The sequence below is a fragment of the Phoca vitulina genome, unplaced genomic scaffold (genome assembly GCF_004348235.1).
Source record: "Phoca vitulina isolate PV1807 unplaced genomic scaffold, GSC_HSeal_1.0 scaffold25, whole genome shotgun sequence".
Lineage (NCBI taxonomy): Eukaryota > Metazoa > Chordata > Mammalia > Carnivora > Phocidae > Phoca > Phoca vitulina.
Genome location: NW_022589728.1, coordinates 6809267 through 7056920, shown reverse-complemented (window position 1 = coordinate 7056920; position 247654 = coordinate 6809267). Strand labels below are relative to the sequence as shown.

At 39.9% G+C, this 247654-nt stretch overlaps 2 protein-coding genes, 1 long non-coding RNA gene, 1 other non-coding gene and 1 pseudogene across 14 annotated transcripts; 3 read left to right on the top strand and 2 right to left on the bottom strand.

The window, feature by feature from the left end:
- Positions 1 to 8147: 8147 nt before the first annotated feature.
- On the bottom strand, positions 8148 to 79061 carry RGS20 (regulator of G protein signaling 20). 6 transcript variants are annotated; one of them, XM_032421599.1, is made up of 6 exons: positions 77818 to 79061; positions 54439 to 54744; positions 22727 to 22875; positions 15301 to 15387; positions 12192 to 12426; positions 8148 to 9323 (listed from the first exon to the last, which is right to left on the bottom strand). In XM_032421599.1, exons 1-6 carry the CDS (start codon positions 77980 to 77982, stop codon positions 9135 to 9137), a joined length of 1131 nt encoding a protein of 376 aa, XP_032277490.1. In that variant the 5' UTR covers positions 77983 to 79061; the 3' UTR covers positions 8148 to 9134. The 6 variants fall into 6 exon arrangements, with proteins under 6 accessions (XP_032277490.1, XP_032277491.1, XP_032277492.1 ...); XM_032421600.1 differs by lacking the exon at positions 54439 to 54744; XM_032421601.1 differs by lacking the exons at positions 54439 to 54744; positions 77818 to 79061 and adding an exon at positions 52913 to 54208.
- On the top strand, positions 54578 to 77895 carry LOC116642954. 5 transcript variants are annotated; one of them, XR_004301454.1, is made up of 7 exons: positions 54578 to 54663; positions 72482 to 72707; positions 73378 to 73468; positions 73733 to 73838; positions 74116 to 74200; positions 76397 to 76538; positions 77474 to 77895. It is a non-coding gene; the product is annotated as an uncharacterized LOC116642954 (long non-coding RNA). The 5 variants fall into 5 exon arrangements; XR_004301453.1 differs by lacking the exon at positions 73378 to 73468; XR_004301452.1 differs by having other exon boundaries at positions 73378 to 73838.
- A 20113-nt stretch (positions 79062 to 99174) lies between the features above and the next one.
- Positions 99175 to 232098, top strand: ATP6V1H (ATPase H+ transporting V1 subunit H). Of its 2 annotated transcripts, XM_032422037.1 has the most exons (14): positions 99175 to 99496; positions 100831 to 100986; positions 112286 to 112388; positions 113564 to 113653; positions 125685 to 125798; positions 127894 to 127998; positions 131307 to 131360; positions 143764 to 143861; positions 153770 to 153962; positions 170022 to 170200; positions 172796 to 172921; positions 181032 to 181133; positions 198782 to 198895; positions 231738 to 232098. In XM_032422037.1, exons 2-14 carry the CDS (start codon positions 100874 to 100876, stop codon positions 231796 to 231798), a joined length of 1452 nt encoding a protein of 483 aa, XP_032277928.1. In that variant the 5' UTR covers positions 99175 to 99496; positions 100831 to 100873; the 3' UTR covers positions 231799 to 232098. The 2 variants fall into 2 exon arrangements, with proteins under 2 accessions (XP_032277928.1, XP_032277929.1); XM_032422038.1 differs by lacking the exon at positions 131307 to 131360 and having other exon boundaries at positions 99255 to 99496.
- On the bottom strand, positions 116201 to 117337 carry LOC116643280 (annotated as a pseudogene).
- LOC116643314 lies at positions 148476 to 148583 on the top strand. The gene has a single exon (XR_004301528.1). It is a non-coding gene; the product is annotated as a U6 spliceosomal RNA (small nuclear RNA).
- Positions 232099 to 247654: the final 15556 nt, after the last annotated feature.

Sequence of the window (247654 nt, the reverse complement as noted above, 5' to 3'; positions counted from 1 at the left end):
TTATTTAGTAGAGAGAGAGAGAGTGAGTGGGGGGCGCACAGGGAGAGAATCCTCAAGCAGACTCCCCACTGAGCGCAGAGCCCGATGCGGGGCTTGATCCCACGACCCATGAGATCATGACCTGAGCTGAAACCAAGAGTCGGACACTTAACTGACTGAGCCATCCAGGCACTCCTGAAGTATTTATATATACCCAAACATTGAAATTTGTATATAACAAATGGAGAATAAAGTATTAACAAGATACCAAGAGAAATAACAGGCTATACTTTGAAGTTTTATAGGTACACAGTGATTGTTCTTAGAGGTCGAAGTGTAATTCAGGGATTTGAATTGAATTTACTTCTCAAAATAAAAACTGCAATTAGAGTGTTGTGGTTTAAAGAGTTTTAATCAACAATTACTCTTCTCCCTCCAGCCCCGCTCACACACACACACATTTAGCTATAGAAAATTAGCCATTTAAGAAGAGTTGAATATTCCACTGGGAAATATGATGTGAATAGTCACTGACATAAAAGCCACATATTTTCGTCAGTTTCAAAAATAAGAAAAGTACCAACATTGAAGATGCTGCTTCATGGTAAACAGAAGAGAATTACTGATTGACAAGTTCCTAGGCAGTAATGGAAGAATTATGTTGCAGGAAGGTTAAGTTAACTGAAGTCAGTCAAAAGTAGTAAGAGTCGTGTATTGGAAGAATCTCATCGTGGCTTTACTAGATAACCAATAGCTGTAACTTAGTAAAGATGGAGTCGGTAAGTTTTTATGGGAAACTTATTCACTGCTGTATTTTTAACACCTAGAAGCATACTTGTCACATAGTAGATACTCATGAGGTAGTTTTTCCTGGTTATCTTTGTGTTTGTGCATTACATTTGTTCTTGACCGTATAGGAGCTGAGATGTAAAGAGTATTCCATGTGTTGAGGACCAGCAGAAGCAGGATAGATAACTACTGGTTGTCAATGTTTTATTTTATTTATTTTTAAAGATTTTATTTATTTGACAGAGAAAGAGTGAGAGAGGGAACACAAGCAGGGGAAGTGGGAGAGGGAGAAGCAGGCTCCCTGCAGAGCAGGGAGCCCAATGCGGGGCTTGATCCCAGGACCCTGAGATCATGACCTGAGCCAAAGACAGACGCTTAACGACTGAGCCACCCAGGTGCCCCAGGTTGTCAATGTTTTAGACTCCTAACCTTAAAGGAAGAAATGTAATGAGCTAGAGTCTTGGGAGATCTCTTTGACACCTTAATTCTGCAAAGTGAAGCAACAGTTTTATTTATTTTTTTTAAGATTTTATTTATTTATTTGACAGAGAGAAACACAGCGAGAGAGGGAACACAAGCAGGGGGAGTGGGAGAGGGAGAAGCAGGCTTCCTGCGGAGCAGGGAGCCCGATGCGGGGCTCGACCCCAGGACCCTAGGACCATGACCCGAGCTGAAGGCAGACGCCCAACGATTGAGCCACCCAGGTGCCCCAGCAACAGTTTTATTATTAATTGAAAAAAGGTTTTTTGTTTTTTTGTTTTTTTTTTCCCTCCAAATGGACCTGTGTACTCTTATACTTCTTTACCCAACTGGTGGATGGAAAATGAAAGCACAGATGACTACCTCAAATGACTTGTTCTGATTCCTCTCCCTAGGTGCCATAAAAAGAGCTTATTATTATTATTTTTTTCCCTTAATGCATGACTGCAAAGATAGCGACATTTCATATGTGACCTGCCATATAGTCCAGTTAAATTAGCCCAAGTGTTTCCAAAATTGGAGGACTGAGCTGTTTTGAAATAAAAGTTTTTTTTAAACCCTTAAATATGGTTTACAGTATGTATCCAAATTATTTTTGTAATAATTCCATTTGAAAGTATAGCTGATGTACAATACAAAAGCAAAAACCATGAGAGCACTGAACGGAATGGCTTAGCTCTACCTTTCGTCTTTTTGGCAGTCATTTCCAAACGTCTTGTCTGATTCATTTAGGGGATGCCTTCTCACTTCCGTATGACCTTGGGGGTCTGTCACTGACTGTCCCACTCCATATCATGCCCCTTCCCTGGGATTGCTGTCTGAAAGATGAGAAACACTGTCTCTACTGGAATAGCTAAATTCGCAGGGGGCTGCATCTGGGCCTTGCTGTACCATTTTGCCGACAATTTGCAGAGTCCCTCTGTGTGTGAAGCAGCCAAAGGCAGTAGAAATGGAGAGAAGGTCTGGATCCGATCTTGCTGCAGCTAGGACTACCCTGGACTTGCTGCTTATGAAAGCCAATCCGTTTCCTTTGTGTTTAAGCTAGTTTGAGATAGACTCCTGTAACAAGCAGCCGAAAAAAAATTTTAAATCCTAAATTGTTTTGGATGAATATTTGAATTGGGTAAATGTAAAATGATTCTAAATAAAAGTACTGCTATCAGAATATCAAAACCTTTGAGAGTACTACTAAGATTTCCAAGATATTGCAGAAGTAGCGTAAGTGATCTAGAAGGGCAATTAAAGTCACAGGTTCTTTATCAGCCTGATTTATCTCAGGATTGTTTCGCTAATCTGTCCATTATTTCTCTTCTTAATGATTGTAGTCCTAATCCTGTTTTAAAATTGATCAGAACATGTCCATAAGACCAAATGCTCAAGCCTCTCCCTGTTAAAAACTTTATTTATTTATAATTTCTTTGGGGGGGGGGTGGGAGGGTCAGAGAGAGAGGGAGAGAGAATTATTTTAAGCAGGCTCCATGCCCGTTATGGAACCCGACGCAGGGCTTGATCTCATGACCCTGAGATCATGACCTGAGCGAAAATCAAGAGTCGGACACCTAACTGAGCTGCCCAGGTAGCCCACTCCTCATTAAAAACTTAAAAATTTGAAATATAATGGACATATAATATTGTATTAATTTTAGGTGTACAACATAATGACTCAATATATGTATATTTTGCAAAATGATTGTCACAATAAGTAGTTAATATCTCTCACCACACATAATTACAGTATTTTTTTTCTTCTGATGAGAACTTTTAAGATCTTTCTTAACAACTTTCCAAATATATAATACAGCATTGGTAACTATAGTCACCATACTGTTAATTTTTAAAATTTTTATGCTTAAGTAGATAATTCTCTTTTACTCAGACTTCTCATTCTTAGGCTAATCAAGTTTTAACTTTTCCTTTTCTTATAGTTAATATTTTGATTATTTGCTTTTCCAGTGTATTCCACTGGGACAGTTAATTCAAGTCAATAGTTTATAACGCCAAGGCCACAACTTCATCTCCCATGAGATTAAGTTGACATTACTCAGGAAAAATCCTGTTTGGTGACTGTTGTACTTTAGATGACTCAAAACAGAAGTTTTTGCTTATGCACCTGCCAGGAAAGAAAGCTTAGATGGTTTAGCTCCAAATTCAGTAACCAGTGGAGAAAAAAAGACCTGACTTGTCTAAGACAGTAGTAGTATTTTTATATATGAAGGCTGATTTTTATTTTTTTTTTTAAATTTTTATGAAGGCTGATTTTTAATAAATGTTTGTCATGTTATGTTTAATAAAAACTCCAGAGCCTTTATGAGTCATGAGGGCAGAGGAGATTGGTCAAGGCTACTTTTAACTACCACCTATGAAACTAGTTTTATTACCTTTGTCTTTTAGGTCAAAATCATGAACTAAAGAAAATGATCTCCCTGGCTCTGTAATTTTCTCTATGTCTCTGTGTTTGTGTGTATGTGCTCATACTGGGCTTTCTAGTCCTCTTTCGTAGGGAATCGGCATTGCATAGTGGTTAAGAGCTGTGAGACTTGGAACAAGGAACTTAACCTCTGTAAAGGGGAACACCATCCTACCTTAGAATTGTGAGTAAGAAGGGCCAAACAATAATTTGTAAATACCTTGAAACAGTACCCAGCTCAGTCAATGAGGGAATTTTTTTAGGATGGCCATTTAAAAAAATACATTTTTTCATTAAGTAGTCTCTGTGCCCAACATGGAACTCGAACTCATGACCCCAAGATCAGGAGTTGAATGCTCCACTGACTGAGACAGCCAGGCGCCCCTCAAATGGCCATAATGTTAACATAAATAGGCACACATACATATCCTACAATTTGTTTTTTTCCTTTAACAGTTGACCTGAGAACACTCCTTGTGAGTGCATATAGATGTATGGGATTCATTTTCACCAGAGAGCAGTCTATGCGCATATATAACATTTCCTTTAAAGACTGTTTCCCTGTAGGTAGTTTTTGTTTTGATGTTTTGTAGGATAGATTCTTAAAAGTTTAGCTGGCTAGCTAATGGATATGTACATTCAGAATAATAGATATTGCCAGATAGCTTTCCAAAAAGTCAAACTAGTTTACCTGTCAACAGGATATAAAGGCCCATTTCTTGACACTTTTGCTAATACCAGATATTATCAAACCTTTTGGTTTGGGCAAATCTAGGGAGCAAATAGTAACCAGTATCCTCTCATTTTAATTCAAGTTCATATGATTATCTTTTTGTATTTATTATGCTCATCTTTTTTTGTTTATAGCCAGTTGATCTTCTGTTAATTGTTTTTATTGTCTTTCCTTTTTAGTCTATAGAGTTGTCTTGTTAGTTTGTAGGCACTCCTAATGCATGCTGCATAGTAATTTTTAGTGTGTTTTATAGCCTGATATTTGTGTTTTAATTCTTTTTATGTTGTCTTTGTGGCACAGAATTTAAATTTTTTTCATATAATCCAGTCTATTAGTATTTTATAGTTTCTGGGTTTTATGTTTTGCTTAGGAAGACCTTTTCCATCTGAAGTTATAAAAATATTGCCTACGTTTTCTTCCAATATTCTTATAATGTTCTCTTTTTTAAAATCTTTTGAACGGTTTGGAACTTATATTTGTTTATATATCCATTTTTTTTTTTCCAAAAGGAGCGCCGTCCATCCCAACAAAATAAGCTTTTCAAAGTTTACTTAAGAATTCTTAAAAACCTTAGAATTGCATTGAATTTGTAGGATCCTTTTGGGGCTGCTTCAGGATTCTTTCATATACGTAGAAGTCACTAGCGATTTACCCACCGGACGGATATGTAGTGGTAGTGAGCTCCATAGCCACGTGGGCTGTAATGATCTCTTTCTGAGATGTGACACATTGTGAAACAAATTTTGAATGGAATTTTTGTTCCATAATTACATCTCTATATTTATATAATGAGGGATGAGGTATATTTTCACTGACTCCGGAGCTTATAGTCTAATGGAAAGACAGGTATGTCAACATAATTTGTAAACTCAGATGATAAGTATTCTACTGGAAAATCCTGGAATACCTGAGAATGGCACCCAATGCAATGGAAGTATGAATCAGGAGGTCAGGTAAGGTTTGTTGGAGGCAGTGATGTGTGAGGTAAATCTTAAAGGAATGACAGGAGTTCGCTGAGTGAAGGGTGGCATTGTGGGTAGCAGAAAGTATGAACAGTATGAGCAGTTATGAAAGGATGAATATATACTTATCTATAAGTATATATTCTAGAGTCTAAACCCTGTGTGGGGTTGGCTAGGAAGCCAGTAGCCTGACTATGTATATAGAGGCCCTTGCTTGTATCCCATACCAAGAATTTGGTATTTGTACTCTGGGCAGTCAGGAATTACTGAAGATTCTAAGGAGCGGATGGAGGGTGACGAGCAGATTTGCGCGTGAGAAAGGTCACCTTGTGGCATTTTGAAAGGTGGATTTGAAATGCTGAGATGGGGGCAGGGAGACCAGTTAGGAGGCTCTTGGCAATGATACTGGCAGGTGTGAGGTAATGGGGATCAGAAGGAGAGACACATGAGAAATATTTCAGAGTTAAGATCAGCAGGGCTCGGTGACTGTGTCTGCAAGGAGAAAGAAGGGAGAAGTTAGCACCTAGAGAAGAGCTTAGGTGACTGGCTGAGTGACTGGGGACTTAGGCAGGGGTGGGGCTTGGAGGGAAGGGGGCAGTGGGATGACAAGTCAGAATTTAGATGAATCCCACTCCTCTATGGGATATGCAAGGGGAGATGTCAACCTGGCAGCTGATTATGAAAAGCGGCAGGAAGTGTACCCCAGGTCCTGATCTGGGAGCCATGAGCGTGTTGGCTCCATCCCAGGACCCCGAGATCATGACCTGAGCCAAAGGCAGACACTTAAATGGCTGAGCCACCCAGGCGCCCCTAAAGATTTTATTTTTAAATAATCTCTCCACCCAACACGTGGCTCAAACTCACACCCCTGAGATCACGAATCGCATACCCTGCTGACTGAGCCAGCCAGGTGCCCCCATGTGCGTTAGTTTGAATCTGCACAGCAAGCCAGCAGTCTCTCTTTGGCTGTCCTGCCCGCCGCTCCCTTTCACTGTACTCCCTGAACTTCTGCCTCCTTTGGGGGGACAAATCTGCACAGCAATGCTAGGGATAAGGTACCATTATTATCCCCGTTTGTATAGATGAGGAAACAGGCCCATGAAGACTACGTACCTACCATCAGGCCGTGAGCAGGAGTCAGTCTGGCTCCAGAGCCCAAACCCTTAGCTGCTGTGCCCCACTGGCTGGGAGGGGAGCGGAGGGAGAGGAGGAGGACACGGAGAACAGCGAGAGCAGCACGGAAGACAAGAAAGTAGTGTTTCCGGTGAGGCAGGGTCAGTGTCAGGGAGCTGGGCCGTCAACCCCAAACGCGGTGGTGTCAGGCTTGGGCTTGTGGAGACCCCGCCACGGGGGGTGGAGACCCCGCCACGGGGGATGGGTGCGCTGCCAAGGTTCAAGGAGCGCCTGCGGAGATGAGCAAATAGAGACAGCAGGAGTGCCGAGTCTGCTGAGAGAGGAAGGGGAGTCAGCAATTAATGTGACACAGGCTTGTTTTTAGTTGGGGAATCCGAGGATGCACATGGTATGGGAAAAACCCAAGGTGAAGTTGAGGACACAGGAGCGTGGTGGGGGTATAGAGGGAACGGAGTTCCAGGTAAGAGCGTTTAACTGACCACTATGTGCCCCCGACCCGTTCATTTGCTGCCATATCCCCACTTTCTTACCCGAACCGAGAAGGCAAATCCTTCTAAATTTTCTTTGGAAACTCTTTGTTTCTTGGTCCATTGATGCCAGGATTTACCTTCAGCTCTTTTCATGCTGGAACTCTCCCGGCAATCTTACTCATCTGTGTTGAAAAAATCCCAAATACTCCAGCCTAAAATCTCGGCCACCCAGGTCCCTCCGTCCAACTGATGTCTTGACATCTTTTATCTGTCTTACAGACACTTCATACGCTGCATGTCTGCAACTAGACTCATCTGGGGTTGCTTCAATTACAAATGCCTTCCCTACACCCCCACCCCCCACCGCCCCCCACCCCCACCCCCTGCCACACCCTCTGCCAAAATCTGTGGCCCCTCAAGACTTCTCCTCTGGCTCAGTTCCTCCCTGTTACAGTACTTGCTAAGTATACTGTAGCGGCCATGGACACCTGTCATCCTTACTTAAATGTAAACCAGAGGGCAGAGTTTATAACCTCAATCACAATTATGTCCTCTGTCTAGTGAAAAAATGAGCTGTAGACTATGGCATTAAAAGCACATGTAAGGGGTTGATGCCTTGAAAAGGAGGAAAGAGCATGTTATTCCCTGGGACTGGACTGATGGAGGTGAGAACAGATGCCCATCCAGACATATTTGTAGTTTACATGGGAAGATGAAGCTGGTGGGGACCCATTTTCACCATAAAGTAGGAAGTAAGATGTTTCACTGAGAATGAGGGCGAGGGGCTTAGTCTGGGGCTTGAAGAGAGTAATGAAGTAATCGTCAGGCCAGGTGAGGGTAACCAGGAGGAAAAAGGCCCCCCCCAATAGGGTGAAGCCTGCTGTGGACCCCTTGCATGTAATTTCTAACCCACTACTCAAACCGTTCCAGATTTTGGATGTCTTTCCCATTCACTGCAGTGATGGGTTTCTTCAGGATGACTCAGGGATACAAACCACTAGTTTTACCTGGAAGCTGTTAAAGTTATTCCGTTTGCCTACAATTAAAAATAGTGGGATCTAGGGACGCCTGGGTGGCTTAGTCGGTTGGGCGTCTGCCTTCGGCTCTGGTCATGATCCTGGGGTTCTGGGATTCAGTCCCACGTCAGGCTCATTGCTCGCGGGGAGCCTGCTTCTCCCTCTGCCTGTGCTTGTGTTCTTTCTTTCTCTCTGACAAATGAATGAATAAAATCTTTAAAAAAAAATAGTGGGATCTAAAATCAGAATCCTAGTCTGGGAGCTAAAATGATACCTTGCATATCTCCCTACTTACTTCATCTTATAGTCCCCAATATTTAACATGTGGAATAAAAATTGAGATAAAACTCTTGTGCTTTATTTTTTTAGACTGAAAATGCCCATATTTCTTTGAATAATAAAAATGGAAATATGCTCATTTGAAAGTTCTGTTATGAACGCGACTAAGTTGTGAATTAAAAATTCATTCTTTAGGTTGGCAGATTCTGATAATAAAATCATGCTAACTTTTCAACAAAAGAATTTTCTAAACACTACTTCTCTTACCAAACAGGTGCGACCGATCCACTTAAGAGCACAGGACTTTCATTAACCGTTACAGACACACGTGCACATACATACACGGATTCTAAGATAAAAGTGAAATTCCATTTTTATGAGTAGTGGTGACACATCTTTATAAAATGGGAATTTGGGTCCTGTGATGGCACTGAGAAGCAAAATACTCAAAACAGCTGGATAGAAGGAAGGAGTAGCTAAGAAACACTTGAACGCCTTTTCCTTGGGAGGAGAGTCATCAGATAACTGCACTCATGCAAAACAAAGGCAGTCTGGTTGGCTCCAGAGGACGTGCATGCCCCAGGCAGTAGAGAGTCTTCTAGAGTATCCTTTGCCATTGACAACATGCTCGGTGACCGTAAATGTAAATATCCTATCTTTTTCTAAGACAGCCATACCCCGTTTTTTTTTTTCAAAAGTATCACTACAGGTGGCCACGGTTTACATTGTGAATATATAGTCTTCTGTAAAAGCAAGCATCTGTTTATTAAAACAGCCCAAGTATTACTCTAGCAGAAGGTACTACTACCTCTAAGTTCCCTGTACTAGATGTAGTCCATCAGTTCTTTTATTATTTTATTAATAATAAATATATTTGATAACATCCTATGCTTCAACCGATTTCTCAGCTAAGGACTGAAGCAGATCTTTATAGAGGGCAGAGTTCATGAACCGGGGATAGGAGTCTCTGTGCATTAAGGTATAGATCTGGAGTTGTGCATCATCAAATATGTGTTGGGATGGCTCCACCATGTTCCTGTTGATGACTTCTCTTACTCGGGAGTCCAAGCTGACCTGTCAGTAGACACACATAAGAGTGGTATTAGACATACTTCTCTTTGGAAATCCACCCCCAACGCACCATGGCTTGTTCTGTTTTTTAAAAATCCCAAACCAAACAAAGTCATCCAAAAATCTAAATTGCTGAAAAAGAAACTGAAAACATAATGAGCAGGGGGTTCTCAAATTTCAGCAGTGTCAGAAGGCCCTGGAATGCCTGTTAAACAGATTGCTGGCCCCCACCTGCAGAGTTTCCTACTCAGTGGGTCTGGGGAGGGGCCTGAAAATGTGTATTTGTCACAAGTTCTGGGTAGCGCTGGTGGGGATCACACTGCTTTAGAAAACCACAACATTGTTTTCCCTCTTTAAAGTGATTGTACTGTGTCCTTTGAAGAAAAAAGTAGCGTGCACAGACTTACCGCTTGCTAATTTCCTAATAGCATTAGGGCTAAACCCCGGAGGTCCCAGGCTGTAGCCAGCTAGAACACAGTCACAGATTTCTGGGAATGAGCGTCAGGCTGGCTGGTGAGTGGACGCCAACCGTGGCGCCGTGGAAGAGTTAAGAGCACAGGGCCCGTGTTTAAGTCCCAGCTATGTCACTGCTTAGTTGTGGGGCTTGGGGCAAAAAGTAAGCTGCACCCTAATGAACTCCTCCATAAAGGGGATAATGGAGATGGTAGTTGGTGGGGATTTAATGAGAATTAATTTAAAGTCCTTGGAGTTCATTAAGTTCCTTAAGAAGAAGTTGGTTTTTTTTTTCTTTGATGTTTTGCTCATCCTAGAAAAGGCTGTCTCAGACCAGAGCAAGCTCCTGGGCTCAGACTCTCCCCGTAGGATGCCAGATAAACAAGACTACAGGCTGCAGAGATGCACACATAGACCTCTTCTCTTCTGTGCGAAGAACCTTAGCTGGACCAGCTCGGCCCCAGGAGGCCATGACAGTGTCGATGCTGTACAACGCACACACTCTTCTTTCGTATAAACCTGAAAATATGACTAGCTAGATCAGTAAATATTGACTTCAGTGATCTATCTTTCCAGATGCATACACCCACTTTCCTCCTGGTAAGCCCCTTGTGCCCACACACAGGTAATTCAATACAGCTGACCTTGAACAACATGCGTTTGTATTGCATGGGTCCATTTATAGTGGATTTTTTTTTTTTGATAAATACCGTAAGTGCATTTTTCTCTTACGATTTCTGAGTAACCACTCTTTTCCCTAACTTTATTGTAAGTACAGTACAGAATACATATACAAAGCACGTGTTAATTGACGGTTGATGTTGTCAGTAAGGCTTCTGGTCAAGAGTAAGCTCTTTTTTTTTTTTTAAGATTTTATTTATTTTTTGACAGAGACACAGCGAGAGAGGGAACACAAGCAGGGGGAGAGGGAGAGGGAGAAGCAGGCTTCCCGCTGAGCAGGGAGCCTGATGTGGGGCTCGATCCCAGCACCCTGGGATCATGACCTGAGCCGAAGGCAGACGCTTAACGACTGAGCCACCCAGGCGCCTCAACAGTAAGCTCTTAGTAGTTAAGTTTTCGGGGAGTCAAAGTTATTAGTACACTATCGACTGTGTGGGGTCAGTGCCCGCAACCCCGTGCTGTTCAAAGGCTAACTCTACATTCAACACAGATTGCATCTCCAGATCTCTTTCTTGTGTAGCTTGTGAAGGAAGAGAACTATTTATTTCCATCGAATTCCAAGTCCTTCTCATCCTTCCTTTTCCCTCTGGTTCTGTAGTCAGTCACAAAGTCTCGGGGACCCTGCCTCTTTAACCCCTCTCAGGTCTCTCCACCTCGTCCCTCTTCTCTGCCAAGCCCGTTGGGGAGGTCACTCACCATTTCCTGCTGGATTGGTTCACTGGCCTCCTAACTGGTCTCCTGCCTCCTGAGTGCCCCTCAAAATCACCCCACTGGTTGGTCAGAGGGCTCTTTCTAAAGTACAAACCCCATTCTGACACTCCAACTTCAGACCTGGCACTGACTTGGCCATGCACTCAGGGTAAGTCCAAAGTTTAAACTTAGGAGGTCTTTATGATCTGCTTCCATGAATAACCCTGGTCTACCTTACTATTCCACTCAAGAATGTAAAGAATTTGGAATTCTACTTGGAATTTAAAGAAAGAAGGAGCTAGGGTTGCCTGGATGGCGCAGTCAGTTGAGCTTCTGACTCTTGGTTTTGGCTCAGGTCATGATCTCAGGGTCGTGAGATCGAGCCCCGTGTCGGGCTCCATGCTTAGCAGGGAGTCTGCTGGAGATTCTCTCTCTCTCTCTCCCTCTGCCCCTCCCCCCACTCACTCGCACCATTGCTCTCAAATAAATAAATCTCCAAAAAATGTAAGAAAAAAGGAGCTTGGTTTTGAGATCACCCTGACCCCATAGATTTTAGATTTGAAGGAACAAAAACTGGGGGGTGGAAGCTTGACTGATGTCCCCCGACAGTCTCTCTGCTCTAAGGGAAGGACAACCCAGGTAAAACCTCTGTGTCATATTAGCGAGGCTATTTCTATTCAAATAAAAATACCTGTAAAAAATATTGGTGCTCAGAATAAAAGGATAATTTTGTTTAAAGAAATGCTTACAGGGTATAATGTTTTTAAACAGTGTTTACAATAAAATGCATAGACTCCCCCTTCTGGAGAATCTAGTGAAAGTCAGGAATACTTTCTCCAGAAAGAGGCACAAAAGCTTTCACAGATTTCAGGGGCCACTGAGAGCCCGCTTGTGAGACCACGATCCCCGGCATCTGGATGCTACGAGTGCAGGCGGAGTGGTCATCTCTGTTTTGGAATAGCTGTCACTGTGCCTGGGTGACCCAACACTGACGGGGTTCACTTTACCAATGGCCTCCGGGGAGGAAGCCCCTTGCGGGGTACGTACCTCTTTAGGAGAAAGAATAGAAATGTAGTCTTCATAGATTATCCTTGCTTTCTCTTCAATGATAGTTTTATTAGCTTCTTTTTTCAGTTCCTCACATGCCATCCAGAAAAGCATATTTTCTTCACTGAATTCTGTCCGGAGGAATTCCCGGAAAGCATTCCTTCCCGCTGGAGTAAGCATTACCTTGTCGAAGGACTGAGCCCAGGCGTTGACCTCCTCCAGAGTGGGACTTGGGCTGAGTGGAGACGGAAAGGAAGGGGCGAGAGGGAGCTAGGTTATCGGTAGTTACTTTGCATTTCCTCACTAGAAACAAACCCTTTTCCCTTCTGAGGATGAAAATGTGCACCTTGGCCCTTTTAGGAAGGGAGAGGGCTGTGCCCATTTCCATCGGCCTTTGGCAAAAACACACGAGTGCGATCCCTTCAGGTTGTTTAGCTGGAGTGCATGGCTGCTGGCCAAATGCTCGCAGGCCAATCTCTAGAAGAACTGCCAAGAGCGTACTTGTTCACGTCTCAATGAGTCCTGGCAAAGCTTTACAACTGTAACAGTGAAGAAAAATCCTAGAAGCATCTGACCAAGACTTCCCAGTCACTTGTGACAGAAGTACGTCAGACCTCAGCACACCACCTTCCCGAGCAGCCACGCGGCTGTGTCTCTTTCGTGGTTTTTTAAAACTTGAAAGAGAATTTTAAAGAGAAAGGGGAAAGATTATGTTATATAACTGCAAGCTATAAAGGGTGATAATAAACACACACTACAGTTCAGCACTCACCGTGAGAACCAGCTGGTCACCACCAGCCGCGCCTACCGTGGTCCTATGGCCGCACCCCGCTCTCTCTGACTCCCCCACCCTGAGGGACTGCTAGGCTTGACTTTGGACTCACCCTGGTTTAGTTTATTTTTACTTATATTTTAATTATATTGAGGTCAGAAAGCTTCGTCTGTTCAACAATGATCGCTATTAAATGATTTCTTCCCCCTACCTTTCTTTTCGTTGTTTTTATGTAGGTAGATATCCCTGAAGAATATCTGTCCTTCAGTGGTTTTTTTTTCTTCACTTTTAAAATGGCTAACTCCATGTTGTCTTCTGCCACTTGCTTTCATCACCCAACACTGTCTAAGATTCGCCCACGTGGCTGTATGTGGCCAGAGTTCCTGAGCACGCAGGATTTATCTCCAACTTTCCATTCTTGTACTGTCCTCATCTGGTTTTGGTATCCCTAGTGAATTGATTTCTTAGACGTTTGGGTAGTTAGTTATACACGACCTATATAACCTTGGAATGATTAATTCCAGAATTGCTTTGTGGAACCAAACTGTAAAATCCATTGGATCTAGTGTTTATTTTGCAGGAGGGTGCTGTGAGTTGAATAATGTCCCCCAAAAAGATATGCTGATGTCCTAACTCTAGTACCTCAGAATGTGACTAGATTTGGAAATACAGTCTTTGTAGATTTAACTAAGTTAAGATGAGGTGATTAAGATGAGCCCTGATCCAGTAGGACTGATATTCTTTTTTTTTTTTAAGATTTTATTTATTTATTTGACACAGAGAGATAGTGAGAGAGGGAACACAAGCAGGGCGAGTGGGAGAGGGACAAACAGACTCACTGCTGAGCAGGGAACCCGATGCGGAGCTCGATCCCAGGACCCTGAGATCATGACCTGAGCAGAAGGCAGATGCTTAACGACTGAGCCACCCAGGCGCCCCTAGGACTGATAATCTTATACAAAGGGGAATCTGGGGGGCGCCTGAGTGGCTCAGTCGGTTAAGTGTCTGCCGTGGGCTCAGGTCATGATCCTGGGGTGCCCAAGGTCCCACTGGCAGGATGGTTAGAGTCAGGCCTCAATGAGGCATTCTGGTTTCAGATACTAGAGCCTCAAAGCTTTAGTACAGAATACAATATACCGGAATATGTAAGATAAAAGCCATTTTTAAAAAATTTTATTTATTTTTTTTAGTAATCTCTACACCCAACATAGGGCTTGAACTCACAACCTTGAGATCAAGAGTTGCATGCTCTTCCAATTGAGCCAGCCAGGTGCCTCAAGATAAAAGCTATTTAAAAAATTTTTTTTTTTAATTTTTAATTTTATTTGAGATTTATTTATTTATTTGAGAGAGAAAGAGAGAGTGAGCCATGAGTTAGGGGAGGAGTAGAGGGAGAAGCAGACTCCCCACCATGACCTGAGTCTAAGGCAGATGCTTAACCCACTGAGCCACCTAGATGCCCCTTGATAAAAGCTATTTTTAAACAAGCTCATAAATTGTGGAAGATTTTTTAAAAGTTTTTATTTTTTTTAGAAATCTCTACACCCAACATGGGGCTTGAACTCATGACCCTGAGGATCAAGAGTCTCATGCTCCTCCAATGGAGCATGCCAGGCGTCCCAAATTGTGGAAGATTTTAATATGCTTCCCAGAGTTTGAAAAATCTGGGTAAGGATAAATAAGATAAAGAATGAAAAAGAAACACTTAAGTAACCTTTTCGGCTACTTGTTTTTTTCCCCTCAAAAATTAGCAGTTTAATACAAGGCCTATTTGAACAATGTTTTTAGGATATTTGTCCAGTATCTGTAATTATATAGATATAATACCAAGAAAAGATATTAGAATAGGTAAGTGAAAGTAAGCCAACTGATACTACAGGAACAAGAAGAGATTAATTTTAAAATCTGACATTATGGAAAGTAATTTACGTGTTTTCTTCCCAACTTTTTTTTCCAAAAATACTTAAATTAAGACAATACTACAATTAGCTAGAGTATATAGTTAAGAAAAAAAATGGACTTTTAAAACTTTCTGAAAACCAAACATGTATGTTTCATTATGGTCTTTTATTTTAAGAAGTCTATCATATGAAAATAGGATAACGCCATATTTTGTCAGGAAGCATCAATTTATGTTTGTGATTAGCAGGGATGAAATTAATAATGAAACTAATTTTTCTCCCTGTCACACAGTGAACTCTACAGAGTGGAAAGGGGGCGCCGCATTATGATTTGATATTATGAAACTGCAGTTAGAGAAACTGTTACAATGATGAAAAATCAAAACAATAAGGCTGGCATTCCTGTCAATTTAGTGAGCTAAACACCGAGATTTACCTTTCTTCACAGGCTGGAAGCTCTCCTCGTCTGAGCTCATGGGAGGGCCTCCTGGGTCTCTGTTCTTTTTGGTTTCTAACAGTGAGACTGCAGGAAACAAAACATTTACATGTCAGCCGAGATCATTCTGCATCAGGGGCTATTTTAAAGGGAACTCCAGATTACCAAGGTGAATTTCTTTCTTTTCTTGAAAAAAATGGACCCTGACTGGTTTTCTTGAGAAAACCAAAATTAGGGGCGCCTGGGTGGCTCAGTCAGTTAAGCATCTGCCTTGAGCTCAGGTCATGATCCCGGGGTCCTGGGATGGAGCCCCGCTGGGCTGCCTGCTCAGCGGGGAGCCTGCTTCTCCCTCTCTCTCTGCCTCTGCCCCCAACTCGTGCTCACTCACTCTCAAATAAATAAAAAAATCCTAAAAAAAAAGAAAACTAAAAGTATGATGCTAAAGTATTAGCAAAATAAATTATAATATTGTGGTCTACACTAGTTGAGGGAGAGTTTACATTTAGATTAATAGTTTTTTTTTTTTAAGATTTTATTTATTTGACAGAGAGAGCGAGAGAGCACAAGCAGGGGGTGTGGCAGGCAGAGGGAGAAGCAGGTTCCCCCTGAGCAGGGAGCCCGACGCGGGGCTCGATCCTAGGACCCTGGGATCATGACCTGAGCTGAAGGCAGACGCTTAACCATCTGAGCCACCCAGGTGCCCTAAGTTATTTGCACTTTTTGGCTATTATAATTCTGCAGTGCATGTTCATGTACAGGTTTTTTCTGTGGATGCTTGTTTTTATTTCTCTTGGGTAGACACTTAGGAGTGGAAATGCCTTCCTATGGTAACTCTATTTTTAACATTTTGAGGAAGTCGCAAACTGTTTTCCAAAGCAGCCACGCCGTTTTATACTCCTACCAGCGATGCTGGAGGGACTCAGGTTTCTCCACATCCTTGCCAACACTTGTTAGTGTCTGTCTTTTTTATTCTCACCATCTCGGGGGGTAGGAAGTACTACCTCATTGTGGTTTTGACTTGCATTTTGCTAATGGCTGATGAGATGGAGTATTTTTTCATGTATTTATTAGCTCTTTGTATGTCTTCTTTGGAGACTGTCTACTCAGATATTTTGCCTACTTTATTTTTTATTTAACGATTTTATTTATTTGACAGAGAGAGCGAGCACAAGCACAAGCAGTGGGAGCGGTAGGCAGAGTGAAGGAGAAGCAGGCTCCGTGGGACCATGACCTGAGCCGAAAGCAGATGCTTAACCGACAGAGCCACCCAGGTGCCCCCCTACTTTTACTTTTTTATTTGACTTAATTTATTTTTATTTAAATATCTTTTAAAAATTTTTTTAAAAGATTTTGAGAGAGACAGAGAGACAGAGATAGCAAGAGAGAACACAGGCAGGGAGGAGAGGGAGAAGCAGGTTCTCCACTGAGCAGGGAGCCCAATGCGGGACTCTATCCCAGGACCCTGGGATCATGACCTGCGCCAAAGGCAGACGCTTAACGACTGAGCCACCCAGGTGCCCCTAAATGTGTGTGTTTTTTTAAAGATATATCTATTTTAGAGAGAGAGAGTGGGGGCAGGGGACAGAGGGAGAGGGAGAGAGGATCTTAAGCAGACTCCCTGCTGAGCGCAGAGCCCAACTTGGGGCTCGATCTCACAACCCTGAGATCATGACCTGAGCCAAAATCAAGAGTTGGATCCTCCACTGACTAAGCCATCCAGGCGTCCCTCTTTTGCCTACTTATAAATTGGTTTGTCTTTTTATTTTTGAATTGTAAGAGTTCTTTATATTCTGAAGGCTATTCTTTTTTTACACTAATTCTGTATCTTTCTTCCTATTGAATTATTTTGTGTTTGCATTAGTTTAGCAACCATTCTCTTGGGATTTCCAGGTATACTCTCGTATCTTCTGCAGATAGGGAGAGTCTTAACACTTCTCTTCTGATTCTTAGGCCTCACATTGTTTTCTCTTGTCCAGCTGCCTCAACTGATAGCTAAAATGCAATGTTAGACAGGAGGGGAAAGCACAGACATCCTTGCCTTGTTCTTGCTTTCAGGAGGAATGCTTTTAGTTCCCCACTGATTTCAAAATGGATTTTTTATATTGGTTATTTGAGTTTGCTTTATCTATTGCTCCTGTACTCTTCTATTTCTTTTATTATAGCTTTCCTTTCCACTCTTTCCACCATTTTAGAAGAGTAATTCAGCCTAGTTTTAGCACGTTTGCTTTATGGATTTTCAGTAATTGTGCGTGTGTGTGTGCAGCTCTGTTTTTCGTTAATGCAAAGTCATTAGAAATGCAGGAACTCTTCTGACTTGTTGCTTTCATGATGCCAGTTTCAGTAAATAATGGTTTTTTGAAACAAAAATAACTTAAGAGGCATCTGGAGGGTGTTCTCGCTGCAGGAGCATTAATACTGCCTGACTTCTTAGGCTTCTTTTGTAAGCAGAAAACATCAGTACACAATGGGTAAGAAAAATCAAAGAGAAAAAGAAAGGATGAATTTGACACAAGATTCTAAGAGAACTGGAAATTACATTGTGAATTAAATAATACAATCTACATTTAAGCTTTGACATTTTTTCATGTCTTATTTTTTAAAAGTAAGAATATTTCTCAATGAGGTAATGTGTTCTTAAAAAAGTGAAAAATATATTTTGTGTCAATTTTTTAACCTGAGTGTATTGTTATTGTTATAGTAGAACAAGAAAAGGTTGCTGGAAGCTAAAATAGTTGCTCACCATGTTTAAGAGCTAGTCAGTAAAAGGAGCCCCATGGTTAGATATATTTTGGTAAATTTTTGAGCTACAAAGAGGAAAAAATTCTTCAATCTTTTACAAAGGAAAAAAAGTTTATTTTTAAGAAATTCAGCATCAGCATGACTTCTTTGATAAAACGAAATGCCAGAAGACCATGAAGCAGAATTTTGAGAAAGATAATACAAGGGCTTAGAAAACATATTTCCTTTTTCTTTTCTTAAAAATTGCCTCTACTATGTATTATCGACACGGATAAGTCTCAAAAGCATACTGAGAAAAAAAAAATCAAAGAGGTTAAACATTGAAACAGTTAAAGTTTGCTGTGTACCTTTTTTTTTTTTTTTTTTTTAAAGATTTTATTTATTTATTTGACAGAAAGAGACACAGCGAGAGCAGGATCACAAGCAGGGGGAGTGGGAGAGGGAGAAGCAGGCTTCCCGCTGAGCAGGGAGCCCGATGCGGGGCTCGATCCCAGGACCCTGGGATCATGACCTGAGCCGAAGGCAGACGCTTAACGACTGAGCCACCCAGGCGCCCCCCCCTTTTTTTTTTAAAGATTTTATTTATTTATTCATGAGAGACAGACAGAGAGAGAGACAGAAAGAGAGGCAGAGGTTCTCGAGAAGCAGGCTCACTGCGGAGCAAGCGAGACTCGATCCCAGGACCCTTGGGATGATGACCTGAGCTGAAAGCAGACGCTTAACCGACTGAACCACCCAGGCGCCCTGTGTACCTTTTCTTTTTTTTTTTTTTTAAGATTTTGTTTACTTATTTATTTGAGAGAGAGGGGCGGGGAGGGGGAGAGGGGAGAGAGAATCCCAAGCAGACTCCACGCTGAGCATGGAGCCCGACTTGGGACTCGATCCCACAATCCTGAGATCATGACCGGCCCAAATCAACAGTTAGATGCTTAACCAACTGAGTCACCCAAGTGCCCCACAATTTTTTTTTGCCCTCCAGCACATGCGCATTTAAATGCTGTGTGGTATTGCATTGTATAACTACACTGCAATATATTTATCCATTCTCTGTTCATGAACTTTAGAGATATTTTCAATTTTTCTTAATCAGATTAATGCTTCAGTGAATCCTCTCATACAGGTCTCTTTTTGCCTATGTGCAAGAGGTTTTTTTAGGGTAGAGTATTATATTTAGAAGGCTATATATTTAGCTTTCACATATCCGATCCTTGTTGGTAGGAGCACAAGTGGATTATGTTTTGTTTCATTTCATTTGTTTATTTTTCTTTTGGTTATTATATTCTTGTAAGTTCTTTCTTTATATGTTCTAGGTTTATGTTCTTTGTTTGCTAAATGCCTTGTAATTATCTTCTCCCAGTATGTTCTATCTGTTCATTTTACTTCTGATCTTTTGTTAAACACATTTTAAAAAGTTTTATTCAGATATAATTTGCACACCATAAACTCACAAATTAAATGGTACAAGTCAACGGTTTTAGTTTATTCATACAATTGTGCAACCATCACCATGATTTTAGAACAGTTTATCACTGCAAAATGAAACTGTACACATCAGCACCCATTTCCCCTAGGCCTAGGGAACTGCTAATCTACTTTCTGTCTCTGTGAATTTATCTGTTCTAGACATTTCACATAAATGGAATCATACAATATATGTTCTTTGGTGTCTGTCTCCTTTCACTTAGCATCATCTTTTCAAAGTTCATCTATGTTTTAGCAGTTTCAATACTTCACACCTTTTATGGTCAAATCATATTCCACTGTATGGATATACCACATTTTGTTTTTCCATTCATTAGTTGATAGACATTTGGGTTGCTTCTACTTTTTGGCTAGTACTAATCACACTGCTGTAAATATTCATGTTTAAGTCTTTATGTAGAATATGTTTCTATTTCTCGTTAAGACACATTTTTATATTTTAATGTAGTCAGATTTATGAATCTTTTTAAAAAGTAGTTCTTCCCAATACCAAGATCAGAAAGATATATCCTGTATTTTATTCTTGGCTACCCACATTTAGGGCTTTAAACCATCTGGAATTGATCTTGGTTTTTTTTTTTTTTTTTTTGTAGGGAGAGATTGGGTTTTGCATGAGCTGCAATATAGGAATAGAAGTATTTTTGTGGATTTGGATACCAGGTAGGGTGACCAATTTTCCTGGTTTGCCCGGGACTCATGGGTTTTCTGGGGCATAGGACTTTTCAGTGCTAAAACCAAGATAGTCCCAGGCAGCTGGGATGAGCTGGTCACCCTAATACCAAGTATCTTGGTATTTATAAAATAGTTCATTCTCTCTTTTGTTAAAATCACCTTTGTCCTATATTGATAGTTCTCTATATTTCTTTCTTTCTTTTTTTAAGTTCTCTATATTTCTTTTACTGTCTTCCATCGATGTGGAAACTGTCTGTTATACTTCTGACTAATCAAGAATACCATTAATTTGGAAAGAAAATGTAATTTTTTTTCCTAAGGAAGTCTGAAGTTACCTGATTTGTCTATCATGAACATGAGATTATTTGCTTACAATGTTGGATTCTTTTTAAAATTAAATATGTTTTATAACTATATTTGATCAGTTTGTGTCCATGATTGCTACTTGTTTCCCATGACGTGTCCTCTGGGTTCACTTTTTCTTCCTGAAGTACACCCTTTCTTGTTCTTTTAGGGTAGGTCTGAAGACAGTTAGCTCTCTTGGCCTTTGTATGTCTGAAAATGTCTTGTTTTACCCTCTGCTCTTGAATTATAGTTTGACTAAGTTTTCCATTACTTTTCTCCAGTTCTTTGAAGACATTTCTCTATTGTATTCTTTTAATTGAAGCATAATGAACATACAGTGTTATATGAGCTTCAGTGTACAATATAACAATTCAACATTGTTTCTCATTGCTCTATTGTCTGTTAAGTACACACACAATATGTGCTGCAGGAGTGTTGGCTATGATGATGATGATGTCTAAGCACAGCTCCATAATTTATTCACCCTAGCTGGTGCCAGTAGAAGGAGCCTGCTCTGGAAATGGCAGGCCACCATCTGCTGTGCTCACACCATCAGTGCTGTACATTGTTCAGGCCACCATCTCGGCCTCCTGTGTCCCTCTGAGGCAACAGAGAAGGGAGGGTGACGGGGTCAACAGGAGTCTCCCCGCACCAGGATATCTCTGCCCAACTCTCACACAATCATCTCTAATTACCTCACTGAAACTGATTAGTGGAGTGAAAGACTGGAAGAGGAGCTGAAATGAAACCCCGTCACCGCTGGTGGGTATCCTCCCAGTCTAGGGAGGGTCCTGGACACCCACGTGTGTACGGTGTGCGAACACGGGCCTCTCCTCCGGTTTCCTGCCGAGTCCTTTAGATGCCTACGCGGGGCTGAAGCCTTGCTGGAGCGCCAGACTGCTTGGCTCCCACGTCCCTCATATTCCCACTTTCCGTCTGGGGTTTTGCTCTGAACAGGCCAAGCACCCACCATCATGACTCCAGCAGGCCTCAGAGTGTGGTATTGCTGGGTCCCATCCACCGGATGGGAACTTCTTGGAAGTTAACACTAGCTCAAATCAAGCAAGAGACCAAATTTTCCTGGACATTTAATATCAGCCTCCACCTGCTTCGCCCCAATTCTAACAGTCCTGTTACTGGTTTTGATAGCTGTACTATCACTTGGTCATGTTCTCCTCTGGGGAGTGAGGGCTTGGTCCAACTTGTGGTCAAGACTACATACACATACAATAATTCAGTTGCCTAAAGTTAGGCACACATTTAGTGGGCATAAGCACTTCTTGTAGCCAAGATTTCTGAAACGCCACCTAACGTTCCTATGATTTCTAGGTGTAAACTCTATACATTTCTCCAGACCTTTGACAGTGACTCAAATGGTCAAGGATATTTTCCATTCAAGTTGTGTATCTCTCTTTTGAAGCAAAGATTGTGTATCTTACTGTACCAGTAAGTTAGCCTACATTTTTATATTCTTCTGTTAAGCATATATTTTGACATTTCTCTTTATGAAAACATGACATTCATGAAAGAAAAGCAGAAGATAAAATCCAGGCACCCTCTACGTAACCTTAACCTTTAAGACCCACCTTAAATTCTAACTCCTCTACAAAGCCTTTATTACCAAGTAGACTGCCTTGAGTTCACTCCTTTCTAACCATCTAGTTATTGTTTCTGCCCAAATATTAATATTTGATCACCAGCAGCCTTAGACTATTCTTTAGTTGTTTAACACACTAACCTGATTTCAGGGATTTGAATAGAAATCCCTTGAGCTGGCATACAGAGCCCCTTTGTGTGTGTGTGTGTGTGTGTGTGTGTGTATGTGTGTGTTTGTTGTTGTCCTTCACAGATCCCAAATCAGTGTCAGGCATATAGTAGTTGTTTAAAAACATGTATGGGGGCACCTGGGTGGCTCAGTCAGTTAAGCGTCCAACTCATGCTTTCGGCTCAGGTCATGATCTCAGGGTCGTGAGTCTGAGCCCCACACTGGGCTCCACACTTAGTATGGAGTCTGCTTGAGATTCTCTCTCCCTCTCCCTCTGCCCCTCCCACTCGTGCTCGCTCCCTCTCTCAAATAAATATTAAAAAAATAACACCAAAAATGCCTAGAGAGTTAATCATAAGCTGGCACTACTCAGGGACACCATGTGCCCACCAGGAGGGCATGACGGAAGAGGCCCGACCTTACCAGGAACAGCTGCAGCAGCAGCACCAGCAGAAGCAGCAGGTGTTGGACCCGCGGTCCCCCGCCCCGGGCTGGCCTGGTGTGGAGTCCGTGGTCTCCTGGGCTGCAGGCATCTGCCGTTTCCGCATCTCCGTCTGCTCAGATCGCATGGGCTGCAACCGTGCAAGCAAAAGGGGGGCCAGTTACCACCACACAAGGCCAGAGAGTCAGTTGTCTGGACCGCTCAACAGACGCAATTATGACTCTCTCCAGGTCATTTCTGAGAATTCTGGCAAAATTTGGTGCTTATCATCCATTTCTAGAGCCAACGTTTCCTGTCTAGCATCTGCCAATCACTGTGAATAAAAGGACGAATGGCGGGGTCCCTGCTCTAAGGCGCTTCCAGGTCAGGAGAGGACTCAGACAAACACTGCATCACCTATGGGAAGCCATGGTGGTGACAGCTACGATGAGGGCATTTTGCAGCCCTGATGTCCCCTCTGGGCTGAACTGCCAGGGAGCAGTTCCAGGTGACAGCTGAGTTAGGGATGCCCACAAGGCATGACTGTGTGAGCACTGTGGGCCAGAGCACACATGTGGGAGGAAGCCAGGCCAAGATGGCAGGCATGTTAACAAGGCAGTAAGAGGAAATGTCCCAAGAGAGAGGACAGAAGTCCTGGGAGGCCGTCGGGTTCTGAGACCCCACTAACTAACAGGTCCAAGTCTTAACTAGCTGTGAAACCTTGAAGAAGTTACGCCACTCCAATATGTGCAAAGCACCCAGACCCCCACCTGCTACTTAGTGTTGCTCAATTATTCCCAGGAAGCAAGGGAGGGCTGGGGACCCTAGCCTGCTCTGACCTGTCCTGCCATCTGCAGGGACAGTTCCCTTGGCCTGTCCCAGTGGACCGCAAGCCATTGCAAACAAGGTCTACGCCCTTCAACCTCCCCTTTTTCTGAAGACCAGGAGAATGGCTGAAGGAGAGAAGCATAAAAGCAACGTAAGAACGAGAAATTGCCGAGTGCACTTTTCTATTTGATGCTGTGATTCAAATGTTGATGAAGTAAAAGCAAAAAACACCAAAGCTACATTAAAGAACCTTAAATAGGACTTTGGGATTAAATTCTGGATGTGTTCTTCTATTCCAGCAGTAGATTTAGCTCTTCCTACTATTACCAATTCTTATATTCTATTGGACTTTTTGAAAGATTTTATTTGTCAGAGAGAGAGATAGAGAGCACAAGCAGGGGCGGGCGGGGGGTGGGGAGCGGCAGGCAGAGGGAGAAGCAGGCTCCTTGTTGAGCAGGGAGCCCAATGTGGGAGTTGATCCCAGGACCCTAGGATCATGACCTGAGCCAAAGGCAGACATATAACTGACTGAGCCACCCAGGTGCCCCTGGACTTTGTTTTAATGATTATAGTTTTAGTATATGTTTTTATATTGGGTAGGTGAAGTTCTCTTCACAAGTTTAAAAAAAATTGTTTTTGGCTGTTCATGTCTGTTTTCTCCTCCAGTTAAATTTTGGAATCAGCTTTTCTAGGTCCAGAAATACCACGTTGGGATTTCGAGTAGGACCACATTGAATTTATAGGTCTGTTTATGAGAAATGACATCCGTTGGAGTACCTGCCAAATCAGGATGAATCCTCTGGAGTAGCCCTTTTAATTATCCTAGGATGTAGCTCCAGGAGCGCAAGAGAGATGCGGTCAAGTGTTTAGCGTCCTTTCATCCACAGCCGGAACAACGCTCACAACTCCCGTCCCCAGTGCCCAGCCGGAGCAGTCCAGGATGCCCACACTGAGGCGGCTCCTTGTTCAAAGGGGGGAGACAGACATCTGTCCAGCTCACACCGCGGGGAGACAAGCCCCCTTTAATGCCCCTGGGGTGGAAACCTGGGGCTCCTCCAGGCATCTGCGCCACTGCAGCAGAGACACGATGGTTTCCCTTCATTCAGGACACTGAGGGGCAAGGATGAGCCAGCACAGGCTCCAAACAAAGGGGCTGGGAGCAGGAGATGCCCCAAGCAATTATTTTCTAAGAGATACTGATGCAACTGGTCTCATTAACAAGAAAAAAAAATCCCAATAGCTTCCCAGAAGGAAGGACTGTGACGAGGTAACATCAATGGGTTTCAAGGGACTACTTTTCCAACATCTTTGCAACACTGGGTCTTCCCAATCAGTACATGAAATACGTGTTCTTTGAGAGCCTCTCTTCAGTAGATTTTGAAGACTTTCCTAACAGGTCTTGCACATTTTTGATAGGTTTATTTCTGAGTATTTTATGGACCCGTTTTTGCATTGTAAATACTTCCCCACTTCAAGTTTCTAAGTAGTTATTTTGGTGCATAGGAAGGCTAAGGGTACTCTATCTGGCCTCCCCGCTGACTTCTCTCATTAATTCTAGTAGTCTTTCTACTGATCCTCTTGGGTTTTCTAGGCGGATGATCATATGGTCTATAAATAGTCACACTTGTCGGTTTACTTTCTGTACCTTTCCAAGTCCAAGATGCTTCCTCGCCTTGGTCTTATTTCATTGGCCAGGAAGATCTGTAAATACTGAAAAGTAGCAGTACTTGTAGGTACCTTTGACTTCTTCATGACTTTAATGAGAAGACTGATGGCACTTTGCCCATATGTGTAATGTGTGCTGGAGGTTTCTGGAAGAAGACAGTTTTACGGAGTTAAGCATATTTTCTTCTATTAGTTACATAGTACAAAATAAGTTGTGCCTGCTTATCTTATTATTTATTTATTTTACCAAGAGACAGAGAATGTGAGTGGGGGGGAGGGGCAGAAGGAGCAGGAGAAAGACTCTCAAGCTGACTCGAGCTCAGCGTGGCGTCCACTGCGGGGCTCGATCCCAGGACACCGAGATCATGACCTGAGCGAAACCAAGAGTCAGCTGCCCAACTGACTGAGCCACCCAGGCGCCACCCGCCCCCTCCTGCGTATCTTATTAGTTAACACATTTTATTTGCTTGTACACACCTCATGTTTGTAAATCCTGGGAAGACTTAATGATTTAGTGAGCAAACTCCTCTGAGAGAACATCGTAGGGTTGCTCATGACTAAAGACAGCCTTCAGAAATCAAAGGCAAATGACATCCAAGTCTGTTCTTACACATTTTTGAAAACAGCTCTATTAAGGTGGAACAAACATACAGTCTGCACATACTGTTTAAAGGGCATAATTTGGTAAGTTTTGGCACGCACAGACCAGTGAAACTACCACTACAATCATGACCGCATTATCCACCGCAAGCGTCCCCACACCCCTGAGGACTCCCTCCCGCAGGCCCCCCTCATCCGCTCCTGCCTGTTCTCAACAATCACTGATCTACTTTCTCCCACCATCTGTTAATTTGCATTTTTTAAGAATTTTATACAAATGGAATCTTTTTTGTCTGGCTTCCTTCACTCAGCCTGATTATTTCACGATGGTTATGTATATGAACCATTCATTCCTTTTTTAAAAATTTCTGAGCAGTATTCCATTGTCTAGATGTACACAATTTGCTTATCCATGCACCTGTTGCAGGCCTGACACCTTACTGACGGTTCCTGAAAGGATTATATATATATATAAGGCATTGTCTTCTTTTGAACACGGAAGTCTTTTATCAGACAGGATGAGAGGTGCACGTGACTGACACTATTAAATTTACAGCACCGTATACAGTTGTAATGTTTCTGGTTTGCTCTTCCACATTGAATAATGCTGGATGATTATGTTCTTTTCATATTTCTTGGACTAGTCATGGCTGTTAAGCATTTTCCTCACTTGCAATTCTTCCTTTCTTTTCTCAGTGTTCCATGTTTCAGTTCATCTTCATAGAGTTTCAACTTAGCTTCATAATCTATTTAATTTTTCCTCTAACATTAGAATTTCTTGTATGGTTTCTTGGAAACCTTACACGTGGTTTAGTAACGCTGACATCTTCAATCATTTAGAACTTTGGATAAACAAGAAATGTATGCTATTCCTATAAAATCTCCGAGCAACCTATCTCCTCTCAGTGCTAAAATTTCTAAATGAATAACAATGGTTTTCACTCAATTACTAGGTGCTGGAATGTTCAGTGGAGGGTAGTTAGTCTTGACGATTTATGCCCTGCTGAGCCATGGTGGAATAGGAGAGTGTGAGAAAAGGCAAAAAGTGTTAATAAAATCTGAATATTAAGTATTAGCAAAATATCGATAATTGTTGGATTGTGTCATTAACACATGGACTTTGTTATACCTTCCTCTCTACAAAAAAAATTTTTTTTGATAGCAAGGATGCAAGCTGGTGGGAGGGACAGGGAGAGAGAATCTTAAGCCCAACCCCGGGCTCCATCTCACAACCCTGAGATCATGACCTGAGCTGAAATCAAGAGTTGGATGTTTAACTGATTGAGCCACCCAGGCGTCCCCTTCCTCTGTACACTTAAGTATGTTTGAAAATTTTCTTTAAAGTTTTTAAAATGTTGAATTCTATCAGTTAAAAAATCTATTGAGAATATGAATCTATTAAGGATATGAATTTTCCCCTTTGAATAGTGAATGAAGTAAATTAGATTAATGAATTTCTTGATTTTGAATCAACTTTACCTTACTAAGTAAACTCTTCTTGGGTCTAAAAGATGGTTATTCTTTTATTATACCGCTGAGATTGATAAGGAGTTTTAAAAAACCAATCAATCTTTTTTTAAGATTAAAGACTTAATTAATTTATGTGCGTGAGGTGGGGGGGAGGGGCAGGGAAGGAGAAGGAGGGAGAGAATCTGAAGCAGACTCCATGGCGCCGACGTGGGGCTTGATCTCACGACTCACGATCTCAAGATCACGACTTGAGCAGAAACCAAGAGCTGGATGCCCAACTGACTAAGCCAGCCAGGCACCCCTATCTATCTTTATTAGGAAATTATTTTTGTCCGTCGTGAAGATTTGCAGAATTTGCCTGTAAAATTACTGAAATCTCTTAAGAGTGGCTTGTTGACTATATTTTCAATTTCTTCTTTCATTTCTGTTCTTTTTCATTTTCTTCCTTTCTTTGAGTCAATATATTTTTCATCTCCTGTAAAAAAAATCCATCCATTTCATCTAGTTTGCAAATTTACTGAAACTCATTATCTTACCACTGTCAGAATGCAGTGCTTTAAGTTACTGCCTGCTTGTCTGAAAGACAAAAGTGTAATTGCTTCTGGGAGAGTTGTATATTTAGGGTCATAAAATATTTGTAGAGACTTAATTTTTCAATGTGATAGCTGATTAATATGAGGCCTAAAAACATGTATTATAAAGACTTTATTTATTTGTCAGAGAGAGAGCAAGTGCACAAGCAGGGGGAGCTGCAGAGGGAGGGGGAGAAGCAGATTCCTTGCTGAGCAGGGAGCCCGATGTGGGGCTTAATCCCAGGACCCTGGGATCATGACCTGAGCCGAAGGCAGACGCTTAACCGACTGAGCCACCCAGGCGCCCCTAAAAACATATACTGAATGAATGCTACCTATTTACAAGATTTTTTAAATACACCATTGGTATGTATTAGCTCAGCTAGTCCGTTCAGATACTGGCATATGATCTGATTAGCCGAACTAGCTTCACGTATCTTTTTTCTTTTGCCTTTACCGTATCTGTGGGAGAACTCTGTACGCATTTCATTTCCATTAATTCTCTCTAAATACCATGGAGTCAGTGCTTCTTTATCTTTGCTATTGTTTTCCTCTTTAGGCACGTATATGGCATGGACTGCTGGGCATCATTTCAGTGTGTGTTGGGATGTCACAGGCATAATGCCCCAGTGACTGGCTGCCTTTGTTTGAGAAGTTCTATGAATGCAAAACCAATGTCAGTGACCTCAGAGGCTTTATTCTATAATTTATGGCATTTAAAGAGCAGCCTGAGGAAATAGGAATAACCTAGGTTGACAATTTATTAAATAGTCAGATCTTAACCAAAAGATAATTCTACTCAAACATGGCTTTTCCCAATTCCTAGGAACCTGGCATTTAAGAGAGTTCTTTCAAAGTTCAAGCAAAAGCCAAGGCAAACTCTTAATCTTGATCATACGCTTTTAGTAATTTGGAATCAAAAGTAGTATCTTGTTAGAAAAAAATATAACCTGACCTTAATTAGCGCAGAAAAGTTATTTATGGTAAACTTAAACTTGGTGCTTGGATGATCATCAACAGCTGTTTATTTTCATTATAGTTTCCAACCTCTGAAAACAGCCATTTTTGAATTACACATTGGGAATATGATGACACATCAAGTACTGTATGAAAAAAAACCTTCCTTCTTAAGGCCTAAGACCTGTTAGAATCATATACAAGGGTACAGACTCATAGACAAGATGCCAATGAAGGAGAACCAAGAACCTTAGAGGGCATAAATTCAGAACCATCCTCAGCAATTCTTAGAAGATGATCCTACCATCAGGGGACAGTTCAGGGCCCTGAAAGTTAAACCAATGTATAAGGAAACTAGAGAGGCCAACTTCCCATGAAGGCAACCCAAATTTCAACTCCATCTATACAGCCTCTGAGTTCCTTTTTCTTTAACACACCTTGGCTTTTGAAGTATTTTCCCGTTGGGCAGTTCTCCATTGTGGATCATGGGTGTATGAAAATTAATAAAGGGAAACCTCACTAAAATGGAGTCGGGAGACCAGAAGGGGGAGCTCTCACCCCTTACCAGTTGATGTCAATTACAGGAAGAATTGCCAATTACACACCCCAACTGAAGAATCCCCAACAGGAAAGAATCATCAATTACAGGCCACAACAGGAAAAGATACACATTGCATCTCCTCCAAGAAATCAACTACCCCAGCAACCCAGCCAATGAGAAACCCTCATCACCCTGAACTCTTGCTTTTCTCAAATGGACATTTTTTTCCAAAACAACCCCTCCCTTAGCTTCCTCCTTCTCCATAAAACAACATTCCTCTCCTTTGTTGGGGACTAGCCTACCGTTTTTTTGCCATGGCTTGCCTGTCCTAAATTGCAATTCTCTGCTATTCTTGAATAAACCTGTTTTTGCTGGTAAAATAACTTATTTTTATCACTGTAAATTTCATGAACTTCTGTTTTCATTTCCATTATTCTTTATTTATCTAACTTTCTCGAAAACTACTTTGTTAGCTTTCTCCCTCACCTCTGGCACTAAATTCTTAGTTGATTTATTTTCCATCATTGCTGTTTTCTCATTAATGCATTTTGGGCTACACATTTTTATCCAATTACTGCTTTGATCCTAACTATGAGTTTTGATATGTGGCACTACTGTTTAATCTGAAGAACTCATCAAATGTAAGCTCAGATTTCTTTTTATCCAAGGTTTTTCAGAAGTTTATTTTTAATTTCTTGACTAGCCTGTCATTAGCTTATATATATATTTTTGCACTGATTAGAAAATGTGGCCCCTATGACTTTCCCACTTTTGAATATATTGAGATTTGGGGGTAACTTTCAAGGTTTAAAAGGATGTAGCTTTGCTTACCTTTAGTTTTATGTTTTCCAGAATGTCGTATAAATGAAATCCTACAGTAGGTAGCCACCTCTAGAATTTTCCATTCATTTTCTAGGATCATGATGTCATTGGGATGCAAGAACCCATTAGCCTGGTCACTTGCCTCACAGTGGAATCATTACCTCCCAGACCAGTGGGGTCTCTCTGATTCTTTAAATATTTTGGAAAGATTCTTTAAATTGTAATACAGATAAGAAGGCTGTCGACACATTTAAAACATCAAATGTTTCACAAGAAAGATGGTTTATGAGTGGGAGGAATTGTTATGCAACCCTCTCATCTGAGATAAGGAAGAGTGGGAATGGGGTGGGCACAGAGCACAGGACGCCTTGCATCCTCGCTACCCATGAGCTCAGTCATTCCCACACCTTCCTTACCAGATGTTGCAGAAGTAACCGATTTGTGTTTTGCCCTTCCTCGGTTTTCACAATGAAGGAGTTACAAATGAAGTCCAGCCGGGGTGGGAGGTGAAGGCCGAAAACTATTTCTGGTACTCTGTAGCTTTAGTAACTCCAAATATACCGACTCTCTAGGCTGACTACAAATAAGCGTGAGACCCTGAGCGTGAAGCTTCCTCTTGCACTACAATGGCGCACGCAAATTGTCCCTTCTTTCCCGTCATGCCCTGTAGCTCTCTCACCCTGTTCAAATGATTGGGTCTGTACCAGCAACAACGCTCCCTTCCTCGGAGCCACTTCTGTTCATCTGCCTTGCACTGCTTGCTGACCTCTCACTGCCAGTGGCGCCGAGCCCCACCAAAAGAGCGGCGGTGATACTCCAGGAATATTCTCTGTGCTGCAGCCTCAAGAGACATTCTCGTTTCCTTGTTCTGCAGTAACACTGCTGAGTATTTCACAGCATTTCTCCTAATTTTACCCTGATTTTGATCTTCCTGCCATTTAAGTTTCCCCAGCCTGGAAAAGCTTTTTCTAACATTATTTTGCCCTGGATGCACGATGAGTTTTCACAGATGCCACCTGTAGGTCTATATTCTACATTCTCCTCCACACTGCCACAGGGCAAGCACACCCAGGGTGTGCTCAGCAGCCACGTGGCAGACGGCTGAGTGTGAGCCTCCTGGAGGTGCTGCACACGTTTGTTCTTCAAGTTGGGCGCTCACTGGCCCGGGGCAGTGGAGGAAGCTAGGATCCAGGTCCCTCTCAGAGGGCGCGTAACTTCTGAAGAACTGGAAGAATTCAAGTAACCAGGCTGGGGAACTGGAAGTGTTCAAAGTCCTTACACAAGTTAGAGGGAGGTGCAAATTGGGTGTGATCAGCACTGGGCTTCCAGGACCTGAAGGGGGTCGCTTCTGAGGGTGTTTGGCTTTGAGGCTGGTTAACCCACAGGATGTCTCTCTCATTCAAGAATCTATACCATGAAGCTTGAAAAACAGACCAACTGAAATCAGCAGGGCCCATCCATTCACTCCTCAACGCTCCCTGGGTTCAGCTACTTAGTCTGAAGACACCAACATGTGAACGAAGCTTTCTCTGAGTCACAGAGTCCAAGCGTTAATACCAGATCACCTGATGCTAATTAAGTCACAACCAAGCCCACTGCCTGCCCAAGGCTTCCACCTGTTACTCTTAGCTGCTGGGAAATAAGCTGAACCCAGGTCAACAGTGATGTTTCCATTTTGTTTAGCTGGATCCTGAAATAAAACCATTTCAAGTTTGAGGGAATGTTGGCACATTACCCTGTGGTACAGTCACCACCAGAAAGAAGTCCAACTCACTCCAGCTCATGAAATATTAATGAGGAACTGGAAGTTACTTGCACTGACTTCTACATGGTCAAATGGACCAAAACTCCAATCAGAGCTGTATCTTCCACTTTATATGACACAGAGAGCTAACAGTTCTTAGGAGCTCATGGGTTAGTGGGAGATCTTAGCTCTTCCTCTGTGCAAAACTATGAGTCTTCAAAAATTTTTGTCTTTTTATTGTCTGAATAATTTGGGGGCTATTTTAAGAAAAAGCTAGTTCATTGTTCCAGGAGGGGAAGTCAACTGAAAGCTTACTAATAACAATAGACATTTTAGAATTAGAATTACTTCCAGATGGATGCTTACACATGTCCTCACCTCTTAAAAAAATACGTATGTTACCATCTGTTTTGCAGTGCCTCTGAATGGAAATCTTTACTCTCCTGTTTAAATAGCTGCCACCAAGTTTAAGACTATAATAGTAATGTCTTTCTTTTCTTTTCTGCTGTTATTAAATGGATGTATTGTACAACTCAACTTTTATGATTGCCGATGGGAAATATTAGAAATAATAAGAGTATGATCTGAAGGGAATTAATCAATTATGCATGTTTTAACTTGTTCTTTCTTAATATCAACCAACAATTAAAGAACATTTTGCGAGTACTGACTGAAATCTTTATCCCGGGCTTTCCTTATCCCAAGAGACCACGGGGAATTTCTCAAGGAGAATGGAGATGGGTGCATTCCCAATGATAACCTAGTTCAGGAGCACCTTGGAAAGTACTAAACGCGTATTAAAATCTTTGTCTGTGGGGCTGCTTTAGGAAATCTTCAGATCATGAAGGAATGTGTCAGGCAGTCATTAACGGTTTGCTTGAGAATTTCTGCCAGCTTTTTTAGTGTTTCTCAGCAAGGAATAGGCTCTCTAACAACAATATATGAGTGAATTGCTGCAAATTACAGAATTTAGCTTTTTCATTCTCATGGCAATCCATAACCTAACTACTAAAACGGGGAATGGCACACACATACCCCCAGAAGAGATAAAATAATGAAGAAAATGCCAAGTGTGGTGATCATACGGCACAACCTACATTGTTGATGGGAGTTCACACTGGTACGACCCTTTGGAACACTCACACAATCTACGAAAGCTGACCATATGCACACCCTCTGACCCAGCCATTTCAGTCCCTAGTATCCACTCCCCAGAGAGGTTGCACCAAAAGCATGCATTAGGATATTCTTGGATGTACTACACATAATCGCCTAAAACCACTCAAATGTTCCTCAATAGTAGAATGGATAAATTGTGGTATATTCATACAACGGACTATGATTCAGCAATGATTGATCTACAATTACCTCAAGATGTGGACGAATCTCACCAACAACGTTGAGTAAGAGAAGCCAGGCAAAACAGACAATCTACCGCATGGCTCCATTAAAAGAAAAATACAAGCCCTGGCAAAACTGTTGTCCACTGTTAGGAGTCAGAACAGCGCTTCACCTCAGTGAGGAGGTTTCTGGGAACCTATAATGTGCTGCCGCCACGGTGCGGGTGCGGGTTACAGGGCTGTGCTGAGGTGGTGAAGACGGATGAAATCGTATGTGCCCTTTTCTATTTGTATAGCATGGTCTTAAAGAAAGCTAAAATGAAGACAAGGCAGGCTAGAGACATGATAATGACAGACGGGTGGAAGAGAGGTTTCTAATTATCTGGATGACTGTCACCTGCCAGGGCATCTGACGTCATGAGCCTCCCAGGGATCATGAGGCAGGGGAACAACGCGCCTGGGAAGATTTGGCAGCACTAAGAGCCTGCATGCCAGCCTCCACGTGCTGGCTTGCCTCCTCTCTCCTCTTTCAGCGCTCCTTTTTGGTTTACTCTTACTGCAAGGTGTTTGCCTTGTGCTTTCAATGTTTTTGACCCTTCTGTCAGAGGGCCAGAAAGCATTATGGAGGAGGAACTTTTCAAAATGTGTAATAGTGATTGAGATGGTGTCCATTTCATACAGAAATCCTACCAAGTTCTTGGCATAAATCTGGAGCCCAATAAGCACAATCATGGCCTTGCGAAAGATTTTTGTGTGCTCCGGCATTGTTGGATATTGTCCACAAGACACTGTGGGAAATGGTGGCAGGGATATGCTCTTCACATCCTTCCTGGATGCTTCCTTTCACAGTTTCTCAAACGTGGAAAATATGCCGAGTCTTTGATGATGTTGCAGGAGGATCAGGCAAAGAATGACCTGATTAGGGGCGCCTGGGTGGCTCAGTGGGTTAAGCGTCTGCCTTCAGCTCAGGTCATGATCCCAGGGTCCTAGGATTGAGCCCCACGTGGGGCTCCCTGCTCAGCGGGGAGCCTGCTTCTCCCTCTGCCTGCTGCTCCCCCTGCTTGTGCTCTCTCTCTCTCAAATAAATAAACAGAATCTTAAAAAAAAAAAAAAAAAAAGAATGACCAGATTATAAATCTAGGGTAAAAAGATTAAAAATATGACCATGTTGTTTGTTTTCAAAGGGTTTTCCTGCTCAACTGGTCACACATGTATTGAGCTCCAGCTGAAGCAGTCTGTGTTGCAGGTGGGGGGTGGGGTGGGGGAGCTGCGGGGTGAGCCTGCCTGTCTCTGCCAAGGGCTTATGTTCTAGGCAGAGAAGCACAAAACCATGACAACAAATAGGTGAGATGCTAAAATGGTTGATACCCTATAGCATGATGAGGGGTCATGGCCAGGGAGGGTCTCTGAGCAGGGGACACCTGAAGTGAGACCAACGATGTGGAGGCGGATGCACACAAATGTTGAGGGGGGGGATGCTTCTAAGAAGGAACTGCAAATACAAATGATACTGGCCCGTCCCCGGAACATGCAGGAAGGGTGGTGAATGATGAAGGGATGGAGGGCGCTGAGGACACAGGAGTCAGGGAGATGAGAATGGGCTGGAGGCCTCAGAGACCAGAGAATTTCTGGAGGGGAGCACCAGCGTGAGCCAATGGATGGGTCACAGGCATGGGTTTCAGGACGAGGTTTCTGAGGAGGTGCAGTGGGTCATGGCTGACCCTACGGATGGTCACGTGAGTGAGGGCTGAGGTGTGGGAGGGGAAAAGCCTTTTGGAACTGAGAAATCAAGAAGCTGAGAGACCAGAGGGGAGCACAGATCATTTACAGGGATGTTGAAGAAATAGGGAATGAAGACAGGGCCAATGCTGGAGAGGAGACGATACCCACGTGCTAGAGTCTTCTACCTGAGGGCAGGGGCCAGAGGGTGAGCAGATGACGGAAAGGAGCAGAAGCAGAGGTTCACTCTAAGGACATGCATTCGAAAGAAGTATTTTCTTTTTTTTTTAGTTGTGGTAAATTTACATAACATAAAATTTATCATTTTAACCATTTTTAAGGGTACAGTTCAGTGACGCTAAACACACTCACACTGCTCTCCAACCATCACTACCATCTGTCTCCAGAACGTTTTCATCTCCAACTGAAACTCTGAATTCATGAAACACCAACTTCCCATCCCCACCTCCCCCCAGCCCGACAACCACCATTCATTCTTTGTCTCTAAAATTATGAGTCGTCTAGGTACCTCGAATAAGTGGGACCATACAGTATTTGTCGTTTCGCGTCTGACTTATTTCACCTAGCATCATGTCTTCAAGGTTCATTCATTTTGTAGCTCGTGTCGGAACTTAAGAGTAGGGTGTTGGAGGGAAGAATGTTTTGGAAGTGGCCACAGAGACACCCACCTAACTTCTAAGAGTGGAACTAAGTGGTAGAACTTCAGTGGAAAAACGTCTGCAATTACCAGGGCCATGGGGGAAAGTGCTGTCTTCCGAGAGTAGCCAGATTTCAGTGAGAGAAGGAAGGGATGGTGAGACACTTGTGAAAAACTGGGGCATTCATTTTGCTGGCAGACTGAGTTCCAGAGAGCACCGTGGGCAGGAGGCAGAGGGGCGTGTGATGGAGCCAGATCACGGAGGTGCGCATCCCTGTAGTGACCAGGATCAGAAGCCAAGTGGGAATACCAGGTTTATTTGGAGAAGTCCTGCAAGTCTTGGGCTGGCACTTAAAGAATAATCATTGAACAATAATGAGCAATTGAGGGGCGCCTGGGTGGCTCAGTCGGTTAAACATCTGCCTTCGGCTCAGGTCATGATCCCAGGGTCCTGGGTTGGAGTCCCACATTGGGCTCCCTGCTCAGCGGGGAGTCTGCTTCTCCCTCTGTGCTCTCCCACACCCTCTCAAATAAATAAATAAAATCTTAAAAAAATAAATTAATAAAAAAATAATGGGCAATTGATCCAGAATTTCTACAATGGTGTGTGGCGACCTGTGTCATGTAGGGAAGAGATCATGGGGCTTCAAGTTAGAGGGTCTACTTCTACTCTGACCTTTGCCATTCGTGTGGCGTGGACCAAACTACTTCATCCTCCTAAGCCTCCACCTCCTCATCCAGATATCAGCCACCTGGAGACTGGCTGAAAGTCGTAAATGAGAGAATGTATGTGAGAGGTCTCTGAAAACTAGTTAAGTGCTACTCTAATGCCGTTATTATTATTAGTTGAACTTAGTACTCACTGATGATATGTCATGTAAAAGACAGAATGACAAATATGGAAAGTCCTTAAATTGTGTGTGTATATGTTTTTTTTTTTTTTTTTTTCTTTAAAGTAGGCTCCACGCTGGGCATGGAGCCCAACCCCGGTGGAGCCTGAACTTTCGACCTTTGATCAAGACCTGAGCTGAGATCAAGAGTCAGACGCCCAACCAACTGTGCCACCCAGGTGTCCCTAAATTGTGTGTTTTTAAAAAAGGATTTTATTTATTTATTTTGAGAGAGAGAGCGTGAGCATGAGCAGGGGGAGGGGTAGGAGGAAGGAGGCGGATGGGGAGGGGCAGAAGGAGAAGGAGAAGCAGACTCCCTACTGAGCAGGGAGCTCCACTTGGGACTCGATCCCAGGACCCTGAGACCATGACCTGGGCTGAAGGCCAATGCTTAACCGACTGAGCCACCCAGGTGCCCCCCCTAAATTGTGTTTTAAGATCATAAGCAAATCCATCTTATACCTTTGTATCTATATTTAGCAGAGAGTGAAACAGCAGGGTCCCCACTTATCCACCCTCAGACATCTGGCCCCTGGACCATTCACAAACCTAGAAGAAACCTAAAATGCCTCCTCCTGCTTGCAAGTGGTAACAAAATAGCTGAGAAGAGGAAGAATGGGGAGACCTGCGAAGAGGAGTGTCATTGTGTTAGCTTGCCAACCAGAGCTAAGGAGCTTTTGCACATTCACCGGGGAAGCCTGGGGAGAAAACCTGCTTGAGCCCTGGGCAGGAAGAGGTCCGAATCCAGCCCTGACTTTTCCACTGTCAGGCTTTGTGACTTCAGCAATGGGCCACCTTCCCAGGCCTCAGTTTTCCTGTCTGCCAATTGAAGGATGATCACTAGCTTTTCTTCTTATTCTAAGATGCTATTAGACAGGTGAAGCATGCAAACATTGCTGAGTGAAAAAAAGCCAGATATAAAAGGCCACATACTGTAGGGCTCCTTTTACATGAAATATCTAAAAGAGGCAAAGCTGTAGAAACAGAAGGTACATCAGTGGTTGCTAGGGGCTGCAGGACACAGGGGCTTGGTGGGTGACAGCTGGGGGTGTTGGGTTTCTTCTCAATGATGCAATCATCTAATGTTCTAAAATGGATTATGGTGATTGCTACACACTCTGAATACATTAAAAGCCATTGAACTGTACACTTTAAATGGGTGAATTGTACGGTATTGTAAATTATCTTCCAATAAAATATTATTAAAATGCTGTTACTTTATATAGACTTGTCACCTGAAATGAATGTAACACTGTGTCAACTACAATTAAAGCAATTTTTTTTAGATGCCATTTTTCAATTTACTTTAAAGGCAGCATGTTGGGCTGCATGAGTCCAAAAGAGCAGGGATACTGGTTGTAAGTTCAGCTCTGGCCCTAACGTGGTGACCCTACATAAGTCATTCGCCCGTGCTGGGCTTCTGGTGGCTGAGTCTTTCCTACTTGCTGTTTCGACAAGTTAACGGTCACTGGGCACGGTATTTAACTGGGCATTGTTAATTTTGTTAGGTATGACAAAGGAATTCCATGACTTAGAGCCAAGACACATGAAGACAAGGAAAGAAAAATACGGAGGGAAGAAGAATAGGGAGAGAGAACACGGGGTGGGGAGGAGCATGTGCTGTGCAGTGCGCTGGGAACAGCGACACACCAGTAACACAGGCTCGCAAGCGGCGATGGGGAGAGGGCTGTGGGCGCATCATAGGGCGCTGGGGTGTAGTCGGAGCGTGGACAAGCTGCCCGACTCCTGAAGGAAACGCTACACCATGGCCCAGAACTGTGTACAGTGCCTAATATTTAGAGTTTTTCAAGTCTGTATTTGAAAAAGGAAGTGTCATGAAAATAGTTCCCCAGGGGCACCTGGGTGGGTCAGTCGGCTAAGCGTCTGCCTTCAGTTCAGGTCATGATCCCGGGGTCCTGGGATGGAGTCCCGCATCGGGCTCCCTGCTCAGCGGGGAGTCTGCTTCTCCCTCTGCCTCTGTCCCTCCCCCTGGCTTGCATTCTCTCTCGCTCTAACAAATAAATAAAATCTTAAAAAAAAAAAGAAAATACTTCCCCAAACATCATGTTACAGTGGGAAATTCAGATGAACATGCCAGTCACCTTACATAGCATTTCAGTGCTCTCTTGTATATGGAAGTTGGTTGGTACAAAAATCCAGAATGCAAGCTCTTTCCCTGGTTAAAAGCACAACAAGTGCTCTTTCGCCCAGAGAATGATCACGTTTATAGTCTTTCCTACCAACAGTGGAGAAGTGGTTCCCAAAGTGCATGTGGAGAAACAGAAATGCGTGAAGCTTAACTAATTACATTTCAAATTTTATTTGATAGAGAAGATAGTGAATAAATGCAATTAATGTTGCATTGGCCCTCACTGTGTTCAATCTTGTGCATATTTCATCTCTCTCTCTGGTGTTGAAATCTAAATAAATCTAGAGCCCAGAGGGTATCATGTATTATGCATGCTTCAATATAACCCTAAAAATGTGAACTGAAATTTGATGTGAATTTAAATCCTCTACAAACTCACACTTACGAAAGTGTCTAAAGTAAGGATGAAACATTAAGAGTGAAGCCAGTTTCTTCTTTGGTTCTGAGTGATACAAGGAATATACCCTCCCAACAAGAAAAGGGATAAAGCCTCTCTGTGGTCTCCTAATTGGCCCCCCTATTCTCAGGTACACTCTGGATACCTTTCCATACTAGGACAAGGGTCTGGAAACATCTGATATCCTCAGATGCATTTCTGGAGGTGATACAGTGTCCTCAACCCAGAGAGTTCTCCAAATTAACAATGTGGAGGGGAAATGCAACATTATCACCATCATCCTTGCTCAAGGCCAGCCAGGGAAGCTGCAGCTAGGAGGCTGTGAAAGGGCAGGGATGGGAGGGGTAGGAGGGGTGGAGGAAGTAGGGGTACGGGGGTGTGGAGGACTGCAGATCAAGGAGGCATTCCAGCCCTGCTGAGGGACAGGACATCAAAGGGCCGGCCTGGAGCACACATAGTCAAGATCTTTTGGCAAACAGAGGCTCCTGTTACCCTTGCTGCATATGCCCAGACATACCTTGTGCCTGTTAGCCACTCTGCAAATGTTGAACTGACCTACCAAGCTTTCGAAAGGCCCTTAGGAAATAATGTTCTTAGTATAACTAAAAGGGGCTGGTCATACAGACACGGTGCCCTTCTGATGCGATGCAGTAGGGAGTTCAAGCACCACCCAGGAAGTGGTTTGGTCAAGTCACTGAACCTAAGTCTATTCCAGGCTTTGGATCTGACATCTAGTTTGCAGAAATTTAGGAATTAGAGGAACAAGTTCAGCATCATGAGGAAGAAGTAAATAAATTCATAATATAGGACAATCCACGGGGCAGTGGCTCCAGTTTCTTCCCCAGGTTAGTGTGTGAAAAAGAAGATGGAGAGTAGACGAAGCAGACAGAGACTAAGGAGAAACGATGTGATATGGCTAGTGTTAGGGACTGAATTGGGTCCCCCTCATTTTATGTTGAAGTCCTAATCCCCAGTACTTCAGAATGTGACTGTATTTGGGCACAGGGTCTTTAAAAGCAGTGATTACAGTAAAATAAGGCCAATGAGGTGGGGCCACGATCATAACTGACTGGTGTCCTTATAAGAAGCAGAAATTTGGACACGAGAAAGACACGGAGGATGCACGTGCACACACAGGAGGAACATGTGAGGACAAAGAAGTGTATGTGCCAAGCCAAGGAGAGAGTCATCAGGAGGAACCAAACAGGCCAACACCTTGATCTTGAATTTGTAGCCTTCAAACTGTGAGCAAATAAATTTCTGTTGTTTAAGCCACCCAGATGGTGGTATTTTGTTATGGCAGCTCTAGCAAATGAATACAGATGTTAAGTGATGCTAAAATAGTGTTAATTTTGTTGGGTATGACAAAGGCATTGCTATTATTATATGGACATTATATTTTTAAATGCGCTTATTATAAGGTTATCAGGTTTCTTAAAAGTAACATTTTTATTTTAACTGTCTTTTAATGAGTAACATTTGTAATGCAGCTTCCTATCATTGTCCCAAAGCAATTAGCTAGAACTATGGAAACTCTTACGGACAAGGCCTCCTTCTTTGATCACAAGCAAGAGTTAAGTCCTCACCCAGGGCTGCAGAAGCCCCCCACCACTCTGGTCCAGTCTGCTGGGGTTCTCCTAACCATTCTGTTTATGCTGGCCACAGATCTTACAGACATTAGGCCTGGATGACTATTTGCTAGTTGAAGAACGAATTTTTCACCAATTACAGCAGATGGGTTGTGAAATGTGTTAATGTACATGCAAATTAAGGATAATGAAAGTGTACAAAAATCTGTGTTCCTAAGTAAGTAACTAGCCTTCTGGACTCCTTACAGGTCTGTCTGGGCAAATTTTTCTGCCGTGTCTCTTTTTCCACAAATTCTACCTTCTCCACGATCCCTCAGGGGATAGAAGCATTGGATCCTCAAACTTTGCCTCATGTCCATTATTAGGTGTTTTCATCTTGTGATGATAGCAAGCTCCCATCCTATTTAAAGCTTTTAGACTGTAAGTGATTTGAATCTCTGAAAGCCTCTAGCATCTGAGTTATACACACAGACTTTGTGCATATTATTTCCCTCTGGCCCTTCTTCCTTAGTACTTTTGGGGCTTGTTAAATGCCCTTAAGTTTTCCTGTTCACATGAAAATGATGAATGTTAAAGTGGTGGATACCAAAAGGAACCTTAAGTTAGATCCTCTGACTTCATTTCCTATAGGAGATTGTCTTTAATTGAATTTTTGGTCTTGTCTTTCTGAAAGTTTTTTCTTAAGAGTGCACAGTTTTTCTAAGAAATAACATTGCTAGTGGTTGAATGTCAGATTTACTTTCATACAGACGGTTTCCTACAAAAATGTAGTAATACTTCACACCTACGTTTAGGTTATAGATGAGAGGGAGGCAAACCTTTCCTGTAAAGGACCAGAGAGTCAATACTATAGCCCTTTCGGGGGCCTTATGGTCCCTATAGCAACATCTCAGCTCGGCCTCTGTTGGCACAAAAGCAGTCACAGACATCATGCCACTGAATGAATGTGGCGGGGTTCCAATAAAACCTATGGACATTGAAATTCAAATTTCATAACATTTTTCATATGTCATGAAATATTCTTTTGATTTTTTTCCCCCAGCAATTAAAAAATGTAAATATTGAGCTTCCTAACACATCTAAATGCTGGGAGGGTGGTGTTCCCACAGAGGGCATGGAAGCTCCACGCGCCTCCCCCCATGCCTGTCCTTGGTATCTCTTCCCTGGGCTGTTGCTGGGTTACTGACTTCCTCCATGCAAGAAGGAATGCTGCTAGCAGATTGCCTTTGGATTTGAACTATGATTCTTCCCTGAGTCCCCAACCTGCCAGCTCTAGCCCATCAAGATTTTGGATGTGCCAAGTTTCCACAATCATGTGAGCCAATTCCTCAAAATAAATCTCTCTCTCTCTGTCCATACACACACACACACACACACACACACACACACACATAATTTTTAAAAAATGTAATAACCATTATTAGTGTGCAGGTCATACAAAAACAGGCAGCAGTCTGGATTTGGCCCATGCACCCTAGTTTGCTAACCTCTATAGTAAATATATAGAAACTCTCAGTAGATTGTTTACAGTTTTAGACAAGGAAGTGCAGATTCTAGGGCAGTAATATCCCATTGATTATGCCAAAGAATTTCCCACCATAACCTCACGAGAATGTAGTGTACCACAGCACAGCAAGCTACATATCATAAAGAGTCTAACAAATGCCATTTCTGCCTCCAGCCCAGGCCAATCCCTTCATTTCAAAACACATCAAACCAACTGCCTACTCGCCGCCACGGTTGGAGGTTTTGTGGACATCTAAGACTTTAGGGTTTAGAGGAGACTCTTGAGTCTCCTCTTCTGCCCCGTTTCCTCTCCAATCTTCTCCAAGTCCATACATGGTGCCCCCATCCACCCACATCCGAGGAATCACCTTGATTCTTCTCTCTGCTGCTCAGTCATTGGCAAGCTTGCCATTCCAGATTGGACACAGGGTCTACTCACTTCTCTCCAATTCCACTGTCCACCCAGCCCAGGTGGGCACCATCTCTTGCATGGACCACTATAGAGAGCCCCAATACCCCTTGTACTTTATTGCCTGCAGATTTTCCACTACAGTGGCAAGAGCTGAGTAGTTGCAATAGAGACCACATGGCCCATAAAGTCTAAAATATTTACTGATTACAATAGAGTCCACATTTTGTGAGTCCCCTCCTGTGGCCTTCAGTGGCAATCTATGACACTGGAAGAAAATCTAAACTCTTTATCAGAGCCTACTTTTTCCACATATGGTTTCCAAATAACGCAATTTCTCCTTTATCTATATGAGCAAAGGTAGTAGTAATCACACCTTACATTTAATTCGTGAAATGATTCCATGGAGCAGATTTCAAGATCCCATTTTATTAGTGGGGAACTCACACTCACAGAGCTTGTGTGATATGCCCAATTTCCCAAAGTCAGTCCCCAAACAGACTTAAATCTAGATCATTTGGCTCTAGGCTCAGGTCTATCCCACCACCCCATAGTGCCTTGCTCTTCACACCACAGCTGTGCATGGGCCATAGTTAGGCAGGTTTGGGTTATTTTTGGATGCCCATCCGTAAATGTCTCTGGAGTCGTTTTTCTAGCAGGGCTGCTTCTCATTAGAATGGAAACTCCAATGTACCACCAGTTCCATACTCCCGTAGTGTTCCCAAGACAGTCTCTGGGGGCTGAGCTGATGTAATGTTTTTGTCTGCTCTTCCCAGGGTATGTGTGGGAGAATCTCTGGTCCTCAAGGTTCTGGTTTTCTACAATTTGTGCCAAAATAGCTACTGAATTTTAGGTTCCCATCCCCCTTGGCATGAAGTGTTAAATAGATATGTAAAACAAACATCTAAAACTGAAAAAAGTTCAAAGAACTGAAATGTCTAATGGTTATGCATTTCGGCCTATCTGTAGTACCATAGTTACTTGATAATATTTTTGTGAGACGATATAAGGCAGTTAGATACAGAGACCCAGAAATAAAACCCCCATCCTAAGGGATACATGAAAAGGCTCAGAGAGTGTCTGACTCTTGATTTTGGCTCCAGTCATGATCTCAGGGTCCTGGGCTAGAGCCCTGTGTCGTTGGGCTCCGTACTCAGTGGGGAGTCTGCTTGAGGATTTCTCTCTCTCCCTCTGCCCCTTCCCCCAGCTCGTGCTTTCTCTCTCTCTCTAAAATAAGTAAATCTTAAAAAAAAAAAAGGCTCAGAGACCAGTTTTTTTTTTTTTTTTCATTTATTTATTTGAGATAAAGAGAAAGAGCAGGATCAGGGGAGCAGAGGGAGAGGGAGAAGCAGTCTTCCCACCGAGGAGGGAGCCAGACACAGGGCTCGATCCCAGGACCCCGGGATCATGACCTAAGCCTAAGGCAGATGCTTAACCAACTGAGCCACCCAGGCACCCTGATGACCAGTTTCCATTAAGAAAATATAATCTAGGGGCACCTGGGTGGCTCAGTTGGTTAAGTGACTGCCTTCAGCTCAGGTCATGATCCTGGAGTCCCAGGATCCAGTCTGGCATCGGGCTCCCTGCTCAGCAGGGAGTCTGCTTCTCCTTCTGATGCTCCCCCCTCTCATGCTCTCTCTCTCAAATAAATAAAATCTTCAAAAAAAAAAAAAAAGAAAATATAATCTATATGTAGCTCCTGATTCTCAGAATACATATGATATATTTTAAATAAATAAATGTTCTATCTAAATTAGTATTTATAGTTTTTTTAGGGGGATAGAGGAAGAGAGGGAGAGAATCTTAAGCGGGACGTGGGGCTCGATCTCATGACCCTGAGATCATGACCTGAGCCAAAATCAAGAGTTGGACGCTGAACTGACTGAGCCACCCAGGGGCTCCATAAATTAGTATTTATAATTTTAATACGTTCATGATTCTGAACACATCACGGAAAGATAAGGAAAAGAAATAAAGCCTTTTCTTTCATTTATGACATTTGTTTAATATGCCCAGGTGAGCTTTTCACTTTATTAGATTTTGCAGAATTTTACCTTTTTCATACCTTTTTGTACCCCTTCATTCACCGTTAACCCAAATTTATTCAACGTTGTCTGGTCATGATGTTCAGATGTTTTTGTTACGAAGTACTTGATTTCACCGAAACAATAGCACAGTCTAACTAGTCCTTTAAAGGGCCAGAAGTGACTTAACTTCAACAAAGCCTTAGCTCTAGTAGGAATTTGATAAATTCCAGTTTGTTTCATAACCAGATCCTATAATTCTTATGCTTTGACTTAAATCTGCCCACAAAACTGAATTTGGAGGTCAGGCCAGCGAAGCCCACTCTCACTGTGCTGAGGAACTAAAGCCTGAGATACATTGTGGCCTTGGGGACACAGACCTGAGGTGCTGTCGTGCTCTCTCGGGTTAGGAGATGCCTGTGTATCCCAGAAACACCCATCTGCCTCTAAGACTACTATTTTCACCTTCTATTTCACCTTCTATGTTTCCATATACTAATGTAGTCTTTTTTTTTTTTTAAGATTTTATTTATTTGAGAGAGAGAGAGAGAGAGAGAGAGAGAGCATGTAAATGAGCGGGGGTGGGGGGTGGGCAGAGGGAGAAGCAAACTCCCCACTGAGCAGGGAGCCCAATGCTGGGCTTGATCCCAGGACCCTGAGATCATGACCTGAGCTGAAGGCAGATGCTTAATCGCTTAATCAATTGAGCCACCCAGGGGCCTCTAAAGCAGTCTTTTTTTTAAAGAAACAAATGCGTAAGTCAAAATAAAAGTGTGGCTTGTAACAGAAAATTTAATATGAAGATTAATTATATTTGAATCATTCATGGAGATAATGTTAAAATTACTCCTAGCCCCCACACAGACTCTCCTCTCAAAAATGAACCAGCTGTCCTTTCCAGAGAATACTGGCAGACTTTTTAAAGTATTTCTTAATACTGTTTTCTTATTGGCAACATCTTATAATAAACCATATTGGTATGACACCAAGTAGTCAGTTGTGGATTTACAGAGAGCAAACTATTTTGAATATAATTCTTTCTGTTACTAAATTTTATTTATTTTGTGGTCTTATAAAACACAAAAATTTTGGCAAAATATGAATTCATAAACTTATTAAGTAATATTTTCATAGATATTAAGTCATAGGTATAGGCTTTTTATATATTACAAAAAACTTTTTCAGAACCTTGTTTGAATGGTAAAAATCTTAAAATCTGTACCAGATAGAAATATATCAGTATAAGTGTTTAAAATAAAATTATACATGTTCAGGGGCCTAAAATAATGATGGATAAATATTAGAGGAATAATGATAACAGGTTCCACTTACTGAATGCTCTCCTGAACCTTCTGCTGCACATTTTTTACTATAAAGTAAGTATAATTATTCCTATTATACATATTCAGAATTGGAGTCTCAGAAAACTAAGTGAGCAAAGTCAAAATTCAAACTTGGCTTTCTTTCATACCAGAGCTCATGCTTTTTACACTATGTACCTGCAATGTGAAGCATAAAGAGTTGCAGGGATCATACCATACTTCTTTTCCTTCTAGCATTTTTAAACTCATAAAACATATAGTACACTTTATAGTTGTAAATGGCAAGATTTTTTTAAAATAGCAAGATTTTTAATGTTAAAATTTTGAGTTATATTGGAAACAAATGACGTTATAGAAAGATAAAAATATGATCCAAAGATAGAAAGAAGGAAAAGAAAGAAAAAAAAGAAACTTAATTCAGGAAAAATATCGTCAAGAAAAAAGACAAAAGGTCAGGGCAGACCACAGTTTCTTTGCACCAACCAAAAGGTCATATAAATAGAATCACATTTCTAAAGACATCAAAGAGCTGTGGAAGCAAGAAGATTAAATTAACTGAAATTTCTGAGAGACGGAGCTCTTCAAAAGCGAGCAGTCTGTCATCAGGTGTTTTTTCCCCTGAGGGCACTTGCTGACTCTAGGCTTGGGTTGAGAATATAAAGGAACTCCATAGTCTCATGTGGGAGAGCCAGTCCCCATGTGTAACAAGGCCATCCTCAAAACACATGCCTGGCCTCCTCAAGACATTTACCAGATATGTAAGCCACCTGGGGAAGGTGGGCACAGAAAGCAAGCTCAAAACCTCTGAAGGGGATATTAAGTTTCTCAGTCTTTCAAGACTGAGGAGTTAGAAACCCACTAGGCTCTAACTCTGAAGCCCAGGAGAAAACACTTGAAAAATAGGAAAAAGCCAGAGGCTACCTATGTCTTATTAAAATTGCAACTGGCCCAAAGTCATTCCAATACCTGTTAGTACTGAAGTGGTTAGCCCCTCATCCTCACACAGGAAACCCCTCCAAGGGAGAGTCCTTGCTGGTGGACGATATTATCTGAATCAACACAGTTTCTTTGTATATGATGTGTACACATAGTAAACATTAGGAGGTATGTGAAGAGACAGAAAAATATGACAGAAGAAACAAATAATAGATATAGACTCACAAACAATATCAATATTGGATTTAGTAGATGAGAATTCGATGGACAAAACTGATGAAAAGATGGGAGAATTTCATCAGAGAATTTAAATGTATTAAAAAGAATGAAATAGACTAATACATTGTGAACAAAACACTTTCTGAAACTAACAACTCCCTAGATAGCTTGACAGAAGCCTGGGCACAGCAGAAGACAAGTTAAATAAAATAATGCATAGGTCAAAATAAAGTATTCAAATGGAAGAAGAGAGAGAAAGACCAAAAAAAAAAAAAAAGATAAAACAGCACAGAATAAGAAACACAGGGGAAGAAAAGGAAAGTCTAACATATGTAGAATTTGAGTCCCAGAAGCAGGAGAGAAAGAGAGAAAACAGGCAAGAAGATGCTGAGTGAACATTTCCCAAAATTGATGAATGATATCAATCTACAGATAAAAAAGCTCAGCGCTTTGAAAGCAGGACAGATACAAAATCACACCACATTTATTCTAACTGTGGCAAGTTAAAAACAAAGAGAAGAATTTTAAATCAGTCGGAGGAAAAGCCATGTTACCTTCAGAGAAGCAGGACTTTTCAAAAGAAACTACAGAAGTCAAAAATAATGGTTTGAAAAGTAAAGGCAAGGCACAGCCTGGGATGTGCAATACACACAGACACATGCACATTTCTGACAATAACTTATACCCAGAATATATAAAGAACTCTTCTGAATGAAAAAGAAGACAAACAACACAATGGAAAAATAGGCCAAAGACTAGCAGAGCCAGTTTATTTATTTATTTATTTTTAAAAGATTTTATTTATTTATTCATGAGAGACAGAGAGAGAGAGAGAGAGAGGCAGAGGGAGAAGCAGGCTCCCAAGGAGCAGGGAGCCCGATGCGGGACTCGATCCCAGGACCCTGAGATCATGACCTGAGCCGAAGGCAGAATCTTAACCATCTGAGCCATCCAGGCACCCTAGCAGAGCCAGTTTATAATAGAAGATATACAAATGGCCAACAAAAAGATGCTCAACATCATTAGCAATCAGAGAAATAAAAATTTTAAAAAGATTTTATTTATTTGACAGGGGGAGAGAGAATGCACACAGGGGGAACAGGAGAGGGAGAAGCAGACTCCCCAGTGAACAGGGGGCCCAATGCGGGGCTCTATCACAGGACCCTGGGATCAGGACCTGAGCCAAAGGCAGATGCTTAACTGACTGAGCTACCCAGGAACCCCAAGAAATACAAACTAAAACCATAATGCATTACCACTACACTGCCACCAGAATGACTAAAATTAAATGGGTGGACAATGCTAAGTGTTGGTGAGGACATGAAACAATATATTGCTGGTAGGGTTGTAAATTAGTTTGGAGAACAAAAACAGTTTGAAAAACGGACAGTATCTAGTAAAGCTAAACATACACTGGATCTATTATCCAGCAATTTCACTCCTGGGCATCCAATGGAAATAGGGCTTATGTTTGTCAAAAGACATGAATAAGAATATTAATATTAGCATCACTCATAATAGCCCCATACTAGAAACAACTCAAACGTCCTTCAATAGTGAAATCGATAAATGAACTGTATTGTGTTAGCACAAAGGAACACTGGACAGCACTGAAACATCACAATATGTGCAACAATGAATGTCAAAAAAACAATGCTGAGCTAAAGAACCAGATGTAAAGAATATGTACTATAAACTTCTTTTTGAAGTTCAGAAAAGGCCCAGCTAATACAGTTGACCCTTGAACAAACAACATGGGGGTTGGGGCGCTGACTGCCCCCATGCAGCTGAAAATTTGCCTATAAATTTTGGCTGTCCCCACACTTAACTATACAGCGAATACTGTTCAGTTAGTGTTAGAGGTGACAGGCACAAACCGAGCCAAACCACAGAACAAGGTGTACCCCTCTACTTCACTGTTGTGCTGACCTGCTGTTGTACAGCCCAGGACCCCAGGAAGTCAAACTGCTAAGGAACTGCATGTGATGCGGTTGTCTAAATTCCAAATACTAAGATGTATTTTTAAAGGATTTTACAGTTTAGAGTAAAATGAAGTAATAAGTAGAAATCGAGCACATCCCAAACCAGAACAGTTAACTGGCTTTAAAAATCATTGAGGTAACTCAAGTAAAATATCACTGCTAGGCAATAGAGCATATTACTCCTATTTCACAAATGATTCCCCATGCAAATAGCTAGAATCTAATCATCGGGATTAGAATCAGGGCAATTTATTCTATGAATCCATCACCCTGTAATATTCCCTTGTGCTTTCAGTCACATCAAACTTTATTGTGAATGGCTGCCACAAAAGCCCATTCGATTGTACTATGAACTGACTCATCCCATGCAGCATTGTCCAGATTCTTGAGCTGCTCAAGGTAAAATGCAGGGACCATCTCAGATAGGTGCCAGGTAGTCAGTGACTCACACTTATTGTACTAAATGCTAAGCTCTGACTCAGAGTGAACCCTGTTAGTTGCTGACTGATGCTATACGTATTTGACTAGAAGAAGCTCACACGGTGACTCACCTGGTGGTACACTGAAAACCAATCTGAAATATTCCCAATTGGACAGTGATTCACATTCTAATCATACTGGGACTTGACTTAACACATGTGGTTTCAAAACTCGGTTCTGCTGAACTGGCTTGGGAGATTGCTACAAAGTTACTCCCTACTTAATGCCCTGTATTTCTGTCTAAAAACACCTGGTAAGTATGCAGAGGTGCAAAGTCAAAGGTAAGATACCCAGTTCATGCACTGGAGAGAACCATGGTTTCCTTTTTCAAGGAGGCAAGCACGGTTCCTAGAAGTGCTTTCTCTGGAGGACACATCATTCCTATAATCCTAAATAACTTTGTAAGGCCAAATGCTCACTTGAAAGGCTCTGCCACTGTCTACAATTCCTAAACTGCTCGTGTGAGGGCTGGACCTTGAAACTACCTGCTGTACCTGTCTGTGGAAGGTGAATGTCATTATACTGCTGCATGCAGAAATGAAAGAACTGTAGGATTTTAGGAACTGATATTCAAGTGCTTGGAATGGAAACCATTATTTACCAAGCCACTGTGTTAAAATAAGAAAGCTCCCCTCCCCCTGCCCCCGTTCACTCTTGCTTTTTCACAAAATCTGGCTTAATAAAATCTCCTTCTATGTAATTTTGAAGGCCTTTCCTGAAAAGCTCTCTTAGAGTCAGCAGGAAGGAGATTTTAAGAATTTAAGAAAAGCTCAAAAGTCATTTCTAAGGAAAAACTGCTACAAGGGATTAAGAGAATATGCAACCAAATGTGTACTCCAGTGGGACCCTGAATTCCAGTGCTGGCTCAGCCTCTTAGCTTAATCTGTAATCTTAGCCTACTTTACCTAAGTTATGCAGTCCTACCTTCTGCGGTGCGGGACCATGATGAAGCTGTGGGATAGTAGCCAAATTACTGTCTGGTCTTTCTTGTGTTGTATATAACACATGCTTGTATATTTTCCCTTATGTAATGACTTCTAGTTTCCTATTTGTTAAAGGTTCATAAACCTGTAGTAAACAGGAACACATCAGTGTGGTGTATAACAGCCTTGGGGGTCGAGTCAGAAGACCTAACTCTAATCCTATTTGGGGCCCTATTTAGCTGGAGATCTCCAGTAGGGACCTCTACCCTCTCTGAATGTTCCCTCAGCTGTAAAGTGAAGGAATCTGACTTTTATCATTCTATGTATTTCTTTATTTTTAAAGTGGTCTCTGTGCCCATTGTGGGGCTCGAACTCACAACCCGGAGATCAAGCATCTGAACCTGTCAGGCACCCCTATCTTTCTATATTCTTGATATTATGAGTATTTTGGCTGAAATGTTTACAATCATTTTAGAGAAGTTAGCATTTCTAGCTTCCAAGGTAAGTTTCCAGATTCTTTTAAATACAACTGACCTGGTGCAGTATTTTAATGTAAACCTTGGATTTTCTGTATATACCATGACCTGTGTATTTTTTATGCACATCTGTTTTACAAAGTGAAATATTTTTTGAAGGTTAGAGATAATTTTAAAAAATGCTGTTTGAAATGTGTATATAAGTATTTCATAATTATTTGAAATAAAAAGGGTCCAGATGGTGTAGAAATGCACTGTATTTAAAATGTACGTATCAACATAGAAAATATTTACTGTTTTTCTAATTTTGGTGATGGACATCTTCTACTTTATTATATATACTCTTTATAGCATACCCCAAAAATACATTTTGTTCCTGATCTTATACAGTATTTTGAAGGCTACTTAGCCAATTTTGCATAAATATACTAATAGTAATACCAGCTTTTGTTTGGTATGTAACAGAGCTCTTCATTTTACAGAAGATAAAACAAAGGCACCAAAACATTAAGTTACTTGCCTGAGGTCACACAGCTAGGCTGGGATTTGAATCCAGACAGTTACAGAACCCAGAGCTCTGACCTATCAGGCAATACTGCCTCTCAAATGACGAGCCATGGGCCTCCGCCAGGTTCAGAAAAGGAAAAGAAGGGAGGAGAGAGTTTCCCTCTAGCGCTCTCCTCCTCCTGGATAGAAACTGCATTCACTTTCACTCCTCTAACTGTCCGCTGCTGGCCGCGAGGCTGCTGCAGTAGCACCCAGGGCTCCCAGCCCGCGCCCGCGTCGCCGGCTCCGAGCACTATCCACCGCCGCGTCCCGCCCGCCGCTGGGGTCGCGCAGGGCCCTGGCTGCTCGCCCGGATTTTCTTCCGAAACTGGCGAGTCGGGGAAACCCATTCCTGTCTCGGAGCGCCGCCTCCCGCAGGGCCCCTTCCCGCCCACTCACCACCCACGCTGGGTGGGCAGGTCGCGGAGCCGAGACTCCCCAGTGCCCACCGCTTCCCGCCCACTCCCCCGAACGTGGAGCACACAGATCCCGCCCGCAAAGGCCCACCCGCTCCGGCTAGCTCCTAGGCCCCTCCCCCCGCCCACTCCCCACAGCTAGGGGAGGGGAGTCGCCACGCACACCCATCCTAAAAGGTCCCCCGATCCCTTCCCGCTGGCGCGACGCCCCTCTTAGGTCTCCCGCGCGCCCACGCCCCCTTCCAGTCTCCGCAGCCTGGCCGCCGCGACACGTTCCAACTTACCGAGCGCAGCTCCGAGAGTGCAGAAGACTCAATCGCCCGGGTTTGTTCAAGAAAAACACCCGCGGCGCCTGCACCTTAACCAACTTGGCGCGGGCCAAGGGTGGGCGACAGTTCAGTCCATTAGGTTTTCAAGAGCGTAAATGCGGGCACCGAGTCAGATCCTCCAGGGCGCGTGTGCAGGCACTTCCCGGGTCCCCCGCCTGAGTTGCGCTTTTCTTAAAGGGAGGTTCTGCGATTCAGGGAGTGTCTCCTCTTCCTACCTGCGCTCAAACTGCCCGCCTCCGGCGCTCGGCCGGGTGAGAACGCCGACGTTTCCACCGCCTGGAGTTCCCCAGATCTACTTTGGGGGTCAGTACGCATTTTAGACTTTAAAGTCTAGGCTCTCGCGTCCCCTACCCACTCACTGACCCGAGGCCACAGAGGTTGAATCATGCGGACGCCCTGCTGGACCCGGCAGAAACTGATCCTGGTGGCTGGACGCCCCCCTTGACACCCAGTCACACCCTAAGCCCATACACCCACACAATACGCACTGACTGACCTCCGGGGCTGAACCGGCGGATGAGGAGACCGACCTGCACCCACTCCCCCCATTGCGCCGACGACCAGAGCTCCAAGTGCTGCCCTGCGTGCGCGCCCCGCTTGGCCCCGGCCACCTCCCAGCCCGAGGCCTTAGAGTGAGTCCGAGAGGGGGAAAGGAGGATTGAAGATGCGGGGTACTCACGATTTCACCGTCCGCCGGGCGAGCAGCTCCGGCCAGCTCGCCTCCGTCGACCGTGCGCATGCGTCCCGCGTGTGCCTTATTTTTTTTATTACAATACCAACTGGTGGCCTTACTACGCCCGCGATTGCTTTCCCCGGTTTTCCTCTTCTTCTGGCTCTCGGTCTTTCCTCTCACCTTCTTCTCCCTCTCTCACGCTCCCTCAGCTCTGCCTCCTCCCCGCCCCCTCACTCCCGCCTCCCCGGCCGGGCTATCCCGGTCTCGCCTCCCTCTGGCGGCGGCGCGCTCCACTGCGGCGGAGGCTGAGGGGGTCGCTCCAGGCGCCAAACTGGACCCAATCCGCTGCGGGACTGTAGCCCCTTCCTCCAGCCCGGAATTAGGCAGAATCCAGAGGGTGGGCCCTAAACCAGGCGAGCGCAGAGAGCGTCTGCAAGACCCCCTCTGCGCTCCCTCCCTTCGGCGCGCGGGGGCTGAGCGAGACTCGGCTGTGCTGGAATGCGTGCTCAGACCTTGTGAATGAAGGGGGGCGGAGGGAGGTGCAAGTGTGAGTGTACCGGGGGGTGCGCCGCGCGCGGAGGGCGTGCTCTATCCCTGGAGAGTCACGCCGTGGCCTACCCCGCCTCTGGAGGGCAGCCCCCTACCTTCTCTCTTTCCCCGGGTGCTTCTCCGAGCTCGGCACCCTTCCCACCCCGGTACTGCCTCTGCTGGTCCCTCACTGGAAAGGAGTTCCACGCCCTCTTCCTGCCGCCGGAGCCGGAGGCCCCACTAGGTTGGGGGTAGGGGTGGGGGTGGGTGGCTAACTCCGGATTCCGGATCCCGCTGAGACCCTTGGCAGCTGCCTTCCGTCCCCAGGGGCTCCGAGGTCCAGGGCTAGGGAGAGACCTGGGGGTGGAGCGGAAAAACGCTGCCGCCCAGCTCCGCGGGCCCAGACCACCGCGTATCCCTATAGATCCCGCCGTGTGCCCTCGCGAGCGAGATGCCGACCGACCGCCCGAGCCCGGCGCGGGAGCTTGGAGGGCTAAACTGAAGCTGGAAGCTGACCTGACACAAAAATAACATCACGTCATTTCCTCCCCGGCCTCCAGAGTCTGCAGACGCTGAGAGGGCAGGGGAGTGGGAGCGCGAGGAGGGGGCAGAGGCGGGGGAGGCTTGGTAGGAAGGGGGTTGAGCGACACGTTGAGAACGAGAGTTTGAGAAGAGACTCAGAAAGGGCGAGGACTCCCTCCCGCTTCCACAGTTTCCATTGACAGTGGAAGGAAATGGTCCGGGAAAAAGTAGCTTCGAGGGTCTACTGCGGAAAGGGGGTGTCAGGCTAGGCGCCGGCTCCTTTTCCTTGAACTAGCTCAAGCCTCTCTTGACCTTCCCACCAAAACTCTCTGCCCCTCCCCCGGCCCCTCCCGCCCTAGCCCCTTGCCGGCGGGAGCCCCGCCTGGCCCGGGGCTCAGGTCAGTCGAGGTTAGGAAGGAGCAGGGGATGCTGGTGTCTGGGTGAGGGTGGCGGTGGGGCGTGGTGGAGACAACTGTACTCACGGGCATGGGCGAGCTCTGCCCAGCGCAGGCGTCCTCTTCCCTGGGCAGGCGTCCCACTGGGGGTCGGCTGGGCAGTGCCAGGGCTGCCCCCAGCAGGAGCGGGAGACGGCCTGGCCGCTCCCCGTGCCCCCGCGAGAGCCCAGCCGCTGGCAGGGAGCGAGCGGGAAGCAGGAGGGACAAGTCCGGGCGCCGCTGGGGAGCCCCAGAAGGGGGTCGCCGGAGAAGGTGAGAGAAGAATCGCGCGAGGCCAGAGAGCGTGCTAGAAAGGAGGCTGAGCAGCTTCAGGGCAGCGGGCGAGTCTGGGAGCTGTGCAGAGCCGGCGGCAGGAAGGGCAAGAGGTAGGGGGAGAGAAATAAAACAAACACACCATTACTGTTGGGTCTAGCTGCAGACTGAAGAAAATGTGCATTTAGTATCATTTACTACAGCATTTTGAGGCTGTACTTTGGAGTTGCAAGAGAAGGTAGGTGAGAGCAAAAGGAAAGGCCTTTGGTTGGATTCTCCTTCCCCTTTCTTTCCTTTCCCCCCTCTTTTCCCTCCCCCTCCCCTCCTCTCTTTCTAATTCTGTGCTTCTCATTGTGGTTCTTGGACCAGCAGCTTTAATAACAACCAGGAGCTTGTCAGAAATACAGAATCTGGGACCCTATCCTGAGCTACGGCACCAGAATCTGAATGTTAACATTCCCAGGGGGGTTCACATGCACCTTAAATGTGAGATACAGTGTATAGAAGCATCTTTATTCATACTTCTTGGTTCTTTAGGATTTCCTAGTGAATGAACATCTTCTAGTTCACTTTTGCAACTCTTGCTCTTCTCCTGCTTTCCTTCTGACATTTCCCACCTCCTAAAGTGCCTAGAGCTCTCCCTGCTGAGACACTGAAGTTGGACTTGGTTACTAGGTTCTGTTGTGAGAGGTGTCTGGGGGGAGAATTGATTAGTGTCAGAAGACTGAGCAATCCCAGACCCAGGCTGGGTGGAAGAAGGGACTGGCTGATATGACTTGGGTTGTGCTGGTTGGTGTAGTGGGATACCAGGACTGTGTTGGGTCTCATGAGTGCACACTATGCAGGACCCTTTTCTGCACTCTATGTGTCCATCTTATTCTCAGGAACACAGGTCCTTCCACCTTCCACTTGTTGCTTAGGATATCTAAATGGCCAGTAGAAGGGTAAGATTATTGTTATTATTTTCTTTGAAAGTAGAGGGAAGCATTACTTTAGAAGTCAGAAGCCCAAGGTTCTAAACTGAGCCTTGCAACTAACTCCACCACTAACCTTGGGAAAGTCTCTTTATTCTTTGAATTTATCTGCTTCATTTATAGAGTAAAGGGATTGAACTCAGTGGCTTCTTAAGGTCACCTGCCTCCTCAGGCTCTCATTTTTGAGCTCTTAGAGCTTCTTGGTCCACTAACATTTAGAGAAGCTACAATCCAGAACCTAACTCAGCCAATCCAAACAGCTCCCTCAAGCAAAACAAAAAGACAATTTAATCTGTTTGTGAAAAACAAGAGTGGTGGTTGCCAAGAAAATTGAAGGTGGAGGCGGGAAGCAGCGAATGCAAGTGACAGGGTGGCGAGGCGCGGGAGGGGTTTAGGCGAGCGGGGTGGGAACCGAGTCCCAAGGGCGCGGCGGCCGCTCTCCAGGGTCCTGAAGGCGGGAGCGGCCGCGGGCGGCCTCCGCGGGCTTGGCTAGGTTCCCCCGCGCTGCAGTTGCCAGGCCCAGCTTGTTTTCTTTGGGCGGTGGAAGTCTTGTGGGAAGCGATTGTCGGGAGGCAGGGAGGAAACCTAGCAACCCATTCTCATTCATGAGGCCCTTTCTGGGAAGTCGCCGAGCGTGTTGGCTGATTTGTCTTTCGGTCGTTTGTATGCGCTCGGGGAAAGAGTGGAGCTTGGTTTGCATTTCCGAGTGAGTTCACACTGTTTCGCTTCCCCTTATTACCTTTTCCTGGAGAATTGGGTCTTTCTCCTAGTATTTTTATTCTCCCCGTTCATATGCTTCTCTCCCCTCCCCCGCTTTCTGGCACCGTGAGTTTATTTTAGGGATTGGAGCTGAGAGCCGGGGAGGCTTCTGGAGAAGTGCCAACAGCTCACTCGAGGCGGGGGAATGAGAGATTCAGAAAACGCTCGGAGCGGGCCTTGGCGCCGGGGAGGAGGACAGGGGACCACGCCCTCGGTCTGGGGTTGGGGTGGGTGCTCCGCCGGCGCCAATAGAATTCGGATGCCGCGGGAAGCTGGGCTTGGGCGGGTCACAGCTAACTTCGTGCGCACCTGCCGGTGATGGTGGGCCGCGGCCGCGTCTGTCCGGAGAGCGCTGCTCGATGGCAGCAGAAACCGAAGGGGATGCGAGCCCCGGGGTCTTGAAGGACCCCATGCAAAGGAAGTCAGGAAAGAACCGGTTCAGCCCCTGGCGACCCAGAGCTTGACTAAGACCACCCGCGACCTTTCCCGACCAGCCTTCATTCGAGGGCTTGAGCAAAGCTTAAATCGCTGAAAATGAGCTGCAGGCACACTTCGGCGTCGCATGCCCCACTCCTAGGGGCCCGAGGGAAGCTTCATGGGACTTCCGTGGGTCCCAGAATTTGCCTCTCCAGCTCATATTTTCAAATGGTTTTGTGAGAATGTGTGAACCGGTAACCTGACCCTTCTCTCTTCTTCCCTCACAAGTCCTTCTTCCCAAGTCACTTGCAGCCCCTTCCCCCCGTCACGCTTCATTAGGCATTTTGCTTCGGTCCTTTGCTTCAAGACAGAGACGCTTGTGAGGAAAATAGTGGAAATGTTCAGGCAGAATAAAAGTCTCAAACTCAGCCCCAGAAACACAAAGCTCTGGCTCCACTGCTCCTTTGGATACATTCAGCTTTTACCCTTCCCTACATTGGTCTTTTTCTCTCAGGATCAGCAGCCTGCTCTCCAATTCTGGCTGGTGTCTGGACACACTCTATAGTCAGAGCAAGTCTGGGCAGGGACCACAGGCTTCCCTAACAAGCAGGGGTGTGAAGCATGATAGGTGCAGTGTGCTGAAATCTGATTTCCTCTGTTCCTCCTGGTAAGGGCAGAGCCCTGGGAGTATCAGTGTAGTCACAAAATTCGATCTGAGAAAGTTATCTGAGGAAAGACCTTCAGCTGCCCGCAGTGCTCCAGAGATCCCTGTCTTCCTTTTAGGCCAGATTCTAGATGACAGTCTTGAGGGTTTCATTAATACTAGCCACAAAACAGAATCATCTTGGAATCTGTATTCCTAAAAGCACCACTCCTTAGGGATCTAGAAGACTTAGGCAATACTTACAAAGATCGAATATCCACTTCCTTAATGAATCATATTGGCTATTGAACCATGCAGAGGAAAAACAATCACCACACCCAAATAAATATACACAAAATCTCATCTCTTTAAAAGGCAAATTGAAAATTTTCATTCACCCCTAAATAGTATCATTTTGTAAAAGAAACATCCATGACAGAATTAAACTACTTTTAACCAAAAATTTCTCAGAGCTTTTAGAATTAAAATCACAGTTAGAATGGAATTTGAAATTAGATTTAATTTTATGAGATGACCTATTTTTTTCCTGGACTCTTTTTTATTTTTATTTTTTTAATAATTTTTTTATTATGTTATGTTTCCTGGACTCTTTTTTTTTTAAATTCTGTTTGGTTTGGTTTAGCTATATTATACATTTTATTTTCCATTATTTGGAGAAGCAATTCCTCCACTTGGATCTAAGAACCTAATTGGCAGTGATTTAAAACTCTAACGGCAAGTCTTTGCTTGTGCTGACTATAAAGCATGCAGATTGGAAAATGGCAAGATATAAAATAGACAGATCATGGATATTAGAGTCACAGGTTAATATTAATTTGAGGCCAACCAAACTATTAATTACTTGTTTCTATTAGGGTTCACTTCAAATCTTGATGTTCTTAGTGAGAGTACAACTGTTAAAAAGAATATCTCTGTAGCTCATAATTAGTTCTGACTTCATTCTTTTAATAACTTTTTAAGTGGATCTATGCCTAGGACCTATATGGAGGTGTTATAAGTAGATGTTACATAATGAAACATTGATACTGAGGAAGGTGGGGCTGGGAACAGAAGTGGAGGGGACCAGAAATAAGGGCTACTTAGGTGACATGTATGTCTGGGGAAGGGAAACACTGCAGGTTCTCTCTGCTCAGTTCTTTCAGAGATAACCAGGTTCTTTGCCCTCCTGCTGGTGTTGTTAACTGAGTGAGGAGTTTAAGATAGGAGGTGGGTCTTTATTTGAATATATATATACATATATTTATTTGAATTATATGCAACATTGAACTCTTAATTTTACCCTCCAGACTTTCTCCTCCATCTCAGTGAATGGCAACTTGATCATTTCTGTTCAGGTCAAAAACACTGGAGTATCCCTGCTTCTTATATTCACAGCTATCACTCTAAATAGTGATATAGGCTGAAGTGGGTCTCTCCCAAAATCATATGTTGAAGTCCTAACCCCCAGTACTTCAGAATATGGCCTTATTTAAAAATAGGATGGTAGCAGATATAATTAGTTAAAATGAGTCATGTTAGAATAGCATGAGCCCCTAATCCCATATGACTGGTGTCCTTATAAAAAGGAGAAATTTGGACACAGACACACGCACCAGAAGAACGTCATATGAAAATGAAAACAGAGATGGAGGTGATGCATCCACAAGCCAAGGAATGCCAAAGATTGCCAACAAATCATCAGAAATGAGGAAGAGGCATAACAGATTCTCCCTCTGAAGAAATCCGGCTACAAGACTGAAACATAGAAACCCTGCCTCAGTTTCCAGACTGTTGACCTACCCTGCAGATTTTAGATCAAGACTGAAACATCAATTCTAACCTGAATTTCCAACCTGCTGACTTGCCCTACAGATTTGAGACTTGCCAGCCAACACAATCGAATGAGTCAATTCCCTAAAATAAATCTCCCTCTCCATCTTCCCACCCCTCCTTCTCTCCCCTCCCCAATTCTCTCTCTCTCTCATCATCATCTACCTATCACATATATATCCTATAGGTTCTGGTTCTCTAGAAAACCTTGGCTAATTCTCTCTGGTACAGGTCTTTTTTTTTTTTTTTTTAAAGATTTTTTTTTTTTACAGAGAGGGGGACAGCGGGGGGGGGGAGACAGGGGGGGGGGGGGGGGGGGGGGGGAGAGGGAGAAGCAGGCTTCCCGCCGAGCAGGAAGCCCAATGTGAGGCTCGATCCCAGGACCGTGAGATCATGACCTGAGCCGAAGGCAGACGCTTAACGACTGAGCCACCCAGGCGCCCCTCTGGTACAGGTCTTATCATCATTCACCTGGACTATTGGATTATCCTCCTAGCTGGTATTTCTACTTCCCTTTTGCCTCATTTTCCCTTAATATTGAAGCTAGAATATTTCTTTAAAATGTAGGTCAGGCTATGTCACTCTGAAACCCCAAACTTTCTATTGGCTTCTTGTTTCAGAGTAAAATCCAAAGTCCTTACATTAGCCCTCAAGGCACAACATGAATGGTCCGATCCTACCACGAAGATCTCTTCCTATACAGCTATTCTTGCAGTACTGGTTTTGCATAGCACTTTTTACTACTTGGCATGCTATGTATTTACTTCTTTGTTTGTATGATGAAAGTGGTAACTTTTTCTCTTTTGTTCATTGCTATGTCAGTGGTGTCTAGAACACTGCTTGGCCCTTAACAATGTGCTCAATAAATATTTGTGGGACAAATGAATGCAAAACCAAGCTCAAATATTAATCATTCATAAAAAGGAATAGAATTCTGGTACATGCTACAACATGGATGAACCTTGAAAACATGTTAAGTGAAAGAAGCTGGACACAAAAGGTCAAATATTATATGATTCCACTTACATGAGGTACCGAAAATAGGCAAATTCATGCAGATAGAAAGTAGAATAGTGGTTACCAGGGGCTGGTGGGAGAAAAGAATGGAGATTTACTATTTAATGGATGCAGAGTGTATGGGTTGATGGAAGAGTTCAGGAAATAGACAGTGGTGATGGTTCTACAACCTTGTGAATGTATTTATTGTCACTGAATGATACACTTAAAAATGGTTAAAATGGTAATTTATTTTGTGTTATTTATATTTTCCCACAGTTTAAAAAAACATTAAAAACTGTTCAAGGTGTGCGCTCAGAAGAGCCTGAGAATGTCCACCCAGTGGGGAAAAACAGCTGAGTAAATCATTCCTAATTCTGCCAGAATCTCTTGGGGTTCCCTCACTTTGATTTTTGCTGCCACCAGCTAAAAGTGTTTGCAAGATAGACATTGTCAAATCCCATTCTATTCTAGAATGTACTGGGACATACATTGTGGTATGTAGAAGTAGAAAGAGAAGAGCTGAAGCAGGGTCCAAGAAAGGTCTTGTAGGCCACTCATTTCTTCATTCTTTCAACAAACATTTATCGCATGTCTCTTAAGTATCAGGCACTGCTCTAGATGCTCTGGATTCAAAGTGAGTGAGGAAGAAAATGATCTACTCTTATGGTGTGGTGAAGGAGGGGGTAGTAAGAATCTATGTAGACTGAATAGGGCAAGTAAGTCATGGCAAGGATTTTGTATTTTATTTTGAAAGCAATCAGAAGTCACTGGAAGGTTTTAAGCAAGAAAGTGACATGATCTGATTTATATTTTTAAAAGACTACTTTGGTGCTTTGTATTGGAGTGAATTGGAAGGGGGCACGCATGGGAATAGTGAAAACAAGAGGCTTTGTAATGGTCCAAGTGAGAGAAGATGATGACTTGGACAGTAATGGGCATAAAATATAGAGAAATGGACAGACTGAGATATGTTTTAGAGAGAATTAGTGGCATTTCAGGTGGATTGGATGTGCATGCTGAGAAAAAGGGAATCAAAGATAATACCCAGGTGTTCTGAGATGAGCACTTGGGTGGCTTGCTGAAATGAAGAAGATGAGGAGGGAAATCAAGAATCCTGGTAAACACATTTCGCAGATGCCTATGAGTCATTCAAATGGAGCTCCTAAATAGGCTGTTGTAAAAGAGCCTTGAGCTTAAGGTAGAGGTCTGGGTGGGAGTCTAGGAGATGTACATTTAGGAGTTATTAGCATAAAATGGTATTTAAAGCTATTGGAATTGGGTAAGATTCCTAGAAAGAGATGAAAAGATAGAAATAGATTGAATCAATTTAAGGAGTTTGAACCACATCCAGATGGGAATGGGAACCACTGACAAAACTTAATCAGGGAATTAACAGGATCAGGTTTGTCCTTTAGAAAGATCTCTCTGTCCTCTGGTGTTACTTAAAGGCAGGCATGACTGGAAAGGGGGACCAGGGAATAGGCTGTTGCAATAATTTTTGGGGAGATGACTTGATCTAGAAAAGTATTAAATGGAATGGCAATAACTAAATGAACAGATCAAGAAATATTTTTGAATAGTGTGAACAAAATGTGGGGATTGATTAGAGGTGTGAAATGAGGACAAGAGCAAGGTCAAGGGTTATGCCTCCCAAATTGCTAGTTCAAAACCAGGTGGATGATGGTACCCATTTTTAGTGAGATAGAGAACTTAGGAGAAGAAGAGTTTGGGCAAAGGTAAAGACAATTGCTAATTTTGAAGTGCCTGTTAGACACATAAATCTAGATGGTCAGTAGACTTTTGTAAACTCATGTGTGGACTGCAGGAGACAGAGCCTGAGTGGAGTCATCAATCCATAAACTGTCTCAGAGCCTTTGACACTGCCCAGATTAGCCAGGGAGAATGAGTCCAGTGAGAAGAGAAAAGGACCAAGGATGAAAACTTAGAGAACCTCCAGTATTTCAGAGTCAGTAAAGGGGGAGGAATTTTTAAATGAGGCTGAAAGGGAGCAGCCAGAGAAGTAGAAGCAAATAAGACAAAAGGGACATTATCTGTTATGTTCCAGACTCTGATTAGATGTTAAGTCATTTATTTCTTTTTGCAATCCTGCAAGCAGATATTGATCTCTCCATTTTACGGAAGACTGTATTGAGACTCAAGTGAAATAATTTGGCCAAAGACACTTATCCAGAAAATAACAGAACAAGTCTGAAGGAATTTAAAAAAACTTGGACTATAAAGTTTCTACCCTTGGATTTTTAGCAAAAGGAATGGATTGTGTGTGTGTGCGCGGGCGGGCCTGTGTACATATATTTGTATATACATAGACTATCTCTAAGGAGGATACAAAGAAGCTGGTAAGACTGAAGAGTGGTTGCCTTGGGTGGATCAGGGAGTAGAGGTTGGCGACTGGCCAGATGGAGACTTACTATATTGTATACACTGTTATGCTCTGTATTACTGTAATAGAGTCTGTAATAAAGAGTTGGCTCCTTTATTTTTTTTTAATGCTTGACTGCTGACAGCTTTCGGTCCCCACTACTCTCCTTTCCCTTCTGCCCCACATCCGGGCAAACTGATAGGACAGCCTAGATGCTTTCTCCTTTGGCACCTGCAGGAAGTTCAAGCCATGCAAGTCTTGGCTCTTGCAGAGGAGAACCCTCAATTCCAGCCCCACCATAAAATCCCAAACCACTCTCCTTCTTCTGTTCTCTCCAGCCATTTTTGGACCTGTTAGCAAGCATCTTGCCTTGCTCTCCTCAGAGGGCCTCATTATGGGAGTAATACACCTCTCTATGCTCTCTTGGTATTTGTGTGGCCTCATTGGTCTGGACAACTGAACCAAACTGGGGTGTGTGTGGGAAGGTCTATTCTGCCTTTGTAAGGGTGACCACAGGAATTGTATTAGGTCATAACTGTAAGGCTGGACTAATCTAATTTTGAATATTCCAATTCAAAAATAAAATAAACTAGAACATTTTTAAATGGTAAGAATAAAAAAAAGGTCCATGTACCAAAATCCTAAGATTTCAAGATCCATATGGGCCTTCTCCTCCATATTTCTTATCTGCTAGCTCATTAAAAAGGCTGAAAACACAAGGCTAAACTAAAATGAACTAAAATCTGTTCTCTTTCTTCCATACTATTCTATATCTCCAGAGATCAGGAAGGGACTTATTATTACGTAAAATATCAGAAAATTGAAAAGGAAATTTCAAAATGAATTTTTGAAGCCTTATTGATGTTTTTCTGGAATCTCCAGCTCTATAAAAATTGCATTTGTCCAGACTACCATATTTTTAAAAATCATGGATTCTTACAATTAAAAAATATTTATGTATGTGTGTGTGTATATATATATAAATATACATCTCCAAGCAAGCTATTCTTGGGTTATGGTAAGCAGTACTCTAACAAAATCCCCACTATATTTTGCATACTTATTTTTATCATATTTTTGACATTATTTTACCCTGATGTGCAAACACTTACAAAATGTTCTCGTACATGGATCTCACTACTCACCACCCCCTTCCTTACCACTATTTGGTGAGGAAGCTATGGACCAGTGAGCTCAGATAATTTCTGTTAGGCTGGCAAGGAGCAGAACCGGGCCACTGACCAGTGCTTCCTGACTGTGGTGCTTCTTGACCCACATCCAGGGGATGTGGTCATTATTTACTGATATCAGTAATGAGGATTGACAGTGACAGTAATCAAGGACAACGATATTGTTGATCCATATCTCTGAATGCCTCTGATGGCTGCTAAATGTAGTTAAGTGCATTCGACCACATTATTTCTCTTAGACCAAAATTCCAATTTCCCTTCCTTCTTACACGCAGCAAGTAATGAGAATTCCATGACTAGCTTGCTTCCAAACTGCCACTGGAGATTGAATTTCTGACTTCAACTCTGTAGGCGCTGGGTCAGTTAATCACATGGCTGCTCATTCTCTACTTTCCTTGGTAATACAGTTACTTCTCTGAGGTCCTAAAAGGACAATACAGCTTTTATAATAGCCTGATTTACCTAAAACTAAAGAACAGTATTTTAAGCACTAACAGAGAAGCCCCTAACATTTTAGATAGTAAAGAATACACACCAAAGTGAAGGCTCTAGGAGAATCTGCCTCACATGGTGTCAGACACCATGTTAAATCCATGGAGTGCAGAATATTATTATTCTAAATGAAATACAATATAGTGGAAACTGTGTATAATTTATAAAGTTCCTATTTAATTAATTATTTTTTTTCAAGAAAGCTTCTAGTCTTAGCACAGCCAAGCTTTGCACAGTGACTGACAGGGTCTAATATAATTATAAATCATACATTTATTTTTCAGTTCATATGCAGCTTCTCTTAAGAAGATAGGGGACAGGTCAACAAGGGTTCATATCATAATGTTTCATCCTAAGGCTTTTCAAGGATTGATGATTGATGAGAAATGAAAAACCCTGTCATCAAAATCCTAAGAGCCAGTGAAAGCAAACAGAAGCTTGAACAATGCAAGTGTGAGAAATGCAGGGGACAGGGCTGCTCACATAATCAGAAGCCTTCTTTTTCTTAAGTTGTCTGTCTATAAAAGTTTCTAGCACTGCTGTCATTTGAATCCCAACATTTTCCGGGGACTCTTGCTCCCCTGGGGTGCCTAGCGGGAAGAAGGGAGAAGGTTGGCAAAAGCATAGAGCAGTGGAAAAGCCGCAGATGGAGGAAGGGGTGGCAGAGTCAGGAGGTGGAGGCCCTACCAGCCACATCCCTTGTGACTTTGGGTAAGTGTGTACTCACCTGGGCTGCAGTTTCCTTTTCTGCACAGAGGGATTTAGTGAAGATGGTCTCTAGGGCTTCCAAAGAGCTGATTTCTGGGTTCAGTGGGGCCCATTCTCTGATACATAATCACTTTCCATTGTCCTCTCTTGGGACTCCCTCCCCAACACATGGAAACGTGTGCGCGCGTGCGCGTGTGCACACACACACACACACACACACTAACCCTGTACCTTAGAGCAGAGAAGCAGAGCAGAATCCAGAGGGAGCTGTGCGGCCCAGCATGCCTCCCCAGGCAAGCACTTATCAACAGCCCCACTGTGACTTCCCCAGCTCGCTTAATTAAATTACAGCATCCTCCTAAACAATTTCCACCTCGGAGCTTGCACAGCGTGTCAGTCCACTCTAACCTGTTCCTCACCCTGCAGAAGGAGGGATCTTTCTAAAAGGCAAATGTGATCATGTTACCCCCCCTTCCTCTAACCATTCACTGGCTCTTCATTTCTCTATAGGCCCTAATATAGCATGTAGATCTTTTGCGATTTGATCTGTACTCTTACCCACTTTTCTTTCTAACTATTACTTTGTACTTAAAGCTCTAATCATTGGGACGCCTGGGTGGCTCAGTCGGTTAAGCGTCTGCCTTCAGCTCAGGTCATGATCCCAGGGTCCTGAGGTCGAGTCCCACATTGGGCTCTTTGCTCAGCAAGGAGCCTGCTTCTCCCTCTGCCTGACTCTCTCTCTCTCTGACAAATAAATAAATAAAATCTTAAAAAAAAAAAGCTCCAATCATATTAAGGTTCTTCAGTTCCTAAAATCCCCTTGTTCATGTTCATTCCTGGCTCTTTGTATAAATTCTCCTGCTGAATCATTATCCATTCCCAATCTGCTTCTCCTCTTCTCTCCTAGGGCAGTCTCTTACTTAGCCTTCAAGTCTCAGCTTAGGTGCCATTTCCTCCAGGAAGCTCTCCCAGGTTGGGTTAGCTGCCCGTATATTTTCTCTTGTCACAGCATTTCCTGCACTGAATTGTGATAGTTTGTGAGGGTCAGGACTTTGCCCTTATACAGATCTGTGTCTCAGAAAACCTAAAGCAGTAACTGAGGCATAATGCGTGTTCAATCAATATTTGTTAAATGAATGAACTTATACATCACGTGATCTGGAGTTGATAATTGTTGAAGCTGGGTACCGTGTACATCGGGTTCTGTTATGCTATTATTTACTACGCTATTTTATCTGCTTTTATGTATATTTGACATTTGTCGTAATAAAAAGATTTTTTTCAAGATTTTATTTATTTGACAGAGAGAGACACAGCGAGAGAGGGAACACAAGCAGGGGGAGTGGGAGAGGGAGAAGCAGGCTCCCCACAGAGCAGGGAGCCCGATGCGGGGCTCAATCCCAGGACCCTGGGATCATGAACTGAGCCGAAGGCAGATGCTGAATGACTGAGCCACCCGGGCGCCCCTAGAAAGATTTTTTAAAAAAGATTTTATTTATTTATTTGGGAGGGGAGAGAGAGAGAGACAGAGAGAGCACAAGCGGGGAGAGGGACAGAGGAAGAAGCAGGCTCCCCGGGATCATGACTTGACCTGAAGGCAGACGCTCAACTGACTGAGCCACCCAGGCGCCCCATAATAAAAAGATTTTTTTAAAGACATGATTTTTAACTTCTAAACAGCATATCTCAAATCTTCTTAAATTGCAATAGACAAGAGAGACAGCAGGGTAGGACCTGCCACAATTCCATGCACAAGCCTCCTGGGCATGAGGTTTATCAAAATGGCTGTTCAGAGAAGGTGTGACGTGAAAGGGAACACAGGCAGGTCTTCCTAGAGGAGCCTGCCCTCCATTTGGCCCCATGGTCCCAGCCGGATCCACCAATTTCACACTGGTGGAGCTCAAAAATCAACAAGCAAGATGGCAAGAACAAGGGAAGACGTTGTTCCATCCAAAGTGGAAATTTGTGACAGGGCTCAGGAAGGCTGTATGAGCTTTGTAGCTTTTCCAGTTGTTCCTAATAAGCCAGGCTTTGTGTGAGTCTCACTCAGGCTGCACAGGGCCCTGGCCCAAGGCTTTCTCTCTCTTCTGGCTTGGCTGCCAGGAGAACTTGTTAGCCCTCATTGATTTCTTTGAGTTGGACTCCACTGAATTGGATTGCTTCTTTGCATTTTAAAAGGGGTATTTTTCTTGAGGAAGCTGGAATTTGGCACGGACTTGAAATTTCATATTTTGAGACCATTCAGGATCCATAACTATCATAAATGTCCTTCATGGCACTTGGGACATTTGGCTGAAGAAAGATTCTAACAACAGCCTTAGCTTGAAGAGGTAGAAAAAACTCAGTATTTCACCCAAGTGGTGGGAACAAAGTAGGAAAATAATACATTTCTATCTACTAATCAATTGGCAAATCAGTATTGACTGGGCTCTTGGCATGTGCCCAGTACGTGTAAGGTTCTACCTGTAGATGGGAATAATTAGATTAACTGTTGTGGGGGGCGGGAAACTGGGTACAAATCAAGCAGGGGTTCCCCAGGATAGCAGCGCAGGACCAATGGGAAGCCTGCACCTCTGGGTGCAGATTGTCTTTTAAAAGTCAAAGTATCTGATTAAAAAAAAACCTAATAAAATTACATGCGCGAGGTATGATTGTCTTGATTTTATAGATGATAAAACCAAGACAAAGAGAATTAAACCCGACTTAGACCTGAATTCAAAAACCAGTTCTTGCCAGTACAAAGACATTGCTTTTATGCCATCCTATTGCCTGGTTTGTACACCAAAAAGATGCACATAACTGAACTTCTTCAGCTGGGATAAAGGATGTTTTCAAGGAATCAGACTTCCATCAGTTACAACTGAGCCTCAAGTTTTACTAGTTTGAGATCCTGCAAAGCTGTGACGTCCACCAGATGTCAGCATTTACCTGTTCTTTCACTCCCTTGGGTCTTGTTACAAAGTTAAAAAGTATTAGGACCGAAGAGCCCGTCTTGCTATTGGGTTCTTCAAAATGGTCTTTGCATCTGGGCACGAGGTGAAGGGCTGTGTGCCCTGAGGTGAGGGTGCTGCTGATCACTGAATCTTGACTCAGTGAGAAGGAATTTGAAAATGTCACGAGCTCTTTTTTCTCCTCTCCTTTGTGGTTTCGTCTATCTAAAAACCAGCTCATTTGTGATGGATGAGCCAAGCAAAGTTATAACCTGGCCTTTGGCCAAGACTGCACAGAAAAAGAGGAGGTTTTGAAAGTGCCAGCAGGACGCCCGGAATGCCACGGCTTCTCTGTAATCAGCAGCAGAAATCAGTGCCAGATGCGTCTGGGATTTGGACCAGGCTGGAGTGTGGCTTCTGAGAAGGGGCCAGAAATAGCCCCAAACACCAGGTCTCTCTTCTGCTCAGCTTCTACATGCCTCAGATTACACTACTGCAAGTTCATTGTGGATCTAATATTACCATTCCCCATAGATTTCGTGACTACGAACAATCTGAGAATTCATTCACATCTAAGTGCAAATGAATTTGAACTTTATTTTTTTTCTAATGGGAGAGACCAGGCCAGAACGAGACAGTGAGGTGCCTCAGGGATGCCTGGAAATGTGGGGGAAGGGTCTAAGGTGAGGGGTAGGGGAAGAGCGAGGGTGGCAAACTTCTGTGATCTCCCCGGGCTGGCCCAGGTTAATGGACATGGTGCCTGGGAGACCTTCTTCTGCTTTCTGTCCCTCATATCCTCCACATCTTCACCTTGCCCATCTCAAAGGTTGCGAAGAATGCACAGAAGACAATGATTGGTCCCCCAAAGCCTGGAACCCCTTAGGGGCCAACAAATGATGGAAGATGCCTGCCTTTCTTTTCCAAAATTGCCACTTTGGCAAAGGGGAAGCTTACTGACCTTAATGACACCAGCAAGTTGTTAAAAATAGTTAGTTTGCAGCTATTTTTAAAGAGAAGACAAACATGGAAAAAAGGAAGCTATAGTAGCTGGCTTTTATTTGCTAATCATATGCTTATTTTTCAATCTAGCAAACTTGTTCTGTAACAGAAGTGTCTCTATAATTAAGTACATGTCCTCCTTGGATGATGCTGATGGTAGTAAAGCTCTCTCCTCAAGCGAAAACTTCAAAAAATATACCCTTCAGAACATGTGACATTCTGGGCAAATGGTCACAGATGAAAGTCTTAAATTAATGGGGTTCAGTCAAACTTGCAGAAGCAGAGAGAGCAGATTTATTACAAAACGCAGAAATGTGCGAAATTGGTAATATCAAATGCTTTGATCATTTCTTTCTAGTAATGTTTTATTCATTCCATTTGGTCATTTCTGCTCAACTATTCTTACACAACCTCGGGCAACCACTAATGATAATTTATAGGTAAAAATATTCAGGTAGCAGTGTGTCTGGGTTACTGGATGACCCGCACTGACTCGAGGGAGCACAGAGGATCACACGAAAACCTCACAGTCCCTCATGTCTGGTGAAGGCGGGGGTTTGTCTGGTGACTCTAGACTTCAGTTGCTGTGGGGCCTGCCCACAGATCTTTGCTAAATTGGGGATAAATGGAGGAGATGTGTGGATTTTATAAAGCCTGCAAGTGATAGATACAAAAATGCCAGATCTCAAACGTCTAAATTAGCACAGTCTCCTTCGAGTGTCAAGGTTACTTTGGGAGGCCATACGCTGGTTCAAAGTTGCAGTCACTCAAAACGTGCTGGTCAGCTCCTCTAAGATTGTCTCTCAGCCTATGGAAGGGCCAGACAAACTCATCGAGGGGTAGATACCAGACCCATACTGGGCCAGATTCTCTCTCTTGGGAATTGGAAATGAGAACATGGAGATGCAATGATGGGAATCTGCTTTTTGGTGCTGAGCTGTCTTTCTAGCACCTTCCAAAGACTCCTAGGCTCAGGTGGCTGAGCTGCCAGGCTCCTGCCTTCCTGCTATTTCCTTTTATCTTCTGGTCATACACAGTTTGAACAGGCAGTTACCAAAATGTGTTGAGACTATGCTTATGATATTTTACTCTTATTTCAAATAAAAGTCCTTAGAATGCTCTATCACTGGAAAATGAATCCTTAGAATTTTTAGTGCTGAGAATTCAAAATTATGTAGGCACAATATATTCTTATGGAAAAACATACTTGGTTACATCATTGATGTCAAATTTGATTACTTATGTAGTCTGCAATTTGGGTTTCATTCTTGACTATTTGAAATATATTCCAATAGACACTGCAGGGTTTAAACTAAATATTATCTGTCAGCGTATGTGCTTCATTTTAAAATTTAGTTTTTCAGTCATTTTATATGCAATAATTATGAAACCAGTCTATGGACATTTCTAAAATAAACTCCCACATGACACAAGCCTAATCTGAATTGCTTTTACCCACAGAATGGAAGTACATGGTTCATACAGAACCTATGACAACAAGTTTACTATAAGAGGTTCCCAGTAAAGTTCATCTACATCTTTGCCTTCCAAGAAGGCAAAACTTCAATGTAAATTTCTAAGATATTTGCAGTGATTTTATGGTTTTGTGAAGGCTGGCTTGATTTCTTTTTTAAGTTTATTTATTTTTTTAGTAATCTCTCCACCTAATGTGGGGCTCAAACTCACAACCCTGAGATCCAGAGTGGCATGCTCTTCTGACTGAGCCAGCCAGGCGCCCCAAGGCTGGCCTGATTTTGACAGGAAAGCCGAATAACATGGTTCTGTGAGATCTTTTGAGTAGAGGAAATGACACTTAGATATATTTTTTCCTAACCATTAATTTAAAATCTGAGCATTATAAGATTTATGAAAAAAACCCCAAACCGTATAATGAGGCCAACCAGGACTTTTACAGTATGTTTTTAATACTTCCAGACAGGATCTTTTGCCATTTTTATTTTTATTTTATTTTAAATTTTTACTTATTTATTATTATTATTTTTTTAGGAGCTTTTGCCCTTTTTAAAGGTTTTTCTGAAAGGTCAAGATCAGTTGTGCTATCCAGTGAATGTGTGAAGTGCGTGCTAACAGCTCCCACTGTGGCCTAAATAGATATATGGGAAGTCGCATTTATGTATTTATGTGTCTATTTATTGTTTAATTTCAAAAGGTAAATTCTAAGCTCCAGTCTTTGAGATTAAAAAAAAAAATCTTTTCAAATAAAAAAAACCCCAGAGCAAATATACTCATGAACTCTCATATCCATCACTCAGTATCAACATATTGCCAATTCTGTTTCATCTCTTACTCCTCCTTACTCCCCACTTCCCCTGTTATTTTAAAGGAAGTTGAAGGTCATATGTCATTTCTTCTGAAAACATTTCCGCTTGCCTCTTTGGGACTTAAAAAAAAAAAAAACATAACCACAGTCTCTTCTGACTTCCTTTTACCGGACATGAGGAGTAGGACCGTTGTTTCTTCTCTTCTCCCTTCCTCTCTTTGTATCTGCGAATTTCATTTGGAGTTGTAAGCCTCTTCCCTCATTCATTTCTCCTTTCTTTTTATAATATAACCAAACTTTTAAAGAACAATCACATTTTGCAGTTACTTTTTACGTCTAATATCTCCATCTGAGCGGCTGTTTCAATAATTACCATCAGTCCTTCCCAACTGTGACTTCCATATTTTTCACGGTTCTGAAACATATTTTCATGTGACTTATACATGAAGTGTGGCTGTGTCATAATCTGTATATTTTCATATCTTAAAATGTCTTTCTCTTGAGTTAGGGCATGAATGACACTCGCTTATGAATAATTCTTGGGACGTAAAGTTTTTTTCTTCAAAGCTCTCTTGCTATAATTCAATTGTCTTCAGTTGTTTAGTCAGAGAATTATAAGGTGAAGGTCCTTCTTGTTTCCTTCTAGGCAATCTTATTTTTTTCCCCTCTGGGTATATACTGGAATGTTGTCTTAATTTTGAAATTTGAACATTCTATGAGGATAGTTCTAGGGTTAGTTCTATTTTCATTAAATTTGTTTGTAAGACAGTATGTCTTCTTAGATTATTGTCTGAAATCTTTATTACATCAGGAATATAAAATTATGTTTAAAGAAAACTTGATTATTGCTGTTTCATCTACTCAGATCCCACTTTTATCTGTTCCCTTTATCTGTCCTTAAAGTGAATTTCCAAGATATGACCTCCCTATCTATTATGTCTTCATAATTTTAATTTCTTCATCTTTCTCCTCTGTGTTGTGACCGACTTTCTCAAATATATTTTTCTATTTTGATGATCTTAATTTTTGTGGTATCCAGTCGGCTGTTAAATCTCCCTCCCTTTTTAATTAATGACTGAATGTCTTATCTCCATTAAAACTTACTTTTCTTTTTTTGTGACGCCTCAGTAGCTTCAGAAATGCAACATCTGCTTGAATATTATAATGAATATAACACAGGTATATATTATTAAAATACTTCCTCTGTTTTCTACAGGAGTATGCCATGGTGATGCAGTCAACACCAGCCTACAGCCAAAGCCACCGCTAGCCCCAGAAAACACGCTGGCTCAGGAGGCAGACTCTCCCGGCAATGATGCAGACGTGGGGCTGCAGTGACACTTGGTTATGAATAATTCTTGGGACATAACTTTTTTTTCTTCAAAGCTCTCTTGCTATAAATCAATTGTCTTCAGTTATTTAGTGCTTCAGAAAATTGTAAGGTAAGAAGAGAAGCACTATGTGGGTTTTCCACTGAAGCGGTAGCGTCCCGCCCTTGCATAATTAGGACTCTCTGTGGCCACACCACAGTACCCGGGGAAGTTAAGAAGTATAATGCTAAGTGAAATAAGTCAGTCAGAGAAAGTCAGAGAAAGAAAGATACCGTATGATTTCACTCATAGGTGGAACTTAAGAAAGAACAACAAAAAAATGAACAACAATAATAATATTAATAATAATAGAAAATAGCTATCCTCCTTTTGCGTCATCTAGAACACCCTGCAGCAGGTACGGGAGGATTGCCCATTAACATTTGCATGCTAACTGTGGAAGATATAATCACAATAAACTTCCAAATGAACCTTTTTCTGAAGAGGCTTTTGAGCATCTCAGGTGTGAAACTAATTACTACAGAATTCTTTTCAGAGGGCCTTCAAAAAAAAAAATAAGAACCAATTTTATCCTTCTTATTGAACTTACTCTTTCACAGATAGAGGCAGGACAAACTAATTTTCTCTTCTGAATACATTAATGTTAAGGTATTGGATACCAGAGGCATAATTCCTTTTTACTAAGATTTTTTTTCTTCTTTTCTGTATTCTTTTCATCCACAAGCGCCATTGTCTTTGTAGCTACCTTTTGGGGTCTTGACATTTATTTTTTTCCTTTTAGTGCATAACATCTCAAAATAAGTGCTTTGATCAGCTGCTCAAGAGATCACACGTCTGGAATGGGGGGCACTTAGAAGCCTGTGTTCTTAGAGGTGCATTGATGTTGGAATGATATGAAAAATAATTTTGTGGAGGGGCGCCTGCCTGGCTTAGTCCATAAAGCATGAGACTCTTAATCTCTGGGTTAAAAAAAAATGATTTTGTGGAAACAACTTTCTTGCCTAAGCTCTGACCATGTTTATTACTGAAGAAGAATGCATTGACACATATACATATAAATCTATATCGGTAGATAGATTTGACTTCTTGCCAGTGTGGCTTTAATGCTTTCTTTCTTTCTCATGTCTGTTACTTAGGAAGAGTGATTGGCCCAGGGGATACCCTGCCTCCCACTTGCACTCCTTGCCCTAAAAGAAAGGAAGCAAAACTCCTGATGGAGAAAAAAAATTCTGCTGGAGACAGGTGTGTGATTATGTGGGTGGGGGTATGAATTTATTTTGTAGGAAATTACTGGCCCATGTTGGGGTACTTTGGACTGAATGCACAGAGAAAACACTATTAAGAAGTCTGGCTTCAAGCCTATGAAATTATAGCCTACTTTCTAAATCACTATCAGAAGTTATTGAATTAGTAATAAAACCAGTGCCAAAAAAACCCCCCAGGTTCAAATCACCACTTAGATGACTTCACACATGTAACCAACAGTATTTCCAAACTTGTTTTCTCATCTCTGAAACAGATCTAATGACGCCAGTGCTCCTGACCCAGTGAAATTGGCTAAGGATCCAAATGAAAGAACAACTAGGAGAACCACAACAATAAATGTAGGCAGTAGTGTGTTGGTATCATCAGTCTAACTACCCTTGTTTTCTTTTAACTTTTTATTTTGAGATGATTAGAGATTCATAGCAAATTCCAAAAGAGAATGTGCAAAGTGGTCCCAGGCACTTTTGGCTCAGTTTTCCTAATGGAACCTGCATGACTCTTATACAGTATCAGAGCCAGGAAACTGACATGGGTGCAATTCATAGAGCTTGTTTAGATTTCCCAAGGTTTACAAGCACTCGTGTGTGTGTGTAGTTCTAAGGACTTTTATCGCATTTGTAGGTTTGTGTAGCCACCACTGAAATCAAGGTAAAGAACTGTCCCAGCACCACAAAGTTCCCCCATTCTACCCCTTTGCATTTACATCCACCACCTTCTCTGCATCCTAATCTTTGGCAACCACAAATCTGTTCTCGATCTCTATAATTTTATCTCAAGAATGTTATATAAATGGAATCACACAGTATTTGGCTTTCTGGGATTATTATTTTTTCACTCCGCATCATTCCCCTGAGATTTATCCAAGGGACATGTGTCAATAGTTCATTCCTTTTGTATATCAACAATTGATTCTTTTTTGTTGCTTCATAGTATTCCATAGTATGGATGTACCACAGTCCTTCATTCATCCCTTGAAGGACTTTGGGTTGTTTCTGTTTTTGGTTGTTGTGAATGAAGCTGCTGTGGACATTGGTGGACAGATTTTGTGTGAATGTGGGTTTTCATTTCTACTTCTTTAAAGATTTTATTTATTTATTTGACAGAGAGAGAGAGACAGTGAGAGAGGGAACACAAGCAGAGGGAGTGTGAGAGGGAGAACAGGCTTCCCGCTGAGCAGGGAGCCCGATGGGATCATGACCTGAGTCGAAGGCACACGCTTAATGACTGAGCCACTCAGGAGCCCCATGAACGTGGGTTTTCATTCCTCTGGGATAAATGCCCAATAGTGAAATAGCTGGGCCATAGGATCCTTGCATGTTTGATTTTGTAAGACACTGCCAAATTGTTTTCCTGACGGGTGGTACCATTGTGCATTCTTACTAGGAACGTATGGGTGATCTAATTTCTCTATAGACTTGCCAGCACAAGGTTTTTGTCAAAATTTTTTTAAGTGGAGCCCAGTGCAGGGTTCGAACTCATGACCCTGAGATCAAGACCTGAACTGGGATCAAGAGTTTGACACTTAACCGAATGAGTCACCCAGGCACCCCTCACTGTTTTTCATTACAGCCATTCTGATAGGTGTGTAGTGATATTTTATTGTTTTTAGTTTGCGTTTTCCTAATGGCTTTGATGTTGACGATCTTTTCATGTATTTATTTGCCATCTGTATATGCTCTTTGATGGAATGCTTGTTCATTTTCTTTGCCCATATTCTAGTTGGATTGTTTGTTATTTTATTCTTGAGTCTTGTGACTTCTTGATATATTCTAATACAAGGTCTTTGTCAGATACAGGGTTTGCAAATATTTTCTCAGACTCTGTAGTTTGTCTTTTTAGCCTCTTAATAGGGTTTTGGCAAAGCAAAAGTTTATTTTTGATATTCTGAGGTTCAACTTATTGATTTTTCCTTTATGGACTATACTTTTGGTGTCTAAGAACTCTGCTTAGCCTTGTCACAAAGATTTAAAATTTTTTTTCCTAAAAGTTTTATAGTTTTACTTACAGTTGTACATTTTATAAGTCCATGATGCACTTTGAGTAGATTTCTGTATAACGTGTGAGGCTCAGGTTGAGGATTTTTGAAGGTTTTTATAACTGGCCTCTGGACATGCTCTCCCTGTCTACTTTTCTATATTTCTAGACATTATTTCATGTCTACCTTAAATTTCATCTCTTTCACTCTTTCATTAGGCCATTTTTAGTTGTTTTACTCCATAGCAGTCATATACCGCCCCTAACTTCTTACCACCTTCCTGATCAAAGAATGTAATTACATAGATATCCTCTACTATTGACATAAGTCATGCTGATAATATGATAATTTGATAATATGTTGATAGGTTTGTCTTTCCCAGTATATTGTAAGTCTGCAAAGAGGAAGGAGCATATCTTTCTCTTTCTCAAAACTTAGCCCAGATTTTGCAGATAGTAAGGCTGCTGTGCTATTTGTAGAATTAAAACGAGTTGAGTTCTACCATCCTTACATATGTTAGCAGAGGGACATGTTCACCTATATGTCTATCTACATTCAGATGCGACATAAAAAGATTTTTTTGAGGAGGCACAACTGAGTGGAGAGGCCAGTAGCAACCCAGCTGGATCACTCCGGACTGCTCGAACCTGACTGCACCGGCTGGAGCTTGTTGACTTGGGTGAATGAGGTCAGGATCGCAGGTAGGATTGCCCAGTGCTGGCTGTGCATTTGATTCCAGGATGCTGTGGGAAGATGTACTGCTGATTCATAAATACCTTTCCAATGGATTTGCCCATGATTCTGCTTAAAGCATACCCCTCGATACAGTTAGAACTTTGAAATTATATGTGTGTGCACATAATATATATATGCACACATAAAACATACCTATGTTGTTGTTGCTGTCTGTTTCCCCAGAGTAGCCTCCAAATTCTACCTTTCAGAAATCTCTTTTGCATGGGTTCCCTACATTTAGATTTAGATGCCTGTTAATTAAGGACTTCCAGCCAGTATATCCATTTCATTTGTTTCCCAAAGACCTAGTGCTCAGGTGATAATAGGAGCTGTGGAATAACCCTTATTATTTGTTCACATCTGTCTCAAAAGTGAAGGTCAGTACATTCCTACATTTTTCCTCTTCCTGTGCCAATTAGTTAAAATAAGATGTCTGACAATAAATCATGATTATTATCAGGATACGAGCCATGGCACAAGGATAGATCAATTTTTTGGTGTTAAAGTATTTGGATAGGTTTGCTGCAATATGATTGCAATGTTTAATTCTGAGCTCTAATTATTGGTAGGAATTAACACAAGCCCATCCCCCTCCACTCCGAATAACCTTTTAAGAGATGATTCTATTCATAGTTAAGAGGATTTACAGACTTAAACTGCAAAGATACAACACTGAGCAGGGACATTGTCACTCTTCAGGGAAATAATGTTATCTACTGGTAGAAATTCATGCTTAGAAAATTCACCATAGGAAACTATGAATTTAGGAAAAACATCCCTTAGCTTCTTAATGTTCTTATGTTCCTGTATTATTTTACCAGTTTTTTCCTTGAGCAATTTTTGTAGAAAACAGTCTATAATTTTTCTTTCATTACTATATGGGATATAATTTTTATTTCAGAGAAAAATATCCAAGCCACAACAGCTACAAAACATCAGAGTCAGAAAAATCTATGGCTATGTTTCCTGCTTTTTAAAACATTACCTCCTGAAACAAACAAACGATAAGTAAATAAGCATTTGCCTTGGCAAGGGGAAGCTGTTTAGTTTGGAGAAAACTGGACAGATCTGGTAATTATTATCAAGGTTCTAATTTTTCTCTTGGGGTTGGCTTGAAAATATTTTGATAAATCCTCAATAAGATAAAGTGAACAATACTATGAAAGCTTGCTATGGTTTTATATTCTTTCCGGATAAACCTTTTCTTTGTCAAGAAAGGATCATGGATTGTGGAGATCATCTTACCTTGACATCATGCACAGCCTTGCTGCTGCCTTCATTTTCCATGGTTTGATGAATGTTTGCTTTATATCCCTGAGCCCTGGGCAGGGGCAGAAATTGCTTCCACATAGATGGCCTGGAGAAATGTTTCTGGAGGCACTCTTGGTTGTCTTGAGAAGGACTGGGCATGTTTTTACAATAAAGTTCCAAATGAGTCCTGCAGCCTGATTTTAACAATACTAGCCCAGGATCCACTCTATTTCTCTTTGTTTGGCCGATGCTGGGCCATCTGTCAGTCAGCTGGGGACCTCCCTGGAAAGTTATGCTATCTGAAGCAAAAGGATTATTTGTTTTGTGGATCAGCAGCTTATCCACTAGTGTTCTATTCCAGGGAGAGCCTCCTGTTTTGAATGTCTAGGTATGTTATGACTGCCCCCTACAGGCAGCAATGAGCTCCTAATTCAAATTTAATCCTAAATCAAAATCGAAAGAAATGGTTTAAGTGGTATTCCTTAGGATATAATGACGAAGGGAATAGATTGTTTTGCAAGATTCTGCATTAGTCGTGTGCGACAGGGACTAGTACTTTATAATCTTGAGTTACGCAATCCAGAGGCAGGTGGTCTGCTTAATCTATGTAGGTTTCTTAGAAGGTCATTTTAGCAGCAGTCAGGTTTGTGGCTAGAAATGTGTGCTGAACTCATACCCAAACTTAAACCCAAGGATTGTTACACCTAAACTGATATCATGTAGGATTAAATTGATTTTTCTTATGAAGTAATTAGTCATCTAATGATTAAACCAAGAGTTGGGTTCTAACATTGTGCTTCACATTTGTAAATGCCTTATAAATAAAGATTATTAAACAGAATGCAAAAAAGTAGAACATAATACCTTTCTCTCAAGGGATATCTAATGCTCAAGTAACCCTTGCTGGGTCTGGTGGTGCACAGAGGTAAAAATGTCAGGCATGTATTACTGGGGATTATGAACTGGAGAAGTTTCCTTTTGTAAAATGACCCCAGGCCTCCACAATTGGTATACAAAACAGACACAATTCCTATCAACATCTCAGCTTCCTTTTTTCTTTTCTTTTTCTTTCAGCTTCCTTTTTTTTTTTTTTGCAGAAATTGATAGGTTGATTCTAAAATTCATATATGATTGTAAGGGACCCAGAATATCCAAAACAGTCTCATAAAAGGAAGAACAAAGCTGGAAGATTCACATTTCTCAATTTTAAAACTTATTATAAAGCCACAGTAATTAATATTGTGGTATTGGCATAAGGATAGACATATAGATCAACAGAATAGAATTGAGAGTCCATAAATAAATCCATACATTTATGGTCAGTTGATTTTTGACAAGGTGCCAGAATAATTCAACAGAGCAAAGAATTGTCTTTTCAACAAATGGTGCTGGAACAACTGGATAACTACAGGCAGAAAAATTAAGCTGAACTACCTCACACCATGTAAAAAATTAACTAAAAATGAATGATAGACTTATATGTAAGAGCTGAAACTATAAAAATGTTATAAGAAAATGTAGGGGTAAATCTTTGTGACCTTGGATTAGGCAAAGCCTTCTTACATACAACACCAAAAGCACAAGGGACAATAGAAAAAACAGGTAAACTGGACTTCAGCAAAATGAAAAACTTTGATTTTCAAAAAACCTCATCAAGAAAGTGAAAAGATAACCCACAAAATAAGAGAAAATATTGTAAATCATATATACACAGTAAGAGAATTGTATCCAGAATACTTAAAAATTCTTACAACTAACAAAACAAAACAAAATTTAACTGAAAATGAGTGATGTGTCTAAATAGACATTTCTCCAAAGAAGATATACAAATAGCCAATAAGCCCATGAAAATGTGCTCAACATCATTAGCCATTAGGGGAAAGCAAGTCAAAATCACAGTGATTTTACATTCAATAGGTTGGCTTTAATCAAAAAGACAGACAATGAAAAATATTAGTGAGTATGTGGAGAAACTGGGACTCTCATACATTGCTGGTGGAAATATAAAATGTTGCAACCACTTGGAAAACAGTTTGGCAGTTCCTCAAAATGTTCAACGTAGTTACTGTAAGATCCAGCAATTTCCTCCTAGATGTCTACTGAAGCAAGAGAAGTGAAATATGTGTTCACATCTAAAGGCTTGCACACAAATGTCCATAATTGGAACCAACCCACATGCCCATCAACTGGTAGACAAAGTGAAGTGTATTTGTACAATGGAATATTATTCAGTCATAAAAAGGAATGAAGTGCTGATACATACAACAACATGGATGAACCTTAAAAACATGCTGAGAGAAGCCAGTCACAAAAGACCACATACTGTGTGTTTCCATTTATAAGAAAATGTCCAGAATAGGCAAATCTTGAGATACAGAAAGTAGATTAGTGGTTGCCTAGGGCAGGAGGGTTTGAGAAGAGATGGGGAGCAATTACCAATGAATAAGAGGTTTCTTTTTGGGGTGACGAAAATGTTATAAAACTGATTGCAGTGATGGTTTCAGAACCTGGTGAATATACTAAAAACCATTAAGTTGTGTATGTTAAGTGGGTGGATTGTATGGCATGTGAATTATATCTCAATAATGCTGTTGAACTTTCTATAAAAAAGAGGCGACTTCTTCAAGTGACCAAATGTTTTAGGGCGGGGCCATAAATAAATCTCTTGACAGTTAAAAATGTTCCTTGGGGTCAGCTGAGTGAAGATATGGTTGAACTATCATTGGTCTGAGGGTCCCAGGACCTGGTTCTGGACTCTGAGAATGAAAATGGAATAGGTGGTATTGGTATTCTCAAATTGACCTGTGCAATCTTTGGAGCTGGAAGATTATTTTGTCCTCCCGCCCACTTTGTCTCTGTGCATTTTGTGAATGGGGAAACTTGCATGAGATATTAGGTGATATGTTCAAGGACTGTATATAATAGTACAGTTGAGACCAGCCTCTGTGGCTTCATATCCCAGGGTCAGAGCACCTGTTCTGAGCCACTCTACAAACCAAATCATTTGTGTTTCTCTTTTTATTTAATGATGTCATTTAGGTCCACCAGCCTCTTGCTTTCGTTTTTGCACCCTCTCTTGTGGTGTCAAACCGTGGAGGAAACATTTCGTTCAAACATTTGTTAAGTTCTCTCTAGCACTTTCCCCATGCTTGCAAAAATTCTCGTGTTTGGAAACTTCTTTCTAGTTAACAATCATTTCTATGAAAATTCTTTCATCGTCTTAAATTTAATTTGTTGATAACTTTATCTAGATCTGCTAATAAAACATTGCACACTCAGTTCTTGAGAGATCCTAGTAAAAATTATTTTTTTTTTGTATTTGAGGGGTGTATGTGCATAGTGGCACAGTAGCATTGATTGGCCTTCCCTGGCATCTTGTGTAAACCAAGTTTTCTAGAGATTACAGTACGAGGAATCTGCATGAAAAAAGAATTTTACGATCTGTCAAAGTTGAGTAAAGTACTTATTGGCAAACATGTGCTTGTTTTGCATTATATCAAGTAAAAAGACATCTCCTAAAGGGTCAGTGTAACAGGCAAGACTGAGGGACTTGTGTCTAGGAAGCATAAACAGCTCAGAGTGTGGTGGGAGGAGGGAGGTTAGTGGACTATTAATCTATAAAACCCTGACTTGGTTGCTACTTCTGAGAGTGGCAGAAAGCTGGTGGATTGACAGCCAATTGAGTAAGTGTTAATGGAGATGAACAGACAAACCCTAAGCCTGGAGGAGCCCAGCCAACACTCTTCCCTCATGCAAATGAGGCTGATGGTATGCAGATCCAGGGAGGGAAATCCTTACAGGGGCCCATCTCTGACAGTCATGGAAGAGCAAGACAAGGGAGCTCTCCAAGACTGCCCAACTGGTCATGGCTCACATTGTGGATCACCACATTTGCTCTCCTGGTAGGATAGGCAGTCTTTGCTGTATGTCATGTCATGGATCCAAACAGTTACTTTGTTTTTCCTTCATCACTGTGTGTTGAAAGTGTTTGTGGTAGAAGCATCACTTAACCATAGATTGATAGCTTTGAGGACCCACACATGGACCAGACTGAAAGGAGTGCAAATCACCAAATGACCCTTGATGTTCAGCTGGATGCATTGACTAGAAAAGATTCTGGGTTATTTTCCTTTGGAATGAGTGAACACATTTTTTAAAAAGATTTTATTTGTTTATTTGAGAAAGAGAGCACTAGAGAGAGAGAGAGAATGGGAACACAAGCAGGGGGAGCAGCAGAGGCAGAGGGAGAAGCAGGCTCCCTGCTTAGCAGGGAGCCCGACGTGAGACTCGATCCCAGGATGCTGGGATCATGACCTGAGCCGAAGGCAGACGCTTAACTGATTGAGCCACCCAGGCACCCCAAGTGAATACATTTTAAATGTCATTTAGAATATGTTCAGTGGGAACGTTTCTGCAAGTGTATATATGGAAAAAAAGGGAATTGTGCATGCGTGCGTGTGTGTGTGTGTGAATGCTGGGCTGACAAGAGGCAGCATGGAGTGGACTTCTGTTTTTTTTCTTGCCCACCTTTTATGTCCTTATTTCTAATAATACAACTCCAGTTTTCTTTGGGAAAATACATCTATCCCATCCTCAATCCCTGTGATTTGTATAGGGCTCACTCTGCATCTAGCTCCAGGTCTGTGAACAGCCTGGCAAGTTAGTGAATTCCATCCTTCTGCCCACACACAGTAACTGCTCAAGGTCAAGTGTGTGATTAGTTCAATTAGGGTCAGCCCTAGGACTTTTGCTAAAACTATCAGAAAAGCAGTACGGCTTGTTTTCCACTGGGGTTACTAACTAGTAGAATATAAGTCTGGTGCCGTTGGTGTATATCTTTGCTAATACTTGCACAGAACCGGCTGAAGAATGAAATCAGCTCACTGAGAACCAGAATAGAGAGGCAGGCAGAGAGAAAGACAGATTCCTGACATCATTTGAGCAATTCACTGTCCCTGAAGATCTAATCCTAGACTCTTCACTTACATGATTCAATAACTTCCTTAGAAGTAAAAAATGTTATTTTGATAATATTATTACTATTTGCTTAAGTTAGCTTGATCTGTTTCCTTTTACCTGCAGAATAGATGAAGGGCTTATTGGAGTGCTCAATACAGAATAAACTCTTGCTACATGCTAGCTATTATTATTATTATTTTGGCTTCTGTGACTGTATTAGTTATGTATTGTTGCGTAACAAGTGTTCCACAACTTAGCGGTTTAAGGTGATATTTATTGTCTGAAGGTAACAGGAGTTGGCTGCAGTTTTGCTACATCCTCTGGCTCAAGGTCTCTGCTGAGTCAAGGTGTCTGCTGCGGCTGCAGTCATCTCAAGGCTCCACTGGGGAAGGCTCCACTTCTAGGCTCACTCACAGGGCTGTTGCCAGGACTTAGTTCCTCCAATGCAAGTGGACTAAGAGCCCCAGTTCCTTGCTGGTTGCTGACTGGAGTCCGCCCTCAGCTTCTGCCACATCAGGCTCTCCATGGGTCAGTTTACCACCTGGTAGCTTGATTCCCCGGTGTGAAGAAGTGAGAACAACCCAAGAGAATGCAAGCAAGATGGAAGTCAGAGTCTTTTTTTTTTTTTTTTAAGATTTTATTTATTTATTTGACAGAGAGGGAACACAAGCAGGGGGAGTGGAAGAGGGAGGAGCAGGCTTCTGGTGGAGCAGGGAGCCTGATGTGGGGCTGGATCCCAGGACTCTGGGATCATGACCTGAGCCGAAGGCAGACGCTTAACAACTGAGTCACCCAGGCGCCCCATGAAGTCACAGTCTTTTGTAACCTGATGTCAGAAGTGATATCCCCTTCCCTTTGCCATATTATTTTCCTTAGAAGAAAGTCAGTAAGTCTAGCCTGTACTCAAGGAGAGAGGATGGAAGAATGGGGGGGCGGGGAGATGGGGAGGGGTATCGTTGGGAGGCGGGATTACTTGAGCCACTTTAGAAGCTATTTTTAAATTTTTTCCAGTTGTGGGAGATTGGCATTATGGGGCCAATAGAGCAGTATAATAAAATTGACATACCTGGAAAATCCTGAAGCTCAGTTGTTGTAAGAATTTAGGTACTGGTATCACAAATAAGTGAAATCCTGTGTGATTGACATTAGATTTGCTTTGGTAATACCAACGCAGAGGCTTTTGGGATAGTTAGGTAGAGGACTTTGTAAAGGTGTCGTGGTGTCAACACTCAGAGTTACTGTTAGGCCAAAGCAGGTCAGCTCCTTGCAAATGCCTATTGTATGAAAGACAATGGAAAAACCAGGCTTCCATTAAACTAATAGTTTATTCACTGAGCTGCAAAAAAAAAAAAAAAAAATCATGAGGGCATTCCTGCTTCTTCTCTCCTCCCTAATGCGGGATAGATCCCTGGTGATGTTTGGAGAAGACCAGGTGACCGGAGTACCAGCCTCTCTCCTCTCAGCGCATTGTTCCTGATCTTTTTTCACACCTTTGTGCCTCTCCGAAAAGAGGAGTGCTCATGGAACCTGCTTCCACCTGCTGCGTCATGACGGGTCTGGGGCTGGGGTAGTGCAGGGAAGATGCTGCGCAGAGCAGACCTGCTCACCAGCTTTGCTCCGTGATGCAGAGAAACATGCTCTGCATCTTGCCAGGAAGTGAACAGCTTCATCTTAAAAATGACAACATTTTCAAGTGGGTCAAGACTAGAAAGAAGGAAAGGGATTCATTCAGAATCTATGAATCATTCTCTCTTTTGCCTCGAATGCCCTATGCCTGTTTCTTAATGTGCCTGCCTTGCTTAGGACCGGCGCCAAGTGTCAGTTCTAAGACGGAGCTCCCGGACCTCTCTCTCCTCTCTGTGAGCGGCAGCATCAGCTTCCCCTTCTAGGTGCCGGGGGCAGTTTGAGATGTACCTTTGTCCTTGCACTTATTGAAATCATCTGACTGTATCTGTGCTCCTCAACTTGACTCTGAGCAACTCCGAAGAACACACTCCCGCCCCCCAAAATTGGAGTGCCTGGCAAATTGGGGACAGTAAGTAAATGTGTCTCCAACAGAACAAGGGAGAGAGGAATTAAACATGCTTGCTCTTGTGTTTTGTCTGTTCACAGGAATTTTAGTCTCTGTTGTCAATGATGTTTAATCATATTTTGTTTTGGCGGTGGGATTAAGCAGCTTCATTTGTATTGTGTATTAGTCAGCTTGGGCTCCCATAACAAAATACCATAGACTGTGTGGCTTAACCAACAGAAATTTATTTTCTCACCCTTCTGGAGGCTAGATGTCTGAGAACAGGGTGCCACCATGGTTGGGTTCTGAGGAGAGCCCTCTCTCTGGCTTGTAGACAGCCACCTTCTCGCTGTGTCCTCAGATGACTTTCCTTGGTGTCTGGTGTCCCTTCTTATGGAGACACTAATCCCATGATGAGGGCATCCCTGTGACCTCATCTAACCCTAATTACCTCCTGAAGGCCCCATTTCCAAATACCATCACATTGAGGTTCACGACTTCAACACATAGATTTTGATGGAAACACAAACATTCAGTTCATAATGTTAAAAGATAAACTGAGGCACATTAACCTTTTCAAGAGTTTATTTGAGTTACTATCGCTTTCAACCAGGCAGCACCAAACTGAAAGTGCTTGACAGGAGCTTGGGAAAAGGCTTGTATAGAACAGATGTGGAAGCAGAGCAAGGAAATGATTTGATTGGCTACAGCTTAGGTGGTTGATTAATTTGGGGAAGTCGAGGTGGCTGTTTGTGATTGTTTGGTGTCATTGTGGTGCAACTGCATTTACAGGAACTGACTCTGGGTTATACGGTCTACCAAGGCATTAGAAGCAGCTCAGTCCAATGGCCTCCTAGGTTAATTACTTTAACAATTTCCCCCTTTGGCCATCTTCTTGTACATGGTGGATTGACCAAAAAATTGGTATTAACACCACCCTCGGTTACTATCAGGGTTAAGTTGTTTCGCTGTACAACTCGTAGGTTATGATGTCAGTTTGTGAAACGTTTTTGGTATTCATCTCCTTGTTCATCTTGTTTCTCTTTTTCCCAGCTCAGGTGAGACCATCTGATGTACAAGCACGTATTTAAGACTTTATTTATTCACTTATTTATTTGACAGAGAGAGAGAGAGAGAGAGCACATAAGTAGGCAGAGCAGCAGGCAGAGGGAGAGGGAGAAGCAGGCTCCCTGCTGAGCAGAGAGCCCAATGTGGGACTCGATCCCAGAACAGTGGGATCATGACCTGAGCCGAAGGCGGACACTTAACCAACTGAGCCACCCAGGGGCCCTTGTATTTAAGACTCTTGAGAGATACTACCTTTAAGTAGATGTAACGTAAAACATAATTATTGTTGAAAAGTCCATTTATAAACTTTTACTTACATCTATTCAATGCACTTGTTCTTAACCATGATGTTGAGATTACTCCTGAAAATTTCACAAGATATGAAACAGCTATCCATCATCTCAAGTTATTTTTCTTGCTGAAATATTTTGTAACAGCCATAATATCAGTTTATTTGACTAATAAACCTAGGTAGAATTGAAGTTGTATGTCTGCATTATATTTACTGTTGATAACTCTGAAGACATGAATGTTTTAATTAAACCAACCAAATTTAGACTAGCTTTTATATACCCAGATTATGCCAGATCATGTGAACTTGAAAAACATTTGGTTTAGTTTTTATATTTCTGAGAGAATATTTAATTTATGTAAATAATTTATTTTTCTTTAAGCCAATTAAATAGAGTTCTTCTACAAATTAATTTTGCCAATACCATCTGGAGATAGAAAAGTCACACACCTATAACACGTATATAGACATAAATAAACGTATAGCAGACACTTTTTCTATTTTAGCCATGAGACAAGTATTATAATACAAAACTCACTAGTTTCTAAAAGAACTGTTGGATCCAAATTGTGTTTCTGGCAGTTGGAATAAGTTAAGAATACTCGCTCTGATGCCTAAAGCTTTTTACTAATATTTATGGAGACAACTTATGATTTTTTCATTTGCTTTTTAAAAAATTTCTAAGAGGCCATTTTTAATTCATTTAGTCTCTTAGAAGCTTCTGCACACCAGTCAAAAGATGTTTCCCAAACTAAGGGTTGCTGGAGTGGTAGGGATGGGAGGGATGGGGTGGCTGGGTGATAGACACTGGGGAGGGTATGTGCTATGGTAAGCGCTGTGAATTGTGTAAGACTGTTGAATCACAGACCTGTACCTCTGAAATAAATAATACATTGTGTGTTAAAAAAAAAAAGAAGAAGATAGCAGGAAGGGGAAAATGAAGGGGGGGTAATCAAAGGGGGAGACGAACCATGAGAGACTATGGACTCAGAGAAACAAACTGAGGGTTCTAGAGGGGAGGGGAGTGGGGGGATGGGTTAGCCTGGTGATGGGTATTAAAGAGGGCACATACTGCATGGAGCACTGCGTGTTATACACAAACAATGAATCATGGAACACTACATCAAAAACTAATGATGTAATGTATGGTGATTAACATAACATAAAAAAAAAGATGTTTCCCATTATTTTGGGGGAAATTTGGGATGCCTTTTTCTCTAGGACACCTTATAAATGGATAAGCTTATCTAGATTAAAAGTTCCCCAGTGTGGCCAATGTAATTCAAGATTATCTTTGATAAATTTCATCCACTTGTTCAGAAAAACACAGGTTCTGGGCTCATAATTTTTCTATGTATACTCAGGCAGAATCCTAGCTGCAGGAGTCTCAGACTCTTTGGGCTTAGAGGAATCCATTTTGTTTTGCTCTCTCTCTTTTTCCATTAAAACAGAATTTTACGTACAGGAGGCCTCACAATGGACCCAGACTAGTTTAAGTCAGACCAACTCCAACTCTGGACCCAGTCTGGAAAAAGAAATGCTCAAATAAAGCTGGAGAGCTCACAGTGCAAAAGCTGCAGAGCTGAGATCTGAGAGGAACTTTCTGCATCCTCAAAGAAAGAAGTGGGCACAGTGGGCTCGGCAGGTGCCTTTGCCCGATTGCTCCGCGAGAACCGTCAAAGGTCTCCTTTGGATCCTGTTTCTGACACCATGACTTTTAAAAGACAAGCTGAGGCATATTAAAACTTTGAAGAGTTTATTTGAGAGATTCTATGTTGAGAATTGAACACAGATTCGAATCAGGCAGTGCCAAACCAAAAGTGGTTAGGGGCACTCTGTGAACAGGAGTTGGGGAAAAGGCTTTTACAGAGCAGATGCAGAAGCAAAGCAAGGGAATTATTTGGCCACAGCTTAAGAAGTTGCCTCATTTAAGAAAACCTAGTTGGCTGTTTGTGATTGGTTGCTCTTTTTTTTTTTTAAGATTTTATTGATTGATTGATTGATTGATTGATTGAGAGAGAGCCTGAGCACACACGTTGGAGGTGGGGAGAGGCAGAGGCAGAAGGGGAAGCAGACTCCTGGCTGAGCAGGGAGCCTGATGCGGGACTCGAAGCCAGGACTCCGGGATCATGACTGGAGCCAAAGGCAGACGCTCAACCAACAGAGCCACCCAGGTGCTGTGTGGTTAGTTGCTCTTAAATTTTGTTTTCTGGGATACAAGTGCATTTACAGGAATTAACTCTGGTTTAGGTTTTGGTTTGCTTTTGTAGGCTACCCAGCCATTGCAGCCATCTGGGTTGAATGGCCTCCTTCAACAATAGTGTATTACAAACTGCTGAGGACCAACTGGCTGACACACATGCTCCTCACAAACCAGGGAGTCAGGCAGCCATTCAGGCAACACTTGGCCATGCTCTGTTTCCTACCCTTTGTCTCCTTATAATCAGGATCTGTATTTTTCTGGGTAGTGACTGATTGGTGGTCCCTAAAAGTTATGTCCACATCAAATCCTAGGAATCTGTGAATGTTTCCTTATTTGGAAGAGGTCTTTGCAGATGCATTTAAGTTAAGGATCTTGAGATGAGGAGATCATCTTTAAATGACCCTAGATCCAATGACAAGGTCCTCATAAGGCACAGAGGTGGAAGCAGCATCATGACCGAGGAGGTAGAGATTGGAATGCTACAGGCTCCAGAAGCTGGAAGAGGTAAGGATTGGATTTTTATCCCAGAGCCTTGGGAGGGAGCAGAGTCCTGTTGTTACCTTGATTTTAGATTTCTGGCCTCCAGAACGGAGAAAGAAGACATTTCTGAAACTTCTGAGTTTTTTTAGCCAGCCCCCAAGTTTGTGACAAGTTTGGCGCAGCCATCCCGGGGAACTAATACAGTCAGAAATCCTTTTCTTAGTCTGAAGCAGTGTTTCTCAATGTTTTCTTCATTTTTGCCCAATCCAGAGGAGGAAAAAAAATTAAACTAAATTTTAAAGTGACTTTGGTTTCTCCCTAACAAGAGAAGTTAAATACTAAGAAAATTTTGGCAGGTAGGGTTGAGTCATTATGGGTCACAGACCATTGTAATGTCTGTGGTTTTCTCAACCTCAAGGACGATTTTGCCACCTTGAAGACAATATTATCCCCCAGTTTCCACTGAGAGCACAGGCCTACAAATATAGGAAATGATTAAAAAGGAGAAAATTACTAGGCAAGGAAGCATCGACAATGTGGATAGCATCAGTGGAAATTTAGGTCTAATAATTTTCTGTTTTAAAGAATGGGTGTATTTGGAGAAAAAGCTATTAAAAGTCAGTATGCAATCTGACTTAAAAATGTAAAACTTAAGTTTTAGATTAAGTAGCAACTGAATGATACAGATAGTGTTATAGGTAAGTCATGGGTTGGGCCTTGATTGATGGGTGTGGGTGATTAGCGGAGGAGAGACAAGAGGGCATTCCTGGTACAAGGAGAGAGGTGGAGTGAAGGAGAGGACACAAAACTCATCTGGTCTAATAAGCTTGTGATAACAGCTGGATTAGAACCCAAGGGAAGTAATGGTGTTGGGTCCATATTGCAGGGAGCATTGAATGCTAGATCAGGAAGTCTGGATTTTGTTCTACGGGCAATAGGGAGGCTGTGCATATTCTTCATTAATGTTTATGTCCTAATCTCTTCTTTTTATAAGGACACGAGTTATATTGCATTAGGGCCCACCCTAAGTGCCTCATTTTAACTTAATCACCTTTTTAAAGACCCTACGTCCAAATACAGTCACATTCTGAGGTACTGGTGATTGGGACTTCATCAGATGAAATTTGGAGGAAGGACACAATTCAGCCCATAACAGTAGTTATATAAATCAATTTTATACCAGTGGTTTAACTTGTTACATTTGAGTTTTTAATGTATTTTCCTCCAGAATAAAAATAAATTCAATCTTTTAATTATTCTTTTTAATTTCTTCTTCTCAGCATCTGTACTCTTGACACATTGATATGAAACTTAGATATTTTCAGACTCAACTTACAAGAAAGTTATGATAGAATAAAATTTCTATCTTCTCTCAGCTTTACAATGAAGAAAACCAGTGTTTTCAACTATTTGTAAAAATGACAGCTTAGTATATCCTTTGTTTATATGTGTTAATCAAAGATATTTTATTATAATCAAAATACTTTAAATTGAATTACTTGATTTTTATCAAGTTTAATTTTTGGTTAATTCATTGAAATATGAAAATTACCGTGGTGAGAGCTCTGTTTATTATTTTCTCTACTCTGACCAAAAATATATATATAGCATATGCTGCAGTTTGAATAATTCCTAGGTCTACCAATGACGTTCAACTCCTTTTTGTAAAATGGCATTAAGCATTCATTTTTGTGATATCTTGAAGTATGATATTTAAAAAGTATTTTGAAGACGAAGACATACATTTGGCCTTGAGCCCTGGACCCCTTTCCACCATCAGAGCTAACAGGATAATGAGGAGACGTGTGTTAGGGTGGGTGAATGCAAACCCTGTTTATCTGAGTGCCTCAGGAAAAAAATTCTGCATGAATAAAATGAAAACTTTCTTGATTTCTCCACTTGGTTTACTTTGAAACCTGTCCTGTGAATAAGTAAGTTTTTTTTTATTATGTTCAGTTAGCCACTGTACAGTACATCATTAGTTTTTGATGTAGTGTTCAGTGATTCATTAGTTGCATATAACACCCAGGGCTCATCACAACACATGCCCTCCTTAATACAGATCACCCTGTTACCCCATCCCCTCCCCCGCTCCCCTCTGAAACCCTCCGTTTGTTTCCGTGGGGTCCATAGTCTCTCATGGTTCATCTTCCGCTCTGATTTCCCCCCCTTCAGATTTCCCTCTCTTCCCTGATGGTCCTCCATGCTATTGCTTATGTTCCACATATGAGTGAAACCAAATGATAATTGTCTTTCTTGATAAGAAATAATAATTTCTTGATAATTGACTTACTTCACTTAGCATAATCCCCTCCAGTTCCATCAATGTGAATAAGTTAAGTTTAATTTGTGGTAGTGAGAAGTCATCTTCATAAAATTTTAGGGAGATAATAGTCCAGATAGCTCCTTGAAATATAAAAGAGAAGTTAAAAGATTGGTTATTGGAATTTAATCATACCAGACAAGTTAAATGAGTGGCTCTTTGATCATGTTAACTTCAACTTTTATTTATTTTTAATTTTTTTAAAGATTTTATTTATTTATTTTAGAGAGAGAGAGAGTGAGAAGGAGCATGAGAGGGGAGAGGGTCCGAGGGTGAAGCAGATTCCCCGTTGAGCAGGGAGCCCAGCGTGGGACTCGATCCCGGGACTCCAGGATCATGACCTGAGCCGAAGGCAGTCGCTTAACCAACTGAGCCACCCAGGCGCTCAACATCAACTTTTTTAAAAAGTTCTATAAAACTTGGGGCGCCTAGGTGGCTCAGTCAGTTAAGCATCCTGGGATCAAGCCCTGTATCCTGCTCCCTGCTCCGTGGGGAGCCTGCTTCTCCCCTCTTCCTCCCCCTGCTCTCTCTCTCTCAAATGAATGAAATCTTAAAAAGGAAAGTTCTATAAAACTGTAATCATCCTTAAGTCTGCCCTGAAACTTCTGTCACCAATGCCAGGAGTCACCTCCTAGTAACAGAATATTTTGGTCCCTTTTCTGTCCTCCTTCATGTGACCTGCCTATAGCATCTGACACAGTAAGCCAGTCCCTCTGTTTTGAAACTTTCTCTCCCCTTAATATTGTCAGTCTTCCGTAGATTTTTTTCCCCTACCTATCTGGAAACTTCTTTTCATTATTCTTTTCTCTTCCTTATCTGTAAATCCTGTCCTCAGGATTCTGTCCTTAGCCTCCTTCACTTCCTACTCTTGGCTGACTGCATCCATTCTTGAGACTGGAACTTTGTCTTCCACACTGATGATACCTACATCATAACTCCAGTCCAGACTCTATCCTGAACTCTAGAAAGATCGGTTTAACTGATCCCTTGTCATTTCCACCTGGGTATTCCGTATGAATTTCAAATTCAACATGTCCATGTGCCCGGCACCAACAGGTCTATTGTATCTAGACTTGCAGGACTGCTTTCAGAAAATAGAGATCAGTTTTGCTCAAATATATTTTGCTGGTAGGCATTAAGAGGGAATAGGTGAATAGGTTATGTCCTGCTTTCAAACTGACTTACCAAAAGAAACTTTACCTGGATATCATATATGAAACTCTGGGCATAGTATAGAATACATTCCAATTTTATCCTAGTTCATCTTTATTCACATAGCAATCCATATCCCATAACTAAGTTATTAACAAAAGTGATAAGAAGGGAGGATTTTGATATTTGTTTTTTTCAGATGTATAGTTCAAATTCTTGTTTTTCTCAGAAATTCTTGACATCTTATGACTTATAATATTACATTGCTTAAATTCCAGAATTCCACATCCAATCTTTGTCCTTTAGGCACCCACCATGACATGAATTGCAAGAAGATTTCTTCCAATATCAGAGGCACTGAGATCTATATTTTATATCTCAATAGCAGAAACTAGTTCCCCTATAAGTGAGGAATAAAGATAATGATGACATGAGAAAACTGAGGATATTGGGAGACCAAAGGAGGGACATATATTTATTGGTATTTAGCTATTTAAAATTTTTATCTATCTATCATCTATTTATCTATCTATCTATCTATCTATCTATCTATCTATCTATCTATCATCTATTATCTATCTATCTTCATCTATCTATCTAAATTCCAGTATAGTTAACATACAGTGTTATATTAGTTTCAGGTGTAAAATATAGTGATGCAACACTTCCATACATCACCCAGTGCTCATCAGACAAGTGCACTCCTTAATCCCCATCACCTATTTCACAAACCCCCCTGCCCACCTCCCCTCTGGCAACCATCAGTTTATTCTCTAGAGTTAAGAGCCTGCTTCTTGGTTTGTCTCTCTCTCACTCTTTTTCTTTTCTTTTCTTTTTCTTTTTTGCCTTTGCTCTATAAGCAAAGAGAGTTTTCCCAACACCATTTCTGTTTTGCCTTTGCTCATTTGTTTTGTTTCTTAAATTCCACATATGAGGAAAATCATATGGTATTTATCTTTCTCTGACTTATTTTGTTTAGCATTATACTTTCTGGCTCCACGAATGCTGTTGTAAATGGCAAGATTTCATTTTTTATGGCTGAATAATATTCCTCTCTCTCTCTGTGTGTGTGTGTGTGTGTGTGTGTGTTTGTGTGTATCTCACATCTTCTTTATCCATTCATCTATGGATGGACACTTGGGTTCCTTCCATCTCTTGGCCATTGTAAATAATGCTGCTATAAACATTCAGGTGCATGTATCCCTTTGAATTAGTGTTTTTGTATTTTTGGGTAAATACCCAGTAGTATGATTGCTGGAGGGTAGTTCTATTTTTAACTTTTTGAGGAAACTCCATACTGTTTTCCACAGTGGCTGCACCAGTTTGCATTCCCACCAACAGTGTAAGAGGGTTCCCCTTTCTCCACATCCTCACCAACACCTGTTATCTCTTGTGTTGTTGATTTTAGCAATTCTGACAGATATGAAGTGATATCTCATTGTAGTTTTGATTTTCATTTCCCTGATGATGAGTGATGTTGAGCATCTTTTCATGTGTCTGTTGGCCATCTGAATGTCTTCTTTGGAGAAATATCTGTTCAACTTTTAATTGGATTATTTGTTTTTTGGGTGTTGAGTTTGAGGAGTTCTTTATAGATTTTGAATACTAACCCTTTATTGGATATGTCATTTGCAAATATCTTCTCCCGTTCCATGGGTTGCCTTTTAGTTTTGTTGATTATTTCCTTTGCTGTGCAGAAGTTTTTTATTTTGTGGTAGTCCCAATAGTTTATTTTTGCCTTATAATATAAAATATAAAATATAAAATAGTATATTTTATTTCCCTTGCCTCGGGAGACATATCTAGAAAAATGTTGTTACAGCTGATGTCAAAGGCATTACTGTTTGTGTTCTCTTCTACGATTTTTATGGTTTAAGGTCTTTAATCTGTTTTGAGGTTATTTTTGTGTGCAGGGTAAGAAAGTGGTCTAGTTTCATTCTTTTGCTTGTTACTGTCCAGTTTTCCCAACACCATTTGGTGAAAAAATTGTCTTTTTCCCACTGGATTGTCTTTCCTGCTTTGTTGAAGATTAATTGACCATATAATTGTGGGTTTATTTCTGGGTTTTCTATTTTGTTCCATGGATCTGTGTGTCTGTTTTTGTGCCAGTACCATATTGTTTCGATTACTACAGCTTTATAATATAACTTGAAGTCTGGAATTGTGATGCCTCTAGCTTTGCTTTACTTTTTCAAGATTCCTTTGGTTATTTGGGGTCTTTTGTGGTTCCATACAAATTTTAGGATTGTTCGTTTTAGCTCTGTGAAAAATGCTGTTGGTATTTTATTTTATTTTTTATTTTTTATTTATTTATTTATTCTTAAAGATTTTATTTATTTATTTGAGAGAGAGAATGAGAGACAGAGAGCACGAGAGGGAAGAGGGCAGAGGGAGAAGCAGACCCCCTGCTGAGCAGGGAGCCCGATGTGGGACTCGATCCCGGGACTCCAGGATCATGACCTGAGCCGAAGGCAGTCGCTTAACCAACTGAGCCACCCAGGTGCCCCGCTGTTGGTATTTTAATACGGATTTCATTAAATGTGTAGATTGCTTTGGGATTATGGACATTTTAACAATATTTGTTCTTCCAATTCATGAATGTTTCCTTGTGTCATCTTCAATTTCTTTTATCAGTGTTTTATAATTTTCAGAGTACAGGTCTTTCACCTCTTTGGTTAGGTTTATTTCTAGATATCTTATTATTTTTGGTACAATTGTAAATGGGATTGTTTTCTTAATTTCTCTTTCTGCTGCTTCATTATTAGCATATAGAAATGTAACAGATTTCTGTACATTGATTTTGAATCTTGCAACTTTAGGAACTTATCACTTCTAGCAGTTTTTTGGTGGAGTCTTTTGGGTGTTCTACATAGAGTATCATGTCATCTGCAAATAGTGAAAGTTTGACTTCTTCCTTACTGATTTGGATGCCTTTTATTTCTTTTTGTTGTCTGACTGCTATGGCCAGGACTTCCAGTACTATGTTGAATGAAAGTGGTGAGAGTGGACATCCTTGTCTTATTCCTGACCTTAGGGGGGAAAGTTCTCAGTTTTTCCCCATTGTGAGTATGATGTTTACTGTGAGTTTTTCATATATGGCCTTTATTATTTTGAGATATGTTCTGTCTAGGCTTACTTTGTTGAGGGATTTTATTATGAATGGATGTTGTACTTTGTCAAATGCTTTTCAAAGGAGGGACATTTTAAGAAGAAAGAAACAATACATTTTGATGAAAGCTTAATTTATCATTCTTGGGCTGGAAATAAAGCAGGAAATATTTTGCTGATTTAAGAAAATAGCATTATCTGTGTTTCAGCTTTTGGGAATTTATTAGTACATGATTACTTTATGCTTCTCCTCTCTCTAGGAAAGCTTTTTCTCCTATATTTGCTTTCAAAAGGAAACACCCAGACTTTTGCTTCTGGCCAAGGCAGAATGACTGGATGAATTTACCCTTTCAATTAAAGCAACTAAAAAACTTGACTAAGTATATGAAAAAAAAACAACAACAACCCAGTACTCAAGACATTGGATGTCAGCAATGAAGGGCACCAATCCCCAAGAGACAGGAAACAAATGAAGTGAGCCTTATGGATGCCCTGGCTTACTGCTTTGAGAAAGTTTTCAGGCTCCGGCTTGGGGACGGGGACCCAAGTATGGAATGGTGGTCTCCCTGAAGTGAGGAGAGGAAGCAGGGGGTTTGGAGAGGCCCTGGTAGGTAGAGTTCCTAGGGCAGAGTACTGGTGAGGAAGAGCTGCATAGAGTGAGACTTTGGGGAATCTTCACAGGGTCCCTCTTGATTTTTCAGCTGAGTACTGATCGTTGTACTTGTGTAAGGAGACTAGTCACGGCTGGGGAAAGAACCACCCAAAGGATAGAAGAAACAATCCTTGTAGCTTATAAAAGGCTGGGCTTAGCACCTGTTCTCAAAGTGGGAACACTTAAAACTCACAAGGTGTTAGGTATTCAGAACTCAGAGGATTTTGCTTCAGTATTGGGGAAAATTAATCCTAGATGACACATTGCTTTAGTTCTGCCTAACAAAGCTTAGAAGCAAGACCCCAAGCGATTAAGTATGTTCTGGAACAAAACCCAAGAATATTTATAGGAATAAAAAAATTATCCCTGCACCCAAGAAGGTAAAGTTCACAGTGCTGGCATTTAATAAAAAAATAACCAATACCTTGTGAATTATAAGCGTGTGTACTCTTTCTCTCTCTCTCTCTCCCTCCACCATGTGAGGACACAGTGAGAAGGTGGCTATCTACAAGCCAGGAGGAGACCTTATCACTAATGAAAATGGCCAGCACCTTGATCTTGGACTTCCAACCTCTAGAACTGCGAGAAATAAAGTCCTGTTGTTTAAGCCACTCAATCTGTGGCATTTTGTTATGGCAACCTGACCTGACAAAGTTTTCTATTTTTTTCCTTTTTTCTTATTTTTTAAAAGATTTTATTTATTTGACAGAAAGAGACACAGCGAGAGAGGGAACGCAGCAGGGGGGAGTGGGGGAGGGAGAAGTAGGCCTCCCGCGGAGCAGGGAGCCTGACTCGGGTCTCAATCCCAAGGACTCCAGGATCATGACCTGAGCTGAAGGCAGACGCTTAACGATTGAGCCATCCAGGCACCCTCTATTTTTTTTTCTATTATAATAAAATTTTGCACTGAAAATCCTTGTATAGTTATCTTGACACACTCATGCTGAGAGTTGCCTAGCAGAGATTCCTGAAAGTTTGATTGCTTGGTTATGGTGTGTGCACATGTAACATTTGAGTAGATACTTATGCTGTTCTTCCTGGCAGTGCCTCTCAGTGTTCAGGTGTGCCACAATGATGTCATTCTGTAATGGTAAGGGCGTGTATTCCCACCACAGCCTAGAATATGCCTTCATATTTCGAATGACAGATTGATCAGATAGAGGTAATCATCATCCTGCTTTCTCCATAGGAGCACTACTGACATTTGTGGCCAGAAAATGCTTTGTGTGTGGTACTGTGATGGTATCCCTCCCCAACACTTATCATCCCCAGTCCCTGTGCACCAAATGCCAGCAACACTCCATCCCTAGTCATTGCTGTAAGCCCAAAGTCCCACCCCTGAAGGGGTTACTTTTCCACTCCCCAAAACGCTGAAACACATATCAAGTTTAAAATATTATAGTTAAAAGAAACAGTTTTGTGACCTATAACTTTGTTAACAATGAATTTTTTTTACTGAGCTATTATTGTGGTTAGTATCTGCGATCTTTTTTTGATTCTAATTCCACAATTTTCTTAGTTAAGCAAGTCCTACATTAATTTAGGCTACAATTTCACATGTAAATGTACTCAATCCATAGCATCAAATTTATTAAAAGAAAATTTCAAATAAAAAGAACAACATAAAGAATATCCATGTACATTATTTAGATTTAAAAAGGTTAACATTTTGGGACGCCCGGGGGGCTCAGTTGGTTAGGTGTCTGCCTTCAGCTCAGGTCATGATCCCAGGGTACTGGGATGGAGCCCAGCATTGGGCTCCTTGCTCAGTGGGGAGCCTGCTTTTCCCTCTGCCTGCTGCTCCCCCACTTGTGCTCTCTCTGACAAATAATTAAATAAAATCTTAAAAAAAAAAAAAGGTTAACATTTTGCAGTATTAGGTCAAGTTTTTAAAAAATTTTACTTTAGAAATACAATGTAGATATCATGTAGGGCCCCTCTGTATGTTTCCTCAACCAGTTACACTAGTGTGGATCCTTCCCTCTATATTTGTGATAGGCAGAATAATGTTCCCCTAAAGATGTGAATATGTTAACTTACATGGCAAAAGGGAAACAAGGTTATGTATGTGGTTAAGGTTAAGGACCTTGAGATGGGGAGAGTTGCTTGCATTATCCAGGTGGACCCAATCTAATCACATGAGCTCATAAAATCAGAGAACCCTTCTGTGTCCAGAGAGAGAGAAAGAAAGAAAGAAAAAGAGAAAGGGAAAGGGAAAGGGTGTGTACTCGCACTGTGATGTTGCTGACTTTGAAGATGGAGGAAGGGGGGACATGAGCCAAGGAATGCAGGCAGCTTCTAGAAACTGGAAAATATAGGGAAATGGATTGAGACCCATGTCAGGCTTCTGACCCAAAGAACTATAAAAAAATTAATTTGTGGTTTAAGCCAATAAATTTGTGGTAATTTGTTAAAACAGCAATAGGAGAAAAATTATATACTATGTGTTTACTCACAGTCTTTAAAACTTGACTGTAATGTAGCATTTTTAGTAGAAATGTGTTGGTTCTACTTATAAATCCCTTTCAGTGCTGATTAACAAAAATATGCTATTACATATACCTGACTGCCCACTAGTTGTAATATGGAGTAGTATTACTCATTATTATCTTAAGACAAGGAGGATAGCTGAGGCCTGGACTGGGGCATTCTTGGGCTCAAGTCAGGGTTGCAAATTTGCATTATCGGTAAACACGAAAACTTTTTAAAATGTAATGCAAATACTACATGAAACATAATTTGCTAAACCTGCAACCGAGGGCAAGCTAACTTTTGTAATCCACGTTTCAGGATCAATTTCATACTTAAAATCCGAGTAAGAACGCCTATTTCATTGAGGTGTTAAATCCACGTGGAAGTCAATCTATTTAAAAACATTAAATCAAACATTTCAAAAGAATGACGGTTAAGAGAAACAAATTTTGGCCTGACTCGGCCTTGGGCTGGGGACGTCGGCTGCCCCCAAGCGGGGCTCTGGGTTTCGGGGTGGTGGTCCCCACGTGCCCATCCTGCTCCCCTCCCTCCCGACGGGCCAGCCTGGGCTTAATTTCTGCGTGCCTCCGGGGTCTCTGTCGGGGTCGCCTGAACTCCAGCTCCCCGCTGTGTGTAAGGCCCTTCTAAGGGCAACGGGGCTCCGCGAGCTGTTTTGGATCTTCCCGGCTTCCGGCTTCCGGGCTGTCACGTGCCTCTGGTCACGTGACTGACACTGCTGTCATTCTACTGCGGCCGCTCGGGCTTCCTTCTGCCTGTGCCGCCCTCAACGTCTCCTGCGTGCGGGAATCTCTGCACTTCCCGGGGTCTGTGGCTCACTCCGCCTCTCAGGCCTCTGTACCGGGCCGGAGACGCCGACTCGACGCTGACTCGGCGCCCCAGCCGGGCTGCGGCCCCGACGGCCTGGACCGCTGCATCCTCCCTGCCGCCTTTGGGTGAGTTGTGGGGTCCCCAGGGTTCGCGAAGTAAGGCCGCACTCGCGTTGTTTTGTCCCCTACCCCAGCGCGAGGGAGGCGACCCCTGCGGCTTCCCAGCTTCCCTGGTGCGTGCTCGTTTTTCGCCGCGCAGGCCCCTCCAGCCCTCCTCCCGCCCGGGTCTCCAGATCTCTTTTCCTTCCAGGCCTCAAGTAGGTTTACGGAATTGGAGCTCCTCCCCAGCAGGAGCAGGGAAGGTGAGGGGTGGGCAGGGGAGAGGGGGAGACTTTCCCCAGGATTGGGCCACGGCCCTGGCCTGCTGAAGATTCGAGTTGTTCAGGGATTTAGATGACGGTGATGAGGCACCTTCACCTACCCCAGGAGAGGCCGCTGGGCCTGAGTCCGCTCGGTGTACCAGGGTTCCAGCCTGACCCGGACAGAGCCAGTTTTCTCTCTGCCATACCTGTGTGTATTGCTTTTGCTTGTTTAGGCAGCAAACCCTCAGATGTAGAGATTAAGTTCCAAACTGACTAAGGTCATTGGGATTGCAGAGCAGAACTTTGGGTATGGTTTTAGTTTCTTCGTGGCTCTGGCAGTGAACTTATATTTTGTGAACCAGAACCTATATATTTTGTATTGAGATAAAATCAGGCTTAAGCGTTTTACCAGTAAATTTAGAAGTGAGAATTTCATAAAAGCTCATTATTGTAGGTTCTTGTCATTACACCAGACTCCCGTTGTCGGTTGTACCTAAATTGTAATTGGTATTTGTTCCAAAACTTTCTCCCAAAATTGAGTATGAAAATACTGTGAACTTTGGTTGAAAAAAGAAAGCTCTTTCTTTGAAGAAATGCCATTCCCACTTTGGGATTTTTAATTTGAATGAGTCATTTTAAAAGGCACTTGTAGGTTTTTTTGTATATGTCACTTAAAAATGATGTTTAGTAAATGTAAGTAGAATAATTGGTCTTATCTTTACTCTACAAGTTATTTTTTTCTGTCAGAAGAAAGTTGGTCCCAGTTGTATACGTTTAAATTGTATGCCTATTTTATTAAAGCATGACTTCTGATGTCAATATCTTAAAGAGTTACTTTAAAAATCTTGCTGCAAGATTAGTGCCAATAATTGAAAAGCTTTTCCTGGAAATGAAAAAACCTTTAGGGAACACTTTTATGGGGTGGTGGGTAATTGGGCAAGATCTGAAAAATAATATTAATATTTAATATCTAGGATATTCAATATTTGAGTGTCTGGGGAGAGTAAGGAGATGATGATATTAATTATAACAGCAATGATAGTAGTAGTTGTTAAAAAAAATGATAACATCTGGTATTCTGGTTTCACCTTGCATCAGAATTGAAGATCTGTTGAAAAACATCCAAGATCATAAAATCTAGATGACCAAAATGGATATCCGAGGTGCTGTAGATGCTGCTGTTCCAACGAACATTATTGCTGCCAAGGCTGCAGAGGTTCGTGCAAACAAAGTGAACTGGCAGTCTTATCTTCAGTAAGTACCAGTTTGCTGTGAGTCATGGATAATCATGTGCTTTTGCATCAGACTTTTTCATGATCATGCTTCTATGAGAGAAATACTGGAAAAATACTAATAAATGTGGAAGAAAACAGTTCCTCCTTAGAAGCTTACCTGACATAGGACGTGCTGGAAACATCCTGAGGCTCTAGCAGGGGAGCAGAGCTGCTCAGAGCAGTTTTGATCTTTTCTGTCTGGAGAGTTGTACTTTTTGAATGAGTGGGAAATGTTCATGGGATCTGTAGCGAGGGAAGGGGATAATGGGCAAAGCCTTCCAAGACTGGCTCATTGTGCCTTGGTGATCAATGGGGGGACAGAGGTGTTGCAGAATGGCTCATACAACTAGTAAAAAGTGTAGATGTTTGAATTTCAAGATCTGGGTTTGAATTCCAGGTCTTCTGTCTACTAGAGTGGTAATTTTAAGTGCATCTGTTAACTTCTCTGAGGTTCATTGAAGTAAACGTGAAATGGGATAGATAATCTCAGAGTTGGTGCTCAAATAGTGTACTAAGTATTAACACAGTTGAATACAAGCATTAGTATGTTGAATACACTCTTAAATAAATTTTGGTTCTTTCCCCTTCTTTCTTGTATGCATTAAGATTTAGCATGCTGGTGTTCTGTATTTATCTGTAAAATAAGGGTTTATTTATTTTTGACCATATTTTATCATATTGACTTTACTTCATATCTGTTTATTTTGGTATATTTATGAGTGACTTATTAAGGAAAGTCAGTTGATATTTGCATATACATTTTGAAAAGCAAATCGAGGAATCTTTAGTTTTATATTTAGCAGTTTGCTTTGCTGTAAGAAGGTCATGCAGTGTACAAAAATGATGGATTTATTTCTGTTAATTTAGTCACTCATCAGACATTTATTGCCTGCCTTTCAAGTGTGAGGCATTTTTCTAGGCTTTGAGGCTTCAAAAGATAAACTTATAATTTGGTAGGAAGTCAAATATATAAACAGATCATTTAAATTTAGTATGCTAACGGAGATAGTAGAAAGGTGCACAGGGAATGATGGGTGGACAGAAAAATGACAGTTAATCCTGCCTCCTGGAGGTTTCCCTGGAGGGGATGTTCAAAGGTAGGGAATTAAAAACAGCATGTTGGGTGGGGAATAATACATGTTTTGGAGGCAGGCAGTGGGGAGGGCTGAGGCTGGAGAGGCAGCCAGGAGCCAGTTGTGAAGGCTCCTCCAGGGAACACAGTTTTAAAATTGCTGTTGTAGGTATTGGGAACAACCAGTATTTGTAAGTGTGGGTTACATGTCAGATTGCCTTTTGGTTGGATTGTTCTACTGACAATGTGGAGGGTGGATTTGTGGAAACAAACCTAGAGCTAGGGTTGAGACTGTAGCAGTATTCAGATTGTTGGAATGGATAGAACTGGATAGATTTGAGAAAGTCTTAGTGATCGATTTAATGTATGAGGGTGAGAAAGAATCTAGGATGACTCTGGATTCCTTCTTTAGAGGGACTGGATTGTTATGGGGCCATGGACTCAAGGGCAAGAGGAGGAGGGAATTTCTGATGTTTTCTCTGTTCATCTATATCTCTGTATTTGTTTAAAGCCCCTGTGAAATTAGGATTTTGAGCTTTGTTTCCTAATTTTAGTCCAGAGTGTGTTTAGACTAGAGGACAAGGAGTTTCAAGTTTATAAAGCTTGACTCTGTTTATAACCTAAATAGAATGATACTGTTACTGATCATAAGGCATTGGCCGACTGCAGAAGTTCCCTAGCATGGGCATTTGGGACATTTTTAATTCCATGGAGATTTTTAATTGCTTTCTCTTCTGTTCCTCCTTTTATAAGGCCTCTGTACTACTAAGCTGTAGTCTCATTCCTATTTCTGTCCTTTAATTTGTTGTCCATCTCATGCATTTCTTTATAAAATCTTTCTACTCTATATCTGGACACAAATGTTCACCAGATGTTAGTGTGTGCCTGCTGTTGAGCCAACTGTGTGGGGACACTGGTGGGTGTGAAATGTACTTGCCCTAAAAGAGCTTACAAATCTTTGGGGCCGGCCATGACACATGAATTCTCAGGGAATCTTGTATCACATCTTATTCTGATGAAAATAAAACCCTTGGAAAAGTCCTCCAATGTCAAAAGGCCAATATGCTCTATCCCTTCCAAACTAACATGTTATTATGAAATATACAGTGTTTTAAAAATTATGTGTGTTTGATTAAACTTTTTCTTGGTAATTGAACTAGACAGTACATAAATGAATGGGCGTGGCTATATTTCAGTCAAGCTGGAATCTATTAAAACTCTACAAGAATCTTCCTCTCGAGTTTAAGGTCTAATGAGGAAACAGACCTTTAAATAAAAATTTCAATAATAAAATGTGGGAAGCATTAAAGTGGAGATATATGTGACGTTTTCTCAAATAACAAAAGCAGGGAACAAATAATTATCTGGGAGCATTGGGAATGCCTTCACAGAATACACGAAGATACTCGTGGGAGTTGTCCAAGCAGAGGAGCTGTGGGCTGTGGTGAAGGAAACTGCAGGGGTGGGGTTGGGGGAGCTGGGATGTGGAAGAAAATGCAGCGCTGGGGGAGCTTCAGGTAGTTGGGTGGGGCTCCCTCTGGGCTGCTGCAGGCCAGTCTGTGGCACCTTCTTTCACTGGCTTTGGAGGCCCAAACCTAGCAGCCATTTTTTAAAAATTTTTTATTGTTATGTTAATCACCATACATTACATCATTAGTTTTTGATGTAGTGTTCCATGATTCATTGTTTGTGTATAACACCCAGTGCTCCACGCAGAACGTGCCCTCTTTAATACCCATCACCAGGCTAACCCATCCTCCCACCCCCCTTCCCTCTAGAACCCTCAGTTTGTTTTTCAGAGTCCATCGTCTCTCATGGTTCGTCTACCCCTCCGATTCCCCCCCTTCATTCTTCCCCTCCTGCTATCTTCTTTTTTTTTTTTTCTTAACATATATTGCATTATTTGTTTCAGAGGTACAGATCTGTGGTTCAACAGTCTTGCACAATTCATAGCACTCACCATAGCACATACCCTCCCCAGTGTCTATCACCCAGCCACCCCATCCCTCCCACCCCCCCCACTCCAGCAACCCTCAGTTTGTTTCCTGAGATTAAGAATTCCTCATATCAGTGAGGTCATATGATACATGTCTTTCTCTGATTGACTTATTTCGCTCAGCATAACACCCTTCAGTTCCATCCACGTCGTTGCAAATGGCAAGATCTCATTCCTTTTGATGGCTGCATAATATGCCATTGTATATATATACCACATCTTCTTTATCCATTCATCTGTCGATGGACATCTTGGCTCTTTCCACAGTTTGGCTGTTGTGGACATTGCTGCTATAAACATCGGGGTGCACGTACCCCTTCGGATCCCTACATTTGTATCTTTGGGGTAAATACCCAGTAGTGCAATTGCTGGGTTGTAGGGTAGCTCTATTTTCAACTTTTTGAGGAACCTCCTTACTGTTTTCCAGAGCGGTTGCACCAGCTTGCATTCCCACCAACAGTGTAGGAGGGTTCCCCTTTCTCCGCATCCCCGCCAACATCTGTCGTTTCCTGACTTGTTAATTTTCGCCATTCTGCATGGTGTGAGGTGGTATCTCATTGAGGTTTTGATTTGGCTTTCCCTGATGCCGAGTCATGTTGAGCACTTTTTCATGTGTCTGTTGGCCATTTGGATGTCTTCTTTGGAAAAATGTCTGTTCATGTCTTCTTCCCATTTCTTGATTGGATCATTTGTTCTTTGGGTGTTGAGTTTGATAAGTTCTTTATAGATTTTGGATACTAGCCCTTTATCTGATATGTCATTTGCAAATATCTTCTCCCCTTCTGTCGGTTGTCTTTTGGTTTTGTTGACTGTTTCTTTTGCTGTGCAAAAGCTTCTTATCTTGATGAAGTCCCAATAGTTCATTTTTGCCCTTGCTTCCCTTGCCTTTCGTGATGTTTCTAGGAAGAAGCTGCTGCGGCTGAGGTCGAAGAGGTTGCTGCCTGTGTTCTCCTTTAGGATTTTGATGGACTCCTGTCTCACATTTAGATCTTTCAACCATTTTGAGTCTATTTTTGTGTGTGGTGTAAGGAAATGGTCCAGTTTCATTCTTCTGCATGTGGCTGTCCAATTTTCCCAACACCATTTGTTGAAGAGACTGTCTTTTTTCCATTGGACATTCTTTCCTGCTTTGACAAAGATTAGTTGCCCACAGAGTTGAGGGTCCATTTCTGGGCTCTCTATTCTGTTCCATTGATCTATGTGTCTGTTTCTGTGCCAGTACCATACTGTCTTGATGATGACAGCTTTGTAATAGAGCTGGAAGTCCAGAATTGTGATGCCGCCAGCTTTGCTTTTCTTTTTCAACATTCCTCTGGCTATTTGGGGTCTTTTCCGGTTCCATACAAATTTTAGGATTATTTGTTCCATTTCTTTGAAAAAAGTGGATGGTATTTTGATGGGGATTGCATTGAATGTGTAGATTGCTCTAGGTAGCATGGACATCTTCACAATATTTGTTCTTCCAGTCCATGAGCATGGAACGTTTTTCCATTTCTTTGTGTCTTCCTCAATTTCTTTCATGAGTATTTTATAGTTTTCTGAGTACAGATCCTTTGCCTCTTTGGTTAGATTTATTCCTAGGTATCTTATGGTTTTGGGTGCAATTGTAAATGGGATCGACTCCTTAATTTCTCTTTCTTCTGTCTTGTTGTTGGTATATAGGGATGCCACTGATTTCTGTGCATTGATTTTATATCCTGCCACTTGACTGAATTCCTGTATGAGTCCTAGCAGTTTTGGGGTGGAGTCTTTTGGGTTTTCCGCATAAAATATCATATCATCTGCAAAGAGTGAGAGTTTGACTTCTTCTTTGCCGATTTTATTTCTTTTTGTTGTCTGATTGCTGTGGCTAGGACTTCTAATACTATGTTGAATAGCAGTGGTGATAGTGGACATCCCTGCCGCATTCCTGACCTTAGGGGCAAAGCTCTCAGTTTTTCCCAATTGAGAATGATATTCGCTGTGAGTTTTTCATAGATGGCTTTTATGATATTGAGGTATGTACCCTCTATCCCTGTACTCTGAAGAGTTTTGATCAAGAAAGGATGCTGTACTTTGTCAAATTTTTTTTCTGCATCCATTGAGAGGATCATATGATTCTTGTTCTTTCTTTTGTTAATGTATCATGTTGATTGATTTGCAGATGTTGAACCAACCTTGCAGCCCAGGGATAAATCCCACTTGGTCGTGGTGAATAATCCTTTTAATGTACTGTTGGATCCTATTGGCTAGTATTTTAGTGAGAATTTTTGCATCCATATTCATCAAGGATATTGGTCTGTAATTCTCCTTTTTGATGGGGTCTTTGTGTGGTTTTGGGATCAAGGTAATTGTGGCCTCCTAAAATGACTTTGGAAGTTTTCCTTCCATTTCTATTTTTTGGAACAGTTTCAGAAGAATAGGTATTAATTCTTCTTTAAATGTTTGGTAGAATTCCCCTGGGAAGCCATCTGGCCCTGGGGCTTTTGTTTTTTGGGAGATTTTTGATGACTGCTTCAATTTCCTTAGTGGTTATAGGTCTGTTCAGGTTTTCTGTTTATTCCTGGTTCAGTTTTGGTAGTTGATACATCTCTAGGAATGCATCCATTTCTTCCAGGTTATCTAATTTGCTGGCATAGAGTTGCTCATAATATGTTCTTATAATTGTTTGTATTTCTTTGGTGTTGTTGTGATCTTGCCTCTTTCATTCATGATTTTGTTGATTTGGGTCATTTCTCTTTTCTTTTGATAAGTCTGGCCAGGGGTTTATCAATCTTGTTAATTCTTTCAAAGAACCAGCTCCTAGTTTCGTTGATCTGTTCTATTGTTCTTTTGGTTTCTATTTCATTGATTTCTGCTCTGATCTTTATTATGTCTCTTCTGCTGGGTTTAGGCTTTATTTGCTGTTTTTTCTTTAGCTCCTTTCCTAGCAGCCATTGTGACACTTCTCTTCCCTTACTAACCATATCCAGACAAATTCTTTTAGCTCTGCATCAGAACCCATCCCACATCTGACCACTTGTACTCTAGCTCCACTGTCACTGCCCTCTGTAAGCTCTCATTATCTCCCACATGCTCTCTTCTTAACAGCCCCTTGCCTGCTGTCCCGGCTTTCACTGTCCCCCATAGGAGCAACTCTCATTTTTTTTTTTAATTAAAAAATTGATTTAATTGACTACACTGTTATGTTAGTTTCTCAGGTGTACAACATAGTGATTGGATATTTTTATACATTATGGAATGATCTTCTTGGTGGGTCTAGCTACCATCTGTCACCACACAAAATTAGTACGATATGATTGACTGTATTCCCTATGCTGTACTTTTCATCCCCATAACTTATTTATTTTGTAACTGGAGGTTTGTACCTCTTAATCCCCTTCACCTCTTTTGCCCTTCCCCACACAGCCCTCCCTTCTCATAATCACCACTTGTTCTCTGTATCTGTGAATGTGTTTCTGTTTTGTTTTTGTTTTTTCAATTCCCCACATAAGTGAAAATGTGAAGTATTTTGTCTCTCTGTCTGACTTATTTCCCTTAGCATATTACTCTCTAGGTCCATCCATGTTGTCCCAAATGGCAAGATGTCATCCCTTTTTTTTTTTTTTAAGATTATTTTTATTTATTTATTTATTTGAGAGAGAGAGAATGAGAGAGAGCAAGCACATGAGAGGGGGGAGGGTCAGAGGGAGAAGCAGACTCCCTGCCGAGCAGGGAGCCCGATGCGGGACTCGATCCAGGGACTCCAGGATCATGACCTGAGCCGAAGGCAGTCGCTTAACCAACTGAGCCACCCAGGCGCCCAGATGTCATCCCTTTTTATGGCTGCATGATATTCCATTGTGTATATACCACATTTTCTTATCCATTTGTCTGTTGGTGGACACTTAAGTTGCTTCCATATCTTGGCTATTGTAAATCATGCAGCAGTAAACATTGGGGTGCACATATCTTTTTGAATTAGTGTTTGTTTTCCTGAGATAAATATCCAGAAGTGGAATTGAAGAGGAATTCTTTACAGTGCTGTGACAGTCATTTTGAAAATACAAATCAGATTATGCCATCCTGCTCACAAACATCTAGCAACTCTGCTTTTCTTGCTCTTTCAAGCTACTGCTGCCCCACTGTCCTTGGACTTACACCTCTGTCTGGAAGTTCCTCCCTAGATCACTTGGCTCATTAACTCACTTCATGCAGGTGTCTGCACAGGTGGCTTCAAAAGGCCTTCACTGTGGGGCATCTGGGTGGCTCAGTTGGTTAAGCCTCTCTTGGTTTTGGCTCAGGTCATGACCTCAGGGTCTTGAGATCAAGCCCTGCATTGGGCTCCCTGCTCAGCGGGGAGACTGCTTCCCCCCCGCCCCTCCCCCTGCGCATGCACTCTCTGTCTCTAAAATAAATAAATAAATCTTAATTAAAAAAAAAAAAGAAGAAAAAGGCCGTCATTGTAATCCACCTAGAATATATGCTTTCCTCTGTTGGCACCTTCTAGCTCCTTACCCAGCTTCAGTTTTTTTCAAGCATTTAGTGTCCTGGCATTATGATGTGCATGTGTGTGTTTAGACAATTATTTATTTTTGTGTTTGTATGTTGTTTTCCCCACTGCATTGCAAGCTCAAAGAGGGATGTTTAACTCACTGCTGTGTCACCTGTTCTTAAAGGTGCCTGACACACAAGCTGACAGTTAATCTTGGCTGATAAGATCATGAATGGGTAGAGTGGATGTTGGGTAGTGGTGGAGACAGTGTTTGGGAAAGGAGTAATGTACTTGGTAAGTCATGTACTGTTTCATGTTACTTTCATGGCAACACTATGATCTATTTTTCTATCCTTATTTTAAAGAAGAGTAAATAGCTGTGCAGATAGATTAAGTCACACATACATGCTGATATAGGTTTTAATTAGTCAGTTGATTAAAAAGATTTTTCCTGAATGCCTCTACCTAGGTGTTAGGTAGAACTGCCATTCAAATTCATAGTCTGACTGATGTAAAAGGAGTAATGCGGCCAGATGTGTGCGTGAGAAAGCTGGCTGGTAGTAGGTAAGAGGGATGTGGAGGAGGGGTGGATCGGAAGCAGGGAAACCCTTTGATGGATTGTTACCTTAGGCCTGAGCTACTCCAGAGGCAGGGAAGTCAGGAGGAGACTGATGCTAGTGGAAGGATTGTTAGGACTGGTGCCCGAGTGTTTGCAGATCGTAGAAAAGAGACCAGAGTCCCTAACTTGCTAGGTTATAGGACTGTCAAAGGAACATTCAGAGACAAAAGAACTTAAGCAAGAAAAGAAAAAGGTTACTTACAACAAATGCAAGAAAGTCAGACTTCAGAAGGACTGACTTACCAAATAAAAACCAGTTATTTAAATGGGAAAGAAAGCTGTAAAATGCTAAGGTTACAGGTGTAACCTTCATTGTACACTTTAGTCATGGTAGAAAAACCAGCTTTTTCACGTGATTATTCTATCTACAAAGGTTATGATATGCTTTTATATATCAGCATAGCAAAATTTGGAACTGAAATTGTTTTAGCTAGGAAGTTCAGGTTTATGAAAAAGACTGTATTTATTTTGGGGCCAGAGCTGGACAGGATGACCTTGTTGGTCTATCTCAGGGTACAGAGTGCATTTTTTCCCAAGAAAACAGGGCAAAGTGTCTTTTTTTCTTTCTTTTTTTTTTTTTTTGCTTTCATTATTCCATTAGCCAGGCTGCGGTGGAGTGTGTATAGGGATATATGTTAGTGATCTCAGTTCTGCCCCGGTGGGTCTGGAGTGCCTGTGTGCTTGCTCTGTGGGAGGAGAGGTCCCCATGTGTGAGTGGGGACTGCAAGAGGGCAGCCTGGGTTGGAGCTCAGACTGTGAGCTACCTATGCAGAGACTAGTGGGGAGCACTCAGGGAGGATTCAGGGAGTGCAAATGGAGAGAGCCTTCCACAGAACCTGAGGCACAGGGTAGGAGATAAGGAGTCTGTGAAGAGCACTAATGAGTGGCCTGAGGAGGACAAGAGGAATCTGGAAGTTTAGGAAAAGAGTGTCAAGAAATGGTCATGTTGTCACTTGCCTTAGAGTTCTAGAAAGATAAGGATTCGAAATTCCCCTTTGGGTTGGTAAGGAAAGGATTGTTGAAAAAATCCAATGCATGAGAATAGTTAAAAAAAAAAAAAAAGCCATGTTAAAAAAAAAAAAGGAGCATATGTGAAAACAAAGTTACAGCGCTTAAAACTGTAGAACTGATACAAGAATGACCCCAGTAGATTACAAAATCCAGAAGCATGTTAACAGGATGTAAAATAGTTTAGTATGTAGTAATAGTATATAGAAAACTCAGAAGGGGTAAAGTAAAACACTGAGATGTTGAATACCTGAAAGTCAAGATCTTCTTTGGAGGAAGGTGGGGTTTTGGGAGGAGTGTCAGGAAGTATGGAAGTCTTGGGGAGGGCACAGCTCTGAGGACCTCACTTTCCCAGACTCTCCTGTGTGCTCAGAAACCTGTTCTCTTCAGGACTTTGCCTGAATCCAGGCTGGGCTCTTTACCTTCCATCTCCTGTGTTCCCCACTCCATCCCTGGTCTCTCCTGGGAGCACTGCCTACATAGATCGCCCGTACACCAATCTCCATGTCAAGGCCTGCCGCCAGGAACCCAATCCAACACAGATCTGGAAAAGGACTACATTTCTGTAACTGTGCATATGGGGAAACCTGCTTCAAATTCATTGTTTCCACGGTTGGGCTTTTGTGGAATGCTAGTCTCTCAACTACTTGGGAGTAAGGGGTGGGGAAGGGCAGTTTTTAAAACTACTGAGTTAAAAAAAATATATTGATGCTATTTGAATGACAAAGCATATTATAAGACATTTTTGATTTAATTTTTTAAAAAGATTTTATTTATTTATTTGACAGAGAGATAGCGAGAGCAGGAACCCAAGCAGGGGGAGTGGGAGAGGGAGAAGCAGGCTTCCTTTGAGCAGGGAGCCTGATGCGGGGCTCGATCCCAGGACCCTGGGATCATGACCTAAGCCGAAGGCAGACTCCTAACGACTGAGCCACCCAGGTGCCCCAAGACATTCTTAATTTTAAACTTGTATTTACTTCATGCTTATATCCATCGAGTGCTTTTTCTTGTATTTTTTTCACAAATGCTCAGTGGAGTAGGGCAGGTAGTATTGTAATTGCCATTTTACTGGTGTCGCAAACATTGCTCAGAGGGGTAGGGACCTACCAAAGTTTCACATCTGGAGTTGGAACTCTTCCTCAGATTGATGCAAATTCTATACTTTCCCCACTATTCTGATAATCTGAAAAGATTGGTGTATGTCCCGAAGTGTCCAGTGTCACAGAGACTAGCAAGGCTGTTTTGCTGACAGGTCTTTTTATAAGGAAGCGTCAGACAGGGTTTGAATTGTTGATGAGTGGAGCCAAGTCAGTTGTGAGGTCAAGCTGGGTTGGAAAGGAAGATGATGATGGTTCAGTTGTGATGATGCTGAATTTGTGAAAATGGTAAGGGGTGGAAGATAGTCGGAGATGGTTTGGCAGAGAGAGAAGACTAGACTCTCTTGGTTTGAATCTCACTGAAGGAAAGAATTTGGGAGAGAAAAGTAAGGTAACAAGGATTGAGCTCAGAGAGAAGCCTTGAGGAGCAAAGAACCATGGAGGAAGGGACCCCTGAAAGAAGTAAGAGGAAAACAGGATAGTGTGGGATGATTGGTGGGAGGACAGGGGTCAGGATGGAAAGGTTATTTTTTCAGACAGGAGGAGGATCACATTTTTCTGAGTCTGGAGAGAATATGAGAATACACTGGAGGTAATGATTGTAGAAGTTCATATAAATTGGCTTTGGTCTTGATGGAGTAGAAAACCAAGTGAATTGTTTGGCTGGGAGGGGGATAGGGTGAGAGTTTGGACAGTGCTAAGAGGTGTCAGTTAATGAGTGCTTCCTCTGGGCTAGGCACTGCGCTAACCACCTTATATGAATTATTTAATATCATCCTGAAGTCAGCTCCTAATGGCAATGTGGATATTATTCCCATCTTGCAGATAAATTAAGTCAGGTCCAGAGAGGTTGCGTGATCAGTACATGGTGGAGCTAAGCTTGCACTCAGGTCTGTCTGATGCCAGGGCCTGTGTGCCCACCCTAGTGGTTAACTACTGGGGAGAGAGGAGAACGATGGGGAATTCCTGTAGCCCTGGCTCACAGTGGTGCTTCAACTCTTATTGAAAAAACCCAACTTACTCTTACTTTCTAGGGGGCAGATGATTTCTGCTGAAGATTGTGAATTCATTCAAAGGTTTGAAATGAAAAGAAGTCCTGAAGAGAAGCAAGAGATGCTCCAAACTGAAGGCAGTCAGGTGATGGATATAAACATTATGTCACCAACACCTCCTTGTGTCATTAAAAATTCTAGAAAAAATTTTTAATGACTGTGATATTCCATTGTAGGTATGCATCATAATTTAGCTAAAAATCCTTTTTTATTAGAAGACATTTGAAGGATTTCCAGTTCTCTTTGTTCATTTTGGAAAAATGTTATGTTGGGTATGTTTATTCCTCTATCCTTTTCTGCATTTCTGAAAATCTTCCTAGAATAGATTGCTAGAAGGGAAATTAAGTTTCAAAGTATATGTTGTTTTTAAAGTTGCTTAACTTTTTTTTAGATATTTTTCCCACTTTGTTTTTTTTTTTTTTTAAAGATTTTATTTATTTATTCATGAGAGACAGCGAGAGAGAGATGCAGAGGGAGAAGCAGGCTCCCAAGGAGCAGAGAGCCCGATGCGGGACTCGATCCCAGGACCCCGGGATCATGACCTGAGCCGAAGGCAGACGCTTAACCATCTGAGCCACCCAGGCGCCCGATATTTTTCCCACTTTGTATTTTCACTAGAATATGATGCAATCCTACTGTCCATCAGATTTTCTGGTGTGGGGTCCTGATGGCCTGAAAGAGCCTGTATGCAACTCACTCTGATTCTCACAGCAATCCTGGGAAATCTGTGAGGAAACATACTGTTGGCTCCAGTTTTTACTGAATTCCAGAGATTATCACACAGTTGATACATTGTAGGATGGAGACAGGTCATGGCCTTCTGATTCTAATCCCTAGTCCCTTTGTTGCTGTAGTGTTCTTCCCAGCAAATGCAAAAACAAAACAAAACGAAACCAAAAAACCAAAAAAAACAAAATAAAACCCTAAATCAAAATCAGTGATAATTTTTGGTTGTCTATGTAACTTAATCTTTCTGTTATCGTGGGCAGTCAAGAGTTATAGTTACTAGGTCTATTTAAAAGTAGTAAACACTTTGAAATTTATCACTAAAAATGATCAAAAATTGAATGCAAGTCATAGTACATTCCTCCCATACTTCATCACAATATTTGTAAAAGGTATACATTTTTTGTAATTGAGATCTGTTGGTAATAGCATTTGTATTAGAATTTGTGCAAGAGAAATAATATTTTACTGAAATTCCATTAAATAAATGTTGTTTGTAGTTGAAAAGTTAACATTACTTTCATTCTTTTCTAGTGTGCTAAAACGTTTATAAATTTGATGACTCATATCTCCAAAGAACAGACAGTTCAGTATATACTAACTATGGTGGATGATATGCTGCAGGTAGGTATACTCTTTACTTAATACATTTGCTGATGTCATTGTTTTGTATTCTGCACAGTAACAGTATTTTTGTATGGTTTCACTTATACCATGGGTTCTTTTTTAGAGTTGTAATTGCTAATAGTGTTAAAGATGGGAATGCCCACACACAGGCTTTTTTTGTTTTTCAGAATGTCTAGTAATCAATCTGTATTTTTTTTCCATAATACCTCAAGAGTTCTGTGTCGAATACCGGGGATGTTGGGTGAATCACTTGAGGCTTTCTGGATACTCTTTGTACTTACAGGCAATGTGGCTTTTTCTCTTTCAGTCATTCAACAGATTTCAATGCCCCTGCTATGTTCCAGGCCAGTGCCAAGCACTGGGGCTTCAGAGTTGAATGTAGGCAAGGTGCTTGCTCTCAAAAGTCTTGTCTCTTTGGAGAACATTTTGCTTATCATCTGAGACTTTTCCAGTTGCATAAAGTTTCTATTTACTGTTTCACTGTCCCTGAACACAGAGGGGCCTCCCTTACTCACAGTTTTTATTTTACACCAGAGTATAATCTCCGTTTAAATTGTTGGTGTACAGAGCGGTTCTCTTTGAGACAGGGCACCTGGTGCTAATCCAGTGCCTGACTGCATGTCTCAGGACTTGAAGAACAGTGTCAGTCTGGTTGCTTATGTGGAGTATTGTTCTGTTAGTTTACAAGGAAAAACATTTATTGATGGCCTACTATGTGCCAGTTATTGTACTGATTGTTATTGAAGGTACAGAGGTTAAGTAAGAAGTATGGTGCGGTCTACCTAGGGGCCCTCATGTCATTTATAGGAATGTAGTGATTTTATGATATGAGTAAGGATCAGTATCCAGCCTGGGCTGATACAGGCCTGTCTGAGAATGACCGTGGTATCTCTCAGCATTTTTTTCTTTAGTAAAGTTAAGAAAAATGGGGAATGTTGTGGTCTGCCATGGTTATCCTGATTACTGTATAGGATTGCACCTAGAATGAGCAGGCTTGAATTGGCATGCAGACTTTGGTTTTATTTATATGTATGTACATACACACAACACACACATGCATGCACACACAATTATCCTCATTTTTTTTTTTTTTTTTTAAGATTTTATTTATTTGAGAGACAGAGATAGTGAGAGAGAGCAGGAGCAGGGAGGAGAGGGAGAAGCAGGCTCCCCTCTGAGCAAGGAGCCTGATGAGGGACTTGATCCCAGGGTGGGATCATGACCTGAGCCGAAGGCAGATGCTTAACTGACTGAGCCACCCAGACGCCCCACAAATACCCTCACTTTTTATACATATATCTGTAAATTAGAAACCACGAGTTCACACTATCTCGTTTCATTTCAGCTCAACACCAGAGTTCATTCTACTCTCCCTTTTCCATATCTGTAACTCTTCTGTGATAGTGAGATCGTGAGTTCCTCTTATCCTTTGTATATTTACTTGTCTGCTCCACCCTATAGCACAAGGAAAGGAGTTTTAGAATGGCTGACCCATACATCTGTGAAAAATGAGCCCTTTACCTAGAGTTCAGGATTTGTTTGCGGTACTTTTTCTTTAAGCTGAGAGTATGTAGTCAGTGTGTTGTGTTCAAGTTTCTTACAGAGTGGTTATATTATTTTTCTTGAAATACAATTGTATTCATTTGTGATTTTTTGGTATTCTATTTATTTTTTTTCTCATTCTTATAGATTTTATTTTATTATTTTTGATTATGTAAAACACTAACATGCTTCCAGAAGTCAAAACTATACAGAAAGATATACTCAGAGAAATGTCACCAAACCCTCACCCCCATTCCTTGCATTCCCACCTAACTCTTGTTAGGTAACCAGTATCACCGATTTCTGGTTTATCCTTCCTGGTTTTTTTTCCTGCATAAATAGGCAGATACGTAGTAAGAAAATATATATATTTTCTTATTTCCTTCTCTTTCTTATAAAAAACATGTACTAAATATAATCTCTTATATTTTGCTCATCTTACCTAACAAATATGCCAGAAATCATTCCATATCCATTCGGAGATAACTCCCATATTCTTTTTGATAGCAACAAAGTACTTTTTTTTTTTTTTAGATTTTATTTTTAAGTAATCTCTACACCCAATGTGGGGCTCGAACTTACTGCCCTAAGATCAGGAATTGCACACTCCACTGACTGAGCCAGCCAGGCTCCTCACAACAAAGTACTCTTTTAGTGGATGTATTATAGTTTACTTAAGCAGTCTCTGATGTGATGGACATTGAGGTTGGCTCATATACATATTTATTTTGGTTTAATAAAGTTTTCTTTTTCTTTTCTTTTTTTTTTTTTTAAAGATTTTATTTATTTATTTGACAGAGAGAGACACAGTGAGAGAGGGAACACAAGCAGGGGGAGAGGGAAAGGGAGAAGCACGCTTCCTGTGGAGCAGGGAGCCCGATGCGGGGCTCGATCCCAGGACCCTGGGATCATGACCTGAGCCGAAGGCAGGCGCTTAATGACTAAGCCACCCAGGCGCCCCTAAAGTTTTATTTTTCAAAATGTTCATTGGGTTGGGCCTGATCATGCATCTTCACCAGCAGCTGGAACATCTCCACCTTTGGTGCTTCTAATGTAAATTACTTGAGCTCTCTTTTGAAACCAGTTCATAAGTCCTTTATATAAGGAGCTCCTGAAGGACTTCCCTGGCCAGGGAACCACGAATTTCAGTCTCAGGCAACAATTGGGGTTATAACCTTTATCGTTGGGAACATCTTTACAGAGTTCATCATATGTGGCTTTTTCAGACAAGACAAGCATATTGAGCATGTGCTAAACTTTGCCTTTGGACCACTTTTTCTTTCTGGCTTTGCCTTCACATTTGCTCACTGGGTCTTTGTCTTTCTTGGCCGACTTTCTGGCATCTTTTCTTCTTCTCATTGTCCTTGGGTGGTTCCGATATTTTGTAATTAGAAATAACGAAGCCAAGAATAACCTTGTGCAAATGTATTTTCATATGGCCGGGAGTGTACTTCATGGTAAATGCCTAGAAATAGGATTGCTGGGTAAAGGAGAACTACATACATAGTTTTGTTAAGATATTGCCATATAATCCCATTTTGCAGTCCCACCAACATATGAGAATGCCTGTCTCTGCAGCCTTGCCAACAGAGGGCATGATCAGACTTTCACATTTTTGCCAATCAAGATGGATCTAAAGTTGAACATGTTCAAATATAGTTTTATTTCTTCTCCTTGTTGACCTATTTTTTATGCAGGATCTGTGGAGGGATTCAGATTTAGGTAGCTGACATTATCCTCAGCTATTGATTAAATACATTTTAACAATTGATTTTATTGGTAAAATTTTAGTTACACTGAGAAATTTGCACATACCCTTACCATATGATTTCTTGTTTAAAAAATACCGTGATTACTCAGTCATTTCATTCTTAACCCTTCTGGATAGAATAGTTTTGGACAGAATTGTTTGTTTTTTCTCACCTGTTCAGGTTTGGGTACATAGTTTTGAAGATTAAGATTTTTTTGGTGCTCAGATATCAACAGCAATAGTTAAATGCCTTTGAGAAGAAGGGCTTTATCCTTATTCTCTTAAAGGTTTGTAACTTGAGTACCTGAACAGTGATGGGTGGAAGATAAGTTTTTTGTTTGTTTGTTTGTTTGTTTTATTCAAGTTAACATATAGTATAGCATTGGTTTCAGGAGTAGGACTTAGTGACTCATTATATAACATATATGCTCATACATAAAACATCCAGTGCTCATCCCAACAAGTGCCCTCCTTAATGCCCGTCACCCATCTAGCCCATCTCCCCATCCACCTCCCCGCCAGCAACCCTCAGTTTGTTCTCTATCGTTAAGAGTCTCTTATGGTTTGTCTCCTTCTCTCTTTTTATCTTACTTTTCCTTCCCTTTCCCCGAGTTCATCTGTTTTGTTTCTTAAATTCCACATATGAGTGAAGTCATGTGATATTTGTCTTTCTCTGACTGACTTATTTCACTTAGCATAATACAATCTAATTCCATCCACATTGTTGCAAATGGCAAGATTTCATTCTTTTCGATGGCTGAGTAATAGTCCATTGCATGTATCACATCTTCTTTATCCATTCATCAGTTGATAGACAGTTGGGCTCTCTCCATAATTTGGCTGTTGTTACTAACGCTGCTATAAATATTGGGGTGCATGTGCCCTTTCGAATCAGCATTTTTGTATCCTGTGGATAAAAACCTAGTAGTGCAATTGCTGGATTATAGGGTAGTTCTATTTTTAATTTTTTGAGCAAACTTCATACTGTTTTCCAGAGTGGCTGCACCAGTTTGTATCCCCACCAACAGTGCAAAAGGGTTCCCCTTTCTCCACATCCTCACCAACATCTGTTGTTACCTGAGTTGTTAATTTTAGCGGTTCTGACAGGTGTGAGATGGTATCTCATTGTGGTTTTGATTCGTGTTTCCCTGATGATGAGTGATGTTGAGCACTTTTTTTTTTAATGTGTCTGTTAGCCATTTGTATGTCTTCTTTGGAGAAATGCCTGGTTCATGTCGTCTGTCCATTTCTTAATAGGATTATTTGTTTTCTTGGGTGTTGATTTTGATGAGTTTTATAGATTCTGGATACTGGCCCTTTAACTGATATGTCATTTGCAAATATATTTTCCCATTCTGTAGGATGTCTTTTAGTTTTGTTGACTGTTTCCTTTGCTGTGCAGAAGTTTTTTATCTTGACGAGGTCCCAATAGTTCATTTTTGCTTTTGCTTCCTTTGCCTTTGGAGACGTGTCTAGTAAGAAGTTGCTGCAGCCAAGGTCAAAGAGGTTTCTGCCTGTTTTCTTCTCTAGGATGTTGATGGTTTCCTGTCTCACATTTAGGTCTTTCATCCATTTTGAATTTATTTTTGTGTATGGTGTAAGAAAGTGGTCCAGATTCATTCTTCTGCAGGACTGTCTTTTTTCCATTGGATATTCTTTCCTCTTTTTCAGGATTAGTTGACCATATAGTTGTGGGTCCATTTCTGGGCTCTCTGTTCTGTTCCATTGATCTGTGTGTCTGTTTTTGTGCCAGTGCCATACTGTCTTGATGGTTACAGCTTTGTAATACAGCTTGAAGTCTGGGATTGTGATGTCTCCTGCTTTGCTTTTATTTTTCAACATTACTTTGGCTATTTGGGGTCTTTTGTGGTTCCACACAAATTTTAGGGTTGTTTGTTCTAGTTCTGTGAAAAATGGTGGTGTTATTTTGATCGGGATTGCATTGAATTGGTAGATTGTTTGGATAGTATGGACATTTTAATGGTATTTGTTCTTCTAATCCATAAGCAGGGAATGTTTTTCCATTTCTTTGTATCTTCTTCAGTTTCTTTCATAAGTGTCCTATAGTTTTCAGCATACAGATCTTTTACCTCTTTGGTTAGGTTTATTTCTAGGTATATTACGGTTTTTGGTGCAATTGTAAATGGGATTGATTCTTTGATTTCTCTTTCTTCTGCTTCATTATTGGTGTATAGAAATGTAACAGATTTCTGTATGTTGATTTTATATCCTGCAACTTTGCTGAAATCACGTATCAGTTCTATCAGTTTTTTGGTGGAGTCTTTTTGGTTGTCTGTGAAGAGTGACACTGATTTGGATGCCTTTTATTTCTTTTTGTTGTCTGATTGCTGTGGCTAGGACTTCAGTACTATGTTGAACAACAGTGATGAGAGTGGACATCCCTGTCGTGTTCCTGACCTTACGGGAAAACTCTCAGATTTTCCCCATTGAGGATGATATTCACTGTGGGTCTTTTGTATATGGCCTTTATGATGTTGAGGTATGCTCCTTCTATCTCTACTTTCTTGAGGGTTTGTTTTTAAGAAAGGATGTTGTAGTTTGTCAAATGCTTTTTCTGTATCTATTGAGGGGATCATATGGTTCTTATCCTTTCTTTTATTAATGTGGTGTATCACGTTGATTGATTTGCAAATACTGAACCACCCTGCAGCCTAGGAATAAATCCCACTTGATCCTTGTGAGTAATTCTTTCAATGTACTGTTGGATTTAATTAACTAGTCTCTTGTTGAGAATTTTTGCATCCATGTTCATCAGGGATATTGGTCTGTAATTCTCTTTCTTAGTGGGGTCTTTGGTTTTGGAATCAAGGTAATGATGGCCTCATAGAAGGAGTTTGGAAGTTTTCCTTCCGTTTCTATTTTTTGGAATAGCTTAAGAAGAATAGGTATTAATTCTTCTTTAATTGTTTGATAGAATTTCCTTGGGAAGCTGTACGGTCCTGGACTCTTGTTGTTTGGGAGAATTTTGATTACTGATTCAATTTCTTTGTTGGGTATGGGTCTGTTCAAGTTTTCTATTTCTTCCTGTTTCAGTTTTGGTAGTTTATATGTTTCTAGGAATTTATCCATTTTTTTCCAGATTGCCTAATTTGTTGGCATATAATTGCTCATAAGATTCTCTTATAATTGTTTGCATTTCTGTTCTGTTGGTTGTGATCTCTCCTCCCTCATTTGTGATTTTATTTATTTGGGTCCTTTCTCTTTTCTTTTGGGTAAGTCTGGCTAGGGGTTTATCAATATTGTTAATTTTTTCAAAGAACCAGTTCCTGGTTTCATTGATCTGTTCTACTGTTTTTTTGATTTCTTTCATCTTAATTATTTCCCTTCTTCTGCTGGTTTTAGGCTTTATTTCCTGTTCTTTTTCCAGCTTCTTTAGGTGTAAGGTTAGGTTGTGTATTTGAGACTTTTCTTGCTTCTTGAGGAAGGCCTATATTGCTATATACTTTCCTCTTACTACTGCCTTTACTGCATCCCAAAGGTTTTGGACTGTTGTGTTTTCATTTTCATTTGCTTCCATGTGTTATTTTTTTTTTTAATTTATTCTTTAATTTTCTGGCTAACCCATTCATTCTGTAGTAGGTTATTCTTTAACCTCCATGTATTTGTACTCTTTCTAAATTTTTTCTTGTGGTTGACTTCAAGTTTCACAGTGTTGTGGTCTGAAAATATGCATGGGATGATCTCAGTCTTTTTTTTTTTTTTTTTGATCTCATTCTTTTTGTACTTGTTGAGGCCTGATTTGAGACCCAGTATGTGATCTGTCCTGGAGAATGTTCCATGTGCACTCAAGAGGATATGTATTTTGCTGCTTTAGAATGAAATGCCCTGAATATATCTGTTAAGTCTATCTGGTCCAGTGTGTCATTGAAAGCCATTGATTCCTTGTTGATTTTCTGCTTAGATGATCTGTCCATTGCTGTGAGTGGGGTGTTAAAGTCCCCTACTATTATTACATTGTTATCAATGAGTTTATGTTTGTTATTAATTGATTTATATACTTGGCTGCTCCCAAGTTGGGGGCAGAAATATTTACAGTTGTTAGATCTTGATGGATAGAACCCTTTATTATGATATAGTGCTCTTCTTCATCTCTTGGTATAGTCTTTGATTTAAAATCTAGTTTGTTACAAGTATGGCTAGCCCAGCTTTCTCTTGATGTCCATTAGCATGATAGATTGTTCTTCACCCTCTCACTTTCACCTAGAGGTGTCTTTGGGTCTAAAATGAGTCTCTTGTAAGCAGCATTTCGATGGGTCTTTTTTTTTTTTTTTAATCCATTCTGATACCCTGTGTGTCTTTTTTTTTTTTTTTAAAGATTTTATTTATTTATTTGTGAGAGAGAGAATGAGAGAGAGCACATGAGAGGGGTTAGGGTCAGAGGGAGAAGCAGACTCCCTGCCGAGCAGGGAGCCCGATGCGGGACTCGATCCAGGGACTCCAGGATCTTGACCTGAGCCGAAGGCATTCGCTTAACCAACTGAGCCACCTAGGCACCCCCCTGTGTGTCTTTTGATTGGAGCATTGAGTCAGTTTACATTCAGAGTAGCTATTGATAGATATGAATTTAGTGCCACCTGTAAAGTTGGTATTCCTGTGGATTGTCTCTGTTCCTTTCTAGTCTTTGTTGCTTTTGGTCTCTCTTGCCCACTCAAAGGGCCCCCTTTAATATTTCTTGCAGAGCCGGTTTAGTGTTCATGAACTCCTTAGTTTTTGCTTGTCTTGGAAACTCTTTATCTCTCCTATTCTGAATGACAACCTTGCTGGATAAAGTATTCTTGGGTGCATACTTTTCCCATTCAGTACATTGAATATATCATGCCACTGCTTTCTGGCCTGCCAGATTTCTGTAGGTAGGTCTCTGCTAACCTTGTGTGTCTAACCTTGTAGGTTAAGGACCTTTTGTCCCTAACTGCTTTCAGAATTCTCTCTTTATCTTTGTATTTTGCAAGTTTCACTATGATATGTCTTGGTGTTGACCTGTTTTTGTTGATTTTGAGGGGAGTTCTCTGTGCCTCTTGGACTTGCATGCTTGTTTCCTTCCCCAGATTGGGGAAGTTCTCAGCCATAATTTGTTCAAATAAACCTTTGTCCCTTTTTCCTGCTCTTCTTCTGGGACTCCTGTGATACAGATATTATTGTGCTTTGAGGAATCTCTGAATTTCCTAAGTCTATATTTGTGATCTAATAGTTTTCTTTCCCTCTTCTTTTCAGTTTCATTATTTTCTGTAATTTTATCTTCTGCATTACCTGTTCGATCCTCTGCTTCTTCCATCCTCATTGTGATTACATCCAGTTGGTTTTGCATCTCAGTTCTAGCATTTTTTATTTCTGCCTACTTGTTTTTAGGTCTTTTATCTCTGCAGCCAGGGTTTCTCTGGTGTTTTCTGTGCTTCTTTCAAACCCTATTAGTATCCTTATGACTGTTGTTCTAAATTCTTGTTCGGATATATATATCCGAAAAAAAAAAAAGACACACAGGGTATCAGAATGGATTAAAAGCAAGAGACTTGCTTATATCTGTTTTGAGCAAATCCCTGGCTGTTATTTCTTCTTGATCTTTCTTCTAGGGAGAATTCCTCCATTTTGTCATTATGTCTAGGTTTCTGTCTTTTGCATATTATGAAAGCTTGTTATGTTTTCTGCTCCTGAGAATAATACTATATTAAAAAGGGGTCATACACTGCCTAGGGCCTGGCACTTCAGGAGGTGATTCTGGTATATTCTGTGTGTACTCTGCTGTTGTGTTTTGGCAGCTCTGTACCACAGGTTGGTACTCTGTAGAGTTCCTCCTTGTTTGGGGAGTGTTTAGATCTTTAACTGGGTGTGCTTTGATTTGTTTGTTAAGATAAGCCTGATTAAAAAAAAAAGGGATCCTGATCCAAGAAAAGAGAAAAGGAAAAGGAACAAAAAAACAGACAATAAAAACTATAAGCCTGATTCCAAAGAATAAGAAAGAAAGAAGGAAAAAAGAAAAGAAAAAGAAAAAAAAAGAAGCCTGATCCAAAAAATGAGAAGGAAAGAAACGAACAAATGAAAAAAAACTAAACCTGATATCAAAGAAAAAAGAAAAAAAAAAAAGTAAAATAAGTAAAAAATAATAAAAAAGAAAGCCTCGTCCTATTTCCACCAGAACTGAAGCTGATGCTTTGGAGCACTCTGTGATTGGTAGACTTGGCACATGCGGGGGGCCTGTGTTGGTCTTCTGAGGGAGAGGCCTGCTGGGCCGGCTCATAGTCAGACTTGCCCTTGTAAGGATGCCTTTGGTGGGTGCAGGGAGGTGGGGTTTGGTGTAGGGGACTCCAGCCTCCACTGGAGGCACTGTGTTTCTCTCTGAAGTCCTATGGTGCTGGTGGGCGGTGTGTGCCTGTGTGTGTTTGTGTGTGTGTGTGTGTGTGTGTGTGTGTGTGTATGTATGTGTGCACGTGGAAGATGGTGCTACACTGCCCTCTCGTCCCCCAAAAGGGGAACTCGCAGCTACCATTGTTCAGGAAGTCCTCACAGTATAGTGAACAATCTCCCCTCTTGTGTCCCAGGCTTTCATCAGACCCCTGCCCTCCTGGCATCACAGTTCTCCTGTGTTTTATCTCTGGCAAGGGGCTGGGATTCAAAACTCCAAATCTTAAAGGGCCGGGTAGGGCTCGGACCCTCTCCCTTCCCCCCGGTAGAGAGCCTCCTGGTGCCTTGTTCCGTTCTGTCCCAGAAAAGCACTTACATGGCTTATGCAAGATGGCTGGAGTCTGTTGTGCACCAGGAAAAGCTGCAGACCAGGTTATCTGTCCTCTGTGTACACGTCTGTCCCTGGCTATTGAACGGCTGCTGAGTGGTGCCCGGTGGGCCTTTTCTCCTTAGAGAGGCAATGCATACCCTCTTCCGAGTGTACTCCAGGAAGGGGAGTGTTCTCTCCTGGTGCAACCCAGGGGATCCCCACACTGAAGCATCTTGTGCGAACCCTGCACAGTGCTCTCTCCCCTGCTCTCTCCTTCTCCCTGACTTGCCTCCACTAAAAGGGCTCCCTCCCCTTCAGGGCACCGTGGCTTTTCTTTCCCCCATTCATGTCTCTGAACTTCGCATCTGTCACGTTCTGTCCCTTCAGTTGTGCAGATTGTTTTCTTAATCCTCAGATCAAAATGATTTGGTTGACCCAGCTGTGTTTGAGCTATAAGGCTAGCTCAGCGTCCCCCTGCTACTCCACCATCTTAACTCCTCCTCTGGAAGATACGTTTTTAAGCAGGAATTGAAACCACAAAGGACTAGTCAAGGAAGATGAATTTTTTTTTTTTTAAGATTTTATTTATTTGAGAATGAGAGAGTGAGCAAGAGAGAGCAGGGGAAGGGGCAGAGGGAGAGGGAGAGAGAGAATCTCAAGCAGACACCCTGCTGAGTGGGGAGCCCCATGCGGGGCTGGATCTCATGACCCTGAAATCATGACCTGAGCCAAAATAAAGAGTCAGAGACTTAACTGACTGAGCCACTCAGGCACCCCAAGGAAGATGAATTTTAAACTTACGTAAAATGTAAAAATATTTTCTGTTCTTTCTGTATTTAGTGTACTTTGTTCTGAAATAAAGAGTCAGAGACTTAACTGACTGAGCCACCCAGGCACCCCAAGGAAGATGAATTTTAAACTTACATAAAATGTAAAAATATTTTCTGTTCTTCCTGTATTTAGTGTACTTTGTTCATTTATGTGCAATGATAATTACAGTTTTAACGGGAAATAACCCACCAATGGAGTAAATGATGACCTATCCAAATTTTGAGTCCTTTCATAAAATCATCATAACTTGCAGTTGTTATTCTGAACTATAATGATTCATTACTTAAGGAGATGTTAGTCTCTTCTTCAAATAGGTAACTGTTAGCAAAGACCAAGATTAAAAACAATATATTTAAAAAGAATTAAATGTTGATCTGAAAATTATTGTTTATGTGGTTTTTTTGTGTTTTACCAAGTACTGCTACTTAGAATTATATTCATTTAATTAATCAGAAAGTGTATTTTGAGCCAGTGAAATGCAGGTAAAATTTAGGTGAGAGGTAGAGTATGCATGTTTTGAGCTAAGAATTGTTCCTCAAATCCTGTGTCTTTCTGCTAGTGTTATATGCTGTTTTTTGCTATCTTTTTCTGCCCTGATTTTTCTGTCATAATATTCTAGGAGTAACCTGATTTTATTTGTGTGGAAAAAACATTGGGAAGGGCAGGTCAGAGGTGCAGGCTCAGATGAAATGTAACAGATTGCTACTCCCTGCAGGGTTGGGATCTGCTAGCTTGGCTCACTTGACTTAAAGCTAATCATAATAATTAAAGGTGATTTTATTTTACATTTTTAAATATTTATTTATTTATTTGAGAGAGAGCATGCTCCTGTGCACGTGTGTGTGCTGGGAGAGGGGCAAAGGGTGAGGGAGAGAGAATCTCAAGCAGACTCCCCACTGAGTGTGGAGCCCAATGCAGGGCTCAGTCTCACAACCCTGAGATCATGACCTGAGCCGAAATCAAGAATCGGGTGCTTAACCGCTTTACTGACTGAGCCACCTAGGCACCTCCCAAAAGTGATTTTATTTTTAAAGTATCTATGCCTGCCCCCCTTACCACCCCTGACCCATAATAACAACTGGAGGAAGGAAACACACTGACTGATGGGACACAGAATAAAGGTTGAGAAGCAGTACACAGTAGTAAAAAGCAGTGATATAATTTCTTTTCTTTTTTAGGAAAATCACCAGCGGGTTAGCATTTTCTTTGACTATGCTAAACGCAGCAAGAACACTGCCTGGTCCTACTTTCTACCAATGTTGAATCGCCAGGATCTCTTTACTGTTCATATGGTAAATTTTGAATTGATCAAATTTCTGATTTGGGGAAGAAACACACTTGGGCTATTTATGATTTGGTAACCTTCCAGTTCCCAGAGGAGCAAAGGCTGTGCTGTTAAAATTTCCAATTTTCCTTATTGATGGTTAGTAATGTGGGGATATTGGGAAGACAAAGGAGATGGAGTTGCTTTGATACAGTTAAAGTTTTGTAGAGTATTTGTTGAGTTCATTAGCATAAAAGCCTTTGCTAGATTGCATTCCAAAAGAGCTTTAGATTGTCTGTGACAGGATTAACCACATTTTACTACAGAAATTAAATTTTATTTAGAAGTAGCTATGGTGCTTAATTTTTATTTTAATTTAGTAATCACTTGTTTTTTAATATCTTAAACACACTCCTGTTTTAAACTTACCCTGAAAGGCTATCTTTGGAAGCCTTAACACTGAACAGTCTTTTATGGAGTATAGAGAAGGTATGAGAGGAGAGTTGAGAGAATAAATCTTTGTACAAGCCTTTTCTATTCCCAGCATGGAGTGGGCTGCAGTGGGGAGCTCCTGAGACTATTCATTTCAGTAGATGTCTTTGAACTTTTCAAATCAAGAACTACTGTTAGTAGTTTTTTTTTTTTTTTTGAGCATGTGTCTTCTTTCTTTCTCTCCATATATATCTATATTCATTTATGTATGAGTTTATTCATATATTGTACATATTATAAAATCTTAAGAGAAATCAAGGAGGACTCATGAAATAAACTATATTTTATTTTATTTTTTTTTAAGATTTTTTATTTATTTATTTGACAGAGAGAGACACAGTGAGAGAGGGAACACAAGCAGGGGGAGTGGGAGAGGGAGAAGCAGGCTTCCCGCTGAGCAGGGAGCCCGATGCGGGGCTCAATCCCAGGACCCTGGGATCACGACCTGAGCCGAAGGCAGACGCCCAACGACTGAGCCACCCAGGCGCCCCTGAAATAAACTATATTTTAAAGAATACTTTTTAAAAAACCAATAATACATTTTCTTCTTTTTAAATTGTAGAGACTTGTTTGTATTGTCTGGATACATGGCTTAAATGACTTCCTAATTTTGATGGTGACTTTCTTTCAGAAAGTACTGAAAGAATATTAAATTGGGTTTGTGTGTGGAGAAGTTAGTGTTTTATACTGCGTGTATTTTTGTGTGTGTGTGTGTATGTATTTCCCAGGTTTATTGAGGTATAATTGACACATTGTAAGGTATTTAAAATGTACATGATGATTTGTTATATGTATTCTTATACTTCCTATTTAATAAAGAATTCATGGTTTTATAGCTTAAAGAAACCTGAGAAATCTTTAGATGAGGAGAAAAGGTTTATAGCGAGGAGAGATGGCTATTTAATATGCAGGATGTATTTTATACTAAGATAGAGATTTTTTTTAACATTTTTAAAAAAGATTTTATTTATTTATTTGACAGAGAGAGACACAGTGCGAAAGGGAACACAAGCAGGGGGAGTGGGAGAGGGAGAAGCAGGCCTCCCGCTGAGCAGGGAGCCTGATGCGGGGCTCGATCCCAGGACTCTGGGATCATGACCTGAGCTGAAGGCAGACGCCTAACAACTGAGCCACCCAGGCGCCCCACTAAGATAGAGATTTTTAAGCATGAGGACTCACGGGGGTTTGGAATGAATGAAGGCCACAGCTGGCAATTTGTTGTAGACATTGCTCTGAACTCTGGCAAGCAATTTGGTGGAAGTCTGCAGATTTTTGAATATCAGCATCTACAAATTCATTAAAAATACTTATGATTGTCTCCAAAAAAAAGATTCTTTTGATTTTTGCTGGTCTTATAATGAATCCCAATCTTACTTTTGGAACTCAGAATAATACAAGGAATGTCATGAAATTCTTAAAATATAACTAATTTTGTTTGACCTTAAAGGAACTGTTTAAAAATATATTTTGACTATATTGCAAGATGTATTTTAAAAAATGAAATACAAACTTATTTTGGAGGAGTTGAGGATTGAAAAAAATCACAGCAAAGTGGTTGTGAGTCCTGCTTTTTAAGGTATATGATGTGATTTTAGAATCAACATAATATTCAAATACATTTTTTTTTTCAGGCAGCACGAATTATTGCGAAGTTAGCAGCTTGGGGGAAAGAACTAATGGAAGGCAGTGACTTAAATTACTATTTCAATTGGATAAAAACTCAGCTGAGTTCACAGGTAAAAGACACTTTTTTTTTAGTATCTTTGAAAGGAATGTGACACCCATATTAACCTATTAGTGAAATTACAAAAAAAGTTATATTAAAATAATGCCACTTTGAACTTGATAAGTAAGTCAAACTACTCTTAGGTATGGTAGTATGCTTTACTTTTTCTTTCTTTGACTAGCTTCAACTCAAACCTTTCTGTCTTTGCCATTTGGGATTTTCCATTCATGCTTTTTAGTGGGCAGGGAGTCTCTTCCTTCCGGGTGGCTACCAAGATCACACAGGTGGGAGAACTGAGAGGAGTTGCACAATTCCAGACAGCATACTCATGTAAGGCTTGTAAGAAGGGAAGAGGAACGGTATAGCAGGAGACAGAGTGCAGGCAAGCTTCAGGCTGAGAGACTTCAACTGCAGCTCCCATGCCTTGGGGACCTTGATTCTCCAAGATTTGTGCAGGAAGTTTTGGGTTTGGGGAGAGCTCTTCGTAAGTTTCTAGCAGGATCATTTATGTCCTTCTGGTCACAGAACCAGGCCAAGCTGTCTGACTCATTACACCAATAAACAAACTGGCTCTGGGTGCTACCAGGGGAGTTTTAAACTACAGACAGCACATTACAGATCGTTGGTCAATCCAGTTATTCTGGTCTTGCTCAAGAGTCCATATGAGGCTTCGGGTGCCCCCGGGTAGGCCTGGAGCTGCTGGGTCCAGCTGCAAGGTAACCATTGCACAATGGCACCTCCCCAGGATTTACTGTGTCACTGTGGGATAGAACATTTGGGCCTAGGGTTAATGAAGGCTGCTTAATGGTCATCTTGGTTGCTTTCAGACCTCTCTAGCTCTACTTCATGAAGGAAATAGCTTGCTGGTTAAATGATGGGGAAAATGACAGGTTTTCTGTTTTTGTCTTCATGGTTCCCTAGAACAGGCAAAAGATAGGACACTTATGGTGGCTCAGTGGTTCTTTCCTTTCGGCTTCCAGTGACTAATATTAGTGGTAAGGGGGAGACTGGGAATGATCCTCAGAAAAGGAGTGAAATGAAGGTGGGTGGGGAAGGAGTATTCTGGGGAAGAAAGGGTAGAAGAGAATGAGACTTTGGTGTGGGGATGGCTTACATGAGGAATGGGACCAGTAAAATAATATTGGTAGTTAGTGTGTTGTCAGTGTTAGATTACAAATAAATGTCTATTTGAAATAAATTTTTAGAAAGTTGTAATTCAGATTTCAGTGACATTTTAATAGATTTTAATTTGAGGCATAAGAGAGACACCATGACATTTACTTGGGTTTACTTTTTGTCTTACCATTGCTTGCCTTTTTGGGGAAGTCTCATTGTCTTTTATATTTGGATAGGGATATTTTGGAGTGTATTGAACATAATTAAGTGTTTTTTATATCAGTAGCATAAATTTTTATAGTCTGTTTGGCTTAGTTTTTTTTTTTTTTTTAAGATTTATTTATTTTAGAGAAAGAGAAAGAGAGAACTTGTGAGCAGGGGGAGCGGCAGAGGGAGAGGGAGAAGGAGAGGAGAAGAAGACTCTCTTTTGAGCGTGGAGCCCAACACGGGGTTCGATCCCACAACCTGAGCTGAAACCAAGAGTTGGACGCTTAACTGACTGAGACACCCAGGCGCCCCTGGCTTAGTTTTTAAAAGTATTTTTACAAGAGCCACAAATTTGCAGATTTTACAGAAATTGTGAGGTATTTAAAAAACATAATATTTAGAACATGAAAAATAAGTGTATGAAGATGAGATTTTAAATTTCTAGGTGTGTATCATTTAGGATCAGAATGCTTAACCTTCCCCTCACCCCTCCTTTTCTTTTTTCTTTTTTGAAATTAGTTCTTCCTTTGAACAAACTTCAGTCTGCTTTAGCGTTAGCTTTATGGTAATGGTAGTGAGACTCTATCGTAACTAGATTCATAAAATGAAAATTGGTAGGATAGAATATATACTGTAGTTTGCCACTAACATTTTGGGTTGTTTTCTCACAAGAATAACATTTGTATTGTGCCTTGCAGATGATTTGTTACTTTTGAAATGATTAACTGTGGTTATAACTGTGTCCAAGAATTGGGGGAAATATCTATCATCACTAGTGGAAGCGAAATATTCAGTGTCTAGAACAATTTTCATTAGAACTGAGCTCCTTGTTATTAGATAAATGCTTTAAAAGACCTTTTCTTTATCTTTCTGGTGCGTTCTTTTTATCACAAAGTCTTTGGCTTTCTGTAGTTATGATATGGTGTTTCTGCTTTTAAGTCCTGCTACAAAGTGACTCTTCAGGGTGCCCAGGCCCCTTCTGGCTTTGCTTCTCAGAGTCTGGTCTCTGCTTCTGCTAGGTTCTGAACTGCACTGTCTCTCTTGCTGTGGGCAGACACTTCTTGCAAAGCTTTCTCTCAGGATCAAATTATAGACTTCTTGTTTAAAGAATGAAACATAGGATTATTTGGGATTTTCTTTGCTACTTTGCTTAAATGTCATGTGATGGTGCTGTATCTGGAAGTTCTCTTTCTCTATTGTTAGTGTTTTCTCCCTCATAAAAGGACCACAATTTCATAATTTTAATAGAAATAAACTTTCAGAAGTCCAAATTAGTTGCAAGTTTGGATATTTTGTTGACTTTATATAAGTGACATTTAGGAGCTTTTTCCTTTTTGGTAGTTTAAGCACTGTATATGGGTTGCGGGGGGCCTCATGCCTGGCACTTAGTAGATAATAAAAAAAATTAGTTTGAATAAAACGAAATAAAAATTTCCTTTCAGAAATTCATTACTACTTTTCTCTTGCACATTCAACCTTTGACTTTCTACCTTAACTTTTTTTAGTCATTTCTATATGTCATTTAGACATTATATAACATGTGAAATTCTGATTGTCATTATAACTTGCTAGCATTGCTGTCAATAATCTAATTTTAAGTTCTGTGCAGAATCTTCCCATTACTAGGCACCTATTTTGAAAGCTTTGCCACAGAATATAATGTAGATAGTTCAGTTTAAGATAGTCATCTTACTTGAAAAACAATTCAGTAAGTAAATTCTGAGACTTGGAAATTTGCACCAGCATCATTTATGAAATTTAGCTGGAGCTTAGTATTCAGTTTATTATTGTTCCATTTTTAATTAAGTTATCTGAAAAAGTGTAATATTTAGAATATTTTGTGTCATCCCCATGCTTTTTATTAGTTGATGATACTCCATTAAGTAGGATTAGGAAAAAAATTTATAAAATTGGCTTAGCTCCCTTTCATAAGCTGATAAATTAGGATAAAAATTAAAAACAAAACTAAGTAATAAGTTATTTATTTCGTAATAGAAACTGCGTGGTAGCGGTGTCGCTGTTGAAACAGGAACAGTCTCTTCAAGTGATGTAAGTATATTCCTTCTTAATTCACTGGCCTCCTAACACCATGAATATAATTTATTTTGAGTCATTTAAAATTTTACAGATGTTTACTAGTTCCCCAAATGTAAATCCATATTAATCTTCAGTTAGGTTAAATAGCATTGTAAAAACTATATATTTATGTATATATAAATATTTATGGTCTATTGGTAGATAGGAGACTTGCTCTTCCCTGTTGCTCTTCTTTTCAGGTCCTTTATCTTGGACCTGAGAATCAAGGCAAGAGTCTGAATTCAGATGTACAACTGGAGTGAATAATCATGAAGTTACTCTCTTTCAGGCTTCAGTTATATGATAACCTATCCAATACCTGTTTAACAGATACGTGAATAGTGTGTCAAGGAGTTGAAAACAGTTCAGTTACCTGATGGCATTAAAACTCGTTACTTGCATTGTGTTGCTCAAGGCTTTACGTGGGGCTGTATGCTGGCCAGAACCTCCACCTGCCCCTTTTTTTTTGGCCATACTCTCCCCACATTTTTCAGAGCCCAAAGGGTAAAGGTTAAAATTAATCACGTCTCCCCAAGTTCCCTTCTTGGTTGGACTTATCTTCCCCATTTGGGAACAGTTTATCTTTGTTATATTCTGAATACTTCAAGAACTGGCAGTAAGTTTGGACAAGTAAGGGTTGGCATGATTAGAGCCAATTGAGAATAAGATAGGGAAAAAGAAAGTTAGAAATGTAGGTGAGGTGCATCTATCTTCATTAGTGGGAAATATCTCTGGGAAACTGGAAGGCATCTTCAGAGGGCAGTGTCTACCACCTGCCAGTAGTAGACCTAAATGAAGCTGTGTAGGAGCCATGTAATATCCATATTAATTACCAGTACTTCCATAATCAGCTTGGAATATATCTGTTTGTGTGCTCTGAGACTGTAGATGGCAGCAGCACCCATTTTCACAGCCAAGAGCAAGGCTTCTCTTGGGGCAGGGGTTGAAGGATTTGACAAATAGTGTGTTAGGTCAGAATATGGCTATTAACCTTCCGAAGAGGAACCAGAACAAGGTGCAGAACTAGAAGAGCGATCTTGGGGTCAGAGTGGGGTAAGGAGGTGATAGGTTGGAAGTCTAGATATTCAGTCATAAGCACGTGTTTAAGTTGAGAATATTTTTGTGACTTGAATTTTTACGGGTTTGAAATTTTGAAAAATTATTTAATTCATGTATTAGACTTATTGATAAATTTTTAAAAAGGTATTTTCAGAATTATGTATCTTATAAACTTATTTGAGTGATTGTTAATGTGTTTGTAAGTTAATAAAGCTTACATAATGAGTTGCAAGCTCTGGTGACATGACATTCTTATCTTGTTCTTTTCTGTCCAGTGTATTGGAAAAACAAAACTAACTAATTGAATTGGCAGTACATTAGTCAGAGTGGTTTACTTGGTAGACTCCTACACATACCTCCCAAACAGAATTAGCATCAGAGGTAATTGTGAGTAAGGAAAAGATGGCCTTTGATTTTTGACCTTCTTCCTTCTCATACCCTTCAAACTTAAACATACTTGCTGTCTCTTCCTGAAGGTTCTTACTTTTTCTACTGGCTATCAACTTGGAATGCAGACTTTAATAAGTTGAGCATAAGGTGGTAGCTTCTCCTCTGATATGATTTAAGAGGGGAATCTGAATTGGTAACTAATACTTATTGAGCTCTTACTATGTGCCCGGCACTGCTTTCTTCAGTTTACATTTACATCTCCTTGAATATTCACACTCCCTCTCTGACTTAGGTCTTACTGTAAGCCACATTGTATAGATGTGAGCAGTGAGGCTGCACAGAATTGCAACACCAATTTGCCTCAAGTCATTCAGGTAATGAGTGGCAAAAACCCCAAAGAAAGGAATTGCTTGCCAAGAGAATTCCTTTTGAGGCAACAGAAATGCAGTTGGGTCTTTAGGCATTCCCCAAGTCGCATAGCCTGCTCAGCCTTGTACAGATATTGGTATTACATCTTAAAGTCCCTTTAGGTTTTCCCAGAGCATGGAAAAGCAGTTTGGGAAATTGCATTACACAATATTGCCACTTGATGTCAGTAGAAAACACACACAAGTTTTATACCACAAAATGTGAATTAAGAATGATTCAACAGTCTTACCTTTAAAATGGCCACAGAAGCATCATTGTAAGTTATGAGTGGATCATTACAAACATTTTTCTTTAAATGTCCTTAGATAAGTAGACTTTCCTTAACATGCATTCTGTTGTCTCTGCCTGAAGATGAAAATAATACATGACACCAAATCTAATGCACTTACCTTAAACTGTTCAGTTCTTTACTGGGTCTCGAATGTGAGTACTCAAGTCTTCTGTTCTGAGGAAGCTGCACAGCTGTGGACATTGATTAATGCTGATGCCCTGATAAAAAGATGAATACTGTGATATCTCACAGGCTTTGCAGGATTTAGAAAGAATCTGGGAATTTCTTGTTTGTTTGTTTTCTTTTTCTTCTGTCCAGCTTCACTTATACTTGTATAGGAGGGAGCAAGGTGACTCCCCATCTGACTATGTCTTGATCTCTGGCTATTTTGTTGCCGATCCAGTTTGGCATTAGTTACTGCAAGATAAACATTGTTTCATTGATAGTAAGTAACTTGATGAAGTTGCTGGGTTCTCCTTATTATTTCATCTTGTCTTTTAATGTTCTGGAGCAGTTCTGTCCATCAGAACTTCCCATGATGTTGGAACTGTCCATTATGGTAGCCCCTTGTGGCTGTTAAGGACTTGGAAAGGTGGTAAATGCAAGTGAGGAAATAAATTTTCGATTTTATTTAGTTTTTAAAATTTTTAAGTTTTTTTAAATCAAAATATATGTCACACACCATAAAATCCATCCATTTGCAGTTCAGTAGGTTTTAGTATATTTACAGAGTTGTACAGCCATTACCACAATCTAGTTTTATAACATTTTTAACACCTCAGAAAGAAAACCCTGTACACATTAACAGTCCTTCCTCATTCCTACTCCCCACTCCCAACCTCTGGCAACCATTCATCTACTGTCTCTCTTTCTGTCTCTTCTGGCCATTTCATAAAAATAAAGCACATAGCATGTGGTTGGTTGTCTATAACTGGCTTCTTTCACTTAGCATAATGTTTTTAAGATTCATGCATGTTTTAGCACATAGTAACAGCATTTTAGAATGAGAGAAATGAAACTTTTCTTAAATTGTTTTCTGTGGCAGTTCTAATATCCTTGTTAATATGAAGATAGTTTTACTGTTTTGGTTTTGTTTTTAATTTAATGCTGTGCTGATGTGGCACTTTTCAGTCTTCCAGAAGAGGTAGAAAAAAAAAGAAGAGGTAGAGTATTTTAATGATTTAGTTCTTTTCCACTTGGTTGTTAAGTGCACCCAAAAGTGCTGCCCAAGTAGCAGAAATAAGTGGCTGTGTCAGGAATTCATACAGTTCAGGCCTGTTATTTAACTGTAGTCTGCTCTGGCTGGTGAACTGTGAAGTCTGTGAGGACTCAGAGGAATTCACAATCAGTTATGTGACTGTGTAAGTTTCAAGAGTATTGTTATTTACTTAAAACAATTCTTGGAGGATTTTCATTATTTAATTGCCTTTTATCTTCTTGCCACAAAATTAATACATTTTAAACATTGGGGATCATTAAAATACATGCACAGAATGAACATTAAGGAGGGAAGATAAGAATCTGTGAGTTTTGTTTTTCTGATCAGATTTTTGGAAGGACTGTCTGGAAGTATATTCTGGCAATACAGAAGAAAGTAAAGTGATAAGGTATTTCAGTATAAGATTTTCTTTTACAAATCATTGTCAAAGCATAGCACTGATAATAATAATAATAAGTAATCTAATATGGTGCATTAGAAGTGTTCTTGGAAGTTGTATATAAAGCAATAATTTATAAAGTAAATAATTATTTTCTCAAGTTCACAATTTTTCTATATAGTAAAGAATCTCATTACATGACTGAGCCAATTAGGTTGAAAGCAATGCTTTAAGGGGAGTTAGAAATTTGTAAATTAATAATGAAATTACGTTTTTTTTTGGTAAAAGTCTAAGACTAAATTATCTTAATTTAGGCATTAATTTAATCTTGGTATTTTATGAGTATTGACTAGACGATCTCTTTGAGTAAGCCAAACTTCAAGAGAATTCTTGAGCTTATATATATTTTAGTTCCTGCATATGAGGTAATACACCTTATGGTTGTTTTGTGCTTTGTAGAACTGATTTGAGTTCAGTTTTGAGGAGGTTTTTTCCCTTTAATTTGTTAGGGCTGGTATTTCCCTTTATTGATGATAGAACAGTTGAAGATTTTAATTGATTTGCCAAAGATAATTTGGCAAAACTCCTGATAGGCAGAGCCTCTCCTCTTTTCCCTTCCTTCCTTTGTCTTTTTTCTTTTTCTTTTCTTTATTGTTGTTTTTTTTAAAATTTTTTAAATTTAGTTTAATTTTTTATGTTCATTAGCCACTGTATAGTGTTTTTTTTTTCTTTTTTTGTTATGTCTTAACCCACACAAAGTAAAATGCACAGATTTTAAATGTTCAGCTAAATGAATTTATATATATCCTGTGTCCTCCTGCTCAATACCTTCCTTTGGCTAAACTCTCAGCAAGGTTATTGTTTTCATGGTATCTGTTACTAGTGATTAGTTTTGCCTACTCTTGAACTCCATTGTAGTGGAATCATATATATGAACTCTTACGTGTCTGAATTTTCTTGCCAATATTGTGCCAGTGAGATTCATTCATGTTGCATTTAACAGAAATTCATTCTTTTTATTGCCATGTAGTAATCCATTGAACGAATATTTTCTGTTATCTTATTAATGGATATTTTGGGTTACTTCTAGTTTTTGGCTATTGTGAATAATCTTGCTATGAACATTCTTGTACCTGGCTTTTGTAGATGTGATCACTATAATCACGTACGTCTGGAGCACTTAATTCTAGAATGGAATTGCTGCGTTGTAAGGTATATGTAAATTTAGTAGATACTGCAAATCAGTGTTCTAAATCAATTTATGTGTCCCTCAACAAAGTGTGAGAATTCCAGTTGTTTCAGTCCTTACTGACACATTGTCTTGTGTTATTTTTTTTGTCTTGTGTTATTTTTTAAAGCGAATGTCTGTTACAGAAGTAAAAATGACACACATATATGCATACACTCACTTTTTAGTTCTACAAGAAAAGATTCATATAATTGTCATGAAACATAAATACTTTTGGGTCTATTCAAATCAGCAGTCCTCCATTTCATGTAAAACTGGCTTCTGGAATCTATTTTTTTAGTCACTTATGTGTTTGAAAAGTTCGACTTGGTGCTTCACCAATTCCACTGTACTGTGCATTTTTACTGTCTGTGGGAGAGGTGCTTTTTACTGCAATGCAGACATGTTATTTCAAGTGCACACGATTCCAAAATTTTAGTGAATATTATTTTTGCTCTTTCTCATTTAGTTTGTACTTAAACCCCAGCGTTATGAAGATGAATATTGAAAATATGTCTATAAATGTTTTTATAACAGTTTTACTTTGGTACAATATCACTAGTTTTTATCTTTATCTTTTGTTGCCTGCCTGTTTTCTAATCCCTTAGTTCTTGAATTACTTTGTAATTCTGCAGAGTATGGATTTCTGAGATCATATTTGCCACGAAGGTAAATTTTACCAGTTGCTATTTTCCCTATGGTCTGATTATTCCACCATAACATAAGAGAGTTTGCATTTCAGCAACACTGGAAAATTTCTTTTAAATGTGTTGAGAAGTAAAAATAGTTTAGCAGTGAGGTTTGCTGCAGTGAGAGGGCATGTTGTGGCCAATTCTCAGCCCAGGATGTCTGGTGCAGCACAGACAACTGTAGTTCAACCATGAAGAGAGTGGATTTCTAGGACCAATCCAAGATTAACTCACTATTTTAATTTCAACAAATTATATCTCCTTTTTAAGACTCATCTGAAAAATTGGGTGTCATAATATTTCCCTTTTATTTTTAATTTTAATTTTTTAAAAGTGCTTTGAAAAATATGTGTTAAATTATTTTTATAAAACATTTTTAATTTCTTTTTTGACAGTTTTTTGATTAGTTGTGAAGGTTAGAAGATAACATTTTGATTCCTGAAAAAACAAAACCTTTACCTTAAGGAAGAACTCTGGTTGGATGACATTTAAACAAATAGTATTTAGGAAACAATGCATTGAGTATCTAAAATATCTTTATTGTGTGTATGTATTTTGTTGTTGTTATTAAGTCAGTCCAAATACAGGTGATTTTTTGTTAATGGAGAAGTGAATTCGTTAAGCTATTTATTTATTTATTTATTTATAAAAAAGATTTTATTTATTTCACAGAGAGAGAGGGAGAGCACGAGCACGGGGGTGGGGAGTTGGGAGGAGCAGAGAGAGAGGGAGAAGCAGACTTCCTGCTGAGCAGGGAACCTGATACAGGGCTCTACCCCAGGATCTCAGGATCATGACCTGAGCTGAAGGTAGATGCTCAACCGACTGAGCCACCCAGAAACCCCTACTTTAGTAATTTAAATGAAAATTATCATCTGCCGTAAGTGAGCTCTTTTAACATAAATATTTTCTAGTAAAATAGGATGATATAAGGTACAGCCAGAATTGACTAGCAATTTATATTAGTTTTCAAATTGAGATAAATTAAAAGAAAATACTAGACAATCAGATAAGATCCATACTACCAAACAGATTTAATTTTGGCTCCAAAAAGAAATAGGATAATGGTGCTATGTTGTATATATTTCTGCAGTATGGATTGTTATTAGGATAAAAATTTTGGCCAAACTTTTAATTATGGAACCATATCTGTTAGAGCCCCATTCGTTTGGAATTTGTGTAAGATATGAAGTTTGTTTGTATTTATTTTGTTTGTTCATTCAATCAAGAAATATGTATTGAGTACCAACCAGGTACAGTGCATGGTGGTGAAAGCGTAGCACTGAACAGGATGGGCAGGACTCCTGCCTACATAGGGCTTCGTCTTAGGGAGGACAGCATTAGACAAGTAATTACACGCTGTGATTATTTTAGTACCCTTCTGGCAATGCTTATAATGTAAGAGAGAAGCACAGGTTCTTTCAGAGTGTGCAGTGAGGGGTCTCATCTGGGGTCAGTTTGCTCAGGCTTCCTGAGGAAGCAGAGGGATGAGGACTGTGCCTGCATTGGAGGGAAGTGTGTGGAGAACCTGGGCGGACAAGGGAGAGCCAGTGGTGCTGTAGGGGTGCAGGCGTAGGGAGAGTGGGGAGGTAAGGCAGGCCGGCCCAGGGTATTCAGGGCCTTAGCGATCACATAGGGTTTTAGGACTTTTCCTCGGCAGGGGGAAGCCATTGAAGAATATTAAGATGGGGAGTCCCATGGCATAGGGCAGCGCCGGGAAGGAGGGCAGCATTTGTCAGTGCATGGTGCTGGATCTGCCATCCTGCAGTGTTAACACTGTTCCCCTTGATTGCTGTATGGCTTACTTTTTTCCTTTCCTGGCATTCTGTCACTTGTCTCCTCAGCAGTGATTCCCTCTCCAGGGAGCCTACTTAAAAGAGCACCCATGTCTCCCTCTCTGCATTTCCTATTTCCCTTTCTTAATGGCATTTTTGTTGTATTGAACTTGTCAAACTCCAGTACGCTCTGTAATTTAGCTGTTTTTGTGTGCTTTTCCTCTTTCTCCATTAGACTGTAAGCTCCCTGATGGAAGGGATTGAGGTCTGTTTGTTCATGGTTGTGTGTCCAGTGCAAGAACAGCGTCTTACACGTAGCAGTCACTCAGTAAACATTTGTTGAATGAATATTGAATACAGACTTGTAGAACCTTTCTGGGGACCAGTTGAGAACTTAAAATGTTGGAGGCCTTATGTCCCTTACTAGTTTCTGACAGTCCAGGCAGTCTGGAGTTGTAGCTGTCAAACAGTGTACTAGAACTGGAGGGGCAAATGGGCTTCTTCATCTTTGGTTGGATTCTAGCTACAGATATATTTGAAAATAAAGTGAAGTCCCTTCTGCATACCAGATAATATAAGCAACCCAATAAATGTTGAATGGAGTATAAGATTTCTTAAATGGAAAAAGAAAATTGCAAATGAAAGTTACAGTATAATCTTATTTGTATTTTTTAAAAAAAGATGTACATATAATGTATAGAATCTGCAGTTTACACAGATCTACTAATAGCGATTGTATCTTAGCAGTGGTACTGAGGGGTGATAAGAAGGAGGTTTTATTTTATGCCATTCTATATTGATTGACTATTTTTTAAAAAAGATTTTTAGTTTTATTTATTTTTAAATATTTATTTATTAGAGAGAGAAAGCGGGAGGAGGGGCAGAGGGAGAGGGAGAGAAAATCTCAAGCAGACTCCCTGCTGAGCGTGGAGCCTGACATGGGGCTTGATCTCACAACCCTGAGATCATGACCTGAGCCGAAAGCAAGAGTCAGATGCTTAACTGACTGCGCCACCCAGGTGCCCGTTGATTGGATATTTTATCATAAATACGTACAAAGAATTTCATGTAAAATTAAGGTCAATAAAAGTCATGTAGACAAATATTAATGAGGTTCCATACTACTTGTCAAGTCTAGGGCCCAGAAGCTGGATCATATAGGCAATGTCCTTCGGAGTTCTGAGCATAGGAGTCAGGGAGAGGTCAGCTGGAAAAGGTGAGGCTCAGGTATACGGCTTCAAGGGAAGGCACAGAGATGTTCTTCCTTATTTTATTCTTTCTTGTGACATTTCTGTTTGGAAGGAGCAATGTTTGATTACCTCAAATACTACTTCATCAGTTTGGCAGTTTTTGATATTGTCCTGTAAGATAGACTATTTCTCTGTCATTCACTTCTTGTTCAGTTTGTCTTTGAAATCTTGTGAGATTTCAGGATTTTCTATTAGCAATTACAGCTATTTCAAGAATAATTTTTAAAGTCCTAATAGAATAGGAAATTCTAGCAAAAAGAGAAATATATACAGCAGGAAAAGATCAAGATTGTGTTTACATTGAACAGTGTGGAGGATAGTAGTACATTTTTATATTATTCTCATGGAAGTGGAAATGAGCTTAAGGGAAAGGATAAGGGGGCTTCTATATTTTGTCTTTTTTCTTTTTAAATAGTATCTTACTAGGCGGAAAACAAAAATCACTTCACTTGGACAAAATATATCTTAAAACTTTAGGTTTTCCTTTTTTCCTCATAAAGCCAAATGGCATGATAAAAAAAATCCAAGTGGAATGAATATTTATTCATTTAGCAAACAAACATTTTTAAAGTCCTGGGTTTGTTTTTTTTTTTCTTTTTTCTTTTGTCAGGGACTATGCTTAAATGCTGAGATTAAGAAAGACTCCTCTTTTGCTCTCTGGTCGAATGGGGATGACTGAGACACAAACACATACACACACACACTCATACAAAGGGATTTACAAATAGAGATTTATATGTGGCACATGGAAGTGATTAATTCCATCTGGGGAAATCAGAATACAGTAGTAGTTGCAGCAGCAAACATTTGTTGACTATTGTATGACAGGTACCTTTAAAACTCTTTCATACATTAACTGATGAAATTATACTGACATTCCATGGGATTTGTCCTGTTATCCCCATTTTATGGATAGGAAGCTCATTCAAGGTCACATAGTTTGTAAGTGGCTGAGTGTGGCAGGCTGGTTCCAGAACCTTTGTTCCTAATGGTTATATACTATATACTACTATACTACTACCATACTGTATACAGCTGCCTTTCTTTCATGGTGGAGGAGTTAACAATTGATCTAACAATTTATCTAACAATTGATCTAGGTTAACCTGGCAGCAGGTGAGTCAATTCAGATGGCAAAGAGAATCGGGGGAGAGCTGTTCAGTTAGTGTTGGAGGTACAGGTCTGGTTCTCAGGTGGAAGTAACTGTTCGAACTGGCATTTTAAAGTCAGTGGTGATCCTAGAATTTGCCATACTAATGGCGTGATAAGATACAAAAGAGGTAAAAGTTTGGTGATAATTCCTTCAAGAAACCTTCATGTATTGGGAGGAAGAAAGAGGCAGAGATTGGTACAGGGCTTAGGGACAGCTTTAAGGTGGGAAAGGATTGAATATATATAGAGGCTGTGGAGAGGAAGCCTATCAAACAGAGACTGCGGATGTAGAGAGGGGTCTGGTAGACGGAACATCATGCGGGAGGAATGGGATATAGACTTTGCTGGGGCTGAGGGTTGTGGACAGGAATAAGTCTGCTGGTCTCCTAGGTGAGAGAGAGGCAAGAATGGCTACAAGCGTAGATCACTTTTGGGTGGGGGGGTGAGATGTTTGCAGCTGGCCAATCTCTAACTAGTGGTATGTATATTTTCTCATACTGCTGAGAGTGAGGGAAGAGAGTAGGACAGGAGGGTAGTGGTGAGTGTGGGTGACTGGGGAATGGCAGAGAGGACAGACCAGAATTGCTTGATGGCTTTGCAGGATTGTATGATTTTCTCCAGCAGTACTGAATTACCTTTCTCTGGGAGTAGAGATGGTGACTTGTTGGCTTGATTGAAGACTGAGTATTTAGAAAAACAATTGTTGAGTAATTTTACATATGAGAGTAATAGGACACATGTGAGTGAAAGATAATAAAGTGATATAATTTACTTTGTTTAATTGAAGGCAATAATTCAGTCATTTGCCAGTGTTGCCGTCACTATATACTTTGAAAGTGATTTCTGGAATGGTATTTGGACTGCTTCATGATGTATAATAGGTGCAAGTGCAATTTTAGAACCAGGATCTTTAATAAGCACATTTATAATGTGAATCCGGAAGCTCTATGACCGTGAAGAATCCATATTTGAAATGTATCCTGTATTTCAACATGGTATAGTAAAATGGACACAGAAAAGAAAGGCTTCCAGTGAACCAAGACATTTTTGCGTTGAGAGGAAATTGATGATAAATGGAAGAGGAGAGAGTGCCCTAGGTTGCATTTTTATTCATTATATGTAGAAATCTTGCTTAAGCTTTCTCTCTAAACAAGAAAAATGGAATTCATCTTTCACAAAGGATTACTACCTGCTGACTTAATTGGAAAAAAATAACATACTTTTTTTTCCATTATGGAAGATTGTTTTAGAGCTGAAAATTCACTTTTTTTTTTTTTTTTTGGTCATTTCTGCTAATGTTTTGAGTTTCCAGGCAAATTATATTACTGGATACATAGAGCTTTTGGGAAACCATGTTCACTACTTTCTAGGTAAAATCTAAGATAACCTTTTCTTGATAACTTTTGATAATTCCACCAAATGTACTTATATCATTGTGTTTTTATAGTTGAATGCCTAGAATTTCCTTGAAGTGTTAGGTTTTAACGAACTTTGAGTTAAAACACAGAGCCTAGTAGCATCGTATATATTAGGTGTTGTGAATTTTTATAACATTCTTGATTCTCTCTCTCTCTCTTTCTTTCCTTCTTTTTATTTTATTTTATTTTACTTTATTAGCATGTTCTTTAAGGCTAGAGTCTGAAAATCCGTCTTGTCTCTCTGTTCTTATAGATGTTAGGCTCATGGTAAATATTTAGAGAAGAGCCCAGGTTAGGTGTTGCTATTAGCTTTGCTAAAATGGAGGTGCCTGTATTATTCCTGGGGATATTATTCCTGTTTATTTCAGGTTCCAGATTTAACCACAGTTTCCCTAGAACGGTACTATTGAACTGATAGTTGTTAAAAATTATAGAGCAAAGGTCTTTTTCAAATGTTTAATTAGACTTCTTGTACACTATATATATATGTATATATATATATATATATATACATATATATATACACATTTCTAAATTCCCATTTATTGAATTTCTACAAAATGGCTAGCTGTATGCTAAATGAATTACTTTATTTAATCCTAACAGTACCCCTTTGGGATGCTTGGAGGCGTCATCCATCTTAAGGACAAAAGAAATTGAGTATTGGAAAGGTTCAGTGACTCACCTCAGACCATTTAAATATAGGCTCGTCTCAAAGCATATGGTTTTATCTTTTTAATTTTATTGTCATTCTTTGATATTTCTGCAGTTATGAAGAGCAGTATTATCTCTGTAGTGCCTGTCTTCAGGACTAAGTGAAACATTGCAAGATAACATTTATCAAGCCATTATCAAAGATATGGTTACTTTGTTCCTTGATTTCCCTGTGTGTTAAGTAGTCTTGAACTATGTAGGTTTAATTTGGCAGAGAAAATCAACTGCATTTCTAAAAGGTAGAGAGAAAAATAAAAATGGAGATTGATTTTGAAAAAATAGTAGGGACTTTTGGATGTTTTGATGATAAGCTCAGTAAAAAAATCCAGACTTTTTGTATGTGCGTGATCTCATGTCTTTAAATGCTTTACAATTTTAAAACCTTGTACTTCTTCTTGCATAGAGTTCTCAGTATGTGCAGTGTGTTGCTGGGTGTCTGCAGCTGATGCTTCGGGTCAATGAGTACCGCTTTGCCTGGGTAGAAGCAGATGGGGTAAACTGGTGAGTGCCCTTTTACTTTTAATGTAGAATAACATTTGAAAGCATCTCTCCTTGACATTTTCAAAGAAATTAATACATTTAATCATCTAAAAGAAATTTTTTTTTCATGTCTGTTTAACAATAGATTATGCTAACCTTCGTGGAGGTCAGTAACTACTAAATGGAATGTTTCTCCTCTCCCTCACTTGGCCTGTGCTACTTAAGAGGTTAAGAACTCCGAAAAGGCTAATGCTTGATAGAAAAAATTTTAGGTATTCAGAATAGAAGAACAATTATAAAAGTATCTTGTGGTAAATGTAGACAAAAATCAACAGGAAAAGATCTTTTTTTTTTATTATGTTATGTTAATCACCATATATTACATCATTAGTTTTTGATGTAGTGTTCCTGATTCATTATTTGCATATAACACCCAGTGCTCCATGCAGTACGTGCCCTCTTTAATACCCATCACTGGGCTAACCCATCCCCCCACCCCCCTCCCCTCTAGAACCCTCAGTTTGTTTCTCTGAGTCCATAGTCTCTCATGGTTCGTCTCCCCCTCCGATTCCCCCCCTTCATTTTTCCCTTCTTGCTATCTTCTTTTTTTTTTTTTTAACCTATAATGTATTATTTGTTTCAGAGGTACAGGTCTGTGATTCAACAGTCTTGCACAATTCACAGCGCTCACCATAGCACATACACTCCCCAGTGTCTATCACCCAGCCACCCCATCCCTCCCACCCCCCCACCACTCCAGCAACCCTCAGTTTGTTTCTGGAGATTAAGAATTCCTCATATCAGTGAGGTCATATGTTACATGTCTTTCTCTGATTGACTTATTTTGCTCAGCATAATACCCTCCAGTTCCATCCACGTCGTTGCAAATGGCAAGATTTCATTCCTTTTGACGGCTGCATAATATTCCATTGTATATATATACCACATCTTCTTTATCCATTCATCTGTCGATGGACATCTTGGCTCTTTCCACAGTTTGGCTATTGTGGACATTGCTGCTATAAACATCGGGGTGCAGGTGCCCCTTCGGATCACTACATTTGTATCTTTGGGGTAAATACCCAGTAGTGCAATTGCTGGGTCATAGGGTAGCTCTATTTTCAACTTCTTCAGGAACCTCCATACTGTTTTCCAGAGTGGCTGCACCAGCTTGCATTCCACCAACAGTGTAGGAGGGTTCCCCTTTCTCCGCATCCCCGCCAACATCTGTCGTTTCCTGACTTGTTAATTTTCGCCATTCTGCATGGTGTGAGGTGGTATCTCATTGAGGTTTTGATTTGGATTTCCCTGATGCCGAGCGATGTTGAGCACTTTTTCATGTGTCTGTTGGCCATCTGGATGTCTTCTTTGGAAAAATGTCTGTTCTTGTCTTCTGCCCATTTCTTGATTGGATCATTTGTTCTTTGGGTGTTGAGTTTGATAAGTTCTTTATAGATTTTGGATACTAGCCCTTTATCTGATATGTCATTTGCAAATATCTTCTCCCATTCTGTCAGTTGTCTTTTGGTTTTGTTGACTGTTTCTTTTGCTGTGCAAAAGCTTCTTATCTTGCTGAAGTCCCAATAGTTCATTTTTGCCCTTGCTTCCCTTGCCTTTGGCGATGTTTCTAGGAAGAAGCTGCTGCGGCTGAGGTCGAAGAGGTTGCTGCCTGTGTTCTCCTTTAGGATTTTGATGGACTCCTGTCTCACATTTAGATCTTTCAACCATTTGGAGTCTATTTTTGTGTGTGGTGTAAGGAAATGGTCCAGTTTCATTCTTCTGCATGTGGCTGTCCAATTTTCCCAACACCGTTTGTTGAAAAGACTGTCTTGTTTCCACTGGACATTCTTTCCTGCTTTGTCGAAGATTAGTTGACCATAGAGTTGAGGGTCCATTTCTGGGCTCTCTATTCTGTTCCATTGATCTATGTGTCTGTTTTTGTGCCAGTACCATACTGTCTTCATGATTAATTACAGTTTTGTAATAGAGCTTGAAGTCCAGAATTGTGATGCCACCAGCTTTGCTTTTCTTTTTCATCATTCCTCTGGCTATTTGGGGTCTTTTCTGGTTCCATACAAATTTTAGGATTATTTGTTCCATTTCTTTGAAAAAAGTGGATGGTATTTTGATGGGGATTGCATTGAATGTGTAGATTGCTTTAGGTAGCATAGACATTTTCACAATATTTGTTCTTCTAATCCATGAGCATGGAACGTTTTTCCATTTCTTTGTGTCTTCCTCAGTTTCTTTCATGAGTATTTTATAGTTTTGTGAGTACAGATTCTTTGCCTCTTTGGTTAGATTTATTCCTAGGTATCTTATGGTTTTGGGTGCAGTTGTAAATGGGATCGACTCCTTAATTTCTCTTTCTTCTGTCTTGTTGTTGGTGTATAGAAATGCCACTGACTTCTGTGCATTGATTTTATATCCTGCCACGTTACTGAATTCCTGTATGAGTCCTAGCAGTTTTGGGGTGGAGTCCTTTGGGTTTTCCACATAAAGTATCATATCATCTGCAAAGAGTGAGAGTTTGACTTCTTCTTTGCCGATTTGGATGCCTTTGATTTCTTTTTGTTGTCTGATTGCTGTGGCTAGGACTTCTAATACTATGTTGAATAGCAGTGGTGATAGTGGACATCCCTGCCGCATTCCTGACCTTAGGCGGAAAGCTCTCAGTTTTTCCCCATTGAGAATGATATTCGCTGTGGGCTTTTCATAGATGGCTTTTATGATATTGAGGTATGTACCCTCTATCCCTATACTCTGAAGAGTTTTGATCAAGAAAGGATGCTGTACTTTGTCAAATTTTTTTTCTGCATCGATTGAGAGGGTCATATGGTTCTTGTTCTTTCTTTTATTAATGTATTGTATCACATTGATTGATTTGTGGATGTTGAACCAAAAAGCCAACTTATTTATTCATAATGAGAGATGTCACTGCTCTTAAACCAAATACTCTTTTTGTTTAGTGAAGACATTGTTTATCTTTGGAGAACCTATACAGAAACTAGCAAGAAGAGTCGATTGAAGACTCCTGATGCTATGTCATTGGACTCTGCTGGACCAATGCCTCCATCTCCAGTGTAGGGATACACCTGCCAGAGGGATCTCCTCAGCCAGTATTTGCATGCAACTGCCTCAGCTGGGTTGCTTCTGCAAATGGCTCTTCTTAGGACTTGCATAGAATTGTAATGAAATACTCAATTACTGTTGACTCAGTAAATTAGTAGTCTTATATGTTTTATGCAAAATGTCAATCTTTTTATACTTATTTAACCTTCAGTATGTCAGGAAAAATAGCCATGACAATTTGCCACACGGACCTTTTGGAAAACATATATTTGGCCCTTTTATGTATAATTAATAGAATTATGAATAAAGAAATAGTGAAAAACAACCAGTAGAAATCCTAATAAGAATTTTTTCATGGTTAGGGCGCCTGGGTGGCTCAGTTGGTTAAGCGTCTGACTCTTGATTTCGGCTCAGGTCATTATTTCAGGGTCGTGAGATTGAGCCCTGTGTCAGGCTCCGTGTTTAGCAGGGAGTCTGCTTGAGATTCTCTCCCTCTCCCTCTTCCCCTGCTCGCGTGCACCCTCTCTCTCAAAGAAAAAAAAAAGAATTTTTTCATGGTAAATCTTTCTGTAGTAAGTGAATTTTGATGCACAAACTTCATGAAAGATGAAAGAAAACCATCACATGTCCTTTTAGCAAAATGGAATAGTCTGGGTTCTTGTTACAAAATATTGTGTTGAAGGCTTTCGTGTTGAACAACTAAATAAGTGAGAATATTGTATTTCGTTTTTTTTTGTCCTTAGAGATATATTTTCACTTACTGATTCTTGAGTTTGACAAAATGCATTTATGATAGTCATCTGAAGACTCACAGTTTGAGATTTCACTTATATGACCAATTTCATCATCATTGTTAGAGAACAGAATGCTGTCTCTGCTTTCAACTTCTGATTCATCTCATAATTATGAAATGCCTTCCTCAGGTAATTGCCATTATGGATGGAAAATAAAAAGTTCTGAATTCTTTGAATTTCAGTGTTCACACAGTGTCAGGAGACTTAGCAGAAGGACTCAAGGGACTCAGCATGTAGTCATTCTCATGGCTGGGATTTATTTCAGAGACACAATAGAGCTGGAGGAATCCATGTTAGGCTTCCTATGTTCTATCCCTCCTGTGGGGGTCACACAGCGTACTTTTTCCCCAGCAGCAAAAATGTGGCAACATTTGTGTGATTTTTCTGCTCAGGTATCCCCCTAGAGACTCTGCACCCATGGTTTTTATTGGAAATTTGTCAGGTAGGCACCCTTTGCCTAGCATGCAGGAAAATTCCAGACTCCAGAAGGACAGCATATGTTCAGTATAAACAGAAGCATATTGTTTGAGCATACAGTATAGGAAGAGTGAGCCACCTTTATCATTTAGGGAAAGTTTTGTATCAGTGTAGGGAACTGTTTACCACTCAGGTACCCAGAAGCCAGCCAAAGGTCACTTTGTAGGCAGACTTTTCTATGAATAGCAGTTTCAGGATTGACTATGATGTTAATTTTTTATTGCACAGAAATCTAAAGGTAGACTACAGAGATGGTGTTTCCAGCCTTTTTACCTTCTTTAATAATGATGCCATGCTCGCCCCGGCAGCACATATTCTACAAATGGAACAATACAGAGAAAAATAGCATGGCCCCTGAGCAAAGATGACATGCAAATTTGTAAAAATGATGCAATATTTTGGGCAATACAATAAGAAAGGATAATTATTTATTTCATTATTGTATCATCTTCCTAGGCAATTTCATCATTCTCCAGTTTTCTTATAATTTTAGCCTTTAATTTTTTTAACAGAGTTGGGAATAATGAATGTATAATGATGAAATAATATCTCAGATAATAAATTGGTATAATTCTTCAAATTATGGGTAATATAAAATCACTGAAATTCCATAATATGTCTTAGGTTTATGAGCGGATCCAATAGACCTGTGTAGTACTTGCAAAATAAATTGAATTTCATTGTATTACACACACAAAAAAATTTCCTTTTTGTTCTTTGGAAGATCTGGAAAAGAGAATAAAAGTCATGAATCAGCAATTTCTACAAATAGAATTGCTCAAAAAATAAACTCAAATACTAAAATTTGGTCCAGGGGACCCTAAGGTATACTGAAGTTAACCAAATGCGGCTCTTCTAGTTACTGGCACTTAGTATTTTGGAGGACAGGAAGCAGTATTAACTGTTCAATTTAGCAACAAGAGCAGGGACAAATATAGTTTAGAATACTCCGTGTTCAACCTATACGTTTTGATATACTAATGACTGCTAATTAGATTAACAGTAATAAAAAAATAGAGACCTTTAGATTGAGAGCAGGTATAAATAAAGATATAGTATGTTAACTTGTTGATAGTATCACAATCAAAAAACTCATTTAATCTTTTCATTTTTGAAGAAACAAAACGTGTACATTTCTTTTGTTTAGGATTGAAAATATCCTTTGTTTCTTTCTTTTTGGTATTCCTCAACTCACAAGCAGGAATTATGTGAGGAGGAAGAAACTCAAGTATAGCCTTTTTGAAGAGAATAAAACTGCTATTTTAAAAACTCAAGAACATTTTTAGCTATATAATTTTTTTTTTGTTAAAAAGTCTGTTATGTGGGGGCACCTAGGTGGCTCAGTCGCATGAGCGTCTGACTCTTGATTTCAGCTTAGGTTGTGATCTCAGGGTCCTGGGATCGAGCGGGGAGTCTGCTTGAGATCCTCTCTCTTCTTCTCCCTCTTCCCCTCCCCTCCCACGTGTGCTTTCTCTCTCTTTCTTTCTAAATAAATAAATAAAATCTTAAGAAAAGGCCTTTTATGTGAATGATACAATACTATTTCTGAATGTTTATATCCTATGTAAGACCAAAAATATACTTCGCATTGTCTTGCATATTGACTTCACTAGAAAGTCTGATAGCATTGATTCATTAAATACTGAAGCAAAGGAAGCTTTTCTGGGATAATTGCCTCCACAGATTCAATTGGCATTGAAGTATTTTGAAGGTATGAAGTAGTATATAATGAAAGTAGTATGTAAATGAAAGGTAAGATTTATCTTAAGCATCAAAACATTACATTTTTGGGTGACGTTGTGTGATGAGGTGCAAGGTGCTCATGGGTTTGAAGAGCAGCAGTTAGCTAGAAGTGTGTCAGTCAGCCAGTAAATCAGCTGTTTTGTCTCCCTATGCCCTTCATTGGCTTGATTTTTTTTAAAACCTTAATTAAAAACAAAATAGATCACTAAATAATTATTTTGGCTCATGAACCTTAGCCTTCTAATTTTGGATTTGACAATTTGTATTTTTTGAGCTCTCTGCATAATGTTGTACTATATATTATAGGGAATACAAAGAAGCGTATGGTCCTTTTCCTTTAAAAAAATTATAATCTAGTTGGAAAGTATTAAATAGCTAACAAAGGTAGCACTCAGGATTCTATAGCATCATTTAGTAACTTTTTCAATGATTAAAAATAACACTAAACTCATCAGTTTGAGAAGGATAGCAGACACTTAAATGGGGCTTGGTACTGACTCATTCTTCAGGTCTCAGCTCAAGGGTCACTTCCTTTGAGAATCCTTCCCTCCCACTGCGCTGCATTCTGAGTTCCTTGAGAACATGGGCAGTGTCTGTTTTTGCCCACCATTTGCCCCCCACAGGTCCCCCGTGCCTTGCAGTGTACCTGCCATATAGATCTTCAATAAATATTTGTTAAATTGCTATATTTAGGTTTATCTTGGGCCTTTGTGTCCTTTGTAACCCCTTAGCATGTTTTCATGCTCCACTGTCTTCAGAGTTAGGGTTCCTGCCTCTAGGGGAAACCCTTCCTTTTTCTGTTAAATAGGAACTTTATTAGAGTTTTTCTTGTAGTTAATATTTGGATATAGAAGACTTCCTTATTTTTTCAACAGAATCATATATATTGTAGACAAATTTTGAACGCTCTGAGATTTCTCTGCAGTGTTCATCATTGTTGACTGCGACTTCCTTTGAAATCTTTCTGTCTTGGTTTCAGCAATAGCATATTGGCCCAGCGCTCTGTATAACCCTTCTGGACATTTACAGATTTGTTAACAGAGATCATTTAATATAAAGAACTGTTAACTGGGTTTCTGAAAACAAAACTCCCAAGTGTCAAGAGAGGTAGCAGGTGGAGACGCTTCCCCTGAAGTTGGGGAGCAAAGGTAAGAGATTGGAATTACGAACGTTTACACGCTTCAAGGAATGTGTATTCAACTGAGATTTAATCCAGGGGTTGTGTTCCTGAGCTCAGAGGAAGGGCCTCGTAGGTCAGGGACCCAGATGGCTGGTGCTGCTCTCTCCGAACGTGTGCAGGGAGGCTGCTCGGTCAGCACGTTGCAGACTGAATTCAGCCGCTGCCACGGCAAAGCCCAGTCGCTGCTGTGGAGGTGAAGGACTGTTGCTGGAGTGATACTCACAGGGGCAGGAAGCCGACAGGACAAAGCCTCTTCTTCCTTCATCTTGGCAGTCAGCCTCTGGCCTCTCCTGTTGGCAGAGCTGGCTGGTGGAGCAGAACTGTGGCTTAAAGTCTCAGCCACGGCGTCACAAAACAGAGTGCAGAAGGCTTACCTCAGTAAGTGGAGCAATTAGAGAGCAAAAGGAAACCAGGTACTAGGGTATTAATAGCATAGAATGACTTGATTTTACAGTTTTTGAAACACTGACATCAATATTAAATAAAAGCAAGTCTTAAATAACAACCCCAAGTAGAAAAGAGGTAAGGGAGAAATCAAGCATGAGAAAATGAAGGGCAGTTCAGCAAATCTATAACTGTATACAAATCACAAAAATGGAGAAATGGCACAAATATAAGCCTTCCACTAAATTAGTAGTTGTAGATTATAAAATTGGATTTAAAAAATCTTATTTATTTTTATTAATAGACTTTTTATTATTTTTAAAAATTGTTTTTTTTTTTTAAAGATTTTATTTATTTGACAGAGACAGCGAAAGAGAGAACACAAGCAGGGGGAGCGGGAGAGGGAGAAGCAGGCTTCCCGCTGAGCAGGGAGCCCGATGCGGTGCTCGATCCCAGGACTCTGGGATCATGACCTGAGCCAAAGGCAGACGTTTAATGACTGAGCCACCCAGGCGCCCCTAAAAATTAGTTTTATTGACATATAATGTATTATTTGTTTCAGGGCTACAGGTCTGTGATTCATCAGTCTTACACAATACACAGCGCTCACCATGGCACATACGCTCCCCGATGTCCATCACCCAGTTACCCCATCCCCCCACCCCCCTCCCCTGCAGCAACCTTCAGTTTGTTTTCTAAGATTAAGAGTCTCTTATGGTTTGTATCCCTCTCTGGTTTCATGTTGTTTCATTTTTTCCTTTCTTCCCCTATGATCCTCTGCCTTGTTTCTTAAATTCCACATCTCGGTGAGATCATATAGTAATTGTCTTTCTCCGATTGACTTATTTTGCATAGCATAATACCCTCTAGTTCCATCCACGTTGTTGCAAATGGCAAGATTTCATTTTTTGATGGCTGTATAATATTCTATTGTGTGTGTGTGTGTGTGTGTGTGTGTGTGTGTGTATATATACACACACATCTTCTTTATCTATTCATCTGTTGTTGGACATCTGGGCTCTTTTCATAATTTGGCTATTGTGGACATTGCTGCTATAAACATTGGGGTGCAGGTGCCCCTTTGGATCACTACATTTGTACCTTTGGGGTTAATACCCAGTAGTGCAATTGCTGGGTTGTAGGGTAGCTCTATTAATAGACTTTTTATTTTTTTTTTATTTTTTATTTTTTTAAAGATTTTATTTATTTATTTGAGAGAGAGAGAATGAGAGACAGAGAGCATGAGAGGGAGGAGGGTCAGAGGGAGAAGCAGACTCCCTGCCGAGCAGAGAGCCCGATGCAGGACTCGATCCCGGGACTCCAGGATCATGACCTGAGCCGAAGGCAGTCGCTTAACCAACTGAGCCACCCAGGTGCCCCAATAGACTTTTTAAAGAGCAGTTTTATGTTTACAGAAAAATCAGAAGTCAGAATTCCCATATATACTTGTCCCATGGTTTTCCTGTATTAACGTCTTACATTAGTATGGTACCTTTCTTTCACTTGATGAGCCAATATTGATATATTCTTATTAACTAAGGTCCATATTTACATTACGGTTCACTCTTTGTGTTGTGTTTTGAGTTACCCCTAACGCCTCTGGTCATTTTTTAGTGGTTTATCTTCTTTTTTGTTTGAATGTAGGCATTCCCCAGGGATATTTCCTTAGTCTTCTTACTTGACGTAACCTCTTTCATTTCCATATGGCTTTCCCAGTTTCCGTATCAGTAAAGTGGGAGGTTCACCTAGAAGCTTCTGAGGTTTTAACCCCCAAAGTTAAAGATTGGCTGTGTCCAGTTCAGACTCATGATGGGTTTTTTCCAAATTCATCCCCTTTTCTCTGTGTGAGGTTCCTAAATATCTTTAAAGGTATAAATGATCCTCTTGGTTATCCAGACTCAAAAATCTTGATATACCTTCTGACTTCATCAAGCTGTACATCTATTTGTGTTACCAAGTCCTTTTGATTTTAGCTTCTTTATGTCTGTCTTACCATTTCTTCAGCCGTATTGCAAGTCTGTGTTTCCTTTCTCATTGCTTTTCGGCAGCAGGTGCTGCTGAATGCTGAAGTCCTGTGACTTTTGGAGAGAGACTTAAGTGAGGCTGTGCTGGAAATGGCCCTCTGTAAGTAGGGGCCTACCTTGTTATTTCTGGCAGAAAAGAAACTGAGGACATAATTCAGAGAGACTTGTTCCATTAGTGCAAAAAGAGAATAAGTAATTATTTTTTCTTATTGCACTGTTATAGTAAATGTTTTCTTAATGTGTGTTCCTTTTCAGCATCATGGGAGTTTTGAGTAACAAGTGTGGCTTTCAACTCCAGTATCAAATGATTTTTTCAATATGGCTCCTGGCATTCAGTCCTCAAATGTGTGAACACCTGCGACGCTATAATATCATTCCTGTCCTGTCCGATATCCTTCAAGAATCTGTCAAAGAGAAAGTGACAAGAATCATTCTTGCTGCATTCCGTGTAAGTGTTTTGTGGTGTTTTTTTAATGGTGTATGTGCGTGCACGCGCGCGCGCGCGTGTGTGTGAGGCATTTTCCCTGTGAAGTATATTTGGGAGCTTTTAGCAGGTGGGAAAAAATTGCTTGTTCTCCATGTAGATATGAAACTACTGGGCCTTGGTGAACATAGAGTAAAATCTCACTAATTTGTATTGTGGCATGGGGGAGTGGGTTTGGGGAAAAACCATTTAAGTGGGTAAAATATATGAGTTATAGACTTATAGGAGATGTAATTGTATGATGTTCACGTAGAGGAAATCCCTTTTTGTTGCATTGTGTTCCAAGACACTTTTAGGGAAGTTTTTCTCTTAAGGGGCCCTTGTTTTAGTATAGAGTTGTATTTCAGATTCTGGATCTGCTGATGTGCAGTGTATTTCTGGGGCAACTCCAAAGATCTATAATCATTTTGTTTAGTAAAGTTGTCCTATTAGGATATTAGAATTTGGGTGATATTTAAGTCAGCTTCCTCCCTTGAACAGATGAGGGAGTTGAGGACAAGAGTTAGAATCAGAATCCTAGGTCTTCTGGCTGCCAGGCAGCTGTAACACAGAAATAAAGTATTGTTAATCGGTTGCCCAGACCCAGTGTATTTGCTGTAGCAGTTGTGTGTTGATCATTTTGTTGGTTACCTTAGGATTTAATTGGGCTTCTGAGGGATGACTTGACTGACCTAGTGTCTTTTTTTTTTTTGTCTTTTCACTTTTTTAAAAAAAAATTTTATTATGTTATGTTAATCACCGTTAGTTTTTGATGTAGTGTTCCATGATTCATTGTTTGCGTATAACACCCACTGCTCCATTCAATACATGCCCTCTTTAATACCTATCACCAGGCTAACCCATTCCCTCAAGCCCCTCCCCTCTAGAACCCTCAGTTTGTTTCTCAGAGTCCATAGTCTCTCATGGTTCATCTCCCCCTCCGATTCCCCCCCCCTTCATTTTTCCCTTCCTGCTATCTTCTTCTTTTTTTCTTTAACATATAATGTATTATTTGTTTCAGAGGTACAGGTCTGTGATTCAACATCTTACACAATTCACAGCTCTCACCATAGCACATACCCTCCCCAATGTCTATCACCCAGCCACCCCATCCTTCCCACCCCCCACCACTCCAGCAACTCTCAGTTTGTTTCCTGAGATTAAGAATTCCTCATATCAAAACCTCAATGAGATACCACCTCACACCAGTCAGAATGGCTAAAATTAACAAGTCAGGAAACGACAGATGTTGGCGGGGATGCGGAGAAAGGGGAACCCTCCTACACTGTTGGTGGGAATGCAAGCTGGTGCAGTCACTCTGGAAAACAGTATGGAGGTTCCTCAAAAAGTTGAAAATAGAGCTACCCTATGACCCAGCAATTGCACTACTGGGTATTTACCCCAAAGATACAAATGTAGTGATCCGAAGGGGCACCTGCACCCCAATGATTATAGCAGCAGTGCCCACAATAGCCAGCCCACAATAGCCAAACTATGGAAAGAACCAAGGTGTCCATCGACAGATGAATGGATAAAGGAGATGTGGTATATATATACAATGGAATATTATGCAGCCATCAAAAGGAATGAAATCTTGCCATTTGCAACGACGTGGATGGAACTGACCTAGGGTCTTTTAAGGATGCTACCCAAGAGTAATAATAATGGGCAGTTCAGAGAGTGCTTATTCTGTGCTATGCATTGTTGTAAGGCTTTCCATTTGTTAATTCATTTAATGCTTACCACTGCCCTATAACATGGTAATTATTGTTGTTATTGTTAGTGTATTGGTATCATTAGTATTAGTATTGGTCTTCTCATTTTATGAATGGGGATACTGAGACAGAGAAGGCATATTGCTGGTAGACATACAAATCCACGTTATTGGCTTCACAGTCTGCTTTTAACTATTATTTACTCTTATGCTTTCTTTAAATAAACAACAGCAAATCAAAACTAAAAAGTAGTATAGATGTATTGCAAAAATTTAAATAGCATAGACCTCGCATTTGCCAAACATAGTCACTAACATCTTTCAGATTTTTCTAAGCACATAGAGATAAATATACAAATAGGTATGTAATTTTGTTTTGTATTTAAAAATAAAATGACATCATGTTATAAATACTGTTCCATAACTTTATTCTTAACAATCTATAATGAGTATGTGTTCGTTTTCATATATGTGGGTCTTCAGTAATTTTTTAAATGTCTGTATTCTACTGTGTTGATGTGAAGTGGTTTCTTTAACCAGTGTCCTATTGATGGGCATGTGGGATGTTTCCAGTTTTTTCTAAATGTCTGCCCACTTTGATGAATATTTCTGTTGGGATATAGTTCTATAGGTGGAATTGCTGAATCAAGTAATAAACTTTTACAGTTTTGGTAGGTAACATCAAATCACCTTTCATAAATGTGCAAGTTTACATTTCCATCAGCTACATGTTGAAAGTACATGCTTTCCTTTCCTTCCACTTGCATTTCTTTAATTGTTGCAAAAGATGAGCTGAAAAGTGAAATCATTATTTTAAATTTTTATTCTTTTAATAATGGATGAAGCTGAGCATTGTTTAATATCTTTATCAGCTATTTCTATTCTACCTATAAATTGCTTACTCATAGCATTTGTCACCTTTAAAATTTTAAAATTTGGTGTGTAGGAACTCTTTTCTAGATGTTTGTAGTTAATAGTATTAATACCTAATGTTTATTGAGAGCTTATTCAGTGTCAGGCACTGTTCTAATTGCTTTAAATGTGTTACTCATTTAATCTCCCAAGAACTCCATGTAATGGGCATTAGGCCACAAGAGGTTAAGTGATTTGCCAAAATAGCTAGGAAGTGGCAGAGCAGGAATTCAGTCTCAGGCAGTATGACTCATGCTCTTAACCATCATGCTAACCTGTCTTTGATGCTGAGAATAATAACTGTTGTAATTTATTGAATGATTTTCATGCATTGCCTTATTTAATCTTCATGATCATCCAATAGGTTCTACCATTATTTTTATTTTATAGATGAGGAAACCAAGACTTGTAGATTGATTCCTCAGTTAGTCATCTTCTTTGTTTCTTGTCTTGGTGCATTTTCTCAGGAATCTTAAGAGTGGCATTAAAAAGGAGGGAAACCATGAAAAGGAGAACCATAGGTCCTGTGAGAAAGGAATTCAGATTCCTTACTTGAAAATACATTCTTTTTCATGTAGAAATTGTTCTGTGGCCCTTGAGAAGTTTACTCTTAAGAAACAGGTAAATGAGGTACCTCCTTTGCCTCACCATATTGGCTCTGGCATTAGGTCTTCTAGCAAACTGTCTCTGAATTGTCAAGGTAAATTTCAGTTTAGTCCAGATAAGGTAATAATCAGAGTAGATTGTATTAATGAGACTCTACCCTGAAGTATTTTAGTAGCTAAGTTGAATGTACTTTTTTTTCTACTTGAGTGTTTCATTATCCATATTCTTTTTTTTGTTTTTTAAGATTTTTTATTTATTTATTTGACAGAGAGAGAGACAGCAAGAGAGGGAACACAAGCAGGGGGGGTGGGAGAGGGAGAAGCAGGCTTCCCGCTGAGCAGGGAGCCTGATGCGGGGCTTGATCCCAGCACCCTGAGATCATGACCTGAGCCGAAGGCAGTCGCTTAACCAACTGAGCCACCCATGCTCCCCTCATTATCCATATTCTTATTTATTTAGTAAAGATGAACAATTCTAGAATTAGGATCTCCCAACAGTCTCCTTTCAGTGCTAGAGCTCGTTTAATTCACAAAAACCAAGTTTTGAGTCCCTTTTATATTGCAGCCATTATGCTAATCGGTAGGGAACACAAATGACTGAGATACAGCTTGACACTGAAAGTCTTGTAGTTTAGTGAAGACAGAATATGTAAGTAAATAATGTCACTTCAATGGAGCATTAAGTAATGTACAAGAGGAAAAATAATATAAAAGAGGTGGAGGGTAAGAATGCGGGCTTAAGGAGAAGCTGCGGAGACAAGGCTCCAAGAGATTTTGGAAGGATGCCTAGGAGTGTTTTAGTACAAAGGTGGAGAGAGGTTGATAAATGTTAACAAATAAAGATGCTGACTTCTGGAATTGTCAGTAATTTGTTCTTGTAGATTGATTATTGCCCCCTGCTTAAGGGAGTAAATGGAGCACATAAGTCTGGTGCTTGAAGATACAATCCTAATTTGTGGCCATTTGCTTTCTGAAGGAACAGACATGCTCTGTGAAACGGAGCTTTGCTTTGCTGATCTGTATTACCCTTCTGGGCATTGAACTGGTGCGCCAACACAAATCCTTCAGCCATCCTGTCACTGAGTCACCCTAAGGTGTATTCATACTCTGGGGCATTACGCACCGAAGCCCAGTGCGTCTGAACAAGGCTCTGTCACATCTGCTCGTGCTACTTTATTGTATGCTGTGCCTACTGTGGTGGACATGAGGCAGAGCTGATTGCATTTTTAAACTCTATTCATTATGATTGAATATGGATTATATCTTTTATTTATTTATTTATTTATTTATTTATTATTATTTTTAAAAATTTTATTATGTTAGTCACCATACAGTACATCATTAGTTTTTGATGTGGTGATCCATGATCCATTATTTTCGTATAACACCCAGTGCTCCATGCAGTACGTGCCCTTCTTAATACCCATCACTGGGCTAACCCATCCCCCCCACCCCCCTCCCCTCTAAAACCCTGTTTGTTTCTCAGAGTCTATAGTCTCTCATGGTTCATCTCTCCCTCCGATTCCCCCCCTTCATTTTTCCCTTCCTTCTCCTAGTGTCCTCCATGCAATTCCTTATGTTCCACAAATAAGTGAAACCATGTGATAATTGACTTTCTCTGCTTGACTTATTTCACTTTGCATAATCTTCTCTAGTCCCATTGGTGTTGATGTAAAAGTTGGGTATTCATCCTTTCTGATGGCTGAGTAATATTCCATTGTATATGGACCAAATCTTCTTTATCCACTCATCTGTTGAAGGGCATCTCGGCTCTTTCCACAGTTTGGCTATTGCGGACATTGCTGCTATGAACATTGGGGTGCATATGGCCCTTCTTTTCACTACATCTGTGTCTTTGGGGTAAATACCTGGGAGTGCAATTGCTGGGTCATAGAGTAGCTCTGTTTTTCATTTTGTGAGGCACCTCCACACTGTTTTCCAAAGTGGTTGTACCAACTTGCATTCCTACCAACAGTGTAAGAGAGTTCCCCTTTCTCCACAATCTCTCCAACATTTGTTGTTTCTTTCCCTGTCTATTTTTGCCATTCTAACTGGTGTAAGGTGGTATCTCAATGTGGTTTTGATTTGGATTTCCCTGATGGCTAATGATGATGAACATTTTTTCATGTGTCTGTTAGCCATTTGTATGTCTTCTTTGGAGAAGTGTCTGTTCATGTCTTCTGCCCATTTTTTGACTTGATTATTTGTTGTTTGGGTATGAAGAACTTCTCAAACTCAACACCCAAACAACGGATTATATCTTTTCAACTCAGTGTATTTATTTTCTGAAGGCTTAAAGCTCCTATTTGATTTGTCTTTGTTTTGAGTTTCTCCCTTGTTTCTCTTCCTTTCTGTCCTGTGGTAGTTACAGGAGCCTTTATTTTATTAAAACTTCCTGTTCCAAACTAAGCACCTGTCATTAAGAAAATGGAAAAAAATTTGATCTTTTTCCTGTTTATGAAAATAATATGGTCTTATGGTTAAAAAAAGATACTGTGGAAGAATATTAAGAAAAAGTATGAAAATTAAATATAGTCTCACTCCTAGATATGGAAGCCTATTGATACTTTAATACCTGTAATTTATGATCTTTGTTCTCTTTCTACATTGGGTATCAACTCTGGATGAATTGTAGTGGGCACTGAAAACCTGAATGGTTAAGAGGGAGTCTGTATTATCATCTCTTCACAATTTGGGCAGATCATGCTTGGTGTCAATTTCTACAAAGAGTGTGCACTGAGGTTGGTGGTAGTGTGTGTGCCCAGCATGCACAGTGAAGGTCATTTTCATTGGGTTCTTGGGCTGGCTTCTGTGCCTTTGGCAAGTTGGCTTAGCCTCTCCATGCTTCAGGTTTGTTTATATGTCTGGTGAGAGTAATATCAACTATCTTAAGTCTCTCATTGGGCTTTATGCTCATATGATATTGCCCTTTGAAAAAATAAATGTGGGCTAAATGAATACTTGGCACATAGTAGGCCCTCAATAAGTATACATATCTGTGACTGAGTAGAAAGAATAGGGTAGTGGTATTGAATTTACTGATATTTTTATTGGTTTCTTTATTGACTGAGTTAAATTCCTTCTTAAATTTTTGGCTGCTTTGTTTGGTTCCCATATTTTAAAGTATGATAATAAAATTCTATGATAGAATATCTGTTTGCAGCTACTTCTGCATTGAGAATGAACTTACCCGAGAGTCTCCTACTCTAGTTTTCATGAGTATCTTAAGGTTACTGATATGTTAGAATTTTATTAAAATAATCCTCTTAACAAAACTTAATGTGGAAAGCAAGACTACAAGGAGAGAGTCCCTATTTTCTGTTAGTGCATGGACTTTTGTCTAAATTGGAAACTGTTCCTAACTTGTCATGAAAACTCTCTTTAGAAAATGAGATATATTTGGTAATTGCTAAATTGCTTGGAAAGTTGGTTACCCTCAGCTCAATGTCTTTGCAATTAGATTATCCTAGAAAGATGACTTGGATCATTATTATTTTTTTTCTTTGTATGACTTTCAACAGTTGTTTAAGTAATTAACTTGCAAGTTAATAGTATTTTTCAGTTTATATCTACTTAGCCTTTTTTGTGTGTTATATTTTTTAAGTTAAAATGTTTATTGTTCTAAATGTTGATGATTGTAAATATTTACCAAAAATTATTTCTTCCAATAATTTGATAATAAGGTAACTTGTTTTTTTAAGGTAAGGTATAGGTGTGGGAGAGAGAGCTGCTGTAACAGTTAGGGTCTTATTTTATAGCCCTTCTGTTGTCTGAAAGAATAGATCTCTACACTTTCAACTTTTTTCCTTCAGTTTTCATAAATTTACACTTTTTAAAAAAGATTTTATTTATTTTATTTATTTATTTATTTATTTATTTATTTATTTTTTTTTTTTAAAGATTTTATTTATTTATTTGACAGAGAGAGACATAGAGCAGGAACATAAGCAGGGGGAGTGGGAGAGGGAGAAGCAGGCTTCCTGCGGAGCAGGGAGCCCGATGTGGGACTCGATCCCAGGACCCTGGGATCATGACCTGAGCCGAAGGCAGACGCTTAACGACTGAGCCACCCAGGCACCCAAAAAGATTTTATTTATTTTAGAGAGAGAGCGAGCATGAGCGGAGGGAGGGGCAGAGGGAGAGGGAGAAGCAGACTCCCCACTGAGCAGGGAGCCTGATGTCAGGCTTGATTCCAGGACCCTGAGAACGTGACCTGAGCCAAAGGCAGATGCTTAACCCACTGAGCCACCCGGGTGCCCCAATAAACCTACATTTTCTAATAAGTATTATTTAGATAATATAGTAAGTTCTGTGAGTTTCTAGTAAGAAATCAGTTACTAGTAATTTATAGTAATGGGCTGAGATTTAATCTAAAGCTCAGTATAAGCTGCCTTAAATATAATATATATGGTCACTTTTGGTATCTGAGCTTCCCACAAACCCTGCTTAGTATTTTGCTTCTGCCTAGTTCCTCTTCCCTCTCGTTGGTTTTCATTTTAGATCATTATTATTGTAAAATAAAAGGGTCATTGGAAGCAGGTATCTCTAATATTGCTATATCATAGAAGAGAGGTGTTAGTTGATATTAATTGAATCCTGCCTTTGAGATCCTCCCTCTGTCTCCTTATCCCTTTCCTTCTCCCATCTACTCTCCCTGTCTCTTTCATGGATTATCTATTCATCCGTCAGATGTTTACTAAAGACCAATTATGTAACAGGCCATGTGTTAGTTACTGAGCAAATGGAAGAATGAATAAGAAAAGACACTTTTTCTCAGGATTTTGTATTGTGTTTAAATGCTTGTCTTTAGGGGCCCCTGGGTGGCTCAGTTGGTTAAGTGGCTGCCTTCAGCTCAGGTCATGATCCCCAGGTTTTGGGATTGAGCATCGGGCTTCCCTGCTTAGCGAGAACACTGCTTCTCCCTCTGCCCCTCCCCACTGCTCATGCATGCGTGCTCTCTCTCTCATATAAATAAAATCTCCAAAAAAAATGCTTGTCTTCATGCAGTGACTTCATGAAGTCATCATGAAGAAGGTTTACAATATAAAAAGTTCATAAAGTCCCAAAGTACTATGGAGCCAGACTGAGGTTCTTAAGGTTTTTTTCTTTTTGTTTTTCTTTTTTTTGACCTGATTTGGAAGTTCTCTAGTTGATTATTTACTTTTTACGGAAATTTGAGAAGTACAGTAGTATAGCTCTTTTCTGATTTTCCTTTCAGTATGGTGTATTAGAAAGAGTGTAGGCTTTGGAGTGGATAAGATGTAGGTGTGAATTCGGCGTTAGGTTGTTGGGAGAGTGGCCTGAACTCTTAGAGTGAATTTCTCTGTCTGTGAAAGATGGTTAGTAATACTTAACTCACTTCAAGATTAGGTAAGGATTCAGTGAGATAGCAGGAGCCTGGCAATAGTAAATATACAATCTGTGCCTTTTCTCTCCAGAAAAGCAGAGAATGATAGCAGTTTGCCTCTTTAAATCCCGTATATCTGTAAATTGCATTCTTGCTTGGTGTTGAACATAGGCAAAGATCCAATGCTGACCTGTTTTGATTTAGAAGAGGCGGCATGAATATTTTACTAATATTCAACAAGATTTAAAAACCTTATTTAAACTTTATTTACAGTTTCAATTTTGTACCCACAGCACATAGAACTAATTATTAGGCTAATTTCTGGGCATCTGTTATCTAATTTGGATTTCAGATTATGTAAAATAGACTCAATCTCTTGGCAGGAATATTAGTTTTTTAGACCCTGCTGTGCTAAATTTGGGACAGTACAATCATTAGGGGAATATTCTAAGGGCTGAAAATCAGAAGAATGTCTTTAGACATCCACAACTTTAATGTACACAACTGAGTTAAAATTAAGTCATTAGTAATGACATAGTAATTTGACTTAGGCCATCAGTAGGTGAAAAAATGATGTGTCCTTTTTTTTCTTTATCCTTCTCAAATTCCTATAACTGTTAAAGAAGATTCACTGATGAGGTTGTTTAAGGATGATCTAGTCATGTATTTTTTCCCACATCTTGAAACTCAGGAAGGAAATTTTTGTGCTGAAGACTTTAGGAAGCTTGCTGAGCTGCTGTGAGCTGAAAAAATTGCTAATTTTTTTTTTCCATTTGGCTTGGTGAATTTAATTTTTGAAAATGTCAATCTCACTTATTCATAGCAGGTGCTGGACTCCAGGTCTCTGCAAATGTTATCCTATTGGTTAAATTGATTTGTCAATCTTTAGTTCCTAAAATAAATTAGCATGTTTTGAGCCTGTGACTGAGAAAGACATTGAAGATCATATTTCTTGTCTAGAGTTTTACATCTGTTGTGAGTTTTATTTCTCTTTTTGGCTCTGCTTAGTTAAGAGCCTACGTAATATGTCAGATAATAAGCTAAATTATATTTTTACAACTCAGTGTTTTCAAAAGAAATACCACCAAATTGGACTTGGATTTTTACTGGCTGTATTAGTCATGATGTTTAATTTACACCCCCACACACGAACACATAGACACAGACCTGCACATACCCACATCTTCCTGTGCAGGCGGTTTGTAGTCACCCTTTCAGAGAGGTCCACCCTCGTTTGAGTGTGTAGGTGCTGTTTTGCCTACTGCTTTGGCATGGAAGTATTGCTATCAAGAAATTTTATTCCCAAGTCTATACCTTATTCCTTGTTTCAGGGATTTATCTGTCTTGCTTATTAAGTACCAGGTTTGAGTGAGACCATTTTTAATCTTGGGGTGAGTGTTTATACAGTGATACTTCAAGTGTGGTGTGCATGTCAGTGCAGTGCTGTGAACTGTTGGTTAGCAGCCTGCAGCGGTAAGTATAGAAAGTAAGAATAAGCAGTTAGAAGCTTACAGTAACTTGACAGAATAGTTGCATACCTGTCAAATTTAATAATATAAAATTTGAGCTTATAATTGCATATGTTTTAAAATGCATTTTTCTAGAAATTCATTTTTATTGTATTTTATAAAAGTATTTGTTCATGACTGATTGGAAGTTAAAAAACAAACACAACTGGTCTTCACCACAGATGGTTTGAGAAGCCCTGTTTTAACGTATAATTTCACAAGGCTAGCAGTTCTGGTGAAGGAAAGAGCTGAATTGTCATGTGATTCCTCTGTGCTTTTAGGAAAGTCAAGATTTCTGCACCGTTACTTGGACAAAGACAAAAATGATATTTAGACTTTTGATTTTGTTGAGGTGAAGATGCCATTGAGTTTTAGGGCCTTTAAAGAGTACACTGCTGCTGGATTATCTAGGTTTGTTTTTGGCAAATTCAGTTCTTAAGGACTTTTCATAATCCATTCAATCCTTTTCATTCTTTATAATGAAATGGAAAGATGAAATTGAAACGTGTTTTGAAGGGAAAATTATAAGGCTCATTGACTGATTTGATATAGGGTTGAAGAAAAGGGGAGAATCAAGTATGACTAAGTTCTAGAGTACTATTATTTTGGAGAATTAAGAGGTGAGGTGGTTTTAGAAGAATATAATAGTGGTGTTCTATGTTAGTTATTATATTGATTGTGTTGAGGTTAGAGTTGAAATCACTAGTTATGATAATACCTCAAATATGAAGTTTAATTCTCTCGTCAGCAAATATATAGTGAAAATAACAAAGGATCATATGAGCAAAAGAGTTTTGATATGTTTCTAAAGTTAGAAGAGAGAGTAGTAAGAAAAATAACTTGAAAAAGTAATAGAAAATTTAGTAAAATAATAGGTAAAGACTTAACAAAAGAAAGGAAGAAGGGAAGAGTATCAGAAAGGGAGAGGGTATCGGAATTTAGGGCTCCCCACAGCATAAGGTCTTTAATTGAATTGCATTATGGTCAGGGAACATATTCTAAGTTTCAATTCTTGGAAGTTTGAGACTTGTTTTATGGCTAATCATATGGTCTGTCATGGTGAATGTACCATGTGTGCTTTAAAAGAATGTGTAAAAAAAAATAAAAAAATGTGTGTTTTGCAGATGTATAGTGTTCTATAAAATGTCAATTAAATCAGGGTGGTTGATAATGCTTTTTAGATCCTCAGTGATACTGATTTTTTGTTTAGTAAGGTTCTATCAATTGCTGAGAGCGGGGGTTGTTAAAATCTCTGGCTATTATTTATGGATTTGTCTGTTTCTCCCTTGAGTTCTGCCAATTTTTGCTTTATGTATTTTGAAGCTCTGTTATTAATGCATTCGTATATGTTACGTTTTCCTGGTGAACTGACCTTTGAATCTTTGTGAGATGTCTGTTATTATTGTTGGTGTTTTTTGCCTTGATACCTACTTTATTTGAAATTAATATAGACAAGCCAGCTTTCTTTTCTTCTTTTTTTTGGACATGCCAGCTTTCTTATGCTTATGGTTTTCAACCTATCTATGTCTTACGTCTTATATTTAAAGTTTGTCTCTTTTAGACAACATATATTTGAGTCTTGAATTTTTATCCTAATAATCTCTGCCTTTTAACTGGAGTGTTCAGTCTATTGGCATTTAAGGTAAGTATTGGTATAGTTGAATTTAGGTCTAGCATTTTATTTTTGTTTTCTGTTCGTCTTATTTTTTGTTCTTCCATTCTTGCCTTCTCTTGAGTTAATTGAATCCTTTTTAGAATTTCATTTTAATTTTTCTGTAGACCTTTTAACTGTTCTTTGTGGTGCTTTATTTCTCAGAGCTTGTTCTGGTGTCACAATATATACATCCTTAACTTTTCCCATTAAAGTGAGTATTTTACTCTTTAATGTAAAATGTAAGAGCTTGTAATCACACAGGTCTCTTCTCTCTTTTTTAACTCTATAGCTGTCATGTAAATATATGTACATATGTAAAAAAACCCTATAATACAGTGTTTTAACTTTTCCTTTTAACAGTCTTATTTGTATTATGAAAGTGAAGAGGGAAAAATTGTCTTTTATATTTATTCGACTGTTTACCATATCTGCAGTTCTTTCTTTCCTGAAGATTGATCTTTCCATTTGATGGTGTCATTTTCTACCACCTGCAAAATTTCCTTTAGCTCAGGGCTCATCAGTCCATAATAGCTCATGAGGCAGATCTGGCCCACCACTGGTTTTTATAAGTAAAGCTTTGTTGGAACACAGCTGTGCTTATTTGTTTTTGTTTTTTTATTTTGTATGCCTGCTTTTGCACTGTAATGGCAGAATTGAATAGCTGTGATAGAGACCTCAACACCTAAAATATTTACTATTTGGCTCTTAGAAAGTTTGCCCACCCATGCTTTAGCATGTCTTCTACCACAGGTCTGCTGGTGACCAGTTATCTTAATTTCATTATCTAAAAATGGTTTGTTTACCTTTATTTTTTAAAAAATTGAGATATAATTGACATATAACATTTTATTAGTTTCAGGTGTGCAACATAATGATTTGATATTTGTATATATTGTGAAATGATCACCACAATAAGTCTCATTAATAATTAACATCCATCACCACACATAGTTTCAGTTTTTTTTCTTGTGATGAGAACTTTTAAGATCTACTTTCTTATCATCTTTCAGGAATACATGTGGTATTATTAACTATAGTCATCATCATGCTGTATATTATATCCCCAGACTTATTTACTTTATTTTATCTTTTTACAGATTTTATTTATTTATTTGACAGAGAGAGAGAGAGCACACGCAGAAGCAGGGGGAGTGGCAGGCAGAGGGAGAGGGAGAAGTAGGCTCTCCGCCAAGCAGAGAGCCCGACGTGGGGTAGATGCCCAACTGACTAAGCCACCCAGGCGCTCCAGGACTTACTTATTTTATAACTGGAAATTTGTACCTTTTAATCCCCTTCATTTAGTTGGCTTCCCCTCCCCCCCACTGCATCTGGCAGATACCCAACTGACTAAGCCACCCAGGTGCCCCAGGACTGACTGACTTTATAACTGGAAATTTGTACCTTTTAATCCCCTTCACTTAGTTTGCTTCCCCTCCCCCCCCACTGCATCTGGCAACCACCAATCTGTTTTCTATGTCTTTGAGTTTGGGGTTTTTAAATTTTAGTTTTTTTTAAGCTTCCACATATAAGTGAGATCATACAGTGTTTGTCTTTCTCTGACATTTCACTTAGCATAATGCCCTGAAAGTCTATCCATGTTGTCACAAATGGCAGTATTTTCTTTTTTTTTTAATGGCTGGATAATATTTCATTGTGTATAAATACTTATATACCCCATTTTCTTTATCCAGTCATCCTTCAATGGGCAGTTAGATTATTCCCATACCTTGGCTATTGTGAATAATGTTATAATAAACATGGGAATGCAGATAATCTCTTTATACTCTGTTTTCATTTTCTTTGGATAAATACCTAGAAGTGGAATGGCTGGAGCATATGGTAGCTCTATTTTTAAAGTTTTGAGGAACCTTCATAGTGTTTTCCAGAGTGGCTGTACCAGTTTGCATTCTCAACAGTGCACAAGTGTGCACTTTTCTCCATAACCTTGACAACACCTGTTATCTTTTGTTTTTTGATAATAGCCATCCTAACATATGTGGGGTGATATTGTAGTTTTGATTTGTATTTCTCAGATGACTAGTGATATTCTTACGTACCTGTTGGTCATTTGTATGTCTTCTTTGAAAAAATGTTCAGATACTCTGCCCATTTTTAAATCATTTTGTTGTTGCTGTTATTGAGTTGTATGAATTCTTCATATATTAACCCCTTGTCAGATACATGCTTTGTAAATATTTTCTCCCATCCCATAGAATACCTTTTCATTTTGTTTATTGTTTTTTTTTTTTTTTTCCTGTGCAGAAGCTTTTAAATGTAGTGGATCTAGGAGACTGTGTAGAAGCTTTTTAGTTTGATGTTGCCCCACTTGTTGATTTTTGCTCTTGTTGCCTGTGCTTTGGTGTCATATATAAAAGATCGTGGCCAAGACTAAGGTCAGGGAGCTTTTTCCCTTTGTTTTCTTTTAGGAATTTGACAGCTTCAGATCTTATGGTTAAGTCTTTAATCCATTTGAGTTAATTTTTGTGTGTAGTGTAAGATAGGGCTCCAATTTCATTTTTCTGCATGTGGTTATCCTGTTTTCCTAACACTGTTGAAAAGACTATCCTTTCTACATTGAGTATCCTTGGCTCCCTTGTCAAATATTAGTTGACTGTATATGTGGGGTTTTTTATTTGGGTTCTCTATTCTGTTCACTTAGTCTGTGTGTCTATTTTATGCCACTGCCATACTGTTTTGATTAATATAGCTTTGTAGTTTAGTTAAATCAGGAAGTGTCATGCCTCCAGCTTTATTGTTCTTTCTCAAGACTGCTTTGGCTATTCAGGGTCTTTTGTGGTGCCGCACAAATTTTAGGATTGTTTTTTCTACTCCTGTGAAAAATGCCATTGGAATTTTAGTGTAGAGATTGATCTCACTGATTTCCATATGCTAAGTTAAATCTCTTTCTGTGTTTATTTAGTATAATTATTAGAAATATAATTTGCTTACAAAAATAAATTTAAAAATTTCATATTTTGGTATAGTTGACTTGGAATTGTTATTATAGGATTTTTTTGGTGCGGTTGAGGGTAGGCATTTGACAGGTCTTTACCATCTTGGTGAAAGTAGCTTTCTTTTTTTTTTTTTATTTTTTTTTTTTAAAGATTTTATTTATTTATTTGACAGAGAGACACAGCGAGAGAGGGAACACAAGCAGGGGGAGTGGGAGAGGGAGAAGCAGGCTTCCCGCCGAGCAGGGAGCCCGATGCGGGGCTCGATCCCAGGACCCCGGGATCATGACCTGAGCCGAAGGCAGACGCTTAACGACTGAGCCACCCAGGCGCCCCTGAAAGTAGCTTTCTTGAGAGCTTGTTTTTGTCCCTAAGGCTGAGTATGGTCTTTGCTTAGAAATACTGGTCAATTCAATGAAGAGTTTATTTGTATAAATACAGTTGTACAATGTAGGGGTAAGAGTGCTGACCCCCTGTGCTGTTGAAAAATCCATGTATAACTTTGGACTCGCCCAAAACTTAGCTATGAATAGCCTCCTGTTTACTGGAAGCCTTGCCGATAAAATAAATGGCGGAGTAATACATATTTTGTATGTTATATATATTATATATTCTTACAGTAAAGTAAGCTAGAAAGAAGAAAATGTTAAGGAAATCATAAGGAAGAGAAAATACATTTCCAGTACTATACTGTAATTATTGAAAACATCCTCATATAAGTGGACCTGCACAGGACAAACCCGTGTTGTTTAGGGTCAAGTGTATTTAGGATTCCTTTGCTCTTTTCATTAAGTACTCTTATAAATAGAAAAATCACAGAAGAAAACTAGGGTATTTTCCAGGATGTCACAAAACTTTTCTGATAATTGTTCAAGTAAGAGAGGTTTTTTTTATTACTGCCCTTTGTGCCTTTTAGGTTGATTGGAAGGGAGAAAAGGATGACTGAGAGCCTCTAGTAGAGATACTTTAAGAAACGCTTTTAGTATCCTAAGTACTCTAGGTGGCTAATGAATGAACGGAGAGTTCACTGGGAACTCTCAGGAGCTCAGGAGCAGGGCTGTGAGAAAGGCTTTGATGGATTTAATTGTAAACATGTTCAGTGTTTTGAGGCTTGTCTGGGTAATTTAAAACGTTTGGTGAAGCCAGGAAGTAAGCAAGGAATCAGAAGTACGCTTCTGTTACGGGACAGGTGTGCAGGAAAGAAGTAAGGGTCTGTGATATAGTCATTGTGTAAAGGGGATAGTTAACTTGAGAACAGAGGAGGAGGAAAGAGGGTGCAAGAGAAAGTTCAGGGGTCTGAGAATATCACATGTAAGAAATTACACCGTTTCTTCGTGTCTTTTTCTAACTCAGAACTTTTTAGAAAAATCGACTGAAAGAGAAACTCGCCAGGAATATGCTCTGGCTATGATTCAATGCAAAGTTCTGAAACAGTTGGAGAACTTGGAACAGCAGAAGTACGATGATGAAGATATCAGTGAAGATATAAAATTTCTTTTGGAAAAACTTGGTGAGAGTGTCCAAGATCTTAGGTATGTAATTTTTTAAAATTCTCACAGGCTCGATATATTGGGCCTTGTTTGACTTTCCTAGTCTTTTAAGAAAGTCTAAATTTGTTACTAACCATAAACTCAAAAGATTTCACTAAAACATTATGTCTTCTGTTAAGAATTAGGGGATATGGGGAAAAAAAAACCACGACAGAACTGGCTCATCATTATGGCAACAGTTGGTTATAGCTGTGTGTTATCTCTTCTCTTTTGGGGAGATTCCCACCATTCTCTTACCTGAAATCTGACTGGTTGTACTCCCACAGGATGTTGGTGTCATCTTAGAACCCCTTAAGAATCTCTCTCTAGTTTAGAATCTTTTTAAGCAGTACTGGTTGTTAATTTGTGGGGGAGGTTTGGCCATAAATGGAAAGAGTATTTTTTTCCTGCTTTTGTGAAGTTCCTATTGGTATAATTTATTTTTTATTTTTTAGAGAGAGACAGGGCACACAATGGGGGTGTGTGTGTGTCGGGGGGTGGGTGGATGGGAGGGGCAGATGGAGAGGGAGAGAAAGAACCTCAAGCAGGCTCCATGCCCATTGCAAGCCCAGTGTGGCGCTTGATCTCATGACCCTGAGATCATGACCTGAGCGGAAGTCAAGAGTTGGACGCCTAACCAACTGAGCCACCCAGGAGCTCCTATTTATTTTTTATATTAAAAATGATGCAAATGATGTACAATGCAGTAAGAAAAAGAACAAACCTTATGTAGTTCAGAAGGGACTTCATGCCTCTTCCATATAGTTGTCCCCAACCTCATTTCCTGTGTTTGCTTCCAAAAAAACCTAGCGCTTGCTCCTCCAGCATGTGTGTGCGCATGCACACACACATCAACACACACACAAATGGGGTTCTATGTATTCTCTGGACCTTGTTCTATTTCATAATATATTGGTGGTCTTTCCCATAAACCCATGTATTCTTAGATTTTAAACTATTGATACATCTTTAGAGGAGAATTACTATCTAGAAGTAGGTCTTTCTGTGTAGGTAGTTTGGGTTTGGGAGCCAGGCTGAGCCCAGTTTGAATTGTTTGGCTACTTTCTCCACGTGTGGCCATGACAAGCTTCTTGATTTTTTAAAGTCTCAGTTTTCCTTTTGATAAAATAGCAATAAAAATTCTAGCCTTGTAGGATTTGTTGTGAGTTTTCAAGTGTACAGCAAATGCCTTCAGTGTAGTATGTGTTTCAGAAATATAAATTTACCAGATTATTCAATGCAGCTCATAATCCCAAGGCCCAAATTCTTTTATGGAGAGAGATGTATCACTCACATCAGTGGTTTGTAATGGAGTTTTCTGGAGGGAGGCAAATGATTTTTGTCTTTCTATAATTTTAAATATGAATAGGTTGATTGTAATAAAGTAGTCCAGCCAGCAGTAGACTTGCAGTTTTTCTGTTTTATAAGTTCATTTAAAAAAAATTATTATCAGTTCTCCTGTAATAATGATTTAAGATCTCTTTTAAAAATAAGTAAGATTAGTGATACTTAGCTTTCTAAATTATTTAATCCATGTTAGGCGATTATTATTACTTATTGATTTTTCATGTTGAATTTGGTAATTTGAAAAATACTGCTATTTACATTAAAGCTAATAGGGTGATGGGAGCAGGTGAAAGAGCTTTGTCTCTGTTTTTGCTGTTATAGGTTTAGGATATTAATGTTAAATGATATTAGCTTACTTCTTACACATACTGGCCTTCCATTAAAGTAAATTACTACTTTATTCAGCAGGACACTCTGTTCAACTTAACCAGCAAAATCCTGGTTATTCTGAATTACTAATCAGTATTGAAATGGCTAATTCTTTTTTAAGTTTTCACTTGAAAGGATGTCCAAGCATGTCCTGTCACTGTGTTTGTCGTTAAACATTTTTTATATTATGAAACTTTGAATAATTGTTACTTGATACATAGTGAATGATTTTTGAATTAAATTGCATTGCTGTTTGCTAAATGCACAGAGATGTTTTTGTTTTTAATTAGTCTGTAATGTGTTAATTTAGTGAATTACCTCTGCAGTATATATAATCACATTATGTAATATTATATCCATATGTGTATTTTTATTTGCCTAATGTAGTATAGTGGTTTATAATATGGCATTAGAATATGCTATTTTATTTTATATTTAGGTAACATACTTTTATATAAATTTACATTAATATATCTAGCAGGCTGGCAAATACAGTATTTTAAGTGGCATGGTGGAAACTGCTAGATTATCAGATATTTTGCTGGTATACATTTATTTACTAGGATAAAGATTTGAAAGCAGGTACTCCTTTTAATATCTCATGGTGAGCATTCAAATTGACAGGAGTATTGGACATTAGGACCTTGAATAAATTTCACATGATTTATTAAAAAAAAGATTATTTAAGCTGTTTAAACTTTGTTTAGTGGTAGTTTGTTAATGTACAAAGGTTTGTCAGTCTTTGCAGTTAAATTATCAGTGAAGATTTTGTTTTTTATTCTACTGAGGTATAATTGACAAGGTAAAAATGTTTTATATTGCTTAATTTTTGAGTAACTCTTAAATTCTCCTAAACTTTGAACTCTTTAAAAATTTTTATAGCTCATTTGATGAATACAGTTCAGAACTTAAATCTGGAAGATTGGAGTGGAGTCCTGTGCACAAATCTGAGAAATTTTGGAGAGAAAATGCTGTGAGGTTAAATGAGAAGAATTATGAGCTCTTAAAGTAAGTTTTAAATTCTAGTTTACATTACTAATACCTGTTCCACATCCTTGCCAACATGTTTTTGTTACTCTTTAAAAAATTTTAGCCATTTCATGATTTTAATTTGTATTTTCTTGCTTCTTTATGTGGTTGGATACCTTGTCATATTCTTATTGGTTATTTGGATATCTGTTTTTCCAGAATCGCCTGTTCAAGCATTTAAAAAAATTTGTTAGGGGCACCTGGGTGGCTCAGTGGGCTAAGGGTCTGCCTTGGGCTCAGGGCATGATCCAAGCATCCTGGGATCCAGCTGCATCCGCGTCTGGCTCCCTGCCGAGTGGGGAGCCTGCTTCTCCCTCTCCCATTTGTTCTTTCTCTCTCTCTCTCTCTCTCTCTCTCTCAAACAAATAAATAAAGTCTTACATTTTTTTTTAAAAAGATTTTATTTATTTATTTCTTTGAAAGAGAGAGTGAGAGAGAGAGTGCTTCTACGGGGGGGGGGGGTGGTGCTGAGAAGAGCAGAGGGGGAGGGAGAGTGAGGGGAAAGAATCTTAAGCCCACTCCACACTGAGCTTGGAGCCTGATGCAGGGCTCAATCTCAAGACCTTGAGATCATGACCTGAGTCAAAACCAAGAGTCAGACACTTAACCAACCGACTGAGCCACCCAGGCACCCCTAAGGCCTTTCAAAATAAACATTCTCTCCCCTGGAATGAAAGAAAAACTTGAAAAAAAATAAGAAAAAAATTATTTTACTGTCATTTTAACAAGGTATCAGAAGGAGGAGAAGAGGTGTATATACACCTGTACAGTGAGCAGTTCTAAGCAGACCTATCTCTGTTGTTTATACTTGCTTTCCATGGATTACCAAAAAGGATACATTATGTTTATTTAAACATTTGGCAAACCAAAGTGAGTGGTTGATAGATGTTGGCCGGACTGATGGAGGATATATAGGGGGAAAAGTGGATTATCTTTTCAGCATTGTTGTGCTACTTTGAGTTTTTAACAACAAAATGAGCTTGAATAATGCCTTTTAAATCTAGTTTTTGGAAAACTTGAATATAACAGGGGAGCTTTTTTTTTTTTTTTAACAAATTATTACTAAAGCATTACATGTATTTTTATTATGATACACTTAAAGAGGCTTTTGAAGTGCATGTTCTGTTTTCTGTCATTAGGTTTTAAATTTTATGGTTCCTTCAAATTACTCTTTACCTTCTTACGAGCTTTTGTGATTTTTCTAAATAACCAGAAGCAATGACATGTAGCACTTCAGTTTTAGAGAAATTTGAAGTCATTGTTTGTTCTTAGTTTCCATTCTTTTTTTAAGATTTTATTTATTTATTTTACAGAAAGAAAGAGTGAGTGCATATATGTGAGCAAGGTGGGGGGAGGAGCACAAGAAGAGGGACAAGCAGACTCCATGTTGAGTGTGGAGCCTGGTGTGGGGCTCGCATGACCGTTGTATCATGACCTGAGCCGAAATCAGGCGCCCCCTTAGTTTCCATTCTTATAAGTTATCTGTATGGGGATGATTGGCAAGGAGGGGCATGCTAGTACTGCCCTTCAAACTAGCTGATAAAATAGATAGAGAAGAAATCTTTATTCTGTTATTAAAAAAACACAGTGAATACTAGCCTTCTTTTTATCTGAGGAGAACTGTACTTACATCAGGCTCTGACCTGTTTTTCCAGGTAATTCCAAACTTAGCAAGTATACAATGTAAGTTCATTTTTCCTTTATCAACTTTAGTATGATAGTATACAGAAAGTACTTTGCAATCTTGTATGTTATAATTTTGAAATAAGTATGTATTTTTTTTTTTCCTCATTTAACTTTTGTTTTAATGGGTCTCAAAATTCTGTGACAGATTTTTGGTCAAGTTGTTTCCATTAAAAAGTACTGATTTTAAAAACTAATAACTTAAAATTGCCACACACACACACACACACACACACACACACACACAAAACAAATGGTCCACAAAACATTCTCCTTTCTTCTGAAGGTTTTATGATGTATTGTTATAATTAACCAGTCTTTTACTATTAAACTTAAGTGGCCAGTTGACACAAATAGTTCTGAGTAGTTTGAATAAGGAAGTATTCTGAAATATAAGAAACCATGCAGATGATAATTAAGAGAAAAGCAAAAGCTGAGGGAGCAAACAAGTTTTTAAAACAGAGGAAAAACATTGTGAAAGAGAACAAGAGCAAAGTAGTGGAGTGATCAGTCAGAATAATAATATAAATTTTATTTTGGATTTGAATAGACACTTTCCAAGATTATATTTCTAGCAAATGTCAGAGTCAGATTTCACATTTGGTCTAACTCCAAAGCTGTGATGTGTTGCTGTCTTGATCTCATTGGAGTGTCTGGCGGAATCTCAGCTTGTGGTTAATGTGGTGATAGAGATTTGGCTTTTGATTGATGAATCTATTGTTGACTTAACAACTATATTCAAAGATGAGTTGGAGGGAGCTCTTCTTTGCTTACCACAGAATCTCTTGTTTTGAACCTATTCTTTTGAAAATTTCCATTGATGACTTGAATATAGAAATGGAAAGCATGCTCAGTCAATTTACAGATAATAATACAAAAATATTTTCATTGTTGATGAACATATTCAGTGGGCTAAATGGCCCTAAGGGATAGCCATTAAAATCATTTCTGTATTTTCTAGATTTGATTAGAAACTCTCTGTAATTCCTTCACCATTTTTTTTGAGTCTAAGACTATATTTTTCAGATGTTAATGAAGATCTTGTTAAAATGCATATTCTAGCTCAGTAGGTCCAGGGTTGGGTCTGTGATTCAGCATTTCTAAGCTGATACCAATGCTGCAGGTTTGCAGAGCATATTTTGAGTATCAAGGGTCTCAGCCATATGGAGAATGGCTCAGGTCATTGAATGTGGTTTAAAGCAGGCATTGGCAAACTTTTTCTGTAAAGGCCCAGAAAGTAAACAGTGGAGGCTTTGTGACCCATTCGGTCTCTGTCACAATTACTGAACTTGGTACTATAGTGCTAAGGCAACTAACTGTAGACAGTAATGAGTGTGATTGTGTTCCAATAAAACCTTATGTACAAAAACAGGAAGTTGCTGGGTTTGGACTTCAGCTAAATTTGCTGGCTTCTGGTTTCAGGTATTCAGAACAAATATTCTGTTATGCTTTTAAGGAAACTTATGTCAATATTTTCTTATTTCCTAAAATGATATCGTAATAAAATTTCAAAATAATAAAAATGACATCAAAGTACTTTAATCTTTTGAAATTATTAAAATGTTTCAGTTGAATTAAACATAATTTTAGAATACTTTGCAAGTTGGCTTTTTAAAAAGAGCAAGTTTGAAATTAAAAAAAAAATATATGGGAGATTGAATATATGTCTTGCTTTTTCTTTGTGGATTTTCATGTGCTTGAGTTGAATGAATTGCCATCATGGTGCAGTTGTGCTTAGCGTGGACTAGACTCAACAGGTATTGATTCAAATCTGTTTCAACATTTGTTGTGTCTGTAGGCAGATGATGTAACTTCTCTGGGTCTCATTTCCTCATTTATGGGTTCTTGTTGTGAGGTATATATTTACACCAAGTTTGGAACCTTTATGTGTATACTAAATCCTCATCTTTTCAATTATTTGGAAGTGCAGATAGTTAGTCTGGAAGATAAAAGGCATGTAATTACTTCCTAATGAAATAAATTCCCTGATTGACAGTTAGGTTTTTTATTAGTGTTTCCTGTTGTTTATATAGAGTTAGATATTTGACATGCTGAGATGATGATAGAAAAAGGTAGGTAGAGAAATGTTGAGCCACACTCTTAGGAGACGTTACCAAATAAATGGGCTACAGAAACTAAAGTACACAAGCTTCATAGACTTGCACAGATTTTGAACAAAGTAGAGTTTTATTTATTTTTAGTATTTTAAGTATTTAAGTATTTGTTTTAATGCAAATGATATGAGCAAAGATCATTGTGATTCAAGTTGTTTTCCAGTACAGATCTTAAGAAATAAGATTTGTATTTTGTAATTGAATAGTTTGTATGCAAATAGACAATTAAATGGTTTCAAAAATTTTTTTATGTTAAATATTTTAAATTTAAATTTTAAACTTTAAATTTGCAATTCTATAGTTTGGCTATTGTGGACATTGGGGTACAGGTGCCCCTTTGGATCAATACATTTGTATCTTTGGGGTAAATACCTAGTAGTGCAATTGCTGGGTCATAGGGTAGCTCTATCTTTAACTTCTTGAGGAACCTCCATACTGTTTTCCAGAGTGGCTGTGCCAGCTTGCATTCCCAGTTCCCTCCACATCCTCGACAACACTTGTTTCCTGACTTGTCAATTTTAGCCATTCTGACTGAGTGAGGTGGTATCTCATTGTGGTTTTGATTTGTATTTCCCTGATGCCAAGTGATATCCATCCACAGATGAATGGATAAAGAAGATGTCATGTATGTATACACACACACACACACACACACACACACACACACACACACAAAATGGAGTATTACTCAGCCATCAGAAAGGATGAATACTTAACCATTTACATCTATGTGGATGGAACTGGAGGGTATTATGCTGAGCAAAATAAGTCAATGAGAGAAAGAATGGTTTCTTTCACTCATATGGTTTCACTCACACATGGAATATAAGAAACATCACAGAGGATCATAGGGGAAGGGAGGGAAAACTGAATGGGAAGTCATCAGAGAGGGAGACAAACCATGAGAGACTCTTAACTATAGGAAACAAACTGAGGGTTGCTGGAGGGGAGGGGAGATGGGGTAATTGGGTGATGGGCATTAAGGAGGGCATGTGATGTGATGAGCACTGGTTGTTATGTGCAACTGATGAATTATTGAACACTACATGCGAAACTAATGATGTACTTTATGTTGGCTAATTGAATTTAAATAAACAAATAAATAAAATTAGCAATTCTAAGGGATAGTAACCTCTTGAGCATCTTAGTAAAATTAAGTAACTTTAAAAAAGATGTGTGTGCTGAATTTTTGAATTCTAAGTTATATCGAATAGCCTGGGCCAAGCATTCAAGTACTCTTGAAGGCATACAGAAGTAAAGTGAAAAGGTTTCTTCACTGCTGTTCTCTCTCAAAGTCTTCCCGAGTGGTAACCAGAGTTAGGTGATATACTCTCCAGTGTTCTTTCATTCCTAGACATACCCATACCTACATCTATATAGAGTTATTTATACATGTCCCATCTAAATATGTTAGTCTGTGACTTGTCTTTTTCACTTATTACGGCTTGGGGTCTGTTAAAATGACTTAGTTTTATTATTTTTTAAAATCTTAATTCTATTTTTTTTTTTTTTTTTTTGTATTGGGCCACTTTGTTTCACTGGGCCTCTGGTGTTACCTCTCTGTAAAATAGGAAGAACCAATAATCCTAGTTGTAGGGGTTCGATAAAATGGTGAATGTGATACTGCTTTGTACACGACGTAGTTGGTGTTATAGAGGACAAAGCAGGTGCCACCAGCATGGAAGAAGAAATGGAGGGAAAAGCCTAACTCTTGCACGTGGCCTCCACCCTCTAACCTTTTCTCTTAGTCATTTTTTAAGCTAGTGTACATAGATATTTTTGTGGAAATGTGAAGATATTTCTGTAGGTTAGATTCTTAGAAGTAGAATTGCTGGATCAAAGGGTCTGTGCATTTTAAATTCCATTAGGAGCTGTCACATTGTTTTTCCCAATTGGCGACATCACCATTTTATACTTAAATTGTGTATTCATTTTTTCCAGCAAGTGTTTATTGAGCATCGGTCGTATGGTCAGTACTGTTCTAGGTGTTGCAGACACAATGGCAAATAAAATTAAGTTCTTATTGTCATTAAGCTTACATTGTATTTGGGAGAGACAGACTAAATAGTCAAGAAACTACATAATACTGTGGCTGGTGGTGATGAGTTATGTGAAGAAAAATGAATCAGGAAATGGGCATAGAAAATGATGAGGGGGGAGTGTATTATCTTGGGATCAGAGGCTCTTAAGCAAGAGGTGATATTTGAGCTGAGAACTGAAAAGATATTCTCTCAGTATTCTACTGGTTCAATTAGCTAATTCTGTAAGGTTTTCATATATCTGTGTCTAAGCGAGTGGCTATTGCTGGCATATTAGAAAGCAGTTTTTTTTTAATATGTTAGTCTTCTGCCTGGCCATTAAAATAATTACTCATTCTGATTGGTTATCCCAGTTATGTTCTGTTTGTGGAATGAGTTGAGTTTTCTTTCTGTTTCTGTGCTCTTGAGCAGTTTAAATAACACAGGAATGATCTGTTCCTTGAGTGATCTCCCCTCACACTCATGCTGAAGGCACTCTCTCCCAGGGGATTGGATTCTAGGTAGTGCAGTCCCCCCTTTTCCTTCACTCCTGAGGACACATGCGTCACTGGGTGAGATGAGCCCTCTCCCTGTAGGTCCTTGAGGAGGCAGAAATCTGTGGCCAAGGCTCCAGCTCCCAGCTGAGGGGAGCCTTCTCTGCGTCTGGTTGGCTCCTGTTCTCAGAAGCACCATCTGGCTCCTGCAGTGGTTTCACTCGGCCTGTGTGGTTGCCGTGGAGAAAGGACAGCAGGGAGGCAGGATTGTGAATTTGGGCACCCATCTTCTCAGAAACAGATCTATAAAGAACTTCTCAAACTCAACACCCAAAAAACAAATAATCAAGTCAAAAAATGGGCAGAAGACATGAACAGACACTTCTCCAAAGAAGACATACAAATGGCTAACAGACACATGAAAAAATGTTCATCATCATTAGCCATCAGGGAAATCCAAATCAAAACCACCTTGAGATACCACCTTACACCAGTTAGAATGGCAAAAATTGACAAGGCAAGAAGCAACAAATGTTGGAGAAGTTGTGGAGAAAGGGGAATCCTCTTACACTGTTGGTGGGAATGTACGTTGGTACAGCCACTTTGGAAAAGTGTGGAGGTTCCTCAAAAAATTAAAAATAGAGCTACCCCATGACCCAGCAATTGCACTACTAGGTATTTACCCCAAAGACACAGATGTAGTGAAAAGAAAGGCCATATGCACCCCAATGTTCATAGCTGCAATGTCCGCAATAGCCGAACTGTGGAAAGAGCCAAGATGCCCTTCAACAGATGAGCGGATAAAGAAGATTTGGTCCATATATACAATGGAATATTACTCAGCCATCAGAAAGGATGAATACCCAACTTTTACATCAACATGGATGGAACTGGAGGAGATTATGCAAAGTGAAATAAGTCAAGCAGAGAAAGTCAATTATCATATGGTTTCACTTATTTGCGGAACATAAGGAATAGCATGGAGGACATTAGGAGAAGGACGGGGAAAAATGAAGGGGCGGGGGGAATCGGAGGGAGAGACGAACCATGAGAGACTCTGGACTCTGAGAAACAAACAGGGTTTTAGAGGGGAGGGGGGTGGGGGGATGGGTTAGCCGGTGATGGGTATTAAGGAGGGCACGTACTGCATGGAGCACTGGGTGTTATACGGACACGATGAATCGTGGATCACTACATCAAAAACTAATGATGTATGGTGACTAACATAATATAATAAAATAAAAAAAAAAGAAAAGAAACATTCACTTGCTGTTTTGCATTGTTTTACTTGTGAAGTTCAGGTTCAAGTTCTTCCTGAGACTTGGAGTGGCGGGGGGAGATGGGGGTGGGGAATGTGTGTGCTCAGGGCTCATGGTCCATCTTGATCACAGCTTAAAGTAACTTCTTTTTAATACTTACAAAAGGCTTACAAATGATTAATCTTCAAAATATAATTGGCAAGGCTTCATTGGTAATTGTATATTAAAATAACATTAACTCCCACCCTAGCTGTCTTTTTTGAGAGAGCAGGAAAGGGAGTTACTGATATTTTGGGAATTGTGTGTGGTATACATTATGAATCTGAAAATAACCTGGTATATATATGTAAAGATTTGAAAACTGCTAACTCATATGTAATATATTATGTGTAATAGTAATATCTATAGAAAATATATTTGTAAATGTCTATTTTCAGGAGATACCTGCAAATATGCTGTGCTCTGTTGTGCCCTGTAGAACAACTAGAAATCAATCTCTCTTTGGATTAAATTTATTTCAGAATTTTGACAAAACTTTTGGAGGTGTCGGATGATCCACAAGTCTTAGCTGTTGCTGCTCATGATGTTGGAGAATATGTGCGGCATTATCCACGAGGAAAACGGTAAGGGAAAAGTAGTTTAGCAGAGGAACTAATGGAGTCAGTGAAATCAAGATGCCCATGATATAGGGAATTATAATAAACCTAATTAAAAATGGGCAGTATAAAAGTATCAGTACAACTATAATACTATGGTGTAGTGGCCAGCAGAGACCACATTAGAAATTTCACGTTCAGGATTTTCTTTGGTTTGTATGATTTTAATTCAGTAGCCATTTTGTGAGTGCTGGTTATTCTTTGACTACTAGTAGTTACAGAGACGATGAAACATTATTATTATTTTTAATTTTTTAAAAAGATTTTATTTATTTGAGAGAGAGAGAGAGAGAGAAATCGAGTACAAGCTGGTGGGGGGCAGGGGCAGAGGGAGAGGGAGAAGCAGGCTCCCTGCTTGAGACCGTGATCCCTGGAGACCACAACCTGAGCCAAAGGCAGACGCCCAACTGACAGAGCCACCCAGGCGCCGCGTTGTTATTATTTTTTAAAGATTTACTTATTAATTTCAGAGAGAGAGAGCAAGTGCACATGTGCGCACGGGGGGAGAAGGGGCAGAGAGAGAGGGAGAGAGAGAATCTTAGATTCTCTTCTTAGATTCACAGTATTAAAGAAAATATAATACCTGTAAAGTAAAGTTATAGTAGATGTATAGTAATAGAATTATGTATTTCAGAGTATTGAAAAGAGAGGAATTCCTTGTGGGATGAGACAGATAAGACTTTACAGACATGGTGATGCTAGCCACGTAGTTTAAAATCATTTAGATACATTAACAATGAAAAGTTAGGCTTTTTTTGGGAAAAATAAGAAATCAGGGTACCAATATTGTATCAAGGGAGAAAACATTAAATGGTATAAGAGGGCTGTTTTCTGTTATTTGGAAAAGCAGAAATGCATAGTGCCTTGGTGTGAATTGTTGCTATTTCACTTGCTAGTTGGTTTTCTAATCTATAAAATTGGGACAGTAGTCATATTTCTTTCTCATGAGGCTGATGTGAGGATTAAATGAATTAACCTAGTACCATGATCAGAGTAGTGCCAGGAGGTACATAGCAAGTACTCAATAAGTATTAGCTACTTTTATTATTACTAATGTGGATATTTTATATTCATCAAAGTATAAGGAAGACATGACAGTATTTATCTTATCATAAAATAGTGTCAAGTAAGCCCAGAACATCTTAGAATGTGAGCAATAATTGGCAGAGCCACAGAAGTAATTGCATACTTTAACATTCCACAATTACTTCATAACTTCCTCTTCTTCTTATAGTGTATAAATATTTAAACATTATAAAACATCATATCAGTGACTGGATGGAGATGCATCTCTTCAAGCAGTTTATCTTTTCTCTCCAAGTGTCTGTGGACTATATTATTTTTGATCTTCACCTTGTTTGTTCTAGATCTGATTTATTTATAGTAACTCAGACTGCTTTTTATTGGTGGACCTTGGTAAACTTCACTTTCAAAATTATGACAGTTTCATCTGAGCAGAATTTGCCAGGGCTGTGGCATATCGCATGGATTACATACTGAGTTGTCAGGATTGACACTGCTATATGGAGTAGGCTTGGGGTGGGTAAGCGGCAGCCTACTTTTGGTCTCAGAGATGAGAAGAGGTTGTCATTCATGTCCCTTTGGAGAGTTTCTGTTGCACTTCTTTTGGGTGAGAATAATGAGCATGAACATCTCTGAACTCCATATGATGGGTAAATGTGGAAAATGCATCTCTTCTGGAAGGTAAATGAGAGAACATTAGGCAAATGCCATATGGGAAACTACTCAGTTTCCCATATTGGTAACTACTTCAGGAAAAACAGAAAATCCTTGAGTGTAGCTACTGAATCACTCAGTGTTTGAACTGCAGGATGTTTTCATTCTGACCCAGCAAACCTTCGTTACTGGTCTCACATAGAACTTTGTTCTGGGTGCACTTCAGGAGCAGATGGCACAGCTACAGCAGGTACATAAGTCTGTGTGTGCAAGCTCTCTATTGCATTTTTTAGTTCTGTCATTGTATTCTTCAGCTCCAAGATTTCTGTTTGGTTCTATTTATTTCTCTTTGTTGTCATTTTGTTCATGTGTTGTTTTTCTAATTTAGTTCAGTTGTCTCTCTGTGTTCTCTTTCATTTCCTTAAGTTTCTGTAAAGGATCAATTTTGATCCTTTGTTAGGGAAATTTTAGATATATGTTTTTTTGGGATTGGTTCCTGGAGCTTTATTAATTTTCCTTTGGTAGTGTTATATTTACCTGATTCTTTGGGGTCTGTGTAACCTTGCATCGACGTCTGTGCATTTGAAGAAGTAAATACCTTTTCCAGTCTTTAAGGCCATTTTCAGCAGATAAAGACCTCTTCTCTGTCGCCTGGGCTAATGGATGACATTACCTCTGGAATTACATTCATGCCAGGTTGGAGTGGGTTATGCACGGTTATGAGTCTGCAGTGGTGTCCGTAGTTGGCAGGTTTGTTACTGCGGTCTTAGGTAGGCATGTTTCCTGTCTGGTCTTCAGATGGCTGGGACTGCCTCCAGTACCTTGTTCAGCAGGGTGATGCTGGGACAAGGGTCTGTATCAGGCTCCACAGTTGTGTCCTTAGCTGTCCCCTTACCAGGTGTATGGGTGGGTGTAGCTCCTACCAGGTCCCAGGGAGGACTGCTGCTTGGTCACTGATGGATCCCTGGGTGGGCAGGATAGGCCCTGGGCCATGGTGGAGAGGAGCTGGAACCAAGTTCCAGGGCTGTTTCAGGTATCCCGGCCACAACTGAAGTCTGCATATTTGGAGGCACAGATGGGTATTTGTGCCACAGGTCCCTGGATGGGTAGAACTGCTCCCTGACTTTGGCTGGAGGAACTGAAGCCGAGTATAGGATCGTTTCAAGATCTCCTGAGGCACAGATGTGAGTGTCCCCCACCAAATCCCTATGTTGGAGGACTGCTTGTGACTACAGCTTGGGAGGGAATTGAACCAAATATAGGACCCTTTCAGGATCTCTGGGGTGCAGATGGGAGTGTCTCCCACTGGTTTTCTGGGTCAGCAGTACTGCTCATGGACTGGCTGGGAAGGGATGGAGCTGCGTATAGGGCCATTTCTAGCATCTCTGGGAGTATTGTCAGAGCGTCTCCTGCTGGGTCCCTGAAGCTGGTTGGCCTGCTGGCAGGCCTTCTGTGATGGAGCTAGAGCCATACATAGGACCCTTCAGAATGTATAAGGGTGCAACCAGAAGTCTCCTGCTGGGTCTCTTTGCCAGCAAGAATGTGTGAGGACTGGCCAGAATGAGCTGGAGACCAGTTACAGGGCCCTTTCAGAATCTGCAGTTTGACAGCATTTGTCAGGCTTACCTCCTGGGTAAGGGTGGGACTCCCAGACCTCAGCGGAGAGAGGCTGGAGCCTGTTCAAGGGCTATTTCAGGGTCCACACAACTGGGACCGAGGTCTGTGTGCCTATTAGCTGATGGATGGGTGGGTGTGACTCCTCCAAGGTCCCTTGGCTTATTTTGTTGGTGGCAGAACCAAAACCAATGGGATGGTAGCAGAATTCTCAGCATTCTAGAGCTGTTTCCGGGTCTGTAGCCAGGACCACAGTCAGTGAATCAGCTGTCTGGGTGTGATTCTGCCTTCTCAAAATGTCTTTCCTCAGTTGGAGAGTGCACCAGGGTTTCACAGTCCCCTACCTGGATCTCAAAGTTCCCAGGAAGTCACTTTTCCATGGATGGATACTAAATTATTGCTGTTGAAGAGGGGAGATACATGTGAAGGATGTCTTATTCAGCCATCTTGCAAGCATCACTCCCATAGCCCATCTCTGCAAGTTTTATAGCAGTGCTCTTGCCCTTCTTGTCAACTGACCCTTCTAGACCAAAGGTCTGGATACATTTAGTCAATGACTATAAAATAGGTGAAGTTATAGCTGCTGGACTGGGACATACTGATTTTGTAGCAGTGGAAGGGTTACAACTTTAGCACCTACAAAGACAAAAATAGAGACACAAGAGAGGGAGAATATTAATGATCTTTGTTTTTCAGTGAATTGTCCCTATAGCTTTCCTCATGAAGGAAAACACAGAGATCTCTCAACTGTTGGACACTTAATGTTTAATTGACTGCTGTCGTCTACCTCCAGAGAGTGCTGCCACAATTTGATGGCCATTCCCTTTAACCTATTGAAAAGTCTATTGGAAACAGAAGGGATAACAATAGCTTTTGCACCTCCCAAGCAAAATACCTGTCAACAGGTCTTTATGTCTGCCCCACCCTCCATCCTGGAGCCTCTCTTAGCCATTCCATGGGGCAGCAAATATCACCTATCTGGTACTATAGACAAATAGGTCATTCTTTCCTAAAACCAGGACTAGACTCAGGTATTTGACTTGAACTGAAACCCCTTAAGGTTCACCATCCAATTGGGAATACACACTGAGGGCACCGTCAACTTGTGTGCCCTCCCCCCTGCCCCACCACCACCACTGATGAAGATCTCATTTGGGTGGCCCAACAGTTGTGAACACTTTCTTTCCAGAGGCCACGAGCATCCTTGGTATTGTACTTCCTGTATGAAGGCCAGGCACGAACTTACTTCCCTCCCCAAACCATAGTAACTTACACATTAGGAGTAGTCGTAAGAAGCCTGTGAGTGTTTCCTTAAACACTACCAGTAGATCATATAGTCCTCAGGTGAACGTGGAGATCTCTAGGAAAGGAACTACCTTTGCTGATTCAGTGGCGTTCCCAAAAAGAAGTGATCAGTGATACTACCTTAACCCTGGAAGACATTCAAGTTAACCTCAACTCACTGGCCAGCATTTGTTATAGATGACAGAATTGCCCTAGACTTCCTTCTTGGGGCAAGGAAGAATCTCTGCATTCTTTATGTATCCATCTGTACTTGGATTAATGCCAAGTGTAAAGGTCACTACACTATGGCATTTTTTTCAGCTGGTTAGATCCAGGACCTTGGGGCACATGGATAAGATCATGGTGCTTTATTGCTATGGATTTGATTCCACCCTGCATCAGCCAGATTAATCACAGTGACCAGTGGAGTGATATATTCATAGATAAACTTGCCAGAAAGCAAAATAATGTAGAAATGAAGGTTTTATATGTGGGGAGATATCTCTCAGCTTTCTGTCCTTCTTGCACATTGAATGTCCTTTTCAAATAGATGTCTTCCTGGGAGCAAAGGGCAGGATGCTTACTGTCCATTAGGAGAGATTTGGGTTCCTTAAGTTCCGGGTTCCTCTTTTTCACACTGTGTGTGCAGGGCTCATTGAACTCTCTTCATGTTTTCCTCTGGAAATTGTGGCTTGGGGAACCAGCACAAAATTCTAATATTCTTGCTATTGCAATTACCTTGACAAACTATCATTTGTCTTTGGCCCAGGAGTCTCAGTGTCTTCTACAGGCATCCATGAAACTATGGCAGCTTTGGGCACCTGGGTGGCTCAGTTGGTTAAGCGACTGCCTTCGGCTCAGGTCATGATCCTGGAGTCCTGGGATTGAGTCCCACATCGGGCTCCCGGCTCAGCGGGGAGCCTACTTCTCCCTCTGACCCTATCCCCTCTCATGGTGTTTCTCTCTCTCTCAAATAAAAAATAAATAAAATCTTTAAAAAAAAAAAAAAGAAACTATGGCAGCTTTACTTGCTAGCTTGCAAGTGGGATAAAAGCTAAGACCTTTTGTAGTTCTTGACACTTTGATATTAAGAACTAACATTAATACCATTTAAAAATAGCCTATTTTATTATGAAAAATTGAAGATCTTTAGATAAGACAAAGACAGACTTTGCTTTTATATAAATATAGCTAATAACCAAGGTCCCTAGCCCATCTAAGATGTGTTTAACATGAAAAACAGATAGATGATAGGTGAATCCTTCATAGTTACATAATGGCTTATTTATAGTACTTTTGGAAAGGGAAAAAGCAAATCTAGACAAAATATCCTCATTCTAGAATCATAAAAGTGGTAAAAAGCTTAAGAACTTACCTTCTTACTGTACTGACTTGTTACCAACATCAAGAACCAGCTAGTGCTTCAAACACCATATCTCCTGCTAATCAGAAGCCTGTTATGCCTTCACATCATCCAGTTCTGCCACATCCCTTCTTTTCTCCCTTCCCAACTGTCTCCCACAGTTAAGGATTATCTTGGATACCATGCTTAACTTCTCTAGACTACACATCGCTGGTATCATACACTGCATCACCTCAGTGCTAAAATACTTCCTAAAACAGTTATTCATTCGTTTGTTCATTCATTCATTCATTCATTCATTCTGCCTGCCTGCCTGAAACTCTGGCGAAGCTACTGTTTTTCTTTGTCCTTCCAGTGGCTTACGCGGATCCATGGACCAGTATATTCATTCTTTTTTGAAGCCACTCACCAATATTATCTCAGAGTAACTTAATTTCTGTACAGTCTTCTGCTCCTTCTTTGAAATATATTTTCAAATTATTTTCTCCTTATCACATAGCCCTTTGAAGACTCTCATTCTCTCTGTGAAGTCATTCCCACATTTTCCCACACAGGAGTGTTTGAAACTTCATAGATTGTTGGTGGGTTTGCAGACCCACAATTTGAAATAAATATTAATAAAGGTAATTAATACTCAAATTTAATTACAGTTTAAAGTACTGATAACTCTTTCATGTCAGTTATCGGAATTATTTTGTTTGTGATCTTTTACCAAGGTATCAAGAACAGAATGCTTGAGTCATGCATAAGTCAAGTTCTCTATTCACTGTCTTTTTAAATTTTTTATTGCTACTAAATTTAAAAAAATGTTAACTCACTACAATAAGTTGGCAGGAATGGCAACAACAGTTTAAAACCTCTTGTAGATAGTTCTGGATATTCAGGTCAATTTGGACTTGAAGGATTTCTCCCTGAAACCTGCTTTAACAGTTCATCATATACTAAGTTCATCATATACTAAGTTGACTAGCCCATTCCATGTAAAAGCAGGGAAATTGAATGTTGCTACTTGTGAGACAGAGGCAAAACAATTCCCAGTCTACTTTGTGGTTGCATTTGGCCATATAAAAGTATTTCTTTAAATTCAGTTGTAGCTTTTGGATGTGTTTTTTTTTTTTTTAATATTTAAGTTAATTTTATTTTTTTAAAATTTTATTACGTTAATCACCATACATTACATCATTAGTTTTTGATGTAGTGTTCCATGATTATTTATTTATTTGAGAGAGAGAGAGAGAGAGAATGCGAGTGGGGGAAGAGCAGAGGGAGAGGGACAAGCAGACTCTGAGCTGAGCGCAGAGCCCGATGTGGGGCTTGATCTCACGATCCTGGCTGAAATCAAAAGTCAGACGCTTAACTGTCCGAGCCACCCTGGTGCCCCAATGTCGATGTTTTTGTTGATATTTTTTAACCTATTCAAGATGATGACTACATTGCTAAGTTGCTTAGAATAATGGAAAGGATCTTTACTGCTATTATCACTGAAAATGCTGTCTTATGCATCACATACTGAGGAAACCAGTAATTATCCTTTCGTACTACTCAAGGAAAAATAATGCCAGCAAAGAAATTGAGTAAGTTCCTTCCCCCTACCAAAAGAATGGCATGTTTCTACTGTCTGGAAAGGCAGTCTTATGCTCCCCTATGTTTTCCTTCACTCAATTCTTATAACGTGATCAAATTCACACTTGCATTTCTTTAACACTAACAAGATTAGTAGGCAGGCACATTGTTGTTCCAATTGAGTTAGTAAAATCTTTTTATCCATGTAGCACTAACTCTCCCGGCTGCGCATAACTAGTCCTCTGTCAGTACCAAGTCCAACAACTTCATGTCCACATTATGACCTCCAGAGATACCAGGAGTATCTCCTCCATATGTGCACAGTAACTGTGCTAATAGCTAATGGGCACCACAGTCATCAGTACAGAATTATACAGTGGTTAAGTGCACAGACTGAACTTGCCTGCTTAGGTTCATCTCCCAGCCCTGCCACCTGGTAACTGTGCAACCTTGGCATATAGCCTCTCTGTGCCTCAGTTTCCTCCTCTGTAAATGTGAGGACTAAGTGAATTCATATGTAATACACTTAGCACTCAACACATAGTTAAGTACTGTTTAGGTATTTGATAAACCAGTTAAATGAGTAATTTTGTCCATTTGTTAAGTGTCTGCTATCCTGCATGATAGCAATTTAAGTTGATCCTTGAACAACACTGGTTTGAACTGTGTGGGTCCTCTTATATGTGGGTTTTTTATAATACAGGACTGTAAATGTATTTTGTCTTATGATTTTCTTAATAACATTTTCTTTTTTTTGCTTACTTTATTGTAAGAATATAGTATATGATGTAACATACAAAATATGTGCTAATTGACTATGTTACTGGTAAGACTTCTGGTCAACAGTAGGCTATTAGTAGTTAAGTTATGGGGGAGTCCGAAGTTATATGTGGATTTTAACTGTGTGGGGGGTTGGTGCCCCTCACCTCCTCCACCCTCATGTTGTTCAAGGCTCAACTGTACTCTTCTCCACTGTATGTTTTTGATATCATGTGTTTTATCAGCACCACGCTCTAACCAACTGAGCTAACCGGCCACCCTATCATGTGTTTTAGACATAATTAGGAAGTTTGGCTTTCTCTAAGAACATAGTGTTCTTGTGGTGGACTTTTTTCTTTTTACAGGTTTCTTGGGAATGATTTGTACTCCTCATCACACAGTAGGAGTGTCAGAATGTTGTCTCCTTTTGAATTTTGTGCCTTTCTCCATCTGAAACAGTAAAATCGATCAGTTGACAAAGTTTCATATCAGAAATATTTTGGAGACTCCAGGTGAATGTATTGCTGGTCCAGTGATAAATACTTAGGTAGCAATACTGTATTTCCTATCATTCTCTTTCATCGCACTCAGATTTGTCTTGGCATGCGGATTTACATATGATATTCAAAATGAAGTCCTGTTCACTGTTGTTTTACATATTTGTTGTTATTTTCATGACTCCTTTTGTAGTTGAAAGAAACCCTTTTAATTCAGTAACTTGTTTTTGTAAATTCAGGTGGGGAGCATAACAGAATGGTAACTTCCCCCCAAACTGCACGTTTAATAATTGTCCTCAATAAATGCAAATAAGATGAAGGGTGGCCGGTTAGCTCAGTTGGTTAGAGTGTGGTGCTGATAAATGCAAATAAGATGAAAGTAAGCTATCCAAATGAATTTTATCCTGTCAACTGTACTTGCCAGTTCAGTTCTTGTGAAGGACCCACAGCCTTTAGGACTGTGATATGATTTCCAGGAAACAAATACCACTCATTAATCTTATTTTTCAAATGTGTATGATGGGATGTGAATAAAACTGTTCCATTGCTTTGTCCTCGGAAAGCACAAGACCACCTGTGGCCCTGCAGAACACCCAGAAATCACACTTTGGTGACTAGTGCCTGAGAGTTGTCCCGAAGAGAGTGTGCCCCCTTTGCATGCATAACTCACTGGTGCAGATGGTGTAGTGAAGATCGTTCCAAGCAGCAGAGCATTGCAGCAGCAACCTCAGAGCCACATCAAACCCTTCTAGGGCTTGTGCAGGTGCACCACCCTCTCTGCCTGGAATACCATAGTGAATGTTTATCTTTTTTTTTCTTTTTCTTTTAAGGAGTACAACATCTAAACAGTCTTCCTATATTCAGGGATTTCCCACGGCATGTGCTCCCTTTCAGTATAGAGGATAAAAATGCCAGCAGCGTGCTTTCCTAAATTCCTCTGCTTCCAGCCACATGCTTATGGCCTCGCTCAGCAAATCAGATCTCTCTGCCCCAGACTTCCTGCAGGAATGAGGGTGGAGGGAAGTGGGTATGGCAGGCATTCCCTTCAGGCAGCACCTGTAGCTGGGCTCCTGTGAGGAGGGGAAGCCGTAGTACCTGGTGTCTGGGCACGAGCAGAGGGAACTTCAGGTTCTGCGCTTCGCCCAAGTAGCATGCTTGCTGGACTGCTCATTTGGTCGCTTGCTTGTGATTCAGTCGTTCAATCTGGACAGCCTTCGCGCTTGGCTCCCCGGCCTTCCAAGCTATACTTGCCTTTCAGGAAATTCTTTCGCTGTTTTAATTAGGTAGTCAAGTTTCTATCTCTTCAAGTAAAAATACTGACTGATACAAAAATTATTCTCTTTTTAATCTGGCAAACCAGTATATTGCCATTAAAACAAAACACAGTATCTGTCCAATTTTCTGTGCTTCCAGTGTTTGGTGTGTGTGTGTATGTATATATATATATATATACATACACACACGCACAGCCCTTTTCAGCTTGTACATAATGATAACCTCGTTATGTCCCTTCTTCCCCCCAAAACTGGACTATGAGCTCTCAGAAAGAGGAACTGTATCTAACTAGGCATATCGTTTACCACAGTAGGGCATAATAAATGTTGAGAGAAAGAACTATCAAAAGAATTCCTGCTGCTTCTCTTAAAATGAACACTTTTATATGAGGTAAATATCTGTTTCCCTTCGTACAAAGCCTAGCATAGCACATACAAATAAAAATTAATAACTTGTTTTGATAGTGGCATTAACTCTTTTTTTTTTTTTTTAAGATTTTATTTATTTATTTGACAGAGAGATAGAGCCAGAGAGCACAAGTGGAGGGAATGGCAGAGGCAGAGGGAGAAGCAGGCTCTGCACCGAGCAGGGAGCCCAATGTGGGGCTCGACCCAGGACCCCGGGATTATGACCTGAGCTGAAGGCAGACGCTTAACCGACTGAGCTATCCAGGCGCTCCTGGCATTAACTTTTTATCAATCAAACCGAATTCATTTATCTTTTCTAAGTTAGAGTTATCATGAAAAGTAACATGCTTACTATAGAAAACTTGAAAAATACAGAAAAGAATAATAAAAAACAAGACTGTAGTTTTGAGGTAAAAGTAATGGTTTATTTATTTTCAGGTTTTTTTCCTCTATACATACATTTTTTTTCTTCCAAAATATTGATCATATAATATCTCCTATCTTATCTCCTGTTTTTATTCATTTTTCATGGGAATTTCCCATCTACAAATTTTAAAAAATATACATTAATGCTGCCTATAGATAAATGTATTCCAGTGTGCTCAAATCTTATTAGTGGCCATTTGGTATGTTTCCAGTTTTTCATTATTATAAAAAACAGAGTGAACGTCTTTGCAAACATTTCTGATTATTTTCTTTTTTTCTGGTCCCTTAAATACATTCAATGAGAGAAAGTATGTAAGTACTTCTGAGATTTTAAAAACATTATTAAATAGAGAGGACTTCAGGCTCCAAGCATCAGTATGTGAGAATAGCATCTTCACCACCTTCTCAGCAGCAATGGGTGTTACCATTTCTTTTTAAACTGTCACAGGGGAAACTGGTATCTGGTGCTTTTAATTTGTACTTTGATAACTTACGTGACTTATTGGGAATTTAGCTGCTACATTTGAGACAGACATTTTTAAAGTTTGCTGCTTATATCATTCATAAAATTTTTATCATGTAAGTTTCAGTTACCATATGGTGAAATTCATTAATTCACTAGGCATTAATGTGTTATTTGATATCTGCTGTGTGCTGGGCACCATTCTGAGTATTGTCTCATGGAACTTCCATTCCAGCGAAAACCTTTGTGTTTTCTTCCACTACTTTTATGCTTTGAAAGAACTTTCCCATTTAGAAGCCTGGTAAATATTCGCCTGAATTAGTTTTGTTTTTAAAAATGTTGATGACCTTCTTTTTTTTTTTGAAAGATTTTATTTATTTATTTGACAGAGAGAGACACAGCGAGAGAGGGAACACAAGCGGTGGGGGGGGTGGGGGTGGGAGAGGGAGAGGCAGGCCCCCAGCAGAGCTGGGAGCCCGACGCAGGGCTCGATCCCAGGACCCTGAGATCATGACCTGAGCCGAAGGCAGACGCTTAACAGTCGACTGAGCCACCCAGGCGCCCCATGTTCATTGTTTCATAGATACGCAAGTATCTACTTGCATGTAAATGGAATCATATATGCAACCTAACCATTTTTAGCAATATGTTGTGGAATCATAATATGTTATAGTGTGATATAATTTCATTAGCCATGAATAGAATGCTAAACAGTAGAATCCTTATCAAGATATTTTATGTAACTATATTCTATAGTGTAGAACTACATTAAGAGGGAAGGAGACCTTTAGAACAAACAAAAATAGTGCTGTGCCTTTTAGGGTATTTAAAATTTACTCTAAAATTACATTTCTGTGTTTCACCAGCTGCTACATTCCTTAAAAGTTCTTGCCAGTACTGAGCTTGTTAATCATGTATTATAATACTGCAGGTCTTTAAAGCCTAACATGCTATCGACTCAGCTTGTTTTGGTATACAGTTAGCAAGTTTTTCCCTATTAGACAATAGCTTATGAACAAAGTACTCAGATCTAGTTCTAAATTAAATCATCCAAATACCCTGTCTTTTTAATGATGTCTTGTGTTAATGATGTTTTGTATTAATATACTAACTGGGAAGATTCTTTTCTCACTGTTTTTTCAAGCATCAGTGATTTTGGACATCTGTATAATCTGAAAGTAATTGGTGTTTCAATTAAATTTAGAAGACAGGAAATGTCTGTTCATTTTAGAGCGCTGAGTTTCAGTGGAGTGGAGATTGTCCATCCCTCTGTGAGATCTGTTGGAATCTCTGGAGTTTGAAAATGAAGGCTTAATGAATAAATATAATAACGTAAATTATTAAAAGCAAAATTCTTTAAAATTTACTTGCTGCTGGTATGAGAAGATAGTATAAGGGTCAAGGGTTTAAAATGTCAAAAGCACCACTGTATAGAGGGGTAGGCAACACATTTGTTGTGAGGATTACATGAGGTAAAAAATATGAAGTGTTTAGCATTGTGCCTGGCATGTATAAAATGCTGTTGTTGTTGTTGTTATAAATGATATGTGATCTCTGATTTTTAAATCCATCGTATTTTATACATATGATGGTGGCTTTCTGAGATTATATTTATTCATGTACAGTTAATCCTCGTTTTTTATGGATTCTGTATTTGTGAATTTCCCTGTTTGTTAAAATTTATAATCCCCAAATTAATATTAACACTTTGGAGATCATTTGTTGACACATGCAGGGCAGAGGAAAGTTTGAGTTGCTGGATACACAACTAAAGTCAAACAAGGCGATGCTCTGCCTTCTTGTCTTAGTTCTTGTACTATAAACTGGTGCCCTTTTTGAGATTTGTTTAGTGCCATGTTTTTTGCATTTTTGTGCTTTTTCTTGGTGATTTCACTGTGTAAAATGGCCCCTCAGCATAGTGCTGAAGTGCTGTCTGGTGTTTCTGAGCACAAGAAGGCTGGGATGTACCTTATGGAGGCAGTGCATGTGTTAGATAAAAGCCTCATTCGGTCATGAGTTATAGTGCTGTTGGCTGTGAGTTCATTGTTGATAAATCAACAACAGACATTAAGTTGTCTTTGAACAGAAACATGTAAAACAGGGCTATCTATCGTCGGGTTGATGGGAATGTCACGACTAGAGGCTTGCAGGAATATAATCCTGTATTTCCCCTAGGAGTCTCAGTATTCACTAAATCAGTGTTCCTGGTGACTTTATAGAACACAGCTACCATAAATAATGAGAATCGGCTGTATTTTCTGTGTGTTGGAGGATCCAGATGGGGCCCAATAAATAATTCCCTTCCTACTTGCCTGAATTCCAGACTATTGAGAAACTTGACAAAGGCGGTAACAGTTGGAGGCCAAAATAGAATCTTCCCTGAGAAATTCAATAATAGACAGATGGCCTTCCTATTACTGAACCTGTTAGCCCCAGGTGACACTGAACCAGTGTGGAAGAGAAAAGAGAGAGTGGATGTGTGTGTGTCATGGATTCCTGCTTGCAAACACACCACGCATAGAAGTCCCCTCTCAGGGGAATAGGCACGGGCAGGGGGAGACAGGGGCATTACCTTAACCAGCAGGAATAGGAAGCCAGCTGTGCCAAACCCCCTAAAGTAACTCATACATACTAATACCAGATTGGTTGGTTGGATAAGAGGTTGTGGTGAAATAAGAATGTCTTTAGATTTGCCCCCGCCCCCAAACCCATTTAAAACTTATTCAGGATGATAATCTTTTCATGCCTTTGGATGAAAACCTAGGTGGGTTACGTTACTTTTCCTCTGACAGCCCTATGGTCATTTTAAATCAGACATTTGTTAGGCCTTCATGCTACTTATTCAAAAGTAGGACTTCTCTCTTTTATCTGTGATGCTGTCAGTAGATGCAGGGCCATAGTCCTTTCTCTTCCTGGCTCTGTTTCCCTGAGCTTACCTACTGTTACCTTAGTCTTCCTGAGGCTGGTGAATGGGGAAAGAGGAGGTGACAGGGAGAAGCAGGGATTTTCTTACTTGCTGTTATTGATGGCTGCTTTATGTTCTCCCACCTTGGTAGATGTCTGAAGCTGATAATTTCTCTTGGGAGTACCTTTTTGGGTTCATTGGAAGGACCTCTTCTGGCCCATTCAATGCAGCTCCCCTAGGCTGGGGTGAGCCATTGTGGTGTTTCATCTGGCTCATGGTGCCACTCAAACTTCTGTGCACCCCTAGGTTCTGGGAATGTCGGCTGATCCTGACACAGCTCCCTCTACCTTACCGCTCTGGATTACCGTGACCTCTCAGGCTTGGGCCACCGTTAGGCACCAGGCTGCTGTCCTCCCAACTGCAGGAAATGCATGCCTGTCTCTGTGTGTGGTTTCCTTGACATGCCATCACCACCTTTTTCTTTTCTGTAGGGCAGGGACCTACCGTGTGGTCCATCACATTCCACAGAGTACACACGAATCATCCTTCCCCTCCCTGGATCCTTTAATATTTGACATAGAATTCCCCAAGGGGATTAAAAGTTGTTAGAGTTCTTTATAAATTCTGTATATGATGTTTTCTCACAGATCCACTTTAGTGTCTGATATCTATTGATTTGGCATCTCAGTGATACTGACACAGAAGGAGATTTCCATATTATTGTCATCATCCTGTATGTACATGTATACCTATGAGTTTCAGCAGCTCTACAAAATTAACATGATTACGAAGATGTTAGGTAAACTGATATCTAGTTAAATCACCCGCTTAGGCAGATCGATATTTTCTAGTGTGGCAATGGATGATTCTAAGCACATGTGAGAAGGCGGCACATTGTACCTGAATGTTACTCCTGATTTGTATATTTTTCTTTTAAAATTTCTATTTTCCATCATTAATGCCGATTGCCATCCTAGACTACTTAAAACTCTTGAAAGAGTTGATAATGCAAAGTGCAAAGGTGAACAATTGGCAGATAGTGAGTGTTGTGTAAATGTTTGCAATTCTAATTATTTGGGATTCTAGTAATAGTATGCTATAGCAGTTGAGGGAGGGTTATCATTAGGCAGTTTTGCTACAATAAAGGCCTATCTTTTTTGAAGGCTTACTTGTCCTTTAATGATGTCATTTTGACAAAAACTGGATGATAATAGATATTGCTATTAATGTAGTGTATATTAAGAAAATATAATAATCTAGTTAATAGATACTTGATGAGGACTTTCTGTCTTGAGCCCTGGGAACATAGGGTAAGCAACACAATGCATAGTTTGGCCTTCATGGATCTTCTTGTATAATGAGGAAGACAAACTTAATAGTTTAGAAAGTCATTCAGGTGTAAAATTACAACTCAGATGAGTACAAGGAAGGAAAGAGAGTGCCGTGAAAAGGGCATATTTGAGGAATTACTGTGGGCAGAGAGAAGGCTTCTCTGAGGAAGTGACAATTGAGGCAAGATCTGAAAGATGAATAGAAGTTATCTGCTATATAAAGCGGGATGTTATATGAAGTGGGAAAGCCTCTGGGAGAGAAAACGGCATGTGCCAAGAGCCTGTGGCTGAAGGACCTGAAAGAAGGCCAGGGGAGTCAGAGTGCAGAGAGCACAGGTATATGACTGTGGCTCCAGGTCAGACTGGGAAGGACCCAGTCAGCCATTGTTTTAAGCAGGGAAATTGATAATTCAGATTTTTGGAAAGTTCGCTTTGAGGAGAATGGATTGAAGGGGAGCAGCCCCTTGTGTCCTCATTACCACCATCACTAGCACCAATGTCATTATCATTATAGCAGCAGACATGGGCTTGCCATACTGTAGGGACCTGGGTTTTATGGCCTTTGGTCTTCACAGCAATGCCATAAAGAAGGTGTCCTTGTTCCCCTCATTTGCCAGGAAGGAATTTACTAGGTTAAATGACTTAATGTAACCTATCCGATAAAGAGCAGAGCTGGTGTTAAAATAATGTTTTAAAGCACAGTACCTGGCACATGACAGGCACTCAACTGATGTTTGGTTATAATTATACTGTACTTTTCCCCCTCAATCCAATACATTTTTTTTTTTAAAAAGATGCTTTAAAAATTAAGTATAATCAAAAACTAATGATGTATTTGTATGGTGACTAACATAACATAATAAAATAAAATAAAATTAAAAAAATAAAATAAAGTGTAAAAAGGTATACAGATAAAAGCCTCTCTCTCACTCTTGACCCCCATCCACCCATCCTCGAGACCGTCTGCAACCGCCAAAGGCCCTACTGCGTTATCGCTGACCGTGTGGCGGGATTGGTGGTGCTCACCAGATGGTGTGGCCTGGAGACTCCACACTGTTGGGCCGGAGTTAAGAGCCTCCACAGCTCTAGCCACAGCCACACCCTTGCAAGGGAACAGAGAACCTCTTTCTATTCATGAAGCAAATCAGTATTTTTTTTTTTTTTTAAAGATTTTGTTTATTTATTTACTTGACAGAGAGAGAGAAACAGCATGAGAGGGGATAGGGTCAGAGGGAGAAGCAGGCTCCCCGCCGAGCCGGGAGCCCGATGCGGGACTCGATCCCAGGACTCCGGGATCATGACCTGAGCCGAAGGCAGTCGCCCAACCAACTGAGCCACCCAGGCGCCCAGTATTTTTGCTTCGCATCTATAATAACTGGATTTTTCAGGGCGTTAGGGGACACAGTGATAGAAAGAAGTGTCAGTTGTCAGTCATCTTGGTGCTCTTGACAGTAGGAATTTTCTCCTCTGTTTCACTGGCCAGGAGGTCATGTGGCATATTGCATCATTATGACGAAGGGCAGGTATCTTATAAATCAAGTCTTTTTCAGGAAGTTAACATGACTTCTACTAGGTGTTTTTAACCGTGTTCCCTGCTGTCTGCATCTGAGCCTCACTCACAGCACAGCGACTGGTGGATTTAATACTGATCTGATATTGTTACAGACATTAGGTGGTGTTCAGTATATTGCTTTTAAGCAAGCCAGAAATACTGGTAATAAAGTTTTAATACTCAACAACTTAGAAAACTGTACTCTAGAGTACTACAACAGTCTGTGAGGTATCCAGGTAGATGATACTTGCCTGGATTAGGAAATGAGAATAGCAGCTGGATTCCCCAGTAGGAATTCAAGAGAGAAAATACTTGAATATATTAAATCTATGATTCAGGAAAAATGATATAAAAAAAGACATGTGTTGGTTTACTCACCTATATTGTAACTTTTCTCTTTAAAACCCCTTGGCACTTTGGTATATGGGCTCTCTGCTGACTAACAGCGTGAGTTAGCAAGGAATTGCATCATCTTCACAAAGTGGCTTCTGTTCCACAGGGTCATTGAACAGCTTGGTGGGAAGCAGCTGGTCATGAACCACATGCACCACGAGGACCAGCAGGTTCGCTACAACGCTCTTCTGGCTGTGCAGAAACTCATGGTGCACAACTGGTATGTGCTGGCTTTTTCTTTCCTCTCCCACACTGATCTGCAAGCTCTCACTTGCCCCTTCCAAAAGTTCTCTGATAAATGCACTGATGAATGATAGTTTTTTAAATCAGCAATTTTCATGAAATATCTAGAAATATATTGTAGTAATCGAGAGCAGTGATACCAACGGCATTGATGTTCTCAAAAAATGTATATTCAAAGTACTAATATCAAAAACAATTCCAGAAGTAACTAAAAGGACATTTGTGGCTTAAGGGAATCGTCTTTTTTGGAGTTGAATGGAATCCAGTTGGATTATTGATCAGAGGCTTTACAATTTTGCATGGTTTAACTATTCAGCATATTGTTAACCTGGACGGTTTTTTACCGGTTCATGTGAAAACACTAAAAACTGATTGATCAACTAAGATTCAGCTCTCACATTTCATTCTATAGCCTTTTGCCTTTGAAGTAACGGAAGTCATGTTTTTCTCTCATTTGTTTTTATTTTTTGAATAAAAATTATATTGACTTTTTGTACGCACTTAAAACAAGATAAATTGAAGAGTGACTGTTTAGATAGAACGGTGAGCCTTTTGTGTCCGTGATGGAACAAACCAGAATTCCCTTTGCTGTGGCTATTTTTCACTGTGGGTTGGTTGTTGAGTGCTTCCAGTGCTCTACTGAACAGTTCACATACCTCTCTGTGCTTCACCATTTGGAAGGATGCTTTGGGGTTGGGCTGTTTTGTTAAGGCGCAGTGAACAAATACACACATTCCTTGTAACTGACAATAACACCACCAGTACTTCCAAAGGAAAGAATTAATGGTGCCTTGGAAGGCGTGCGTTTGAAAGATGCAGGCCGTACAGTATAGGAACTATCCAGGAGTGCTGCTGTGGCATCATATATGGAATATTATGATGTTGCCGCTTAAGCACTTTTGTTCATAAATACTGACATTTATGCATTCTTTCAATAACCACCTTTTGAGCACTTTATACCCTGTGTGAAATGCTGGGCTATAGATATGATGGAAGTAGGTGCAGCTTTACATAGGATGAGTAGAGAAGGCCTCTCTGAGTAGGCCAAAACAGCTGACACTAATGATAAGGAACTAGCCATACAACCCAGGTATTAGGGGTAAGCATTTCAGGTAAAGGGGATGAGAGGGGAAGGGCCATGAAGCTCGGCTTCTTTAAAAGCAATGTCTGGGGACATATTTGGTTGTCCAGAGACAGTGGGGGTGCTGGTGCTACTGGTACAAGTGGGTGGAGGCCAGGGATGCTGCTAAACATCCTACAATGCATGGACAGCCCCCCACCACAAAGAAGTGTCCTGCCCAATATGTCAATAGTGCCTGGCTTGAGAGACTCTAATTTGAGGGTGGTATGAGGGCCAGCATGGAACAAGATGCGCAAGGAGAGGTTGTCAGGGAACTGATGATGTAGGGTCTTGAGGGCTACCATTTGACTCTTCCTTTTACAAAATGAGTTGAAAGCCATTGAAAGATTTTAAAATGGGAGAATGAGAAGATTTGATATATGTTTTAAAAAGATCTCTGAGGCTACTCTCTGGTGAATGGATTGTACACGGGTAAGTGTGAAAGCAAAGGACCATTTTAGTAGGTTCTCATTGTGGTTGAGAGAAGAGATGGCTAGGGGCTTGGATTAGAACACTGAAAGTTGAGATAACAAGTAGTAGATGAACTTGGATAGATTTCAGAGCTAGTGCTAGCCATACTTCATGGACTGAAAGTGTTTTTACATGTTTTCATATACTCAGTGCAAGAAGAAAGGGATCAAAGCAGAGGGCACTCAGAAATGGTTTTTATCTCTTTTGCAGGAGAAAAAAACTTTTCAAGGCTGTCAGTAAAAACAGAATACTTGACTCGATTTCTCTCCTTGTTTCATTTTACCATGGGCCACATTTTCAACACAAATGAATTATTTAGTAATTTTGTATCTCGTGGTTTGTTTATGCCTCTTTCTTGAAATTAGTTTAAAGAATATTGGCATTTAGTATAGTTTGAGGCTGTTGCAACCAGCAAACTTATATTTGCCTTCTGTGAAACACAATTTTATTTTCCCTTTTTGTTGAAATTAAGGTTGCTGAAGTATAAATCCTGTTCTGTTAATAAGAAAAATTCATTTTTTTTTTTTTTTAAAGATTTTTATTTATTTATTTGAGAAAGAATGAGATAGAGAGAGCATGAGAGGGGGGAGGGTCAGAGGGAGAAGCAGACTCCCTGCTGAGCAGGGAGCCCGATGTGGGACTCGATCCCAGGACTCCAGGATCATGACCTGAGCCGAAGGCAGTCGCTTAACCAACTGAGCCACCCAGGCGCCCCAAGAAAAATTCATTTTAATAGTTCTTTCTCATGAAGGATTTATTGTTGGGTTTAGCTTTTTTTAAAATGTATATTTCTGATGTGGAAGAAAAGATGGGTATGAGATAAGATATTACCTTTTTTCTTTGCTAGTGGAGAAAGTTTTTTGGTTGAGAATTTTTCTTGTTTAAATGATCATGCATTGAAGATGACACATTTGCAATTGGAATATTTTCCTTGAATTTAGGAACTTGATTTAGTTTCTTGGTACATTTTTCAGTGTATGATTACAAAAGAGAAAGTAAATGTATTTATAGCCAGAAACTGGTTTCTTTGCTCTCTATCACTGACTAGCTGATGAGAGAATATCCTTTTTCCACCTTTCTAATTATGTGCTAAGCTCTTTTAACTTTGTTTTAATTATGATAAATCTCCCTTGATGGAGAAGCTTAATGTCAGTAGTTTCCTATGCTTTCTTTTTAAAAATATTTTCATATGAAGAAAAATTCTGTTGTGACATGTATTTTGTTGTGACATATACATTTCCATGTCTCTTTGTGCCAGAGAATGAAAATTGCTCAAGTAAAGCAATTTATTTAAATGTCAGATTAACATGAGATCGAATAGAATGCAATTCGGAAAGTAAATCTTCTGCAAAGTATATCCCCAAATGTAAAAAGGATTTTGAATCCATGTCTTTATGCAGGTATCTAATTTGTCTTCATCAAATCATGCTGGTGGAGACTGCCTTTCTACTTGCCTAAAGTAGACGCTTTCCCCCCGCCCCTGAAAATATGGCACTGGTGTCCTAAAGATGTTTATTGATTGAATCTTACAAAATTCTCTTGGAATTGTTTATTTTCACACCAAATACAAACATGAAAGCAGAGTTGATTTTGTTTCCTTTTAGCATTTTGTTTGTTTTAATTAAAATGAGTTTTCATAAATGATTTATGTTAGTACTATGTGGTGAAATAAATCAGTTGAACATAATTGAAATATAATCATGGATAAAAGTAGAATGAAAGTCTGCCTGAATGGCAGTAGCAGCTTTTCATGACATTTTTGCATCTTTATCTGTACTCATTGTTCTCGTAGGCCACACTTTCAGATTTCCTGCACACTCTGGATTTTCTTTCACTTTTCTACCCTACGTGATTTTTAGATTTTTTTGATGTTGCATTCCTCCTAAAGCTTCTGTTTATGAGACTAAATAATAATTTTGGATATGGTAAAGTAATATTTATTTTTTACTGCAGGGAATTTTTTTGTTTTAAATATAAGTTTAAAATTACATTTTAAGTATAAATTGGATACTTATGAAATTATAGAACTGAGCTGTCTACGTATTTTGATTTTGATTCTTATTTTAAGGAGTTAAATATTAAATTTTTGGTAATGTAGAGATGGATTTGAGTTTATGTAACAGGGAGTATAGAGTTGTGTATCATGTGAAAATACTTAATTCTTTTTCACAATTTTATGGTTGATTTCAAAATTATCATGAATTGCCGGTCTTAGCATAGCTAGTGTTTCTCCCCTTCTTGGCATCATGTTTACATGGAATGGTGGGATACAAAAAATCTTCACTGATGGTGGGGAGTGGATGGGGGCTGAAATCGAGTTGCAAGGGAGGGAGGGGATGGTCGGCACACACCCATGTTTCCTCAGTTCAGGAAGTCTTGAGCAGGTCAGTCCCACTTACAGCCCTCCTAAATGCTCTTCCCGCACCCGCTGTGCATTCGTGCTGTGCCCCTTGTTCTTTGATCAGTGCTGGATTTTTATATTAATAAATTTGCCAGAATATATAAACATTGACAACATACTCTAGAGAACTTTTATATATACCCTCAGTTTATACTTTATAATTCAACATCATAAAATGTCATCATTTTTCTCCTACAGAATGATTTTAAATGTAATCAGCCTCTAATTCAGAAGCAACAGTATGTGCATATGGACAGCTCAGGACTTCAGGAAAGAAACACTGAATTTTGTAGGTAGAGGATCTTGTGTAGAATTTTCTATTTGTTTCTAGATTATCTTTCAGTCTTTTTTTTAAAGCAGAATAATAAGCTATAAGAGTGTTGTTCTCTCCACTTATTTTATGTGTAGGTAAATAATATAACAGAGAACTCACCAAGCCAAGTAGATGAGCGATACTACTTTGTTCTCTGATGTTTATGTCTGCTTAGAATATTAGTTATTCTGTAAGTACATAGCTGTAAATACAGTGATTAAAAGTTACTTATGAACTGAACTGAAGGAAAAAAAACTTAACGTGCATTAGCCTTTTAGCATTAATAATCATGTTACTAAAATATTCCATGTGATTTTTAATAAGCATATAACATTTCCAGATTTAACATTTTCCAGAATTAATTTAGAAAATTGTGGCCACCCTTTGGGTGCCTGGAATTTTCCACATTATTCATACAACATTTTTAGTGGAAGAATCTTAGAAAATGTCTTTAGTATCATGTTTATGTATTTTTCAAAAACAAATTAACTCGATTAAAAAATATATCAAAACCAATTGCAAGTAAAGAATTCTTGGTAGACTGTTGTCTCACCATCAAGTTGGTGGCTAAAGTTGCTCCTACTTTGCTAGTTAGAGATGTTTTGAGGCTGTACTAATTTGTCTGGACACTATGTACCACTTAATTACAATTGATTTGGAGATGCCAGCATAACATAAATCTTAAATTGTTGCGAAGTACCAGCCTAAATAAACATTTGGAAGAGGTAGATAATGAGCATTTAGGCAGTAAAGAATATAAAACCACTGATGGATAATGGAGTCTCTGTATTTTATAATTAAGTATAAAACCAAATGCAGATTTCACACATAAGTGCATGTGACTAGGTTATCTGTGGATTAAATTCATGTTGTGGTTTTGTTTGATTAGGATTGGCTTTTTAGACACACAGACACCTGATGGGGGTTTTGAAGGATCAGTTAAGCATGGACAAAAGAAAAGCCTTGTCTAGTAAGGGGAGTCAGAGAAAAATGAACTAATTTGCTTTGCTTTTAATTGCTTTTTCTCCTTTCTCTTTCAGTGGGTGGGACAGTTACGTTTGTGGTCACATGAATATTTCATTTCATGGGCTTTGTGTGTGTGTGTGTGTGTGTGTGTGTGTGAAATAATCAAAGCTCAATAGAATAGAGTATGCTAAAAATTAATTAGATAAAGATTAAGCAAACTTTATATTTATTCATCTTAGAGATTTAATTAAATTTTTGAATTATTTTCTTAGTTTCGATTTAAATATATCATCCAGATGTTGCCTCTTGATGGGGAACAAAATCTCATGGGTAACAAATGGATTGATAAGTTTTCATCACCACTGAAATTTTGAGGTATAGATGAAAAAAATGGTGATAAGCCTGTCATCTTATCAAAGACAGCTTTTGATGTAAATATCCTTTAATTACATTTTTATTAAATTTACTTTTTAAAAGAATTATACAGTGATGCATTAGGTACCTACTATATATCTAACCCTCATCATGAATTAAATAATGTTCCTCACCAGTCCTCACTTGTTATTTTTTTTAAAAATGAATTCAGTAAAAAGCTACCAAAGAGTTAGTATAGGGGCCAGAGGTGTTTAAAAGATCAGGTTTCTTACACATACACAGTATCAGAGTTCTAGAACATTTCCCTGTAATTCTCTGTACCTTCAGAAGCTTCTTGCCCCACTTTCCTTAACGGCAGGTATTTGCAGATGCCTGAACAAAAATAGCGTCTTGGATGACAGTTTCCCCTGCCTTGCTAAAGAGCCCAGAAATATCTTATGAGAAAACATTTTAGCATTTGGTTAAACACTGTGCTGTTCTATTTGTATCCAGTTACTTTCCCAATTGAGGGAGTGTTTACTGTTACCTCTGTAATTAATACTCTTGTCTCCAATTTAGGCATGGACAGGCATACTTATTAGATGATTGAATATGTGCTAAAATAGGAAGAAGAAAATAAGGGCATAGCACACAGGTTCAGTGCAGTGTCATGAGGGCTGTGGCAGAAGTATGAGTAGGTGTCATAGGAGCTTGGGAACTGTGCCTCATCCTTCCTGGGCCTTCAAAAGGGAGGTTTTCCTGAGGAGACGATGCACGGGCTAAGTCTTAAGGATCAAGAAGGAGTTAGTTGGTGAAGATGAGGGTAGAGTGTAGGGAGGACTTCTGGGCAGAGTCATTGTGTCAGCATGCTGCATGTGGGAAGCCCCAGAGGTGTCACCAGAACGAAATCGGGAGCCTGGGAGTGGCTGAACTGTCGCTAAAAGGTCACCTTTGATGTCATGTGCCGTGCCTTAGTATTTCAGGAAGATTTAACACAACCACACTAATCTGAAGACCAATTTTATTTCTTCTATGATACTTTTTTTTTATTAGGTCAGGGACTTATGTTTCTCCTGTAATGTGAACTGTACTTGTTGGCAAGTCCAGAGCTGATACAGCTGCTCAGCGAGCGAGCGAGGTCATAGAAGAACCAGGATTGTTCAGCTTCCTGTTCCCCTATCCCTTGGATGTAGTTTTCACCCTCCTGGTTGCAAAGGAGAAGGGAAATATGAAAAAAAAGTTAAACGTTTTAATTAGAAAGAATTTAAACTAATGAAAGTTTGCAGGAACAGTACAATGAACCGGTGCTTGTTTCCTCTGGATTCGCCACTTGTTGACATTTTGCTGCATCTGTATGTTCTCTTTCTGTCTCTGTCTCTGTCTCCCTGTCTCTCTGAAGTATTTGAGACTTAAGTGGCAGCCATTATGACCTTTAGCCCTAAATGCTTCACACATAAGTCCTGGGACCTGGGTTTCTTATATCACCATAGCACAATGATGTGCTCCTGTAATCTATAGCTCATATTCACATTTCCTTGTCTATTGTTTGTACTGTTGTCTGTAGCAAATACGTTTTGTCCAGTCCAGGAGCATACATTGCATTTAGTTATCCTGTCTCATTAAAATAGAACAGTTCTTTGGTGTTTGTCTTTTTTAGCATCGATATTTTTAAAGACTACAGGCCAGTTGTTTTATAGAATGTCCCTCAATTTCAGTTTGTCTGATGTTTCTTCCTGACTACCTTTAGGGTATGCGTTTTTGGCAGGAACACCACAGAGGTGATATTATGTTCTTCTTAGTGTTTTTATCAGGAAGCTCTCGAGTCAGTTTACCCTATTGTTGGTACTGTTAACTTCCACCTGCTTAAAGGGGTATAAGGTTTCTCTACTGTAATGAGCTTCTTTCCCCTTTGTAATTAGTAAGTAATCTTTGGGGAAGTACTTGCAGACTGTAAATACTGGTTGTGTTTCCCAACAAACTTTCACTCATTTTTTAGCATCCAATGGTGCTTCTTGCAAGAGTCAGTTATTACTGTCATAATTGCAAAATGCCTTTTGGGATTTTATTTTTTATAGGTGTAATGTAATGCCTTTGGAGTCAGCAGTCTGTATTCATCAGTGTGTAGGACACTGAACCAGGAGAAGAGATAATATAACAATCAGTGAAGGATCTTGTGTGGGTTGTGCTGGGACACTGGAGGAGCCGGAGAGAGTGGCCAGGCACTTGACATTCCAGAACTTAGCTCTCCTGAGCCAGGAATTATTTTGTCTTCTATCTAGTGCTTCTTTTTTTTTTTTTTTTAAAGATTTTATTTATTTATTTGACAGAGAGAGATACAGCGAGAGAGGGAGAGCACAAGCAGGGGCAGAGGGAGAGGGAGAAGCAGGCTTCCCGCCGAGCAGGGAGCCCGATGTGGGGCTCGATCCCAGGACCCCGGGATCATGACCTGGGCCGAAGGCAGACGCTTAACGACTGAGCCACCCAGGCGCCCCTATCTAGTGCTTCTTTCCTTCTAGCACCTGAGTACTTGAGAAGTTTCCCTTCAGGTAGTGATCTTGAGAGAAATGTGACTCGATATCGGCTTCCTTTCTTAGTTATTATTTTCTGAAAATGACATTGTATCTCTGATCTCTTCAGGAGTGTTTTTATGATAGACTTTATAAAGCTATTCAAAAAACATTTCCTAACCATGCCTTTCATCAGATATTAGTAGTAGAGGTTTTATTTGGCACACCAGCGTGATGTGTTGTTTTAATGTATTAAAACATTTACACAGTTTTAAGAAAGTTTAATCCTAAGGTATTTAGATGACAGCAGACATCTGTTTTCTTCAGACATATTAGACATATAAATGAATGAGATGTCTTATTTGGTAAGGTGGTTATATGTTGATGGTTAGTGTGTTAGTAATGTTTTGAGATGTAATGTTTCGAGCATAATTTTGAGACTGCTTTTTCATTTGTCTGATTTTGTTTTGCCTACATAAGAGAATTGTGTGTGTATGTATGTGTGTGTAGATATATTACATACACCTATTTTGTAAGATATTTTTTGTATATTCTGCATGTTCAGAATCAAGTGTATCCAGTTTATGTTTTGACAACCTACAGCAATTTTGCTATTTTTCTTGTTATTTTAAGTAAGAATATGTGTTCTAATTTGTTAACTTACATTTCTGATAAAATTGAAGGGTGGTAAACATTTATTCTTAGATGACAATAAAAAATCTTTGCAGTGTTTTTGTAGATTGCCAATAGAAGCCACATGTTTAAATAGAAGCTGCATAAGAAATAATATAAATGATAAAATTATAGAAACAAATTAGCCACTGGAAGGTTCTGCAAGAGTAAAACAGGAATGTGATTGGTTCTAGTATACTAGTGAAAGAGTACCTTTGGAAACTACAATCTGAACTTCTGTGTATGTGTGCTTTACTTCACCGGGAATGGTTTGTTTGCAAGAAACAAAAACCTACGCAAGTTAGCTTAAATATAAGAAACTCTATTAGATGGATGTCAGAGTAGCTCACGGAATCCAACAGTAGGTGAAGTCACACAGTTTCAGTGAAACTGGGAACCAGAAACCTGTGGGAAGCAAGGCAGCAACTTTTTCCACCTCCCTTTCCTTCTGGCCACATGGGTTCTCGCATCTGTAGCCCATCTGCTTTGTTATTTTCTGTAAGCTGGCTTTTCTGCCCAAGGTCCTGTCAGGCTTTCTCCACGGTTGCAGGCTAACCCTCAGTGTCTTCATGATTGTCTACTTGAGCTTTCTACAGTGCACTGACTCAGTTTGGGTATGCCCTTCCCAATTCCCTGCTTCCTGCTGGGCCTGTTCCTTGGTCATTTGTCTCCTGTACCTGATGAAGGGGGAATAGGATTTGAATGGCAGTGAGGAGCTGATTTTTTTGGGTCCACGAATTTGATGTGCCTGTATTATATCCAAGGAGAAATCCATAGGTTTGGAGTTCCAGAGCAAGATGTGAGCTAGAGTTTATAGAGCTAAAGCAGTCATTAGAGGATGGAAGTCATGGCAGTAGATGAGATTACCCCAAAACATGTGTAGCGGGCCTCTTCCTCCAGGAGGTGTTTGGATTAACTCCCTGAAGTTGTATGCAAAAGCCTGTGTATAAATATTTTCTGTGGTCAGGGTCCATGCTTTTCCTCAAATTTGCAAAGGGGTCTGGCATCAAAAGGAGCCTAAGAACCACTGCTAGAGACTGAGACAAAAGTATTAAGGGGTCGACAGAAGAGGAGTAGATTTTACACAAGGAGGGTGGGGGTGGGTGAAAGAATGACTGATGCTAATGAGAAATGGCTACAAAATTAGGAGAAAACCAGAAACATATGCTGCTAGGGAAGCAGAAGAAAGAGTATATTTCAAGCAGGATTGAGTTCAGTGGTGGGCAGTGTAAAACACTGCCAAGGGGACCAGGAAAAGGAGGAATGAACATGCACCTTGGATATGGCAGCAAGAACACCATTGGTGCCCTGGGCCAGGGCGCTTGGTGGCCATGAGCAGGCAGGTTGCCCCAGAGATGGTGAAGAAGTAAAGCAAGTCACTGTGGTCATTCCTTCTAGAAGCTTCATTAGGAGATGGAGGAGGAAGGACAGTGCTTTGTGGGGGGCCTGAGGTAGACAATGGATGTTTGCTGTCATCACCTGTTTGTTTTAGTATAAGAAATGTTTAAATGTAATCAGGGGGAGTTAGAGTGGGAGAAACTGATAAAGGGGAGGCCCTGAAGAGGCAGGATGGGGTTGTTACTTGGAAAGGTAATTCAGTGGGGATTGTCTATTAACTGTGTAGACAAACCTCCCTGCCAGTACCTCTTCTCTTGGTGAGATTAAAACTCTTGTCTGAACCAATTTAGCAAATAAATATTTACTGAAATGAATTGGTAAATTGGGGAGGGTAGGTGTCAAATTTGTGCCAAGTACATGTTTTCCTCATAGCTAAAGATTTAACTTTTTATGTTCCAGACTTTTTATTTGAAGGTGGGGCTAGGTAGTGATTAGGAAGTAACACAATTCTTTAAAAGCATTCAGAGTATTTCCCACTCTTACCAGTTATTGGGTGTGCTATATAGATAATGGAGGTGGAGTGGAACAGTCCTATTCCAAACTGTGAGAGAGAAGAGACTTAAGATTCTTGAGGCAGTAGCCAGGGACATACATGGTCTTTTTTAGTCTTCACACATCTCTGCAAGATGGACATTCCTGTTCTCAGTTTTACAGATACGAAGTCCAGTGCATAAGGATGGTTTAAGTGATTGCCCAGGTTCTCTCATTTATGGAGTTAGATTTGAACATGCATCCGTATAATTCCAGATTCCAAGTTTGTTATCACTGTCGTGCTACTGAGTAAAGCATACTTGGGGGCCTAATGAGTGTACACTTTCCCATTACACCTACACAGTAAGACACTTCTTAACAAGACACTTAACAGGGCTTTGCTTTGGTGTTCAGGTGACATTGCTGTACCACTAGCCCACCTTCTGTCTCCTCTCTCCCTGTTTTCATTGTCAGTGGCAGTGACAATCAACATTGTCAGTATCGATCATCCCCTCCCCCCGCCCCAACCGCCCTCCAAGTCCTTGCTCTGTATCCACTGCAGCAACCAGGTCTGTTTGCTGACTGATTTAATTACAGCAATTTCTTCATTCCTTTTGTTCCTTCCACACCCTGGCTTTTGTGCAGAAAGGCTGGCAGTGTGTAGATCTTGCCCAGCAATCAGACGCTCCTTTCCTACACACAGGAACTCATGGATCGGCCCCAGTAGGTTGATTGCCTGGCCTTCCTTCTTTTTGCTTCATTTGATCACTATCTGCGGCTCCTGGCTCTTTGTTGATGAAGAGATGGCTTGTCATGCTCATTTCCTGACTTGGTTTGGGTTTAGGGTGATGATTCTGTTGCCACTTCAAGGGAAAGTGACTTACCTCCTAGGTGTGAAGAAAGTGACTTCTAAGGAAGACTTAACTCTGCCTGACTCCTAAGCCCCAAGTCAAGCATCTTCCCAGATCTTTGTAGGAGTAGACCGAATATGGGTTATAAATATTTTAATAAGGTAAGTATAGCTCTTATCACAGCCTTCAAATTTTAGAGTTTAAATTAATACTGTTTGCTTCTTTTTGGGTATCTTGGCTTTTTAAGTCATATGGGTTTTCTCTTTTGGTTAATCATTTTGCTTCTTGTGCCCATTTAATGGTAAAGTCAAGAAAATTACATAACTTAAATAGAGTAGTTTAAAAACCTATATTAGGGGCGCCTGGGTGGCTCAATCGTTAAGCGTCCGCCTTCTGCTCAGGTCATAATCCCAGGGTCCTGGGATCGAGCCCCGCATCGGGCTCCCTGCTCGGTGGGAAGCCTGCTTCTCCCTCTCCCACTCCCCCTGCTTGTGCTCCCTCTTTCGCTGTGTCTCTCTGTCTGTCAAATAAATAAATAAAATCTTAAAAAAAAAACCCCAAAACCTGTATTAAACCTATATTTAAATATCCATTAAAAGTTTTTTTTTTTTTTTTTTTTACAAATAGTTATTTTTAACCTGGCCATTTCAAGACCTGCTTTTTCTTCCCCCAAGTAACTGTATGTGTTTTATTATTTATCAGCATACGTCTTCCTTCCTTCCTTCCTTCCTTCCTTCCTTCCTTCCTTCCTTCCTTCCTTCCTTCCTTCCTAGAGAGTGCGCACATAAGCAGGGGGAGAGGGGCAGAGGGAGAGTGAGAGAATCCCAAGGAAGCTTCATGTCTAGCGCGGAGCCCGACACGGGGCTCGATCTCATGACCCTGAGATCATGACCTTAGCCGAAATCAAGAGTCAGATGCCCAACCAGCTGAGCTGCCTAGGCGCCCCTATTAGCATACATTTTTGAAACACCTTTTTATCATTTATAGTCTCTTTGAAGTAATGTTTCTCATTCTTATTATTTTTTTAATGCTTGAGGATTTCAAGAATACAGAAATTATTTGTTGGGTAATAGCAGAACATGTTAGTTGTTTGGGCCTTTGTTCCCTAAATAATATTCTGAAGTTCTCTAGGTATCATGGTAGAATAGTATCTATTTACTATTTTGTAGCCATGATTTACTTTAACCTTGTTGATTTGTTAGCTCTGTAGAAATAAAAAAATTTAAGTACCTTGGATTTAAAATATTAAATATATTAAATATATATTTACTTTTAAAAATTGGGACTGTAAGAATAGACATTTTATATTGTGACAAATAGAGACCAATTAGTTTCCTGAAATAAATTTTTAAGTTGAAGCTTGAGAACAAAAAAATGGAGCTCCCAATTTGGAGAAAATTGCTAGGAGAAATTATTTTACCTTAATATCATGTTAAATTAGGGTAAGTATAATAAATTATAGGCATATAGGTTGATTATTAAATATAAAAGCAAATGTAGGGATGCTTGGGAGGCTCAGTCAAAGCATCTGACTCTTGATTTCAGCTCAGGTCATGATCTCAGGGTCATTAGATCGAGCCCCGAGTTAGGCTCTGCACTCAGTGGGGGGTCTGCTTGAGATTCTCTCTCTCTCTCTCTCTCTCCTTCTCCCTCTGCCCCTTCCCACTGCGCCCCTCCCTCTCAGATCTTTAAAATCAACTAATAAATAAAAGCAAATGTATAAGTTTGTCCGTAGAACAGAATAATTACTACCAAAAGTATTCTCATTTGTGGCATAGCACTAGAAAATAGGTAGCTATTAGAGTAGCTGCTGTTTTTTTACTTGAATGATTTTTGGCACAGCCTTGAAAATAAGTTGTGGTCTAAAATGTTTAAAACAAAGAATTTTGATTTCCTGTACATTTTACTAATGAAAAATTTCACTTTGTGTTTTCTCCACTAAATGATTTCTTATCAGTGGTTAATGCTCTTCAGACCAAGTTGTTCATAATGTCATGTTTTTAGAAACATCATTAATATTCAACTTGAAACCTAGAGCTCTTCCCAAAGAATAATATAAAAGCAAGTCATCACATTCTGGCATTTTTTTCCAGCTATTTTTGCTTGATTTCTGCTCTCCTGTCTCTTTGCTTAACTAGTCTTGAATAATGTGCTAGTTTCTCAGTTGGGATAGATGATAGTATTATATGGTCATAATTTGCTGACTATTTTCTGTGATGCTTAAGGTTCTCTGTCTTGTTTGTTGTTGTACCTTATTTTGTTAGTTCTGGCTTGACATCTCAGTCAGCCTTTGTGCTCATCTCTGCATGGGTGAGAATTAGAACAGGCAACACATAAATGATGAGCTATCAGGTGGAAATGGTGTCAAAGACTGCCACATGTTGAAGCAGAACCCTGAGGAAAATGTCAGAATTCAGTATTTGGAAAAAATCTGAGTTCTGCCATCTGTCTGGATTTATTTAAGTTTGCAGGCAAACTGTTATCTTAGCATATTTTACATGCCAGGTTAATTGACCTAGTCACATACACTTGTGTTAAAGCCAATGTGTGTCTAGTATAGATACTCATATTTTTATTCGAGAGGAGAAATAATGGGAAGGATAAGTTAAGCTAATGATATAACAGAGAGCCCATAATAACAGTAGTTGAAACACGACAGATGTTTGTTCTAAACTGTCTCTCATGAAATGATGGGGCTAGGCAGTCCAGAACTGTTAGTGCAGAGGGATCTGGTCTTCTTCCAGCCCAGCATGCTGCCATTCCTGGGGTATGGCCCTCATCCTCATGGCTGTGGGTGATGGTGGATGGGCCCGGCAACTGGGAGACTCCTAGAATTTGCCCCCCAACACTTCTCCTTATACCTGTTGGCCAGTACTCAGTCATGTGGCTGCAAAGGAACTGGAAAATGGCAGGCTTCAATAAAGTAACATGTCCTACAAGTTCATTGGTTCTATTTTTAAGAAGGAGAGAAAAAGGATACTGGAGAACAAGAAGTTTAACTCCCAGAAGTTAAATCTGCTTATATAATCTTATGTATTAAAATGATAAATACGTGCTTTGATTTTGATTATTAGGTTTTGGGACCCATATGACCTCCCTCCCTTGGCATAGATAATTGAGGAAGCTGTGATTATGTTTGGGGTTCATGTTCTTTTAAAATCCCTTCTTCCTTTTAAGAGTTTTAGAAAAATTATTTGTAATCCCTTGAAAGTTAATATTTGGTAATCCTTACGGTAATAGGCATTGCCAAAACTTATGATTTGATGTTTGAAATGTTTATGAAATTAAAGGGTGGTTCAACATTCTCAAATCAATCAATGTGATAGAACACATTAATAAGAGGAGGGAGAAGAACCATATGGTCCTCTCAATTGATGCAGAAAAAGCATTCGACAAAATACAACATCCTTTCCTGATTAAAACTCTCCAGAGTATAGGGATAGAGGGAACATTCCTCAAGCTCATAAAATCCATCTGTGAAAAACCCACAGCGAATATCATCCTCAATGGGGAAAAGCTGAGAGCCTTTCCCTTAAGATCAGGAACACGTCAAGGGTGCCCACTCTCACCACTGTTGTTCAACATAGTACTAGAAGTCCTAGCAACAGCAATCAGACAACAAAAAGAAATAAAAGGTATTCAAATTGGCAAAGAAGAAGTCAAACTCTCTCTTTTCGCAGACGACATGGTACTTTATGTGGAAAACCCCAAAGACTCCACCCCCAAATTACTAGAACTCATCCAGCAATTCAGTAATGTGGCAGGATACAAAATCAATGCACAGAAATCAGTTGCTTTCTTACACACTAACAACGCAACTGTAGAAAGAGAAATTAAACGATTCCATTTACAATAGCACCAAAAACCATAAGATACCTCGGAATAAACCTAACCAGAGAGGTAAAGGATCTATACTCTAGGAACTACAAAACACTCATGAAAGAAATGGAAGAAGACACAAAAAGATGGAAAAATATTCCATGCTCATGGATCGGAAGAATAAACATTGTTAAAATGTCTATGCTACCCAGAGCAATCTATACCTTCAATGCCATCCAGATCAAAATTCCAATGACATTTTTCAAAGTGCTGGAACAAACAATCCTAAAATTTGTATGGAATCAGAAAAGACCCCAAATCGCCAAGGAGATGTTGAAAAAGAAAAACAAAGCTGGGGGCATCACGTTGCCCGATTTCAAGCTATACTACAAATCAGTGATCACCAAGACAGCATGGTACTGGCACAGAAACAGACATACAGACCAATGGAACAGAATAGAGAACCCAGATATGGACCCTCAACTCTATGGTCAAATACTCTTTGACAAAGCAGGAAAAAACATGCAATGGAAAAAAGACAGTCTCTTCAATAAATGGTGCTGGGATAATTGGACAGCCACATGCAGAAGAATGAAACTCGACCATTCTCTAACACCATTCACAAAGATAAACTCAAAGTGGATGAAAGACCTCAATGTGAGACAGGAATCCATCAAAATCCTAGAGGAGAACATAGGCAGTAACCTCTTTGACATCGCCCACAGCAACTTCTTTCAAGATACATCTCCAAAAGCTAGTGAAACAAAAGCAAAAATGAACTTTTGGGACTTCATCAAGATAAAAAGCTTCTGCACAGCAAAGGAAACAGTCAACAAAGAGGCAACCCACAGAATGGCAGAAGATATTTGCAAATGACACTACAGATAAAGGGCTGGTATCCAAAATCTATAAAGAACTTCTCAAACTCAACACCCAAAAAACAAATAATCAAGTCAGAAAGTGGGCAGAAGAGATGAACAGACACTTCTCTGAAGAAGACATACAAATGGCTAACAGACACATGAAAAAATGTTCATCATCATTAGCCATCAGGGAAATCCAAATCAAAACCACATTGAGATACCACCTTACACCAGTTAGAATGGCAAAAATGGACAGGGAAAGAAACAACAAATGTTGGAGAGGTTGTGGAGAAATGGGAACCCTCTTATACTCTTGGTGGGAATGCAAGTTGGTACAGCCACTTTGGAAAACAGTGTGGAGGTTCCTCAAAAAGTTAAAAATAGAGCTACCCTATGACCCAGCAATTGCACTCCTGGGTATTTACCCCAAAGACACAGATGTAGTGAAAAGAAGGGCCATATGCACCCCAATGTTCATAGCAGCAATGTCCGCATTAGCCAAACTGTGGAAAGAGCCGAGATGCCCTTCAACAGATGAATGGATAAAGAAGATGTGGTCCATATATACAATGGAATATTACTCAGCCATCAGAAAAGATGAATACCCAACTTTTACATCAACATGGATGGGACTGGAGATTATGCTAAGCGAAATAAGTCAAGCAGAGAAAGTCAATTATCATATGGTTTCACTTATTTGTGGAACATAAGGAATAACATGGAGGACATTAGGAGAAGGAAGGGAAAAATTGGGGGGGGGGAATTGGAGGGAGAGATGAACCATGAGAGATTATGGACCTGAGAAACAAACAGGGTTCTAGAGGGGAGGGGGGATTGGTTAGCCCGGTGATGGGTATTAAGGAGGGCACGTACTGCATGGAGCACTGGGTGTTCTACGAAAACAATGGATCGTGGATCACCACATCAAAAACTAATGATGTATTGTATGGTGACTAACATAATATAATAAAATTAAAATCTACAAAAAAAAAAAAGAAATGTTTATGAAATTAAAACCACTTAAGTAGTTATACTACTACTACTGATTTATTAGCTGAAAAAATAGCTAGTTCTAGATTTTATTTAAACGAAATTCATTTTACTTTAATTTGAAAGCTAGTTTTTGACAGAGAAGGTCGATGATGATAATTGGTAGCTCCATTAAACTTGTACTTAAAAAATTTATATTGGACTTCCGAATTTGAAGAAGGCTAACTTTACTGGTTATTTTTCAAGGGAAAGTTAGACTGTTCATTGAACAGTAATATAATGCCACTTCTGTGGGGAGTGTGACAAGCACATGCTTCATTGTAACACTGTGGGGAAAGGCTGTGTGGCCATGTGGAGAGTGGGCCTAGTCCAGGCTTGGGAGGGTCCTGAGCAGAAGGGATGTAGGAGCTCTTGGTAGATTAGGAGGTGGTAGCTAGTGAAGGGGGAGGGGGAGAGCAGGGTGTGTGTGTGGGGGGGATTCCAGGGAGAGAGTTATGTATGCACATACATTGAGGTCAGAGAGATGCTGACCCGTTTGGGGGAATTTCCACTGGTTCCAGACAGCTGGAGTCTGGTTATGAAGCTGAAAATACAGCTGGAGCTACAGTGGCCAGATCATGAAAAACCATCTTTGCTGTGCTAGGTTTGAACTCTTCTCTGATGATTGTGGACAACTACAGAGGTTAGTAAAAATAATCATAGTGTCATTTTAGAAAGACCGTTTTAGAGACAGTGAGGGGCTGGTGGAATTGGAGGGGTAAGGCTGGAGGGAAAAACACCAGTAAGGAGACTACAGTTTCAAGCCAGGCAGTGGATAATGAGGATGTTCATTTAGTAAGGCACGGTCAGGCGTTGGAGAGAATAGACTCTATAAAACCTGGAGATAAGTTGGATGTGGGGGAAAAAGTGGGAGTTGACCAGTGACTCTCAAGGTTTATAGTTGATATTCTTAATTATGAAACAGAATCAGACAAGCAAACAAAAAACCTCTTATCTCCTTGCATGTTCTATTCCAAATTTGCATAATCTACTTTATTCTCTAAATAGCTCTGAGATTCATTTCAGGTGATTCTAAATTCATATTGGAGGAACAACTGGCCCACATGTTTTGGTTTATTTTAGTTTTTGCATATACTGCGGGGAAATGCTTCTCTAAAGAATAATTCTGTAGGCTTAGAGGCTCTTTTAACCTTAATTATAAAGCTAATTTAATACACTATCCACTACGTATCATTAAAACGTTGAACTTGCCTCCTAAAATATTGTTTCTTTACTGTGGATTTAGTTGAGCCTTCTTAAGTTATAAGCAGACTCTAATTTAAAATAATTTCAAATTTTGTTTGAGCATTCTGCTAGTAATGAACTGGTTTAGATTATGAAGTATTTGGTAGGTTTAATTGCTGGCATCTTTGTCTCAGCTGGTGTTTTAGAACATTTTCTTGTTAGGAGAAAAAGGCATTGTTTTTCAGGTTCTAACTTCCCTGTAGGATTTGTCAGCTGTTTTCACTCAACAGTTACTGACCTCTTAGAGTATGCCAGGCACTGACCTAATACTCAAAGAAGATAAATTGACACTCTCTCTACTGTCATGTACTTAAAAGTCTTAACATTCTAAATATAATTCAAGAAAAAAAGTTTATAATAAGTCTAAAATATGGACTTTGCTTACATACTATTTTGATAGCTAATATAAACTTTCTTCTTAAAAGTCCTTGTAACAACACAGACATTTCTTCCATATTGCATGGTGCATAACTAGATTTGTATGTACTAGGGTCATTTAGGGTGTATAGTCTGCATTGCACAGGTTACTTTTGGTTATAACCACGTGCTAATTAGGAACCAGCATTTAAAAGGAAAAGGAAGGACTTCTGGTTTCTGGTTCTGCATGTAGGGAGCTTGGAAGTTGCCACTCCATCCTAACAAGTAAAAAGCTGAACAGACTGAAAAATCAACAACTCTTCTTGGATACATAAGAGAGGGGAAGACGTAGGGCTAGCAGCAGCTGTCAAGATTGGAGAGACAGATAGGTAACATACAGAGAGTTTAGGCATACTGGAGCAGACCCATAAGCAGAAACCAGTGAGGGAACCAGTACCTGGGTTGAAAAGCCTGAACTGTGCTGAATTTCAGGAGGCTCACTGTGGGCAGCTCTGAGAGTTAAAAACTCCAGGGGGACCCAATCATAGTGGGTCCTTACCATACAGTGAGATTATCTCCAGAAGTTAGACCAAGTTCCCACAGTAAATATCTGAGAAAAATCCCCTCAGGCTTCTGGCAGGAGCAGGGGAAAGGGAACCATCTTGAAATATGCCAGAGTACCCCGTTTTTCTTAACAAAGCCTATTCTCAGGGGAAACTGGCTAACTAGAGCCTTACCTGCTGGGATATTATCAGAGTCTGTCTGGCCTGGGGAAGGGAAATAACCAGCTTTAGCTCACTCTAGCCATCCTGTCCCACCCAAGTGGAGAGAAAAAACCCCCGAGAAACCCTTGTGAAATTCACAGTCCAGAGGCCATGGCTCACTGAAAGACCAAGACCTAATCACAGGATGATAGAATGCTTCCCCTCCCTCCATCTCACCACCACATTACTGAAGGTTTATTTATAGCAGTTCTTTTTACCTAGTACATCATGTTCAACTATCAGGAAAATATTACAAGGCATACCAAAAGGCAAGAAGCACAATTTGGAGAGACAAATAAGTATCAGAACCAGCTATGGTGGTGATGTTGGAATTATCAGACGGGGGATTTTAAACAACTATGATTACTATGCTAAGAACTCTAATGGATAAAGTAAACACCATGCAAGAACAGGTGAACAATGTAAGCAGGGAGATAGAAGTCCTAAGAAAGAACAACAAAGAAATGCTGTAGTTAAAAAACACTGTAATAGAAGTGAAGAATGCCTTTCATGGGCTTATTAATGTACCGGACATAGCTGAGGAGAGAATCTCTGAGCTAGAAGAAATATCAATAGAAACCTCCAAAACCCAAAAGCAAAGAGAACAAAGACTGAAAGAACCAGAATAACCAAGGGCTGTGGGACATCTACAAAGGTATAAAATACATGTAATGGGAATGCCAGAAGGGGAAGAAAGAGAGAAAGGAACAGAAGAAATACTTGAAACAGTAATGACTGAGAAGCTCGCCCAAATTAATCGCAGACACCAAACCATGGATCCAGGAAGCTCAGAGAACACTAGGCAGAATAAATGCCAAAAGCCTACACTGAGGCATATAATTTTCAAAGTACAGAAAATCAAAGTCAAAGAAAATAATCCTAAAAGAAGCCAGAGCAAAACAAAACAACAACAAAAAAATCCCAAAAAACAACACCTTACCTATAGAGGAACAAAAGTAATCACATCCGACTTCTCAGAAACCATGCAAGCAAGAAGAGAGTGGAGTGTAATATTTGAAGTGTTGAGAGAAAAACCCCACCACCTTAGAATTCTGTATTCTGCAAAATTATCCTTCAGAAGTAAAGGAGAAATAAAGATTTTCTCAGACAGACAAAAATTGACGGTATTTCTTGCTAGTAGATCTTCCCTGCAAGGAATATGGAAAGAAGTTTTTTAGAGAGAAGGAAAATATTAGAGGTCAGAAACTCAGATCTACATAGAGAAAGGAAGAACATCAAAGAAGGAATAACTAAAGGTAAAATAAAAACTTTTCTTCTTAATTGATGTAACAGCAGTTTGTTCAGAATACTAATAGTAACACTGTATTTGATTATGCTTGTGTGTGTATGCTTATGTACCCTTATACATAAGTGAAATAGATGACAGCAATGTTCTCACACTACCCATGAAGTGGTATAGTGTTATTTGAAAGTAGACATGGAAGAATTGTAAATGTATGTTTCTAACTCTAGGGCAGCCATTAAAAAAGTAAAAAAAGAAATATAACTGATATGCTAAGAAAGGAAAGTGGAACCATACAAAATGTTCAGTTAAAACCACAAAAGGCAAAAAAAAAAAAGAGTGGAAGACAAAACTAGGAGCAAAAAACCAAGGGCAACAAATAGAAAACATTAATGAATATGGTAGATACTAATCCAGCTATCTCAGTGAGCACTTTGAATGTCAGTGGTCTAACTGTACGAATTGAAAGAGATCGTCAGAGTGGATCAAAAAATATGACACAACTATGTATTGTCTATAAGAAATCCACTTTAAATACAAAGGCATATAGATTAAAAGTAAATAGATGGAGAAAAATATACAATGCTAACAGTAATCAAAAGAAAGTAGGAGTAGGGCTCTTGGTTTCAGACAAAGCAGACTTCAAATTAAGGAAAGTTTATCAGGGATGAAGGGCTTTGATAAAGGGGTCAGTTCTCCAAGAAGATATTGTAATTGTTAACATGTATACACCTAACAACAGCATCAAACTATGCGAGACAAAAACTGATAGAGCTATAAGGAAAAATAGATGAATTTTACATTTATAGTTGGAGACTTCAACATCCCTCTCTCAGAAAATGGACAGATCCAGCAGGCAGAAAATAAGTAAGGAAATAGTTAAATTCAACAACACTGTCAGTCAACTGGATATAATGGATATCTGTAGACTACTTCAACCACCACCAACAGAATACACATTTCCCTCAAGTTCATGGAACATTCATCAAGACCACATTCTGGGACATAAAACCCACCTTAACAAATTGAAAAGACTAGAAATCATTCAGTGTCTGTTTTCAGACTACAGTGGAGTTAAACTAGAAATCAGTGAAAGAAAGATAACTGGAAAATACCCAAATATGTGGGGATTAAACAACATACTTCTAAAATACTGTATGGTCAAAGAAGAAATCACAAGAGAAATTAAAAAAATATTTTCAACTAAATGAAAATGAAAATTGTGGGATATAGTGAAAGCAGAGCTTAGAGGGAAATTTATAGCATTGAATGCATATATTAGAAAAGAAGAAAAGTTTCCAACTTAGGAATTGAGAAAAAGAAAAGAAAATTAAACCCAGAATAAGTAGAAGAAAAGAAATAATCAGAATAAATCAAAGAAATTATAAACAGAAAATAGAAAAAACCCAATGAAACTAAAAGCTGGTTCTTTGAAAAAAGCAATAATACTGGTAAGTCTCTAGCTAGGCTATCTAAGGAAAAAAAGAGAAGGCACAAATTAATATCAGAGACAAAAGAGGGACATCACAACAAATCTCATGGAAATTAAAAGGATAATAAATGAATACTGTGAATAAATCTATGCACACAAATTTGATAACCTAGATGAAATTTCAAATTCCTTGAAAGACACAATCTGCCAAAACTCACAGAAGAAGAAACAGATGATCTGAATAGGCCTTTATTAAAGAAATTGAATCAACAATTAATAATCTTTAAAAACACGAAAGCACCAGGCCCAGATGGGTTCACTGTTGAATTCTACCAAACATTTAAGGAAGAAATTAGACCAGTTCTCCACAGTCTCTTTCAGAGGATAGAAGTAGAGCAAATGCTTCGTAACTCATTTTGTGAGGCCAGCATTACCCAAATATCAAAACCAAAGACAAAGACATTATAAGAAAACTATAGACCAATATCTTTCATGAACACAGATGCAAAAAGTCCTCAACAAAAATTGAATCCAACAATTTGTGTAAAAAGAATTCTGTACCACAACCAAGTGAGATTTATCCCAGATATATAAGGTTGGTTCAACATTCAAAAATCAATTAATGTAATCCATCACATCAACAAACTAAAAAAGAAAAATCACATTATCTTATCAATAGATGCAGAAAAAACATTCACCAAAATCCACTACCTATTCATGATAAAAACTCTCAGTAGACTAGGAATAGAGATGAACTTTCTCAACTTAATAAAGAATATCTGTTAAAAAAAAACCTGTAGGGGCGCCTGGGTGGCTCATATGGTTAAGCCTCTGCCTTTGGCTCAGGTCATGATCTCCAGGTCCTGGGATTGAGCCCCATGTCAGGCTCCCAGCTCAGTGGGGAGTCTGCTTCTCCCTCTCCCTCTGCTTCTCCCCCTGCTTATGCTCTTTCTCTCTCAAATGAATAAATAAAATCTTAAAAAAAACAAAAAACAACCCTATAGCTAACATCTTAATATTGAGAAAGCTTTCCGACTAAGATCAGGTACAAAGAGGCTATCCCCTCTCACATGTGACTCTTTTTGACATCAAACGAAGTTCTTGCTTAATGCAATTAGGCAAGAAAAGGAAATGAAAGGTATACAGATTGGGAAGGGAGACATAAAACTGTCTTTGTTTGTAGATGACATGATTGTCTATGTAGGAAATCCTAAAGATTTGACAGAAAAACTTTTCTGGAATTAATAAGTGTTTACAACAAGATTGCAGGGTACAAGGTTAATACACAGAAGTAAATTGCTTTCCTATATACAAGCAATGAAAAACTGGAATTTGAAATTTAAAACAAAGCCATTTACCCCCCAAAATGAAATACTTAGGTACAAATCTAACAAAATATATGTAAGATCTCTATGAAGAAAACTAATAAACTCTGTGAATGAAATCAAAGAACTAAATAAGTGGAGAGAGATCCCATGTTCATGAATAGGAAGATGCAGTATTATCAAGATGCTAGTTCTTCTCAACTTGATCTATAGATTCAATGCAGTTCCAATTAAAATCCCACCAAGTTATTTTGTGGATATCAACAAACTGATAGCAAAGTTTATGTGCAGAGCAAAACATCCAAATAGCCAACACAGTATTGAAGGAGAAGGACAAAGTTAAAAGGATTGACATTACTTGACTTCAAGACTTATAAACCTACAGTACTCAAGACAGTGTGGTATTGGTGAAAGAACAGACAAATAGGGCAATGCAACAGAATAGAGAACCTACAAATAGACCCCCACCAATATAGTTAACTGATCTTTGACAAAGAAGCAAAGCAATACAGTAGAGCAAAGATAGTCTCTTCAACATATGGTACTGGAACAACTGGACGTTCACATGCAAAAATGAATCTGGCATAGACCTTACACCTTTCACAAAAATTAACTCAAAATGGATTATAGACCTAAATATATAGAATGCAAAACTATAAAACTCCTAGAACATGATATGGGAGAAAGCCTAGATGACCTTGGTTATGGTGGTGCCTTTTTAGGTATGTTAAAGGCATGCATGACCTGTGAAAGAAATAATTGAGAAGTTGGGCCTCATGAAAATTAAAAACTTCTGCTCTGTGAAAAATAGTGTCACGAGAATTAGAAGACAAGCCATATACTGGGAGAAAATATTTGCAAAAGACACCTTTGATAAAGGACTGTTATCTGTAATATCTAAAGAACTCCTAAAACTCAGTGGTAAGAAAACAACCTCATTAAGAAATGAGCCAAGGACCTTAACAGACACCTCACTAAAGAAGATACACTGATGGTAAATAAATATATGAAAAGATGCTGCACATCATATGTCATCAGGGAAATGCGAATTAAAACAAAAATGAGATACCACTGCATACCTATTAGATTAGCCAAAATTATATTATTCATAATTGCCAAAATTTGGACACTACCCAGCTGTCCTTTAGTAGGTGAGTGCATAAACAAACTTTGGTATATCCAGACAATGGAATATTATTCAGCACGAAAAAGAAATGAGCTATCAGGCCATGAAAAGGCATGAGGGAACCTGAAATGCATATTACTGAGTAGAAGAAGCCAATCTGAAAAGGCTACATGTTGTATGAATCAACCATATGACATCTAAAAAAGGCAAAACTGTGGAGACTATAAAAGATCAATTGTGTGGGAAAGGAGGAAGGGATGAATAGCTGGAGTACAGAGGGTTTTGAGGCAGTAAAAATACTGTTTGATATTATGATATATGTCATTATACATTCATCCAAGGGCATAAAATGGACAGCACCAGGAATGGACCCTATGGTAAACTGTGGACTTTGGATGATTATAATCATCACATTATAATGTGTCAATGCAGGTTCATGCTTGGTAAATAAATGTGCCACTGTGGTGTGGGATGTTGATAGTGGGGGAGGCTGTGCATGCGTTGGGGCTGGGTGTATATGGGAAATCTCTGTCCCTTCCTCTCAATTTTGTTGTGAACCTAAAACTGCTCTATTAAAACAGGTCTTTAAAAAAAAGATAAAAGGAAAAGGAGTGTCAGCTGGCAGCTCTGATGCTTTGAGTGGCTCAGTGCATTGCATAGCATGGCCATATGTTGGAAAATGATAAAGTATGAAAGACATTGCTGATTTAATGATAAAGTTGGTGGTAATAGGTAAAGAGGGACTATTCTTGAAAATAAGCTAGAGCTAAAGAAACTGGATATTTAGATTTTATCGCTAGTTTAAAATGATTTGATTGTTGGAATTCCTGTGTGAAAAATTACTTTGTTATTGCAAACTTTGCCTAAATTGCTTTTATAATAGACTCTAATGCAGTTGATTTTAAAATGTACATCTTTGTTTCTTAGGACCAGAATTCACATAAATAGATTCTACTTTTAGAATCACTGATCTCTTTAGAGATACTGCGAATCTATTAATTTTTGAATTTAGATGCTGTTAGGAAATGAAATGGCTGGTGGTTATGAAAATGTATTTGAGAAATAAATTTGAGGACTCACATTGTGATGTTCTTAAGCTCTGCTCTCACACCTACCCAATAATATGTCCTCAGCCAGTGGGAGGTAGAATTAGTGTACCATGAGGCAGTATTATATAGTGATTAAGACTCTGAGTTTAAATCAGACAGACTTGGGTACAAATACCCTCCTGCCACTAACTAGTTATCCTAACATTACAGCATATCATTTTCATTGCTAAACTCCAGTTCTTTATCTATAAAAACGGGACTCATCCGTAGCTTTTATGAATATTATGGTGGAGAGTAAATAAGAAAATGTACATCAAGCCATTAGTGCAGTGCTAAATAAATAGTAGGCACTAGGAAATGGTACACATTGTGGTGGTCACTGTTCCTAGGTTGAGATTTTTTAAAGTATTGCGGAAACAGTTTAACTCTATGTCCTTACATTTGGAATTTAACTGTGTCTCTAACTATGTAAATCAGATGAAGATGGGAGAGGGCACTGTGATTTTTACATAATAGTTCAGTAGTTACGTAGGAAAATCAATTCGTAAAAACAAAATTTGCTTTGTGTATGATGTGGAAAATCATGATAAAAGCTGGAGGAATAACTTATAACTATAGTGAACTAGCATTAAAAAAAACCAGACCTGTACAAAATATTTAAATTTTATTTACTCTTTACCTAATACAAATCTGTGTTGTAGCCAATATAAAGTTCATATTTAAAAAAATTGTTTTCATACATTCCGAGAAGGATATTTTGTTTTTGATTTATATTATACCCATTTGTTTTCTGACAGGATAGGCAAAGGTTAAGAGAAATACAATTATGACTCAGTTGTAGTTTTAATAATTATTCTAATAAACTCAACAGAAAGATGTGGGATATAAAATTGTAGTTCCTTCATAATTTTAGTTATGAAAATTTACATATCAAAAGGAGACTAAAGGAAATAATATAAAAATGGTAGTAACCATGGAATTTCTACTGAGCTTTTTGGCAACCAAGGGAAAAAGGGAGATAAGGGAGATTGTAGTTTTCACAGATTAATATGTGCGTCAGGAGAAAATTCTCTTTCTTCCTTGCACTGAATTATATAGGTGAAGTCACCATGTGTTTAAATTATATATAGGTGAAGTGTGTTGAATTATATCATAGTGTCTTCAACTGTGGGTTTTTTTTTTTCAACTACAGTTTTAAAGAAAGAATAAAAATGTTTGACTACTTAAACAGCCCTAAGTATAGTGAAGGTTTGACACTTAATTGTAATATGGTGAAAGCCTTTCTCTTCTAACAGTTAATATACGCCAGGTAAAGACTTCCTGGTGCGCTAGGTGCTAACAGCTTGGAACCTAGGTACCTAATGTCATCTTCAGACTGCCTCTTTCAAGCCCTGTGTAGCTTTCTCAGGAACTGGAAAGCAGTTTTTCAGTGTTATGGTTGGTGCCAAAGTATAGCTTTCATGGTCATTGACAAGAGAATAAAATAAGTATTCCTTTTTTTAAAATTTAATTTAATTTTATTATGTTATGTTAGTCACCATACAGTACATCATTAGTTTTTGATGTAGTGTTCCATGATTCATTGTTTTCGTATAACACCCAGTGCTCCATGCAATACATGCCCTCCTTAATACCCATCACCAGGCTAACCCATCCCCCCACCCCCTCCCCTCTAAAACCCTCAGTTTGTTTCTCAGAGTCCATAGTCTCTCATGGTTCATCTCTCCCTCCGATTTTCCCTCCTTCATTTTTCCCTTCCGTCTTCTAATGTCCTCCATGCTATTCCTTATGTTCCACAAATAAGTGAAACCATATGATAATTGACTTTCTCTGCCTGACTTATTTCACTTAGCATAATCTCCTCCAGTCCCATCCATGTTGATGTAAAAAGTTGGGTATTCATCCTTTCTGATGGCTGAGTAATATTCCATTGTATTTATGGACCACATCTTCTTTATCCATTCGTCTGTTGAAGGGCATCTCGGCTCTTTCCACAGTTTGGCTATTGTGGACATTGCTGCTATGAACATTGGGGTGCATATGGCCCTTCTTTTCACTACATCTGTGTCTTTGGGGTAAATACCCAGTAGTGTAATTGCTGGGTCATAGCGTAGCTCTATTTTTAAATTTTTGAGGAACCTCCACACTGTTTCCCAAAGTGGCTGTAACCAACTTGCATTCCCACCACATGAAAAAATGTTCATCATCATTAGCCATCAGGGAAATTTAAATCTTTTTTTTTAAGAGATTTTATTTATTTATTTTAGAGACAGCCTGCATTTGATCAAGTGGGCGAGGGGAGGCGCAGAGGGAGAGGGAGAGAGAGCCTGAAGCAGACACCCTGCTGAGCATGGAGCCCCACACTGGCTCAATCTCACAACCCCGAGATCATGACCTGAGCCGAAATCACAAGTTGGACACTTAACTGACTTGAGCTACCCAGGCACCCCTCTTTTTTTTTTTTTTTTTTTTAAGATTTATTTATTTTAGAAGAACGCATGTGCGTGTGCACCCATGGGAGGAGGGGCAGAGGGAGAGAGTCTCAAGCAGACTCCCCAGTGAGCATGGAGCCTCACCCAGGACTCAGCCCCACCACCCTGAGATTATGGCCTGAGCCGAAACCAAGAGTCAGATGCTTAACTGACTGAGCCACCCAGGTGCCCCTTAAAATAGGTATTTCTTAATCAGATGTCAATGCTTTCTCAGCATGCAACATGGTCTCTTTTGTGAGCTATTTTGTACTTGGATTTTTTAAAAGGGGAGTAGGTCTAAATTTAGACTTTTCAGTTTCAGAGATTTAGAATCCCAAATGATTTACATTGTGGATGAAGTTAAAGAGGAGAAAATATACTTCTCAAATTTTGCTTCATAGTAGAAGTAAAGATTTAATGTCAGACTCCTGCGGATTGCTGGTACAAATTGGGCACTTTCTCAGCAAATTATAAGTTGAATTTTATTCTTGTATTGATCTTCAGGGACAGAGAAAAAGACCGACTCAATACTTAGATTAATTCACTTAAAATAACTCTTCTTGAGTCCTTTGTTATGGATACATTATAATCCCTTGAAGTAAAATCCATAATTATTTTACCTTTTGCCTGACAGTAATGTTACCTTAACCTGAAGAAATTATTCAGACCCTCTTATTATTTTCTGAAGTATAATATTAGGAACAGTGGCTGCTTTTCACACCTTTTTAGGGGCCAGGCAGCTTCACAGTATTAAAGAGAATAAGATCTGAGCCCTGTCCAGGCCATTTGCTCACTTTGTCCTTGAGCATGTTATTGGAAGTTTTCTGAGGCTCCATTTGATCCGCTGTAAATGGAGATAACGCTCACCTCACACGGATGCTGTAAACATAGGTAACCTGTGGGCATACCTACAAGCATGTTTCCGCAATGGCTGTAATAATGTGTGGAATGTGGCAACTGTCCTGTGTTCCCAGCCTCAGGCACTTGGTGCCAGGACTTCCCTATGGCTGGGGGTCACAGGGAATTCACAGGCAGGCTTGGGTGAATCTTGGGAATATTTTAATTGACTACATGTTGCCATTTGACATGAGGGAACCAGACTGTATGTAACATTTTATAAGCCAAGTTCAAAGGAGTAGATGTTTGCCAAAGCTTTTTAAGGCTAGGTCCTTTTTCTACAGTTAGTATCTTTTTCATTTGGGCCTCAGGTCAGCTCTCTCTGATATTTTAACAACTCATATGCCATTGCAAACATAGTAATTTCAGGAAAGCCTGAGGAGGAGACTTGATTCTTCTTTCCATGCGTCCCATTTGGGCTCTTCTCCTATTAGACTTTTGGCACTTTGTGACCTACAGGTTAGGCTCACAAAGTTCCATCTGGGGCTCTTGATGTACACATCCTCAGTTGAACCCCTTATGTGTGTTCTTGTCCTTTGTCTGAGTCTTAAATTGCATAAACCTTACTTAGCAGACACAAAGGAAGCTCTGTGTTTTCTGCATTCCAGGCACTAAGGTTGTGAAGAAGAAGCGGATGCCTCAGGGCCACTTTGTATGTGGGAAAAGATGAGAATATAGTAGGGCATGCCGTCCGTAATAAAGACCTTTGAGCAGGAAAAACAAAGGAGCGGAAAACCAGTGGGCAGGAAGCCATGGTTGGACATGTTTTTAAATTTTCTGCCAGGACAACTCATCTTTGCTCTGTTTTAATATTCCTTCTACTTTGGCCCTTACTTCAATGATGTGTTTTTTTGTGAAGAAATCAGTTATCTTTTTCATCTCCAAGTATTCACTCTCATCCTCTAAATAAATCAGTTAAATCTGGTATGGGAAGTGAACCACCCTTCATGTCTCTGTAAGGGGTGGAGCAGATGGGAGCCTTTGTGTGTGACCAGATCCAACCAGACCCTTTTCCATTCTTGGCAGTTCAGAGCACTGAGCTCTGGAAGGCTTTGCTCTGTTCTCTTGTGATTTGTCTTGAAAACTTATGTTTAGAACATGATCCTTCCCATTGGTCCTTTATTGAAAGGGATCACAGCTTTTTATAATTGAAGGGTGGCATGGTGTCTTTAGGTACACTTTTTAAATGTTTTTTTAAAAATCACTCTCAGAGGGGAGGAAAAATAATTTCCCTTCTACCCTTCTGAGTTCTTAGCTGAGACCCTGTAATAAATGACAGATTAACATGAAAAAAAGTGTTGATTAACATGTATACCTCATGTACACATGGGAGATACCCAGGAAAAAATGGGTAACTTAAAGATGTAGCTGTAGAATTTAGGATTATATTCCATCTTAACAGGGAAAAAGGAGTGGGGGTGTAGGCCTGTTACAGAGAATAAGTGATTTTTAGGAATGATGGATGGACCCATAAAAGAATAGTTGAGAGATATGAGATTGTGACACGGTCTGTCTAGTCTGACTGGGTGTGGTGTGGACTTCAAGACTGTTCTTTTGTGATAAGAGTTCGTCCTCCCTGGTTGATGAAACTCCCAGGGAGGGGACTTAGATAATTGAGTTCCTTTTGGAGGACCTGTCTTTTTTTAGGTAGATAAGGGAAGTTCAGAGAAAGCCTCTCCTTGCACTTGACTATTTTCAGGTGTCTACAGCTCAAAATAGTACATGAAAGTGGCATATTTTGGGGTGGCATATTCTGCTGATCCTTTACACTAAACAATCTAACTTTTAAAATTAGAATATTTGAAGGCCCTCTTGCAATGAAGCATGTCTAATTTCAGGCTTAATTTCTTAGACATATATAGGAAAAATATATATATATATATATATAAAATCTGGAAATTTTATATATATATATATAAAATCTGGAAAAATATATATATATATATATAAAATCTGGAAATTTTAACATTTAGAGTAAATGTTATACTCTACCCCTCATCTCTCCCTCCCCCCACCACAACAACAGCACAACACAACACATCAAACTTATGCAGTCACACATACTCCCTAGTTGCAGGCCTCCCCCCGAGTGGTGGCATTTATAGTGACCATAAACTCTTCTTTTTTTCCTAATAAAATTTATAGATGGTTTCCCTTTTTTGCCCTTGCATGAGTTAGACAGAACTACTTCCTTACTGTTGGTTAAAAATAAGATCCCCATCCATTGTCCAGATTACGTTAGGGTAGCTCCTAGTTGACACAAAAATATATTACGTGTTTTAATATGACACCCATAATTAATAAGTCAGTGATAAGAACTTTCGTGTAAGGGTAAAAAAAGCACATAAATCATTTTCATGCTATAGGAGGTTTCAGTCCCATAGTATTTTCAGTCCTAGTTTACCTTCTTGAGACTTCTGGGGGTCTCTGACCCCTCACTTACACTAGTCCACAGAACTCCCTCTGGTGTCTGTTCCAAATGCTTCTTCCTTTTCTCGGTCTTCCTTCATATCTTTGATAGCTTTGGACTAAGTCCATGTTAGTGGAGGTAGAGCAACACAGTAAAATCCTTGGACCACCTCTCTCCCCTTTCTCTGGACCTCTGCGGGGAAAGGTAGGGTCACATTACTGGTTGATGCTTGTGGCCCACAGGTCATTTCCTGGAGGTACTTAGGGAGAGGTTGGATGTCAGCTGATGAGGAGAGGAGATGACACTGGGCCTGTGTGTGCCCGCTGCTCGTCCCCGGCAGGTGCCCTCATCCCACAGCCTCTGGAACCAGCATGTCCATGAGGGCGTGCAGCCAGAATGTAAATCCAAGTCTCTATCCAAAACTCATGCTCTTTCCTTTTCATAGCAGGGACTTTTTAAAATATTCTTTACAAAATCTCTTCTTTTGTTCAAAAACAAAAGTTTGGGCAAGTCATTCACAGGAAAATAGGAAAGAGATGATTTTTTCCCCCTGGAATTAACAGTGAAACCTGTATGTAATTTAGAGCTAAGTATACACATATTCTGGGTGGGTGTTCATTTCCTAAAGGAGAATGTGATCTAAATGGTTTGGAGACCACTGCTCTAAGCCCCAGTTGCCCGACCTGTACAACGAGAATACTACTTCTCTGCCCTTGGAGTTGTTTGTGGATTCAGTATGACCATCTTTGTGAAGGTTTTAGACTGTGTTGGTGCAGAGAAAGTGCTCAGTAACAAGAAGCTTCGTTACATGTTGTGAATCTTGATGGTATTTTCAGTGATTTATTTTCATCCTGAGGTAGAGATACTTAATATTCACTAGTATCAGGAAATGTGGTTTTTCATGTATCAGTCCACTTACTTGGAATCCTACTTCAGTTGGTTTTGAACCTCTTAGATTGGGAAAGTGTGACTGCAGTAAACAAAACTTGTACCCAGACAGGGAGGTAGACACTGCCTTGTAATGTATACAGAATCACCTATTTGTGTGTGTAATGACTTACGTATATGGTAAAGAGAGCGCTTAAAATTCATACAGTACAGGTACTTTTCAAATCTGTAAAAGATTAGTTTTATGGAACTATTTTACTAATTTTTAGATGTTAAAGTAAGTATAGATGACATGGTATATCGTGCTTTGATTTTGAAAGAGAATCTTTGTTGTTTAAATTCTAATATACCTTGTTATTTTATTCCTGCTGTTTTAGGGAATACCTTGGTAAACAGCTCCAATCTGAGCAGCCCCAGACCGCTGCTGCCCGAAGCTGAACGTGCCCTCCAGCCTCAGAATCTCCACTCTTCCCGTTTTACCTGAGACGGAGTACCTGGAGTATGAATCTCAGTAGTTAGGGTCAGGAGCAAATAATTTTCCATTTTACTTAAAGTTTTCTTCTGTTGTGTCGCTTTTCCCTATGCTGATTTTCATTGAACGTGTTTGCCCACTAAGCTGTATAAAAGTAGGTGTTTTCTGTTGCTAAGGAAATGATTGTTACATACACCGCTTGTAATTTCTGTATTTATTGTTCTCTGGAAATGAGTATAGTTACTAAAGGATTCTCACTTCAAAAAGGTTTTGCTCTTGTTCCTCACTCGAACTTTAACAAAAATCATCTATTTTCCTAGCCTAATTGAGAGAATTATTGCAAAGTAGTGAATGGTAAGTAAATGTTTTCAAATTCTACGTATCTGTATCCATCCATCTACCCATCCATCCACCCATCCGTTCATGCACATGTACACATTGCAGCAATCCTCTGCTAATATTTAAAGAACTTTAACATTTTAAAGAAATTTTTAACGTAATGCTGTGGTCCAAAAGATTTGCCTGTGGAGCTCAGTAAAGAATTTTAGCTTTAGATTATTTTATTTCATTGATTTCCTTTACTTTCCTTCTTGGATTTTAGGAGCTCAAGTCTGTTTTCTTTTAATACTTTTTGGTTTCAGTATTGCCAGTAGGTATTTATTTCTGTCCCCTTTCCTCTTTACTCTGGAACTACAGGCCTCAGCAGGCCATGCGTGGCATACACAGCCCGCCTCCCCCCGCCCCCAAATCTGAGCCTTTTGTCTTTATTTATTTGTTTGTTTGTTTATTCTTTTGTGTTTATTCTTTTTTATTATTATGTTCAGTTAGCCAACATACAGTACATCATTGGTTTTTGATGTGTAATGTTCAACGATTGAATATTGTTTTATTTTCAGCATAGAGATCCTATGGGAAAAGTTATTTGAGATAATGGATGTTTTTCTTTGTTAGTGACTTCATGTTACTGAATGGTTTCTTTTAAACACTTGACTTCATATTTGCCAAGAAAATAGGAAGTCTGGGGGTGCCTGGGTGGCTCAGTCAGTTGAGCGGCTGCCTTCGGCTCAGGTCATGACCCCAGGGTACTGGGATCGAGCCCCGCATCGGGCTCCCTGCTCGGCGGAGAGCCTGCTTCTCCTTCTCCCTCTGTCTGCCGCTCTGCCTACTTGTGCTCTCTCTCTATCTCTGTTAAATAAATAAAAATCTTAAAAAAAAAAAAAGAAAATAGGAAGTCTGATCAAACCAATTTTCTTTTTCTTTCTTTCTTTTTTCTTTTTTCTTTCTTCTTTCTTTCTTTTTTCTTTCTTTTCTTTCTTTCTTTCTCTCTCTTCTTTCCTTCCTTTCTTTCTTTCTCTCTCTCCCTCCCTCCCTCCCTCTCTTTCTTTCTTTTAAACATTTTATTCATTTATGTGAGAGAGAGAACATGAGCAGGAGGAGAGGGGCAGAGGGAGAAGAAGAAGCAGACTCCCTGTTGAGCACGGAGCCCGATGCAGGACTCAATCCCAGGACCATGAGATCATGACCTGAGCCGAAAGCAGACGTTTAACCAACTGAGCCACTCAGGTGTCCCAAGCCAATTTTTCTTGACTGAAAGTTTTCTAAATTGCTTAGACCTAGATATTTTTACTTCTCAAAACATAGAAAAACAAGAGACAGAACTTTTCTCTGTGGTAATTACAGATTCTGCATTAGCAGAGGATCAGTTTTCATGTTAATGTAATGCTCTGTAAGGTTATTAGGTTATCTAAGATAGTCAATTTCAAGTTGAGAGTGCAGTTTTCTGAATTTCATAAGAGCACATGGTTCGATGTCACACATTCTGATTTTAGTTTCATTTTGCATAAATTCTAAAGTAGATCTGAATGACATTCTGATGGAAATTATTAATGCTTTAATTCCTGAGAAATGCTTTTGGACATGGGAAGCAGTACTCCCATGTCCTCATATTTTAATTATTATCCTGTATATTAAAATTATCTCTAGGTACCTTTTTCTCCTTCAAATCTTTCCATTCAGCTTATAGAACTTATTTCTAAGAATTACAAAAACAATTTTTTTCTTTGCTTAATGCTTTTAACATTCAATGACTAAATCCGCCTAAAATTTTAATACCACTTGATGTTCAACTAAACTGCAAACACCTGACAGAGTAGACTTAAAAATTTGACAAACAGATAGTAGTTAAAGCTTATAAATCTAATCAGGCATACATTTAGTAGAAACAATTTTGTTAAGCATTTTAAAAACATCTTTAAAAATAGCCTAAACAAAGAGCACAATGATTACAAAATTTGTTAATCCATCTAAATAAACACAATTTATACAATGTCATCAACTACAGGATTAAATAATTTCATCAGTTTCGCTGTACTTATTTATATGTATTTTTTTAAATTTTATTTTATTATGTTATGTTAATCACCATACATTACATTATTAGTTTTTGATGTAATGTTCCATGATTCATTGTTTGCATGTAACACCCAGTGCTCCATTCAATACGTGCCCTCTTTAATACCCATCACCAGGCTAACCCCTCCCCGCACCCCTCTCCCCACTAGAACCCTCAGTTTGTTTTTCAGAGTTCATAGTCTCTCAGGTTCGTCTCACCCTCTGATTCCTCCCCCGTTCATTTTTCCCTTCCTACTTTTTTTTTTAACATATAATGTATTATTTGTTTCAGAGGTACAGGTCTGTGATTCAACAGTCTTACACAATTCACAGTGCTCACCATAGCACATACTCTCCCCAGTGTCTTATCACCCAGCCTCCCCATCCCTCCCACCCCCCACCACTCCAGCAACCCACTTTGTTTCCTGACATTAGGAATTCCTCGTATCAGTGAGATCATATGATACATGTCTTTCTCTGATTGACTTATTTCGCTTTGCGTAATACCCTCTAAGTTCCATCCACGTCGTTGCAAATGGCAAGATTTCGGATTTTTTTTTTTTTTTGATGGCTGCATAATATTTCATTGTATGTATGTGTATATATATATTATATATATTATATATATAAAATATGTATATATAAAATATATATTATATATATATACACATACATATACATATACATACCACATCTTCTTTATTCATTCATCTGTTGATGGACATCTTGGCTCTTTCCATAGTTTGGCTATTGGGGACAATGCTGCTATAAACATTGGGGTGCACGTACCCCTTCAGATCACTACATTTGTATCTTTGGGGTAAATACCCAGTAGTGCAATTGCTGGGTCGTAGGGTAGCTCTATTTTCAACTTTTTGAGGAACCTTCATACTGTTTTCCAGAGTGGCTGCACCAGCTTGCATTCCCACCAACAGTGTAGGAGGGTTCCCCTTTCTCCGCATCCCCGCCAACATCTGTCGTTTCCTGACTTGTTAATTTTAGCCATTCTGACTGGTGTGAGGTGGTATCTCATTGAGGTTTTGATTTGGATTTCCCTGATGCCGAGCGTTGTTGAGCACTTTTTCATGTGTCTGTTGGCCATTTGGATGTCTTCTTTGGAAAAATGTCTGTTCATGTCTTCTGCCCATTTCTTGATTGGATTCTTTGTTCTTTGGGTGTTGAGTTTGATAAGTTCTTTATAGATTTTGGATACCGGCCCTTTATCTGATATGTCATTTGCAAATATCTTCTCCCATTCTGTCAGTTGTCTTTTGGTTTTCTTGACTGTTTCCTTTGTGTGCAAAAGGTTTTTATCTTGATGAAGTCCCAATAGTTCATTTTTGCCCTTGCTTCCCTTGCCTTTGGCGATGTTTCTAGGAAGAAGTTGCTGTGGCTGAGGTCGAAGATGTTGCTGCCTGTGTTCTCCTCTAGGATTTTGTTGGACTCCTGTCTCACATTTAGGTCTTCTCAACCATTTTGAGTCTATTTCTGTGTGTGGTGTAAGGAAGTGGTCCAGTTTCATTCTTCTGCATGTGGCTGTCCAATTTTCCCAACACCATTTGTTGAAGAGACTGTCTTTTTTTCCACTGTATATTTTTCCTGCTTTGTCGAAAATTAGTTAACCATAGAATTGAGGGTCCATTTCTGGGCTCTCTATTCTGTTCCATTGACCTATGTGTCTGTTTCTGTGCCAGTACCATACTGTCTTGATGATGACAGCTTTGTAATAGTGCTGGAAGTCCAGAATTGTGATGCCGCCAGCTTTGCTTTTCTTTTTCAACATTCCTCTGGCTATTCGGGCTCTTTCCTGGTTCCATACAAATTTTAGGATTATTTGTTCCATTTCTTTGAAAAAAGTGGATTGTTATTTTGATAGGGATTACATTAAATGTGTAGACTGCTCTAGATAGCATTGACATTTTCACAATATTTATTCTTCCAATCTGTGAGCATGGATTGTTTTTCCATTTCTTTGTGTCTTCCTCAGTTTCTTTCATGAGTATTTTATAGTTTTGTGAGTACAGATTCTTTGCCTCTTTGGTTAGATTTATTTCTAGGTATCTTATGGTTTTGGGTGCAGTTGTAAATGGGATCGACTCCTTAATTTCTCTTCTGTCTTGTTGGTGTATAGAAATGCCACTGATTTCTTTGCATTGATTTTATATCCTGCCACTTTACTGAATTCCTGTATGAGTTCTAGCAGTTCTGGGGTGGAGTCTTTTGGGTTTTCCACATAAAGTATCATATAATCTGCAAAAAGTGAGAGTTTGACTTCCTCTTTGCCGATTCAGATGCATTTTATTTCTTTTTGTTGTCTGATTGCTGTGGCTAGGACTTCTAGTACTATGTTGAATAGCAGTGGTGATAGTGGACATCCCTGCCATATTCCTGACCTTAGGGGGAAAGCTCTGTTATTCCCCATTGAGAATGATATTCTCTGTGGGTTTTTCATAGATGGCTTTTATGGTATGAGATATGTACTCTCTATCCCTATACTCTGAAGAGTTTTGATCAAGAAAGGATGCTGTACTTTGTCAAATGCTTTTTCTGCATCTATTGAGAGGATCATATGGTTCTTGTTATTTCTTTTATTAATGTATTGTATCACATTGATTTGCGGATGTTGAACCAACCTTGCAGCCCAGGAATAAATCCCACTTGGTTGTGGTGAATAATCCTTTTAATGTATGTTGGATCCTCTTGGCTACTATTTTGGTGAGAATTTTTGCATCCATGGGTTCATCAGGGATATTGGTCTATAATTCTTTTTGATGGGGTCTTTGTCTGATTTTGGGATCAAGGTAATGCTGGCCTCATAAAGTGAATTTGGAAGTTTTCCTTCCATTTCTATTTTTTGGAACAGTTTGAGAAGAATAGGTATTAATTCTTCTTGAAATGTTTGGTAGAATTCCCCTGGGAAGCCATCTGGCCCTGGGCTCTTGTTTTTGGGAGATTTTTGATGACTGCTTCAATTTCCTTAGTGGTTATAGGTCTGTTCGGTTTTTCTATTTCTTCCTGGTTCAGTGTTGGTAGTTGATACATCTCTAGGAATGCATCCATTTCTTCCAGATTATCTAATTTGCTGGCATAGAGTTGCTCATAATATGTTCTTAAAATTGTTTGTATTTCTTTGGTGTTGGTTGTGATCTCTCCTCTTTCATTCATGATTTTGTTGATTTGGGTCATTTCTCTTTTTGGTAAGTCTGGCCAGGGGTTTATCAATTTTGTTAATTCTTTCAACAAACTAGCTCCTAGTTTCGTTGATCTGTTCTACTGTTCTTTTGGTTTCTATTTCATTGATTTCTGCTCTGATCTTTATTATTTCTCTTCTGCTGGGTTTCGGCTTTATTTGCTGTTCTTTCTTCAGCTCCTTTAGGTGTAGGGTTAGGTTGTGTATTTGAGACCTTTCTTGTTTCTTGAGAAAGGCTTGTATTGCTATATACTTTCCTCTTAGGACTGCCTTTGCTGCATCCCAAAGATTTTGAACAGTTGTGTTTTCATTTTCATTGGTTTCCATGAATTTTTTTAATTCTTCTTTAGTTTCCTGGTTGACCCATTCATTCTTTAGTAGGATGCTCTTTAGCCTCCATGTATTTGAGTTCTTTCCAACTTTCCTCTTATGATTGAGTTCTAGTTTCAAAGTGTTGTGGTCTGAAAATAGGCAGGGAATGAAAGCAGTCTTTTGGTACCGGTTGAGACCTGATTTGTGGCCTAGGATGTGATCTATTCTGGAGAATGTTCCATGGGCACTAGAGAGGAATGTGTATTCTGTTGCTTTGGGATGGAATGTTGTGAATATATCTGTGAAGTCCATTTGGTCCAGTGTGTCATTTAAAGTCTTTATTTCTTTGCTGATCTTTTGCTTAGGTGATCTGTCCATTTCAGTGAGGGGGGTATTGTCCCCACTACTATTGTATTGTTGTTGATGTGTTTCTTTGCTTTTGTTATTAATTGGCTTATATAATTGGCTGCTCCCATGTTAGGGGCATAGATATTTACAATTGTTAGATCTTCTTGTTGGATAGACCCTTTAAGTATGATATAGTGTCCTTCCTCATCTCTTATTGTAGTCTTTGGTTTAAAATCTACTTTGTCTGATATAAGGATTGCCACCCCAGCTTTCTCTTGGTGTCCATTAGCATGGTAAATGGTTTTCCACCCCCTCACTTTCAATCTGAGGTGTCTTTGGGTCTAAAGTGAGTCTCTTGCAGACAGCGTATTGATGGGTCTTGTTTTTTTATCCAATCTGATACCCTCTGTCTTTTGATTGGGACATTTAGGCCATTTACATTCAGGGTAACTATTGAAAGATAGGAATTTAGTGCCATTGTATTGCCTATGAGGTGACTGTTCTGTATATTGTCTGTGTTCCTTTCTGGTCTATGTTACTTTTAGGCTGTGTCTTTGCTTAGAGGACCCCTTTCAATATTTCTTGTAGGGCTGGTTTCGTGTTTGCAAATTCCTTTAGTTTTTGTTTGTCCTGGAAACTTTTTATCTCTCCTTCTATTTTCAATGACAGCCTAGCTGGATATAGTATTCTTGGCTGCATATTTTTCTCATTTAGTGCCCTGAATATATCATGCCAGTCCTTTCTGGCCAGCCAGGTCTCTGTAGATAGGTCTGTTGCCAATCTAATGTTTCTACCATTGTAGGTTACAGACCTCTTGTCCCAAGGTGCTTTCAGGATCTCCTCTTTGTCTCTGAGACTTGTACGTTTTACTATTAGATGTCGGGGTGTTGACCTATTTTTATTGATTTTGATGGGGGTTCTCTGTGCCTCCTGGATTTTGATGCCTGTTTCCTTCCCCAAATTAGGGAAGTTCTCTGCTATAATTTGCTCCAATATACGTTCTGCCCCTCTCTCTCTCTTCTTCTTCTGGGATCCCAATTATGCTAATACTGTTTTGTCTTATCACTTATCTCTCGAATTCTGCCCTCGTGATCCCGTAGTTTATCTTTCTTTTTCTCAGCTTCTTTATTTTCCATCATTTTGTCTTCTATATCACTAATTCTCTCTTCTGCCCCATTTATCCTAGCAGTTAGAGCCTCCATTTTTGATTGTACCTCATTAATAGCCTTTTTGATTTCAACTTGGTTAGATTTTAGTTCTTTTAGTTCTCCAGATAAGGTTTCTCTAGTATCTTCCATGCTTTTTTTCAAGCCCAGCTAGTATCTTTATAATCGTCATTCTGAACTCTAGTTCCAACATCTTACTAATGTCCCTATTGATTAGGTCCCTGGCAATCGGTCCTGCCACTTGTTCTTTTTTTTGAGGTGAGTGTTTCCGCCTTGTCATTTTGTCCAGAGTAGAATAGATGAATGAGAGAACAAAATGCTAACAGGGTAACAATGACCCCAGAAAAATATGCACTAAACAAATTAGAAGAGACCTAAAACTGGGGGGAAAGATAGGGAAAGAAAGAAAAAAGAAAAGAAAAAGATTAAAAAAAATATGATGAAATATGATCAGGCTGGTGAATAGATCAGTGCCACACACCAGATTTTGGGCGTATTTTGGTCTGTTAGAAGAAACTGCCTCCCAAAATTTTAAAGAAAGAAAAACTTATATATATACAAAAATAAGGGTAAATATGAAGGGATGGAATATGATTGTAAAGATGAAAATTATAAAAGATTTTATAAAAGGAATTGATAAGTTGTTAAAACAAGAAAGAAGAGAAATTAAAAAAAAAAGAATTTGATCAGGCGGAAGACTAGTACAAAGCCATACACTAGAGATTTAGGGTGTATTTTGGCCTGTTAGAAGCAACTGTATCTCAAAATTTTAAAGAGAGAACAACTTATATATATATATCAAAAATAAGGTTAACTACTATGGAGGGATAGAATATGACTCTAAAAATGAAAAATGAAAAGATTTTTAAAAAAAGGGATTGATAAGATGTTGGTTGAAAACGGGAAAAAGAAAAATTAAAAAGAAAAGAAAAATTAAAATATATTAACTTTGAAAGACTAGAGAATCATGGGAAAAAGGCCATGAATTCTATGTGCAGTATTCCCCTAGCGCTGGAGTTCTGCCATTCTCATTGATCAGGAAACTTGGTCTTGGCTGGCTGTTCTTGCTGATCTTCTGGGGGTGGGGCCTGTAGCAGTGATTCCCAAATGTCTTTGCCGGAGGCGGAATTGCCCGCCATTGCCGGGGCAGGGCTAAGTAATCTGCTCGGGTTTGCTCTCGTGAGCTTTTGTTCCCTGCAAGCTTTCCGTAGGGCTTTGGATAGCGAGAGTGAAATGGTGGCCTTCCAATCTCTGGTCTGGAGGGGCCGAGAGCTCGGGTCCCCACTCCTCAGTGAGCCCCCAGAGAAAAGCAGTCAGTCACTCCCTTCTCCCCAGTGTCCGGCCGCACTCTGTGCTCACCCAGCCTATGACCAAGTGTTTCTTTCTCTGGCACTGACCCGGTGGGGAGTCTCCAAACCCAGCAGATCCCTGTGGTGCGCTCCCGTGCTGCTCCTCCCAGGGGAGGAAGAGGAGTCTCCCCGGACCTGCTGCTTGTTGGGTCCCTGCTGGAGGAGCAGGGGCCCGACTGTGCTGTGGATCACAGTTTATGGCAACCCCGAGCTGAGAGCCCGCGCCTCGGCTCCGTCTTTGCAGCCGGCTTCCCCACTCCAACACCTGGGAGCTCTGCCGCACTCAGGCACCCTCGGTCTTTCTGTGACTCCAAGGGCCCTGAGACCACACTGTCCCAGTGAGGGTTCCTCCCCCCGCTTAGCCACTGGAGTGACGTCCCTCAGCAGAGCCGACTTCTAAAAGTTCCGATTTTGTGCTCTGCTGCTCTGTCACTTGCCGGTAGCGGCTGATGGAGGCCCCCTCCCCCACCGTCTATCCTCCTGAATATCGCCTCAGATTCACTTCGCACGTCCTACCTTCCAGAAAGTGGTCGCTTTTCTGTTCAGAGAGTTGCTGCTATTCTTTTCTTTGATCTCCTGTTGAGTTCGTGGGTGTTCTGAATGGTTTGATCCCTATCCAGCTGAATTCCCAGGACCAGATGAAATTTAGGTCTCCTATGCCTCCACCATCTTGCTCCTCCTCTCTATTTTTATGTCTTTTTAAGAATCCTTTTGTGTTTCATTGGCTATCAGTCTGTTCTCAATTTGTGAAAAATAATTTCACTAAAAGTTGAAATATATTAGAAAAAAGTTGGTATAAAATTCAGGTATTATTGGATTTCTTGTTGAGGGCACAGTAGATTCTATAAAGTTTGAGAGAAAACTCAAGTAAACCAATTTTTAAAGTATCATGCATTAATCATTTATAATAAAATTAACCTGAGTAGGTATGCACAGTAATTTTACAAAAAAACCCCCAAAAACCTGAATTTCAGATCTTGAGAGATATATACACAATCACATTAAAAGGAGAATGAAATAATATCTTGCTCCTCTGGAAAACTCCTCTTGTGGGGATCTTGTTGACCCTTATATTTTAAAATTTCGGCAAGGCCTTCCCATTGACAGGTGAAGCCTGGTCCCTCACATTGCACCAGGCCAGTCACAAGTATCAGATTGATAGAATATATCCAATTAAAAAAAGACTCCTTTCCTTCCTATTTAGCATGGTAGAGTAATTGAGGTTAATTTCCATATAATTAAAATTTAAATAATTTTGTAACCTCTAGCTGTCAAATCTTGGAAAGCTCAGAGCCAAGTTTTGATGCTTTTGATTTATTTGATAATTACTTAAAAGGTTCTCTGTTCTCATTCTTTGCCTTTGAAAATAGAGAATATTTGAGAGTAGATTTTGAAACCACTCAATGTTAGTAGGTGTCAAAGTTATTTTCCAAATCTGAACCTTATGATGAAATCACTTTTAAGTTTGAAATTTCTCTCTTGTTTTGCTGTACAAAATGTTCTGTTCTGATTAAGAGATGTGGCTCCTTTAACGTTCCAAACAAGGTCCCAGTGGAAAAGTCAGAAAGACGAATGAGCTACAAATAATGTTACTTCATTTATGCAAAGCTGACACCGAGTTCACATTCTCTTTCAGTTTTTAGCTTCTACTGGTTCTAGATAGTTTACCTTCCAGTATCCATCTATGTCATTGTCTTTTTTCCCTCCCAAACGAAGAAAGAAAGTATCAGGGAACTTGGTTGAAAGAACCAATGTACAAAGATTACTGAATAACAGGTAGAAAGAAAATATTTGTAAGAATAGCACAGAGGTTGAAGGGGGTGGAAATGGAATTACACTCTTGTAAGGTTCTTACATTATGCATGAGATGGTGTAACATGAATATAGAATAGACTATGATGAATTTAAAGGATGCATATATAATTCCCCAGAACAGCCACTGAAACAATAAGCTAAGAGGAGGCTAAGGAGCCATTAGTGAAGATAAAATGAAATACTCAAAATACTTGACTAACTGAAAAGATGGCAGGAGAGGAAGAACAAGGAGGGGGCACAGAGAATAAATAGCAAGAAAACGGATTTAACCCAACAAGAACTACATTCACGGAAGGGGTCTGGGACTCCCGCCCTTCTGTGTACATCCAGAACTTTTAACTCTTCAGTGCTACCACATCCAGGAAGCCCATTGCATCCGGTTCCAAGATTTGGGAAGAGGGTGTGTTCTGGAGAGTTGAGTGGCTGGTTGCTATCACCTCCTCTCATCTACCCCTTTGTGGGCTATTAGTGGAGGAGAAAAGCAGACATTGAAGTTAGTTACCATTTGTCCAGCTTCCGAAATTTTCATGATCGCATTGGCTGGGATCTCTTTGGTTGTCTCTGCCTTTGTGGGTTTATTCCTTTTGATTTATTTTTGTTCGTTTGTTTATTCCTTTTTTAATCCTTTGTAGCCTTTTGCATGGGGTTGGGAAAAAAGCAGAGATAAATGTTTGTGTTTATTTATTTTTTAAAGATTTCATTTATTTATTTGAGAGAGAGAGTGAGTGAGAGAGAACAAGGTGGCGGGGGGAGCAGCAGGCAGAGGGAGAGAGAGAAGCAGTCTCCCCGCTGAGCAGGGCGCTGATGCTGGGCTTGATCCTAGGACTCTGGGATCATGACCTGAGCGGAAGACGCTTACCCCCGACTGAGCCACCCAGGCACCCAAATGTGTGTGTTTAGAACATTCACTATATTTAACCTAAAGTCCCCAAAGTGGTATTTTTAATCAAAGTTGACATGTAAACTTCATTTGAGAATGGACTGGGATTAAATTTGGGAGTAAGAGGACAGATAGCCAGAGTGTATAGACTCAGAGCTAGAAGGATTTTAGAGTCTGTTCTAACAATGCTTACCATCTGAAGTGAGAATTCAAATTTGTATTAGTGTAAAGGATTGAAAACAGATTGTAATCATTACATGGGATTATTTTAGCTGGCATCATAGACAGATGGATATCCTGCCTCTTCTTGATTAATACCAGCAACAGGCAACCTGCTTTATTGCAAAGAGCTCTAGTTAGAATGTTTTCTACCTCTGAGCCAGTATCAGTTTGTAGTAATTTTCAGCATTTGAGCCAAATATTTGGAATAACAGAACAAGTCTGATCCTTCAGGTTCAACTTTCTTTTAAAAATGTTCATTCTAAAATAATAACTCTTTGTCATTTGAAATGTTTCTGTTTGAATGCTAAACATTCTGGATCACATTTTGACCTAGAAAGTTGAAGCAAACAGGTGTCACGTGGCCCTCCCCCCGGGCAGCCTAGACATCAGGAGGAACTGTCTGGAGAAACGATTGCAGAAGTGAAGTCTTGCGTTGGTTGGTTGGTTGTCCCAAAACCACTTTAAAGGAAGGCATTTGCAAGCGTTAGAGGTGGCCCTCTAGAGAGAGCAGCTGTGCTGTGCCCTTGGTCACCACAAAAGGAGTGGTCTTGATAGGGGCTCTGTGCAGGGATGTTGCCTTGGTGGTTCCCTGGGACCCTGTGCACCAGCACAGTTGACTGAACCCACAGGCAGCAAATAGGGAGATGGTCCAGATGTGGGGCCCAGGAGGACAGTCACTGCTCACCCAGACCTCTCTTTTGAGCCGATGGCATGTAGGATGGATAGAAGTAACAGGCAGTGAGATGACACAGACGGAAGAGTTACCTAGTGAGAGAAAGAGAGGAGAGGAGCGGACAGGTGAGTTGGGTGATAGCTGGGTGGGAGCAGCAGGGAGACAGAGAGGTGGCCATTTGTCAGCCCAGCAGAAAACCGGTGGCCCTGGGGATCTGGGGCGCTGCTGTCGCCAGGCCCTTACTGTGCGCTGGTGGGGCTTCTGCCTCCCTTGCTTCCCAGAGTGTACTTAACTGTTCTCATTGGCTGGTTAACCTGAGCATTCCTTCTGAAGGAGCCGGAAGCACACACTGCAGGATGCCCTCAGAGTGTGTTGTGTGGGACTTAATCCACATTAGCTGGACGAGAGGTTGGTTCAGTCAGGTTTGCACGATGGTGTGAGCTTGCCTGGACAAACAGGTTTTTGTCACTTGGCAAGTGCAAGGGTCAGGATGATTTTGAAGGAAAGGGAACTTGGCAGGGCCATGGTAGAAAGTTCACAACTCCTCCTAGCCATCAAGGGAGGTTTGTTCCCATGTCAACCCATCTTTCTGTCTACATGTCCGTCCGTCTACCCATTCACCCATCCTTCACTTGAAGCATCTTAGTGAGGTTTTGTTTCCACTGAGACCTAAGTGCTTCCAGGACTTGGCGGTAATTATGAAAATGGACTTGTTGACCTCCATTCTCCGCAGGAATGGAGAAGGTAGAAGTTTCTGCAGATGCTGAAACTCCTGTATACAGAGCTCTATCCCAGTGAGTGTTCAGTCCTCTCGCCTCCTCAAATACGCTGTTGCAATGACTTCCAGCTCCATCCCCCGAGGAACAGTCTCCCACCCGACCCAGCAAAGGACCTCTGGCCTCCGAGTGGGCACCCCACATTCCTATTCCATCCCAGAGGTGGCCCGGCTCCTATGGTGACTCCTGCCAGGGACTGTGGAGTTGGAATGCATGCAGAGATAGCCAAATAGTCTCAGCAGCATAACAGGCTCAGGCACTGATTTACTTTTACATAATACTATTCATTATTTTGATGTAATTTCACACATACAGAAAAGTAGCAAGAATAGTACAAAGAGCTCCCTTATGTCTCAGCTCCAGTTCATGCTGGCTTGATTATTGATATTTTAAAATACACTGTAATGTCTGGTACTGGCAGGTGAGTGATGCTCTCCTCCCCTCAGACACTTTGTAGGTTTTTCTTTTCCCTCCCAGTGTATTTCTCTAGATGAGATTTAAATCACTTCTTCAGGTTTCAAAGGAGTCCACTGAGATTTTTATGTGATTTATTTTTAATTTACATATTAATTTGGGAAGGCTCTTAGAGCACTAACTTTTCCATCCAAAAAAATAGACTCTCCATTTAGTCAGTGTGTCTAAAGTTATTGTAGCTTCAACATACAGAGCCTACAAATTCTATTTCCACCTATTTTTTTATGTAGTTTTTGTGAAAAGGGTTTTTCTCCCGTTATCTTTTCTAAGCACTATTGCTAGTATTTAGGGACATTATTTATAAATGTATATCATTATCCTGTGTTTAGTCGCTTCACTGTATTGTTATGAACTTTAACAATCTTTCAGTCCTATAGTTTTTCTGGGTATAATCACATGTAATGACAATTTTATCCTTTTCAGTAGCTGTGCAGGCCCTTCCTGTTCCACGTCTGTAATGGGGAGATCAAGGTTAAAAATAAGCTCTGCTTCATACTCTCAATTAAATACTATCAAACTTCTTTAGACTTCAGTTTTGTTACCTGTAAAATAGAAAAATGGTAGTATCTGCTTGATGGAGTTGCAAGGGTTAAAGGAGTGAGTGCGTGAGCCTATATATACTAAGCACTTAAAAATGCTCCTTTTTAGTTACTGTGTTGGTCTGAACTTACAGGACAGTACTACTTAATAGGGTATTCTTGGCGGGTCTTAATTTTTAAGGTGATGTGTTTCTATCTCATGCAACATTGATTTGTTGGCCTGAGAGGATTGGCATGTTCAGAAGAGACGTGTTGTGGGCCTGCTTCAGGATTTCCCCAATCAGCAGTAGATGTTGAATTTTGTCCATGCCCTCATGTCAGCTCTTGGAATCATCCCATGGAAGTTTGTATTTGACCTATGGATGTGATCTCCTAAGGTCACACTCAAATTAATCTATGGATTTCTCCAAGCTAAAATGTCTTTATAGTTCAGGAATAAATAAAGCCCTTTCGGTCATGGCAAATTATTCTTTAATATACAAGTAAATGCTGTTCATGTTTTCAAATCCTTCATCTGTTATTTAGTTTATTAGCAATTCCTCTTGGCTTTGGCCACCTGAGCATTTCATAACTATAACTTTATGTCTTCATGCTAGTGTTTGATGAAAGTGCTGGCCAGGCCATGATCAGGTTGAGAGCCTGGAAATGGATTGAAGGAACCCCAAATTCCGATCGGAATCTCAGCTCTACAGTTGATTGATTACTCCATGTTGCACACTTTAGTAACTGAAAGGCCATAGTGAGCAGACTTGGAACTTTGGTTTGTTTGAACAACTTTGGCCTGCAAAGTGTTCAGTGTTGAGTAATGAAGGTTAATCATACAGAGACCTTACATAGATGTATCCTTTAAGATGCTTCTGGCTGCAAGGAAAAGAAAACTTGTGTCATCCTAGCTTAAAATCGGTGACCATGTCCCATGTGAGAAGCCCAGGGAGATCCCATTCCCTGGCTCTCTCAGTTCTAGCCTCCGCTGTGTATCTGCTTGCCCTGGGCAGGACTCCCCAGGCATCACACTAGACTCGCTCTCCACACATCTTTCTTTTTCTAGAAGTCCCTAGCAGGGGGACTCTCACTTCTCATGGCCAAAAGCAGTGCACAGCCAAGGGCTGGGCAGTGGGGTCAACTGGCATGACCTTGCTTGCTTTACAACCAGCGTCTTCTCCTGAAGAGGAAGGAGGATTCTGAACACAATGGGGCTTCCCCTGGCAAAGGAGAGTGGGGGGAATGGGTGTGGAGTGAGCTAGCACTGTTGTCTACTATGCCATGAATGGTAAAGCAGGACTGCTGATTGTGAGAGTTCAGGGAGAGGGATCCCCACAGAGCCCTCAGAGAATAGCAAGGAATCAGGGCCCTTGTTGGGGTTCTGCTCAAAGGCCTGGAATTTTAGTTTATACCATTGCTGGTGTAAGGAACAACCCATCAGCCTGGTGCCTTGGGCTTTCCCACAGCTACTTTCCATTACGAGTTTCTCTATCAGGAAGAGTTACACAGAACCAGTGCTTGAATAAGCCAAGTGCCCTGAGAAGTTAGAGCCTTGAATGGAAGTTGATCCAGCCATAGAGAAAGCTTATGCTAAAAGTGACTGTAGGCCACAGCCAGGCTGGCCTGGGGATACCGAGTCCCCTCCTCACCAGAGTCAGAACATGATGCCACAGCCCTAGAAGCATGGGCCCTGCTGTTCTTGGCC

Coding starts and splice junctions, on each gene's coding strand:
- RGS20 (XM_032421599.1), bottom strand. CDS start 77,982: ATGCCCAGTCCTTCTCAAGACAACCAAGAGTGCCTCCAGAAACATTTC. Junction 22,876..54,438: donor GGCAGAGCTCGCCCATGCCC/GTGAGTACAGTT, acceptor GCACGGTTGCAG/CCCATGCGATCTGAGCAGAC. Junction 9,324..12,191: donor CTATTCTTTCTCCTAAAGAG/GTACGTACCCCG, acceptor GTCTACTGACAG/GTCAGCTTGGACTCCCGAGT.
- ATP6V1H (XM_032422037.1), top strand. CDS start 100,874: ATGACCAAAATGGATATCCGAGGTGCTGTAGATGCTGCTGTTCCAACG. Junction 112,389..113,563: donor TCCAAACTGAAGGCAGTCAG/GTGATGGATATA, acceptor ATTCTTTTCTAG/TGTGCTAAAACGTTTATAAA. Junction 172,922..181,031: donor AAGAATTATGAGCTCTTAAA/GTAAGTTTTAAA, acceptor AATTTATTTCAG/AATTTTGACAAAACTTTTGG.